This window comes from Anolis carolinensis, chromosome 5, assembly GCF_035594765.1.
Source record: "Anolis carolinensis isolate JA03-04 chromosome 5, rAnoCar3.1.pri, whole genome shotgun sequence".
Lineage (NCBI taxonomy): Eukaryota > Metazoa > Chordata > Lepidosauria > Squamata > Dactyloidae > Anolis > Anolis carolinensis.
In genome coordinates, this window is record NC_085845.1 from 78,308,445 (window position 1) to 78,596,802 (window position 288,358).

Sequence of the window (288,358 nt, forward strand, 5' to 3'; positions counted from 1 at the left end):
TACGTGATTCTGAAGACTGGCTTGGGACTTTGCAACAGATCTGCTGTTCGTCTTGGCTCTTTGTGCCATTCCATGACGTGGACCTTCTTGTGACGACTTCACCCCTTGGACCTTGGACTGGAACTCAACTCGGCTTGGCGTCATTCCTGTCTTTGTGACTGTCTACTGTTGCTGACTACTGGCTTTGTTCCCGACCCTGACGTATTCTCCTTATCCCGACTTCGGACCGGTTTGACTACATTACAGCGTTCTGCTCCTTTAACTCCTAGCTCGGCGTTTGTTTCTGCAGCGGTTTGCCCCTAACTCTTCAGCGTCTTCCAGTTTCGCTTGTTTTTGCCGCTCACAGCAAAGAGCGTTTTAGCCCGGTTTGGATTCTTGTTTCAGTTTGGAATCGCTGTTGTACTTCTGGGTTTTGGGAAAGTTTTGGGGGCTTCATAACTGTTTGCCTTTGTTTGTTTTGCCATTTTAAGCCCATTTTGAGCTTTTGGGCTGAGTTCAAGTATTCTATGTTAAATCCAGATTATATCTCTGGTTAATCCGGATTATATGCCAATTAATGCTTTTGGCGTTTTTCCTGCTTTGACTGCCTAATAACACTGAAGATTAAGTGTTTCAAGTCTCTGTTAATTTACTGAACTATTTTTGGACTATTACTTTAATAAACCATATTTTGGCTCTCAGTTGGCGTCTGACCTTTGACAATAAATCATAATTTTTATTCATCCACTCTCATTTTCTAATCTCTACTAGACTCCCATATATTTGAGATCTGAAATATTCCATCGTGTCCTCCTCCTTCACCCCCAGATCAATGCAAGTGTTCTCAAAACTGGTGGGAAATTAATCACACACACAGTCTTTATTGGCATACAACAATGAAATCACAACACAGGTGTACAACAAGAGGAAACTATCCTAGTGCTTTAAATTGGACTCTCGCCGCAAGTGACATGAAATCTCTGAGTGGATCAAATGGACTTTTGTTGTTTTGTGTTTCTCATTCTGGTTCTGAAGGCAGGCATACCAGCTACACAAAATTGTTCTTCTCCCTTAGGCTATATGAGTTCAGAAAATAAACATCAAAAGTACTTGGGCTGATTGCCACCGACTTGCAGATGTTTACTTACCATTGGCATTGGCTCGGAGATAACTAGGACTGAATGCAAACACAATATTCTGATGTCATGCATAATGTCACAAACAAAATAAGCTCCAAGTCTTGGCAGAAGGTATGCCAGTTAACAAGCCAAGTCAGGAGATGATGAAGATGGATCTGCATGACAGGTGATGCAGATAAAAAGTTAATATACTGTAAAAGACCATTATGAAATGATTTGCCATCTTATAATCAAAATAAAATCTTGCTGAATGTAGAGGGGGAGGAAAATTGCCTAAACAATTTCAGAGCAATTTCCCCCATTTTTGCTTTGTTAGATGAGATAGTGTAAGAGAAACTTTTTCTACCATAAAAAAGAGAGCCTAACAGTACCTCCAGACCACCACACTATTGTTTTATCACAACATGAAAAAAATTACCATTTAAACCTACAAAATACATTAAAATAGAAATACATCTATAGTCAGTTAAAATCATATCAAAAAGTAGTATTGAGATATTAATGTTGCAATAGTTTTCAGGGAAGACATTAAGACCTGCTTGGTAATATACAGACTACACATTTCACAGACTGTCTTCACAAACTTTCCATTTTATGCTTAGTTATTTTGGTCCTGGCAGGCCTCATTAATTTCTCTGCAATAAAAGAAGCATTCTTACATCTCAGAAGATGTACAATATTAAGAGCTATTACAGTCATTAATGAAATTACATAATCTGTATTCTGTCCCAATCCAATAGTTCTCAACCAATTGAAATTCATTCATTCATCCATCCATTGCATTTATGCCGTTACTTTCTATGTAATAAGAATTTAGAAACCTATCAACATTAAGTGACGGCAAGCAATGGATGCAGACTGTGCTATTTTTATTAGCAGTCTCTCACTCCATGGACAGTCAGTTACACGATGAAGCCAGCTAGAACTTGGGGCAAATCCATTAATTCCTTTGTGGAAAATGAATCATAAGAGTAACAGTCTCAACCGAACAATAAACACCTGTCTGCTTAGAAAGCATCAACCCATTGGTATTGATTTGTGTATTTCTTTCTCTGTGTGACTGGTATGTTTTGTGTGGAGGGCTTTAAAGTATCTGAGCGGGACCTGCAGAATCTAATCGGTAAAATCTAGCAAATCTATTCATGTTTTTAGAGAAGGAAGGCAGATAAGCAGGCAAGCTTCATCCAAGATCATCAGCCACATAGCTGATGTGAAAATTTGTGCATACTTCCATATATGAAAACCAGCAGCTTTCATTTCTGCACTATACATAGTGCATTAGTTCAGTACAGGAGGCGGAGGGGTATTTTATCCGCTCCAGATGGATTAATATAACATTTCTAAATGAACTGAAACAGAAAGGAGTGAAATGGATCTGTAGACAAATTCAGAGCTCTCCTAGGAAGAGGATGTTTCTATATTGGGATGTGAATAGTAATACCATTGATAGGAGGGGGTTATTCCTGCAGGTTGGATTAAGCGAGGTACTTAAACTTGTGCCCTTCACATCATGGCTTTGTTGATACGGGTGAAATCAGATAATTTATGTCCCATCTACACTGCCATATAAAATTTACACTATCTGCTTTGAACAGGATTATACGGCAGTGTAGACTCAGGCTGTAAACCCAGATTATCTTCTTATCCCAGATTATGTGGCAGTGTAAATTCATGTAATCCAGTTCAAATAAAATAATCTGGGATTAGATCCTGGGATATAAAGCAAAGTAGATCCAGACTCATCTAATTCACTGCAAATCAGATAATCTGGATATATGGTTTATGTAGAAATAGAATAATCTGGATTATATGGCAGTGTAGATCAGGTCTTAACCAGGATTTAAAAAATTCTAGGCCCATTCTACACTGCCATATAATCCAAATTATCAAAGCAGATAAAACATATTATCTGCTTTGAACTGCTTTATATGAATCTACACTACCATATAACCCAGTTCAAATCAGATAATCTGGATTTTATATGACAGTGTAGAAGGAGCCTGCCTGGATCTATACTATCATATAATCCAGATTATTGAATCCTGATTATCTCATTTGAACTTGATTATGGGCCTCATCACAAAGATCAGGTGAAGCGTCCTACTTTGCAGACATCACTATGAAAGGAGAGGGGCAGCGGGGTGAATCTGTTGCCCTGCAAGCAACTCCCTCTCAGCAACACTTTCTCCATCACAAGGACCCATGTTGTGGGGAAAGCCTCCAATGACATATTCATCCCGGTTGGGGGCAAGGCCTCAATCAAAAGTCACACAGCATCGTATGATGGTCAACGTGGGGCTTCATCCAGAAGACAGGGTGAAAGCATTCTAGTAAAGGTAAAGTCAAAGCTTTTCCCCTGACATTAAGTCTAGTCATGTCCAACTCTGTGGGTTGGTGCTCATCTCCATTTCTAAGCTGAAGAGCCGGCGTTGTCCAAAGATACCTCCAATGTCATTTGGCTGCATATCTGCTTGGGGCGCCGTTACCTTCCCGTCGGAGTGGTACTTATTGATCTACTCACATTTGGATGTTTTCAAACTGCTAGGTTGGCAGAAACTAGGGCTAAAAGTGGGCGTTCACCTCTCTCCCTGAATTCGAACCGTCGTCCTTTCAGTCAGCAAGTTCAGCAGCTCAGCGGTTTAACCCACTGGTCCACCAGTGGCTCCAAAAGCATCCAAGAACGCAAAATTTCCCCCATCTGATGAGGTCATAAACGAGTCTAACTACCATACAATCCAGTTTAAAGAAAATAATCTGAATTATCTGCTTTGATAATCTGGATTATATGATATAACAACAACAACAACAACAACAACAACAACTTTATTTTTGTATCCTGCCACCAACGGGACTCGGAGTGGCTCACATGGGGCAAGGTCCAACAACACAGTAAAAAAAGGAAGTTACATAGAATGCAATTCACAATATAAACAGAATAAACAACAACATTTCATAATAAAAGTAGCACCAACCAGCAACCAATTCATTTATCTCTCCCAAGGGTGGATGGGCAAATTATAGCATAAGGATAGATTGGTAAGTAAAGTGCATAAAACTTATAGCAGCAAATCAGAGTAGTAAAAAGTACAAGGATAGATTGTTGATCCTAGTTGAAGATAATTGTCTAAAAGTGTAGATCAAGCCTTAATAGAGGCTACATTTAGATGGAAATGTACAATGCTTCATTTACTGCAAATGTATTAAGGCAGAGGTCCCTTCTGTTCAGTTAATCTGGACACTGGTCTTACCCTCTGAAGTCCTGCTTTGATAGCTGCCCTTGGTGACTTAACATTTTTGTGTCTCACTGAGCCATAAAAGATACAATAACACAAGAGATAATAGCTTTCTTTGTTACTTCAGTGTTGTGAGAATTCCTGTAAAATTACTCCCTCTATCCCACACAGCTTCTGACCATGTCCATGCTGCACTTTCTAAAAAGAAGGTACTTGTAAAAAAAAAATGGCACAGATGGTGAAAGAGGCATATTGCTCTTTGTTCCCATTTGATCTCAAACTCAATCTGACATAACAGATTTGTGCTTTAAGGGCCCTGAAGATCTCCACAAAAACCATGGACAGGAAAAAAAGACATGTTAATTGCTCCTAGATCAGTGGTTCTCAACCTGTGGGTTCCCAGATGTTTTGGCCTTCAACTCCCAGAAATCCTAACAGCTGGTAAACTGACTGGGATTTCTGGGATTTGTGGGCCAAAACACCTGGGGATCCACAGGTTGAGAACCACTGTCCTAGAGAGATCCAGACTCAGTGTGGTTTCAGTGTTGGACTCTGGATGACCAGGATGTAAATCCCTGCTCAGCTATAAAGTGCCACAGAGGCTGTTTCTACTCTGCCATATAATCCATTTTATCAACGCAAATAATCCACATTGTCTGCTTTGAACTGGATTATATGAGTCTACACTGCCATATAATTCAATTCAAAGCAGATAATATGCATTTTATATTGCAAATTCTCTACAAATAACAAATCTTGATTAGAGAGTCCCAAAATCAGGCCACCATAATTCAGAGTGAGCTTGAACATACATAGCAACAGCAAGAGCAAATCAAGGCCAAATTCTTTCTAAAAGCCAAACTGACCAAACTGGGGCTATAAGACTGTAGCTATCTCATGAAGTGACGTAACTCACTAGAAAAGCTAATAATACTTACTAATGTGAGAGGTAGCTTTGAATATGTTTTTAGGGTTTTTTAAGGTTTTTAACTGTTTATTTTCAATGCCATTAATACTTAATTCTATTTTAATGTTGGTATATTTTTAGGTTTTAAATTGTATTGCATTGGTTTTATTGTAAGCCACTTTAAAGACCTTAAAGTGGGGGGGGGGGGGAGAGAGAGAGAGAGAGTGTGTGTGTGTGTTATTTAATCATCCTATAGTGTTGCAAATCACTGTGTTCCATTATTATTTACTAGGCTTGATCGATCCATGAAAAATTTGATTCTAAACTCGTTTCAAAACTAGAGGGGGCAGTTTTTCGTTTTTGTTGCTAATAACGAATTTGGCCCCCAAAATTTTTCGAAATTAACGAAAATTCGTTATTTTCGAAATTAATTCGTTAATGGCGGACACGCATGCGCGGTCGCCCCAAAACAGCCCCAGGGGGGGGGACTTAGGGGGCTCTCCCGCCCTCATTTTTTGAGTGATCATCTTCAAACTTGGTACAGTGGTAGAACACATTTAACACTGATAGCTCACCAAAATGTGGAACGTTTCCCTTATCCTCTGATTTTTGGCAAATTTTCATAGCTTTTATAATAAACCATTTTTTAATAATTGCAGAAATCTGTTCCTGGTTTGAAAGTCTTATTTCCTGTTTCATTGGGTTGTCTTTACTGTGAAAGTCATTGTTCTACTTCAGAAACTTTGTTTTTGTGGCTGAAACTTTGTTAAATTGGTGGACCAAACCATAATATGTTCCATCCATGTCGCTTGCACAAAGTTCAGGCAGTGTCATAGATTTTGCCATGTTTCTATGACAGAACCAATTAGGAAATGACATTTATCACCCAGGAACAGAAATCGTAGTACACCATCAAATCATTCCTGACAGATGGCTATCAGCCTCTGAATAAGGAAATTAGTTCCTGGTTTGAAAGTGCTATTTCCTGTTCCATTGGCTTTTCTGGGCTGAGAGTGTGTGACTTGCCCAAGTGGGTGGCAGAGTGGGGAATCATGACACAATTGGAGTCCAAAATTCAAACCTCTTCCTCCCTCCTTCTCTCTAAACTTCTCATACCTTCCAAGAATTCACATACTGTATGAAAGTTTGGTCAAGATGGTCAGAGGAGGGCAACTAAAATGATCTAGGGTCTGGAGAACAAGCCCTATGAGGAGTGGCTTGAAGAACTGGGCATGTTTAGCCTGCAGAAAAGAAGGCTGAGAGGAGACATGATGTATAATATGTGAGGGGAAGTCATAGAGAGGAGGGAGCAAGCTTGTTTTCTGCTGCCCTGCAGACTAGGACACTGAACAATGGCTTTAAACTACAGGAAAGGAGATTTCACCTGAACATTAGGAAGAACTTCCTCACTGTGAGCTGTTCACCTGTGGAACTCTCTGCCCCGGACTGTGGTGGAGGCTCCTTCTTTGGAGGCTTTTAAGCAGAGGCTGGATGGCCATCTGTTGGGGGTGCTTTGAATGCGATTTCCTGCTTCTTGGCAGAATAGGGTTGGACTGGATGGCCCAAGAGGTCTCTTCCAACTCTACTGTTCAATGACTCTCTGATTCTAAGCGAGGACAAAAGGGGGTGGAGAATGTTAAGAGGAGAGAGGGCCTGGAACACCTGGGAATTGTAGTTTTAAAGCGGGCATAATACTATTGGAGAAACGTTTGCTTCAGCCCAATGCTTTTATAAATGGTCAATATTCAGAGGCTTCCTTCTCCTGCATTTTGAAAGCTATTATGATGAAATTTGCCAGAATGGAAGCAAAAATTAAGTACTCTTTGCCTATCAAGTTTCATAATGTTTGACCCATCCACTGATTTTTGGGGATTTCTGAAGCAACATTTTTTTAAAATGTTAGCAGATCGATAGCCACGCCTCCCTGTCCTTCTTCCTTCCACTTTGATTGGCTTGCTAAGGCTTCTGGGAAATGGAGTTTTTTCTCTCGTTATGGCAAATTGCTTCATTAATGGTCAATATTCAGAGGCTTCGTTCTCCTGCATTATGAAAGCTATTATGATGAAATTTGCCAGAATGGAAGCAAAAATTAAGTACTCTTTGCCTATCAAGTTTCATAATGTTTGACCCATCCACTGATTTTTGGGGATTTCTGAAGCAACATTTTTTTAAAATGTTAGCAGATCGATAGCCACGCCTCCCTGTCCTTCTTCCTTCCACTTTGATTGGCTTGCTAAGGCTTCTGGGAAATGGAGTTTTTTCTCTCGTTATGGCGAATTGCTTCATTAATGGTCAATATTCAGAGGCTTCATTCTCCTGCATTATGAAAGCTATTATGATGAAATTTGCCAGAATGGAAGCAAAAATTAAGTACTCTTTGCCTATCAAGTTTCATAATGTTTGACCCATCCACTGATTTTTGGGGATTTCTGAAGCAACATTTTTTTAAAATGTTAGCAGATCGATAGCCACGCCTCCCTGTCCTTCCACTTCCTTCCACTTTGATTGGCTTGCTAAGGCTTCTGGGAAATGGAGTTTTTTCTCTCGTTATGGCGAATTGCTTCATTAATGGTCAATATTCAGAGGCTTCGTTCTCCTGCATTATGAAAGCTATTATGATGAAATTTGCCAGAATGGAAGCAAAAATTAAGTACTCTTTGCCTATCAAGTTTCATAATGTTTGACTCATCCACTGATTTTTGGGGATTTTTGAAGCAACATTTTTTTTTAAAATGCTAGCAGATCGATGTCCCATGCCTCTCCCTCCCTCCCTCTTCCGCTCTGATTGACTGAGAGGCATGCCAACATGGCTTCTCCTCTACAGCTTCATCCGAAGACATCAGAAACAAACGAAAAAAGGTACTTTTATTATTCAAATTCGTAATATTTGTAAGGGCAGTGAGCAGATGGTTCAATATTAATTCAAAATTGCTTACGAAACGAATTTTTAACGAATTTAACGAAATAACGAAAAATTTGCTCAAGCCTATTATTTACTTATCACATGCCATCTGAATTTGATGGTTTTTCCACTACCAACTGTTTTCATCTTTATTCCATGAGCAAGTGGATTCTCCACCCTCACCCCTTTTAAAAAAAAATTGGGTCTTACTTCAACATCGCAACAGATCAAACTCTTGGGGTATCAAGTTTTATATCATAAAAGGATAGAAAAAAGCAGAAAACCTTGCTATTAAAGACAAAGAAAAATTGCAATTTACCAAAGTAGCGATATTTATTACTTTTAATTTTAAAAAAATTACCAAAAAGGATTGAGCAGCTGCATTATGGCAGAGTACCTGTGACTTACTGCTTTTTAAGAGGCCGCCCACAGGACATCTTATTTGCCCACGTCGTAGATTCAATTCAGTGTGTGCGATTCTGACAGCTCTTATCCCAGGTGTTTTTGTATTTTTGAAATGGAATATCCCAGTTACTGAATTCAGAAGATGATCACAGACTGTCTTATCCACCCTCCCTTTTTATGACTGTTTCTGACATTTAACTGATTGATAGTGATGGAGCAGACAGGAAGTTCCTCTGTGTCATGTCAAAAACTCTGTCATAAATCGTACCCTCAATGGATTATAAATGTTTTAAAATGGGGGGGGGGGGGACTGGGATAAGGTCCTGACTCTTTTTTTGTAGAGAGAAAAAGCAGGGTTTAAATAATAATAATAATAATAATAATAATAATAATAATAATAATAATAATAATAGTGCGGTTTTCTGGCATTGTATATTTCTGCCACTTCTGTGACTGTTCATTTGTATTTTGATTGTCGATGGATGTCCAGAATCAGCAGCATCCACCGCAGTCCTTTTTATCCTGGGTGACGACCGAGCCAGTATAGACTTTGTTTTGGTTTGATTCTCCATAATGCTAATGGGTTAGGTGAATAAACATTGACAAAATTACGATCTGCCAACTGCAAAAGGCCACCCTGCTGGGATCTGTGCGCATCATCCGAAAATACATCACACAGTCCTAGACACTTGGGAAGTGTTCGACTTGTAATTTTTTGATATGAAATCCAGCATATCTGTCTTGTTTGCTGTGTCATAAAATAATAATAATAATAATAATAATAATAATAATAATAATAATAATAATAATAATACGCTTGGTAGATTGTTAGCCGCCTTGAGTCCCTACAGGAAGAAAGGTGCAATATAAATAAAGATAAAATGAATACTAATAATAATATTTCAACACTGGCCTTGGGCACTTGGAGGTTTCTCATTCATAGGGTACTAGAAGTCAAAGACAACTTGATGACAAATAACAATAGTGCTACTATACCATACCACTCTGGTCTCATGCGACTTTGGATACAAGCAAAACTAGTTCTGTTTAGTAATTGTGTTGCACTTACCAAGAATCTTCAGGCGGAGTTAAAAAAACAATCCTGTCTGAAATCTTGAAAAGCAGCTTCCAGTTAGAGAATACTGCTTGTGCCTTATATTGTTTTTTTTCCATACTTCCTAAACTATAGTGTCTTGATTAAACATTTTGCCCATTTTTGTCTTTAAGCTCTTCCATTGTCTCCTTAGATTCTGGATGCTTCCCTTTTCACAAGACATATATATTAGAAAATGGATGTCCTCTCTAGTTGATTATTCATATAGAAATACATGTGATTGATAGCCTTCGATCAAAAAAAAAACACAGCCCTGAGTTTGCAAGACCTGTCATCTGATGACAGGATGTTGACCATAGAGTTGCACTTAAAGAACCAGAAATTCCCAAAGAGGAAAACCATCCTCAGACAGTCATTACCATGAATAATAATACAATAATTGAGAGCACTTTTCAGGGATATATGTATTTTCCTATTCAATCATGTGCAAGGTAATAAGATTTCAAAAGTGTATATCTGCTGAGAGATTATTATAAAAAATTATCATTCTTTGAAAAAAAATTCACATTGAGGGAACTTTTTGCAAAAAAAATGTTCAGAAAAACATGTTTTGCACACAGAACACATTTCTTATTGTTTTGCAAATAACTTTTTGACAAGATTTTTGTGAAAATATGTTCTCCTTCAAAAGATGTTCTCTTCTCTTCAGAAGAGAAGGCTGAGAGGAGACATGATAGCCATGTACAAATACGTGAAGGGAAGTCATAGGGAGGAGGGAGCAAGCTTATTTTCTGCTGCCCTGCAGACTAGGACACGGAACAATGGCTTCAAACTACAGGAAAGGAGATTCCACCTGAACATCAGGAAGAACTTCCTCACAGCGAGGGCTGTTCGGCAGTGGAACTCTCTCCCCCGGACTGTGGTGGAGGCTCCTTCTTTGGAGGCTTTTAAACAGAGGCTGGATGGCCATCTGTCGGGGGTGCTTTGAATGCGATTTCCTGCTTCTTGGCAGGGGGTTGGACTGGATGGCCCATGAGGTCTCTTCCAACTCTACTATTCTATGATTCTATGATTCTATGAAAAGAAGTCCCATAACATGAAAAATCTTACACTAGCGGATCATTTTCTTAACGGGATGTCTATCTACACTATCTACAGACCCACAAAGAAAATCCAACAAATGCCACGGTCAGCAAAGGACAAGAGGGATCCTCTCTTCTCTGCAGGAGTCTACCGTATACCATGCAGCTGTGGACAAGTCTACATAGGGACCATCAAACGCAGCACCCAAACACGAGTCAAAGAACATGAAAGGCACTGCAGACTAACTCAACCAGAGGTGTCAGCCATAGCAGAGCACTTGATGAATCAGCCTGGACACAGTATATTATTTGAGAACACAGAAATTCTGGACCACTCCAACAACTATCATGTCAGACTACATAGAGAAGCCATTGAAATTCACAAGTATGTGGACAACTTCAACAGAAAGGAGGAAACCATGAAAATGAACAAAATCTGGCTACCAGTATTAAAAAAACTCAAAAACCAGAACAGTAAATAAGAAGCAACACTCTGAAAACAGAGAAGTTACAGACATGGCAATTAAGGGCAGCTAACGACTCCGAACAAAGGATGCCCCGAGCTAGGAGATGAAGCTATTCAATGCTAATTAAGGTGATTAACTACAACATTCACACTGGCCTCCAACTGACAAAGAGAAAAGTCTCACACTGGACTTTCCACAGATATATATAAACCTTCCTTGCTTAGTTTCTCCATACCTCATAGCCTCTGAAGATGCCTACCATAGATGTGGGTGAAACGTCAGGAGAGAATACTTCTAGAACATGGCCATACAGCCCGGAAAACATACAACAATACTGCAAGTCGTTTCTTGTGTGAGAGAATTGGCCGTTTACAGAGACATTGCCCAAGGATGCCAAGATGTGTTACCATCCTGCTGGGAAGCTTCTCTAATGTCCCCACAAGCTAGAGCTTACAGATGGGAGCTCACCCCATCTCATAGATTCAAACCAGCAACTTTCAGGTCAGCAAGCCAACCTTCAAGGTCAGCAGTCCACCTGGCACAAGGGTTTAACCTGTATTCTTTCCATCCATAGCATCTCACCTCCCTTGTCCATTGCTGATGTTTGCAAAATTCATCTGAGTTGAATACTTTGGCCCACCACTATAATGTTCCTGTCTTTAACATAGATTACTGCCCACAGACAAGAAAGTAAACAATTAATTTCACTAAAAGAAAATGTTAATATTAACACTATCATAGGAGAAATTAAATATATTCTTGTTGGTTGTGAAAGAACAGCTGATGCTCTTCTACAAAGTCTCCCCAAGAGGGATACAGTGTCAATATTCTAAAAGGTAGTCTATGACATTTGGTTTGATAACTGTGGCATTTCACACTGTGAGAGCATTATCATGATCAGTGCATGTGGGTGGCAAATTAATAACCTGCTGTTGTTTGCTGATGTGTTTCAATATTCAATAATTAAAAAGCCTTAACTAAATAGTATTTACCAAACTCTATTGTTTTGTTACAAGGAGTAATGGTCTCATTTTAAACTCTTAATCTTTTTGAATTACTGTGTAATGATTAAACTAAATTATTTACAAAGAGCAGAACACTTGCTGTATTTTAAATATACTGTTGCCTCTTTTTAATACAGCAGAGTCGGGTGTTGTCATAAAGGCACATTTGCAATGCTGATATATTGCTCTGTCCCTCAAAGCCTTCTTCACCATAGGAGACCTAAGTAAAGATTAGATGTCTTCACAGGGTAGTGATGATGAAATGCAAGTTCTCCAGATTTTGATTGATGAGATTATAAGAAATTCTTCCAATCTATTTAAAGACATGTGAGACATTCAGTTCCAGGCTTTTCTTGATCCACATCTCCAAAACCTTCTGCTGGTGGGGCATAATTTGTACTTAAGATTCCTCCCATATTTGTGTGACTGTGAGCTTATCCTTCCAAAACTGTGCAACTGTGAAAAGTGCACATAGAAACATGTGTGCCTTTCAAATGCATGCAACACACTACTTCAATACACTATAGCCATTGGTGGAAAATGATGAAGCAATGTATATAATTTCATGCACACATTTAAAAAAACAAAGGAAGGAATTCATTTTGCATACTCCCTTTTGAAAGGAATTGACCAGATACATCTGTGCAGTGAAATAATTCATGGATAGAAATAACATAGATTCCATTGCGTTTTGGAGTAAACAGACAAAAAAGGGAGCTTTCACTATAGCAAGCAAAGAATACTTGCACATTTTCTCATCTTCAAAGAAAAATATCAATACATAAAGAGAACCCATAAAATTGTCAAGTAGAATTATGAGCTTTTACACATTTTTCAATTCGTTTTTACATTTTGCAACTTTTTGTGCAATTTTATTTGGATAAAAACACTTGCATTCAATAAAAACCTTTTTTATCTCTTAGCAAGATTGTATAAATATATTTTATTTTAAAAATTCACTTATACAGAAAGTATTTTTGTAAACAACACTATTACTTGTATAAACTTTCTGTTTTTCTGTACAATTCCTCATTTTTTGTGCAAATTAAATGTCAGAAAAAGTCTCACAATGTAGAAATATTGCAAAATATGGAAAGGTTACCTTCATCTTTCCCTTTTGGAAAGAGGCGTTTGAAATTCTTTGTTTTTGCATGTTAGAATGAGATAAGCTAAGATTCATGCTACTACCTGACACTAACAGAAAAAATAATGATTTTCTGCCAATAGGATTAGAAGGAGATTCCCCCCAAAAGAGCTCTGACTTTCAGTGTTTTGGACACCTGCTGAGAATCAGTCATTTGTTCCAATTCAATCCACCTGCATTGTTCTCTTTTGCATTTATTCATTATTTCTGTGGAAACAAATAATGAATGTTGTAATGTTTACCCCAGCATGCACAACGTCACATGAGTGGGAGTCACAGCATCTAGAATAAAATTGAAAGGAATTTTGCTGGACTTGATAGTGCCAACAAAGGGAGGATTTTTGCACCTCCCAAGACTTGTTGTAAAGAATGTGCACCTTGCCTCAAACATTCACACATTTTCAAAGCTGACAAGGTAAGGCGTCTCTAAAAATAAGGCATGCATAAAAATGTGCATATTATAAAATTTGAATTACTAAAGTGTATGCTAACAAAAAGATGCAGAAACCCCACTCTAATTAATGAGGGAAAGTTGGAATAAATGTTGGTATATTGGTCAATTGAATACATGTGTTAGGAAAATGTGCGAAAACCAGAAACAAGGAGTGGGATCCTGTTGAAGAGCTATAAATGTATAGCCTGGAACTATACTTTCAGAATTTAGTAATATTCATGATCCCTAGAGAGTCAGTGTCATGTAATGGTTTGGATGCTGGACTAGGGATCTCATTACAAAAGTTCATGGATTTGCTACACATTGTGGCTCCTGGAAGGAGGCGTGGAGAGATTGACCAAAATTCACCATGTAGTTCCATAGCTTTATTGCATATTTGCAATTGCCCAATGGGATTTTGGCAAATGATAGGAAGAAAATGCAATTGAAGTTTCAAAAAAAAATCTGTTTAGGAGAATCCTGGACTAAAAACAATATGCATAGTTTGCTCCTTATTCTGCATAGAATTCACACATAGTACTTCTGCACAGAAATGTGAAGAAAATGCTGTTTTCTATACAAAATATGTATGAAGCTTGCACAAAATAATTCCCCCCAAATTCTGTTTTCTTTTTTAAAAAAAACCCTGAAAAATTTGCATAGAAGTCTTGAACTGCAAATAGTTTTTGAAGAATTGTTACTTTCTTTAAGGATGAAAATGATGAAGAATGACATTTCTGGAAGAAAATGCAGCTGGGTGTGGAGAAATGAAGTCCAATTATAAGCAAGAGATTTTCACATTCCTAATCTTAAAGAGTAAAAGCTCAGAGTTATTAAATGAGAATTCTCATGGAGGGAACCCTGTATATTAGATAGATAGCTGTCACTTGTCCCCCACTAGTTGTGTTCATTCATTCATAAAATTAAGTAAAAATTTGAAAGCATTCCGATGAAAGGAATGAAAAAAATCAGGAAAAAACTTAAAATCTATTTGTTATCGTTCTCCAGTTTGTTTCTCTTAGAAATATTCCTGAAATGGAGAAGGCATATGGGATTACTTAGCACCTAAATTGGAATCCAGTTGAATCTTTTTATCTAATGTAGAATTCCACTTGCAGTTCAAGTCTGTGGAAACTGTATTACTCACATGTAACTAGAAGTACATTGCACATAGATGTGCATACAAATCTCGTTGTATATTCGTTTCCACATTTGGTGACTCGGTTGTATAATTTTGCCATTCAGCATGAGTGGTACAAACAGAACTCTGAAATAGAATATCGGTCATATTGCTATAAACAAGTTTCAGATTAATCTGGAACTGCTAGGATTTGAAAACTGTCCAAATGTAAATTGAAATTGATCTTATGAACATTCAGTACAAGAATGTGGTATGGGACTGTTCTAGAATTCTCTGTGCTGTTTTCCACTATTTTTCTCTTCTTCCAACCATTGTATCCACTGTTGGGTTCTGAGTTTCTTTGTTTATCTGTATGTGCTTGTATTTAGACTTTCTCGAAGTTTGCTGATTTTGTATTGTGATGATGTTGCTTTGGCAAGTACTCAGAGAATGAGTTTGCTATTAGTTTGTAGCACAGATTTTCATGTGTTGTGCAGGTGAAATCTAGATTAATCAGTTGACTATATTAAGTTGGTTTCTCCATTCATGAGAATAATCAACTACATGTACAAATTAAAATAGTTATATAGTCTTGGTTTCAAATGTTGCTGTATCTTAAGTTACGAATCTCAAGTGGGTTTAGGATTCAAGAATGATTGTAGTTATGTTCTTATTCTCTCTCCAGTCCTGACCTCAATGTGTCTTCTCCTGTACTTATTCTGGGGCTCATGGGAATTGTCCACCAATTATTGTGAAATTAGAAGATAATGGCTTGTCTTTAGACAGCATCAATTTCAGACACTCTGGATATTACTTCCAGTCTTTGAGTTCCTATTGTTATTCAATGAACAAAAAAGTAGTCAATGCTACCTATACTTTCCCCACAAAGCCCCTCAAGCTAGCCTACAGCAATAGGACACAATTTTAGAAGTGAAACAATCTAAGCCATAATTAGAAAGGAAAGAATAAAGCAATAGCCTAAAAACAGAATGGAATGATTGTCTACTCAGCACTGCAAACAGCCTTCGGAGCCAGTTGATGAGCCTGAAGCAGCAGGGACCTTAGTAGCAGGAATGCCATTCTTCCCCATGAGCACTTCTCCAAATGAGCTCCAAATGAGTCATTCTTAGCATAACATATTTGATTCGGCTGACACTATTGAGTAATAATACCCACCTACAAATTCCATGTCCTATCTATTTAGAAATTTTAGTACTGATTTATTTTAGATTTATTGGTAACAATAATGAAAAGTTCACTCTGAATGTCAGCTAGAACACATTACTATTTCTTCATGTATATTCATGCTTCAGTGTCTTTTGTAGACTAATAGTGTATGTTATCATCAGCTGCTATAAATGTTCTCACACTACAGTTCTTGGGTGCAGGGAAATATCTGAACAATGAAATGTTATAAAACCTTGATTGTAAGAATATTATTCTTAATTTGATAATTTTGCTACTGTGTTTGCTATAACTCTTTTTTCCCTCACTTACTGTTCTGACACTTTTACCTATTTACTTGCCTTTCTTAATCAGCCACATTTGCAGTCTTGTCTATCTGGGGATCCCAGAGTGAACAGGACATCTTCACAATGCTTACACAATCAATGAGATTTGACCATGTGATGACATCAAGAAGATGACAAGTGAGAAAAAAAGCAACTGAGAAAAAAAATCCTAGATCAGTCTCAGAGATGGTGGTCATGCTGGGCCATGTAGACAGTAGATTGTCTCAAACTGAAGCTGGTTCAGCTGTCCGCACTAATCTTGATGTATGGATCTGCTCCAGAGTTTTGCACAAATTCTAGAGCAGTGGTTCTCAACTTGTGGGCTGTGGCACAGCAGTGGGCCATGAGAACAAAAATCCGATCCGCAAACCTCCCTCCTTTTTATTTATTATTTTTGTTTTATCAATTTTATTTCCGCTCCTTGCTGCAGAACTGACCATTGCATTGGATAGGCCACATCAACTCCAGATTATTAAATGTGGTTTTCTGTGGGCAAGCAGATGGACATCTGGATGAAATATGTTCTGTTTCAGAAACTAGAGCTGATGTGGTCTATTCAATGCAATTTTCTGAATTAACCAAATAACCAAACCGAATCTAAAGTTGACCAAAATCTGATTTATAACCCTTTTAGTACTAATGCTGGAGAGTGGTCCCTGGTCAAAGTGGTCCCCGGTCAAATGGTCCCTGGTCAAAGTAGTCCCTGGTCAAGTCGGCCCTGGTCAAAGTGGGCCCTGGTCAAGTAGGCTCTGGTCAAAAAAGATTAGAAACCGCTTCTCTAGAGCTTCTCCTAAAAAACAGGGTAAAACGATGTTTTACTCCACATTGCAGGCTGGAAGTCTTTGATGTTATCTGAATGTCCAGGTTCAACTTCTGCTCTGACCCAGGGTGTGGGGCCAGTGTACACAAGCTCTGAGTCCAGTTCTGGAGGTAACAGTTCAGGAAGGATAATGATAGTCTGTCCAGAGAAGTGCAACCAATCTGATCAAAATCTAGAAATCAAGCTGTACAGGAAACAATTTAAGGAGTGGTATATGTCAAATTTACAGAAGACTTAGAGATTAGAGACTTATAATATTCACATTTAAATATTTGAAGAGATGTCATATAGAAAATGGAGTTTTTTTCTGTTGTTCCAGAGACTAGAACATGAACCAATGGATTCAAATTATAGGAAAACATTAAGAATTTTTTTTTTATTATAGGACCTGTTCCACAGTAGAATAGAGGAGCCCCCAGTGGCGCAATGGATTAAACCCTTGTGCAGGCAGGACTGCTGATTTGAAGGTTGGGTTGCTGATCTGAATGTTGCCTGTTTGAATCCGGGGAGAGCATGGGTGAGCTCCCTCTGTCAGCTCCAGCTCCCAATATGGGCACATGAGAGAAGCTTCCCACAGGGAACAAACATCCAGGTGTCCCCTGGGCAACGTCCTTGCAGATGGCCAATTCTCTCACACCAGAAGCACCTTGCAGTTTCTCAAGTTGTCACTGACACGAAAAAAGTAGAATAGATTTCCTTGAAGGGGGTGGGCTTTGGAAGTCTTTAAAAAATAGGCTAGATGGGTATCTTTCAGGGTGCTTCAGGTATGTATTTCTGCGTGGTGGGAGTTGAACAAGATCGCGCTTGTAGGCCCTTTTCAACTCTATGCTTCTATGACCGAAGTCCATTTTAAGTACAATACTCTCTTTTCCAAACAAACTAAACCACAAAGCTGAAGTAATTAAAACTGACATGAAATGAGCCTTGAAATGTCATTCCTCAATATAATTTCTTTGGACTTTAACAATCATATTGGTTACTATCACTAAGATCATTTACTATCACCCTTTGGTAGAGTAGAAAGAGATCTGTTTTGTTGATAACCTCTCTATTTTATCTTTAGAATTCTGGGAAGTTAAAATGTTTCCTGTACTGAAGTTATATTATATAAATATATTATATATTATATTATATAAAATAATGGACAATACATTAAAATCCAAGCAGATAAAATCAGAGTAATTAAAAGCTTGACTTGAAGTTGGTTACAGGGAGATGTGAATCCATGGTACAATAAATATATTGACTCTTGGCCTTTTTCCAGGCACAAATCAAAGTGCTGGTGGAGACCTGTAAAGTGCTATTCAGTTTGGGTATAGACTATCCAAAGAGATGTATGCCCTAATCATAAGTGCTGGAGCTCCTATTCCGATCTATATCCACTAGCTTAACAACACTTTGATGGAAGGATGAGAAAGAGTCTTCTCAGTGGCTCTACTCAGGCTGCGAGCCCTCAAGAAGACTCAATTGGTCTCCTACCTGTTGATCTTATGATACCAAGGATCATATTTTTTTTTTATTCAGAAAGACTTTGGTGACTAAGCTGCAAAATATTTTAGGCTCCTGTTGCAAAAGAGTCAAAAATATTTTTCTTCCCCTCTATTGTATTGAATTGATTTTTAATTTGCTGAATATTGCAATCTGCTTTGGAACTTAATAGTATTTATTTGAGCTGTTTGCGTAGGCCTGAATTCTATTGGCAGAACCAACTAGAGAGGTGTCAATTCAATCAATTGTTGGATGGTGTGCCAACACTTCTGAAAATCTCTTTATTTCAGTGAATCAACAGTAATTGGGCTGCTTATAGGGTTTGGCCCATGTTAGCTGGCTTGTGTCCCATGTTTTGAGGAAGAAAGATGATCCATGAATCAAAATTTTCCTACCCCTCATCATTTTAACTAATGACGACATGCAGTTCAGATTCTGAGCAATCCATATTATAATGTCATTGAAAACACCCATCCATACACATACACTGGAAAATAACCAGAACATATTTTGTTTCAAAGTTCCACATTAGATTAATTCAACTCATACTTTTTCTTCAAGGCTTTTAATACTTATTCTCCTCAAGGCAAAAAACCCTTCATATTTTTAATAAGTGGAACAGTATCAACTGCTACAATATATGTGCCATGTAGAATATATTTGTGTTCATTTCACCCCAAAATAGATTATAAATTACTGCCACCAATCCCTTTAAACACTTAGATACAAGTTTAAATTCTTTTTCCTGTTTTTTTAAAAAGAACTTTGACAATGAAAAGCTGGCAGAAATGTGTCACTAGCAAAATAAGCTTCTTTTCTGTCACTGGTTTTGTTAACTTAATTTTGGCTGACAATTTCATTCTTGCGTCTTTCTTCCTAAAAATGTCAGAGTAGGCACCAGGAGTTAATCCCAATCCTTGTCACTCATTTAGAAAAAGAACAAAACCTGCAGAAAATGAAACTGCAAGACGCAAAATAATCAAATTTAAATACATAACTGGTACAGATATGCCTTTACAATACAAATGATATTAAAGCAAATTGTCCTCCATTTCCTCCTCCCAGCATTTTTAAAAGACGATAGAAGAGAACTAAACACACAAAGTCTCGTCTGTTTGTGCACTTGAATATGGAAGACAGTCTAGCTTAAGTGTGTGGAAGGGGACTTTGTTTGAGATTGATATGAATATCTGTTCCATACCATCCAACCCCAACACACATTGAGGAGGTGAGATGAGAACATTTTTTCTGCTTCAGATGGAACAGCAAATATTGTTCTGCACTCTATCAACTCAAAGTGAACAGAAGCCAAGGAATAAAATACCCATTTTACTGAGAAATGTATGGGAGTTATGTCATTTTGGCACCAAGAGAAGTTATTTTAGTACCTGATTCAATGGAGGCAGAGAACAAGGGAGAGAAGGAGGAGAAGTTATACGAGGGTTGAATGAAAAGTAATGCTTCCACCTTCATAACTTCTCAACAGATGGCAGTACTAGTATGCAGCAGGTACTGGCTTGTTCAGTAGACTCTCCTCTACAGTTCCATTTGGTGGGAAGCCTTAACATTGAACTGTTGTGTTGTTAAGGTGCGAGATATGGAACCCTGAACAGACGGTTGTTCAATGCAACTTGAGCAACATACAGTCATTGAATTCTTGACAGAATAAGATGTCACCTCAAAGGCAATTCATCAGAGAATGCAAGCTGTTTATGGTGATTGTGTTGATGTGACTACTGTGCATCGTTGGGCGAGTAAGTTTAAAGATGTTGAGGTGGGAGCATCTGACGTCTGTAACAAACAAAGAGTTGGACATCCTGTGACAGCAACCACTGAGTTTCACAAACAAAAGGTTGACAGATTGATTCAGGACGATCGTCATATCACTCAGAGAGAAATTTCAAGCATAACCAGCATTTCACAAGATCATGTGGGTCACATTATCGCTTTGCTTGGCTATTGGAAGATCTGTGCATGATGAGTACTGTGAGATGCTGATTGCGGAAACAGAGTGTCGACATCTTCTGTGACAGCTTCAGAAAACATGTTCATCGTTGGCAGAAATGTATCCAATTGTCTGGTGATTATGTGGAAAAGTGAATAGTGGTAGTTAAAGAGCACATTCTTAGGATTATTTCTGTGTTTGATTTATTAAAATATTCCCATCCAAACCCAAGTAACCAAGGTGGAGGCATTGCTTTTCATTCAACCCTTGTAGTAGCAGTAGTGTTGGAAGAAAAAGAGCTGGAAGGGAGGGATAGGTGAATAAAGGCATTAGAAAGCATCACTGCACTTGTAGATGAATCCATGAGGATAGAAGCATTTCACAATCTCAGGGCCTTTCTACACAGCTGTATAAAATCCACATTATCTACTTTGAGCTGGATTATATGGCAATGTAGACTAAGATAATCCAGTTCTAATCAGATAATGTGGATTTTCTGCTTTGATAACCTGGATTATCTGGCAGTATAGAGGGGTCTTCAGTGAAAGAAGTCTTGCTCCATAGGATTTCAAGACTTGTGGGTTAAGGCTATGACAGTGTCCATAAGATCAAGCCAGATTTCAGGCAGAGGTCATTACTACAGAGACAAACGAAAATAAGAGTTAAGCAGAATATGGGTAGATGAAAGATATGATTATGGTAGTAAGGATGTGAAACCTCTTTGCATTGATTTCAATACATAATTCTGGATTTCATCTGCATTCTTGTCACATCCTTTCTAACAAGTTGAAATCCTTTTTTTCCTTAATATACACTTGTTTATATTTTTGCATGTATGCATATATATACTGTACATCATTTTAATGTATGCATTTTTCTTCACTTCTGACTAAAATGTGTTTCTGTGCATAATTCACTTAAATAATAGATTTTTAAAAAATAAGTTTGAATTGATACGAATGACATGTTCTACAAAACCTGCTAACATGTACATTTCCGAGGCAAGGTTAACTTTGTTTCAAGAGGTATTAAATTAACAATTTATTTCAAGAGGTATAAAATGAGTAATTTCAGTGAAAATATGAAAGCTATTATAATTGCCTTTATTCCTTCCAGGTAAACATAATAAATAGCAAGATTAAGTGCTCTAAGAGAAGCCAGATCTACAGGAATAAGGGCAAGTCCACAGGCTCAATGGGCTAAAAGCAAATCAAGTCCAAATTTCATCTCTCTGGATACAGGGTGATTTTAGAAAATGGAGAATTCATCAAGGAAAATGCCTGTTTTGTTTCCTTTTCCAATCATTTCTAGTGCCGAGATAGCTCATAGCAAAATAGGGCAAGACCAGTGCAACTATTGCCTTCTCTGGAAACAATACACCTTGCCTTGGTTATCCATGAACAAAGAATTCCTAAGCTGAACTACTGTGGCTGCCTTTGGAAATTTCATTTAGTGAATAATGGAATTGCTCAGGTGTTGATAAAGACAAGGTAATTAAATCATTAATTAATTAAATTAAAACTGTGGCATAGACACTGAGAACTGGGAAGCCCTGGCCTTTGAGAGCTCTAACTGGAGGTCAGCTGTGACAAGCAGTGCAGTGGAATTCAAAGAGACACAAATGGAGGGCAAAAGGGAGAAACGTGCCAAGAGGAAGGCGCATCAAGCCAACCCTGACCGAGACTGCTTTCCATCTGGAATCCAATGTCCTCACTGTGGAAAAACATGCGGGTCAAGAATAGGACTCTACAGTCACCTACGTACCCACCGCCAAGACACTACACTTGGAAGAACATCATACTCGGATTGCCTAAGTAAGTAAGCAAGTAAGTAATTAAATCATATGATATTTGTATTAGGACAAACTATACTAATAACCAGAACTTATGGGGCCCGTTTTAAGTTCTGTTTTTGACCTTTAAGGCCGAGGTTTTCAAGAACACTGTAGATCATATCCTCCGTCAATGCCCTGCCAACAATTTTCTCCCAAAAGCCTAGAGTGCATCTACATAGCAGATTTAATGCTGTTTGACACCATTTAACTGCCATGGCTCAATGCTATGGAATCATGAGAGTTATAGTTTAGTGAGGCACCAGCATTTTTGGCAGACAAGACTAAAGAACTTGTGAAACCATGTCAGAAGGAGTCCATTTGCATTATTTCATAGGAATTGTGTATGACTTACAAATGTACAAACTGATTAAATTCTTGAAAATTGTAATTTAAGTTGGGAAACCAGTAATGATAAGGTCGCTGTTTCAGGCACGTGAGCCAACTAAAAACACTGAAGAAAGTCCAGTCTAAAAGCAAGATTAATTGCTTTTTCTTCAGCAGACCCAAGGGGAAAACATGGAAACATGGAAAGAACACGGGAAGTCCAAAAAAGATGTTCACATGTGTTTCTTTTCTTGTTTTCACTCTGACTGTAACTGATCAGGTATGACACAATGCTTATAAATGTGTTTCTCTAACTATGTTAGCTACACAGGAAGGATGTTCTGAGAACAATATAATTTACCAACTGTTTTCAAGACTATATAATTACTTTTTATATGCATAATTAATACATTTTAATTCCCTTTGAACCAACTGTGTCCAGTGGCTGGCTAAGTCATCTCATTAATTACTTCACAGGGAGAGGGAGAAAGAAATTTTCCAGTAATTAAGAGAGGGACCTAACTAAATGCTCTCCCTCTTTTCCTTAGGGGAAAAATCAGAGAAATAGCATTTATATTTGTTTTAAATTCTTCAATGGTTTGAGAGCAAGCTATTCCTAAGAACAGCCTTCACCCATTTCATCAGTTTGCAACAGATGGTCTCAAAGGACAGCAGAGTTATAAAGTACTTTTTTCAAAGTGGACCTGTGCCTCGGGGATGAGCAAGGACTTTTTCAAAATCTTTTACTTTCTCTGTCAAAGGGTTCAGGTGCCTCACCAAATTACAAAATCCAGGATTCCATAACATTGAACCATGGGAGCTAATGTGGTGTCAAATAGACTTGTGCACGTATTCAGTTTGATTGGTTCCCTTTGATGAATCTGGCTTGTTTGGCTGGCTGTAAAAGCAAGAGCTCAGCCATCATGTTTTTTTAAGCCAAAATGGGCCATGCAGCAGCCGGTCACAGCTCCTCCTATCCTATTCGACATCATGTGGCGTGCAAAGAGGCTGCTGCATGATTGCATGGGGTTTCTCTGTGAGCCTTGCCTGTTGGGCCAATCAGAATAGAAGAATGCCATGATGTGACTTACACAAGCTGTGTCTATTTAATGGGGCAAGCACCTTCATTGCTCTTAGTTGCATCCTGGCTCTAGAGACAGAATGCTGCTTCCTCAACCCCATTGCTCAAACTCAAGCTCCCTTGAAAGAAAGAAAGGAAAGGAGTCCAGGAAGGGTGCTTCCTTAACCTTGTTCCTCAAACCCAGGTTCCCTTGAAAGGAAGAAAGAAAAGGAGCCCAGTAATGGAAAGGGAAGCCTCGTAAGTTCCCCATTGCTATCAATGGGTCGGGTCTTAAAACTTGTGCACCAACTGTGGCCATACCTCGTGAAGTCTGACTTGGCCATGGTGGCCCACACCTTAGTTACCTCTAGACTGGACTACAGCAATGTGATCTATTTGGGGCTGCCTTTGAAGACAGCTTGGAAACTGAAGTTGGTACAAAGATTGGTGGCCAGGTTATTAACTGGAGCAAATTACAGGGAGCGGTCAACCCCCCTGTTTAAACAGCTCCATTGGCTGCCGATAAGTTTCCCGGCCCAATTCAAGGTGCACGTTATAACCCAGGGGTCCTCAAACTTTATAAGCCAAGGGCCGGTCCACAATCCTTCAAACTGTTGAGGGGCCGGATTATCATTTGAAAAAGAAAAAAAAAAACTAAATCCGATGTGCACTGCACATGTCTTATTTGTAGTGCAAAAACAACAAGAACAAGAACAATGAAAGAACAATACAATATTTAAAAATAAAAACAATTTTAACCAACATACATTTATCAGGATTTCAATGGGAAGTGTGCTCCTGCTTCTGGCCAATGAGATAGTCAAGTTAATTAGGATTGTTGTTGTTGTTGTTGTTGTTGTTGTTGTGTGCCTTCAAGTCATTTCAGACTTTGGGCGAGCCTAAGTCTAAAATATATTTATTTATTATTTATTTATTTACTGCATTTATTTACTACATTTGTATCACACCCTTCTCACCCCAAAGGGGACTCAGAGTGGCTTACAAATTATATTCACATGCAATACATTATATTATTAGCATAGCATAATATTAGCATTATATATTACTATATTGAACTATACCAGTATACTGTAATATTATTAGTAATATAGAATATATAATTAATATTATTATATGGTATTATTATTAGTGTTATATTGTATTACATTATAATATTATTATCAATTTTATATGTATATACAATATATCATATTATAAAACTGAGGGCGGAGGCCAGGTAAATGACCTCGGAGGGCCGCATCCGGCCCCCGGGCCTTAGTTTGGGGACCCCTGTTATCTATATATATAAAAGGATAAAGTTGCGGGCGCAGTGACTATAACAACAAAACTAAACATCCCAGAAATACGAAACTTGGCAACACAATGCAAAAGCCTTGCCTCCCGGTTACAACAACACAACCACACCACAAAACCACAACCCCGACCCACAAAACTCACAACAACACATCATGACTATAACAACACAACTAAATGCCCTAGAAATACAAAACTTGGCAACACAACGCAAAAGCCTTGCCTCCCGGTTGTAACAACACAATCACACCACAAAACCACACTGGACCCACAAAACTCACAACAAAGCATCGTGACTATAACAACACAACTAAACACCCCAGAAATACGAAACTTGGCGACACAATGCAAAAGCCTTCCCTCCTGGTTGTAACAACACAACCACACCACAAAACCACAATCCGGACCCATAAAACTCACAACAATGCATTGTGACTATAACAACACAACTAAAGGCCTAAGAAATATGAAACTTGGCACACAACTAAATGCCCCAGAAATACAAAACTTGACAACACAATGCAAAAGCCTTGCCTCCTGGTTGTAACAACACAATCACACCACAAAACCACAATCCGGATGCACAAAACTCACAACAAAGCATCATGACTATAAGAACACAACTAATCACCCCAGAAATATGAAACTTGGCACACAACTAAATGCCCCAGAAATACAAAACTTGACAACACAACGCAAAAGCCTTTCCTCCCGGTTGTAACAACACAATCACACCACAAAACACAATCCGGACCCACAAAACTCACAACAATGCATCGTGACTATAACACCACAACTAAACGCCCCAGAAATACGAAACTTGGCACACAACTAAACACCCCAGAAATACAAAACTTGACAACACAACGCAAAAGCCTTGTCTCCCGGTTGTAACAACACAACCAAACCACAAAACCACAATCTGGACCCACAAAACTCACAACAATGCATCATGACTATAACAACACAACTAAACGCCCCAGAAATACAAAATTTGACAACACAATGCAAAAGCCTTGCCTCCCAGTTGTAAGAACACAACCACACCACAAAACCACAATCCGGACCCAAAAAACTCACAACAACGCATCGTGACTATAACAACACAACTAAACGGCCCAGAAATACGAAACTTGGCAACACAACGCAAAAGCCTTCCCTCCTGGTTGCAACAACACAACCACACCACAAAACCACAATCTGGACCCAAAAAACTCACAACAAAGCATCGTGACTATAACAACACAACTAAACACCCCAGAAATACAAAACTAGGTGACACAACGCAAAAGCCTTCCCTCCTGGTTGTAACAACACAACCACACCACAAAACCACAATCCGGACCCATAAAACTCACAACAATGCATCGTGACTATAACAACACAACTAAAGGCCCCAGAAATATGAAACTTGGCACACAACTAAATGCCCCAGAAATACAAAACTTGACAACACAATGCAAAAGCCTTGCCTCCTGGTTGTAACAACACAACCACACCACAAAACCACAATCCGGATGCACAAAACTCACAACAAAGCATCATGACTATAATAACACAACTAAACGCCCCAGAAATATAAAATTTGACAACACAATGCAAAAGCCTTGCCTCCCAGTTGTAAGAACACAACCACACCACAAAACCACAATCCGGACCCAAAAAACTCACAACAACGCATCGTGACTATAACAACACAACTAAACGGCCCAGAAATACGAAACTTGGCAACACAACACAAAAGCCTTCCCTCCAGGTTGCAACAACACAACCACACCACAAAATCACAATCTGGACCCAAAAAACTCACAACGCATTGTGACTATAACAACACAACTAAACTGGATGGCCATCTGTCTGAGAGGTTTGGGTGGGTTCTTCCTCCATGACAAAAAGAAAGAAAGGGGTTGGACTGGATGCAAACTACAAATTCCAGCACCCCATGGCATGGAGTCCATGCATTTCAATTAGAGGCCTCTTCCTTCTTTCTTTCCCCGCCATCCAACCCATTGACGCAGTTCCATGGCTCCGCAGGCAGGAAAGGCTGAGACGGATAGAACGAAGGAAGGAGGGAGGGAAGGGAAGCGAAGGAACGCCAAGTACAAGAGCCCTCCCTCTCTGTCCGGAAGGCCAAGTGCAAAAGGGAGAGAAAGACCATTGATCCGGTTAGATTTACCCTCTTTTCTGACAAGTGTGTTCTTATCAGCGAGCTCAGGATCGGAGAAGAGAAAGGGAACAGCACAGGAATAAAGGAAACAAGGAGAGCACCCACTCTATCTATCCATCCACTCATCTATCCATCCACTCAATCACTAATAAGATACATCTACACAGGCAAGAATCAGCCATGCACTGAGTCTACAAGGCCATTCAGTGCTCATCCACCTCCCCAATCTCTACATTCACACTTGGCCTCCAAAAAAAACAATTACAATAATAACAATGACAACAACAACAACAATAAGAATCTACACCATCACAGGCAAGAAGCAGCCAGGCACTGAGGCTGACAGGCCAGTCAATGCTACACTGGGCCTCCAAAAAACAATACAGTAGCATCTAACTTATCCAGCCTTCATGACCACTACAACAACAACAATAATAAACACCTACACAGGCAAAACAAAAAAAAGACTATTGTACCACAATAAGATGTAAACCGCACTCACCAGAATCAGACATCACGATTAACAACAAACCAAAGACAACAGGGATCTCAAGCAATTATCAATCAACACAAAAATTGAAGAAGGTAACAGACTTCAAATACTACTACTAATGTGAGTATAAAGAAGGGTGGAGGTCACAGCATAAATACAACCTAATGTAGACTGACCAACACCACCAGACTAAGCCACAGCAACGCGTGGATATATATATATATATATATATATATATATATATATATATATATATATATATAGTGCTATTTTACTATGGAGTAAATAGAAAAACCACTGAACCAAATCACACCAAATTTGGCCACAAAAGACATAGTCATCCAGTCTATGTCTTTCAAACAAAAAACCCTAGAAAAATAAAGCCCAAATTAGAGGACGAGAAAAAGCCATTTTCCCCCTTTAGAAACTCAGAATGGTAGGCCCCGCCCCCTTTAGGCCCCACCCACTTCCTACCAATTCCCTCAGCCAAAATGGCACCCAAGGCACAGGCAGAGTGCACTTAGGCCTCATCCACACTGCCAATAAAATTGTCACACCTCAGGTTAGCTTCACCTTGCTAGATACACAAGTCTGCACACAGAATGTAGTCTTTTTAGCTTATTAGAAAATATAAAAGGGAAAAGTTCTTAAAAGGCAAAAATACAGTTCCAAAGAATTAGTTGCAAAATAGTTCCAAGAGATTATTGCAAAATAAAGCCATCCAAAACAATGCAGGAAATCACCAGAGCATATAAAGTCACATAACATGAATAACAAGGCAAACAGCAAAGTCCCAAGACACAAATGGCAAGGTAATCCAAGAGAACTAGAGATCTTGATACTTGGTTGGCAGAAGTTGCTTTGACAAAGATCTGCCTCCAAACCCCTAGCTTTAACAACAAAGCATAAACGCGTTTCTCTGACCTCTCACTTATTAGCTATTCTTGCACTTCGTCTAACCCGGAATTCCAGACGGTCAGCATGATCCAAAGCTTCGATCTCATCATTGCTATCAAGGTCAAACAGCTCATTAGTGCAAGCAGTTTGCTTAGTGGTATCAGTCTGAGAACCATCCTGTTCTGAGTCTAAATCTTGCACCTGGTTATTTTCACTTTCAACAACATTCCTAGCTGTGGGAAAATGAACATTCACACACTACTCATCCTCATTAACAACAGAGTCATTTAGAACTGGATTCTGAACCTGAATCCCATAATCCTTATCAGAATGATCTTGAACCTGAATCCCAGAATCCGCTAGCTGAGTCACAACAAAAATGCAGATTATCTGATTTGAACGGGATTATATGGCAGTGTAGACTCAAGTCCCTCCCACACAACTATATAACCCAGAATGCCAAGGCACATAATCCACAGTATCTGCTTTGAACTGGAAAATCTTGAGGCCACAATGCCATATAACCCAGTTCAATGTGGATTTTATACAGCTGTGTAGAAGGGGCTTCATATAATCCAGTTCTAAGCAGATGATACAAGATTATAAATATAATATTTACTGTGGTATAATAATACAGAACAATATAATCTCTAAAATCAGGACAGTAAATAAAGAACAACACTCTGAAAACAGGGAAATTCCAGGCAGGAAAAAAACAGGGCCAGCTAACACCTCCCAACAAAGGATTCCCCCAGCAGGAAGTATCCAGGCTTTGAAGCTGCAAGGCCATTAAATGCTAATCAAGGTGACTAATTGCAGCATTCATAATTGCCGCATCAAGACTATTAATTGCTACTCAACCTGGGCATCCAAGGATTCCACAAGGTAGAAAGCAGCCAGGTTTTTAAGCTGCAAGACTATGTTAATCATATGTTTTATATTTTTATATTGTTTTAATTGTTTTAATTGGATTTTCATTGCTGTTTTAATTATGTGTAGGCATCGAATTGTTGCCAATTTTGTATGCCGCCCTGAGTCCCTTCGGGTGAGAAGGGCGGGATATAAATGTTGGAAATAAATAAATAAATAAAGACTATTCAGTGCAATTCAAACTGGCCAAACAATGATTCCCCTGCAAAGCAAGTAGCCAGGCTTCAAAGTGGCTCTTTGATTGAGGGTGCTACTCCAGCTCCCCAAACAAGGATTCCCCTAGCTATAACACAGCCAGGCATTGAAACTGCAAGGCTATTCAGTGCAATTCAACCAGACCAACAAAGGATTAACCTTGATAGAAGGTAGCCAGGCTTTGAAGCCGCAATGCCACTCTGTACTATTGAAGCTGACCAACCAAAGATTCCGCTAGATAGCAAGCAGCCAGGCTTTGAAGCAGCGAAGCTATTCATTGCAATTCTAGCAGCCCAAAAAACCATTCCCACAGAATGCAAGTTCACCAAACAAGGATTCCCATAAGAAGAAAACGGCCAGGCTTTGAGGCTGCAAGGCTATTCACTACTATTCCACATGGCCAACAAATTATTCCCATAAGCCACAGCAACGCGTGGTCGGGCACAGCTAGTAACCTATAAAGTCCTAAATGGTTTGGGGCCTGTCTATCGTCGCAGTCGCATCTTCCCCTATGAACCCATGTGGGCTCTAAGATCTGCAGAGAAGGCTCTTCTCTCGCTTTCACCTCCGTCTCAAGCACATTTGGTGGGGATGAGTGACAGGGCCTTTTCTGTGGTGGCCCCCCAGCCCTGGAACTCTCTCCCCAGTGAGATTAGAATGGCACCCACCCTGTCCACATTCCAAAAGGATCAAAAAATGCGGATATTCCACTGTGCTTTCGATTAAACAGTTCATAGGAAATTCAGCCCCAACTATAACCACAATCAGTCCTTGCACTTTATCCCTGTCTTTCGTTCAGCCTATAGGTCTAGCGTTAAATGACACTGCCCCTTCAGTTCTAATTTATTATTCTCCTTCATTTTGTCCTCAAGTCCTATTCTGGAAGTATATTGCAAAAGTTTCTTCCCCCCGCCCCCAAATTTCAGTACTCATCATGGGACAGATTCTTGGTTGCTGATGATACTGTTTTATGTTATTGTCTCTTGTAATGATGGTGATTTTATTTTATTGAGTTATGTTTTAAGCTACGGTTGGTTTTAACCTCTGTTGGATTGGGTTTGTTCCCCATGTAAGCAGCCCCGAATCTTTTCGAGGAGATTGAGGTGGGATATAAAAATAAAGTTGTTGTTGTTGTTGTTCTTGTTCTTGTTGTTGTTGTTGTTATCTTTCAGCTGCCTAGCCAAAAATTTTTTTTTTTTCATTAGCCAATATTTAGGAGGCTCCCGAAAACAGATCTGGGTACCCAACGAAATTCGGATATCAAAAACAGATCACCTCCCAGCCGAATTGCACAAGCCTAGTGTCAAATGCATTAATTGTACAGTGTAAATGAGCAAACTTTGACCCTCCAGGTGTTTTGGACTTCCACAATTCCTAACAGTCAGCAGGGCACCGAAGTCCAAAATACCTGGAGGGCCAAAGTTTGTCCACGCCTGATGTAGATGAATTTCTGTCAGGTTTCATCACTACAAACTTTAAAGAACTATGTGCTGTCTTTCACTTTTTTATTATTGGTCAATTTTTAGTTTTAAGCCACAGACATGTCTTTGTTTTTAGTGCCACATAGGTGAATTTTCTTGTTGCTTGTAATTTTATTAACTTTGGCTGTTTTATTACTATATGAGAGTTTATCATGCAAGCCTTGGAAATGCAGCAATGCATAGCAGTGAAGAATGCTTCACAGTGAGCAGTAGTAATAGAGTTGAATAATTTGAGTGAACTGAAGTGTCAATGTCTACCTAACCTGACCCCAATATGATGCAAACACATACTTTTAAGAATGTTTCTCCATCTCTTCTTCCCATGAGTCCTCTCTTGACCTTCCAAGATGTAGCTAGATTAGATCAGCACACTGAGTTACCATCCTGTCTTAGAAGGGAGTTTCTATAGTAAAGCTTAGTTTCTTTCCTCAAACCATTTGCCTGTTTTATCCTTGAATCAAGATTGTTGGCTGCTACATGCACCCTAATAAAAGTTTGCTTACAAATATTTTAAATACATGAATAAATAAAAATAGAGAAGGCCTTTTCATGGCTATACTGAGCTCACAAGGAATTATAGAATGCTTCATTTAATAATTTATTTTAGCATAGTAAGCTAATAGTTTTGAGATCCTTATCACACACCCCTCAGAAAACACATTTTAAAGTAGGCAACCCACCAATTAAGAATGCTAGATAAGGACTGGATATCAAGTAACCTGATCTCATATGCTCATTTCCTTTCTGAATCTAATAAAATAATGAGTATCGGACTTATCACTCAAGCAAGAGATGACTCCTCCCAGTATGTACCATGTTCCCTTACAGCATTGTCTTTTCCCCCCACCCTCCTTTTGTTTGGCAGATATTGTGTGAGAAATGTAAAAACTTTTTTTTTGTTCCTATAGAACTGGGCTTTTCTGAATTTTAAAAATAAATAAATAAACGAAAGCAAAAAATATTTATGGCTTTACTCAGAGCCTTTTCTGACTGCCACTAAAAGTATACTGCCGGCTGTTTTGGCAAAGGAGTGCGATGAGAAGACTGACCCCCAATATGCCCTGAAAGACATGTCACTGGCCCAGACAATGAGATGCAGATGGATCAACCCATCACACTTTTTAAAAATGCACTTCTGACACGCAGGGTGATTAAAGTCTATAGGAGTCATCTCTTGGTCTTTAAGCATGAATTGTAAATGTGTGTCTTGTGTTTAATCTCTGTTTTGTGTATTTTAATATCTATTTTATAGAAATACATTTTAATATGTGGATTTCAAGTATTTTTACAATGTTTATGTGTTTTAATTATTCTGTAACCCGCTTTGAGCTACGAGGAAAGATGGGTAAAAAATAAAATTATTATTATTGGCACAAAGACATAGTATGGCACAGCAAACGAGATATATATGCTGGATTTCGTATCACAGAATCACAAGTCAAACACTTCCCAAGTGTTTAGGATTGTGTGATGTATTTTCGGATGATTTGTGCAGATCCCAATAAGGTGGCCTTTTGCAGTTGACAGATTGTAATTTTGTCAATGTTTATTGTTTCCAAATACTGGGTGAGATCTTTTGGCACAGCACCCAGTGTGCCAATTATCACCGGGACCACCTGTACTGGTTTCTGCCAGAGCCTTTGCAGTTCGATCTTAAGGTCCTGATAACGGCTGAGTTTTTCCTGTTGTTTTTCATCAATTTGACTGTCACCTGGCATGGCAACATCAATAATCCAAACTTTTCATTTCTACAACTGTGAGGTCTGGTGTGTTGTGTTCCAAAACTTTGCCAGTCTGGATTCAAAAGTCCCACAGTATTTTTGCATGTTCATTTTCCATTACCTTTGCAGGTTTGTGATCCCACTAGTTCTTCACTACTGGGAGGTGATCCTTGTGACATAAATTCCAGGGAATCATTTGGGCCCCATAGTTGTGCCTCTGTTTGTAGTCAGTCTGTGTGATTTTCTTACAGCAGATGAGGATATGATCAATAGTTTCGTCAGCTTCCTTCCATAGTCTGCATTTTGGGTCACTGGTTGATTTTTCAATCTTGACCTTAATTGCATTTGTTCTGATGGCTTGCCCCTAGGCTGCAGGAATCAGGCCTTCTGTCTCCTTCTTCATGAGCCATAGCCAGGTCTTCTCCTTATCAACCTTTCCTTCAATTTTGTCAAGGAACTGCCCATGCAATGCTTTGTTGTGCCAGCTGTCAGCTCTAGTTCATTGTGCAGTTTTCTTGTACTGATTTTTTTGTCTGCTGTGCTTTGAGGAGTTTCTGATTTTTGACTTCAATCAAAGCAGGTTCTTCAATTTCCTTTACATATTCTGCCAAGGCATGTTCTTCTTCTTTGACTGCTTGTTTTACTTGTAAGAGTCCTCTGCCACCAGATCTTCTAGGCAGATATAGCCGGTCAACATCACTGCGAGGGTGCAGTGAATGATTAATGGTCATGAGTTTTTTTTGTTTTTCTGTCCAAATTGTCCAGTTCCACCTGCATCCAATTTATAATGCCAGCAGTATATCTTATGACATGTATGGCCCAGGTGTTTATGGCCTTGATGGTGTTGCCTCCATTGAGCTTGCTTTTGAGAATTTTTCTGACCCTTTGAATGTATTTTGCTGATTATTCTTTGCTGATCATCATCATCATCATCATTTCTCATTTTAAAAGAAATATTTGCAGCAGATTCTTTGCCTGCAAGTGCCTACAAGTGTCCAATGAAAGAGATCTTGCATCCTGTGATAGGACCTATAAGTACCAGTAGGTAAAGAATATCAGAGATGGCTATGAATGTGTGTGATACGGTCTTGAGTGAAACACAGTTATGACATTGGTTACTCATGACAAATTGCAAGTATCTCAGTTTGGCAGAGACAATTCTAGATAATGTCTCAGTTTTTCTCTCCTCCCACTTTTCCTTTTTGTCTTAATTCTACTTCAGGTGCAGCAAACTGAGTCTTAAAATGCAATAGTAATTTATTTTCCATTAATTCAGTAGATCGAGAAGAGAGGTAGAACCGTGCCCTTTTCAGCAGGCTCAGACAACAACAAACTGAATCTTGCTCTCCTGGCTTTTGTGTTTTTCCATATTGTATAATTTTTACCATCTTGATTTTCCTCACCCACATGTTCTTCTTTGCATCCGTGTTGGAGGGCATGTTCCGGCAAGACCATGAATAACATGTCCTCCCCTTTTGAGATGTTCCTTCCCTATGGCTCCCATAGAGTTTGCATCACCGGCCTCGAGGGCCATGAAAACCTTCAGCATTCCCTGTACATCGCTTGATGTCTGTATCACTTTTCCCATTTATATAGTTCTTGAAATGCCTCCCTCAACCACAATCTCTTCTAAAGGGATTTCCATGGCAACCGTCACAGAGGTGAACATTTAAAGTTAACTGCAGTGATCAGAAAGACAGGTAATACAGAATGAAAGAGTTTCTGCTTTTCAGCGTCAAGGTACTATAAAGAGAGAATGCAAGGTTAATAATGCCAGAAGCAATTTAGTATACACATTTCAGAGGGGGAGCAGTAAGAAGGAATCCTGGCCTAAAATACAATTATTACTGAAGAAGTTTAAGAAGAATTGTTATGTAAGCAGCTTCCATTTTAAAAAAAATTAAATTAGAAGCCATTAATTTTAATGCTATCTATGAGTTATCAGGAGTCCCCAGTGGTACGGAGTCCCTGGTGGCGCAGCGGATTAAACCACTGAGCTGCTGAACTTGCTGACCAAAAGGTCGGCAGTTCCAATCCGGGGAGCAGGGTGAGCTGCTGCTGTTAGCCCTAACTTCTGCCCACCTAACAGTTCAAAAAATGCAAATGTGAGTGGATCAATAGGTACCGCTCCAGCAGGATGATAACAGCGTTCCATGCAGTCATGCTGGACATGACTAGACTTAATGTCAGGGGAAAACCTTTACCTAAACCTATGATTTATCAAAAAGTGGCACTTCTGCTAACATTAGCCCACAGACATTTGGCTCTGGTGAAATCCATTGGGGGTGAACTGATATTGCAAAGGAAAATGAGTTGATTAAAAAGAACCAGATTAGATCCACCTGTATTCTTAAAATATTTACATATGCTCTAAAATAGCATGAAAAAAATATAGCAGTTTCACTCCTTTGATTACTGTCTGGATTACTGTAACACGTTCTATGTGGGGTGGCCTCTGAAGAGTGCTCAGAAACTTCAGCTGGTCCAAAGAGCTGCAGCCAGGTTGCTAACCAGGCTGGCTACAGGCAGTGAACAATCCCCTGTTGCAGCAGCTCCACTGTCTGCCAGTCTGTTTCTGGGCACAATTCAAAGTGCTGGTTTTGTCCTTTAAAGCCCTAGATGGTTTGGGTCCAAGCTATTTGGCTGACTGCGTCCCCTTGTACGAATCTGCCCGGGCTTTCTCTGTGGCTGCTTCACGACTCTGGAACTCCCTGCCCAGGTAGGTTTTTAAAGAAGAAGGTTTTTAAGATCATGTCAGAGGCTGCTGTGGTTTTATATGTTGTTATGGATTTAATCTGAATATTTAAAATACTAATGATGATGTTTAATGCTATTTTAATATTTATACATTTGTATATTTTACATTGTATGCTGATATTTTTTTTATGTTAATCTGTGTTGAGTCTCCTGTGGGAGAGCTAAAGCAGGGTATTAATAAATATAATAAATAAATAATATATAAATTTGCAGATACTCTCTTTCTAGATTTGGGGCCAGAAATGAAACAAGTACTTGGGAGAGGATGAGATTGCTCATGCTGGTTGTCTGAATTAAGTATTTGCAGACTGGGTTGTTGTATGTCTTTTGGGCTGTGTGGCCATGTTCCAGAAGTATTCTCTCCTGACGTTTCGCCCACATCTATGGCAGGCATCCTCAGAGGTTGTGAGGTATGGATAAACTAAGTAAGGAAAGGAAAGAATATATATCTCTGTAGAGTCCAAGGTGTGGCAAGAGTCCTTTGTCTGGCTACCAGTATTACAATCTGGCTACCAGTATTACAAAACTCCAAAATCAAAACAATAGATGGAAACCAACATTCTGAGGGCTTGACTGAACAAAGGATGCCCCCAGGCAAGGGACAAAATATTTCCAATGCTAATTAGGGTGATTAACTGAAACATTAATGCTGGCTCCCAGTAACAAAGGACTTTTGCCACACCTTGGACTCTACACAGATATATATTCTTTCCTTTCCTTACTTAGTTTATCCATACCTCACAACCTCTGAGGATGCCTGCCATAGATGTGGGCGAAACGTCAGGAGAGAATACTTCTGGAACATGGCCATACAGCCCGAAAGACATCCAACAACCCTGTGATCCCGGCCATGAAAGCCTTCGACAACAGATATTTGCAGACTGTTAAAATAAGGATAAAGGTTACAAACCAATTCATTATGACCTTAGGAGGGGCCTTCTGAGATTCTCATGGTAGGAGTTTTCTTCTGCATTGCCCAACTTGCAGAATTGCAATCATATCTCATTCCCTGTGTGGTTATGAAGACACATCTCTCGCATCTGTCTTTTAAACTGTTAGGAGTTCATGACATGAGCCTGCTGTCCTACTACAGACATTGATAATGGATACATGTTGAGCATCTCTATCTTGCACCTCTTTTCATTAATACAATCACATCGCCAATCCACGGTCCTACAATTGTACTTCCCCACCCCCTCATAGCCCTGTCTTCCCACACTATTATCTTCCCTTAATTTATTTTATGATGGATTTATTTTTAGCTCAAGAATGCAATTCCAGCATTTTAAATAAAGAAAATATAAATATAAAAGAAAAAGAAAACAGCCGCCTTAGGGATAGCAAGACAGAGAGGGAAATCCTGCCCCTTGGTGTTGTAAGACCATTACCTTCAATGGGTCCTGGCTCAGGAGGGAAATCAGGCAGAAAACCCAGTCTCGTGAGAGATGCAAAAAGCAAAGTTTATTTTCACCATAGCTATGAGAAGGCAAACAGCCCTACATACCCAAAAGGTCTGTACTTTGCAAATGGCTGCCGCAAAGCATGTCGTAGCAAACAAAGAATATATACCTTGGCTTATCTAAAATTGACCAATTGCTGAGGGTCTTCCTCACTTTCCACACCTACTTGGCATAAGTGATACCTGTGACCTCACTTGTTGATTTCAACCTAACTTTTGGTCTTGGAACTTTCTGGAGAAAGGCACCAGCTCACAGGAAGGGAGGGGTATATGCAGAAGCAAAGCCACATAGACAAAAGTTTGCTATTTTCTGCTTTACGGTCCCTTCAATGTCACTTTTCTGCTGGTATGCTAGTGCAGAAGCAGAAGAGATGCATCACACTGAGGCAGGTGTGGGATTGGAAGCATTTATCTGTCAATAGTTAGTGGCAAGATGCACACAGTGTTGGATGATAGATCCAACTTACTGACTTGCCTGTCCCATGTGATAAAATCATTGCTGTGATGCCTTTAATGGTATGCTTATCTAATTTATGTTTATGTTTGTAGCCAGGACCTTTTATCTAGTTCAAGCCTCATAGCTTTTAACAACAAGCTATACTTTTGTGGAAATGCCTAGTAAAGAGCTTTTGCTGAAAAGTGCTTTTTATTTCACTTCAGATGGATGCATTCATCACAAAGTATTTCCAGATCTTATGCCTTCTCAAGAGCCCATTGAATGATATCTCCAAGACTGGTATATTGCCAGGAAATAAGCTTGCCCTCCAGCTGAAAAGTTAGATCTTCCCATCCCACCTGTCATCTTTTCTCATGCTCTCAAACTTACTCCTCTGGTTTAAGGAAAATACAACATTTACTCACCAGAGTTTCATTACTTCCTTTCTATATTGGTTCATTGTTATTAGCAATGTGTAAGACAATGGCAACATCTCCATTCTTCAAAGGACAGAGACAAAGTGCATACTATTTCTACGCTTTAGTACCATATGTATTGATTGTATGACTGCTTTTCATGTTTGATTTTACAATGTGTAATTTGTCACTGTTTTTATTATTGCTGTGAGCCGCCCCGAGTCCCCTCGGGGAGATGGGGCGGGATATAAGAATAAATTTATTATTATTATTATGATCCCCATATTCATAAAAGCGATATCCATGGTTTCACTTATCCATGCTCCAAAAAGTATCCACCCACCCCCAAGTATTTGTAGCCCTGTATTCTATAACATGTTTCTGGCCTAGGTAAAGTTGAAATATAAGGTTTGCTATTATCTGTTATTTCAAATATTTACGATGTCACTTCTCTCCTAAGAGGAAGGAAATTGATTCTTTTTTCTGAGGAGAGAAATGCAATGGAGCAGAGATACCTTTGCTCTTTACCGACATATTTTAACTTTGAATATGTTTTTGATGGATTTTAGCTGTGATTTTTAGTGCTGTTTGTGCTTAATTGTGTTTTAAAGTTTGTATATTTTAAATTTTATACTAATGCTTTCATGTCAAGCCACTTTGATCCCCTTTGTGGAGATAAAGTGGGGTATAAATAACCATCATCATCATCATCATCTTATTTATTAAGGAAATGCCTCTTTAGGATCAAGGGGGAAGTGGGTGTCTTCTAGAGATGTGCGCAAATATTTTCCCTTTGTTTCCTTCATGCTATCATTTTGTTTCGACCGTTCATGTACACAAAACAAATGAAGACATTTTCATAGGAAACGAGAGGCAACATGAAAATGAAAGTAACACAACCATCATGCTTGTTTTCATTTCCTTTTGTTTCTGCCCCGTAACAATAAGCAGGTACTTACAGAGGACTTAAAGCTGATGTGTATCAATGGGTGTTAATATAATAATATTTATATATTTAATATGTATATTAAGAAGGATCTGGGAATCTGACCTCAGCCCGGGAGAACGAAATGCTTCCTCTGATCTGTGGTGATGGGGGTTAAGGGTATATATATATATATATATATATATATATATATATATGGATCTGGGAATCTGACCTCAGCTACTGGGAGAGGGAAATGCCTCCCTCTGCATTAGATCTGATCTGTGGAAATGGGGGTTAAGATATTAATATTACTAATAACAATAGTACTCTGGGGAAGATCCAAACCATTTTAAAAGTTGGTTGGCTAAAAGGGATCTAAACGCCCTCCATGTGTGGCGATTTTCACCCCTCTAGCCCAAAAACTGAGGGGTGGGATGAGCCTCGGAAGTCCTCCCTTTGCCACCAATGGCACCAAAATTTTCGTATTTTTCATTAGACAGACAAAAATTTGTGCCATATAGACAGCCCATTTTCGTTAGCGGGACACAAATATGAAAATGAGACAAAACGAATGAAACTACACAAAACGAACAGCAATTCCACAGGAATGCACAACTCTAGTGTCTTCCCTATATGCTTTGTTGCCATTTTTAAAGTATCACAGAGGAATGCTTGTTCTGTCCCTTAACATGATTACTTGCACTTCTATTAGTTTTTATCTTAATAAGTTCAATGTCAATGCTATTTTGTTAATAATGATATTCTTAAATATTCACTGAAGTCATGTTCATTAGTTCCAATTAGAGAGGACCCAATAAATCAATTGTTGAAATGTGTGTCACCTGTTGATAAATTCAGTTGATTTTTTGGGTCTACTACACCTGCCAACCTAGCAGTTCGAAAACATGCAAATGTGAGTAGATCAATAGGTACCGCTCCGGCGGGAAGGTAACAGCACTCCATGCAGTCATGCCGGCCACATGACCTTGGAGGTGTCTACGGACAACGCCGGCTCTTCGGCTTAGAAATGGAGATGAGCACCAACCCCCAGAGTCAGTCACGACTGGACTTAACGTCAGGGGAAAACCTTTACCTTTACTATAGCAAGAGGATTTAGGCCAGAGTTCTTAACCAGGAGTCCATAGACCCCTTGAGAGTCCGTGGAAAGGTTTCAGGGAGTCCACGAGCTTGCATTAAAAATCAACTTATATTTATTTTCTCTGACTTCTAAATGAAATCTAGCATTTCTTTCACTTATGAATGTATGCAATAAATTACAATAATATTCATTTCATGATACTGTCATTGCATATCTTAAAAAAATAACGTACACTCATCCATACTTAGAAATTACAGTAGATGTTGGACCCAGCACAGAATAATCCCAGCTGCAGTCACAATATACAACTCATCATCATTATAATATTCAGTAAAATAACAAAAACAGTCATTGTTTTCATGGCAGAATGTGTTCAAACATTCAATCACCACCCAGCTACAGAATAAAATGTCATAATCCCGTAACAGATGTATCATATGGGGCTATCTATCATTTGTTTAAGAGTTCACATATTCTTTCCAGTAAACATGAACCCAAAATATGGATGAAGACTAACATTCTTATTAGAATCTTCCACCACTTACTGAAGTCTTATGAATGCCAAATGTCAATATTGGATTTTTTAAAAAAAATATTGGCCTTGTTCAGCAGGGAAACATATGCCCACATTTTCTACAAGAAGAAACAAACTTCATATGGCACATCCAGCCCAGTGAATAAGTGACAGACGCTGATGCTGTTGCAGAAGACCCAGTTTCAAAGCAACAACAAATTCTCCAAGCAGGTAAAGGAGCTCAAGAGAGCTTAGGAAAAGGTCAGTGGTTGTTCTCTCAGTGGTCCTTGGGGCAGAAAAATAAAAATGCCCTTTCAATGTTTAGTCAGAAGAAAATATAGTTTGACAAACTTAAAAGAAGTCAAAAGCAAGCTATGAGGCATATGTGCAGTTAGTTACAACTGTTATCACAGGCCCCTATATGGCATATTGTGATATACGTTGCAGAGTGACTACACAATGGCCTCTGAATGACCTTGTTCATGCTCGCTATTTCTTCATTGCACAGACAGAAAAAATGAATTCCAGGTAAATCCCATATTCTCACAGTTTTTATAGATGTGCAGGAACACAAAATGCCAAAAAAAGATGAACACTTCCAGATAGATTTTGACACTAGCAGCTGTATGAAAACCAAGTCTTAATCTCAATATTGTACACTAAGTAAATTAATGAATTATGAAGCTACTGAATGCAATTTGTTGATAGCACAAAAAAGCTACCCTACATTTAGAGAGATAACAGAATAAAAGGTGCTTGGTTATTGTGAGTTTTCCGGGCTGTATGCCCATGTTCCAGAAGCATTCTCTCCTGACATTTTTCCCACATCTATGGCAGGCATCCTCAGAGGTTGTGAGGTATCTTGGAAAACTAAGCAAGGAAGGTTTATATATCGGTGGAAGGTTCAGGGTGGGAGAAAGAATTCTTGTCTGTTGGAGGCCAGTGTGAATGTTGTAATTAATCACTTTGATTAGCATTAATGACCTTGCCAGCTTCATGTCCTGGCTTCTAACTGCCTGGGGGAATCCTTTGTTTTAAAAGGTACTTATCACCCATTTGTTTTTAATTATCTTTGCTTTATGCACAGAATGAAATAATGATCAGGAAAGTGAATGAAGAGTTTCATCCTCAGATAAAATATGTGAGAAATTCCAAAGGAAATTAAGAACATTTCATTTTGGCTGAGACTATTTCTTCCTACCTAAGAAGTCATATAAGTCTAATCTTTGTTCAGTAACTAGGGAGAATAAAAGGAAGTGATTCTCTGATAGAGGAACTGTTTTGAGAAGGAGTGACAGACCTCAAACATCCCATGTCCTAAAATTGTAGGGCAAAACCTAAGCTCTAGGGCAGTTCTTGGGGATGTAACAAAAGGCAGCTCTTTGTGATGTCCTTCAGCATTTGCTTAAATGGTCATTGAATTAAGCATGGACACATTCCTTTTTTATTGTTCTGATCATACTTAAGGTGTTTCAAGGTTAACAGTGTAAAGTGCAACAGTGTACTTATGTGGAGTCAGGATGCTAAAGAAAAAAAAATGAACTTAGGCAGCAGGTGGCAATGCAAGGGAGCTTTTGTAGTATACCGCCCTCCCCAGTCAGTGGTCAGAGGTCAAAACTATGGGAACTGTTATAAAACAATTGCATAAAGAGTTACGAGATATTACTTTGCATGATATTGAGCAAAGTACATCACAAGTGTAATCCTAGGTCACAGTAACATAAACCCCCAAGAGGATTCTGTCTTATGTTTTTCAAGCTGTGCTTCAGTTCTGTTTTTAACAGCTTTGCTGGAATCTTATATCACCTTTTACTTAACATAACTTTAGATGTACCTAGCTATGGAGTAGAAGCACTAGGAAACTCTGTTAATCAATTGTGAAGATGTAGTTTGGAACACCATCTAGTGTCTTGTTATGATGTGCCCCAATGGTGCAATTAGCATAATTTCACATCTGCCACTTTCCTGGTTCTGCTACACAGTTACATGATAGCAGCACTAGTACTGGGTACAGATGTTACATAGTTTATTAGTACAACTTTTCATAGAATCATACAGTTGGAAAAGATAACAAGGGCCATCCAGTCCAATCCACTACTATTCAGGAAAACATAGGACTGTTGTAGCCCAGCCTGCACCTGAGCTGTCAGATGAGCCTTGGGTTGGGCCTATTCAGTCTGTGATTGTACCTGCATCTGACCTGTCAGATGAATTTGGGTTGGGGCCTAGGATTCCCATGCAGCCACATGAGGCTGCTGTTCCTGAACAGCCAGATTTAGATGAGATTGTTGTTCCTGAGGATTCTGGGAGCAGGCATACAATGGTTTCAAGCAGGCAGCTGAACCGCATTCCTAGGGAGAGTCAAGGTTGAGTTATCCCTTGGCAGATGGGCATTCCAGTTGTGATAAGAGTAATAAAGTTGACAGAAAAAAAGGCAATATGTCAACAGAGACAAGAAAGGGAGGTTCTGCGAAGGAGCTGATGGTTGCTAATGAGAATAGATTTTGAGAAAACTTCCCATGGAAAGAGGCCTTGATTCTAGCTTTAAGAGAAACCACTTCTGAGAGTGATTTTCAGAGGTGGTAACTTTGCTCATCGAAAGTGTTGCTCCTGTTTCATGGACTCTTGTTTCATGCTTTTTTCATGTTACCTATCTTTTTTCATGTTACCTATGGACTTTCATGCCAGGTCAACTTCTTTTTCAATTCCCTACATAGAGACATGTAAAAATGCCCAATTTGCCATGTGGTGGGAATTCCCCCTTGCCCGCTTGTAAAGATAACAATGATGCCATCATGGAGGGAGGAGCTGAAATGGGCATTATTAATTCCTTTCTTCCACCATTACTGTTTTGGAACAAGGAAGAAGGAATAATTATTTATATATCCTTTTAAATGTAAAATAAGTAGACCTAACTTTTGAACTGAGAGCTGTCTGTACTTATAAAGAGAAAACGTAATATCCAAAGAAAATTGGGGAGACAATGGGAGGAGAAATATGTCTCCTGTGTGATGAGAAGGCAAATGGATAATTAAAAAATAAAGCAAAAGAAGGAAACCATGGGGATAAGAAAAATCATTCATTTAATTTCAAAATGGGGCTTTGCAAAGCTTAAGGGAAAAACAATCTCAACACTTTACTTATCCCATGGTATGAAGTCTATAATCAAAGCATATGCAACAGATGGCCATCCAGCCCCTATTTAAAAAACCTTCATAGAAGAAGACTCCGCTACTCTCCCAAGTCATAGTAGCCCATTGTATTCCATTGTTGAACAGTTCTTACTACCAACAGGTTTTTCCTAATGTTTATATGGAATCTCTTTTCCAGGTTCTCCAATTCCTTGGAGCAGCAGAAAACAAGCTTGCCCCCTCCTCGGTATGGCTTCCTTTCAACTATTTAAATATGGTCATCATGTCCCCGGTCTCAACCTTCTCTTTTCTAGGTGAAACATACCTAGCTCCATAAGTAGCTCTCCGCAGAGCTTGGCTTCCAGACCATTTATCATTTTGATCACCCTTTTTTGAACATGGTCTAGCTTGTCAATATCCTTCTTGAATTGTGGGGTCCAGAACTAGGCACGGTACTCCAGGTGAGATCTAGCAAAACAGAACAGAGTTGTACTATTACTTCCCTCAGACTAGACACCATACTCATACTGCTCCAGCCTAGAATTGCATTGCCTTTTTATCTGCCACGTTTGTTTCTTGAAAGTCTAGTGAATATGCCAGAAAGCATCCAACTGGTATGCTGTTGAAACAGGTGACATAGAAATGTTTGATAGATTATTTTTACATGGTAAAGGATTTTTACAAGTCAATATATTGTATTTGCTTTTAAAAGAAAAGAGAAGAAATGTAGAAAATAAAGGATTTTAGGTTAATAGTTTTGTTTGCTTTAAAGGAAGGATGAGAAATATTTGAGAGCCCAGGATCAAAATGAGAAATTGTGAATACAAAAACCTCTGGGAAAGTCATCTGTCCATTAAAAATAATTCTACACAGTGCCATGCAACAAACAACAATATTCCTAGAAACAGGAAGTGATGCAAACCTACAAGTCACACTCTTGACCACCTTAATAATAGAAATAATAATAATAAAAGAAAAAGGTTTGGATCATTGACATTGCCATCCCAGGTGACAGTCGCATTGACGAAAAACAACAGAAAAAACTCATCCGCTATCAGGACCTCAAGATTGAACTTCAAAGACTCTGGCAGAAACCAGTGCAGGTGGTCCCAGTGGTGATGGGCACACTGGGTGCCGTGCCAAAAGATCTCAGCTGGCATTTGGAAACAATAGACATTGACAAAATTATGATCTGCCAACTGCAAAAGGCCACCCTGCTGGGATCTGCGCGCATCATCCGAAAATATATCACACAGTCCTAGACACTTGGGAAGTGTTCGACTTGTGATTTTGTGATATGAAATCCAGCATATCTATCTTGTTTGCTGTATCATAAAATAATAATAATAATAATAATAATAATAATAATAATAATAATAATAATAATAATAATGCTTTATTTGTCTATCTCCTCAAGGGGACTCAGGGCGGATTCCAGCATAGACAACACAAGGCAAACATTCAATGCCTAGAAACACAGAAAAGGTAAAAGCTTCCTATTCTGGCTCTTGAGGGGTGGTGATAATCTCTGGTTCTGGGGTGCTCATCTCCATTTCTAAACCAAAGAGCCTCCGTTGTCCATAGACACCCCATAGGTCATGTAGCCGGAATGACTGCATACAACACCATTTACCTTCCCACCAAGGTGGTACCTATTGATCTACTCACATTTGCATGTTTTCAAACTGCTAGTTTGGCAGAAGCTGGGGCTAACAGCGGAAGCTCATGCTGTATAGCCCTGTCATGATAGATTCGAACTGCCAATCCTCTAATCAGCAAGTTCAGCAGCTCAGCAGTTTAACCCGTTGCGCAACAGTGGCCCCTTATGACCAACTTGTTGTTTTTACAGGATGAAGGTGGTTTTTACTCAGTTTTAATCTAGTTTGACCTTATTTGCTCTTCCTTCTCTCATCTATACTGGCATATTCCACCTAACTAAATGGTTTTGTCAAGGAAGACATGTTTTTCAAAACTGATCACAAGGTGAGATGTTTCCAGATACAGATAAACTGCTCAGTTGCCATTTTTAAGACTTTCCTAGTAATTGGTTGACACAATAAGTGCTTCCAAAGTGCTGGCGGGTAGTCCGAGGAAGCATTAACTTTGAACTACTTAGACAGCTGTGCCGCAAGTATCTCAAGTTTTACATCTTTAAAGGCCAGCCACATTTTTCTTAAAGCAAGTAATTTATAACTCTTCCTTCACAAGTTCTGATAGAGATTTGACAATGTTGCTTGCCTTCTGCTAAATAATGCTAATTAGGAGGGTAGTAAATGCTCTTCTACTGCCTTGGGGTAGTTATAAGAAACAGAAGAAGGAAAAGGAAGAATATTATCAAGGTCACATTGGTGTTTTGCAACTGCATTAAGCTACTGATCATTAAGAGATCTGAAACAAAATGTAATCAGTGCACACCTAAACCTTTTCTGCTGACCAAAGAATAGCTGTATCAGATCCAAATTACCACTTTAATTATGGTTTAATTAAACTGATATAAGAATAGATGGATCAAGAAATCTAGGGAAGCTGAAAATGATTGCAACCAATGTTTTCAGTGAGGAAGACTTCAATCCCCTGTGACATATGTGTTTATTTGCTCTGTAGAAAGACCGTTTTTAGAATAGCGGAATTAAAAAATCAATACATTACAGTTTGGGGCCTTTGCTGTCCATTTTTCACAGTAAATTCAGCACTGACCCTATTGTGTCCTGATATTCTATTCTATTTTTTGTGGCTATGAAAAGATATAAAGGACAAGGCTTATAACCTGCATTTTTGCACTCTACTCCTAGGTCAATAAATGCCACCCCCTGAAAATCCACCAGAGATTACTTAAGCCTTTTCTAGAAATTGAAATGCTTTTCCTTTCCTTTTTTTTCAACTGAAAAAAACTTTCAGTAGCCAAAGATAATTTCACACTTTTCTTTCAACTGTTCGAGAAATCATATTTTTAAAGCATGCTGTTTGTTACCTATTCTGAGTCGGGGGATAGAAAGGTTAGTCTGTACCCCCCACCCAATTTTTGCTGGGGAGGAATACATAAATATTAGATAGAAGGATTTATTTTTACTTGACTATGCCAAAAGAGAACTAATTTCAACCCAGAAAGCTACAGATTTACATTTAGTTCATGTTGCCTTAGAGAAGCTGAATAAATATGTGAATGTTACAAAGTTAATAGAGGGGACATTGGCAATGCTTCTGGACTAAAGTCTGTCACTTGCTTCCTAATCCACAAAAGCAAGTGATTACAGATCCTCATTCTGTCAACATTGCCACAACCTTATCTGCATAGGTCTATCATCTCAGTCGGGATATTTAAAATGGATATGGTTGCAAAGGTCTGTTGAGTCAGGAGGAGATCAGTGTTCAAAGCAAATGTGGATCTGGTTTACTGGGTTTATTATCAGCTTTAATATTTAAAAATTAAGATGGTGCTTATTATATGCAGTATACTGTGGTGCTCAGCCATTGTAAGTGGATACATATTAAAATGCATATGCAAAGTAGCTGTTGTTCTTTGTTAGACTCAATTCTCTTAGGCATTTCCATTTTAAAATTACATTGTTGTCATTACAAAGGTTCCAGTTCAATCAGCCTTCACTTCATAAAACCATTCTTGAGTAATAATATGCAAAACATTTCATAGTCTTGCTCCTAGTCTGCATGAGAATTATAATAATTGTACGCACACACACTAACACAAACATACACACACAAAACAGTCACCCTTGGGGAAGCACAAGGTGATCCATGGGTCTTGGATCCTAAAAAGAATTATGCCAGCGCATAAGGAAATGACATGTTCAATTTGGGGAACCTCTGATTATGATAGGTGATGGCTTAAGGGCCTGCCCAGGTGTGAGCAGGTACTTCTCATGACTAAGTTGGTGACCATGGGGACACGTTCAGCTGCTGTCCCAGGCCCAAGTACAAGTTCAAGTTTAAGTTCAAGTTCACATTCAAGACGGCAAACCAGTTGTGTGTGCTAACCAATTAAGCTGTAACCAATAAAGCTGTGACCTTATTAAATCCAACATGTGAGTCTTGGCCTTTTACTGTGCATGAAATGTCCGCACTTGCCCAGGAACATTCAGGAATCTGATCTCCCACGCATTCTAGGTCTGAACTAGTATTGCCATGAAAAAAACTACAGCATGTAGTTCTTTATGAACATTTGAATAAGTCAAAGTATTTATCTTCTATATCCATTATTATGCATTAGCCTTTTTGACCACATTTTAAATGCCATTAAAAAGAGGTTAAAAGCTTTCATACCACAGCAGTTCATTGGAGAGCATCATGTTATATTTATCTTGGGCTTTAACACAGCTGGTAAATCACCAGCAGCAATAAGATCGACCAACCAAAAGGTGGCCAGTTCAAAGCCTGATCGAGGTGAGCACTCGACTGTCAAGCCCAGCTCACTGTTTACCTAAGCAGTTTGAAAACAACTTAGAGCTTTAAGTAGAGCAATTAGGTACCGCTAATTAGCAGGGGAGGCATTTTACGACAGCATAAAGAACAAGACCAGAAATGTGATGACCAAAAGGAAGGTGGAAGGAGGAAGTCCTGATAGCTCTTCGTCATAGAGAATGGAGCAACAGCCCCCCCCCCCCGAATCCAAACTCAACCTCCAAGGCATCGAAACTGGACTTTGAGACAACATGCCTCCTTTCCGTCTGTTCTGTTCTGTCCTAACGGCATTGAATGTTTGCTGTGTATACATACTGTGATCCACGATGAGTCCCCTTGGGGAGATAGGGCAGAATATAAGTTAAATGTTGTTGTTGTTACTATTATTATTATTACTCTACAGAAGAGATCTTACAAAAGATTATGAGTTTTGAGGTCTGCTCAGGCAACTTAGCTTCAGAAAAGTATACAATGTACAATGCTTTTTCCCTTTCCTGGTTCCAGAGCCAGATTGACTCACTTCACAATCCCACCCCAAAATGGCTTTCCAAGAGAACTCTTAGAAAATGTATAGGTTGATGTATTCATCCCTAGGTGGGTGATTTATGAAGATTTATGGATACACTAGCATCCAATACCTGTCACTGAACCGAATGAAAACCGAGTGAACACAAATATCTGTTCCAACTAATTCAGCTGCCAGTGATACTAATAGACACCCCAACTTTCACTTTCGGACTCCTCTCTGGGATATGGACAGAAGATATATATGTCTAGAGCAGTGCTGCATACATTTCTACACACTGAAATGTTTAATGCCCTAAAAATTACTTTTGAAGTCACGTGAATCCCCCTAATGGAGTTCAAGTGCTATGGGACTGCTTATTTCTGTTTTGCTTCATCAGCCCTTTTATTTGCATTTGGCATACTTTAAAAAATTGGAAGTGATGGAAAGTGTACTCAATGCATTACTTTCGCTAAGAATTAAAAGCATATGTTCCTTTTGATTGGAGAGGAAAACCATGATTGCTTAGGGGAAGAAGTGAGAAGGAAGTAGGAATCTTCTAAGGGATTTAAGATATTCTAGATCAAAATGCATGATGCTCAAACTTCAAATGAAAAACTGTGGGCTGCATCTAGTGCTCTGTTGCCAGTTCCATTGAACTTTTCTTCCCCTCCCTCCCTTCTTTATGCCCTTAAAATGAGATCCGTCGGGATTCACAGCTATCCAGAATCAGTTTGATTCTGTAGGGATCAAGGGATTGCAGTAGGAGTGACTACTACCCATCTTGCTGTTACACTGGATCCTGCTATTCTGCCAGTAAAACAACAACACTGGATACCACCGTATCTTTTTAAAAGGAACTGTATTGAGGAAAAGGAATGACATTTCCCTATTAGACTCCTACAGACATATGCACACTATTTTTCTATGGCTCTCTCTCTTTCTGTGTCTAATATCACAGTAGATTTATCCTATAAAACAACTGGCATGATTTTTCTGCACTGTCCCATTTTGTTCCCAATTTAATGCACATTTAAAAGAAATATCCAAAAGAACATTTTGATCGCCAACATGATATTCTAAATTTATGTGAAATTCCATTCTCTGCTTCCAACTGAAAGGTGCAAATCAAGTCATTTTGTAGAACTGGGGAAAGACTAAATTTCTCAAGCAATCTTAGGTAAAAACATCCTGCTATCAGGAGGTATGCTGTGCAGAATGGTTGATAGCATGTGCTAAAAGCAAAGATGACTGAAGAGACACAGTGTTGATTGTCACACAAAGAATCCACATACTGCTTCTCTTGATAGTGTCGGTATGATGAATGGAGTCCGATAATTTAAAAAATATTTTGAATATCTACTAAATCCATGCAGTTTTGAAAAAAGCAACATAAAAGTTATATAATATATATATATGAAGGCATCCTCTCTTCTGAAGGTGTAAATATTTAAATTACAAAGAATGTTTACATAGTTTTCAATTATATTTCACATTTTAATTTTAGCAAAGGACCTTAACACATTAACATTGAGAATCACTACACATGATGGTGTATCTGTGGAGTCCCAGCAAGAGGCGTGGAGAACTCATCTCCCCAAGCCCCACATCACCTTGGCCCCATCCCATGGTGGAAGCATGCGTCACCTGGTTTCCCTTCATTGTTGCAAATGCAACACAGGAACCTTCCCACATTGTCATGGTGCCAGCATACACCATTTCCTCTCCCCTTTTGCCACGGAGCCCTGCTAGAAGTAGATGTTCTCAGTATAATGGGCTCCATGGCAAAAGGGAAGAGACACTGGCATATGATGGGCAAATTAGCCTGTGTGGTTTTTGACACAAACAACATTTTCATAGAAAATCAACAAATATATACAAAGGTATCTTTTGCTTTTTATTCTCGCTGAACGTGAAAACAATTGTTAGTGTTCCTATGTCCACAACAGGATAAGTTGTTTGAATGTGGGACGAGCTATTTTGCATTAAACAGGCCAGCTCTCCAGACATGATCAAGAGTGTTGTCCTTGTTGTTGTATTCCTTACAGTCAATGTGTGACTTGTAAGTCGAAATGGTAGATTTCCCAGTGGATTTTCATGGCTGAACAAAGATTCAAACTTCATTCTCCAGGGTTGTAATTATGTATGTATGTATTTATTTATTTATTTACAGTATTTATATTCTGCCCTTCTCACCCCGAAGGGGACTCAGGGTGGATCACATTGTATACATATAAGGCAAACATTCAATGCCATATACACATAGAACAAAGCCAGAGACAGTCGCAGAGGCAATTTAACCTTCTCCTGAGGGGATGTTCGATTCCAGCCACAGAGGGAGCAGCTGCTTCATCATCCACTGCGAGGGCACTTCCTCATTCCAACGGCGGCTGGATGATTTTTTTATGGAGTCGTAATTTAGTTAAATTAGCCTCTCCACTTTATAGTGGTACCTTAATTTCCTACTTGATAGATGCAACTATCTTTCGGTTTGCTAGGTCAGCAACGAGCAGGGGATTTTTTTTTAATTGTCAGATGCTCACCCCGCCATGGGCTGGCTTCGAACTCATGACCTCTTGGTCAGAGTGATTTATTGCAGCTGGCTGCTCACCAGCCTACGCCATAGCCCGGCAACACTTAAGCCACTATGCCACACTGGCTCCATATTATTACCCCTAGGGTACCCCGTAATAGTAGTGACAAACTAGAGAGAAACATCTGAGGCTGGATCTACACTGCCATATAACTGAAACTTGACATATTTTAAAAAATCGAGCATTTTGGCTGGTAATCCAAGACTACTTAAACACAAATATGTGTATGTATGTGTGTGTGTGTTAAAATTGCTTAGGTCAGTAAATGGAAAACCATTTTCAACCTTAAAAGTACACATTAAAAAAAATCTGCTACCAAGGAATTTAAGGCAATTAGCTGTCATATATTTCATAGGGTTCTAAATTTATGTCGGGTATTGAACAAATAATTCAGAATTTCCAAAGTATAAAGAAATTTGGCTCCCTTATTCCCATACCACAAGCAAATACTATTTATTGTTCATCTGAGGAACATTAGATCAAGATCAATTCCATGTCTCATCAGACATTACATCCCCCAAGTCTCTTTCACATTTACTGTGTTTTACTTTATTTTGGGCTCCATGTTTGTTATTTTTTAATGATACCCTGAATTCTGCCACCTCAGGAAAGCGCTGAACAGATCATTTCATGGTTAATAAATTAACAAGCAAACAACAGCTTGCCTTGTGTGGTTGTGCAGTGAAAATTGAAAGAAGACTCCATATACTGAAGATGGGATGCTGGAAAGACTATGTAACAATTGCCTATGGCTGTGAGGTTTAATCTATGCTCATAAATATGTATGCCACAGATGGTTGGTTTCCATTTGACTTTTTTTGGTTCAGCTTTTCTGGCACAAAACCCCAAACATGTGGAGAGTTTAATAATAAGACGTCATGTTTAAATAGCACTTCTCCTGTGTGTTCAATGCATTCCACATATACTATTATTAATATTAGCAACAAGGCTAAAAACACCTCATAATACACTACAATAAATTACTATTGTCCTATTTTTGAATTTCCTGATGAGCAGACAAAATTGTGTCCTTGATTATATATGCCACACCACACTCTTGGTCAGTCTGGTCAGTGATGCATAGTTTAATACATATCCACCTTTCATCCAATGAATTCAAGATGGACATTTCCTTCTTGCCTCTTTCACTTTACCCTGTGATCCTGTAGGTTAAGCTGCATGACCAAGTTAAAGTTAAAGGTAAAAGTTTTCCCCTGACATTAAATCTAGTCATGTCTGACTCTGGAGGTTGGTGCTCATCTCCATTTCTAAGCCAAAGAGCTGGCATTGTCCGTAGACATCTCCAAGGTCATGTGGCCAGCATGACTGTACAGAGTGCTGTTATCTTCCTGCTGGAGCGGTATCTATTGATCTACTCACATTTGCATGTTTTCAAATTGCTAGGTTGGCAGAAACTGGGGCTAACAGTGGGGAGCTCACCCTGCTCCCCGGATTCGAACTGCCAACGTTCTGATCAGCAAGTTCATCAGCTCAGCGGTTTAATCCGCTGCACCACTGCGGGGCTCTGGCCAGGCAATTTGTGCTAAACCAAAACCCTTCTAAGACTAGAGATGTTAGGAATTATTTAGGACTACTCTCAACTTGGCGCATCTTTGAGTCAGAATTGCACTGGTTATTGTTTTGTCCCCTCCCTATTCCTGTCCCTACCTATTTTCTTCTTATGTAGTCACTAAGAATATGTTTCTGTCATGTCAACTGTTTTCAATAAATTTATAAAAAATAAAATAAAAAAGGATTGCACTGGTCTGCTATAACCACTATATAACATTAAAACTCTGTTTTATTCATATTTTCAGTCTCAGACAAGAAAGGCAAAATCACTTATTGCTGTCCTGACATTTGGTCTCTGTGCAGCACCCTATAGAATCCTGAGATTTGTAGTTAAAGGATTGACATTCAGAATTGTCAACTAGATAGTTGTTGCACCATACTAAATTACAAACTGCATGATTCCATAGGATGGGGGCATAATAGTGCATAGTGGAAGGGCTGTCGTTTAGGAGATCTCAAGGATAATAATAATTTTATATGGTTCTGGTTTTAAGAGCCACTGGTTAATTGTCAGTTGTCTGCCTCATTATTTCCTTCCCAAGAAACAAGAAAGAAAGTGTGTGTCGGGGGGGGGGGGGGGGGTATGTAGGCTTCAGCCTCGAGGCTGTGGATGTAGATGCTGAACCTTAACAGCAGTTCTATGCTGCATTTCTTGACTTTTGTGAAATGTCACTGCACTTGCTTCCTTGTCATTGCTGCGGCAACCAAGGAAATGAACACAGCGTGTCTAATTTGTGGTACATGGCAGCAATTACTGCATTGATAAACAGGACTATACGTGCCACTTCAGATAAGACCTGAATTAGCCTGAATCTAAACCCTCTGGACCTAGAATCCAAAGCTTTGAAGGTTTTCAAACTGCAGGCCTGGCCTATTTTTGATGCGCTCATTTAACATGATGACAACTATGATAATGACAACGATGAGGATAAAAACTAGCAAGACAAAGCTTTGCTTGATTTTCCTTTGATGGTAATAGAAAGTATGGTTCTAGCAACCAGCATCTGTAACAGTATGTCCTCAGGTTTATTGGTAGTGATACCTGCGTAGACTCAACGAGGCTTTGGAAAAGGTGAGATAAAGAACCTTCTTGCAATCAAATCAGGCTGGATATCTGGAGCTTGATCCAGATGCATGTGCATCTACACTATAGAATTAATGCACTTTGACACCATTTTAACTGCCATGGCTCAATGCTATTAAGTCTTTGGATTTGGATTTTAGTGGACCACCAGCTTTTGGCTGAGAAAGCTAAAGATCTTGTAATACTACCACTCCCATGATTCCATAGCATTGAGGCATGGCAATCAAAGTGGTATGAAACTACATTAATTCTATGGTGTGGATGCACTCTGAGATCATGTATTCTGTAGCTGGATGACCCAGAAATCATGAACATGAGCCAGTACTTGAATTATGTAAAATACTACTCCACTCTTTGGGCAAGGGCTAGACTCCTATTGCATTAATGTCAGGCCTATAAAAACCTGACGCTTAACCTATGGTGCCCGACGCCATCTCTTTAGATGACCCAAATACTGGAAAAGGGTCGTCCTAGCTCTGTAATCTGGGAGAGTTCCAGATTTCAGGCATGGAAAGCAGGTTTATGCAATACATCCTGAGTTGCGTAGTTCACTTTAAAAGGGGCAAGAATTACACAGATCTGAAGACCCTGAAACTTTGCCCTTCAGAACTAGGTATCCAATTAGGAGACACTAGAGATGATTTCTAAGAGACATTGAGCTAATTAGGTACCTGATACCTGGTGTCCGGAGACAACTGTCTATAAATCTTACAGCCATTCCCTGACAACTTAATTGTTTTCAACCTGCCTTTGCGGTGACTAGATTTCTTGGCCTTCATGTTTTTCTGGCCGTGGACTCTGCTGGCTTTGTTTATGTGGACTATAGATTTGCAGAACAATTTCTAGACTGGATGACCATCACCCTTTTGCTTCTTTCTTTACTGGATACTCTGTGACTGACCTAGACTGACCACCTCATCACATTGAGAAGGGAAAGCATGGGTGACCATCCCTTTAGGAGTAGAGAATTGCCCTTCTTATGTTGTTAGCAGTCCTGTTTCACGTTCTGCCTCCCCATCATACTCACACATGGAAACTTAAGAGCTGGCAATACATTCCTCTTACATTCATCACAAAGTCAGTATTACTTTTTTTGCTTTTAATCAGGAAAACCAACAATATCCAAAAACCAAGAGAGCCCTTGCCCTGCCCAAAGCCCCTTACATTAAAGGAAACTGACACCAGTTTAAAACCACTGCTTTCCATGGGATCCTATGATTCTGTATCAAAGTCCATAGGATACAAGAGACTGCGATCCAGGTGAAAAATTGCTTTACATGGAATCCTATGGTTCTGCATCAAAGCCCATAAGATACAACAGACTGCTGATGGCTGGGCAATGAAACAGGATGAGAAACTTTTGATGGTTCTCATCACACATGTTTTTCAATTGTAAACATGGGACTAAATTGCGGTAAGAGGTAGGAGCTGTGAATACCATTGCTGACCCGTGTTCCAAGTTCCCTCCTTTCAGGACATTTCAGCCTCTTTTCAACTCTAGAACATGTGATGAGCTCTGTGCCTCTTCAAGCTTGAAAAGGGGCTCAAGTGTCCTAGGAAGGGGAAATTTCTCAATGTGATGAGATCAATTTCCGAAGTTCCCTCCTTTCAGAACAGTTCTGCCTCTTTTCAACTACAGAGAGCTATGCATGATAGCCAGAGGTAGTTAAACTCATGTGATGAGCTCAGTGCCTCTCCACACTTGAAAAGAGACTGAAGTGTCCTGCAAATGGGACATTTCTCCATGTGATAAGGTGGTTTATTACCTACTCAACAGCTCTTGTATTCTAAGCATTTGATTCCTGACACACTTGCTGTTTGGAGCATAGGGTATAGATCTCCATGGAAATATCTTGATAGCTGTAGACATTCAAACTGTTCTGATTTGGCAGAGGTAATCCCCATTATTCTTTTGTTACTTCGCTTTTTAGCTGATTTTAAAATGTCCCAATTTCACCTTCCTCTTTCCACTTCCTCTTTGTCTTCAGCTTACTTCAGTTGCTGAAAACTGAGTTCAAAACGCAAAAGGAAGGGGCAGAATTTCAGAGATTAGTGCAAAAGGAAACTGGCAGCTCCTCCTAGTGTGTATTCTATTTCTAGTTAATAACATTTGCCATCTTAATCACACTCTGACATTGCTTTGTCCCATGTGCCCTGGTTTTCTTCTGTGAAATGCTGGAGGGTATGTAATTAACTGCCATAATACTAAAAGAAATTCTTGCTAGAAAGATGCTGATAATGAGAAGAAAGAGTTCCCCACCCTCCAATAATTATAACCAGAACCACAAAACCACTACAAAATGGATGATAATGGTATTCCTTAGTTAACAAAGTGGGTGACATAACCTGGAAAAAATAGAGATGCCTTTTTTTCCACACAAAAGAACAAAAAGCCGTTCAACATGTTCCAGGCATTTTGTGCATGTCCAAAATGACAAGACACAAATGTGAAATAAAACAAGCAAGTCAGGCAACATACAAAATCTTTTAAAACATATTTTAAGTCTTCTGCAAACCACTTGAAGGCTTTCTCCAAAATGTCTGGATGTCTGCCTTGGGATGTTCCTTCTTTTCTTTTGTTATGTTGTATTTCACTGAAGCAGTCTCAAGCTTCAAGCACACTTCTCTGAGGTTTCTGCTGAAAGATCTAGTGGGATCTTTCAAAATCTGAACACAAAGGATGAACCGATACATACTGACTTGGGACTCCTCTACCCTGCCTCTATTAGTGTCTCTCCATGGACAAAGTTGATCTGCTCTGCACTGTAAATGTGTTTTAACTCTAGTGAGCCCTTGTTAAAAACCCTTAGGGCTAGTCTCCTGTTCGATCTATCACATGGAATAGGGAGTTGATTTACTACTACTCTTCAAGCTTGGTGAGCAGTTTGGTGACATTGGGAGACTTTTTTTTTAACAGTGTGGGAAGAGCACATGCCCAAAGCTCTCACAAAAAGAAGCTTTACTACCAGAAACTTTGTTAACTAAGCTATGCCAATAAAATAATGATGGGGCAGAGGCAGAATTCTATTGGGGACATATCTTTGTAAGTGAACTAACACTTGCAGGAATTAGCATTGGGCTTCTCTGGAAAACCCTTATTTAGTAAGTGGCTGTTTTTAGGGACCTCATCACATGGGGAAAATTCCTGTCATAGAATGCAGATGATATGGAGCCCTGCTGGAAGTAGATGTGCATCATGTGATGAGATCTGGTGGGTTCATGCAAACGGCACAGAGCCCACCAGATCTCATCACATGACACACATCTACTTCCAGTGGAGCTCCATGCTGACTGCATTGGAGAAATGTGCTAGGAGGGGGAAATCTGAACACGGGAGCCTATCTGTGTTCAAATAAGAAATCATGGGGACAGTGTGGGAGCACATCAGAAAGGTATGCTTTCTGGTGTGTGATGGACAAGCAGGTGGTGTGGGTGATATGGGGAGCTGGACAAAGAAGTTGCCATTATTTGCTCTGCTGCCCTACGCATCCACCTGTTGTCCCCCATGTCAAGAACCTCGATGTGTGGTGGTCTTGCAAATTGGTGCTTATTGGAAAAAAAATTATTAAGGAAACAAATAAAATGACCAACAACAAAGTAAAACAAAATCCAGGGATGTACCTATTAGGTCTATTCTGAAACAATCTAGAACAGCCAGAAAAAGTACAGCTTCATGGCTACATGTATAACGATTGCCAAAGACTGGAAAAGTGAAAAAATGCTAAGCATTACAAACTGGAGGAAAAAGATGGGATTACACACAGATGGCCAAAAGTTCTAGTAATTTGAAACATGGAAGCCATGAAGTTTTTGGAAGAATTTGGAAGCTGGTTATAGCATATCTGATGGAAGAATTTAAGAAATAAAAACAAGAGGAATCTATTGACTTAGAATTCTAGTAGGGCATATAAAATGAGCTTATACTCCATGAGGATTTATGACAGAAGCCAAGGTGGTGGGTGCACTGGGGGTGGGACAAGGGGTGTAATGTAGGTGGTGGGCTGTCTGTGTGTGTGTGTGAGTGTGTACATGTCTGTATATGTGTATTGTAAGTGTATTGTAATACGTTATTTAATTTAAAAAGGACTTCCACGTGATGAGGTCTTATGTAGGGACAGGGCAAAGTGACTGATGCATCAGGACTTATGGACAATGGGATACCTATAGATCCCCATCACTAACAGGGTTTCTTAGGTCTTAGCTATGTGGCAAAGTATATATAAAATTACATATCGCACACTGTGATCAATGATTCTATCTGATAACACTATTGTCATTTCTAGAGCTACTTTGGTTTTGAAATATATCATACTGTTCTGGAAGCAACAAGAGCATGGAAGTGATATCTTGACCTATTTGCCAATTTCTGCTGAAACTTTGAAGAGCAGCTTTGTTTATCTCCCTCGTGTGATGGTGGCAAACTAGATGGATAATTCTTTAACATCTCAAGGGCTATCTTGTCACTGTCTCCTAATAAACACACCAATAGACATATCCTTTTTATGAAGTTTAAAATGAAATGCACTCAAAATAATTTGGAATGACGGGTTGCACTTGAGTACAGTATGTGTCAAAATGTGGTCACCAAATCTGTTTTGACTGGGAAATCCACAGATATTTGAACAGGCTCTCTCGTTGGTCAATGGGACTGTTCAATTTTTCTTGAATGAGAGTTTAACATTACCAAAATTATTTTTAATTTCATCTATAAGATCATAAAGAATAAATGACAATCAATCATTGGGGTGTGTGTGTGTGAAATCTCCAGTTTTATATTGAAACTAAAAAGTCAGAATGCCTAATGTACCTTTGGCACCCCTTTTATCCTCTGCTGCCAATTCAACTTGCTACATACCCTTCTATATCCTAAATCCACATAGAATGCTCAAAAGTTTAAATTAGCCTTTTCTAAACAGTTCTCCATTTCTGAAATGAATGCTATGATACCCAGAAAACAGAAAATTGAAGTAAAGCACAGTCATGTGCTTTAGCAAGTACATAGAAAGTAGGCAAATTTTCTGTGTTGTTCAGAGTAACGAAGAAGAAGAAAACATAACAAAAAGAAAATTCGGTCTGAAGTAATTTTGAATAGTGTTGGATTAAAAAACTCCAAAAAATACATTTTCTATAGTTTTTGAACAAGAAAGACTTCTATTTGAAGTGCACCAAAATATTATATACTCATAGCACAATTGTGGGTGTCTAGTTTTATAAAATATATAAAATTATCTGCTAGGTAACTTCTCTTACAGCTCAGTGGAAAATTCTAAGTACTTACCAAACAAATCCCAGGTTTCCATATACAGACATAGTAATATCAACCTGCTTTAATTGCTTCTTGAGGGTTTTGGGAAATTTTCTTGTTGCCTTGAATAAAATGTGACAGTAGAAATTGGACTGAGAGATGTATTAATGTAATTGATATTAATGCATTGATTTTGATCTCTGGTTTCTTAAAAATGAGAGTTACATCACAGTTTCTGGCATAGGTCATTCAGCTTGGTGACCAAGCTTTTTTTGTCCCACAGCTAGATCTGACTCTCTAAGGAGATTGAAATGTGGCCTTCATTAGTTCTCATGCAGTCCAGGTGTAGCTCTGCTACTATGGATCATTCTTTTATCACCCGACTATTCTCTAAATACAGAACTTGACTAAAATCTATGCAATTTGAGATTTATCTAGTGAAAAACATGTAAATGTTCATGCTACCCAGAAAACAGGAGTTTCTGCTTGGGGGGGGGGGCATTTACTGTACAGAAAATAATATTTCTTTGCAAAAGTATAACTTCCTATACAGAAAATGTTGTAGTGCAGGATTTGTTTTGTGCAAAATTTGTAGGTGGCTGGTTTGCATCAAAAACCTGATTTTCTGTGTAGGAAATGCTGTTTTCTGTACAAAACAACCATCTGTGAATGTAATGCAGAATAGGTCATCATGTCATCAAATTGTGATTAGGCTTTGAAACCTGCATAGTTCACAATGTGAAGGAAATTATTGATACTGCTTGTTGCTTCCTTCAAGAAGAAACTTAGTAAACAACGTTGTCCCTAGTAGCTTCAAAACACAATGGCAATCTTAATAGTATGGATTGGGTGATTTTCACACAACTGGAAAGCAATATATGGGGAAAGAGATGGAATAGGGAAATGACAGGTTTAACTCTTTTCTGACCTATAAATGGTCCAGCTGAACATCAGTCCTGCCAACAAGAATATGCTGTTAGTGCTAGGATTGAAATCTCAATTGATGCTATGGCAACTTTAAATCTGAGACTAATAGTAACCACAGGGGACTGTGAGACATTATTTATTTGGGCAGAGAGGATTAAACTCCTTGTCCTATGTGATACAGTATGGTGAAAATTAGACCCCTAGCTTGCTTTAAAAAATATCCTGATGTGATTTGAAGTGAGGTTAGCATCACAGTTAGTTTGCCCTGAAACACATGGTAACCCATAAGGAAACAGAAATAATGGCATAGCATGGTCTGATATCCTTTGATGCCTGCACTGCTTCCAAAATACAAATAATAAGAGCCAGTAATAGAAATACATAATAATACATACAACGCTTCTGAGACTACGAAGAAGATATCAAATATCACTTCATATGTATTTCAGCACCTGAAAGTGATACATTACTGGCCATCGTGGTCTCATTCAGTTTTTTTTAAAAAAAGGTCCTGGTAGGAGAAAAGTATTGTTAATCAAGCATTTAATCAGTATCTCTCAGCTTATGGTTCTCCGGTTATTTTTGATTTCCACATCCTGAAGCCTAAGCCAGTGTGGCCAATGGTAAGGAAATGAGGAAGTTGGCCCAAGATAGCTGGAGGGCCCTTAATCTGAGAAATACTCATATTGATCATCTGTCTAGACACATTTTGTACAAATTGGTAGAGACTATAAGATAGTTCAGTAAAAGTAGTTTAAAAAGAAAACTGAAACAGTATGGTACAGGTTTGAGCTGAATAAAAGGAAACACCGTTTAAGCACTCCATAATTATGGATTTTGGCTCGATATCATGCAGCAATTACTGCTACATCTGAAAATTCATGGAAACCGAGGAACAACTGTATGTAGGCGTTCCCTGAAGCATTGAAGTCCCAAACCATTTATGCCTGTATATATCATCACAGCACCTTGGATTCAGACTGAAAACATAGTGCCAATTTTAAAAGACTTAATCTATGTGATGCCTATATGATATTCCAGTCAGCAAAGGAGACATTTCATTTTGCATTAGCTTTACCTTCCAAGTCTTCTTAATAAAGGGTGGCCCTACATGCAGGGCATTACAATAATCTATTTGGGGGACTGACGTGCAAGTAACACCTGCTTAAATTCCCTCTTCTACACAGTTGTTAAAGATACTAGAAATACAAACGGAAGTTCAACAGGGACACATGTAGGATACTTCACTTGGGCAGAAAAAAATGAAATGCAAAGATACAGAATGGGGAACGCCTGGCTCAACAGCTGTATGTGTGAAAAAGATCTTGGAGTCTTCATGGACAAGTTAAATATGAGCCAACAATGTGATGCGGCAGCTAAAAAAGCCAATGGCATTTTGGCCTGTATAAATAGGAGTTAGTGTCTAGATGCAGAGAAGTCATGTTTCCCCTTTATTCTGCCTTGATCAGACCACACCTGGAATACTGTGTCCAATTCTGGGCACCACAATTGAAGGGAGATGTTGACAAGCTGGAATGTGTCCAGAGGAGGGCAACTAAAATGACCAAGTATCTGGAGAGCAAGCCCTATGAGGAGCAGCTTAAAGAGTTGGGCATGTTTAGTCTGCAGAAGAGAAGGTTGAGAGGAGACAGGATAGCCATGTATAAATATGTGAGGGGAAGTCATAGGGAGGAGGGAGCAAGCTTGTTTTCTGCTGCCTTGGAGATTATGTTGGGTTATCTAAGCAATCATGCATGCATTTTCAATGTGGGATGGTTTATGTAGTTAGTTATGTTTGTTGCTTAGTAACCTGAGCCAAGATGCATTCCAGAGTTGATGACACCATTTAGGGGGTTTTGCATATGAAATGGGAAATGGGAGTATCCTTTCTGGGGACACACAGGAAGTGATGTACAGATGCCTCTTCCTGTCTCTTGCTCTTCACTCCTGACCATGCCATGCTGATGTTCCTGTTTGTTAACAGATATGTAGTATCCTGAACTGTTTTTCTTTTGGAACTAAGATGTTTTTGCCTGTATGACCATCATCATACAAGATTGTGAGTAAACATATTTTTGCTATTTTATTTGATGTCTCTGATGTTTATTTTATGCGCATGACCTTTTAAAGGGAAAGGGAGGCTGGATATTTTGTCTTATTGTTTATTTCCTTTTTTTTACCTCTGCTCACATAAACCCCTAGTCTTCTGCATTTTGTACTGCTCTGCACCAATATTTAACCATATTGGAATCATAATCTTAACAGGTTATGAATATATATATTTCTATTAGGTTATGGAAATATATTCCTATTAGATTAGGACGCAGAACAATGTCTTCAAACTACAGAAAAGAAGATTCCACCTGAACATTAGGAAAAAATTCCTAACTGTGAGAGCTGTTCAACAGCAGAACTGTCTATCGCAGAGTGTGGTTGAGGCTTCTTCTTTGGAGGCTTTTAAGCAGTGGCTGGATGGCCATCTGTCAGGGATGGTTTGAATGCAATTTCCTGCTTCTTGGCAGGAGGTTGGACTGGATGGCCCACAAGGTCTCTTCCAACTCTATGATTCTGTGATTCTAGAGGGCTGTACCTTATTTCACTTTGCACACCTTAGATTGGTTTTAATATGATTGAGCCTATTTTTTATACCTTCTTCCAATACGTCCTGAATAAAATTCACCCAAAATTATTTATGAACAAGTCACTTTTAAGTGGTATATATATATATATATATATATATATATATATATATATATGCTTAATGTAAATTGTTTCTTAACAGTTTTATGCTTTTATTGTATTGTTGTTTTTATCAACATTGAATTTTTGCCAGATCTGTAAGCTGCCTTGAGTCTCTCTGAATGAGAAAGGCGGGATAGAAATGCCATAAATAAATAAATAAATAAATAAATAAATAGATAGATAGATAGATAGATAGATAGATGATAGATAGATAGTATATGCAAAACCTGCTTCCATGATGGCAAATTGGATTCACTGCAACGTTTTAAAGACATCACCAAAATTGTGTTAACTTATTTCAGAATCCTTTTTACCTAAGCTATCAAGCATATATGACTTCTCTTAAAACTTGCTTTGATCATTGACTGATGTTTTTAAGCTCCAAGAGGATATTGTTTTCCTAAGGCTGTATTATCAAGAGATTCCTGTAGTCAGACCCTTTTATTCAAAATTACACAGCAAATCCAAACCAGCTTTCATCAGCCTTTAACTAAACATGGGCATAAATACACAGAGAGAGACACAGAGAAAGAGACAGACATTTTGTTATTCATCACAGCTAACAATTCAAGCACTTCTTCACATCTGTAATCAGTCTTTAGAATATACACTGGATAAGCAAAATTGCATAGCTATAATCCACAGACTGCAGGAGATGCTGTACAAAATCAGCAACAACTTATGATCAAATATTTATCAGACGGCAACTGCAGCAAGGAGCTAGCAAGAGGTGTGTTCCCACAGAGAGTATTTTAGCTCGAGGCTTCCACTACTATAGTGGTTTATTTGAAATAGTAGATTTTGCAGTGTTAGGTTGCTGAAATGTTACATTATCACATTCAATTAAGTTGCTGGAACTGTATTATTCAAGCACCTTTAAACTATAAGTGAATAACTTTCTAAAGCACGTAAGAGAGATGAAAAGCTTTTAAAAGCCACTTATAGTATATTCCAGAAAATCTCAAAAGGAAGAGGTGCAAGACTAAATGAGTTTAAACAATAAAGCAAACCTGATTTGTTTCCCCTTAAATGGATAAAGGAGAAACACTGCTTTAACATTACAATATTATTTAGGGCAATTTATAAGAAAGAGGAAGAAGGGGGGGAAAAGAGAGATTGCCAAAAATATTATTGTTTGTCCTGACTAAAATAGAACCATTGAACCAATTGCAGTCATTTATGAGTTGAGTGTGTCTACTTTAGTTGAGACTGACCCAATAGGATTCCATCAGTTATGATTGTATGTGGTCTACTCCCCCATACTTGATTTTAACAAACATTTGAACAGACTTATGATCAAGCATTTTAAGTTGTACAAAATGCAGGAAGGTTCCTTTGCAGCTGATATGAGGGACATGTGGTCCTTCTGATGTTATTGGACTGCTGTTCCTACTTTCACTCCCTAGTGGCTACTCTGCCTCAGGCTAGATGTATGAAAAACACTAAGACTCAATGTTGTTGTGATTCCCAAATCCCACTTGCGTATTCATCCCCTTCACAGTTCATCGCAGGTTGCAAGATGGCACTATATCTGGTTCCCTATTAAATTTTGTACAATTTTTAAAGTATTTTTGCCATTATGTGCAATTATTTATGCATTTTTCTTATTGGATAAAACATGTTTTTTTTTCTATTGCATTTATTTTCAGCTAGTCCTGTTTTTTAAAAATGGTTAGAACTATATGAATTTCTGAAGCAAAGAGTGCTGTGTCTTGCACTGAGTCCCTGGAAGTGTGAGCCACTTGTTGAGCCATTGGCTCTAGATAAACTCACAACCTCTGAGGATGCCTGCCATAGATGTGGGTGAAACGTCAGGAGAGAATACTTCTGCAACATGGCCACACAGCCCGAAAGACATACAACAACCCTCTAAATCAGGGGTCCCCAAACTAAGGCCCGGGGGCTGGATGCGGCCCTCCAAGGTCATTTACCTGGCCCCTGCCCTCAGTTTTATAATATAATATATTGTATATACTAGGCTTGAGCAAATTTTTCGTTAGTTCGTTAAATTCGTTTAAAATTCGTTTCATAATTACTTTTGAATTGATATTGAACCATCTGCTCACTGCCTTACAAATATTACGAATTTGAATAATAAAAGTACCTTTTTTTCGTTTGTTTCTGATGTCTTCGGATGTAGCTGTAGCCCCTCTGAGAGGAGAAGCCATGTTGGCATGCCTCTCAGCCAATCAGAGCGGAAGAGGGAGGGAGGGTGAGGCATGGCCATCGATCTGCTAGCATTTTAAAAATGCCATTGAGACGCCCCCCCCCCCCCCCCGCAGGGACCACACTGGCTCAGTAGAAGCCTTCCGCGAAGCAGGGAGGGAGCGAAGAGAAGAGAGAAGAGACATGCCTGCCTGCGCTTGGCCTTCTCCTCGCCCTGCCTCGCCCTGCCTTGGAGCCACTGTTTGGTTTTGCTTCTTCAGCCAGGCTTAAAGGGGAATACCAAAACCAGGCTTGCCTTCCTAAACGGAATCCTTAGAGCCAGAGGATATCCCTTTAAGAGATATCTCCACTGAGGAGATCTCCCGGAAAGGATTATGGCACCAGCTCAATTGCAACAGATTCAGTGCCATGTAATCATGTGAGCTGTAGTTTTACAAAGTCCCTAGCCTTCCCTGCAGAAGAGAGCCAGTACCATGCCAAACTACAACTCCCAGTTTTCTGTCAAATTGTTTTGGATTTCAACTCCTACAATTCCTAACTCCAGACATGGGCAAAGTTTGCCCTTGCCTGGTATAGAAGCATTCTATTCTTCTTCTCCAGACATGCCAACAGTATTAAGTGATAAAATCTTGGGCATTTTTTCCTTTAATGCTAAAAGTTCATAGGTTGTTCAGCAACAGCCTACTGGCTGGGTTGCTATGAGTTTTCCGGGCTCTATGGCCATGTGCCAGAAGCATTCTCTCCTGACGTTTCACCCACATCTGTGGCAGACATACTCAGAGGTTTTGATGTCTGTGCGAAGCTAGGCAAGTGGGGTTTATATCTGTGGAAGGTCCAGGGTGGGAGAAAGAACTCTTGTCTGTGGGAGGCAAGTGTGAATGTTGCAATTGGTCACCTTGATTAGCATTGAATAGCCTTGCAGCTTCAAAGCCTGGCTGCTTCCTACCTGGGGGAATCCTTTGTTGGGAGGTATTAGCTGGCCCTGATTGTTTCCTGTCTGGAATTCCCATTTTCTGGGTGTTGTTCTTTTACTGTCCTGATTTTAGCTTTTCTGTAGCTAAAAATGCATATAAAATTGATTCTATAGGGAGGATAAATGATTGGATTTCAACTCCTACAGCTTAGCTTTCTCTGCCAATAATGGTACCATACCAAACTAAAGCTCCCAAGATTCTGTAGCAGTGAGCCATCTTGGATATTGTAAGGGATTTTTTATTATTATTATTATTATTATTATTATTATTATTATTATTATTATTATTAGACCTTGCTCCCAGGAAGGTGCCTTCGCTGTGGCTCCCAACTTATCTATCTACCTTTCCACATATTCTCCACATTGTGTGTATGTGTATGTATATTATATATACATGAGCCCCGATGGCGAAGTGTGTTAAAGCACTGAGCTGCTGAACTTGCAGACCGAAAGGTCCCAGGTTCAAATCCCGGGAGCAGAGTGAGTGCCCGCTGTTAGCTCCAGCTTCTGCCAACCTAGCAGCTTGAAAACATGCCAATGTGAGTAGATCAATAGGTAATGGCACTCCATGTAGTCATGCTGGCCACATGACCTTGGAGGTGTCTATGGACAACACTGGCTCTTGGGCTTAGAAATGGAGATGAGCACCAACCCCCAGAGTCAGACATGACTGAACTTAACGTCAAGGGATACCTTTACCTTTACCTATACACACACACACACATATGCAGGGACTATATATATATATATATATATATATATATATATATATATATACACAGTATATATCACACACACACCAATTTAACAAAGTTTCAGCCACAAAAACAAAGTTTCTGAAGTAGAACAATGACTTTCACAGTAAAGACAACCCAATTTAACAGGAAATAAGACTTTCAAACCAGGAACAGATTTCTGCAATTATTAAAAAATGGTTTATTATAAAAGCTATGAAAATTCGCCAAAAATCAGAGGATAAGGGAAACGTTCCAAATTTTGGTGAGCTATCAGTGTTAAATGTGTTCTACCACTGTACCAAGTTTGAAGAAGATCACTCAAAAAATGAGGGCGGGAGAGTCCTGTAAAATCTCCCCTCGTGCTGTTTTTTTTGGCCACTGCGCATGCGCGTCCGCCATTAACGAATTACTTTTGAAACTAACGAATTTTCGTTAATTTCGAATTTTTTGGGGGGCAAAATTTGGAAATGACATCAGAAACTAAACGCTGGCGCCCCCTACTTTTGAAACGAGTTTAGAATCAATTTTTTCATAGATCGCTCAAGCCTAGTATATACATATAATATTGATAATAATATTATAATGTAATACAATATAACACTAATAATAATACCATATAATAATATTAATTATATATTCTATATTACATATAATATTACTAATAATATTACAGTATAGTGGTATAGTTCAATATAGTAATATATAATGCTAATATTGTGCTATGCTAATAATATAATATATTGTATGTACATATAATTTGTAAGCCACTCTGAGTCCCCTTTGGAGTGAGAAGGGTGCGATACAAATGTAGTAAATAAATGCAGTAAATAATAAATAAATAAATAAATAAATAAATTTTAGACTTAGGCTCACCCAGAGTCTGAAATGACTTGAAGGTACACAACAACAACAACAACAACAACAACAACAACAACAACAACCCTAATTAACTTGACTATCTCATTGGCCAGAAGCAGGACCACACTTCCCATTGAAATCCTGATAAATCATTTGGTTGGTTAAAATTGTTTTTATTTTTAAATATTGTATTGTTCTTTCATTGTTGTTGTTGTTGTTGTTGTTGTTGTTGTTGTTGTTGTTTTTGCACTACAAATAAGACATATGCAGTGTGCATCGGAATTTGTTTGTATTTTTTTCAAATGATAATCCGGCCCCTCAACAGTCTGAAGGATTGTGGACCGGCCCTCGGCTTAAAAAGTTTGAGGACCCCTGCTCTAGATAAACTGTTTTCTATCCTTATCTAGGATTGAGGGGGATTGCAGTTCAGCAATACCAAAAGGTTCACATATTCCCAATTATGTTATAATGTTTGTATATAGTACCTATGTATACTCGGCTCATCTTGATGTGTTCTGTAGCCTAGGAACAAATAAGGAGACAGAGCAAGAGTTCAGAACATATACAAGAGCCAGACCATGGTCAATTTCTCTATCTGTCCATCTGAGACAATACCATTACCCGTTAGGGCACATCCAGTCCACCATGTTATTTTATGTGCCCTTCCAGATAGTGATCTCCTGTATCAGTAGACATCATGACTACAGCTGATGGGAATTGTGAGACAATCGCATCTGGAAGGCTGAAGTTTGTTCTGTTTAATCAGGATGGTGGATTTTGAATTTAAATACATAGCTTGTAGATATGATGTCTGATTTTAATTTTTTTCTTTAATCTTTCCCCAATTTCAGAGCAACAAGTGCTGTTGGGCTGCAATTTCCATTATAAGGGGAGTTATTATTCAATAACATCTGAGGACTCAAACTGGGTGAAAACTAAAGAACACCGACTACTATGTAAAATAGATATAGTTGGCCCTCTGTAGTCATGGATTCAATGGCCCTTTGAAGGTAATAATAAGGTTGATATGGCTCAGTTAAGCAGAGGACAAAGAAGAAAAGGAGAATGGGCAAAGGCAACAGAGTCTGAAAAGAAAGCTTCTTTGTCTGAGACTTTATTAGCTGAAATATGTGTGCAATCTGAAGCCCTAATGACATTTGTAGTCATCATCTTTTATATGGCAGTAAGTAGTTCAGTGTTTTATGCCGCTCATTAAAAAGGCAATATTCTATAACGAGGTGAAATGACGACTGAACAATATTCCTCTGCTTAGGCAAGCCAAGCATCCTTTGCAGTGTTCTCTAGTTGCTCTCTGTAGCAATCCAGCTTTCTCCATTCTAGAAATAGATTTTAATGCCTAGACAGCTGCACATTTAGTTGTATTTCTATGCATAATATAAAGTAACCTTGCCTTGCATGGTGAGTGTATCTAAGGCATCCAGAGCGGTCTGTATGAATTCCCATCTGATAGAACAGTTCAAAACAACATGGGATTCCCATCTGATTTTTTTTGTGTGTGTTAGGAGCAACCTGAGTCGCTTTTGGTGTGAGAGAATTGTCTGTCTGCAAGGATGTTGCCCAGGGGACACCCGGATGTTTTGATGTTTTTACCATCCTTGTGGGAGGCTTCTCTCATGTCCCCGCATGGAGCTGGAACTGATAGAGGGAGCTCATCTGCGCTCTCCCTGGGTGGGATTCGAACCTGGCAGCTTTCAGGTCAGCAACCCAACCTTCAAGTCACAAGGCTTTACCCCTCTAAGCCACTGGGGGCTCCTTCCCATCTGATAGAACAGTTCAAACCTAGAGAACTATTTCCAGGCTGGCTTTGTGGCTGAACTGCTGCCGCTGCTGAAAAAATTAGCACATCTGTGAAATACTACTTGAGAGTAGGTCACTTTGATGGACATGTAAACATTTGAAACAAAGAGTTACCAGTTACACTGCCATCCTAGACAAGTAATGTAAAAATTGTTTGGGTTTGGTGTGTTGTTGTTTTTCAGTACAAGAGAAAGTTTGAAGTATGAAACTGAAAGCTACTTTTATAGTAAGGCATATGGTCTGTAGGTGGTTAAGGTAAGAACTGAGCTTTCAGCAAACCTGGTAAATGGAGTGAACAGCAAATCAATTCATGCCTTTCAGGTATTTTATTGCTTCCAAACATTTCATCTTCCTTCTAGCTTCAAGCTATTGTCACAAACAGAACTTTTACATCTCTGAATGTACTGGCTACAATCTTCTGTATTATGATTTCAATGGCATGCTATCTCTCCACAAACAAATAGAATCTTATAGAGAACCAATATGTGTACATATATGGTTGCTTAAGCATTTTGTGCCTATCCATGTTCCTTATATTCATGGATATATATATATACTAGCTGTGCCCGGCCATGCGTTGCTGTGGCGAAGTATGGTGGTATGGGAAATAAAGTATTGAGGATTTGTTTAGTACAAACTCTCAAGCAACCAGAGATGACTCTCAGTTATCTGGCATCGACCACTCCCCATGGGTGCCGGTTAAACGAGAGTCGACGGTCACAGCATTAATACAAACTCTCAAGCAACCAGAGACGACTCTCAGTTATCCAACATCGACCGCTCCCCACGGGTGCCAGTTAAATGAGTGTTGACGGTCACAGCATTAATACAAACTCTCAAGCAACCAGAGACAACTCTCAGTTATCCAACATCAACCACAGGTGCTGGTTAAATGAGAGTTGACTGTCATAGCATTAATACAAACTCTCAAGCAACCAGAGGCGACTCTCTGTTATCCGGCATCGACCACTCCCCACGGGTGCCTGTTAACTATGATCTATCTATATAAAACTGTTCTGACCATTTCTAATTTAAACTAAACAGCGAAACTGAGGCCCTGGGCTGAGTGGGTTTCTAGGAGACCATGTGGGCGGAGCTTAACCTTCTAACTGGCAGCAATGGGATAAAAACAATTATTCTTCTCCCTCTAATGAGGACTTTATTTTTCTTTTCTTTTTGTTGTATGAACGCAGAGGCATGGATGAGGGGTTGTGCTGCCAAGTTTAGTGTTTCTAGGATGTGCAGTTTTGTTGTTTTGTCCTAGGCCGAAACGCCATTACCCTTTTATATATATATAGATATCTCCCACGTTTCCAATGCTTAAGCAATACCTAAGGCAACTAATAGTAATTAAAAGCAAAAAATAAATTAAAAGTGGAATTCTTTCTAAAGCTGACATTTTGTCATGTCCAGATATGACAAAATGTTATATGATATTATATGTTGCATGTCATCCTGACCTGGACAACAGCTGTACTGGTAAGGGACGAAAAGAGGGAAATTTCAAGCTTCTACTTTTGGTGGCAGCAATGTTGTTCCATATTCCTTATGGTCCTGGTCAATTATATGTTTAAAAGTCATCTGGGAACTGAGATCCACTACTTCTGCACCCTACCATACAATGGAAACAATGTCCCAAGTATATTTACAGAAAAGTCTTCAGTGAATCAAAGCATTCCTCCTTGGTAAAAAAAAATGTGTGAAATTTCAAGAAAAACAAAGGGATTTCAAGGATTCAAAATTTAAAATTGAATATTGTTTCTTCAAGATTAGTGGTCGTTACATATCCATGTTTTATGTAATGATGGAAGTGGCTTTTAACTAGGTCAGAATAAGGTAATTCAAGTATAATCAAGGGTTATGGACAGTCGTCTCTTCACATTTACATTTTAATTGTTCACAGATTTGATTGTTCACAGATTTGATTAAAAGGTTTTCTCAGAATTTCTAGGTCCTCTAGAATTTCAATTTCCCCCAGACATACTGAAGTACCTAGAGATGTCTAGAGAGAACATCTCTTTAGAAATCTCTAGTCCCACCGATGCAATTCTATGGTCACTTTCCAGTGGAAGTTGACCATAGAGTTGTATGGAAGACCTAGAAATGCTTACAAAGATGTTGTCTCACCAAAAAAACCCCAATTTTTATTTGTGTTTTTAAAACTTTCTCAAGGTTTCTTTGCCTTTAATACAGGCATGGGCAAACTTCGGCCCTTCAGGTGTTTTGGACATCAACCCCCACAATTCCTAACAACCAATGAGAATGAGATTTTCCTGCTTCTTGCAGGGGGTTGGACTGGATGGCCCGTGAGGTCTCTTCCAACTCTATGATTCTAACCAGCAGCCATCTGGAAGGCTGAAGTTTGCCCATGCCTGCTCTAACACCAGCAAATGTGGAGGGATGACTGTACTGCTTCTAAGCTTTGTGCTATCTAGATTCTATCCAGATCTGGTCTTTTTCTGAATATGAAAATATGAAAATCACTTCACAACAATTTTTGGATTGTGTTCTTTACCCCGACATAGAATTTATGTTTTCCTTTCTTCTTTTGAAGTTTTCCTTTCTTCTTTTGAAAAGTGCTCACACCATCATGAAAATAAGCATTTAAAATGAGAATTTTTGTCACTATTTCCGTTTTACATTCACAGCACAGAACCTAGAGATTCTGAGGAAGAACATATTACTTATATTCATTAATAATCAAAAAGTCAAATCTGCAAATGTGCGAAGCCAACTGTATTTGTTCTGGCCTTTGGCTAGTACAATAAACAATTTTTTTTTATCCTGGTTTAAGATTTCATCATATGCAGTGAGAGAAGTGTCTTCTCCCTGCTTGACTCCACTACCAGCACAGAATCCCTTTGAGCCCATCACATAACACAGGACTACTTCCAGCAGGACTCCATGGGGCTCCGTGCCAGAAGTATTGCAGCAGCGAAACCAAAGCAAGAACAGACATGGAAACGTTGTGGGAAAGGAGACTACAGACTCCAATGGTAGGGAACCATGTATGGCGGTTCCCTCCACTGCCCCACGATTTCCCCCGCTGTCCCACAATTTACCTGGTCATCTGAAAAAAAACAGCAGAAGCAACAATGGTTGATCTTTTTATATGTTTTCTCTCCCTATGTCCAATGCTTTCCCTTCATTTGCTGATAGAGGAGTTCATCTCAAAAAAATAAAAATAATAACAAACCAAAGAAAGAATATGTGATGTGGCGGAATCCTGCATTAAAACAACTCAAGGAATCTACACATCATTTAGGCATTTATGAATGTAACATTTTGTAATGAAAAGGGAAAATAGAATACACTGGTGCACTGCAGCACTGACATGATATTCAAAGGAAGATATAACATGGTGAAAAAGTATCAGCGTTTCCCAAGAAAATGGTAAATTCTTACATGCTGAAGGATGTTAGGTGATGATGTTTGATAATAGACTCAGGAAAAGACAACAGGTCACACCCTTTTTACATATAAGACTGTGCATAATCACACAAAAAGTTTCATAGGGAAAATAACAGAACCAAATTCAGTTTTGTTTTTGTTGCTGAAATATCCCCAGTTTTCATGTTTGATCTTGAGCTAATGATGGAGAAGAAATCTCCATCAACTTGTTTTTATTTACTTTTTAATGAATTTATCCAACTTGCAGTCTGTAACACGATTAAACAGCATCCATGTGTGTCTTTTGATATCCTGTCATCAAGAGCAAACCATGAACATCAGAGGATTTTTTTTCCTTTTACTCTTTTGAATTATACTCAATTACATGTGCATAAGTAAAATATACTTGCCTTCAGATGATACATTCAAACGTGCTTTATTTGTTGGGAGAATAGATTAAAATATATTTTAGGAGAAAAATTCAATGCACTCATGAATGACTTTGCAATCAGACTCAAAGTCAATGTTTTGCAATCTAGTGCAGTATAAAGATAGGGAGAAAGTTCAGGTAAGGTTTGAAGAACAGTGAAGTTGGGAAAAGTCGATATTGTCATTTCCCTTTTATAACCCCATCATTGTCCTGTAGAAGGAAGGTTTTGCAATTTGCAAGGTGTAGGGAACATGAGTCCAAGTGTAAGGGGTCAAATATTTCAATAGATGCAAGTGTCTTGAACATAAACGAGGCCAGATGCCTCCAGAGCAACATCTAGTTCCTTCTTTGTATTTCTCTCAACAACAACAAAATCCATCCAAGCTGAAGTTATGAGAAAAAAAACTTTATATACTAAAAATACACAACATGTACTTGTGCAATTATTGCCACAGGTCAGTAACCAAGCATACCTATACATACTTCTAGGAGAAACATCACTTGCTCTGACATAAATAGCACATAGGTATGGCATCTCTGCTTCACAAGCCTGGGGGAGAAAGGAAACATCACACACTGGGGAACACAGATCAAAGATGCGTAAGAATTTTGTTTCACTTACCCGAAATTGCACATTTCTTCATGCAAGGAGTGGAAAATCATGAGAGGTGTTTAAAAACCACCATGGAAGAAATCAGAACTAATGAATCCATCCATTTAAGATGAGCATCTTTGAGAGTTCCAGCTTTGAATCTCTGTCTATGCCACCATTTTGGGTGCTGGATATAGGTTGTTTCTCTTACCTAAGATATTCTCTACCCCCACTATATTTTAAGCAGGCATGACAATACAGTAATTTCTCTGCTTGCAATAGCTATACCTATTGAATTTGGTTTCTAAAATTCACTACTTTCCTCATAATCAGAAACAAAACTGAATGATATCCCAACTATTTTATCAAATGTGGGAAAAAGTGAAACTGACTGATTCTAACATATGTAAGGCAGGCAGGGCATGGGTATATTTTGAGACTGACCAATGATTGAGGAAGGTTGTGCTACCTCTTTGCTGTTTCTTTTAAAAATGGCTTGATTTGAAATAAAATGTCATTCTTTCTTTCTCCTTTCAACAAAATTTTATGTTTCTTAGAGAAGTGTTTCTAAGGGCTGTTGAAAATTGCACTGACTTCTATTTTTAATAAGATCTTTTTTAAAAAATTCATTTTTTCATAAATATTGTTAAGAAATCTTGAGATTAAAAACACTCTGACAGACTCACCCAAAACCAGTTTATTTGTCCTTGTTCTGAATGTAACAAGAGACCCAATGCTAGATCAGATCCAAAGTGTACCTATACTAAGGCATCTCTTCAGAATTTATCCATTTCGTGCAACATGATGTATCACTATAAATGTTTAAATAAAAGTGTGAGAGTGATGTGGTGTTTTAAGTATTAAACCATGGTTTGAATCCCTGCCTATCCATGGAAACTCACTGGATGACCCTGGGAAAGTCACACCCTCTCATCCTCAGAGGAAGGCAGGGGTGTCAAACCCGCTCTGAACAAATCTTGCCTATAATATTCCATAATAGGTTCCCTTAGGGAGATTATAATGAAAAACTGACTTCAAGGTACAGCAACTACAAGTTTATGTACTAAGATATATGTCTTTAAAATATGTAACTCTTAAATCTTACACTTATATCTTTGTGGGTGGGTGTGTGTATCTTACTTTATCCACATTCTGCTTTGAAGTGGATTACAAAGTTCAAAGCAGATAATCTGGATTGTATATGGCAGTGTAGAAGGGGCTTCAAAATACTATTTGGTTGGATAAAAAGAAGCATTTATTAACCATTTATTTATTTCTGTATCACCTACCAGTCCACTAGGCCTCCTGGGGTGATGAACAAATAAAATAAATTAAAAGAATATAAATATTATTTTTTTTAAATACTGTTGAAAATTATGTCAGAATCAAGTTATGAAACAATCACAAAAGCAATTTCAAGCATTGAATGCTCATTGAAAGATTAAGGGTGCTTCCAAACAGCTTCATAATCCGGGAGAATTAGTGAGGCAAAAAATCACATTACCTGAAAGCAAGTCCAAACATGGAGCTTTCAGTCCCAGTAAATGCTCCCCCAGAGTCCTGACACATCCATTTGTAGTGGATTTCAGAAATTCGCAAGATGAACAGATGACATCTGGTGGAAGTTTACTTTTAATATTTTAAAAGTTGACTCTCCAAGATGTACTGGACCTCATATGCACTGATGTGGATATCTAAATGGGCACACAAGCAGATTTCTTATTGTTATCTCTCCTCCCCCTCCTGTTGCCTTTATTTTTTCCCTCTTGAACCCCGTTTGCCTTTGGGGTCACTTGCCTGCCATCCTGGTGCCCACTGTGTAAATTCAAGTTCTGTTTCATAAACAGCACAAAGGAATGGGTGCAGAGAGTTCTCATGGGAATTGTTTTCCACCTGTGCTTCCATTTAGCCACCTATGTGTCCATGGCTCCAATTGTTTACAGCCCTAAGCTGTTTTGGGATTTTAACATGTGTACATGTACTGGAGCAGTCCACCCCAGCATATGGGAATAAAGTGATGTATTTTCTTATGGGGATATATTTTTCAGCCAAAATTGGATTGTAAGCGCACCTTTTTAACACGTGTTTTTCGGCCATAATGCGATCTAGCTCACAATTTCTGCAAATGTCATTTGGTCACACACACACACACCCATTTTATCCCAATTTCTTCTGCCTTTTAGGGCCTGTGTAGAAGGGCCCTAAAAAAGATGGGACCAGCCTCCCTTTCTTTGGAAGGGAGTTCTACAGTTGAGGAAAGCCATGTTATGGGATTCAACCTCTGGTAGGCTCATGTGAAAGGAGGTGGTCTTTCAAATATCTTGCCCCAAGGGATTTATAGGTCAATACCAGCACCTTGGATTGAGATGAGATGCAAATTGGAAGCCAGTGTAGTTCTTGTAAAATCAGTGTTATTTGTTGTTGTTTATTCATTCAGTCGCTTCCAGTACTTTGTGACCTCATGGACAAGCCCACACCAGAGCTTCCTTTTGGCTGTTGCCACCCCCAGCACCTTCAAGGTCAAACCAGTGTTATGTGAGCTCTAAAATGTACACCTGACACCAGTCTGACTGCTGCATTTTTGCTATCCACAGCTTCCAAACACTTTTCAAGGCAGCCCTACACAAAGCACATTACAGTAGTCTAATCAGGAGGTAACTAAGATATGAACCACTGCAGCCAGATATGCTTTCCACAAAAAAGGGATTGCTATTGCACAGCTGAAGCTGGGCAAAGGCACTCCAGGCTTCCACAGGAAACTGGCTTTCTAGGGGTACTATGGATATATTACACTTCTGCCATCACAATTTTCTCCTGCATTTGTTGTTGTTAAGGAAGAGAATAATGAGAATTTTTAATGCACTGAAATTTCTGGAATTTAAGTAATCCAATGTAATTATTATATTTTTTTTAAAAAAAAAAAACCTGTGCCTTTAGCATAAGCTTGACGTATAGAAATTCAGAATTGAGATGTTCCCCATCTTTAGGCTTGGAATATCTACATCTGATAAATTTCTGTAGGTGTTGCACCTCAGGTTAGCTTCACCTTGCTATATACACCAAACTGCACACAGGTTAAAGTCTTTTTAGTTTATTAGAAAATATAAGATAAAAGGTTCTTTAAAAGCAAAATTAAAGTTCCAAAAAATGGTTACAAAATAAAGCCATAAAGAATAAATCCAGGAATCACGAGGAATAAACAAGGTCCCAATAGAGCATGACAAAGTCCCAAGAACATGAACACAAAAGCTGCAAGGTAATCTGGGAAAATGGGAGCTTGCTTCTTGGTTGAATGAAAGTTGCTTTGACAAAGGTTTGTCTCCAAACACATTGCTTTAATACCCTTTGCAAAGCATGAAAGCATTTCTTTGGCCTCTAGCCTCCCTTTTGTTTGCAATTATCACACTCCTCCGAACCCTGAATTACAAACGGTCAGCTCAATCTAAGGAACCTGTCTCGTCAAGGTCAGCCTGCTTGTTAGTTTGCTGAGCCTCATTATCAGACTGAGAACTGTCCTCCTTTTCCAAGTCCATTTGCACGTGGCTAGTTTCAGTATCAACAATGTTACACCCCTGGCAGCAAGAGCACTGAAAACCAACACAGGGACCAATACAATATAATATCTTTATTGAAACAAATAAAGTTCCAAAAGAAAATAAGCAGAAAGGTTGAGCAGGCAATTGACCTTTCAGGAAAGATCAAAATTAGTCCAATAAGTGAAAGTCTTATGTCCCATATTAAGGTCCAAAGTCCAGAAACCGAAACACACTCAACCTCGATTTGAGGATTAAGTGGGGAAAAGGAGCAAGGTAGCACAGATGAGTTCTCTGGAGTGAATGTCCAAAAGCAAGATTTCAAGGCAAGGCATGAGCTAGATGTACTGGAGCTGAAACGCAGTCCAAACTTGGGCAAGAAGGTAGACCAGCGCCCGGTCTACTCAGGAGTAAGCGCACCGTCAGACCGCTTGGAATTCAGGAGCTAGAGACGATGATGTTTCTCAGTGAGAAGTAACGTTGACACCGCAAAGGAAAGTTCCCAGCGCAATACTTTTATTGAAGTTCATAAGCTCCCCCAAACCAGGTGCCTGACTCCCTAATTCTTCCCAAGAGAACTAAGCTTAGCCATAGTCACCATGCTCCGCTAATCTGGCACTTCTCCTCAAGCTTTGTCTCTGCGATCTCTCTGTTTTCAAAAAAGCCCTGCGATCAAACACTAACCTGTCAGGAGAATCTGGGAGAGCTGGCACTGTTTCAAGGGCATCCTTAATTGGCGCTGGTTCAGCAATGTCAATAGAAGGCATCTGGGAAGGAGTTGAATCTTGTTGATGTGGAAGAAAACCAAAGTCTTCTTCGTCCTGGTCAGCAATGGCCACAGGGTCAGGGGCCAAAGGTGCCTGAGGTATCACAAACAACATCATTCTTTGCTGTGGGAAAATGAACTAGCACTCCCTGTTCCTCATCTTCTACAACAGGGACATTTTGAACCTGATTGTGAATCTGAATCCCATCATCCTCATCAGAGTCAATCTGAGGTTCCAGCTGAGTCACAACAGTAGGCAAACCTACTCTGCAATTATAGGCACAATATAATCACAGCAGAGCCTATCATTTTTTAAGGAGCAATTTGTTATAAGAGATTCCTTTACACTCATGTCTTCCCATCCTTTATCTCTACAATGTCACTTAAACACGGATTGTATCTTTATGAACATATCCACATATTAACATACTCTGGTCAAAAATAATGTGAAAGGTGTTGTAGGTAAAATATTTAGGGAGTAAGACCTTTTGAACTCATAGGAGTTATATCTGAGTACGCAAAATCACATAATTGCACTTGTTAATTATTGAAGTGAATTTTATAGAAAGATCAGAGGAGAAAAGAAAAATATTTCAACTAGAGGATATTAAAAATATTGAAGACAGGAGTTATTAATATGCAAAATGATTCCTGTCTTAAGATTTCTAAGCATTTTGCTATTACTCCAAGACAGTGTGGGTTTCTTAAATGTTTTGAATATTTGTTTCCCTTTCTGTATGTATTCTGCCTTGCGACCCTATCTCCCAACCTTTACTCTGTGTTCCAAGTATCCACACTAAACAACTATAAAAACCTGATACAACTTTCCCTGCCATGACTCCAATCCCATGGAATCCTGGGATTTGCCATTTTGCAGGGTGCTGAGAGTCCACTGCCAAGGAGCTCTAATGCTATAGTTCTAGGGAACCACCAGAGATTTCTATGTAACTCACAAAACTACAAATCTTAGGATTCTGCAGAATTGAGCCATGGGAGTTAAAGTCATATCAAACTGCTGTAATTGTGCTGAGTGGATACAGAAATTTCCATGTACCTTTGTCTGCTCTCCTAGGAAAACAAGGCAATAACATTGTGGTCTGGATTTGAAGATACCGGATTTAGTCATCACAAGGGAATCCTAAACAAGAGGGAAGTAAAGACTGATACTTAACTTTTTGAGGTTTTTACTTTCAACACAATTGAAATTTTCTTTTGGACTATAATTGGCTGAGTTTTATATATACAGCACCTAAAAGTGTGTGTGTGTTTTTTTGATGTAGCAGTACATAGACTTCTTGAAAAATCCTATGTGCTCAGTCTTTGAAAATAGGCTGTGGTTTCTTAAACCCTGCATCCCAACAAAAGTTATTTTGTTGCTGCTAAACAGAGTTTAAATTTTACCACCCTTTATCTCAGTCCCCAATGGGGAGTAACTTCTGCCCGCATTATGATCTCTACAGACCAACTGAATGACAACATTCGACACAAAATGTGACTCCAACACTGTTAAGCCTTTTCCCCCTCCTTTATGGTTTAAACATGTTTTACCTGAGGTAAAAGCCAATTGACCTTCAAAAGACTGCATGATGTGTAGGGGTGTGCAATTTGGTTGACACCCATTCCATTTGCAGTGTCTAGATTTGAGTGATCAGTTTTTCCTGATTCATTTTTTGAATTTGTCCAGGGGAAAATCTACTTTTCAGTTCAGCAACCAGAAGGTCCGGAAACATCCAGCCCATTGGCAGCAATGGGGAACTTACAAGGCTCCCCTTTCTGTCATTTTTAGGGCATCAGTCTTAAAAAAAAAACCCCTCTAATACCCTTCAGCTAGACCTGGGGAGGAATTTAATTATCCTCGTGGAGACTCAAGGGAGTCAGGCTATCCCCTCCCTTCAGTAAACCACCCCAATATTTAAACAACTCCCAATGCCCTTTCACAGCATATAAATGAAATTGCCAAAGAAAAGGATTTGAATTGAATCCAAAAGTAAGATCCTCAGAATGTGAAGGCACTGAGACAAAACACGGATCACATGAGCAACTTTCTTCTTCTGATTGGCTGAGGCAGGTAACAGATTGGCTCAGGCAGCTCACAGGGAAACCTGTGTGCTTTCCACACTCCACGTGTAGCTGAAAGAAACTGAAGGCAGCTGTTTTTGACAGCCACATGGTCTGTTGCAGCGGGGGGGGGGGGGATTCTGGTGGCGCCCGTGCCGCTATGGCTGGCCGAAGGAGCCGGAACAGCCAGAATAGCCATAGTCTGTTTCGAAAAACAGATCTGTGCACAGCCCTAATGATGTGCCTTGTGCACTTTGGGCTGAATCTACACTGCCATATAAGGCAAGTTGAAACTACATTAAACAGTCACTGTAGACACGTTAGTTTTGTTTTATTATGGATGAAGGTATTTTTCTGATGCCAGAAAGGGGAAAAAAAATTCCGACCTTTCTCTAAAATTGTGCGTAGGAAGGTATCACTTGAGATGAGGGATAGGGTGCTGGTTAGGGTGATAGAACGCCAGACATTAATGAAATTAACTGATTAAATAAGTAAATTAGTATTTCTTGAGCTAGCTTTCTTCAAATGAAGTTTGGAACATGGGACAAGGAGATTAAGTCACTTTCACAAAGTCAGTGTGGCTGAGTGAAGATTCCCTGGGAAAGGATATCCAGAAAAATTATAAAAATTTTGTCTCAAGGAAGGATTCTATCTCTCCTTGTTTGTAAAGTGTTATTCAGAGGAAAAATTTCCAGTGAGTGATCTTTTTAATGCCAAATCACTGACATTAATATAAAAATATACTCATAAATGCACTGCTTAGTCTTATTTATTCTTGTGATGGGATTTTTTTTGTGTGTGCATCTGATTCACAGAGACATCCGGCATTTTCTGGGATTTTTGGTAGTTTATTAATGTGATTAAAGCACTGATAGTTTAAAGTGCTTTCATGCAATCAAATGGTGAGATAGTGGCTAAGTACATGCTGAGGCCAAAGCCTGCCCTGGTTGGATTCCAATTCCTTTCTCTGCCTATAGATGCACATTGCTGAAAGCCTTTTTTTAGTTGATGACAAAATAAAATGTGTTCAGAGCTGTACTCATAGTATAAACACTGTCCTCACAGCATCATTCTCCATCTGAGGGGTTGGAAGGCATTACTTGCTACATTTCCTCCCCCAACCATGGCAAACTGAGAAGAATTAAAGGGAAGGAAGTGAGTGCCTGGTGATACCTGCAAGCTGCAGATAAAGCAGTTCACTGATCATAGGTTTGTTGGTGGAGTAGTCCTCCGATTCGTGTTCTGAATACTAATCCACATCCCTAGATTTGAGACAGGAAAACATAAAAAAGAAAGTGCTCCTAAAAATGGCTTTGTGTCTATTGTTTCCAGTGTTGTCTTTCAGCAATGAGTTCTCAGTTAATTTGGTTGAGTAACATTTAAGAGATTTATTTTTAAAATGGTGTTTAAATATGATCACTTGTTTAATGGTGTTTTAACTATTTTATTATCACAGTTTCAGCTGCATCTTGTTTTAGCCTTTTTGTAGACCCTCTTGATTCCAATGACAAAAGAAAGGCAGCATATAAATGAAACATGCAAAGAAAATAATGAATATTATGTACTATGTACTATGGTTGAATGACTTATTTCACTGGCCTTACTCCATCCTCCCCATCCACATACAAAATAGACAATTGGATTTATGTATGGTCTTTCAGATGAGCATGACAACTTGAAATAATTTCCCTTTCTTTTTATCATGTTTGATTGGATCATTTCACAGAAACATGGAGTGCTTATTTCATTTCCATTACAGTAGAATCTCAATTATCCAACATAAACGGGCCGGCAGAACTTTGGATAAGTGAAAATGTTGGATAATAAGGAGGGATTAAGGAAAAGCCTATTTTAGATCAAATTATGTTATGATTTTACAAATTAAGCACCAAAACATCATGTTTTACAACAAATTGACATAAAAAGCAGTTCAATACATGGTAATGTTATATAGTAATTACTCTATTTACAAATTTAGCTCCAAAACATTGCCATGTATTGAAAAAGTTGACTACAAAAATATTGACTACTAAAAGGCAGACTGTGTTGGATAATACAGAACGTTGGATAAGCAAAGGTTGGATAAGCGAGACTCTACTGTACCTCATACTTGTAGCAAATAAAGTGCATCTGAGGACTTTATCACACAAGGCCAATATTACCAGGAGTTAATGGCATTCTTCGCCATTACTCACTTTGTGACACCATGCCTATCTCATATTTACTTAGCATTCCACCTGTTCCTGGAGCATTCTTTTTAATTGATGGGTAAAGCCCAGCAATAGCTTCCAATCATGCTGATTTCTGTAATGGGTTTAAAAGTGAAAAGTTTCTCCTGCTGCAGTTCCTCTTCTTATGCAATCATGTGGTGTGATTGGCCATGATTTTACGTTATGATCATTCATCTCTTTCCTTCCATTCCTGGCCCCCTTCAGTAAGAAATGACTTTTCGGTGCAGTGCAGAGATGCACAAAACAGCAATGACAGCCCTTCCTTGTGACAACTCTCTCCACAGTTGCCAGACGCCCCTTATTTCATGGGATTTTTTAATATTCTAAAACAGAATATACAATAGAATATAGAATCTGTGTGTCCCCAGGTGTTTGGATCTACAACTTCCAGAAAACCCAGCTAATTTACCAGATGGGAGTTGAAGGCCAAAACATCTGGGGACCCACAGGTTGAGAACCACTGTTCTAGAATGTAACATTTCCACTAAAGATATGGATGTATGTGAGTTATTTCGGAACATTCTGGCTGTCTAGAGTTCAATATAGCAATCCACCCCCAGCAAAAACAATCCTCTAGTATATCCCCTTTTAAATAAAAAGAATAACCTGACAACCCTGACTCTCCTCAGTGAGAAGGGACTGTCATTGCTTCTCTGGTGAGATCCATGGGGGTGCACCTGGCTTCCCCCTCCAACACCAAAGAAGCTACAACAGCCCTTGATCATGAGAAGAATTATCTCTGGTGAGGAGGAACTCTTTGGTGGCACACTCAATCTCCACCAAAGAAACAATTATTATAGTGTCAATTATTATAGTATGGCACTGCAATAAAAATATACCTGTTCTGTGTCCCAACTTACAATAATGCATTATCCATACATTGCTGTTTTTGAAAAGAGAGATTCTGCATATTACAAAGGATAGAACCACAATTCCATTTTAACTAAAATGGCATTTAAAGTGGAATCATAGCACTATAATACAACACCATAGTATGAAACCCCATGGAGACTAATCATCATGAGCTTTTTAAAAATCCTTTTTCATCCATGTTATTGAGTGCATTCTCATTTTCTTTGCTTCGTTGAGATATTAACATTAAAAGCAGACCCAAATTGGTCATATTATCAGACATTATCTTTCTCATATTCATATTCTTAAACAGAATTGTAAAGGATTTTTAATTTTTTTTCTAATTACACATGGCACAATATAGTCAAGGGGGTTGTGGCTGGAACATAAAAAAGGTTTATATTAACAAGGTAAAAAAAGAATGCCAAATACTCCAAAAATTATCCATGCTTTGTCCCAAGTTGTAATGCTTATGGGCTGCCAAATTCCCATCTCAACATGCAGCCAATCACCAGATTCTATTTAAGAAGGAATAATTAGTGAAATGCTATAATGAAGTCAATTGTTTTTCAACAGGCTGAATTAGACTGATTAACTCATTATAAAACAGCTATTCTTTTTTTAAAAAAAACTAGCATGTGGAAGCATAACAATCATGCCCATACTGCATCCTGGGGAAAAAATTGAAATGAAATAACACCTACTGTTTGCTCCAGCAATTGACATCAGGAAGGCTGGAATTAATTGAATGGATGAAGGGGTTGAAGGGAATCTATTGAAAGTCACTTAGGGCAAGCTCACACAATACAAAAAGTAAAGACTATGGAAAGTTCAAAAAACATGCTTCCCCTTCCTCTGCTTCCTGCAGAGATCAAGACAGGAACTCATTGTAACAACTAAACTTTCTAAGGGAAGCTGGGACATGCATGCAATCTCCATTTCCAGAGCAGTCCATTTTCAAGCTATCACAAAAACAACTCCACTCCACTCCTATCTTTTTTTAGTCTGGGTCAGTAAGAAGAGAGACCAAACAACAGCAAACAAATGAGGATCTTCCAGCTTCTGGACCTTTTGGCTACTGATTCTTATTAACCACTTCATCACACAGGGCTTTTAAAGCATCCTAGGACACTTCCCTACCAGGCCAGCGATGGATGGGAACATTGCCCATCACGTGGCATCGCTGAACTTCCACCGAAGGCTCTGCCAACAGCCAGAGTGGAAGTGTCCCAAGAAGCATCCCTCCACAAATGGGAGCCTGGCCTCCATTGGAGCCAGCATGGATCCATGCTGCTTCAGCAATGCTTCTGCTGTGTGATGGGGAAGCAGTTCTGTGACAAAGTGACACACGGAGTGGCAGAATCCCCTCTCATTCCTGCTGTTTTGCCACGAAGGCTGGATGTCTAGAAAGAACATCCTTCTAGTCCCCTTCTAGTTGTTAGAACACTATTTTCCATGAATGTTTGTCTATGTCGAAAGTGATAAGTACATTGAAGGATAGGGGGCCTCATTCCATTCCTTGTATGTAGGGTTTGTACACAAGACGTGTATAACTTAACGTGTATATACAACTTAACGTAGATTAATGTATATATACAACTTATAACATGTGAAAGTATGACCGTTTCAAATCTTGTACCTGCTACAACTTCATGAGTTCACTCTAATCAACCCTAGTAATATGAACATTTTTTGGATTTAGTTTTCCTGGTAGTACCATGGACTCATTTTTAAATAACAACAAAAACATAAGAACACATGAGGAATGTTGGATCAGACTAAAAGTCTTTTTAGCTCAATCTTCTGTTTGCACAGTGGCCTATGGGAAGCTTATTGGAAGGACATGAATACGAATGTGTTTTGGAACAAGAACTAAGGCCTAGAAATTGACTATTTCAGTTGAACAGATACGTTGGTTTATGAAAAATGGGGTGCACAAACACTATGATAGATCTTTACAGTTTTACTCAACATAATTAGAGGTTGAAGCTGTCTAGAGGATAAAATATGGGATACAAGATTGGAGCAAAGTTATGGAGAGGTGGATTACTTGTTACAAAGAACATAAAACAAGCCTGCATTAATCTGCCTTGGAGGACTCCTTCAGATTAAAGTTATCCATAGAAACTAAGAGGTTTCTTTCTCTTAACTGTTTTTTGACTCTAGAATAGAGAGATGCTTTAAGTTATGGTTACTTTTATGTTATATTCTTTATTGTTTTATAGTTGTTTCTTTGTAATAATATAAAGCAAGAAGCCTACTATAAGAAGGAATGTATTTAGGTTGTATTTAGGTTGGGTTATCTAGCAATCATGCATGCATTTTCAATGTGGGATGGTTTATGTAGTTAGTTTTGTTTGTTGCTTAGTAACCTGAAGACAAAACTGCATTCCAGAGTTGATGGCACTATTTTAGGGGTTTTGCATGTGATGTGGGAAATTGGAGTATATTTCCTGGAGACATACAGGAAGTTACATATGCCTTTAGAATTTGGGGCATAAAAGGGGAGACTTTCTTTTGTTCTCTCTCTTTGTCTCTTCCTGCCACTTCATGCTCTTCCTGCTTCTTCATCCTGCCATGCCTGATGTTACTTCTTGCTAAGAGATATATAGTATCTTGAACTGTATTGTTTTGGAACTAAGATGTTTTTACCTGCATGACCATCATCATACAAGATTGTGAGTAAACATATTTTTACTGTTTTACTTTTGATGTCTCTGATGCTTATTTTATGTGCATGACTCTTTAAAAGGAAAGGGAGGCTGGCTATTTTGCTTTTTCTCACCTCTGCTCACATAAACCCCTAGACTTCTGTATTTTTGTTACTCTGCACCAATATCTAACCATATTGGTATCATAATCCTAACAGGTTATGAATATATTCCTAATACCAGTCAACATATTTATTATTTTTATATCTTTAAGCCTTAATAGGATCTCATCACATTACCTTCAGGCTCCATCCTAAGACGCTTCCAGAATGGAGCCCATCACATGACATAGGGCTACTTCCCATGGTGCTCCATCCTGGCTCTATCCTGGAAAAGTCATAGGATGGAGCCCTGAGAACAGAGGCTTCCTGTGTTCTCATTAGATAAAGCTGGGGAAAGCACAGGGAAAAGCTAGGCAGCTACAGTTTCCCCCATGGGATGGGAAAGGGAGCAATGTGGGTAATACAGGGTGAGAGGTTATGGTTTCCCTCTCTGTCCACTGGATTTGCCCCACTGTCCCATGGATGCCACCGCTTTTCCCCGGCTTGAGGACCTCAATGTGACGAGGTTCCTAGTCTTCTCCTAATAATTTAGATGATAATTAATTATATTATCTAGTGTTTGTTGCATTTCTTTTAAAATATATATAAAGTCTTCTTTATGCATTTATAGTTGGATTACAGAATATTTCTGCTTTTGTTGCAAGCCTAAGGGGGTTTTAAGGTGTTTCAAATAATGTTTTATTTTTAATAGTTGTCAATTGCTGTGGGTTTTACCATTCAATTTCTTGATAACGTTTGTGTGAAAAAACTTTTTATAACTGCCAAACAATCAAAACTAAGGACAGATTTATTAATGAAAGTGGATTTCCACTTAGCAGCTAGTATGAACTTTGGGTTATAAAAATGTATGACATTTGAATTTGGAAAATAAAGGTTTAAAGGACAGGCTTCATTAAAAGAAGAGAAATAGAAGAAATAATTTAAAAGCTTTGTTCTATTGAGCAATCATTGAAGAAACAATAGCGAATGGTATAAAATTCCTGACTAGAAGAACCATTCATGTTATTTTGAATAAAATTTCAGTTACACATTTTGGAAGAGCCCTTCTTTCTTTTGCTGGTTTAGACCCTCTGTTGGGTTTGGGTATGGTGAACATCTCTTGATAGACAGAACAAAATCTATTATTTGCTGCTTTTTGCTGAAATAATCTTTTAAACTTACTAGTATTAAGAGGTGCATTGTAGGTAGCTTGAAGACTGTAATAGGACTTAATTATTTTGCCTCCACTCTTGCTTCCATTAAGTTTCTTCCTAGGCTATATTCTCCTACCCTTTTATTTTTTAGTTTTGAGCTATTTTTCAATCTCTGGCTGAATTACGTTATGAGACCTCCCTCCTTCCAACCTCAAAGTATAAAAAATGTTTTGTATTTTATTCTAAGACTTTCTAGTTTGCAATCATGTGCATGCTTGTCTCTGGATAAGGACTGACTCAAAGGTAAATAGGAACTAGCTCAGACCAAACTTATTTCTAGAATGGTTACTTTGTCAGTGGCTCTTTTTGAAAATTAGGATCCAGGCTTCTTTCTCTAATCTCACAATTCACTGATGCCATTATTGATATAAATCCTCACTTATACCATCTGCATTTCCCCACTTTTTTGGCAAGAAAGTTTTTGCATTTGGAAGAATGACTTTTACTCAAATCTCATAAATTATGTAGCAAAGCTGCAATAGATTATGCTTTGTTATATATACTTTCCAGAAAATTATATATGCTGTCTGCATATTTCTGTGTTGGGTGTGTGAATGTGTGTATGTGTGTGCTTCAATTCATAAAAGGAAACACAGCTTTGTGTAGACACATTTGTGCACATCCAAAACCTCAGTAAACCTTTTGTCTTGTGACCTCATTATACTAGCTAAATTGCCTGTTGCGATGGGACCCGCTGGCTCCCATCCCACAACACAGATCTACTTCTGGAGGGGTTCCATCACAAAAGGGAAGAGGAACCAATGCATGCCACCATTGCACCAACACAGGAGGCTTCCTGTGTTACATAGAGATCAATGGGGGAATCTGGGTGGTGGATGCTTCCCCCCATGGGATAAGGTAAGGGGGGAAGCCGGGCAATGCAGGGCATGGGGCGATGGATTCTCCACATACCCTATTGGGCTGCCATGCATTCGCCACAATGTGTGGTGAATCCCATTGCCTTTTTCTAGTGGAGGCAAGAATTCCTTCAATAGACTGTCTTGACAAATATGAATTTGTTCAAATAAGAAATATTTTTTGTATCCTTAGGTAGTATTTATCCTTCCTCTTGCTTCTGCCAATAGCTTCTTCTGTCAGTGGTCTTGGTGGCAGGGGGAATTCTAGGAACTATAGTCCAAAAAACAGCCCAGATAGTTATGATGGTCCCAACCTAGAACTGGAGGACCTACATATGACACTGCATGACTGTGCTGATAACCTCAAGGCTGGATTTCTGCAATGCACTCTACATTTGGCTACCTCTGTGCCAAGTTTGGAAATTTCAATTAGTTCAAAACATAGCAGTAAGATTGGTTGCTTACTGGTACATCTAGAAGTGACCTTACACCAATATTAAAATCACACCACTGGTGGCCAATTGGTGTTGGTTATAACTTGCAAACCCTACATGGTTTGGGTCAAGGTTATTCACAAGATCACTTTCTCACAATCTACCCTGTACATTCGGGTCCTCTAGGAAACATCTACTTCAGACATGCCAAACTAGGCTGATATTTACCCAGAGAATATTTTCTTCAGCTGCCCATAGACTGTGGAATAGTGGTTCTCAACGTGTGAGTCCCCAGATGTTTTGGCCTTCAACTCCCAGAAATCCTAACAGCAGGTAAACTGGCTGGGATTTCTGGTAGTTGTAGGCCAAAACACCTGGGGACCCACAGGTTGAGAACCACTGCTGTGGAATGATCTGCCAGAAGACTTTTGTCAGCTCAAGCCATTGTCTGAATTTAAACCCGCAGTGAAGAGTAATCTCTTATGTGATGGGGTATGCATTTGTTGTGGTTTCTCACCTTGATTCTTGTGGAAAGGTGATAAGAAATAAATCATAATAGTAGTCCAAAAATCTTTTCAAAGCTCAAATTCTAAAACTGAAGGTGGGATTGAGCACTTTGGATAGCTTCAGTTCTGACTGAAAGTTCAAACAAAATCCAGAACAGATGTACTGGCCCACTGTCTTGGAAGCCACCAACAGTTACTGCTCTATGGACTTCTTAGAAAAACAAATATTCCATATCTTCTCACTGTAAGTACAGAAAGATTCAAAGAAATGGGCAATATGTCACTAGGACCTCTTAGTAGTCAAAAGAAATTTATCTTGGGAGTCAATCGTTCTTTAAATTTTCATTCCAGCAGTCTTTTGTTGAATCGGAAAATATATAGAGCAATTCAAAGCATTAGGAGAAGCTGTTGGCTGTATATATGTGGCCTCCAACTGCAAGGACTTCCTGGATTATGGTCATTAAACCTAATTGTCATATTCCTTTATCAGCAAGTAATGCTCACCCTCTGATGGATTGTTTAAACTTTTACGTTATTTTCTAAATTGCTTGAGGTGAATGAAGAACTTTTTCAAGTGAAGATCCATCATTGAGAGTGAGACATCACCTGAGTGGGATGGTTAATAAGCATATTGTGGGCTCACATTTTAAATATTGCCCTGGATAATTCTCTCATCACTACTTCAGTGATTCTCATAATTACTGATTATGTCTCAGAGGACTAAAAATAAGCTTTTTGGCATCATTTACTGTAGCAAATACTTCAAACAGATGACTCTTTTTTGTAAAAAAAAAAAAAAAGGATAATATATTATTAGCTAATGACTCCATCCTATCCTGCTATCAGATCCCTGCCATCTTGTGCTCTTCTTCAGTGCCCTCCAAGATGGAGCAAAATGGAGATGGAGCAAAAATGATGGGCTGCCATGTTGAAAACAGTCTTCTCCATATAATTATGCCCTGCGGGTAGCAGTTTCTAATGCATGGGCTAACTTCAGAATTAATCATAACATTAATATTTGGATATGGAGGAAAGTGCAACAATGCATCTATGAAAAATTATCTCTCTATAGGAGGCAACAATGATAGAACTTTCAATTCTTGTCTTGATTGAATTGTCATCTCTTTACATAAACTGAGACTCTCTGTGATTACTATTACCATTATTCTCAGTTCTCTTTTCTCTCTCTTTCTAAGCATGTAGCTGTGTCTATGCCTTCAAGTCAACTGTCAGGGAAACCCTATAACCTCCATAGGGTATTTTCAGGTGATACACATTCAGAAATAATGCCCATGATATCTGGTATTTCTTGGTGTACCCCATCCAAATACTAACTAGAGATTATTCCATTCATGCTCTTGTCAGTCCCCAGACCTGGGGTGGAGGAGGACTTTTATCATGAAAAAGAAGTCAGAATTAACAAATCTTTACAGAATTTGTCTGAAAGATTAGGCTGGCTGTATTTTCTTTCAGTAAGGCTTCAGAGGCATCCTTCCCCATTCCTTTTTCTGATGACCGTATGCCTGAATGGCTGAAATTACCCAAATTATTGACCTCAGGAATTTCATACACCCCTTATCCTTTGGAATCCTGGGGTTTGTAGCTTGGTTGAGAATTCTAAATACCTCTCCACAAATCACAAATCTCAGGATGTAATCAGGGCAATGAATATGGAATATGTATTGTTATAATAGTTTTCCTCTTTTAAAAAATGTACTTTCAATACAATATGAATATCTCTCTACCACTGCCTTATATTCCAATTATCTTTCCTACTTAAACACTACACTTTTAGGTACATCACCAATAAAGTAAATTCACTTAAATAAATCAGAGTTTTGTTCATCCAGTGGTTCTCCTCTAAGTTTGACTTGAGACCTCATCACATTAAGGCTAGGATTCACCATGCATCATGGTGAATCTGGCGGGACCTGGCATGAGGTGTGGGAAACCCATTGCCCCATGCCCTGCATCACCCAGCTTTCCCCTCACCTCATCCCCTAATGGGAAGCATTGGTACCTGGTTGTTTCCTATGGAAGACAGGAAGCCTCCCATGTTGCTTCCACTTCCTCCTGCGACACTTCCACTTCACTTGAAGCATGGAGCCCACTAGAAGTAGATCAACGTCATGTGATTGAAGCCTGTAGGCTCCGTGCCTTAAGTGAAGTTGAAGTGTCATAGAATGGGAAATTTTGCTCATCTGATGAGGTCGTATGTCTGTCTCAGAGGATTGGTCCATCTAATATGAGATGAGACCAAGCCAAGGATCTCATTAAGCAACAGATCCTGGACATAGAGCACCAGTCAGAACTTAGCCTGCACCACAGCCTTTATTGTTAATGAAGCTAACAGATACCTCACTGCCCCCATGGCTTACCTAACAAACCTGGAGGAGCCCAAATACGGAAGAACCTTCACCCTGGCAAGATGCCATGTCCTCCCATTGGCTGTATTGGAGGGGAGATATCAGAAGACCCCCTTCAAGGAGAGATTATTCCCATGTGAGTCCAGACACACAGAAACAACTGAACACATGTTCCTTCATTGCATGTTCCACAGAAACGTAACTAATTTTATTACTCCACGGCTTCTTAAATACCCAGGGTGCACAGGAAAATTTATACCACCCTGCTACTCTCAGACTCTAGCACTACAATTACTTGTGGTGTTGCTACTTAAAATTTGATGGATTATGATCGACCCCGCAGGGCAGCACCCTGATGGGAGCATGGCTGGAGCAACCTGTTGCAGCTGGACTTGCAATGTGCCCCTCCCGCTTCCTCTACTGCTCGCCTAGTGTTTTGACCCCTCCTACCAGAATTTCCCTCCCCCCTCAGTCCCATAACTGTTTTGTTAACCATGTCTTTGAACAGTACTGTTTTTTTTTAAACTGTTTTCTAATCTTTTTTATGACTGCCTCAGGGCCTTTGTGCCCCTCTCTGCGCTGGTCATGGACCATAATAAAGTCTTGATTGATTGGTTGGTTGGTCCTTCTGTTTGTATGATTCTCTTCCAAGCAGTTCAGCAGGAATGAGCATGTAAATTAGTGATACCTGCTCATCTTGTGCACACATCTCAGGATGAAATCCCAGAGCAAACAAAACAGTAAAAGTTCTGCCTTAAGGCTTGGCAGAACAAGAATTTATTTGGGAGGCTCCAAGGGACAGAATCTAGTACCTTCCCTGGGGTGGAGAGGAGGAATTCCAGAACTGAGGCACCACAACTGTGTAACTTCCATTTTCATCTCCAAGATCTTCAGCCTCAAAGGACTTACTAGACTGTCATAACTAGCAGAGAATTTTGTGTGGATGAAAATTTATTTATTTATTTCGTGTCAAAAGCATTGGTACAGCAAATACATTTCAAATAATGGAAATAAAATAAAAAAGAAAAGAAATCACAAGTAACTAAATAGTTTTGGACCAAAAGCGGGCAACAGCAACCGCATTGTCTGTAGCTTTAAACAACTCCTCCTCCGTACATGAGGCAGGGCATTGTGAGCAAGCATACATATGCTGAGTTGTTTGTTCAGCTCCACAGTCACACAAGGTGGAGGATTCCTCCAGGTAGTGCCACCTTGCCAAGTTGTCTTTTGATCTGCCCACTCCACTTCTGAGTCTGTTCAGGGACTTCCAAGTTGCCCATTCCTGGTTTGCCCCTGGAGGAAGACCCTCTTGGGGGGCCATCCAGTTAGAATTGCCAGGTTTAGCTGCCCAGAGGGACACCCTTGCTGTTGCTGGAGGAACATCAAGAGGAGTGGTGGTTCTCATGAAGCCCTTCCTTGATTTGAGTCTGGTGGGAGGAGGGTGATAGCCATGCAGTGGGTGGCTTTCACAATGTTCGACCTTTTTTCTCTCACCGTTAGCAGCAACTTCCCGTCGCACGTCAGGAGGGGCAATGCCAGCTAACTTGTAGAGTTTATCAACAGGTGTAGGTTTAAGGCATCCTGTGATGATTCTGCATGTTTCACTCAGTGCTATGTCCACCTGCTTCGCATGGGCAGACTTGTGCCAAACAGGACAGGCATACTCTGCAGTTGAGAAAGACAAGGCCAGGGCTGATGTTCTTATTACTTGTGGGTCTGCACCCCATGCGCTGCCAGTCAGTTTCCGCAGGATGTTATTGCGTGCAGCTACTTTGTGCTTGGTGCTCATGCAGTGTTTCCTATATGTTAGTGTTCGGTCTAAGGGTTAGGGTTAGGGTTAGGGGTGGATGAAAATACAACACTCAGTGCCACAAAGTTCAAGTGAATTTAATTGTCTCTTTTTTAATGTCAAAGTCCTTTCATTATACACTATTGGTATAGCTTTTGTTGAGATTAATAAAGGTATCATTTCTACAAAGGATTTCTGACCTGCTTCTTCGTGATGTACATAAATCTTTAAATAGATTGCTTGGGAAATCCTGTAGGTTATATAACTAACGCATGAAGCCAGAGGCAACTTTAGCCTTAGGCACCAAGCAGAGAAGAAGGCAACTGTCAGCATAGAAATCCTGTTAGTCAGAGCAAGGATAGGAGTGTTGACGGCTGAAATATTCACAAGCTGGAAAATGTCATAGATGTCTGTGAACCGGAATAAATGCAGACTCACCCAGCTTTACAAAACCTTTTCCTCAATGGCTAATTACTCTCCTTCCCCATGATAGTTTACACAGAGAGAGAGAGAGGGGGAGAGAGAGAGAGAGAGAGAGAGAGAGAGAGAGAGGTAGAAAGTGTTTGAGAGGCAGAAAACTGGATGGACAGGAGGAAGAAAATTATTCTCTATCTTTTTGAAAACTGACACTTGTTCATGTAATTATTATTCAATATTTGCTTTGAAAAATATGGTTGATGGTGTAGGGCAACATGAGACAGCCAAATTTGTCCACTCCACACAGTTATGCAAATGTTTATCACTGTAAGTAGTATGGCTGTGCACATTGTTACGGGTTTGTTGAAAAACAAACTGCATGCAGTCCTGTCCAGACTTATCCAGTCCTTTGTTGTATCCACAATGAGCAAAAAATAAAACAAGCCAGGAAAATGGAAGAAAATCAAAAATTTACTCTTAAGTAGCAGAGTCAAAAAATCACAATAAAACTTCCAGCAACAAAACTCACATAAAGTCCCTTGCATTAAATTCATGCATCTTCATAGTAGGCTCTCAGCAAGCATTCAGTAAGTCCCCAAAAGACATAACAAACATCTCCCAAAGTTATACCCCATTCAGGGAGTGGCTCAAGCCTGTTAGCCCTGATTGTTCCAATTACTCAACCATGAGTTGTAATTGACCAGGTGTTTTTCTCTTAACACACACATACACAAGTAGTGATCCCACAGAAACTTAGTCAAATACATGCATATACAGTAATACACATTTCCGTTTTTGATAATGGGCTCTGGATAGTTCAGAGGATTTTGCTGCCGAATCCATTAAAATGGGCCAGGTGGAGGGCAGCCAAGGCCTTAGCCAGAACAGATCACAGCACCCGGATTTTTTCGGCTAATAGGAATCAGTGGGGCTGAGTGAGAAGCAATCTACCTGAGGCGGATGCAGTGGCATCTAGGTAGAGAAGCCTTGCTAATCAGGAAAGCTGTTGTTTCTCTAAGTTTTCTCTCCCCCCCCCCCTTTCTAAGAGAAGGGTGCATTTAAAAAGAAGTTTTTAATGTCAGGTGTGACTCGAGAAACTGCAAGTCGCTTCACATGTGAGAGAATTGGCTGTCTGCAAGAACATTGCCAAGGGGATGCCCAGGTGTTTTGATGTTTTTCCCATCCTTGGGGGAGGCTTCTCTCATGTCCCCGTATGGAGCTGGAGCTGATAGAGGGAGCTCATTTATGCTCTCTCCAGGTTGGATTCGAACCGGCAATCTTCAAGTCAGCAACCATCAGTCCTGCCGGCACAACGGTTTAACCCACTGCACCACTGGGAACTCTTATCCAAAAGAGAAGGTGCAGTAATGTTACATGGAAATGAAAGGTGTATAAATATGAGTACCAACAGAAACTAGATGTAAACAAGATGTTGTAAAGTTGAAGCAATAAAAAGGGGGGAAAGGGAAAGCTGCTGATCTTCCTTTACTTTCTTCCCCAGCAGCCTCTTCCATCCCTTTCCCTGAAAGTCCCCCCCTCCCCCCCCCCCCCCGCCCACTTGAGACAAATGGGGACTTGCTGCAGCACTTTGTGCTACACAAGTATTGAAAGAGCCTCGTGCTCCCTCCTGAGGCATGATAGTAATTAAGGTTTTTCTCTCCGTCTATTACTCACTTTCTTTCTCAGGCAATCAGAAGCCTGGCTGACTTTGTCCATTCTCCACCCCTCTTATGACGTGTGCTTGGGACTTCAATTCCCAGAACCCCTTCTTGTAGTTTTTTAATTTAAAAATGTTATGGTAAAAACTTCAGAAAAATTATCACTATATAGTGGATTGGTAAAATGTTCTGGAAGTTTACAGGCTTGCAGAAGTAAATGTGGCCTACAATTAAAGCTAGTTTTATGCTGATAGTCCTAAAATGATGGAGAAATGAGCCTTAAAAGCAGTGGTTCTCAGCCTGTGGCTCCCCAAGATGTTTTGGCCTTCAACTCCCAGAAATCCTAACAGCTGGTAAACTGGCTGGAACTTCTTGGAGTTGTATGCCAAAACACCTGGGGATCCACAGGTGGAGAACTACTGCTCTAAAGTTTATCCATTGGCTACAGTGGACTGAATCTTTTTGGCATGAAAACAGAAAACCCTCCTGCATTCAAGAAGCTCCCTAAAAATGCTACGGGGGCAGCTGAAAACCGGACACTGAAAACAGCATGGGTTTTTGCCAAATTGCACACCCCTAGTTAGTAGCCTGGGGCCCCTGGTGGCACAGTGTGTTAAAATGCTGAGCTGCTGAACTTGTGGACCAAAAGGTCCCAGGCTCAAATTCCGGGAGCGGAATGAGCGCCCGCTGTTAGCTCCAGCTCCTGCCAACCTAGCAGTTCGAAAACATGCAAATGTGAGTAGATCAATAGGTACCACTCCGGCAGGAAAGTAACAGCACTCCATACAGTCATGCCGGTCACCCGACCTGGAGATGTCTGTGGACAATGTTGGCTCTTCAGCTTAGAACTGGAGATGAGCACCAACTCTCAGAGTCGGTCACAACTGGACTTAACATCAGGGGAAACCTTTACCTTTTTAGTAAGTAGCCACTTGTCCTCATGTTGTATGATAACTCCAAGATTAGTGGCTGCTAATAGCACCAATAGATATATTTTCCTCTCTGTAAGAAAAGATTAGAAGGGAAAATTGGGCTCTGGAGAGATTTCACTCCCTTTCCTTTGTGATGTGGCATCAATCCTAATGACTTGTGAGTCAAACAAATAAATTGTAGTATTTCTTGAAGAGACAGAAAAAATGAGGCCTTTGATTAGAAAAAAGCCATTAAGCAATTTTAATAAAGACTGAAAACTAATAATTGTTTTTCTGTTTTTCTTTAAGGGAGATTATCAGTGCATAACTGATAAGTGCGTTATCAGTAGACAAATGGGCAACTGTAACCATTAGTTTGTAAAGTTGGAAGTCATTTGTCTTCTTCTTTCTGTATTGTGTAGTATTTTAGTATAGTTTTGTATTATAGTTGTTTAGTTAAGGTAAAATATTAGTTTAGATTTGTTTTATTTTGTCTTTTGTCTTTTTGTAGTTTTTCCTTATATTTTATATTATGTAGCTTTTTGTTTAAAGACATGTATTTAAAAATACATTATAGTATTTAATGTTATTTAGGATCTGATACTGCTTATCTGAAGCTGTGTAGTAACAATGGAGTAGGGATTCCCAGAGGCATGTGGTAAACCTTAATTCTTGCAGGATTGAGCAACATAAAGATCAGTAACCACAATTACAATCCAAAGGCAATAACATTTAAGAAGCCTTGAAAAATGTACACATCTTAATCCAGGTTGGGTTGTTTTCGTATACTTCTAGTGAAGCTTTCTCACTTCCTCTCCTCTTTCTTCTTCAAGAGATCATTCAATTTCCAGTCCCTACAAACTCTATAATTCTACCAGAAAAATCCATTATTGGATCCCAACTATACGTAGGAGAAATAAACCACTGTATTTCTGGATTGCGTCAGCCTAGGATATTTTTGCTACCCCTTAATCTTCTGTGACTTGTTTTCTTTGTAATAGGAAGTTTTTAAAACCTCAATTCAGTATTCAAAATTCACATTGAAAGAAAGGGAGGCCAAATACTGTTCCATGTGCTGGGGTTTAAGTCATTCCTAGTTTTGAATGAAGATGGAGATGCCTACTAGACAGGGTGAAAGGGCTGGTAGCAGACATCTTGTTCAGAACAATAAAATACCCAGGTACCTCAGGTTAGCAGCAAAAGCTACTATGCTGGAAGTTTCAGGTGAAGCGTGCATGTGCTCTGTAGGTTTAATCAATTTTTTTCAGTCTGCAGAAATCCAAGTTCCTTTCACAAAGTGCCCAAAGTCCAGCTGGAGGAATCAAGAACTCAAGGGATCCAAATATAGAGTAGGCGGTATCCCGCTACACACACTGGCTAAAGGGCTCCAGTCTTATCAGCTTAGTTGACTCATTTTGTATCCAAACAAGGGCACATCATGTTACTTAAAGGAGGCTTTTCAGATAGGACTTCATATCCCTTACCAAGGTAAATGTAGCCCTTTTATTGCCAAAAACCTTAAATCCATATTTGATCTTAAGCACATACTCAAGAATAAGACAATGAAGTCATAGAAAGTAGGATGCTAGATCCTTATCCTTTGCACCTAGTCCTCAAAACCCTTGGATATATTTCCCAAAAAAAGACACCCGTCAAATACAGCATTGATCACCATCTGTCCTATAGGAACGGCAACTCTGTTAATGATGCCATTCCAGTAGAATTATGCACAATTTAGTACACATTGCAGTCAGATAAGTGAGCAAAATTTGGGTGGGAGCCTCAGAGTAAGGCAAAGGAAAATCCCCTATGTTTTTTGCACAGATTGCATCCTGAATCACAATAATTCTCATCTGTCCAAGATTTTCTTCATCAGGTTTTCCTGGCGCCTACATAATACGTTTTCCTTATTTTTTTGAATATGTTCTAATGAGCCAAACTAGAAGTCACTTTGGAAACAGACTTAGCTCTCAGAAATAATCTTGGGGCAAAGAAAGGGGATTTAAGAACTGAGGCTATGCTTTGTCACAGATTTCTTGAAACATTTGGCAACTCATATAATGTCTTGGCACATTCACCAGCACATTATTTCAAAACGTGAAAATGGGACTCTATTTCTGATCCTGTTTTCAGACATTTGGAACACAGGTTTTTTCCTGCCAGGAGCATGAAGCAGACAGAGGTGCTGATGAACTCAGGTTCCTTGAAGTGAGTTATTCTAAATGGCATGTCTGATGCACTATGTTTGGTGACTTTACCACAGATTATCAGAATGCACTGTATAAAGAAAGAAAATGGGTCAAAGAAATCAATACTGAAATACGTGGGTGGAAAATAACAGTGGTATAAGCAAACAACTGAAGAATAAAGCTGCCACATTAAGAGTGTCTTCTTGCTTCAGTTGAAGTCAGTTGCTGGAATTCTGATGTTTTCCTCGGGATTACAATTATACAACTGAATGACATGGTGAACAATGAGGACTTTAAAAATTTCTGGGGAGAATGGACAGTAGTGGTTACAATTGTATGGGTAAGGATGTGACTGTGTGAATGTGAGTGAGATAAATACTTACAAAAGAAAAAAATGTTTATCAAAGCAAGACATTTCAGCTTTCAACTTCTTCAGTGGTGCTAAAAACTTAAGTTACACCCAAGTTAGTCTACACGTGATCAAGTATCCCAGAGTGAATGGATGAATGTTAGATACTTTCCATGAAAGCCTTCGACAACACTTTCCAAGTTTGATCCAGATTCATTCTGGATGGGATTCTCATGGTTCTCTGGATGTGGCTGGACTCCAACTTCCATAATCATCTATCAGCCCCCAAAACCTAGTTGGGATACAACTCCCATCAGCCTCAAGGCTGAGTGGCTGGAACTCCTTGAGCCCAAGATCTGGTTGGTTTTCAACTCCCATCAGCCCCAGACCTGGTTAGACATTTATTTCTGTTTATATGAGAACAATGGGATATCCTAATTATCTGGGAGAAAAATCTACAAGTAAGCTATTTAAAAGCCTGATGATAACATCTCAACTGCATACCAATGTTAGTTGATCAATGGATATTAAGCAAATGATGCTTCCAAGGTGAGTGTAATTTTGACTGCTGGTTGCTGAGAACATCAAATAGGGTTTGGCTATGATACAACTCAATGTTTGGAAGACATATGGTTGACTACTGTTGGTAACTAGTCTTCAGTATTAAATCAGTAAGGTAATCTATATCTTCTTCTCACAGGAATTGGATTTTTCCACCTATTTTGCCTGAAATGCCCTTGGCGTTACCATTTTTCTGTATAAACTGTGGACCACTTTTCATGTTAGGAAATGTTTTTGAAACCAAAAATGGGCAAATCAAGTTGACCTCTCTCACATTCCATCTTTGTTTGACATCAAGTTACTTCTTTCCTAGAGATGAAAACATTTGTAAAATTGGTCTTCTAAAAATCAAAATCATCCCTGTTTTCCTTTGCATCAGACAGTGAGTATGCTATACATAAACACAGAATAGAACATGTTATACCTACTTGTCATATACATGTTAAAGATGAGCCAACTATTAGAAAAAGGCAACCTTTATATGCCATTACAAACATGGTTGAACACACAGAAATTGAAATTATATTTTTACAGAGATCATTGCAAATGTGCATTGTTCTACATTGTGCCCACTGGATAAATACTTTTTGTAACAATGTTTTAAAAACCAATATTCTTAGTCCTTGATCCACTGAATGTGTCATCCAAATTTTTGTTGGCTTTTGTATGGTCCAAATCAATTAATTTCATTCCACTCTTCCTTATTTCCTTCTTCAGTTGTTCCAAAAGCATATTGAAATAATAACATAAAAATGCCCTTGTACTGATGGCTGTAGGAATCCATCCAATGTCATAAATATTCCATTTTAGTTCTCAATTGACATAAAACCACTAGATAATACAGTTCATTTCAGCATATGCTAGGGAGCATCCTACATTTACTGGCAAAATCTATCTGGAAGAAATGTACACAGCATATGTCTGCACTGTTCTTGTTTTTATCTAGGAACATATCTTCTATCCTCAGACCTGGCAAGAAAATTTATTTTTTCTCTCTTTCCCCCCTCCTCTGTCCCATCTTCATTTTGATACAACATGATCAAGAAATTAATTTGCCCCAGTTTTGCCGTGAAAAATGCATGAGTTTTTTTTTAAAAAAAGAAACTCATCTTTTTGAATACCAAAGCAGAGTCCCAGTTTTATATCAGATCTACAAATAACAAAACATATTTTCTTGGAATGAAATGTGCATATCTATACAATCCTAAATGTTGTATTTTGAAACACTTTGATTACAGCTATGGCGGACTCATACACAGCTAGTTTCAATCTTGATTTGTTATTCAAAAACTCTCTATCCTTTTATGAGATGCAGAAATCAATACCCATCACAATATTCTAAATGTTTGTCCTATTAACATATTAAACTAATGCAGAAGATAAAACATAAATGATTAATTACTGTTTGGGGTCTTCCAAATGGGGGTAAAAGTAGGGCTGCGTAGAAATGATCTTTCTAAAACAGAAGAGGGAAATGTGTGCTCTACAGTGTGGAGATTGGTGAACAGCCGATCAAGACACAGTCTTCACAGATGAGAGTCCCAACCAGTGGCATGGTTAAGACCAGAGCTGGCCCAAGGTAATTTTCAAGTGTAAGCGAACAGAATTTTGGTGCCCCCCCCCCCCACAAAACCAATCACTGAAAAATAAAAGCGTTAGATAAGCTAAAATGTTGGATAATAAGGAGGGATTAAGGAAAAGCCTATTAAATATCAAATTACATTATGATTTTACAAATTAAGCACCAAAATATCATGTTTTACATCAAATCGACAGAAAAAGCAGTTCAATACATGGTAATGTTATGTAGGAATTACTAAATTTGCGAATTTAGCACCAAACATTGAACTGGGATATAGGGCAGTGTGGACTCAGATAACCCAGTTCAAAGCAGATATTGTGGGTTATTCTGCTTTGATATTCTGGGTTATATGGCTGTGTGGAAGAGTCCTGAGGGTCCTTAGGAATCCATAGGAATTAAAAGGCTACCGAAAGGGAATCTGGCCCCCGGTATTAAAAAAAACTCTAAAATCAGGACAGTAAATAAAGAACAACACTCTGAAAACAGGGGAAATTGAGACAGGAAACAATCAGGGCCAGCTAACACCTCCCAACCAAGGATGCCCCAGCATAATATTAAAACAAGGTAAAAACTATACAATTAGATAAGCAATAAATAACACTTGCAACAACTTTGCTCAAGGGAGGGGCTGCGGAGGCCAGCGAGAGGTCGGCGAGAGGCTGCAGAGGCCAATGAGAGGTCGCGGGCCAGGGAGGAGGAGGTGGGGATGCGCAGGCTAGCGGCACCAGCTTCCTGTTCTAACTGTTCTTCCTGTTCTAACTCTCTCCTCGCGCAAAGGGAAGAGGGAGGTGAGGCATGAATGCGGCGAGAACAGAAAGTGGATGCTGCTGGCACTCATGTCCCTCGTCTCCTCCTTCCCTTTGCACGAGAAGGAAAGAGGTATGCGCACAGCGAGAACAGAAAGCTAGTGCTGCTGGCCTGTGCACCTCTCACCTTCTCACGTGAAGAGAAGAGGGAGGCAAGAGCACGAACAAAAAGTTGGTGCCGCTGGCGCGCACGCGCCCTCACCCTTCCCATTACTGGAGAGCGGCAGGCCGGGTTTCCAAAGGCGACAGTGGCGACTCCTTGGCTTTATGGCACTTGGAGGCGCCTCAAGAGGTGCCTCAACTGCTGCCCCCAGATGATGGCGCCTTCAGCAACCACCTACTTTGCCTAATGGTTGAACCGCCCCTGGTTAACACAATGACAGTAGCTTCTCAATCTATTGCAGCCTTCTTCCACCTTCACAGCTATTGTAACATGTGCCATGTTATCTTCTGCCTGATCTTCTGCTTCTGCTTGGTCTGGAACCTCCCCTGCACCATGCCCCCTGGGAGTGCATGACTCCAGTGGTTATGCCCACAGGCTCATTGGAACACGCAAGCCCCCTCACTACAACAAGGTGACAATCCATCAAGAGGGATTTGCACACACACACACACACACGCAAACTCTCTCTCATACACACATATAGGCAGATTGGCTTACTAATGTTTTTCCTTTAATTTAAATTAAAAAGTGATTGATTTTGTCATATTAATCTAAACTAAAACAGGATAGTGGTGAGTCATTTTGGCCTTGATTGCTCAACATTTGGTAGAGATTGGAAGAATATTTTTAAAAAATATTGAGTAAATATTCAAAATATATTTCTCAGGTAATGAGACGAATTCTGCAGTTTGGGATAATCTACAAATATTTGCTTGTGTTTGTTTTGCACAACAAACTGTGTTTTCAATTCAGGGAATGTGAGTACACACAAAAAAAACTTTGCATAAAAGACAATCAATAAATGCTATGTAGTCTATATTTCAGAGGAATCACCAAAGTGATGTATCAGTGATGAATTTGATAATGATAGATAGATAGATAATAGATATTTATTTATTTATTTATTTATTTATTTATTTATTTATTTACAGCATTTATATTCCGCCCTTTTCACCCTGAAGTGGACTCAGGGCGGATCACATTACACATATAGGCAAACATTCAATGCCTTTTAACATAGAACAAAGACAAACAAACATAGGCTCCGAGCGGGGCTCGAACTCATGACCTCCTGATCAGAGTGATTCATTGCAGTTAATTGCACTGGCTTGCTCTCCCGCCTGCGCCACAGCCCGGGCTGTAGATAGATAGATAGATAGATGACAAAATTGAATGTGCTTTTCAATGCATATTAGAAGTAGGTATATTGATAGAAAATTGTTCAGGTTTGTAAGCTGATCATTGTTATTGTTTGGTAGATACCTTAAACTTCTGAACTTGATTACACCAGTAATTCTTTTTAGGCTTTGCAGAGCAAAAAGACTTGTTGATGATTTCAAAGTGACATCCAGACTATTATTGTGGGTTCTGTTGTGAATGCGCCTTCGGAGACTGTGAATGATAGTGGTGGGATCAGGAGAGGAAGGAAAAACCCTCGTGAGGAGGGCTCGTTGGAGGATTTGTTTAGGAAAAGGGTCAGGGAGACTGATGGGGAGTCTTCTGAGGAGGATTCATGTAGGGATCCTGAGATGGAAATGGATTCTGGGGAACAGGTGTTAACGGAGGAATTGGGCACGAACTGGGCACGGGCACCGGAGATGCTTGGGGACAAATCGAGGCCCATGGATACTGCTGATGCTGGGGAAGCTTGGGTGTCTTCAGAAGCAGATCCCACTTGGTCTGCTTGGAAGAGTGAGAGGGGGTCCACAGGTGTGGATAGAGTTGGGCATGAGCAGGATGATTGGGACTCTGATGAGGAATTAGGAACTCCTGACCCAAGGGTGTTGGCTGTGTGGAGTTCTGACTCAGATTAAGAAGTTGAGACACCTGCTCTTTGGGAGTGGATAGCTTGGAAGCCAGGGAGACCTGGATATATTGGGGTTGTTTGGCCATTATACCTTGCATGTGGCAAGGTGTTGCTGGGCGCCGTTTCCTGTGTGTGTTACTGAAGACTGGACTGGGACTTTGCAACGGATGTATGTTTAATCTGGGTTATTCTGCAATGGAGGGCTGGAATTGTGTGGGTTTTCCTGGACTGCACCGTTATTACTATTTTGTATTAGCTGCTGATCGACCTCGTTGCTTTGGCTTTCTGTGCCATTTTGTGTTGTGACCTTCTTGGATGACTTCAACCTCTCAAACCTTGGACCTTGGACTGGAACTTGACTCGGCTTTGCTCTTCGCTCTCAATCCATGGCTTGGCATTGTTCTCTATTCCGTGGCTGTCTGCTGTTGCTGACTACTACCTTCACTCCTGATACCGACGCTGTCTGCTTATCCCAACTTCGGACCAACTTGACGATGTCTCCTGCTCTGCTCCTTTAACTCCTGGCTTGGCGTTTGCTTCTGCAGCAGCTTGGCGCTGCTGGTTTATCCCGACTTTGGACCGGCTTGACGACGCTTTCCCGCTCTGCTCCTTTAACTCTTGGTTTGGTGTATGTTCCAGCAGCAGTTGCTGCGAACTCGCCAGCATCTCGTTGTTTCTCTGGCTTTGCTGCTCTCAACTGGGAGTTCCCTAGCTCAGTTTGGGCGTTTGTTTGTTTTGAACTCCTTTTTGTACTTTTGAGTTTTGGGAAAGGTTTGTGGGCTTCAATACTACTTGCTTTAGTTCATGCCTCCATTTTACAGCCCATAGTGAACTTTTGGGTCAAGTTCTAGAACTTTAAGTTTAACCCGGATTATATCTCTAGCTAATCTGGATTATTTGCCAGTTCTTGTTTTTTGGGGTTTTCCCTGCTTGTTCTACTTAATAACACTGAAAGTGTCTTTTTAGTTTGTTGAGCTATTTTTTGGACTGTTGCTTTAATATACTCTATTTTGCTCTCCAATTGGCATCTGACTTTTGACAGGTTCTGTAAAAATAATCAACTTATGAGGGATGATTACAGACATAGAAGAAAATAGGCATATATGTTGAAGAATAAAATTATAGAAAAAAATAGAAATAGTTAGCTCTTCATTTGCTAAAAGCAAAGCCTGGAAATGTTCCTTTTGTGAGGTGGAAGAAAAACAGCAGCTGAAAAGATGAGTGAGCAATCAAGTTTCATCCTAATTTGCAATGGGACTTGTTTGCACCAGAGGCTTCTAAGCCTAGTCAGAGCTTCTATTGTTAATGGAACTTCAGAGAATCATTTGTGTTGTTGCTTGGAATATTAAGGTAACAGGAGTTGTGTTTGCCAATGGATGCATACACCAAGAATGCTAAAATGTCTTTCATGCAACAGGAAATGTGAGTATCAAGAAGATATTCTCAGCTTTGGTCACCATTGCAGTTGCTTCCCCCTTTGCCATCCCTTCACAATTAAAATTAGGGAAACTGAAGGTTGGGCAGCAGGAGAAGGATGCAGTGAAGTGCAGGGCAAAGTCACTGTAAACCAAGCCAAATTTGGGGGTGGGGGGATACTGAGTGAACCCACAAATGGGAGAATCACGCTCAAAGCACTTTTCGCCATTTGAAAAATCCAGCCCACAAAAGCCGAAGTGCATTCCTACCACTAAAGCACCAACCCACAATACACAAACACATAGTGTGGCCAAGGGAAAGTAAAGAAGCATTGTAAAGAAGGATACTGAATTTAGATTAGAGTAAACTATTCCTTAATTTGTATTTTTATGGGACATGCTATAAAGCTGCAAGGTGTTTTCTGCTACTTTTCCTCTGCCTGCTGGCTTATCTTTGCAAATGAATTAGTGGGATAACATAGCTCTGTTTGGAAAACCAGCATGGGATGTGTAGGTGAGTGATCAATTTTTCATCCAATTAGGGGGAGGAAACAAGATATATAAGAAGTCTCCCACAGTGTTTGGATACTGCCTGCTGCTCTTTGTTACATTTTTTTATTAATTCGGCCATACTTTCATACATTAACTTGGCGATGGTCACATTCCCATGTAATGTGTCATCCTTTCATTGCACCCATGGATAAATTACAGGTGTAAAAGATCAGATATCTTTGACAAATATGTTCTACTAGCTTGGGGTCCCGGCGGTGCCCGGGTTATTAGTAGTGGGCATTGAGTTGTTTTGGATATTATGAATGGGCCCATTGATGCAGATCTATGGCCGATGGGGTTTGCAGTTTCTGGATGAGGTGAAGGTACTGGAAATCCCATCGTTTGTGGTCAATCCTCCCAAAAACCTCAGCAGTATATAAGAAGAGTCATGGGGGTCTGTGCCATCTTTGGTACAGATACATGACTGAGGGGGTTAGGAATAGTCTCTGGATGTGGGTGAAGGTACTTCAGATCCTATCATCCATGTTCCATTGTTCACCAAATTCTCCAGGGTTGAAAGTCATAGGGAGTTTGTGTTCCAGGCTTGGTCCTAGTCTGTCATTGGTGGGGGTTGTGTGTAAAGCAGGTAATGGTACTGCAAATTCCTTCATACGCGGTCCATCCTTGTCCAAACTGCTCCAGATGCATCTTTTATGGGGGGTTGCAGTGGTCTGTGGGAGTCAGATCCCAGGGCGGAAGTATACACCGCCGCATACATACATACATACATACATACAAACAAACATACATACCCACAAACACTGACTTTTATTACTATATACCTGGTTGGGTACCTAGCGATGCCCGGGTTATTTGAAAAGGGATTTTATTTTTTTTTAATGAATTATCCCATTAATAAAATGCATAAGGTTGTAGATGGACAACATCCACAACATCCTCTGGCGCAGGCTCGTGAGCAGCTTGCTGCAGTAAATCACTCTGACCATGAGGTCATGAGTTCGAGGCCATCCCGTGGCGGGGTGAGCACCTGTCAATTAAAAAAAAAATAGCCCCTACTCGTTGCTGACCTAGCAACCCGAAAGATAGTTGCATCTATCAAGTAGGAAATAAGGTACCACTTATAAAGTGGGGAGGCAAATTTAACTAATTTATGACGTTGGAATGAGGAAGTGCCGTCACAGTGGATGATGTCTCGGTTCTGTGTGTATATGGGCATTGAATGTTAGCCATATATGTATATAATGTGATCCGCCCTGAGTCCCCTTCAGGGTGAGAAGGGCGGAATATAAATACCGTAAATAAATAAATAAATAAATAATGTTGTCTGAGGGGATGTTCGATTCTGGCCACAGGGGGGAACAGCTGCTTCATCATCCACTGTGACAGCACTTCCTCATTCCAACGTTGTAAATTAGTTAAATTTGCCTCCCCACTTTATAAGTGGTAGCTTATTTCCTACTTGATGTGGTGCTACAGTAGAGTCTCAGTTATCCAACATAAACAGGCCGGCAGAATGTTGGATAAGCGAATATGTTGGATAATAAGGAGGGATGAAGGAAAAGCCTATTAAACATCAAATTAGGTAAAATGGCGTCCTGTTTTGAGGCTTGGGAGGGCGGGGCCAGCCTCCTTGGCCTGCAAATATGTGGCAGAAGGATCAAGGGGGGGTTGGATTGGGGGTTCGTGGGTTAGAAATGTTCCTAAGCATGAAAAGGCATCCTTTAAAAGATAAGAATGAGGTTCTCTTCAGTCTGTTATAAACAGTGCTGTCTTACCTTGTAGAAGGGGACTGCTGTTTCCCAATGAGGCAGGGAAAAGCTGAAGAGGTAAAATGGCGTCCTGTTTTGAGGCTTGGGAGGGCGGGGCCAGCCTCTTTGGCCTGCAAATAGGTGGCAGAAGAGACACAGGCAAAAGCTGCTCTGTTTTGCGGCCTAGCACAATGGAGCCAGGCTGCAAGGCCTGAAACGTGTTAGCAAAATGATCAAAGGCGGCTTGGATTGGGGCTTTGGGGGCTAGAAGTGTTCATAAGCATATCATTAAAACGATAATAACAATGTTCTCTGCTGTCTTTTGAGGAAAGTAGGGCCTTACAAAGAAGTTGAAAGCTGATGCAAGATGGCGTCCCCTTTTGGGCCTAGCGGCGTGGGGCCAGCCTGGAAGGCCTTAAACATGTCAGCAGAGGGGCCAAAGGGGGCCATCTGTTGTCAGTGGGTTCATGGATCGTAGAGGTGATGTGTGTCAAGTTTGGTCCAGGTCCGGCCTTCCTGGTGGTGGCAGTGGTGTTTTTTATTACCAAAGTGTAGGCCGAAAGCTGTTAACTGTCCCAAAGCTAGCATAGTTCTGAGGAGATAAGTAGGCCGAACGAAGCCAGTTGGTAGTAGTTTTTCCCTCAGCAATCCCAGTGGCCTGTGAAAGTGGCGGCCAATCAGAGCTGGCCCATATTCCGGCCGGCCAATCAGAAAGCTGATCCATATTCCACCAGGCCAATCAAAACGCGAGCACATATTCCGCCAGGCCAATCAAAACGCTGATACATACTCCGATTTCACTTTTATTATATATATAGATTAAAATGAGTTTTGACATCACTATATTACAAGAAGATGCACATAATAACATGCTATAGTAAGTGCATACACCCCCAACAACATTTCAGAGATGAGAAGTAGTACATGTATAGCCTATAAACATCAAAATGTGATCAAAATGGTAAAGGTTATTGACAAAGAAGAAGTTACAAGGTATGCGGGGATACAACAGTTTGCTTTCGCCTGAGTTTATGGGCAATGCCATCTTAATGCATGGGCATACTGGACAGTTGTCTGGGACCCTCAGGAGCATTAGAGATGTCAACAGGATTCTCATCAATATTTTTTATTGCTTTGGACAAAAAATATTTCCCCTTTATATATATTGCTCCTCTGTGTGTGTGTGAACTGCACACTTAGATTTGACCCTAGATTTTGCTTGAAGTGAAATTTCTACAAACATTGGCTTTCCTAGGCTATTACCAAAGAAACATAGGATTATGCTTCATGAACCCACTGTTTAGTGTCACTCCTGTGACTAGGATGGAAACATACCAATTTGATTATTTTTTTTGTGACAGGAGTGACTTGAGAAACTGCAAATCGCTTCTCGTGTGAGAGAATTGGCCATCTGCAAGGACATTGCCCAGGGGACGCCTGGATGTTTTTGATGTTTTTACCATCCTTGTGGGTGGCTTTGCTCATGTCCCCACATGGGGAGCTGGAGCTGACAGAGGGAACTCATCTGCATTCTTCCTGGGTTGGAGTCAAAGCAGCAACCTTCAGGTCAGCAACCCAACCTTCAAGTCATCAGTCCTGCTGGCACAAGAGTTTAACCCACTGTGCCATTGGGAGCTCCTTACCAATTTGATGACCCTCAGTATTTCATGAGTGTCACACTACTGCGATGCTTTGCAGATCTATGGCCATATTTCTGGGTAGCAGTGAAAGGCCATCTGTGCTACTCCAGATTTTTTTTAAATCATTTTAGTAGAAGCAAATTCACAATTGCTGTGAATTTTAAAATTAAAATACATTTAACTAAATAAATTACAACATGGGGAGGAGGTCACAGATGTCACATCTGCCCTACATTTTGGCACAGAAGTAAATTGGGAGATCATCACATGGAAAAAATGTGGCACTATGACACAAACTGGGGTTATTGACATGTTTTACCCATCTGTAGCAGAGATGGGTTTGTCATAGGCAGTGGTGGACCAGAAATAGCTAACAATGTCATGCAATAGGAACCATCACCAAAAATTTGCAAGAAAGTGTATCAAGTCTGGCAGAATTTCACAGGAGGTGATTCTCATGTTCACTACCATCAAATATAACACCAGCCCCAAACCCAAAGAAATATAGAGAAATCTGTTTTGGAAGTGTCAATGGAATAGAGAAGGTGTCTGAGAAAGCTACTGGAATTTGTCAAGAGGGTTAATTGCATCTCTGCTTGAAAACCAGTGGTAGTGGGGAACAATCTCTTCAGTTGTTGATATTTTCTCTTTGCCACTTTACAGTTTTAACTCTGGAGCCTCAGACAGATCCCATGATAACTCTGTTATATAAAGGGAAACAGGTAAAATCAGTGCAGTCATCCTTGTGAAACATGAACCTTTACACAAAGGAAATTGCTGTCAAAAGAAATAAAGGTGATGCAGGAAAAAATTACATGTCATTAGAAAAATGTCATGCCATATTTTCTGGTCTTTAGGTAACAAAATATTCCCAATTGAGGAAGAACAAGTTTTCTGTTGCAGCCATAAATCATTGTTGTAGTACTAGTCAACCAAATCCGTCCACTGTATGATTAACAAGAGGTTTAAAAAACAACTAACAACAAAGACAGTTGAAGCTGCCATGTGGTCAAATCCATCTTGTGAGGGATCCATCTTGGGAGGCAAAACTACATCAGATGAACGAGATTCTCACCTCAGTACCTACCTGATATTAAGAAACAAATAGTATAATGCAACACCATGCTTGTTTGAGCAAATGACTACCGTTCCCCTTGTGTACAAATGTGCATTTGAGGGGCAGATAAAGTAAAGGTAAAGGTTTCCCCTGACGTTAAGTCCAGTCGTGTCCGACTCTGGGGGTTGGTGCTCATCTCCATTTCTAAGCCGAAAAGCCGGCATTGTCCGTAGACACCTCCAAGGTCATGTGGCCAGCATGACTGCATGGAACGCTGTTACTTTCCCACTGGAGCGGTGCCTATTGATCTACTCACATTTGCATGTTTTCGAACTGCTAGGTTGGCAGAAGCTGGAGCTAACAGCAGGTGCTCACTCAGCTCCCCGGGTTTGAACCTGGGACCTTTCGGTCTGCAAGTTCAGCAGCTCAGCACTTTAACACACTGAACCACCGGAGGGGCAGATATGTTTATGGAAAATGTTGATGTGTGTGCACAAAACCAAAACAAGTTTAACACTCCCACCTCTAGCAGGGATTGAGGAAAATGTGTCAACACTTTTAACAAACATATTCAATTCACGGTTTAGCAATGACAATTAGCAAACATTTGGACATGTGTATTCATCTTCTGTCTTTAGAAGAACATTATAAATTGTGGATTTTTTAAAAAAATTGCAAATTGTAAGACAATTCCAAAAGGAACATTTTTAAATGTTCACAAACATGCTTCAATCAATAAGAAAATCCATACACAAATGGATACACTAGGAAAAAAACATGTATAAATGTATGAACATTAGGAAAGGTATATCGCAAATTAGGCATACATTACCATGCAATCTCCTCATAGTCCCCATAGTTTCACAACCAAACATCAATCAAGATGGGAAGACAATGAAGGGAAAAGAAATGAAATGGTGATTGTGTCTATACAGGACAAATTAAGCGGTTTCACCTCACAACTATTGCACACACAACATAAAGCTGGTCTCACAGCAGAAGCGCTCTTCCTGGCCTTTCATTCAGCAAAAGGGAAACTGGTTTTAATGGATATCTGGATTATGCTGAATCTGGGCCGAGCCAGTGTCCATACTTCAAAAAACATCCACCTTGTTTCAACAACCAACTCCAAGCAGCTCTTTGACCAAATTTTGCTGGAGATCACATGGCTGGATATCCTGCTGTGACATCAACAGAAGTGGAATTGCCAGCAAAGTTCTGCAGGAACTTGCTTCTCATGACAACAGGCCCTAGAGGACAGGGCAATAGTATAGAAGTGCTGTTGAGCTGGCTGGCCGTCTGGACTCTTAAAGAGCTACAGGGTATTTCCATGACAACATGTGCAGTTACTTTAGAGTATTTCAGAAAGTGTAGATTGATTCAGCCTAAGGGTACATCTACACTGTAGAATGAATGCAGCTTGACATCATGGCTTATTGCTATAGAATCATGAAAGTTCTAGTTTGGTGAGAAACCAGCATTCTATGGAAGAGAATAATTATAATATAATATACTTTATTTATGTGTTGTCGAAGGCTTTCATGGCCGGGATCACAGGGTTGTTGTATGTTTTCCGGGCTCTATGGCCATGTTCCAGAAGTATTCTCTCCTGACGTTTCACCCATATCTATGATATGGCGTCCCCAGAGATTGCGAGGTATGGAGAAACTAAGTAAGGAACTTCTGGAACATGGCCATACAGCCCAGAAAACATACAACAACCCTACTTATAGCCCCGAGGCAGGGTGGGTAAAGATTTGTGAAACAATAGTTCCCATGATTTCATGGATCCATGGCAATTAAGGTAGTGTCAAAGTAAACAAGGGCACAGTAATTGGCAATGAAATGTACCTCCCAGCTAGATATACAGATAATTCACAAAGATATGATGCACTCCTGCTTTGGAAAATAATCTGATTTTACCAAATGTATTATATGTAATCAATTTTTGAGTGCTTAAATGTATTTTAGCTAAGTATTAGGATAGGGATTTGTGTTTATTGTGTCTTTGTTTTGGAAAAAAAAATCATGGGAGGCAGAAGATCTGTTGATAATTCCTGAGGCCTGGTTTTACTTTGATCCTTAGGAGGTAAAGGGTACAAACTACTTTAAGTGCCATGGCTCAATGCAATGGAATAATAGGAATTGTAGTTTTACAAGGTATTTAGCTTTCTTTTTCCAAAGAGTGCTGAAGCTTTGCCAATCCACACATTTCAAGATTCCATTGCATTGTGCCAGTGGTGTCAAACTGCAGTAATTCTTCAGTATAACTGCACCCAAGAGGGGTTGTGAAAGAGACTGGGTTTTCAAAAAGAATGTGGTTATGTTTTTTTGTTCTCACACACCAAACAAAGAGACATGAAGCTCTGGTCATTCTTTATGAAAATGTGCACCAACTTTTCAGCGTGATACCTATTTTAAAATGCCAAAACCAGTATTAAGCACTATGTAGTAGAGAAATCTAGACGTTTAATAGATGTGTTCAGTGTTTTACAATTTAAAATGTGCACCCGACAAGGTAGTCACTTCCAGCAGAAAAAAAGATGATCAAATCACATGAATAATTAGCAGAGCTCTCCCAACTAAAGCTCAACTGATAGAAACACCATTCATGTCATATAGCCTTCCTTTTTTAGGTATTTGGTTAAATGGTTTGGAATTCAGGAACAGCATTAGTGGTCTTTCTTCTAAATGGAGCAGATTTTACTCCGAGTTCCATTTCACAGGTTTTTTAAGCATCTCATCCCCAAACATTATATGTTATGCGTCTCTGGTTCAAGTACCTAGTGACTCATTCCAAATTGTTGTGTACTCTTAACTGTAATTGTTATCTGTATTATCAGGACTATGAGTCATTCTAGTTTGCCTCTATTCACTACAAACAGTGAATTTAGCTCCCATTAGCATATGTGAGATCCTTTTTAGCAAAGAGGGTGATTATCTTAGATTATGCGTACTGTGGGCAATTTATTTCTTCTGTGATCACTTTAGTGCACTGTTGTTTACTACAAGCAGAAGACTGTTAACAACACCTATAGTCTGTGAATATTTCCCTGGAGGTGGTGTGCTATGTATAGCATGTACCTTAATCTAGTTTGAAGTTTTGCTACTACTTTTGCAACAGAATCCCCCCTGACCTAGCATTCTTTAAAAAAACTGTATAATTACATTGCATAAAATCTAGGTTGGGGGGGGGGAGGGGAGAGGGCAGAAACTGTCACCTTGAGATCACATGGATGTATTTAAGATACCAACATCCTCCAACCCTATGGGGCTAAAAATAAAAACGCTAGTGAAAAGGAGGTACCGTAATTTGTCTCTTCCGGGAACCTCTTGAGTAGTAAGTTACCTTTTAATAGAGCTGAAAATGGCCTATAGTGCTTAATTTTTTTTAAAAAACCCCTACTTTTCAAAACCAGGAGCCTGTTAGTATTATGATTCCACTTTAACTGGTATGACAACATGCTGTGGAATTGTGGAGTTTGTCATTTACAAAAGCATAGAACTCCACAGTTGAGAATTCTAAAACACTCCTACCTAAACTGCAAATCTCAGGATACTGTAGGACACAACCATAGGAATAACAATTGAATCATAAAGCCATGATTACATAATATGAAATGTTCCCTGAAGCCGATTTCTAATTAGTTTTCCAGTTTTCTTTTGTTTTGGCTTTTGTTTGGCAATCCATGGGCATCCTAGAGGAAGAAAATTGGCCTTTGGTCCTGCAAAAGTTGTCCAGAGCTATGGTCTAAACTTGAAACTTGTTGAGGAGGATTTTGATTTGAATGGTGAAATGCAAAAGAGAACAGGACTCCTGCACCTCTGATTGTGGTGTGAGATATAATGAATTTCATCTGTATTTTTTGTTCTCGTATTGTGCCTTCAACTCTGGCCAAGACAACTCTAGCATATGGTTTTCTTGTAAGATGATTCATTGCCTTGTAAGACTGAGAGAATGCCCTGCCCAAGGCCATCCAATGTGTTTCTATGGACGAGTAGATTCTGGTTTCACTGAACTGAAACCACTATACCCATATTGCCTTCTCATCTGAAGTTATCTCACCTAAATAACAGGTATTTCTAAATAACACATACTTCTAAATGATGTTAGAAGAATGGGAGTTTTCTCTCCTTTTTCATCTGCCCACATTATGTGTGGTAATAAGGAAGATAGGAACTTTGCAGTGACCTAACTAACCAAATAAATGAATTGCTAAAACAACAGAGGATGAACACGCGAAAGAGGAGAAAAGATAGTCCTGTCTACAAATAAAAGAGTTTCAGAGCTGATGGCTAAAAAATATACCACCACAGAAAATCTATGATTTTTTAAAGGGCCCTTCTACACATGCAGGAAAATCCAGAAGTAACTGGGATAGCAAGGGGTGCCTTCCATTTTCAAAGGAAGGTGTGAGGACAGCAGAGGACTATTTTCTAGGACTGACAGGTCTGTGTGTGGACTTGTCAGGTTCCAGGTTTTTTTGCCCCAATTTTTAAACCCGCCTTTTGACACTGTCTGGAAGCGCCCTTAGAGTGCATCTACACAGTAGAATTAATAGTTTGACACCACTTTAACTGCCATGGTTCAATGCTATGAAATCGTGGAATTTTGTAATTTTGTGAGGAACTAGCATTCATGGGCAGAGAAAGCTAAAGGCCTTATAAAATGACAATTCCCAAGATTCCATAGCACTGAACCATGGCACTTAAAGTAGTGTCAAACCACATTAATTCTACAGTGTAGGTACACTCTTATAGAGGAGACTCCTACTGTGGCATTGCAGAGAAAGCTGCACATCAACTAAAACCTGTTAATCTGATATGTCTTGCCCTTCAGGTTATTTGGCTTTCTAGTTCCTGCATCTGGTTTTACAGCTGATCTCCTAAAGACAAAGAAAGAAAAACACTTGGAACACAAACATTTAAAAATGAAATAGAAATCAATACAGTGTTCCCTCACTACTTCGTGGTTCACTTTTCGCAGATTCGCTGTTTTGCGGTTTTTTAATAAACTCTAAAAGACTATTATAAATCATAAAAATTACAATTTACAGCCTAAAGAAGGGAGGAAAGAGAAGCCAAAGGGAGAGAAAAGGAGCCCAAGTGGCAACAGGAGAAGGAGGCGATTTATCAACACACGACTGGTTGATAAAGACTTAAAATAGTGTATAACTACTAAAATAATGAATAAATATTAAAATAAATATAGTGCCCCTACTTCGCGGATTTTCATTTATTGCGGGTGGTTCTGGAACCTAATCCCAGTGATAAGTGAGGGAACACTGTATTTTATGTTCCCATAGACAGTATTATTTGGTAGAAAATTTGACAATGTTACTGTTAAAAGAATTTATAATAGTTGTATTCTAAAGATGAACTAAAGCAGCAAGTGCAATGGAACATTTCAAGGCTTTCCAAAGCACTAATACATGGGATGTAAACACAGTCCAGCCAAGGTTAAGCACTTTCATTCTAGTGGGAACTACTACTTTCATTCAGATATTTATTTATTTTTAAACTACAGTACTTAGCTTTTCTACTTGAAATTTTTTCACTGTGAATTAGTCATGTCCCATATGTGCCCTTTGGTTGTCATTTGACCTATTTGAAGAAAACTGGTATATATTATAATCCACAACCCCTTCCTTCCAAAGCAGTGGTTCTCAATCTGTGGGTCCCCAGGTGTTTTGGCCTACAACTCCCAGAAATTCCAGCCAGTTTACCAGCTGTTAGGATTTCTGGGACTTGGAGGCCAATACATCTGGGGACCCACAGATTGAGAAACACTGTTACGAAGGGTAGTGTATGTTTTTCTTTGCAAGGTCTTAAGTATCACAAATAGCTACACAGGATATGGAGGAGTCAGATTCCAGCCTTCAGAGTAGAGTTGACTTGCTGTTGCAAACCAGAAGAAGATATATCTAGATCTGGATCTAGATTACAAGGTTTTGTATGGAATAACAGTTTTTTTAAAAATTCTACTACAGTATATATAATTGCATTGTTGTTCAAAACCGTGATTTCTGCTGCCTTCTTGCACTGATGACTTTCCTCCATCTTTTTAGACAACTCCAACCAGCTCTTTTGTGCTTGTTGTGTGTGTGTGCACCTTACTTTGCAAATAATTTTTGTTCAGAATGCTGAAAACATGATTGAAAAAATACATTTGGCCCTCCAATTTTCAGGGTTCTCTTTTGTGGATTTGATTCATGGATGTGTTCAGTATGTTTCTCTAGGAATCTCTAAGTCCTCCAACATGACTCTGTGGACAAATTCCACTAGATGTTGATCAAAGAGCTGGGGAACCTAGATATTCCTACAAAGTGTTTGTTAAATTGCTTTCCCTCCCAGTTTTGCAGGGGTCCTGTACCCCTAATCCTAGTGAATGTGAAGGGATATCTATATTTATTATAAAACTGGAAGCCACAGAAAGCTCACAGTGTGCTGACTACATGAGTTGAATTACACAGTTTAATAAGATTTTGTTATTTTTCTGTATCAACCATTTAGTTTCTTTCTCTAACAAACTGTCTGTATTGAATTATTTTTGTCTCCATGCTGTTCTCACATCTACTCAGGCCCTCACAAAAATCAAAATCAAAAGAAATCCATGTTTAAATTTCTGCCCTGGCAATCAAAATAGATTACGCAAATTGAAAAAAAAACAATAATGCAAATTTGCTGGAGTGTCTTTGTGCTTATGCAAAATTTTGGCTTCCCAAACATATTTCTCATGATAGACAAAACCTATCTGATTATTATATCAATTTCAAGCATATACCACATACTCAATGGTCAAAATAAGAGCATGCTGCTTGATCATCTTCCCATTAGAATTCCCGCATTAATGTGTCCTATTTGAAATCCACAGAAAAGATGGAAGGGACAGTGTTCACTGGAGTTCCAATCACTTGCCGACTAGAGTACATTTTCAAGAGTTCCTCAGCACCTTGGTTTCCAATGACCTATTTTCAAAAGTGATTAAAAAACCAACAGTCTGACCTACATTAAACTTTAAAGGGTCTTTGTGGTAGCACTGTATCAGTAGTCTCCAAAGGTATTGAATAAAATCCTATCTCTCTTCTGGGAAAGCTCTCAGTGTACATATCTAAGGCAAAGACTGTTTATTAGGGGTCATATCATGATATTGAAGGATGCCTGTAGTGCAAACATATGCACTGTAAGCATGCAGCTATTTTGGCTCCATAAATAATGCTCTATAAATGGTGAAACCATAGAATACTTTTCCATGGACTGGTGGTTCTCAGATAGGTGGGGTGAGAATAAGTATATTCTCCAGGCAATATAGTCATGGTGGTTGGAAATTATGGCATTTGGAGACTGACAAATCTGGAAGCCATTGAGTTGAGAAAAACTGATGTACAAGTTGCTCTGATGCTCTTGTTCCTTCTAGATATAGTAGCATTGAACCTTTCACCAGACATTGATGCATTTCACAAAAATACATGCACGTCCTCACATAATGTGATTCAAAAGCCCATGATATCTCTGGAACAGTCATCTCCTCCCTCCTTGAGATTAATTAACTACATGCTATGAAATCACTGACTTGTCATAGCTAATTGGAATCAAGAGGGACTATATGAGAAAAAGAAATCCCTAGTATAATATTTTGTGGACTGCAAACCACTTTTCTGGATGCCTACCTAAAGATAGATCTTAAAACTTAATACTTAACACTGCACATTATGAGTTACATCAATGATGCTCAGGTCTGAGTAGGCACACAGGATTGGGCTGCTAATATCTTTGAAATCATCTGACTTTGATCCATGAAGATTTGGGATCTTTCTTTCATCTGTTAAGGAAGCATTTACTATTTTCAATGTGCAGAGTAAACTTTGGATTGTAATAACATCAGAGTTATTATTACATTAGCTTTCTATCATCCAAACAAGAAAGCACACTTGAAACAAAACGATGGGTAAAGGACCATGAATAAAATACAGGGAGAGGAATCAAACCTTTAATGTCTCATAAATAAGTAGGTTTTTTATCCCCACACAACCTGGTTATGCCACCTAAATATTAAAACACAGGCTTTAGCCATTGTATATAAAATTGGCATTATCAAAGGCCACATAAGCATATAATTCAACTTAATGGTAGCTGGCAGCTTGTAAACAAATCTCTTGGATGGCTTCTAAAGACTAACAATGAATGTCATTTTTAAGTTGTCAAATACAGTGTATAATAAACAGACGTAGGATGTGCCATGCATCTTGATGCATCTCAAATCTATTTTAATTCTGCACAGCAGAGATAAAGGCAGAGGAAGGAGAAAACAACAACAGTGCTTCCAGTATATCAGGAAGGTGTAGATTTCACTGGAGTGAAATTTCAGTCTGGCAACTAACAAAGGATCAGCAGTCTCTGCAGTATTAATAGTTGTTAAATTCTGGATCGTTCCCAGACTTCTAGGGTAATGTGAAAAATTCAGATGTAAATACCATGGAATCTTAACACAGCTTTGGAAAGCTCATTTGGAGAAGGATCATCATCATCATCATCATCATCATCATCTTCCTAAGAACCAGTCAAACTGATACGCACATACAGAAAGATATATTAGGGAAGAAGGAACCATGTAAACTCAAAGGTGAAAGAAAATGGTCAACCACCAGCCCACACTTCTTCGACAAAGAGTTGATGGCCAACACTAGTTGTTAGACGAGTTTGCTTTGTTGTTGCTGTTTTTATAGAATGATCAGTGATAGTTTTCTTTTTAATTATGGGAGGAAGGTTTAATCCATCGGTACCAGAAGATCTTCTTCTTTTTTACTTACTATCCTAGTAGCCAGTTATCCCTGAGGAAGAATTTACTGTTGTGTTTTCATTGTTTCATAAAGATCTACCTGTAAGTAGGAAAAATTAATAACTACTCACCTACCAGTGGTTACATGCATGCACCTCCACATACACATTAAAAACAGTTCCAGGAGCTCTACTCCAAAGATCATGAGATGTGGTGATGACCACCAATTTGGCTTTCAATGAGGATAATATGAATTCATGGGAAGATAGAAATACAATCATGACATGTATATGCTATCTCCAGCATTAGGGGCAACATATTGTTGTCAGTGAATAAAGGGAAAGAGGGGTATTGCTCTCATGTTCCATTTGTGGGATTTCCAGAGGCACCCAATTAGACAGTGTGAGAAATATAATGGTGGTTTAAGGTTGCAGTACTTTTCTTATGTAGATACGAGTGCCACAAAGAGGGTGTATTCTAGGGTTGGGTGACATCCAGCCGATTGCCACCAAAAGGCCACTTATTCCAAATTCACCCAGTTTCTTCATTAAGATTTTTAGTCGAACCACTAGTTTTAATTTGTTGCGATCTACTTTCTTGTAACTGTTGTCACTAATTGGTTATCATCTTGAGGGCTACAGTGGGCTGAAACGTGATAGATAAAAGCTGCAAATAGACAGACGATAAAATAGGTAGGTAGGTAGGTGGACAGAGAAAGATAGAGATTTAACTAGATGAGAGAAACAGAGTTTTGAGCCTATTCCGATTCTTTTCAGTTTATCTGTGCTATATACTCCTTGTTTCATACATTACTGAAATACTAAAGCCACTCCTATGTCTGCTGGGAGAAGAAAATTTGGACCGAGTTTAGGGTGCAGACACATATTATGATGGAGAGAATTCTGAAGACTAATTAAAACCTGAGTTGTTTTTTCTAGGACTGTTGGATGAAGCATTAAAAAGGAAGTATTGGAACATATTTCAATATAAACTTACAACAGCAATATGATTATATGTCAGAGATGGACAGGTAGTTTATTACCTTCATTAGTAACATTTTGGAAACATGTGGACTTTTTGTCAAAAAATCAAAAGCAAATTGATGGTTTTTGGTTTTGAAAATTAATATGGGTCAATGAATAGAATTGTAAAATGTAGGTTACAAAGAGGTAAGATTGTATGAGAAATCTATCTAGTTGGAAGTCACTAGTATTCAATTTTGTTTTTTATATATAATTCCATGTTTTAGAAGGGGATATTCTCAAGTATTGCTTTTTCATTTTTTCCTGTGTTTTGCTTTAACTTTACTGTATGTATATACAATTTTAATAAAAGTCACTTTAAAGAAAAAGCACATCTGGCACACTCAACTGTGGCTGAGAGAGTCACTGAGCCTGATCACACCAAACCTAGTAGAAGATGCTCTTGGGAAATGATGGATGGGAAATCAGCTGGTATTATCAGTTCTGCACAGCTTGGACTGGATTCAGACCAGATGCAGTTAGCATTCCATGATCTGTTTGCCACCAGACACCAGCAGTCACATTTGAGAAAATACAGATGTATGAAAATTTGCATAGAAAAAGGCAAATATTTCTAATGAATTCAAAACACAACACAAGTATGCTTTTGCCAATGCAATGTGTATGTGTGTACAATTTTAAAAACGTCCACAAAAATGTTCACATTTTCAAAACATGTGTCTACAAAAAAGAGATAAATTTCATCCTGTGTAAAAAAAAAATAGCAACAATGGCTGAAAGCAGAAATGGTCTGGTTACAGAAGTGAGATAAGGACAAATTCTACAAATGTATATTTGATAGATGTAAACACCCCTAATCCCAGGTAAGTGAGCACCAATTCACAGATGTAGTTTGACATAACTTTAACTGCCATGATTCAATGCCATGGAATCATGGAAGTTGTGACTTTAGCCTTCTCTGCAAAACAATACCAATGCCTTTCCAAACTACAAATCATAGGATTCCATAAAGTGGTGACAAATTGCATTAATTTCACAATGTAGACGGCACCCCAAGTCTGTCCTTGTCTGCACAGACCCATTATGGGTTGTATTCCTTAGTGAAAAGGAATGTTGGCAACTGACTTACATAAATCTATATTTTTCCCCCATCCTACAATAACTATGTACAGTAGAGTCTCGCTTATCCAACATTTTGTATTATCCAACGCAGTCTGCCTCCTGCCCAAATCCACAGCTGTTTCTCTAGGCGGGCAAGGATCACAGATCTTTTAAAATCTTCATAGGACTGAACTTCTTATGGATTTTACTTCCAACAATGTTGTTACTGTAAGTTCATTTTATGCCATTCTATCTTTATTTGAAGTCATTTTTTAGCAGTCAATGTTTTTGCAGCCAATGTTTTCAATACATTGCTATGTTTTGGTGCTAAATTCATAAATACAGTAATTAGTACATAGCATTACTGTGTATTGAACTGCTTTTTCCATCAATTTGTTGTAAAACATGATGTTTTGGTGCTTAATTTGTAAAATCATAACATAATTTGATGTTTAATATGCTTTTTCTTAATCCCTCCTTATTATCCAACATTTTGGCTTATCCAACATTCTCCCAGCCCCTTTATGTTGGATAAGTGAGATTCTATTGTATATGCAAATGCAGATATTTAAAAAATACGGGCGCAAGCTTTTTGGATAAGGGAGAGTCATCCTGCACTATTTAATATTGGTGCTGTTGTTTACAATTGCGATGGGCTGTACAAATGAGATTAAATCAAGACAGTGCTCTGCCTGCAGCCGTGAGTATGACAAGTCTTCCCGAGGTAGCTGCTTTCATTATGAGCAAATACTGCCACCCCTTGATTTTCAAGCACATGTTCATACAACCTTTGTCACTGTCCCTTCATCAGAATATCCCTGAATGCCTCCCCCAAAAGTTAAGGAAAGAAGTGACATGTCATTCATAAGGACTGGCATTTTTTTGCCACAAATATTCTCATACATCGTGATGAGAGGCTGTAGACTAGAGACTCTTGTCCTTGCTATGAATGGAAGGAAAGTGTTTTTCACTATAATAAAGAGGAGGGGAAAAACACAGTTTCTTCTTTCAACCTAGCTCACTTAGGCCAAGACTCGTACACACAACGTCTGACAAAAATTACTTCTTTTCCAGTCTTTGAAGATATTTCCTTTCACTCCAAAACAGGGAGGAACATTGGGCCCTTCAAATATTTTGGTTTACACTTCCCAGTAGTCTTATCCATCATTTATTTATTGATTTAATTTACCTTATTTATACCCTGCCTTTCTCTACCCCAAGGGGACTCAATTATTGCCAGTGGAAGAGATAGGCATGATTTAGTCAAAAAATTTGAATGACTTGTATTCCAAAGTAGAGATAAGGAAAGCATAGTCCAAAAGGTGCATGTGGGTCTCAAGGCTATTTCTGTGGCCATCAGGAGATTCTGTGGACCCCAGATTCTTCTCTGGGAGACATGATGAACATCCTTTCCTTATTTCCCCTCCAAATGTTTTTACACTTGATGTTCTCAGATACAAACTTTGCATGACTATATTTTTAATTGCTAGTTTACAGGCTATAATATGAGATTAAGCACAGCATCTTTCTGGTAACTTTCTGTTGTTTTTATTATATCCACCCTTTTCCTGTGCCACTGTAACCTAAACCATATTCTCTCTCCTCCATAAGACCATGTTTAAGATAAGTATTGTATGAAAAACTAGTTTCATCTGTTTTACAAATAAGTCTAAGCCTTTTTTCCAAAAGCTCTGAGGAGTCCTAACATCTGAATAATTCAGTGGAGCACATGTGTCAAACTCAGGGCTTGCAGGCTGAATTCAGCCCACCATGTCATTCTATATGGACCTCCAGATGCTGGACTACAACTCCTTTATCCCTCATCAGTAGACATCATTTGAGCTGATGAGAATTGTAATACCACACAACAACATTTGGAAGACTGCAGTTTGTTTGCCCAGTCTGCATGGCAGATAATAAAAACTGAAGGGAGTTATCACTCATTAATACCTAAACTGGGTGAAAACTAAAAAGCACCAACCACGATTTTAAAAAACCTATAGTTGGCCCTCTGTATCCATGCATTCTGTGCCCATTGATTCAACAGCCATTTTAAGGCAACCGCAAGGTTGATGTGGACTTTGATGAAAATAGAATCATAGAATCATAGAATAGTAGAGTTGGAAGAGACCTCATGGGTCATCCAGTCCAACCCCCTGCCAAGAAGCAGGAAATCACATTCACAGCACCCCCGACAGATGGCCATCCAGCCTCTGTTTAAAAGCCTCCAAAGAAGGAGCCTCTACCACAGTCCGGGGGAGAGAGTTCCACTGCCGAACAGCCCTCACTGTGAGGAAGTTCTTCCTGATGTTCAGGTGGAATCTCCTTTCCTGTAGTTTGAAGCCATTGTTCCGTGTCCTAGTCTGCAGGGCAGCAGAAAACAAGCTTGCTCCCTATGACTTCCCCTCACATATTTGTACATGGCTATCATGTCTCCTCTCAGCCTTCTCTTCTGCAGGCTAAACATGCCCAGTTCTTTAAGCCTCTCTTCATAGGGCTTGTTCTCCAGACCTTTGATCATTTTAGTTGCCCTCCTCTGGACGCTTTCCAGCTTGTCAACATCTCCCTTCAACTGTGGTGCCCAGAATTGGACACAGTATTCCAGGTGTGGTCTGACCAAGGCAGAATAGAGGGGGAGCATGACTTCCCTGGATCTAGACGCTATTCCCCTATTGATGCAGGCCAGAATCCCGTTGGCTTTCTTAGCAGCTGCATCACATTGCTGGCTCATGTTTAACTTGTTGTCCACAAGGACTCCAAGATCTTTTTCACATGTACTGCTGTCTAGCCAGGTGTCCCCCATTCTGTATCTTTGCATTCCATTTTTTCTGCCGAAGTGAAGTATCCTGCATTTGTCCCTGTTGAACTTCATTTTGTTAGTTTCGGCCCATCTCTCTAGTCTGTCAAGATCGTTTTGAATTCTGCTCCTTTCTTCTGGAGTGTTGGCTGTCCCTCCCAGTTTGGTGTCGTCTGCAAACTTGATGATCGTGCCTTCTAACCCTTCGTCTAAGTCATTAATAAAGATTTTGAACAGAACCGGGCCCAGGAGGGAGCCCTGCGGCACTCCACTCGTGACTTCTTTCCAAGATGAGGACGACGCATTGGTGAGCACCCTTTGGGTTCGTTCGCTTAGCCAATTACAGATCCACCTAACTGTAGTTTTGTCTAGCCCACATTTTACTAGTTTGTTTGCCAGAAGGTCGTGGGGGACTTTCTCGAAGGCCTTACTGAAATCCAGGTACGCGACATCCACGGCATTCCCTGTATCGACCCAACTCGTAACTCTGTCGAAAAAAGAGATCAGATTAGTCTGGCATGACTTGTTTTTGGTAAATCCGTGTTGACTCTTAGCAATGGCTGCATCTGTTTCTAAGTGTTTGCAGACCACTTCCTTAATGATCTTTTCCAGAATCTTGCCTGGTATCGATGTGAGGCTGACTGGATGGTAATTGTTTGGGTCGTTATTTTTTCCCTTCTTGAAGATAGGGACCACACTCGCCCTCCTCCAATCTGCTGGCACTTCTCCCGTTCTCCAAGAACTCTCAAATATGATCGCCAGTGGTTCTGAAATAACTTCCGCTAGTTCCTTCAGTACTCTTGGATGTAGTTGATCTGGCCCTGGCGACTTGAATTCATTTAGAGCGGCCAGGTGTTCCTGGACAACTTGTTTCCCTATTTGGGGTTGGATTTCCCCAAATCCTTCGTCCATTTCATGTTGCTGAGGTTGAAGATGGCTTTCTTTTTGTGAGAAGACCGAGGCAAAGAAGGCATTAAGCAGTTCTGCCTTTTCCCTGTCCCCTGTCGCCATCACCCCATCTTCTCCTCGCAGAGGCCCTATCGCCTCCTTGTTCTTCCTTTTTCTACCAACGTAAGCAAAAAAGCCTTTTTTGTTGTTTTTAATGTCCCTGGCAAGCCTGAGCTCATTTTGCGCTTTAGCCTTGCGAACCTTTTCCCTACAGGAGTTGGCTATAAGTTTGAATTCTTCTTTGGTGATTTCTCCCCTTTTCCACTTCTTGTGCATGTCACTTTTGAGTTTTAGCTCAGTTAGAAGTTCTTTGGACATCCATTTGAGTTTGATGCCCTTGAGGTCGAGCTTTTATGGGTGAGCTTTCTTTGCAGCAACACCTTGGTTGTGGAATTTTCTTTCATGGAAAATCAAGTTGGCTCCATTAGCTTCTGGGAAGCAGCTAAAACTGTGCTTTTCCTCAGGACATTTGGTCCTCAAAACCAGTGGCTTGTGGTTGTTTTATTTCTGTGGCTTTCAAAACTGGTTAAAGTTTTGAAGTATTTTTTATCAGTTGTGTGTTCTGATAGGCTGAGAGGCAATAAACAAATAGTTTGAATAATAAATAAATAAGCCACTGGAAATCCTAGTTTACAAAACAGCGGTCTAAAGCTTAATCCCAGGTTTACTGGGAAGAGCAAAATCCCTCTACTGCATTATTGACCACAAATGCAGTGCACTGTTTGTTGAAGAGTGAGGGGAACAGCTGTTCAGCAAGATCTGAAGGACTATATAATTCGTATCCATGTCCTCCTTCAGTTCCATTATTTGATGTCTGAATAATGTATGTGGTAGGGGAAAAAAATCCCAAACTACAGTTCCCAGCAGAAGGCAAAAAACAGTCTGAGTTTGTTTGAACATACCATATTATTACTGAATTATTACCTTTGTCTCTTAAAAGCAAATCTGTCAGAAATTCATTGGTTCCTCTGCAGCCAGTCATGTTTGTGCCAAGCTAAATTTTTCTTAAAAAAGGATTGATGTTCTCTCAACAATATAAATCCAAATCTTTTCCATGTTTTGTCTTGTTGCTTATGTTATCTGTAGACATCTACTTGCATACATTTACTTTCTGTTTCTGGTAGAGTTATTTTGGTTGGATCACCATTATCCACCTAACCATTAACTGGCCCACAAAATCTACTTTTAACTTCCCATGAGGACACTCACATTTGGAGGTTATACAATAATTTGATAAATGAACAAAATCAAGATCATTTTACTCTTTCCCCACAGTGAAGAAGAGATTACAATTTGATATTCATTTACCTGGAGGTAGGCCTCTTTGAAAACAATGAAACTTTGTTCTGCCTGGACATCAAAGCAGTTAAAGACTTAAAGTAATGTTGATTCACAATGTGTAATATAGGAAAAATCTGTTTGAGCAGAGTGACAGATTCCCACATTATTCATTGATTTCAGTGGATGGCATGAAACCTGCCAAAAGCAAGTGGTGAATCAGCCAATGGCGTACACTTTTTTAAATTAATAAGACCTAATTTCCCCACAGTTTTTCTTTACAGTACATCTTGTGTGCAGCCAAAACCAAAGAAAACTATTCTATCAAGTATAATTTTCATTAAAAGCAGACAGTGCAATAAATCATTGAGAGTATCTGGAAAATTATTTATGGCCCTACATTATAAATGGGATGGACTTCCTATTGCTCTCATCAGTGCAGCAGAATATGCATTGCTTACTAACACCAATATTAAATTTAAATATATTTGAAAAATTACAATAATGGTGCATTTTTATTAGTGATAGTATCATTTCAAATTCTGTGTAATATTTGCATGAAAGATGCATAGGCTTTCAGCTGCCTTCTCGGGGATGAGAATCCTGATCTCTTGCCATAATTTGTGTCCAAACTGGGAAAAGGAGCATAGTCAGGCACATGGTCAGAAACAGTTCAGCAAGGACCACCTGCATTCTTGAACAAAAATGCAGAAAATATTACTTTTTTTAAGGAATGCAACTTTCAGATCGCACTGCCAACATGGTTTTGGAAGTTGCAATCTTTTGCAATTTCTAAAACATTTTTTACCAAAGCTCTGTTTTTGAACAAGTGTTAGGTGCAAATCAAATGGGTACGACTCACTTCTGAAGCCATGGAATAACCATAATTCTTTCTATTCCTCACTGAACAGAGTTGGCAAGTTGGTATTCTTTTAATTTCTCACAAAATCCCCTGATCTAGTGTCATTTTGAGCCAGTCTACAAAATATAAAGCACTATCCAATTGTTCTAAGAGTTTCCATGATAGATAGGCAAATTTACCACATCCCAGTGGCAAGGTAGGGATGGGATATGGCACCAAATGATAACTAAGCTCGGTGGAGTAAGGGACCCTGATTGTAGCTCTGCTAGAGGATGTACTTTATATGCAGTAAGTTCCAGACTGTATCCCCTGCTTCTCCAATTAAAGGAATCAGGTGGCAAAGACTTCTGCATGGAACAAAAAGACCGCTGCCAAGACCAATTTGAAAAGAACCAAGAGCACTTTACAAAACACAAAGGACTGTTAGGCCAAGCTCTCTTGGTTATTTTGAAAAATCTGACAATAACAATGGACAAAACAAATGATTCAGAACGGAAACATTCTAAGAAAATGGTAAAGAGCTCAAAAAATCTCTTCCAAAGCAAGGTAAGAAAAGGGCAGGTGATGGTCAATACAATTAAAGATACATTAGGACAAAAACGTGTCTCAGTGTATACTTTTATTTACTTTTAATTGTTTAATGGTGAAATTTTGATTATATGTTCTAAACTATGTTGAGTATGAGAAAATAGAAAAAAGGAGAATACAAAAAGTAAAAAATAAATATTTTTGTTCCAAATTTTCTTCATCTCTTTATCTTCATGAGTTTTGATGAATGCAAACTAACAACCCTACGTGTCTTCTAGTAACCTGACAATTTGTAACAACTTTGTGAACTTTTCATTGGGTTTTCTTAAGCAAGGAATTCTCAGAGGTGGTTTTGGCAGTTCCTTCCTCTGAAATATGGCTTAAAGCATTTGGTCTCATTGGGTGTCTCCTGGTTATCCATGTAATAACTAGGTTGACCCTGATTAGTTTTCAAGATCAGACAAGATCTGGTGCCTTTATAGTACTTAGACTACAGCAACCCCAATAACTTGCTATTAAAATGTTAACCCAATAATGAAGTTGAAGCAATACCATTTTCTCATATTCTTCCTTTTCTATGCTTATGTCTCCTTCACCTCTTTATATTAGACTTATCTAAGGACTCTGTTAGTTATGGCCTATGAAAATCCGTAAAGATGAACTAATGGTAACTGCATATATTTCTTCTTTTTATTTCATTCTTCTTCTTCATTATCATCATCTTGCCAGAATTTAGAGTTAGCATCAACACATTACAAAGTTCTTGCTGCAAATATCAAATCTGGGCTCTAATCAGAGGCTGACAAATTTTCTTTCATTGGAAAGACACACATATTTTACACTTGGAGGATCTTTCTCATAAATTACAGAAATAGAGAAAACTGTGCCAGAAATGACTTAGTTGTATAATTCTATATACACAATACCCACTGCTATTATGTCATAAGAATATATAGACTTTTGTGTATTCAAAAAACACCACATGTTATAGCAGATTTTCTAAAGTTATTGAATGTTTTATGAATTGCCTTCTATTCAGGAGTAAGTCTGTCAACTTTGGTAAGAATTGCAAACAAACAATTATGAACAAAAAAAATCCCTTTGTGTTTTTATGTTTTTACATGAGATTGACTGAACTATGCACTACTATAGTATTACAACAATTCACCTAAAGGTTGTCATACCTTATATTTTAGACAACTGGGAACTATGGCAAGCCTGGTATTAATATACTATTTTTGTTCTATTTTGTTGAGCACCTGAAAAGCCCACAATGCAAAGAAAAGTACTAACAATTGTGAAATCCTTATGATACTTTCAAATTGTTTGGAAATATTTCTCTTCATAGGAAAGAGTAGAATAGGATGAGATAGATGGGAGGTCTGTACATAACATATTCAGATGTGAAATCCTTATCTAGGTTTCATTGAACATGAGCAAGGATGGGGGAACTTCTCTCAAGGGCCGTATTCCCTCAGAGAAATCTCTTGAAAGGCATATTCCAGCAGTAGGAGACAAAGTCAATAGCGTTTTGATTGTGTTGCCAAATGCCATTGGCAGTTCCATATCAAATAGATGGAAAGGGGTTTGAAAGTTTACAAATCTATGTGCCAATTGCCCATTTTATTTAATTTCATCAGCAACACAGAAAAAGGGGAAAATATTGTTTGTGCCTATGGTAGTATAGTGGGAGAACAGCTAGTGGGAGTGAATAATTCATCATATGAAAGTAAGCTTTGTTCTAGTTCTGTGCTCTCCTGACTCCTTTGATAAGACTATTCCTTCTATTATCATGCCAATTTTCAGACACACTAGTGACAGGGAAAAAGGACACCTCTAAATGATCGGTTGTCTTAATATATTAAAAAGCATTTAAGCTATGAAAGGCCTGGTCCTTGAATATTTTATGGTAGCAAAACCATGGATTTTATCCTTTAAGGGGAGACCTCCTTTGACAGCAGGAACAAAAAGAGGTTAAACTATCCCATCCCAGGACCAAATTCCAATTTAGAAACAATCTGGATTCTTCATGTCTGAACAAATACTTTAGAGAAATAGTTCCAATTGTCCAAAATAAACCAAATGCATTCAAACCCAATCTAGAAACCTTTGCACTGACAAATGCAATTACACATATCCCCAGTAGCCCTGAGTAAGTCAAATGGAAATGACATCAGTGGCAGCACAGCAGCTAAGTCCTTGAACATAAGAGTTAAGGCAATAGTCTCAGCCTATGAATCAAGGCTGTCCAAAAGACTTTGCAAAATAAACTAATTCACAATTTTTATTTTAAACCCCAATAAAATATACAATTGATCCATCTAATCCATTCTAGATCAGCTCCCTTCCTCCTGACCTTCAGAAAAAAAAGTAAAAAACGTAGCTATGGGACCAAGCTTTTGGACAGTAATTTACAGTGGAATAAAAAAATACAGAATAGTGCAATGACAATTGGAATGGCTATGATTACGATTTTGGATTATGTGGTTTTAATTAGTTGGGTTTTTTTTGTTTTGTTTTAATGTTGAGATGTTTTAAACTTGTTAATTTTAATGTATTTATTTTATTATTTGTATGTTATGTGGCATCACATTGTTGTCTTTTTGTAAGGCCGCTCTAAGTCCCTTGCGGGGTGAGAAGGGTGGGATATAAATATGGCAAATAAATAAATAATGATACTTAGGGTGTATCTACACTGTAGAAGTAATGCAGTTTGGCATCATTCTAACTGCCATGACTCAGTGTTATAGAACACTGACATGTGTAGTTTTACAAGGTCTTTAGCCTCATCTGGCAAATAGTGCCTCATCCAACTACAGCTCCAGGATTCCATAGCATCGAGCCCTAGAAGTTAAAATGATGTCAACCTGCATAACAGCAACATTTTGGAGAGTGTGACTCAATTTACATCATTGTATGCTCATTCCTACCTTTCTGGTGTCAAATATTGGTGAGGCCCAATTGGAAAAGTTATTTTCTAGGATCACAGTTCCTCAAAGCCTCCAACCTGTATGGCTGGTGGATTGTGCAAATTGTAATCTAAAACAGCAATGTTTCATAAGCTCTAATTAGAACTGAACCAACATAATGGAGGTACATCTGAGCAAAGTTTCTGATCTCCAGAATAAGTAGACAACTTTTGGTAGCTTATCAGAAATGCTCTTAACAGGCATTAGAATGTTTGGAAAAGAGATTGTATTTCCATGGCCAAGGAAACTAGGCTGAGCTCCAAATTAAGCTCTTTAAGAGCCAAGACCACAAGGCTTCGGTTTGAGATAGGCCATGTAAAATAATTGGTTGGAACTGTTTCAGTTATGCAGTAGAGCCTATGTAAGTGACTAGGACTATATGATTTCTCCAGAGATCTGAATGGTTCTCAGCTCTGAGGAACCAGTAACTGGAGTCATTTACTGGAGACATGCTGCTCTTCCACTGCTCTACCCATTTAAGTTTTCTTCACCTTTTCAATAAGCAAGCCCAGCTGTACCCTAAGGCAAAATGAGAAACCAACCTCAGGTATCAGATTCTAGGGCAGAGGGACGGGCAGAAAGTTGTTGGAAGAAACAGCTGTACATGTACTACCTGTTTTCCATTTTCTAAGATGACATTCTGCTGCAGATGAAGTATTGTAGCCGGCAATAAAGAAAGATGGATATTCTGTGAATGAAATGATGGGGGGTTCATTTTTTTATTTTGCTTTATGTTCCAAAACATATTATGTTGGCCCTGGTTCTATGACATATACAGATAACTTATTAGGTGTACCTATCCACTAGGGACCTCTTCACATGGCCTCTGGGGTCGTGCCATTTTGCCAGCAGTCGCTAGCAAGAGGTAAAGCACGCAGGGTGGTTTGTGGTGCCCCACGAGCCCTCCCTCCTTCCCCTATCATATGGTGGGAATTGGACAAGGCTCATTGGCACCCTGTCCCATCATATGGGAGAAAGGGCCACAATGTGCATTGCCCTGCCACCCTTTCCCCCATCATATGGGTAAATTGAGAGGAAAATGTAGGTAGCTCAATTGGCCATCCAAAAAACACATTTCTCTACGTCATGGAGGAGGAAGCATTTTGCGATGCTTCCCCTCCACTTCAGGAGGAATATAGGTGGGGCCAAGCCGGAATCAACTGATGATGCTTAGCAGGCCCTATCAACAAATGGAAGAACGGGGTAAAAAAAAAAAAGCCTTGTGTGAATAGGTCTTAAGGCAGATATACAGTTGCTGTTGTACTTTCAAGTCATTTCAAACTTACTACTGTACCACTGGCATAAATTTGCTTTAGAATTTGTTGCCACGCTTTCTGTATGCAAAATCCATTATAGATTGGATTTTTTTATAATAAGAGATAAAAAGTTTGTCTCACCGGGTGCATCTGAACTGCAGAATTAATGCAATTTGACACCATATTAACTGCCATGGCTCAGTGCTATGAAATCATGCAAGCTATAGTTTTACAAGGACTTTAGCCTTCTCTGCCAAAGACTGCTGGGTCCTCACCAAATTACTTAACTATTACATAGCATTGAGCCATGATATTTAAAGTGATGTCAAGCTACATTAATTATACAGTATACTCTGTCTGTCTATCAATGACATCCCTACCTCATTGTCTCAATCTCTGACCAATTGTTATTAGTCAAATTGCAATGCTGAGTTTCAAGGTGATATTCCTAATGGGAGGGGTATTAACAGCCAAAAACCAAGACAAGGACATCTTAATAAAATACTTGATTGTTTCACAGAAATGTTATTGGTTATCATTCAAGTTGCAGGAGCAAATTTGAAATCAGATTTCCAAATGAGGGGTTTCCTAGAAACATAAAGGGGGAGGGACTTTTATAACTCCTGGGGAGGCACCATAAAAAGAAGGGGCTCTCTAGGGCACTGCTGCTGGATTCTGGAGGTAAAAGTTGGGAAAACAAGTGACATCCAAGGCACTGCTTCTAAGATTTCTGAAATTAAAAAAAAAACTTCTTCAGGATAAGTAGGTCTGGACCTGTGCAATGACTGATACCTTTAGAAAAAGAAGAAAAACACCTTTTTAGTCTTCTCTTTAGTGCCTATTGAAATAAAGGAATGTCTGCCTGCACCGTGAGCATAAATTTACAAATTGTTCTTGAAAACTACCATGCTGCCAAAGGTTGAGGAGAAGAACCTTGTTCCATTCATAACTGGACAAAAAGTTTTTATTATGGTGCTCTTGGCGAGAACCAATATAGATGTAGTGAAAGAATAGCATGGAACAGGGATACAAAAGTGTTTTTAAAAGGAGCCTGAAATTGAGAGGTTATTTCTTCCAGAGGAAATCACCCCTGAAAATGAAGCACTTCATTGTGAAAGAGAACACAGAGCACACAGAGTACTGTTCAGCTAACAGGCTGTACCAGCTGAACAAGAAGTAATCTTTTACAATATTCAAAGAAAAAACATTTGTTGCAGTCTGAACTCTCTTTTTCAATCAAATCCCAGTCCATTTATCATTGCATAACTGCTTTCAAAAAGTTAGACGGAAGTGAAATGTCTAACATCAGATGCCCTGCATCAGCAGAAGGTTGTGATTCTCAAAACAATAGTGATAGAAATGGGTGGCAATAGTCAATTGGCAAAGGCGTTGCTTTCATTTTCTTTTCATTTAACAGACTGCTAGTCACATCTCTGGTGCTTTGCAGAGCAATGTAAAACAAACAGCACATCCCAGACCCATGGAGATTGGAGTCTAGCTAAGAAAGACAGTAAACAAAAATGTCAATAGAAGGTAGTAAATAGAAAGATCCATAGTTTTATAAACTAGTTTACAGTGGTTTCAGACAGGGCAGAATTGCGGGGAGGACAAGAAGTAAAAATTACCTTATATTTCTTTCGCCTCTCACTCCCTGTAAAATATGGTCTACTATTTTTCATCACAATGAAACCTGCCCTGCTGTGCAAGTTCCCATTTCTGGTAAATGAGAAGGATACGAACATTTCACCTTAGACATTTTGAACAGACATAAAAAAATAACTTCTTCAAGTTCTTTAACTGTTTCAAGCTGAGGTTATAAGCAGAGTGGATTTGGATGACTCTTTAGGTAAATAAAATAAATACTGGTGTGCATCATTCATTCTTGCATTTGGCAGACAACATAAAACCTCTGAACTGGCAGCTCTGAGATAAACACTAGGATCTTGGCCCTCCACTGTTGCCTGATCAACAGAGCAGTATCTTCTGCCTGGTGGATTTCAGATCCCTAGCACCAGCAAATGACTGGAGGGACCTTGGCTGAAGAACACATAGTCCAAGTCTGGGAGCTCTGCCCTGACTTGACAATTTGCATGACCATGGAGCTATCAGATGCTGCAGTCCAGCCCAGCTGGGTGCATAAGAAGCTTTAAAATGTTCTGACATGGGAGAAAGTACACCAGATTAGAACCCATTATGTCTGCTTGTGGCATTCAAGACATGGTCCAGTATGACGTTAAATATCAGATGAACCAGGCAACAGAGTATGAATATGTTGACTTTAAACTGAGATTACATAAATTCATACCCCCAGGAATGTCTTTAGGTCTGATATTAGGAGTGGAAACCTGAAGATTCAATGGCTGATTGACAGTCCCAAGAAGAAACCCATGTCTGAATGCAGATATAGTCAATTTTCTGTCTCTTGTTCATAGCTGTGATTCCCCCGCTCACCAAATACAGCATGTTGTTTCCCAGAGGATAGAAGTAAAAGAGTACAATTCTGTCTCCAATTCATCTATCATGATGTTGACATCATGATGGTAGAATAAAACATCAGGAATTGGCACAAAATTGAATATAGGTGTTTCTTTCTCCCTTATAACTATTTTTCACAAAGTTGTAAGTTTTGTTCTGAATCTGCTAAAAAAACAAACAAACGTTTTTGGTGAACATCTCTAGGCTCTTTCTATGCCTCAGCAATTTTACATTCAGAGCATGACAAGGAGAGATCTGTTGCTGAACTGGTTATTGAGAATGATGCTCCAGTTCATTTCTTTTTTCAAAGTAATCTAAATTCAAATTTTCCCCCCAGTATCTTCAACTCTATTTGCAAACTCGTTTTAGACAATGTCTTCCCAACATAAAGACTTAAGTTTTAAGGGTCAATAATTCTGCATACAGATCTGGAAGGAGTACAGTCTACATATGTACATGGTTTATAGCAATGCTGAACAAAATCTGGTCTGTGGACCTGTGCAATTATGAAAAGAACCATGTACTTGTCTATGGTGAGTTTCCATGAAAGAAACATACAATTATAGCCAATGGTCACAGATACAGTACCAATCCCTGGAATGTTAGAAAGGAAAACCTACCTATGCCCCACATTAAATAGTTACAGAAGCACTGGCCTGTAGGAAGGCAAATTCTAATCCATAAACTAGTCAAGAAGACCTAGTATAAGATGAGTCACACCAGGATTACTCTTACCAACACAAATGGTGCCACTAGTATCACCTCAATTTTAATTATTATCTGTTTTGTCTTGATGAGAAGAAGAAAGTTGTGTGAATTAAATGAAGGAGGAAATAAAAAGAGAAAATAAAAAGTGCTAGTGGCTGGGAGAAAAAATATGGATGCAAAATAAAAGATATGAAGTTTAAAAGTGTGCCCACTATGGTTGTGCATTAAAGGTTAGCTTCAGTTAAATAAATGTGGATGACTTTTATTTAATAGAAACAAGGTTTAAAACAACCAGACCACAATTGTGATGGTGCTTTAAACAATATGAGTTTAAAGCCTGTGTGGAGGGAGAATTAAATGACAGCAGAATGTTAGCTTTCTTCAATCTTGTTTGGCAGATATCTACATATGTCTCATCCTTCTGCCTCCTATTAGGAAAAATCTTTCTAGTATGCATTTTATTCAAATATGTTGTGGTTGTTGGACTCTGTATGTCATTATTTATAAAGAGAGACATTTATGATATGCCTAAAAATGCTAGGCATCAGTCATTGTTGGAGCAGGAATAAAACCCAGCAGCTACAGTCACATAGGACAAAGTTGTCATCCTTTAGCTGTGAGTGAGGATTTGTGTTCATCATCTCTATTGCAACATGACCTGGAAGTTCCATTACTGTACACAACCTTCACAGTGAGTAAGGAAGACATCAGATGTGTGATCCATGTGCACCAATAGTTTTAAAAGACCATAGTCTGTTTTATAGCTCATACAGGTTGAATCTCACTTAAACAGAAATCTGAAATACTTCAAAAAAAATCAATACTTTTTTCTGCCACCTGCCCAACCACTTCCACCTTTAGGAAAGGGGGTTAGTCACAATGGCAGCACATGGCAGGGTGGGCACCCAGGAGACTGACCATGTGGTTAAGTGGGGAGTGACCACAGTTGTATCCAGCCCGGAGAGAATAGAAAAACATGAGATGAGTATCAGGATTTAACCTTCCCTAAGAGGGTGGAAAGTGTGCTGAGACATGGGGAAGACTAGAGACTTGACTAGGAATGGGGAATTTGAGATGTTCCAATTGTTTTAGACCACAACTTCCATAATTCCGCATCACCGACTATGTTGATTAGGTCTGATAGGAGTTGCAGTTCAACAACATCAGGGTTCTCTCACATTCTCCATCCCAAGAATAGACAAATAGGGTTTAATATGATACCTTCATCTGTTTAAGCAAGGAAGGGATCAATGTGCTGAAATCTGCAGATTTTCTTTACTGAATCCTAAGGGTTTAGTAGAAATCAACAATGCATGGTAATTGAGGGCAAACTGAACAGGAAGCCATTGCCACAATCTCCATCTATTTTTCCAAGTGTAGTAAACATGCAGCTATCCAAATTACAAGTAAAGAAATTAAAAATAAACCCCAAATACAAAAAAAGGAAAAGAAAACTCCAAAACACTTGCTGAGTTTTCCATTACTACTGGAAAGGAATTGGGGAAATCTCTCCTTTTGATGCAATAGATTTTCTGGTCTTAGCTGTAATAAACTGACCTATCTTAATGAGAAGTCTGCTAATACCTGAAGCATAAAAAGCGGGGACTTGCCAGTTTGGTCCCCAAACACCTAGTCGAATCTTAACACTGCAGTAAAACCATTCAACAGCACAGCTGTTAGAGACTAAGCGACAGTCTACTTTTGCAACTACAGTAACAGTCAAATCTATTAATGTCTTTCGTGCTGGTGGGGGATTCCCTAAAGAGTTGCCCCAGGGCCAAAAAAGAAAACGGCTTTAAACTAAAATGCCAGACCCACCTATTTCTATTATTTCTCCTTTTCAACACTCAGTATGAAATGCAGCTCCAGATGCCTGCCGCTGAACAGGAAGGAACAAATACAAATCTCTTCTGCTGTACATCCAAGAGGAGACACTGAGCACAAATTATTAGGGTACAGAATGTAGCCGCCAGCTGTGATATGAAATGGGTTTGTAGTCGCATTTATGAAGAACATATTCAGAGGAAATATATATTCTTGTTTTGTTATTGTCTTGAAAAATGTTTCTTTGAAAAAAGAACAGATTAAACTATTCTTGGACGGACATATTTAAGAAGCATCATGATCTCTAGAGCATGTTTGCATCCACATCTCACAATCCCTTTCTGACAGCCTTTCTATATTCAAGGAAGAGCTTTGGTTTCCAAAATCCAGTATCCAAACTGGCCATGGGAATCTGGAAGCTGAAAATTATATCTATGCTGTAACACTTGGATGGCTCGTGCACACTTGCAAAACCTCACTAGATAATCAAATGATAAAACTGTATATGTGAACCAAGCCCAAGAACCATCTAATGGAAAATGCATGAAAGTGGTAAATAAAAGTGTTCATTTATCTTTCAGGACATTGTTTGGGCCATACTAATGGATGCTTAATGAATTTCTATTATTTCACTGAATGATGAAGGAACAGAGCAATATATCAGAACACAAAGTATGCATTCCCACAGTGCCAGGCTACAGACGTAGTCATCGGTCTTTTTTATTTTGAATAAAGTTATCCTGGTAAATGAAGATTATTAATATTTCATGTATGAAGGCTAAGTAAAGAGAATTATAAGCATGAAAACCACTTAAATGTGGCAGAGGGAACACACAATAAGGTTTTAAAACTTTTAAGATTTCAAATCCTTGTGTTTAATTTTTTCACTTTGTAATAATAAGTATATCCAGTTCTCAAAAACACCAGTCCTGTTTCTTGCAACATTCCCCTTAATATTTAACATACAAGAGTTGTCAAACAAGGACATAATTTATCACAATCTGATCTATGGAGAAATTGTGGAATCCCTCAAATTAAAGAGAACTTTTACAGAATTAGAGGAGGATAACTTCCTTCGGGCATGTACTGGATTGGTTCAGGTTTCTAACTGGAGCTAGCTATAGGGAGCATACAACGCCCCTAGTAAAGCAACTCCATTGGCTGCCAATAAGCTGCTGGTCCCAATTCAAGGTGCAGGTGATGACCTATAAATCCCTATACAGTTCAGGCCCTCCCTATCCTCATGATCACATCTCTCTTTAAAAACCGGCATGGGCTCTAAGATCTGCTGGGGAGACCCTCCTCTTGTTCCTGACACTGTCACAAGCACGGTTGGTGGGGACGAGGAAGAGGGCCTTTTCAGTGGTGGCCCACCGGCTCTGGAACGCCCTCCCCAGAGAGATCAGACAAGCCCCTACGCGATCCTCTTTCAGCAAGGAACTGAAAGCCTGGTGATTCCTGCAAGTTTTCGAGCAAGATTAGTCCCTTGACCCCCCCCCCCCCAGGTTGTTAACTAGGACCCTACTCTTCTCTTTATCCACTTCCTGGCCCTATGATATTCTGATGCACTAATCTTTGCCTAGCCCTCATAGTTGGCCATGTCGATTCTGAAGTTCTGGTCATTGGCACTTTGAACCGTCGATGGAGCCTATTGAACTGGATTTTAATTTTTTGGTTGTTTTAGTAGAATTATATGTTCTCATTTTATGATGTTTACTATGTTTATTATGTTTATTTTTGCTGTATGGTTTTCTTTTTGCAATTGAATGTTTTGCTTTATGTTGGAAACAATGCTGAGTACTCTTGAGGAGATGGGAGATGGAGTATATAAATAAAGTTTTATTATTATATTATTCAGAAAACAGAAAATGCTATGTCCTCCCCATTTTGAAATAACTCAGATTATTTTTCAAACTCAGAATTAGAAGTCTAGAAATCCTGCATCAATTGTAAAAGCTAATGGAAAATCCCATTTCTCAGTGGCTAACTTGATTCTCTACATCTCGTGCATTTCACATTTTAATTCAAGGTCTTTGGGGTCTTTATGTTGTTTCCTCTTTGCCAGCATCCGAGGACAGATGTCTGAAGGCACTGAACTACCAAACAGATGACCTGTTGTGCCCCAAATAATTTTATAATTCTACATCAGTCTGATGTACCATTAGAGTCATTACACTGTGGTTATTTGTGTCAAGTCCTATCAAGTCCTGCTGAATGATTGGAATCATCCCCTTCACATAAATCAGACATGGCATGAGTCAGACAATCTGACACATTAATTTTCTCCAAGGTTTGGAAATCCCATACAAAAGCAATTGGTCTTACTACTTCTTCACTACACTATATTTTAAAATTTCTTTTCATTAACCTTTTAAAGGTTTATTTTCTCAACCTTTTTATTCAAGGTAAAATCCTGGGGCATATGTGATATGCTTGTCCTACCACTTCATCACATGGAGAAAGGGATGCATCCTAAGATGCTTCCAGGATGCTTCCTCGAGAGAGAGCCCGCTCGATGCAATCACATGATGTAAGGCTATTTCCAGCGGGGCTCCATGGAAGAAGTGTTCTGGCAGCATGTTAGGATGCTTCCCAGAGTACACAGGAGACTTTCTGTGTTCTCATTCAGAAGACTGGGGGGAAGCCAGGTGAAGACGCTTTCCCCCATGTGATGGGGAAAGCAGCGCACTAGGCAATGTGGGGCATGGGGCAACTGTTTCCCCACATTGCTGCTGGATTTGCCATGCTGCATGGCAATTGTCCTGCTGTCTCCAGGCCTATTGACCTCAGTGTGATGAGGTCCCTAGATGTTACTCACGAACTATTAATGTCATTGTCACCTGAAAATTCTCACAATGTCATAGTAACAGAGTAGTCAGATAATTTTTAGTACAGAAGATGTGGAAGCATTTGGATTAGTGGTTATCAACCTATGGGTCCTCAGGTGTTTTGGCCTACAACTCCCAGAAACCCCAGCCAGTTTGCCAGCTGTTATGATCTCTGCAGAATTAATGCAGTTTGACACCATTTCAACTTCCATGGCTTGATGGTATGGAATCATAGGAGATGTAGTTTTACAAGGCTTTTAGCCTTCACTGCTAAAGAGTTCTAGAGATTCATCAAACTTCAAATTCCAGGGTCTCATAACATTGAGATATGGCAGTTAAAGTGGTGTCAAACCGCATTAATTCTACAATGCAGATGCACCCTGAATGTATTGCTAACTAAGCAATCCTCACCAGAGCCCAGAGCTGCTTCCTCAAAACATCAGTTAATGCGGTTCACAACTGCTCAGATTCAGAATTGAGTCCAATGCCATTAACCCAAATGCTTCTATAAGTTTTGTGGAAGCTGTCACGGGGCAAAAGAGGCTGAGAACTTTCAGTGGTGGTAAGGAAATGATGGGTCATTTCAGCACTATATCAAGCCTAATAATATGTCAGACCCCAAAGGGTCCTCTGCCCCAGAGGGACAGACACCACACAATGCTTACTTACTTACTTACGAGATCCCTTGTTGTCTGAGTATGATTGTCTTCCAGGTGTGGTGTCCTGGTGGTGACTGTGGAGCCCTATTCTTGACCCGCATGTTCTTCCACAGTGAAGACATCGGTTTCCAGGTGGAAGGCGGTCTTGATCAGGGTTGGCTAGATGTGCCTTCCTTTTGACACATTTCTCCCTTTCACCCTCCATTCATGCCTCTTCAAATTCCACAGCAATGCTGGTCACAGATGACATTCAGCTAGAGCTCTCAAAAGCGAAAGCTTCCCAGTTCTCACTGTCTATGCCATAGTTTTTAAGGTTAGCTTTAAGACCATCTCTTTTCCTGCCCACCAGCAGAACATGTTTTCTGTTCTTGAGCTGGAAGTATAGAAGCTGCTTTAGGAGACGGTGATTGGGCATTCGGACAACGTAGCCATTCCAGTGGAGTTGATGGTGTAGGAGCATCGCTTCAATGCTGGTCATCTTTGTTTCTTCCGGCACTCTGACATTTGTCCACCTGTCTTCCCAAGAGATTTGCAGGATTCTTCAGAAGTAACGCTGATGGAGTCATTTCAGGAGTTGAGTGTGACGTCTGAAGACGGTCCAAGTTTCGCAGGCGTATAAAAGGTTTAGGAGGACAATAGCTTTATAAGCAAGCACCTTGGTATTCCTACGGATGTCCTGATTCTCAAACACTCTCTACTTCATTCGGAAAAATGCTACATTTGCACAACTCAGGCGGTGTTGTATTTTAGTGTCAATGTAAATACAACACCTCATAATACAAGTAAAATAACACAGAAGCCAAGGCACTACCTCAATTTAACTGATATGGACCATAGTGTCAATGTCTCAAGATTCAAATAGAAAACTGTTTACATGCTTGACATAGGGATTTGAGGCCACTTGATAAAAGATTGCCCCATTATGGAGTGCTCCGGGGCAGTTGACTGAGAAGCAGCACAGGTAAGAAGGGATGAAGCAGCACTGTTATTCATACCCATTAAAATCAATAATAAATTAATTTGGATGCCCCACATAAAAATCCAATTTATAACACAATTTTACATTTTGCAGAATTGCTATGGGTGGAGAATTGAGTCCTTGATGCCATTCATCGCAACTACAGGGGGTCCTACCACATAGACATATAACCCAGAATATCAAGGCGGATAATCCACAATATCTGCTTTGAACTGGACTCACCACACTGCCATATAATCCAGTTCAATGTGGATTTTACACAGCTGTGTGGAAGGGACCAGGGTCTTTTTGAGTGATAGATAGCCCTTTAGAACTAGTGTCCATTTCCCGCAACTCCCTCCAGAGCCAGTGAAAAAGGAAACTCAGTGCTACATTACTACCACATCATGACTTCCAGGGCTGAAATATTGTAATCTAGAAAGGAATTCCACTGTTCATAAAGCCTATTTCTGAATTAGCATATCTACAAGGGCATAATGGGATCCAAGAACATTGCACCAATTCTAGTCAATTTACAATACAATAATTAATTTTCCAAGCTAACATTGACCTGAGTCTGAAATACCTGAGGCAATTTAAGACTCATGCATATACATGACTGATGGATAGAATGATGATCTTGTTTAAATTTTACTATTTTCCCCTCTAGTATTTGGATGTTAACTGTTCCTCATCAACTACTACAAGAACTTTACAACTTTGTGTAAAGAAGAGCTGTCATGCCTCTCTGACAGTTCTGCCCTGCTTCCAGCAAAACTGTATAATTAATGTCTTGTGAATATTTTGATTTGAATGATAGACACCATCTTTGAACCTAATATTAATTGACTTTTGTTTCAGAGGCAATTCATTTCAACAGAAACACACCTAAGAGAAATTAATTTAGGAAACTAGTCAAAGGAGCTACACTTGTCCTTTCTGCCTGAAATGCAGATGAGTTTGACTAAAGAGAAATTAGCATAGTCTGAAATCTTTCCAGGTTGCTTTGAAGAGGACTGCAAGCTATTGTATACCTTTCAAATTATATTGCATCCGAGTCAATGTAAAACCCGGGTCATCACTTGGGCATTGTAAGTTTCTAGCAATTAAGTTATTATTTTCAACAATTCGTTCCTCTTCCAACATAAGCTCATTATCAAAGATAAAAAAGAAGTGCGTTTTCTTACCTTTATGGAAATACAGTGTTCCCCCGCTACTTCATGATTCGCTTATCGCGGACTCGCTGTCTCATAGGAAATTTATTTATTTATTTATTTACCCCATTGCTGCTTCTCCTCCTCAGGGTTGCCCCCTTGCTTCATGACTGCCCGGTGAGTGAGTGAGTGAGCGAGCGAGGGAGGGAGGGTGGGTGAGAGAGTGAGAAAGTGAGAGAGTGAGGGTGAGCAGCAGAAGAAGAGCCTGGAAGAGGCGGATTCCTCCACGAGTCCCGCCCCCTCTTCCGAGTCCTCCACATTTTCCGGCACAGCCAGCTGGAGCGGCAGCAGAAACAGGAGATTGGCTTCCTCTTCCAGGCTCCTCTTCTGCTGCCGCTGCCACCTGCCCTCACTCTCACTGTCACTCTCTCACCCACCCTCGCTCTCCTGCTCACTGTGAGGAGCAGTGTTCCTTCTTCCCTGGCTGCAGAAGCAGAAGCAGCTAGAGCAACATGACAGGCATGGAGCAAGGGTCTCGCCAGCACTGGTAGGAAAGGCTTCACTCTCCCCGGGGCTTGCAAGGGGGAGAAAGGCCACCTAACTATTAAAATAATGTTTAAATATTAAAATAAAAATAGTGTCTCTAATTTGCAGATTTTCACTTATCTCGGGTGGTCCTGAAATGTAACAGCGATAAGTGAGGGAAAACTGTAACAATATTGTTTGGCAGTCGAACAAAATATATCTTGCCTCAGAAACCCATACATTTCTAAAGTTTTTGTTGTGTTTTGGGATACCAAAATGATGCACAAACTGTGGGTCCATTTATGAAATGAACATTGATTAAAAAAGTATACATTACAAATGAATGCAAATGTATGCAATAGAGAAATAAATATAAGAAATGTAAGCTTCTGGGAAAGAAAAAATATTGCCAGTGGAATCCTGAGAAACATAAGGACAGTGAAACTGGCAGATGCTCACCTCTCAGCTTATACTAACCTAGAATATCTCTGTTGCTTTACCACCCCCAATTCTCAGTTTTCCCATTATAGATATATTCCCTGATATATTGGTAGCAAGGAACATGGTAGGGTTAGTAAATGGCATGATGGGTAGAAGAGTAAAAGAGATCTTCTCTCAGATCTTGGGAAATTTACATTTTTGAGCTATACTTATTTTTGGTATTACATTTCATTCTTGCTCTCTCACTCTATCCACAAGGTTACAAATATAGAGAATAACAATTCCAACTTAATAAAGAATGACAACTGACTAGGGCTTTTGTTTTTTTCTATAAAAATACAGTTAAAACTCTACCCTATCCATGAAGTCATTATCTAAAGGCAATAGTTTGGGAAAATGTAACCTGTGAACATTTTTTGGCTCCTGCACCCACAGACATGCTGTATTTTACACAGAAAATGCTCTTCCATGAACTCTTAAACCTCATGAGAGTAATTTAGTCAAGTGTCTCCCAGGGTTTTGTGGAGGAAAAAGACCACTTTGGTTCTTATCAAACAAAACAGCCTCAGGGGGGGACATGGCATCTCTTCAAGGGACCAGAGAGAAAATTCTAAAATCTTTTTTTAGTTCAAACAATATTTTATTTATTTATTTATTATTTAAACGTATATGCCGCCACTCCCCTAGGGCTTGGGGCGGCTTACAAGAAAGGCTAAAATCTAACAATTTAAAAATATCTTTAAAATATCTTTTAAAAAATCTTAAAAACACTCCCCCAGGGCTCAGAGTGGTTTCATAGTGAAACCAGGAGTATAATGCTCCAAGTTCCAGAAAGAGGTCCATGTGGCCCCAGTATATGGACATAATGGGCCCCTTCTTAAACCATAACTTTTAAAACTAAATAAAATCTGTTTAAGCCTGACAGAATTTTCTTCCATGATTGAGAACTGGAACTTTTACTGATTTTATTTTAGAAGAAATGCTTAAAATATGGCTAAAGTGCAGCAGATAAAGCCTTTAGTTACAATAAAGGATGGGACAATAAGAAGTCAGAGAAGTATGTCCAAAAATGAATATCATAGAAAAACAGCATCACACTCATCCTTTATTTTTAAAATATAGATTTCAGGGTGTTTGCATGAGGGGAAAAGCATACTCAACAGATGAGAATACATTCAGAAAGTGTAATATTAGTGGGAGATTTTAATTATACTAAAATGTATTGGAAAACAAGCTCTGCCAGAAATATCAGGTCCAACAAATTCCTCCCCTGCCTTGCAAACAATGCCATGGACCAGAAGGTGGAAGAGACAACAAAAGGATCACCTATTTTAGATAGCTTCACATGTTGTGCAGGAAGCATTGGGGGGAAGCCACGAAACAGATGATGCGAGGCGTGGGGCCATGGGTTCCCCACACCTACATTGATGACCTGGTAAATGGGGTGGAAGTGGCAGGTTCCTTAGGTGGGAGTGACCATGTTCTTCTAGATTTTGTAATTTGGTGGATAGGGGAACCCAAGTCAAACATGCTTTCTAGACTTTAAGAAAACTGATTTCAGTAAAATTATGGGAAACTATTTGTTTCCCCACAGTCATTGTCCTGGTCACCTCTAACATCAAGGATGAGTGGCTAGAACTCCAGACCAACAGTTTTCAGCAGCAGTGTAGTAGCTGCAGAAGGAGAACCCTTAGCACAGGCATGGGTAAACCCAGGCCCACAGACTGGACACAGCTCTTTGGGGTCTCAAGTCTGGCCCCTGTCTGCCTCGGCCCTCCTCTCATCTCATACCCAGACTGAGAGGACAGCCAAGGCAAAAAGATGCGGCTGGTAAGAGCTCTCACCAGCCATGTGTCTTTTTCTTCTCCCCTCCTGGGAACGCAGCGGGCTGCCATCTCCCTAGGCGGAGAAGAGTGCAGAGAGTCAGACAGGCTGCTGCTGGAGAGATCTCTGGCATCGGCCTGTCCCCTCCTCCTCCTCCTCTTCTCCACCTTGGAAAGCAGTGGGCCACAGTCTATCCAGGCAGAGAAGAGTGTGGAGAGGTAAGTAACAGCTTGTCCCCTCTTCCCCCTCTTCTCTGCATGGGAAAGCAGCAGGCAGCCTTCTTCTCAGGCAGAGAAGTGAGCGGAGGGAAAGAAAAGCCGAAGGACCGGGCTGTGGCGCAGACTGGTGAGCAGCCAGCCAGCTGCAGCCAGCTGCAACAAATTACTCTGACCAAGAGGTCATGAGTTCGAGGCCAGCTCGGAGCCTATGTTTGTCTTGTCTTTGTTCTATGTTAAAGGTATTGAATGTTTGCCTTATATGTGTAATGTGATCCGCCCTGAGTCCCTTTGGGGTGAGAAGGGCGGAATATAAATACTGTAAATAAATAAATAAATAAATAAAGCTGCTGTCGGCATTAGCGTGTCCCCTCCTTCTCCAGCATTGGCCTGTCCCTCGCCTCCTCCTCTTCTTCACCTGGGAAAGCAGTGGACTGCTGTCTCCCCAGGAGGAGAAGAGTATGGAGGGGAAGGCAGTGGGCTGTCATCTCCCCTGGTGGAGAAGAGTGTGCAGGGGAGTGCAGAGGAGAAGGCAGGCCGATGCTGGAGAAATCTCCAGCAACAGCCTGTCCCCTTCCCCTTTCAGCCTGATGACTCGGTGAGGACTCTGTCTTGCAACTAGTTGTGCATGATCAATGAAAAGACATGTTTCAATACTCATTACAAAATTAGGGGGTGGAGGGGTCATTTCTAAAGTATTTCCAAAATTGGACAATATCCATATCATAACTATATGAGTTAATTACTTTTTCATTACTGTTTGTTAAGTAATTGTGCCAATGGGGAAATATTAGGGGCTCCTTTCACCCTCATTGTTAGAGGTATTGGAATGAAACTTGCTACAATTATAAAACACATTTACCACTGTAAGACCACCAAGTTTCAGCACATTTCACTCATTCACAGATTTTTGGGGAAATTTCAAAGTTTTTACAAACGACATTTTTAAATAAAAACTACAAGATCTATCTTCTTGATTTTTTTTTTAGACAATGACATAAGATAACAGGGATCATTCCCCACAAGTTTCAGAATGTCTACTGAGTTTTGGAGGGGGGAAGGAAGTCCTTTTGGGTAACGACTTTAATCTGCCCTTGCTCAGCTCATTTTTTTAAAAAAATACATTATTGCTACCATTTTCATTTTGACCTCCTAGAGTTTCATCACATTTTGAGAGGAAGGTTCCTTAATGTCACGTTGTTTACCGGCAGGGGAGGAAACAAGAGTTCTAGTTTAGCTTCTTTCAATACTTTGGAAATTCTGCTGTTAATTTCATATTTGCACTAAGCTCTTAAAGCTGTAGTTTATGCTTTTAGATTTTTGTAAAGTTTTTTGACACTGGAATGTTTTAAGAGATGGCTTGTTATGAGAATTATTAGTATTCTTCCTCATCTTCATTCTCTCTTGATCGAATACATGAGCTCTGGTGTGCTACCTAGAGATCCGTAATATCTTTCATTTCAGCAGGATTTCTTTTAAAAAATAATCTTTATTAAAAATGTTCATAATAAAAGTATATTATTGGATAGGGTAGAAATATTGAGGATAGGGTAGGAATGTGAAGGAGTAGTTGGATCTGAGCAGTTCTGGGAGAGATATAGGGGAAGGGGTAAAGGTAATGGGAAGAAAAGAAGGGAAGGGAAAAAAAGAAGGAAAAGAAAAAAGGGGGAGTTTGTTGTCTTTCAATCTTCTTCTTCATGTTTACATTAATCTATAGTCTCTTAGTTCTTTCCTAAATGTGCTTCCCCTTTTCTTTCCACTGTAATGTGTTGTTTTATTTATAGCTATCTTTATAAGTTTTATAAAATTATTGTCCTTTTCTCTGAATTCATATAGTCTTTGAATAGTTGCCAATCTGTTGTTCTAGTTGGTCTTCCTGAATTTTTCTTCAATAGTTATTCAACCATTTCAGCAGGATTTCTTAACCAGCTGCTGTGAGGCAATTTTTACCAAAGAACCACCATGCTGCGCACATTCAGAACATTTTTTGCATGTTCTTTCAGCTTTCTGTAGAGTTGTACATAAATACATATTCATATATTTAAGAAAAGATTTATATTTTGGAAAATTATCTTAATTTTTTTTGGTGTTTCTCTTCACCTGAACTTCCCCGAGGAGCTTTGTGCACGATTCAGTAGCTTGATCAAAGTATCTTAACTAGCCTCAGTCTTGGGAGATTTATTTTTCAGACTAGGTTTTGGTTTTGCTTATACTGAAAAAAAAATCTTCCAGTAGTTTTGTTTCCTGTAACAGGTTTTCTCTTAAGCCTTTTCACAAAAGCTAGACTTTTAAAACAAATTAATAATTTATTTCCCTTTCAGTCTCAATTTTGTTCCAGATGACTGTATGATAGAAACTTCACCATCAGTTCATTGTGGATTTTCTAAGATGCAATATCTTTACAAGAAAGAACACGGGGGGTGGGGAGGGAAAACTGTCATCCTTCTTTTGCGACATACAAAGTTTCTGATGACATGACTCTGTCATGGAGTTGATGGTGTTTGTGCTACTTAAGTCAAGATGATAGATAGCGTATAAACTGATTTTTGGCTGTCTCAAACACAAAATGTTTTTTTAAAAAAAGATCCCTGCTCTATGTACATTATACAAAGATTTAATTCTTGGACAAGTCTCTGTGTGTGTGTGTGTGTTCCCTCACACAGTGTTCCCTCACTACTTCACAATTCACTTTTCGCGGATTCGCTGTTTTGTGGTTTTTCAATAAACTCTAAAAGACTATTATAAATCATAAAAAATTTCAATTACAACCTAAGGAAGGGAGGAAGGAGAAGCCAAAGGGAGAGAAAAGGAGCCCAAGTGGCAACGGGAGGAGAAGGAGGTGATTTATCAACACTTGATTGGTTGATAAAGACTTAAAATGGTGTATAACTACTAAAATAATGTATAAATATTAAAATAAATATAGCGTCTCTACTTCATGGATTTTCACTTATTGCAGGTGGTCCTGGAACCTAACCCCAGCGATAAGTGAGGGAACACTGTGTACCGTTTTCCTCCGAAAATAAGACAGTGTCTTATATTATTTTTTACTCCCAAAGATGCGCTAGGTCTTATTTTCAGGGGATGTCTTATTTTTCCATGAAGACGAATTCATATTTATTGTTGAACAAAAAAAATGAACATTTATTCTATACTGTACAGTAGTTGTCATCACAAACCAACATAACTAAACCAGACAAACTGTGACTCCTGTCAAGAATTTCTTGTTACTATCATTATTTCCATATACAACTGATATGTAAGCTGCCCCGAGTCCCTCTGGGGAGATGGAAGCGGGGTATAAAAATAAAATTATTATTATTATTATTATTATTATTATTATTATTATTTTATTGTATGACACAGCAAACAAGAGTGATATGCTGGATTTCGTATCACAAAATCACAAGTTGAACACTTCCCAAGTGTCTAGGACTGTGTGATATTATTATTATTATTATTATTATTATTATTATTATTATTATTATTATGTACATTTACCAATCCTGCATGCTATGGTGTTTTGTTTGGTGGGAGCCGGGCATGCTTCCAAACAAAAACTTTGCTAGGTCTTACTTTCAGGGGAGGCCTTATATTTAGCACTTCAGCAAAACTTCTACTAGGTCTTATTTTTTGGGGATGTCTTATTTTCAGGGAAACAGGGTATGTATATATATATATCGGCACCTCTGGTATACTTTCCTCCAGATTACAGACAGTATTTGGCAAATGAGTATGAAGTCAGCTTAATGTAATTGTTTGAAATTTGGATTTATTTATGTTTTATAGGCATAATTGGACAACAGCAGGGAAGTCAGTATTAAACTTGAGTGTACTGTATCTTTAATAAAATGGTTGATCTCTCGTAAAAAAAAAACAACCCTACCGAAGAGGAACTATTTAGACTTGAGAAAAACAATGACCAAACTATTATTATCATAATTATTGTTATTATTAATTATTTATTTATACTCCGCTTTATCTCTCCTGAAGGAGATTCAAAGCAGCTGGAAACCAATAGACCCTACTAAATAGCCCACTGATCTGAGCAAAACCTATCGGTATCTTGTTCTTTATGTCAGGGTCAGTGGGCTTGTCACCTTGCATGTGCAAATAATATTATTTATTGATATTTAATTATATATTAATATTATAAGTCAGTAAGTCCATCATGTTTGCAACAAATGTACTACTGGGAAATGTATCCATCTGGCTGACAATCTTAACTAGGCCTTACTTTGGTGTAGAGCTTATATTGGGGGTATTCACCATCATACTGAAAAATCATACTAGGGCTTATTTTCTGGTTAGGTCTTATTTTGGGGAAAATAGAATTTATAGGATGGACCCCTGGCTTGACAGCAGTACATGTTAAAAAAAGATCTAGGAGATTTATGACCTTAAGGTAAAGGTAAAGGTTTTCCCTTTACGTTAAGTCCAGTCGTGATCGACTCTGGGGGTTGGTGCTCATCTCCATTTCTTAGCCGAAGAGCCGGCGTTGTCTGTAGACACCTCCAAGGTCATGTGGCCGACATGGCTGCATGGAACGCCGTTACCTTCCCGCACATAAAAAATAAGTGTCCTAGGATGCTTCTGCCCCAGTTCACTCACGGAGCTCCACACCACCTATCAAATGAAGTAGGCTGACTTTCGACAGGGTTCCACGAGTGAACTGGGGCTACCGCAGGACTAAGCGACAGGTGCTGGCCAGGGCACCAGATTGCCCCACTACCACCCTGACAAGTCACGGAGGCTGACAAATCTCAATGCTGGACCTCATGAAACGTCCATGGTCCATTTGTTTTAATAATGATAATAGTTATCATACTTGCTGCAGGAAGGAAAATGCTAAAATTGCTCCTTGCATTCTAATAATAATAACAACAACAACAACTTTATTTTTATAACCCGCCCCATCTCCCCAAAGGGACTCAGGGCGGCTTACATGGGGCCAAGCCCAGGCAAAACAGACAATATAAAAACTCAACAGTAAAAACAAGCCAATAAAACAATAAAATCACATATATAATAAACATACTTTGATAAGAACAAAGTACAATAAACATACTTCTTCAAGATCAAACTTAGTGAAAAATTACATCCCCGGGTTGAACTTAATTTGAACTACTTCAGCTTGCACAAATATAAAATTGGGCTGTGAAGTTCCTCATCTTGATACTGTTTAATCTCTCCAAACAGATTTATTACAAGGGAAAGATAAAACTTAGAATGAACTGTATTATTACTGAATTTCCTCAAATTTGCCCAGAGAGCTACAAAAACAACTCTTGTTACTTCTAATGAAATGACAATGATAATGCAGCTCTTCACGTACTCTGGACCCTGCAGAGATGGCTCTGTGAAAATATCCTTCCCAAATTATTTTTGGATTATTTTATATGCCCAAGGCAAATTGGAGGCTTTGTCTGATTATTAGCAGAATCCTGATGTTAAAGAAGCAAAGCAGTGACATTAAACATTGTGTATCTGCAGAACAGGAACTGCCCTATGGGGTAACAATTAAATCCTGATCAAGGACTAAAATGTTTTAACTGCATTCTCCACCTGTTCAAAATGGAAGGCTAATGAGGAAACCTACTCAGATGAGCACATGTTATGTATTGATGGGAGTTGATACAAAAGCATAGTTTCCAAGGCTGCAGGTTTAGCAATCTTCTTATCTACTAATCTTGTGCATTTGCATAGAATCACTTTCTGTTTGCAGGGTTGTTGTGTGTCTTTCGGGCTGTGTGGCCATGTTCCAGAAGCATTCTCTCCTGACGTTTCGCCCACATCTATGGCAGGCAACCTCTGAGGATGCCTGCCATAGATGTGGGCGAAACGTCAGGAGAGAATGCTTCTGGAACATGGCCACACAGCCCGAAAGACACACAACAACCCTGTGATCCTGGCCATGAAAGCCTTCGACAACACTTTCTGTTTGTTTCATTCCTATGCTCCTGTTTTCGTTTTTGAGTGCCTTTCCGAGAAATGGGTGCCTTTCTGAATGAGCTTTTTTGTTCTAGTTCCAAAAGAATAAAAATTTTGGACCATTGGTCAACATGAGCAACCTTTCCAGGCTCTCCTTCCCCTCCATTTTAGGGCTAGAAAGGTAAAAATCACCACACATGTAGGACACATCTACCACTCTTAGCCCACCAAGTTTGGGTCATCCCCTGAGTTTTGGGGATTTTTTCTTTTTATAAATAAAATCTCCTTAAAAACATTCCCCCTTTCCCCCTGCTCTCTAACTTCTCCAGGAGCAGGAGGGAGGCAGGGAGAGCACCTTTATTTCCTTCCAAATGTCAAAGATGTTCCACACACCACACACACAGCCCAGTGCCCACCCCTACCTATTTCACTTCTTCTTTCAGTGGTGGCAATGGAAGCCAATTTCCTTCCCCTTCTCATGATTTTTGGCAATTGCATTGTTTGTCCTTATATCCTTCATTACGACATGGATTAAAAGTATCAGAGTAACTTAAGATACCACTATTTCTGTGATGTTTTCCCTTTCATCTGCAGAAGAGAACTGAGGTTAAAGACAGGGCTTAAGATACCAGTATTTTTATGATGCTTTCTCAAGTGGCGGCGGGCAAGGGAGGCAGACAGCAGACAAGGCTGACTGCATTCTTATCCTCCTAGTGGCTCAACAGGCAGGGCTCAGAGGTAAATAAATAGCATATAGCAATGCTCAGCGGGCCGTGTGAGGACGCGAGTTCCATGTGGTCCAAAAATAAGGTGAATGGGCACTGTCCACTCTTTCTATTTCATTTTCAGGCCTATTTTCATACTGTGGAGGAGTATACCATATCATGCCATCCGAATAAAACAAATGGTACGAAGACACAGATTAAATGACACAAACGGGTACTGCACACCTGACTACTATCTACGAAATGTGCCAATCCATGGTGAGGAATGTATGGCTCTCCAAATGTTGCAATGGAATTCCCACCAGACTGGGAATAGTATGATAAGGCATGTCTTAAGTATAACTTGGGTTAATTTATTTTTATGGCAGAGTTTAAGATGCAGTAAAAAGCCACCACTGTATATAACCCATTTAAACATTTCTACCTGGTTGTGAACAGAACGTAGTCTCTAGTAGCCCGTGTTCTCCTGACTGATACTGCTTCTTGTGTATTTCTTTCTCCTTTTTGCAACTAGTTTTGGCCTTATTTACTCACACTGGCTTTTAATCCCCTTGGTTGCAGTGATCCAATGGATGCTGTTTTAGGTGGTAATAAAACAATTAAGTAATTATTTTGAAATCAATCTTAATCACTCACTAAGAAATTGTTTGGATTTTTCATCAGTACAGATATGAAAGCATTCCTGTTCATACCTTCTTGTCTACTACCTTGTGCACACTGGAAAAGCAGCACACAAATACGGTATATTTGATTTAGTTTACAGGCACCTGTGATATTTTTACATCATGTACTGCATGATAATAATTATTATGCAACAAAATAAATATATGGGAACTACTTAACTATCAGTTACAGTAAAGCAAAAAAATCATGTTTTTTTTTCAAGAATCTATAACTTTTCAATTTATTTATTTATTTATTTATTTATTTCCGATATTTCTACCCCGCCCTTCTCCCCGAGGGGACTCAGGGTGGCTTACACAACTGGCAGGATCACTACCAGTATATCATAATACAATAAAATAACAAAACAATTAAAATGGTTAAATAACATAGTAAAATACAATATATAAAAGATTTAACACAGTGCAAATCAGACCTTGTGCAAGAGCTTTAATCCAATCCATGTCAACGCTGAGTTCATTCATTAAATGCTTGTGCACAGGTCTTCAACTTCTTTCTAAACCCCAGAAGGGATGGAGCCTGCCGGATGTCACTGGGGAGGGAGTTCCACAGTCAAGGAGCCACCACCGAGAAGGCCCTGTCTCTCATCCCCACCAGCCGCGCTTGTAAGGCAGGTGGGATCGAGAGCAGGGTCTCCCCGGATGATCTTAAGGTTCTCGTGGGCTGATAGGAGGAGATGCGTTTGGACAGGTAAGTTGGACCAGAACCGTTTAGGGATTTGTAGGTCAAAACCAGCACTTTAAATTGGGCTCGGTAGCATATCGGCAGCCAGTGGAGCTGGCATAACAGAGGCTTAAAGAGCTGGGCATGTTTAGCCTGCAGAAGAGAAGGCTGAGAGGAGACATGATAGCCATGTACAAATACGTGAAGGGAAGTCATAGGGAGGAGGGAGCAAGCTTATTTTCTGCTGCCCTGCAGACTAGGACACGGAACAATGGCTTCAAACTACAGGAAAGGAGATTCCACCTGAACATCAGGAAGAACTTCCTCACTGTGAGAGCTGTTCGACAGTGGAACTCTCTCCCCCGGGCCGTGGTGGAGGCTCCTTCTTTGGAGGCTTTTAAGCAGAGGCTGGATGGCCATCTGTTGGGGGTGCTTTGAATGTGATTTCCTGCTTCTTAGCAGGGGGTTGGACTGGATGGCCCATGTGGTCTCTTCCAACTCTACTATTCTATGATTCTATGATTCTAACAGGGGGGTGGTATGTGCCCTGTAAGCCGCCCCAGTTATTAAATCTGGCTGCCGCCCATTGTACTAATTGGAGCTTCTGGGCCATCTTCAAAGGCAGCCCCACATAGAGCATGTTGCAGTAATCCAAACGGGATGTAACTAGAGCTTGGACCACCGTGGCCAAGTCAGACCTCCCAAGGAACGGGCGCAGCTGGCGCACAAGTCTCAGTTGTGCGAATGCTCCCCTGGCCACCGCCGAAACCTGGGGCTCCAGGCTCAATGATGGATTGTAGATGGCATAAAATAGAACAATTCAGACTATTGAGGAACCCAGGGGTCACTTTTCCAGTGCCCAGTGCCTAGATGCCCCATTGGATTGTTGTTATCCAGCCAGCAACCAACTGCGCTAAAGCCTTACAACCTTGTCATATTCACCTAAGAAACAGAAGGGCAGTGGGGAGAATCCATCACCCTGTGCACCGTTCCCTTGCAGTGATGCTTTCCCCATCATAGACGGGACTGTTCATGCTTTTGGCAGGCTCTCACATTGGGAGGGAAGCGTTATACAATGCTTCCACTCCAATGGTGGGTGGGGCCTCCTGGTGAAGCCCTGTCTGGTGAAGTCCTGTGTTCATTCCTTTTATACTAAGGTGGCTAATTTCTACCTGCTACGATTAGAGTACTTTGGGCTAGGGTGGTGTCACAATTGCTTTTCAGCGTCCCAATATAGGTTTCAGGATTCTCAACATTGGAGTGGTTTTCATAGCTTTCCTTTGGAAATTCTTTGGGGTGCCAAACTGGTGCTATCAGCTATGGCTTAAGTCAGTTGCTCCTCAGTTGAATGCAGTGCTTAGAGCTGGACTCTAGAGCTGGTCAAAACTTTTCTATGAAGGATGTAAGTCTGGCTATCTGTATCTCATGATGAAAGATACTAATGCCTCTTGTTGGTTTAAAAATTGCAGATATTAGGTTTCTGAATACATTCTTGCTACATAACATTGGACCAGAACATAGCTAATTCTGTTAAATTGTATTAAAGATATTGACACAACACTCAGTATCCTCTGCTTGTACAGCCTGTTCCCCTATAAGTCTATGACTGCAGTTTAATTCTTAGTAGGAGGACAAATTAATTAAAAAACTTGACCAGACATAAATATCCTGTGGTGCGTTCACTAAAGCACAATTTAATGTAATCCCCTCTGCTTTACTGGAGGGTTGCTTTCAGGGAATCCCCTATAAAGATCATGTTTGTCCTTGTGTTTCCCCTCTGTTGAGTCTAACTCGCATCCTTTTTTTCCTGTGTCTTTTATCAGGATGAGTGACTGATGCTAATTATAACTCCCAGTGAGATCTCTGAACTGGTAGTTGGTGTAGTTACGAGGAGATTCTAATTAAAAACTGTAACAGAAGTAGTTGAAAAAATTTTCTTCTCTGATGTTAAAATCAGTACACAAGCATAACTAGATTTATCTCATACCACAATGCTACTGTTTAGGTTGCTCTAATAGCTTTAACCAACACCTCTATATTCAATATTGTTTTGGGGTTAGCAGAACAGTGGCTCGTGAAAGTAAGAAAGCAGTATATTATAAGTTATATACATTTTCTAGGGAATTTCCAAATAATAGTCAATTCTATTTTTAATAGTGTGAGATTTTATAATAAATGGTATCTTATATTTCAAACTATACGATAGTACTTATTCTTATTATGATTTTTTACTTTGCTGTTTCAATATATATTGTATGTGTCATCTAATGGTCTGTTGACAGTAATTAATTGTTATTGTTATTGTGGTCAAATGGTTTTTGAAAGGATGATTGCCCTAAAAAGCCTGCAAATTACACACGTTCCCTTATGAGAAAGACTAAAGGTCTTATGTCTTCTCTTTGTTTTGAGTCGTGGACTTAATGTGTCTCTCCAACAGCTTGCGCCTTTGGATAATTTGATTTTGGACTTTCTATATTCCAGCTTCCTTGTCAGAAAAATAAGCATAATGCCAGCTATCAGGTGGCTATATCTTGAGCTGAATGTAGAAGTCACTACAGATTAGTAAACATAGTTGTCATTATCTGACCTTTCCATTGCTAAAGCGCTGAAAAATTGAAAGACTCTTTTTATAACTGCAACCCAAAGCACATTTTATGTTAAATTTCTCCCTGAGAGATGGCGTGCTCTCAGAGCTGACATTGCATTGTACTAGAGGGCGGTCAGCAAGCTTACAGTGCGCTATTATGCAATGGCGGAATCCCTTTGCACAGTGGTCATAAACAAATTAAAATTAAGTAGCCCCTTGCTGTTGTTGCTGTTACTGCCAAGCTTAGAAAATAATGAGGAGTTTCCTAGCCAATATTTGTAATACAACTTTGTCTAACTTATCTAACAAAGCTCACAGCTTGGGTGTCCCAGCTCTAAGCCAGGATGCCGAGGTTTCTGCAATGTCCAGAAGTGCATTTAAACAGTTAAAACCAGTGTGCCAGCTTCGCCTATTTATTGAGACATCAGATCTGGCTACTGTGGCACATGCCAATTACATGCCTTCTGGATTCCATAATGAAATCTATATAGGGCTGCCTTTAGACACTGTTCAGAAACTTGCTACACGCAAAATGTTGGCCAGGTCCAGTTATATGGAACATATAATTCCCTTGATAAAACTACTGGCCACATGTTCATTCCTGGGCACAAGTCAAAGCCCTATATGACTTAGGTCCAGAGTATTTGAAATACCATATTTTCCCATATGAACTGGTCAGCATCTTAAAACCAACAGGGAAGGGCTTTTTTTCTCAATTCTGCCACTACTACACGCTAGTTTAGTGAAGAGAAGCTTTTTGGTGGCTGCTCACATCTTCCAAAATTCAGGGTCCTTCCAGACAGGCCTCAAAATGTGGGTCCTGTCGGGTTTTTACTGGAAGCATTCAAACAACACCTCCGGTGAAAGAGAATTAATTCGGGACAAAGCAGGTAAATTGCACTTTGTCCTGAATCAATTAAATACCCCATTAGACAATTCTTATTATGAAAGGGGGTATGGAGTCTGCAGGGGCTGACTCCTGAGCATCCACCTTTACTGCCCCCCTACCTCCTAGAACATCATTTAAATGCACCAGGAGGCCTGCCAGAGCAGCGTGATGGTGGCCCAGTAAGGTGTTTTTTTTTTTTTTACCCTAAGGCTTGGGGGAGAGGTTGGGATGTCTGGGTGCCCTCCTGGTAGTTTCAGGGCGGGCATCCAGAACTCTCTGGGAAAGCCTGGGCTTTGGGTGGCGGTTTGGGGACAGAAATGCACACCAAAGTGGGTTTTAAAAACCAAATGTGGAAGTGCCATCAATGGAAAGCTAGACTGGCCCCTTCTACGCTCTCCTTTCACTGGCAAACAAAAACCTTCTTGTTTAAGCAGGTTTTGAATCTGTAGCTAGGAAAGCTTCTTATTGGTGTTCCTATTTTATTTATTTTCTAGCTTTTTAAAAATGATTTTATGCTGTTTCAATGTGATGATTTTAACTGTTTTAAATAATTAGTGTTAGGTTATTAATTCTTTTTGTGACAGAAAAAAAGAAATCCGCCTTGGGCTTCACTTTGGAAGGAAGACAGCATAAAAAATGGAATAAAATATATAAATATACATATATATACTACAGGTGTACAAAATGCCAAAAATCCATTTTGTTTCAAAATACAAATTTAGCATCCCCCTGTTTCATTTCATGTTTCTTAACTATCTTGAGAGGTATGTTTTATTTCGAATTCGAAACACCAAAATGTGTTAATATTTTGTTTCATTAATCCTCCCATTTGTGCCAAAGGGAACACTTCTGGGGCTCGTTTCCCCATCATTTTTATGGCTATCAGAATGAAACTTGTTACATTTCTCAAAGGCTAAGATGATATGACTTACCTAAAGTCATCAAGTGGATGTCTATGACTAAATACACTATAGGGACCCAATTAGATGATCTTCCAATATTGCTTAGGAACCTGGTATTCTGCTATTTAGCTTAGATCGGGAGAGAAGAGGTAGAGGGCTACTGCAGCCGCCATTACAACAGGGCTGGAACGCTCTCCCTCATTCTGCCTCTCTATACTAAACAACTGCTGCTGCTGTTGCTGCTGTTTGGAACTGACTTTTCTGTCACTAGGGCCACTGCTGGTCTCTAACCTCTCCATCGCTAACGACCAGCTTGGGAGGAGGGTTTACACTGCTCCCGCTGCTTTGAATTCTTCGGAGCCGATCATTGCTCTGCAGCTGGCCGCTGTGTTGCCTAACACTGCCTACCTGTTTGACTCGTGACAGCGAGCTTTCTTCCCGGGGCGGCTCTCCATCTGGGACTGGGACTGGCTGTTTCCGAGGCCATTAACACCCAATTGTCGGTGCTGGCTGCTTCAAAGGCTCAAAGGCTGCAGAGACTTCTACTTCTGCTGCTGCTGTTGTTAGAGACCTTCCCCCCTCGAGGCATTCTTGTTATTGCAGCTGCTATTCACCATCCACTGCAGTCACTGCTTATTCTCACTGCCCAGTGCTTCCCGGACTGCTCAGCTGTCTGCATCTCGGCATTGCTGCTGCCCCGACTGCCCTGGTACCCTCCAGCATTTCCAGCTTGCTGCTGTGGAGAGTAATGTGACCACTGGAGCATTGCTATTGTCCACCATTGCAAGAATTTTGTTGTGGCCTTTAAGAACTACAGCTTACCATTGCTGTTGGCAGCACTGGGGTTTTCTAAATTGCCTATCCTCCTAAAGAACACAGGAAGCAGCGCTGTGGAGTGTACCATCTTGTTCCTTGGGACTTGCCTGGGCTTGGCCGACCTCTCCATCTGCCCCTGCCCTGTTGGAATCAACAGCTAGGGCCAGTGCCGCGTGACGAAGGGTTTTCCTGTACCGAACTCCAGCTATATTAAGGCCGCCTAGCTGGATTGGGGGGCAGCCTGTATTGAGCTGCATCCAATCTGCCATCTGTTTTTTGACACCATCAAGCCTTTTCTTTTTCTTTTTTTCTTTTCTTTTTTTTCTTTCTTTTTTTAAATTTTTTTTTTAAAGTTTAATTTTACTGGTTGAGACTGAATCAATGAGGAAGTTCTAGATAGGAATAGCTTGGATCATTTCTTCAGTGCTGCAGCCTGCCATCTATTTTATTTTATTTCTTTTTATTTATTTTTATTATTATTATTATTATTATTATTATTAATTTTTTTCCTCTTTTCCTTTTGAGTGTGTATATGTGTGTGTGTGTGTATTATAGATAGGAGTGAGAAAGTTTTTATCTAATTTCAGGGAGACTCTGATAGGAAGCAGGTTTGAGAACCTGGTACTTAGGTCATAGGAAGTGATCACATAGGATTCGAGAGTTCTTGAGTTTTATTGATTGGTAAATTGATGGTCCCAGAATGTGAATGAAGGTATGTGTATGTTGGACGAGATACTGTTGAGCTGAAAGAGATAGTAGAAACGAGGGGTAATTCTGAAAGATTAGAGAGGTATATTATAGGAAGGTAATAGGAATGAGTTGGCAGGAAACATCGAGGGAAAACGAACTCTTTTACTTATGTGATCTACTGGGAAAATCGTTCAGTACTGTTTTACAACAGTTGGAGACACTGAACAAGAAAATTGACCATCTTTTCAAAGGAATTTCCCTAATGGTGAAGAATCCTTCTCCTATAGACATTATACAAACTGTACCAACCAGCTTTATTAATATTAATGAGGAATTAAATGCTCTGGAAAGCCAGGGAAGAAAAAAGCTAGAGGAGCAGAAGGAAGGCAATAGGTCAGGCTTGGAAGGGGCCAGGGATGGGGTGGAGTTTTTATCTGGGGAAGAGAGTCAGAGTCAGGGGAGGGACGGCCGGAAGGAAACTAATAGAGTCTCTCAGAGGACAAACAACACGCTGTCCCCAGAACTGTTTGGACACTCCCTGGACACTTACTGCAATTCCCAACATCTGTTGCGAACTAATAAGGTGGCAGTGGAAGTGCAAGACTCACTATTGAACAGAGGAAGATGGACATCTAAGCGAGCGGTCCGGACATCTCTCTCACAAATTCTATCTTTAAGCTGGTCGAAAGTGAAGATCAAGACTATCGACTGGCTTCGTAGAGACTATCAGTCCTGGAACCGCTCCATTTGTCTTCTCATTGGATTGGAAGACAGAACGCTGATGGAGGAATTGTTTTTGTATAGGCCCAAACTACAACAGTGGGGCATTACTCTCAGGAGGGTACTAGTAGACCCATTGATTCGCCCCCTGGACATCAGGCGGAATCTTGGTAGACAAGATCCCCCAGTTTTAGGCCATGTCTATGTTACCTCTCAGTCCCGTTCTCAGACATCATTAGTGCCTAGCCCCCTTCCCACGCTAGATGATGATCTGTTAGATGACTCCTTTCCTCCTACACCAGCGGAGATAGGCCCCTCCTTTAAACAACCAAGTATTGCTGGTGATTTTCTATCTCAGGACAGCTGACTATCCCCTTCAATGGGCAACCTCAATCAGTCATCTCTCCAGGGGGAAGAGGGTTTCCACGGGCAGGGTCTCATTGAGGTGGTTTGGGGGAGAAGGAAGAACGGTCACTTTCGACCCAGGGAGAAGCGCAACAGAGTTTTTGCGACCCTGGAGAGGAATAGGTGTGGTAGTCTTCAGGAGAGACCTCCCAGCCTTAAGGTCCTGCTTTTGAACGCCAGATCCGTCAACGGTAAAACAGCTGTTATCCAGGATTTGATCCTGGATGAGGGGGCGGATCTGGCATGCATCACCGAGACGTGGTTGGACGAGCAGGGTGGTGTGAATCTCACTCAGCTGTGCCCACCAGGTTTCGGGGTGCATCAGCAGGCCAGGGCTGGGGGGCGGGGAGGAGGAGTCGCGGTGATTGCTCGGCAGTCCATCGCCCTGACCAGATGCGCCGTTCCGCAGTCTTCGAGGTTTGAGTGTGTCTTCCTGAAGGTGGGAGCCCGAGACAGCTTGGGGATTCTGCTGGTGTACCGTCCACCCCGCGACCCAGCAGTCTCTCTGTCCGAGCTAGCAGAAGTGGTCTCCAATTCGGCCCTGGTCTCCCAACAACTCATAGTTTTGGGGGACTTTAATATTCATGCCGAGACCACTTTGACAGGTGCAGCTCAGGATTTCATGGTTGCCATGACGACCATGGGGCTGACTCAAGTTATATCTGGGCCCACACATCAGGCGGGACACACGCTGGACCTCGTCTTCATTGTGGACGGTGGGACAGTCAGAGTGGAAGAGCAAAATATTCTTCCATTGTCATGGTCTGACCATCATCTGATCTGTTTGAGTTTCGCCGTGTCTTCTAACCTCCGCAGGGGTGGTGGACCCATTAAGATGGTCCGCCCCAGGAGGCTGATGGATCCGGATGGACTCCTGAGGTCTCTTGGGGATCTTCCTGTTCTGGAGACTGGCGATCCTGTTGATGTCCTGGCTGATCGTTATAACAGCCAGTTGGCAAGGGCACTTGACACGATCGCTCCCGAACGTCCCCTTTCGCTGCGTAGAGTCATGTCGACTCCTTGGTTCACTGAGGAGCTGGCCGTGATGAAGCGTGTGAGGAGGGGACTAGAGTGCATCTGGAGGAAATCTCGGGATGTGTCTGACCAAGCACGGGCTAAAGCCGCTATTAAGGCTTACTCCGTGGCTCTGCGAGCAGCCAGGAAAGCTTTCACGACTGCCCGCATAGCGTCTGCGGCCAACAGGCCATCGGAGTTGTTCCGAGTTGTTGGGGAGCTCCTGCGGCCTCCTGAGACCCAGGGGCTTCCTGATGACTTGGCAACTAGGTGCAGCGATTTTGCGCACCACTTTGCAGGCAAAGTTGCTCAGATACGCCATGAGTTGGACTCCAGCTTAATTGTAGTTCCAGCGGAGGTAACCGAGGCACCTGTCTGTCCGATTTTGTGGGATTCTTTCCGGCTTGTTCTTCCGGATGACGTGGAGGGGATTCTTGGGTCTGTGAGGGCGACCACTTGTGCTCTGGATCCTTGTCCCTCTTGGCTGGTTAAGCAGGCCAAAGAGGGGTTGTTGGATTGGTTTGTGGCTATAATAAATGCCTCCCTGGGTCAGGGGTCATTTCCATCTTGTTTTAAGAAAGCGGTGGTAAAACCGTTACTAAAAAAGACCTCGCTAGACCCATCTGTATGTAACAACTACAGACCAATTTCCAACCTCCCGTTTTTGGGCAAGGTTCTGGAGCGGGTGGTGGCCACGCAGCTCCAGGAGTTCCTCGATGACACTGATTTTCTGGACCGCTCGCAGTCTGGCTTCAGGCCTGGGCACAGCACTGAGACGGCTTTGGTCGCCCTGGTGGATGACCTCCGCAGGGAACTGGACAGGGGGAGTGTGACCCTGCTGGTTCTCTTGGACATCTCAGCGGCTTTCGATACCATCGACCATGGTATCCTTCTGGGGAGGCTCTCCGGGATGGGACTCGGTGGCACTGTTTTGCAGTAGCTCCAGTCCTTCCTGGAGGGCCGTTCCCAGATGGTGAAGCTGGGGGACACCTGCTCGGACCCCTGGCCTTTGACCTGTGGGGTCCCGCAAGGGTCTATTTTATCCCCCATGCTTTTTAACATCTACATGAAACCGCTGGGAGAGGTCATCCGGAGTTTTGGAGGGTGTTGCCATCTCTACGCAGATGACACACAAATCCACTACTCGTTCCCACCTGACTCCAAGGAAGCCCCTCGGGTGCTGAACCAGTGCCTGGCCGCTGTGGCGGACTGGATGAGGAGAAACAAGCTGAGGATCAATCCTGACAAGACAGAGGCCCTCCTGGTCAGTCGCTCGTCGGATCGGGGTATTGGGTGGCAACCTGTGCTGGACAGGGTTGCACTCCCCCTGAAATCACAGGTCCGCAGTTTGGGGGTCCTCCTGGATTCAGCGCTGACGCTTGAAGCGCAGGTGTCGGCGGTGGCTGGGAGGGCTTTTGCACAACTCAAACTTGTGCGCCAACTGCGACCATACCTCGTGAAGTCTGACTTGACCACGGTGGTGCATGCCTTAGTTACCTCTAGACTGGACTACTGTAATGCGCTCTACGTGGGGCTTCCCTTGAAGACGGCCCGGAAGTTACAGCTGGTCCAACGTTCGGCCGCCAGACTAATAACGGGGGCGAGTTATAGGGAGAGATCTACTCCCCTGTTTAAGGAGCTCCACTGGCTGCCGTTCATCTTCCGGTCCCAATTCAAGGTGCAGACCATCATTTATAAAGCCCTAAACGGTTTGGGACCCGCCTACCTTCGTGACCGTATCTCCTACCATAAACCTGCCCGACCTCTCCGATCATCAGGGGAGGCCCTCCTGTCGCCACTACCTATATCTCAGGCTCGCCTTGTAGGAACTCATTGCCCATTGAAATCAGGCAAGCCCCCACCCTTTTAGCCTTCAGGAAAGATTTAAAAACATGGCTCTTCCGGTGTGCTTTCGGAGAGTAAATATGGCAAACATTCAATTCCAACAGACAAACAACATATATAGACAGACACAGAGGCATTTAACATTTTTTTTTCCAGCTTCACGATTCCGGCCACAGGGTGAGCTGTTGCTTCATTGTCCACTAGTGGCTGTACTTCCTCATTCCTTTCCTCGTGTTTTGCTGGCAGTTTTTTTATGATGTTGTAAATTAGTTAAATTAGCCTCCCGCATAAAGCGTACCTAAATTTCCCTACTTGACAGATGCAACTGTCTTTTGGGGCTGCATAGGTCAACAGCAAGCCAGGCTATTTAATGGTCAGGGGCTTAACCCGACCCGGGCTTTGAACTCAGGACCTCTCGGTCAGTAGTGATTTATTGCAGCTGGTTACTAGCCAGCTGCGCCACCTTGAGAAAAGGATGAATTGAATCCAGCCCAACAACTTTTCCTTGGTTATAGAGGCTGTGTTATTGGAGAATGAGACTCTCTCAGAGCAGGACAATCAACTGACTGCTGTAGTAGTTGCTCTACAGGCCCAAGTTTAACAACTAGGTTTGCAATAGCCATTAATTCCAACTCCACTAAATGTAAATGCCATATTGTCCCATCTGAAGAATTTGATGGTGTTCCAGAAAAAAAAACCCTGCCTTTGTAACACAATGTCAGCTCTGCTTCCAACTACACGATTTTCCAAATAACACTTAAGGTGGGTTTTTCATCAGGCCCTGCTGCCAAATGAGCTACCCCTACCTCTTGGAGATGAGTCTGCACTTGGACAGCTATGTTGAGTTCACAGAAAAGTTGTGATCAGTCTGTGAAGACCATCAGAAGTCTGCCACTACTATCCACTATATTTGGTGCATACACCAAGCCAGGGTGACTGTGATTATCCCTGTTTTCCACTTCTTGAAGCAGGATCTGAAATAGAATGAAGTGACTCTGATGGACCAGGTCCAGGAAGGCCTAGCAGATGAAATCCTTGAAGAATTGGCCAGAGCTGAGCATCCTGGAACTCTGAAGGCACTGACTGAATGTGCCTAAAAATGGATCCTTGGCTAAAGAGCCAAATATGACACTGTATGATCTAGAACCAGTCTCGATCATCTCCGCCCAAATAATTTTGCTCTAGCACAGAATCTTCCAACATCCTGCAGCAATTCAAAGAACATCAAAGGCCCGGGCTGTGGCACAGGCTGGCGAGCAGCCAGCTGCAACAAATCACTCTGACCAAGAGGTCATGAGTTCGAGGCCAGCTCAGAGCCTGTGTTTGTCTTTGTCTATGTTAAGGCATTGAATGTTTGCTGTATATGTGTAATGTGATCCACCCTGAGTCCCCTTCGGGGTGAGCAGGGCGGAATATAAATACTGTAAATAAATAAATAAACATCAAACCTCCAATGCTTTTGCTCAAGTTTGATGTCAAGAACTCACCAAGCTCGCAAGAAAAGGCAACTCCCATTATATTATTTGGGATGGACTTCTGTATCACCACAATCACCCTATTCCCCCAGGTCATTTTTTTAACCAATTTGGTTATGGTTTCCTACTGGCACGTGCAACAACCATTTTGTTTTTATTTCATTTTTTGCTATGGCCATTTACATTGATCACTTTTCAGATCAACATTCCTAGTAAACTTGATTGTATTTAGTTTCAAATGTTATTGTGTGTGTGTTGGCTGATTGATTTTTAAACAGAACATTAAACAGACATACAGATATAGACTGAACAGCTGCAGAACTAATGTAAATGTGTATGAGTTTTTTAAAGCCTTCCTTTATTGATTTACTTCATTTGATTTGCAGTTTTGCTATTACTATGCTGAATACCTGCCATCAATCTTAGCAATTTGAAAACCCTTGATTTCTCTCTCCCTCTGTTCCTCTCACCAATTATTTTAAGAGGTATGGCTGCAATTAAATAAAAAAGAATAAGAAGAAAGAAAAAGTGGGGAGGGAAAACACATAAGATAGAAATGTGGACTAGACATTGCACGAATGTAAGCTGATCATATTTCCAGAAAAAAAATTGAAGTTGGCATTTATAAAGCACATTGAAGAATAGCTAATAGACATCCCTGATTTCTCAACAGGGGTTGGGTTGACCCCAGGTCACCCAGTAATTGATGGACACAGTGGGAGGCTTGACTTGAAGCCGGATCTCTCAACTTCCAGTCTGACCTCTTCTTCCTCAAACTATGTCCTTTTTTGTTTCTAATTGCATGAAGTGTAATAGATGGTATTTAAAGTGAAAAGTGCAGGAAAGTTTATATTGTTGGGCTAGAGATCTCTGGCCCAGAATTCAGACTATCCCCCAACTTGGGGTCTTCTAGAACCAGGTGCAACTGTCCCCATTGCCATCCAATGTTTCACTGTCCCCTCCCACCTTCTGTGTTGTGGCAGACTCTAGCCATGACACAAGTCATATATCTCTTTTCAGCTCACATACATAGACACAAGTCCCTTCTACACTGCCATACAATCCAGATTATCAAAACAGAGAATCTACATTATTTGCTTTGAACTGGATTATATGAGTCTACACTTCCATATAATCCAGTTCATAGCAGATAATCTGGATTTTATATGGCAATGTAAAAGGGGCTATAGACAAAACAAAATGACAAGAATGTATGCCATGGAGGGACAATTTCAGATCCTCTAAGGAAGGTCAGTTTTCTGCCAAGAGCTGCAGATAATATGGCCAAAATTGTCCTAAACCAAACAATAGAAGTCCATTTTTGATTTTGAAAAACTTGTTTCCATGTTAAATAACTTTTATACAATTTATTTAAAATGTGAATGCATGCTTCTGGAGGTCTTCAAGACCCGCCCCCCCCCCCCAAAAAAAACAGCCATACCAACACTATGTAAGAAGTCTGAAGAATTTAAGGGCCACATACAACCCCTGAGGCATGCTTGCTCACCTCTGATGTAAAATGTAAAATCACCTTTAACAGTCCTGCTGCTAATATCCAAAATTCTTGTCGCTCACAGAGATGTCTCCTATTGCACAAGTGGATGCCTTCTGCTGGGCTGTAGCACAGCTGGTTAATCACCAGCAACAATAGATTACTGCCAGCCGGAAGGTGGCAAGTTCAAAGCCTGAGTCGGATTGAGCACCTGGCCGTTTAATAGCCTAACTTACTGTCCATCTGAGCAGTTTGAAAACAGCTTCATTTGTGTGTAGATAAATGAAGGACCACGTAAGTGGGGAGGTTAATCTAATGTACAACACCATAAAAACTGCCGGTGATCAAAGAGCAAGGAGGAAATACAGCTCATTGAACTGTGGCCAGAATCGAATATAACCTCCTGAAGCCTAAGTTCAAAGAATGTTGAATTATCTTTATCTGTCTGTAGGTGTTATATGTCTATAAATGGCATTGAATGTTTGCCATGTATATGTGCATTCTGATACACCTTGAGTCTCCTTCAGGGTGAGAAGGGCAGAATATAAATACTGTAAATAAATAAATAAATATTTGTTTCATGCCAGCAGTTTTCTTCGCTCCCACCAACACTATTCAGTAGAGGTGTGTGCGGTACCTGTTTCTCCCATTTCATTCGTTCTTTCATTTCTTTTGTTTTAGGCGGGAGCACAAAAAGGGACATCCCCTGGAACGAAATTAGCTCAGAACTAAAAAAAGTGGGAATGGGTACCCTTTCCTTTCCTGCTTTTCGCGAGCACAGTTTAATCTTTTTTATTAACAAAAAGTAAATCCTCATTTAAGCTCCTTTTCCAGGATATAATGACTCTTCCTTATCTGGAAGTGGGAAGCTTCCTTAAAATGCCTTGGAGTGTGCATGGTGACCAAGACCCACTCATTCCTCCTCCTCCTCGGCTCTTGGAGCAGCCACCTTGGGTCGTTGCTGCTGCCTGGCTGGGCACCTTCCTCTCCTTCTCCTCCTCTGTCTCTCAGGCAAGGAAGGTGTCTCCAGCCTTCCTCCTCTTTTTCCTTTGTACCTCTAGGCATGAAGGAGGCAGAGAAGGGGGGGGGCAGGAGGTGGCTTTCTTGAATGAGAGATGGAAGAGGAGAAGGAGAGGAAGGCGGTAGATATGCCCTCCATGTGTGGTGATTTTCACCCCTCTAGCCCTAAAACTGAAAAGGGGAGCCTGGGGAAGCCTGCCCAGAGTGGCCAATGGGCAAAAAAAAAATGGTTTCTTCAGATGCAGAACAAAAACACTCATTCAGAAAGGCAGCCATTTTCAGGAGGCACACAAAAACAGGGGGTTTACAAATAAAACAACCAGAAACATATTGTGATTCTATACAAATGCACATGTCTACCATTCAGTGGTTAGGGTTTACAGTCCTGTACACATTGAGAGAGAAGTTAAGTCATGTGGAGCTCCTACAATTATGCCATAAATGTGCATTACCGTATTAGGCCTTGGAAAAGCTGCAGCAGAGCCAATCTACCTCTGCCACTGCCATTATATCAAGAGAAACTTACTTAGCTTAAGTACTTCTGTAAAAAAGTCAATATATTATGTAACTGTTTCATAGCATCCCTGTTTAGTTCTTTCAATTTCTTCTGCTGCTCCAGTCTTTGATACATCAGGTACTAAACCACAGTTTTGTTAGATGCTGCCAAGCAGGGAATTTCCAGATGGAATTGTAATCTGAAATGCTCCTAAGAACACAGAGTTTGCATTAGTATTTTGGTGTTAAATCACAATTTAGAACACACAGCAACATTTCCAAGCATCCCACAGAAACCTGAGTTAAATGGTTTGTGCTAAACATTTAGAATAAGTATCCTTGGTTCCCAAAATAGAAATAGCTGAATGAAGTTTCCTCCCCTGCCCCTTTTTAATAGCTTTCAGAGTGAGGCAATATATCAGTGATTCTCAACCTGTTGGTCCCCAGGTGTTTTGGCCTACAACTCCCAGGAATCCCAGCCAGTTTACCAGCTGTTAGGATTTCTGGGAATTGAAGGCCAAAACATCTGGGGACCCACAAGTTGAGAACCACTGCAATAAAGGATATTCACATGTGCTAAAATAAACCTAAAAAGATAAGGTTAAGGTTCTCAGCACTGACAGAGGGCACATCTATACCAAGTCTGCACAACCAGTGGCCCTTTAGGTGTTTGGGACTCCAACTTCCAGAAGCCTTAGCCAGCTTGTCCAATGATTAGGAATGCTGGGAACTGAAGTCCAAGGCTTCATCTACACTATATTGCAGTTCAGAAATGCATTATATAGTCAGTGAAGGCTCATATGATGAAGTTCAGTGCAGTTAAACTGCATTATATGAGTCTACACTAGGCATGTGGAAACTTTGGTCCTGCAAGTGTTTTGGACTTCAACATCCACAATTCCCAACAGCTGGTAAACTGGCTGGAATTTCTGGGAGTTGAAGCCCAAAACACCTGGAGGACCAAAGTTTCTCCATGCCTTGTCTACACAGATCATATAATGCAGTTTCAAATTGCATTTTACAGCAGTGTACATAGAGCCCAAAACACCTGGAGGGCCATAGGTTGGGCAGGCCTGATCTCTAATGTAGAATTACTGCAGCTTGACACCACTTTAACTGCCGTGGCCTAATGGGAGTTGCAGTTTTGGAAGGTTTTTAACTTTCTGTGCTAAAGAGTGCTGTTGCCTCACCAAAATACAAATCCTAGGATTCAGGGGCGGCTCTAGGTAATTTCGCCTTGTAAGCGAACCTAGTGGCCGTCCCCCCCAAATTGCACCCCCACCCCCAAGGCCCCACACATACCTCCTTCAGCGGCGGCGGGGTCGTCGTCATCGGGGTTGGCGAGAACCATCACCTCTTTCTGAGGCGAAGGCCTCAACTGAGGCCTAGCTCTTCTTGCAATGCCTTCCGTGTTTGCCGTGGAGGGAGGCGATGGTCCCCGCCGCCGCCTCCCCCCTCGGCGAACGCGGAAGGCCTCATCTGAAGCCTAGCTCATCCGCTGCCCAGCTTTTCCCCATTGATCCAATGCAACACTGGAAGCCTCCTATGTTGCCACCGCAGTGGCATACACCGGTTCCCTTTCACCATGGAACACCGCCAGAAGGAACTGTGCATTGTGGGATGGGAGCCAGTGGGCTCAGTGGCTCCGAATTCAGCATCAAATTCAGCCCATCTGATGAAGTCTTAAGTTTGATTAAAAACAATTAAGCCCCCCCCCCCATTACCAAATAAAGACATTTTGATAAAATATGAGCAGGTACGTTTTATTCAATATTATGATTTTAAAAACCCAGAGATTAAACAAACATTAAACAATAATTCACAATGATATGTTCAAATCTCAAATGAAAAAGGATTTTCCCAATTGACAAGAATTCTGAGTGGAAGGAGTGTTCCGACTGGAAAGAAATTTTTGCAGTTCAGGACAATTTCTGTAGAAAAACAATAACAAAAAATTGTATTTAGAAAGCAAGTCTCCTTGTAGAAAACATGATTTTCTTAACAGAAAATGCACACAAAAGTTCATATGCTTTTTTTAAAAACCAAAAAAATACCAAACTGCAAATTAGTCTCAAAAACTATGCAGTTTTTAAGGACTTTCTCACAGCTAAAGGAAAATAGTGTTCATTATTTCCTATGAAAATGAATATTTATATCCTGATGAAACAGGGAGCTTCATGCAGTACAGATGACCGTATCTACCCATGGTTTTTGCTTCCATGGATTCAACTAACCACAGGTTTCAAATATAAATTGGAAAAAATCAAAAAACAAACCTTGTGGTTTCTCTTTTTTATATAAAGGGTGCCATTTCACTGCATTATTGAACATAATGGGTCTTGAGACTTCATGGATTTTGGTGTCCACGGCCGATGCTGGAACCAAATCCAAGTGGATACTGTGGATTCACTGTATTAATACAAAACGGTTCCAATAAAGCCTGCCAAGGGAGGTAAAGCCATTACACAATAGACTTATCCATTATTTAAAGTTATTCTTCTTTGACAAAATATGTCGATCATTTCGCATCCTCTCATCCAAACATTAATTTTGTCCTCCTTTGTTTTTTGATTGGTCATTGGGAAGTAAGCAAGGGTTTAATTTGCAAATATGATTGCTTAAGCATTCTTCTCTGAAGAAACCTTTTTGAAAAGGAAAATATGTTAACACTAGATGACAAGTTTTGTAATTATTGACTATATTAACCCAGAGAAACCCCTTTTTCTGAAGAGCTCACATTAACTATGTTTCTGCTATAATTAGGACACAAAGAAGAATTCTCCATAAGATCTTAAGATAAGGGCAGGCTGGTGGGTGGGAGTCAAACTAAATATGGATCTGCATAAAAACTGATGCTTTGATAACTGAGATGACCCTTATTATACATGATGTGGTACAACTGTTTTGGTTGTAGAAAACTTTAGATTTAAGTGTGCAATTTTATTTAAACGTCTCCTTTGTATATTTATTTCTAGTATGTGCAGAGACAGAGCTCAGTTCAAAGAGAAGCCAGACGTGTGTATTGGATGGCAAAGTGAGTTGAATCTCAATAGCAAATAAAACACTGCAATCTTATTATAAAACCATCAAATCTAGAGTCATAACAAATTGTAGACAAAAATATTTCCACTGATTTAACTACTAAGTAAGAAGCTGAAGGCTTTCACCCTCATTAAAAAGACAATCATGAGACTTTCAACAAGCGTTTCACAAGGCCCTCACATGTTCCATAACAGTCTTTAATTTATGTCATCTATATTAAATTAATGAGCTGGCAATTATTTTGCATCTTTGTTTTAAATTCTAAGGCCAAAAAGAAATTATGTACAGGATATTGTCACGAAGTATCTTGCAAAACAGTATTTTATTAGTGTTCAAATTATGCCAAGGAAACATTTATCATAATTTTACTGAGATGTATAAAATCCAAACATTGATTCATTTATCTTAATTCTGGCGGAGAAATAACATCAAATGATTTACATTTAATATCCTTTCTTCATTATGGAGTTTTATTTGATGTTTGCAGGAAATGATAATACCTTGAAACCCATAAATGATCCTGATAGAATATTTTAGTTCTTATCGAGGGAAAAGTCGGCATATAGGACTTCCACATGGATGATTCTCAAGAACTAGATTTTGAGATATAAATGGGATAATCTGGAGTTTATATTTGTATGTTTTGTGGACACCCCAATCTCAAGCTTGCTTCAAATTACATTATACTGCCATCCCACTTCACTGAGCCACCTGATCTGAGGGACCACAGAATGGCTTTCAATACAGCTGTGCCCAGTTTCAATTAGGAGTTGGCCTAGCTGTCTTTATGCCCTTAATTTAGGGGAGAAGTTGAATTTTGAGTTAAAATATTTGGCTGTTCCCCTAAATTAGCCTAACCTAGCCTTCTTCCAGGTTAACCTGAATCAGCACCATGTTGAGTTTAGTTGACACAGGGCTGATCTCAGATCATACCACCCTAAGGTAAAGGTAAAGGTTTCCCCTGATGTTAAGTTCAATCATGTCTGACTCTGGGGGTTGGTGCTCATCTCCATTTCTAAGCCGAAGAGCCGGCGTTGTCCGTAGACACCTCCAAGGTCATGTGGCCGGCATGACTGCATGGAGCGCAGTTACCTTCCCGCCGGAGCGGTACCTATTGATCTACTCATATTGGCATGTTTTCTAACTGCTAGGTTGGCAGAAGCTGGAACAACAGCAGGTGCTCACTCCGCTCCCAGGATTTCAACCTGGGACCTTTCGGTCTGCAAGTTCAGCAGCTCAGTGCTTTAACACACTTCGCCACCAGGGCTCCTACCACCCTAAAGGTCAGTGTAAATGTGCCCCAAGAATACATCTGCACTGTAGAATTAAGTTTATTTTAAGTTTCACCTTGATTGTTGCTTGTTCTTGGTATTTAATGTTTGCCAATTTTGTTATACTTCCAACAATTCCCTGGACTCGTCCCCACCATTCAAGCCTTTCAGAGGAGCTTAAAAACATAGCTCTCTCAACAGGCCTTTGAGCCTGTGTAAGTCTGGCCAGCCCGATGACCCTATTGTGCCACTCCGCACTTTTATTTATTGCTGATAGCTTATTTGCAGATTTTACTGCATTTTTGGACATTTTTATAATTCTTATATTTTAATGGGATTTTACATGCATTGCTGGCTTTATACTTATATTATATATTTTATATTTGTGTACTTGTATACTGTGTATTGTGTTCAGATGCGGCACTATAGTGCTCCTATGAGCCGCCCCGAGTCCCTCTGAGGAGATGGTGGTGGGATACAAATTTATTATTATTATTTTATTATGACACAGCAAACAAGATCGATATGCTGGATTTCGTATCACAAAATCACAAGTCGAACACTTCCCAAGTATCTAGGACTGTGTGTTGTATTTTCGGATGATGCGCGCAGATCCCAGTAGGGTGGCCTTTTGCAGTTGGCAGATCGTGATTTTGTCAATGTCTATTGCTTCCAAATGCTGACTGAGATCTTTTGGCATGGCACCCAATGTGCCGATCACCACCGGGACCACCTGCACTGGTTTCTGCCAGAGTCTTTGAAGTTCAATCTTGAGGTCCTGGTAGCGGCTGAGTTTTTCCTGTTGTTTTTCGTCAATGCGACTGTCACCTGGGATGGCAACATCAATGATCCAAACCTTTTTCTTTTCCACAATTGTGATGTCTGGTGTGTTGTGTTCCAGAACTTTGTCAGTCTGGATTCGGAAGTCCCACAGTATCTTTGCATGTTCATTTTCCAATACTTTTGCAGGTTTGTGATCCCACCAGTTCTTTGCTGCTGGGAGGTGGTACTTGAGGCATAAGTTCCAATGAATCATTTGGGCCACATAGTTGTGCCTCTGTTTGTAGTCTGTGCAATTTTCTTACAGCAGCTGAGGAGATGATCAATGGTTTCGTCGGTTTCCTTGCACAGTCTGCATTTTGGGTCATCTGCTGATTTTTCGATCTTGGCCTTAATTGCATTTGTCCTGATGGCTTGCTCCTGGCCTGCAAGGATCAGGCCTTCTGTCTCCTTCTTCAGGGTCCCATTTGTGAGCCAGAGCCAGGTCTTCTCCTTATCAGCTTTTCCTTCAATTTTGTCAAGGAATTATTATTATTATTATTATTATTATTATTATTATTATTATTATTATTATTATTACTACTTTGGAAACTGCCCTGATTCCTTTCGGGGAGAGAGGGTGGGTTATAAAGATGATGATGATGATGAGGATGAGGATGATGATTGCATCTTGATGCCACTTTAACTGCTATAATTCAATGCTATGGAATCACCGGAACTTTAGTCCTACAAGGTATTTAATTTTCTCTGCCAAAGAGCACTAGTGCCTCACCAGATTACAATTCTTAGTATGCCATAGCATTGAGACAACTAAAGAGGTGTCAAACTTCACTAATTCTACAGTATAGATTTTCTGAAAGGTGGCTGGACACATTGACAAGTATAAGGCAAATAACTTTAAATCTTCAACAAAATATAGGATTGGGGTCCATGCCTTTTCATTGCATGCATACACAATGTGTTATGCTATATAACCATACATAAATATTAATTTATTTCAGAATATTTTACTTTACTTTGTCATTTTAGTGGCTTTATTGTAACAAATGCCAACCAAATACAATAGATATTAAAAGTGATTTCTAAAAGTTCGTGTGGAACTGAGAAAGGTTATATTTCTCTTCCTGATATGTTAGTTTTCTTCCCACTGGGAGTTTATATGGGCAACAGTATTTTTACCTGTAAATCCCAATAGTAAATCTCCAAAAGGGCCATCTCACCAAATTATTCTCAGAAGTACCTCTGGTTTCCAAAGAAGTCAATGGAACTAAAGCACTGAACTGCATAACTGTTTGATCTCTGCTGTAAACACAATAGTTTACCCCCTTATGATTGTTTTGAGTACTTGTTACATAAGAGAGACAAAGCATAGATGTGGCTACTAAAGAAAACTACTTGAGTTTTTTGAAAACTACTATACACACACAAACACAGAGACAAACTATGCCTCTCAAAATTGAAATTGCTAATTTTCTTGGGTGCTCAGATTCAAAATTGGTCTAGAACATAAGACCCACTTTGATTTTGACTTCTTGTGATGCTGTCTGAATCAGCCCAAGTCTAATTCCTAACCCAAATTCATTGCTGATCCCATCAACAAAATATGATATAACTTTTGCAAAGAGAAGTATTATCTCTATGTATAGTTTAGGGTAGTAAAGAGGTACTATCCCCATTGCCTTTTGTTTTGCCATGGATAATTTTAGCCATTCTCAGTTACATAAGTGTTCCCTTTAGCTTGTGACTTTAGAATCAACCTCAGGTCAAACTGCAGAGCATCTTCCTGGAGGCTCAGATGTATATTTTTAAGAGTGATTTTCTTATCTAGATTTGTTTAAGGATCACTGGGAACACAACACAGTGTATTTGCTCTCCTTTGCTTGACTGGGCTTTGCTTAATAGGCAGTGCATTTTTAAAAAGTCTGAGTTTTGATGCACATAAGTAAATTTGGGTTACATTCTTGCAATGAGCCACCACTGCTGTGTTTCTGTATAATGAGTCTGCAACAAATTTGCTTCATTTTTTCCAGGTCACATAGCATTTTCTTTGTTCTCACCCTCCAGTACTTGGGGCCTGAACACCTTTGAACTGTTCTTCCAACAGGCAAAGACTTCATATCGTGTATGAAATCAGAAGTGACATGGTAGATATTCCCTTTCCATTTTGCACGGCTTGTACCCAAAGTGAAATGTGCAAAACTGCATTGAAAAGGTTAGATTGTTGCAGAATTCAATTTCATTTAGAATTCATAGAAATGTTTCACCTATGTTTAGCTGCAGGACCCAATAAATATAACTTTAGTTTTTTGCTTATGGGAGATTCATTGGTAGTTCTCATCCACATCTCATGAACTCTTCTTTCTGGCCAGTTTTTGGCTTTACATGATGACCCCCATTCTGGCAGTGATCTCATTGGCAGAGGAAATGTCACCCTATCAGCTTTTAATGTTAAAGCATATTTTCTACTTTATTAACAATGTGACAAAATTTACACCTTATATACTCATATAGACCTTTTATTGTTTTTTAAAAATCATTATTCCATTGTTTCTTTGTTTTCTATTGTGATTTTTGGTTCACACAACAAAACTGACTACTTGCTATTCCTGGTCTCTGAAATAATCTGACATAAAAAAATAACCAACAATTCAATTTGGTTTCTTCCAGACATAAATCTTCCATCTTCTGTCTTGGACTCAGCTTTCTGCAAGCATCAGCTTTTTATGGGCACTAAAAAAACTTTTTAAAAAAATATTCATTATATACAAATCTACATAGCACAGCTATAGAAGATTGGTGGAACTTCAACTGTTTTATTTCTGCCCAACAGTAGCTTTGAATATTTAGTTTAGGAAACAGTGTACATGGACATTAGATTGGGGTATTTTAAGAACCTCACAGTACCACAAAGCATAGGACTCCAAGTAGCATTGAAGTGCTATAATTGCATTGTGTGGAAACTTCCTATGTGTATCTTTGTTCCCAGTCCTAAGGGCAGGTCCTGTCCAGGCAACCCCAGGTTACAAACAAGATAGGTTATATAGGTTTGTTCTTAAGTAGAATTTGTATGTAAGTCAGGGCAAGTACATTTTTAATGCAAGTTCAGCCATTTTTTTAAAATTTTCATCAGCATACCGTGTTTCCCCGAAAATAAGACAGTGTCTTATATTATTTTTTGCTCCCAAAGATGTGCTAGGTCTTATTTTTAGGGGATGTCTTATTTTTCCATGAAGAAGAATTCACATTTATTGTTTAACAAAAAAATGAACATTTATTATATACTGTACAGTAGTTGTCATCACAAACCAACATAACCAAACCAGACAAACTATGACTTCTGTCAAGAATGTCTTGTTACTACTGTATAAATATAAATAATATAACATTTTAATATATTATTACCATTATTTCCATGTACAACTGGTATGTACATTTACCGATCCTGCAAGTTCTGGTGTTTTGTTTGGCGGGCGCCGGGCATGCTTCCAAACAAAACCTTTGCTAGGTCTTACTTTCAGGGGAGGCCTTATATTTAGCAATTCAGCAAAACCTCTGCTAGGTCTTTTTTTTGGGGATGTCTTATTTTCGGGGAAAGAGGGTAAGAAGTTCACAACCCTGTAGCATTTGTTTTGCTGTCTGTCACCCGTATTGCCTACAGCAATGCCTTTCCCATCAGATGGGAGAAAGTATCATTGCCTGGCTTCCCCCTGTGCTTGCCCTATTGTAGGCAATGTTGTTCTCGTTGCTCCCTCTTATGACACTTTCACCACAGTTCAGGGATGGATTCCCACCAGAAGTAGCTCTACATCATTTTTAAAAATGAAGTTTTACTAAAAGCTTTTCATTGAGACAATAAAAAGAAAGGTGAGAAGGGGGGATAGGAAGGGGGCAATTTAGGGTAGGGGTTTGTTTGGGGTTGTGCAAGGGTAAGGGGGATGGTTAATTGGGTAGTCTGTTGACTTCCAGCCTATTTTGTCGAGATTTAGAGGTAATAATTGATCTTCTATTCTTCTTTCACTCATACCTCCCTTCCGTCTTTGCTCTATGCATGAGTTTATTTTCTATATATCTTCTTTATCATTTAGATTATCATTTTCATTTTTTTTCTCATTTCATATAGTCTTTAACTATTGTCCAATCTGTTGGTTACTTTGGGACTCCCTGATTATTTTTCAATTGTTGAGATAGATTGTCCATACTCATAATATCTAATACAGTAGAGTCTCACTTATCCAAGACTCGCTTATCCAAGGTTCTGGATTATCCAATGCATTTTTGTAGTCAATGTTTTCAATATATCATGATATTTTGGTGCTAAATTCGTAAATACAGTAATTACAACATAACATTACTGCATATTGAACTACTTTTTCTGTCAAATTTGTTGTATAACATGATGTTTGGGTGCTTAATTTGTAAAATCATAACCTAATTTGATGTTTAATAGGCTTTTCCTTAATCCCTCATTATCCAACATATTCGCTTATCCAAGGTTCTGGCAGCCTGTTTAGCTTGGATAAGTGAGACTCTACTGTATTTTTAATAGCCATTCGTTTGTTGATGGTATTTCTTTGAGTTTCCAGGTTGTTGCATACACTATTCTCTACATCATTTGATATGATCCAGTGGGCTCCGTCCCTGAATTGTGGTGAAGGTATCATACGATGGGTAAATTTACCCGTGTGATGAAGTCCCTTATAGTCAATTTTTTAGAGTGAATGAGATAGGAAGAGAGAATGCCACCCTCCTATTTCTGAAGGGAAGTGTAAGACATAATATTGAATCACTGCCTAGACTTGTCAAGCCAGTTATTTTGGTCTATACAATCAAAACGAAGTTAAAGGGAGCCATTGCTGGAGGCTTAGAGCTAGTCAGAACAATCCACCCAAGCTGATACCTTCAGCTGGCTGAGAGAGAATTTCAGGAGAAACACCAGAAGCTATACTGTCAGTAGCTGTCCCTTGTGGACGAGTCTCTTCTCTCACTTTTCCTCTCCTCCTGAAAGCTGTTTGAAGGACACAGAGTCCGCTGTCCCTGTTTATGGTTTTCAACCTTCCACAGGGGCACTCACTTCATCTTCACATCAATGTCGACATGAAAAGTAGAGACATGTTGTCCTTCACCTCAATTTTTCCTACTGTGCAGCGAGACCTTCATGTGGAATTCTCTTCACACAGGACCTGAGCAAACAGAGATGAGTTCAGATCAGATCTAGCACTTTGTATTTCCACAGCACTCAGCCTGTAGGAGAGGTCTTGAGGCAAATCAAGTCCTTGGCTTAAATTGGAAACCCTGTGTATGTTTGCTCAGTTCAGCATTCGCCCGGTATATTCATTACATCCCTGTGGCTGTGACAACCCAACAAGCGGCTTCTTACTGTGGAGTTAGAATAATTGTTCAGCTTCCATTGCAATTTGTTCTTTCGAAATTATGTTTTCACAATTGCAAATTGTGTTACCATTGAAATGGGAGCAATTAATCCTTCAGCGTTTCTATTTTTGAATCCACAAATATAGTATCAGAGAGAGACTAGGTTTAGGAATATCTTGTTTCTTTTGAGAAAGCGCGTGAGCGAATTAGCAACAAAACATTCAAAATGGCATGGTTTACATGTCAGATGAAGACCTCAAATCAGTTAACGATGGATGAACAAAAACAACTGGCCATCTCACTTTGTTCTCGAGATTATGTGTTACTTGACATTTTACAGTATTAAATACAAAATGTGGCTTGCAGTGTCTATAAATATTTCTGGCCCACTCTGTTTCCATGGCAACAGCTCTAATTTATGCAGAGACCTTTGCAATTAAAAAGAGGGAGAGAGAGAAATTAGGGGGAAAACAGTTGTGTCTGTGATAAAATTGGGCTTGTTTTGCTTTAGGAATCTTTTTATAGCAACAAACGGTATCAGAAAATAAACAAGTCTTGAACATAATAGACTGTGATTCAAAGATCTGTATTTTAAAATATAGGAGAGATATTCAAAGCTAATAGAAAGTCTCTGGTTGTGAGGAGACAAAGTTAAATTATGTGATATTTTGGGGTTGAACCATCCCCATTCTGTCAATAAAGACAACCAAAATAATGCCAAGTGAACTTATCCATAGGTGTGATTGTCCCCTATGATTTGCAATATTCTCAGTATCTTCTATCTGGTAGTCATTCTAGGTATAGTTTAAAAAATTAAGCCAAGGAAGGAAGACTTTCCCAACCTCTGGAAGGAAGGAAGGCTTTCCCAACTACCTGTGTGCCAAACTCCCTCTATCTTTCTGTATTATGAAATTGGAGCTTCTAGAGTGGCGCAATGGGTTAACCCACTGAGGTGCTGAACTTGCTGACTGAAAAGTTGGTAGTTAGAATCTGGGGAACCGGGTGAGCTCCCACTGTTAGCCCCAGCTTCTACCAATCTAGCAGTTCGAAAACATACAAATGTGAATAGAGTAATAGGTACCGCTCTGGCGGGAAGGTAATGGCACTCCATGCAGTCATGCTGGCCAAATGAACTTGGGGGCATCTACGGACAATGCCAATTCTTCGGCTTAGAAATGGGGATCAGCATCAACCCCCAGAGTCAGACACAACTAGACCTAATGTCAGGGGAAAAACTTTACTTTTACTTATAATAGTTAGTGTTGATAGTGAAGAAAAGCTTTTGGAAGGATGCAGTGGATATTAGAAAAATGGATTTACTTAGAAATGAGCCAGGGTGATTCCTGATCTTATTTAATGGAGATATGAGAGCTCATCTGTTTTGACACTACATTCAAGCATTTAAGTTTTCCCAAAACTCTACCACTGAAGCCTGGAAGGAGGTGAAGGAAAGCTGCACATGAGAACATTCACTTGCAAATCTGGTCTTAAAGGGAAGGAAGGAGAAAGAAAGAGGACCAATAACCCATCCACATACATAATACAGTGTTTCAAAATGATAGGCCCAATTTCAAAGTGGTATATTTCACAATGGCAACATATTACAAGTACACAGAAAGTTAGAGATGGTTTCTGAGTTATTCAGTTATCAGGTTTACTAACATTTTGAGCCAGAAAGAAACCCTGTAAATGGAGAATATCCTTATGTTGCAGGGTCAGTGAGGCCAGGGTTTGTTTGTGTGCTTCAAGAGGCATCTACCTTTGAAACTCTATGCCCTGCCCTTTCAAGTAGTAAGTTTAATGGTTCTACAGATATAGTGATTTCAAATTGGGTCCATCCTTTTGAAACACCCCTTTATATAGATTAAAATGTGCTTTCCAGTAATAGCCTTGGCAAGCGTATGTGCTACATCCTAACACTGGATAACTTGCTTGGTGTGTGATGTTATTCCACTTCCAGTTTCTCTGTTGGGGGAAACTATACAAATGGCAGAGTTGGGGTTACATTGGCAAGCTGGGGTGACCCCTGCCCAGATTTACCCCAAGTTCCTTTCAGTTGTTTCCCAAATGTTCTCTCCCAATACCAACCTACTCACAGGATCCATCTCAATTACATAAACTATTTTCCAAAATTGTGGAAAGTAACAAAATTGTAAACCTAATTGGTTAAACACATTAGCAGTTCTAAAACCCCTAAGTGCCAATATAGCCAGAGCTGAAGAAGGGAGTGTGGGTAAAGTTGAATGCAGCTGCCCCATAACGCTCCCTTTCCGATATGCATCCCACACATACACCCAGAACATGAAACCATATTTCTTGGCTCCTCTGCATACAATTAGTTGTATGGGGGGAGGACAGTGTTTTTAAAAAGCCAAAACAGTGCAAAATCTGAACAGAATACACAGCAAGTGAGCAAAAACAACAGAGCAAAGTAGGACTCCCTGGACTGGTACAAAAGTAAATTGGCAGGCATGTTCAAGACATCCTGCAGTTCAATTCAACTGTCTATTCTCCATGAATTCTAAAAGTAAATACTTTGTTTACTCTTTAAGTCTTATCAATTTATTCCAAAGTCAAAGGCATTTTAATAGCAGGGATGGAATATAATGTAACTACGAACAAACACTTGAATTTATGGCATGTCATTAAATTATTCCCTTTAATTGGGGGCTTTCCCTGTACTGAAATCAATTACTATTTTTTCACTGCATTTGGGGGAAGTATGTATACTGTTCTAATGTACACATCAAGCATACCAAACAGATCATAAAAACTCATCCAATTATTATGAGAAACCTCTGTGATTGCTGCTTTTCACAGAAAACTAAGCGTGGAGTGGGATGCTGAAGGCTTTAATTAAAATATATATATCTGCATGTCTAATCCCACAAACCACTGGCTGACATGCTCTCTGCATAACCAAGAAGGCACTGAACCATGTGGAATCTTTAGCTCCATTCACAGTGGATATATTATATTCATACTACAAGCTACAAACTTTGCTCCTGGGGTGATTTTGCCTTTGCTCACTTGATATGCTTTCCGCTTGCATTTCTGCATTTTAGAGAGCCGAAAGTTTGGTTTCATCTAAAAGACAACCTTATCATTCAACATTTTGACCCAGGCTAGCTTTTTGAAATTACGTGAACATGCAAAACATAATATTCCACTGGCATGCTAATAAATAAGTCTGGAATAGGGTGTAGCATGGCAACTAAAAACCTAGCCTGTGCTACATCCCTGTTCTCTGCCATGAATGCAGTAAATAATCTTCATCAAATCATTATGGTCACACTTAGCAGCTCCCAATACAATACAGAGATAAATCTTGACCTATCTTTGCAAATTGTAAGTATTGCAGAGATAATACTTGCAAAGTGTATCAATGGTAACATATTGTTCTTGTTGTTGGTTATTTTCAATTGCTCAGTAATGCCATAAATCAGGCAGATCAGTCCACTGGGGATCCTGGAACCCAAACCCTAGCTCATACCAAAGGTTCACTGTATAATATTGCCTTGAGTTATTAAATACCATTATGCATTGACAACTTGGACTGGTAAAATACACTATAATATTAGTAACCCATCATCTAACCAAGGAGCAGGGGCATCCCTTCCTGCCAGTTTTGGATATAACATCCTCACCGCAAGGCTATGAGCTATATGGCATCAAAAGCATGGCATGCCTTACTTTATACACTCTGTTGTACTGAAATTGCTTGACTTTTGTCTCCCAACAATTAATTCCACCTCAGGCTATTTTTTAATGCCAAACTGAATTGAGGCACTGTGAATAATTAATTGAGGGTATCTCTGCCTTACATGCTGGCCTATACACTTCCTTTGGACATAATTGTTACCAAATTGACTGAAGAAGTCTTTCCCTTTTAATTAGCGCAAAAGATCTCTCTGGAATCAATTAAAATGTGTAGGTACAATAATTCTGGTACCAACAACCTTTGTGGAAATTGCTGGCATTCTCTAAATAAAGATAATCGGCTTTCATTAAGCCACTGAGTTACCAAAAATGCACGCCCAGCCAAAAGGAATGTTGCTGTTTGCTGCGTCACAATAATGATGGTCACGATACAAGAAATGCCTTGTTAGGTCAGACCAAAAGTTGATCTAATCCAGGGCTTCTTAAACTTTTAATCTTTGTTAAAGGTTTTAAATGTTTATTTTTAACACTGTTCCAGCCCCTTGATCCCCCCCCCCATTGTTTTGGTTACACGTTTTCAAATAAGAAAATGCACTTTATAAAAAACAAATAATGTACATTCATATGAAACAATAAAAAAGAAAGATCGTCTTTAAAATGATAGAAGCATAAAGTTGTGGTAAAGAAGCACAAAATACAAAGTGAAGAGGCAGAAATGTCATTTTCTTCATACTGTAGTCATTCCAGCCTCTCTCCCACTCTTGCTCTCTCTCTCTCTCTTCAAGAAGCCAAACATAACAGGAAGATCTTAGCGCCCAGGCAGGTTCATATAAGGGGATGTGGTCAGCCAAATAGCCTGGACCTGAACCGCTTAATGCTTTAAAGGTCATAACCAGCACTTTGAATTGTGCTCGGGAACAGACTGGCAGCCAATGGAGATGCTGCAACTGGGGGGTGGGGTCCACTCCCTGTAGCAACCTGTCTGCAGCTCTTTGGACCAGCTGAAGTTTCCAAGCACTCTTCAGAGGCAGCCCCACATAGAGCATGTTACAGTAATCCAGTCAGGATGTAACTAAGGCATGTACCACCATGGCCAGATCTGGCTTTTCAAGGAATGGGTGTAGTTGGCACACAAGTTTTAATTGTGCAAAGGCCCTTATAACCACCACTGGTACCTGGGCATCCAGGCTTAATGTTGAGTTCAGGAGGACCCCCAAACTGTGAACCTGTGTCTTCAGGGGGAGTGTAACCCCAGTCCAGCACAGCCCCTATTCCCTGGTCTGCCTTTCGACTGACCAGGAGTACCTCTGCCTTGTCTGAATCAAGTTTCAATTTCTTTGCCCTCATCCAGTCCATTACTGATGGCAGGCACTGGTTTAGGGTCAGGACAGTTTCCTTGGCAATAGGTGGAAAGGAGTAGTAGAGTTTGATGTCATCTGCATATAGGTAGCACCATACTCCAAAACTCCAGATGACATCTCCCAGTTGTTTCATGTATATCCTAACAGCATGGGGGACAAAATTGAACCCTGAGGAACCCCACAGGTCAATGCCTGGGAGTTTGAATAGGAGTCACCCGGCACTACCTTGTGGGTACATCTCTCCGGGAAGGCTTGGAACCACTGTAAGACAGTGCCTCCCAGTCTCATCCCAGTGAGACGATCCAGAAGGATACCATAGTCAATGTTATCAAAAGCTGTGAGAGATCCAGGGGAACCAACAGGGACACCCTCCCTGTGTCTAGCTCTCTTCGTAGGTCATCCACAAGGCGACCAAAGCTGTCTTAAGTTGAGGTTCCACTGTAATATAATAATAATAATAATAATAATAATAATTATTATTATTATTATTATTATTATTATTATTATTATTATTACTTTCTCCCCACAACCCCTTTTGACCTGATAAATTTTCACATGACCCTGGGGTAGATCTATATATATATACTAGCTGTGCCCGGCCACGCGTTGCTGTGGCAAAGTGGTGGTGGTATTGGTTCAAAATTGTGTAATTTTTATTTGACGTTATTTGTATTTTTTTATATAAATTTTATTGTAAGTTATCTTTTTATTATATTTTATTATTTTCTTGTATTATTTTTAGTTATTTTCTGTTATAGTATTTTATTGTATTAATTTTTTAGTGTTTTTAATTATATTTTAGTGTTTTTAATTATTTTTTATTGGGTTGCTAGGAGACCAAGTTGGAGGAGCTTAGCCTTCTAACTGGCAGCAATTGGATAAAAACTATTATTCCTCTCCCTGTAATTAGGACTTTATTTTTCTTTTCTTTTTGTTGTATCAACCTAGAGGCGTGAATGATGGGTTGTGTTGTCAAATTTCGAGGTTGGGGGGGCCTGTAGCTTTGTTGTTTTGTCCGCTGCCCTGATGCCATCACTCTTTTATATATAGAGATAAGTGAAAATATCTTTGTATTTTCCAGGATGGCTCTACATCCCCATTGCCTCCCCCATTTGAGGGGGCAAGGGGGACCATGGCTAGAGAGCAGAGTTCCTCCTATCTGTTAAAGGTCACAGCACTTCAAGAATAATCAGTCGGGTTCCATGCATCCACAATGCATAGGGCCAGAATTTAAAGTGGGAACTGCTTTCCAAATCTCTTGCCTCAATTTTCTTCTCTATTTCTCCCTCTTCCTTTTTTTTTTTCTCAACCCAGCATGCAGCTAAAGGATTTCGCCAGAGGCCTTGACTGATGTCTTGCAGGGGGCTTTTGAAATCCGGCCAAGAGCTGCGTGGGCCAGTGAACTTGGATGTCTTCTCTGAACATGTGTGGAGGGTTTCATCTAAAAAGAGCTAGAATAATTATCTAAATCAGGCAGAATGAATATATTTTTGTGAGCCTTCAGGCTGACTCAGCAAGCATTATTATGAAGTATTTAAAACCCAAAAGTGTATGTCCCAGTTAGTAAAATCACAGCCCTGCCTTAAGAAATGATGGAAATATGACTTGCAGCCCCTTTTAAAACATCTGAATTTCCATTTAGAGAGAGAAATTGTATTTCTCACCAAGGCCAGCAGTGTGATTAACATACCCTGTCATGATCCATGACCAAAACTGGAGGATGGGGGGCAAAATTACTTGCTATAAATATTTTGCTGCTCTTATCTGCTGTCGGCTTTCATTACCACATCTTTCCAAGGCCTGTCATTGATGCCTGCTTGTGCGATGAACTAAATAGCTAATAAAATATAATAACGTGTTTATCTTTTGAAACCAGAAAAAATAATTGTAAGTGGAAAAAATAAACTTTTTAAAAAGGATGCAAGGGATTAATAGATAGCCATCTGTCAAACAGATGGAACTTGTAGCCCATAAACCACTCTAGGGGCTTATATAGTTTGCTGACTACAATTACTACAATGATCACTGGAAGCCAATTAATGTTCCTAGGAGGACCTTGGATAAAGGCACAGTCTCCTAACCAAAATGTTGGTTAAAATCAATACAACATGGAAACTTGATGCAGAAAATGTCTGAATTTGGATAGAGAATCAAGCCTTGGAATGACCCAGTTTCCAGCAATCATGCAAGAATTAATCTTGGAAAATAATATTGGTATGCTACAAAACGTTTTGGTAGCTATGATAGCGCTACTGCATTCATTGACCTTGCAAAGGCATTTGAAATAGTGAATCGCAGTGCTGTCTGGACCAGCCTCCTAAAAATCAGATGCCCTGATAAATTCATGAACATCTTGTAGCTTCTACATGATGACATGATGGCAACAGTCTTGGACAGCAATTACTCCCAAAGTGACCCATTTAAGGTGGAATCAGATGTCAAACAGGGATGTGTTATTACCCCAACTTTGTTTTTCACCTATCGAACAGATGGCAAGCTACTTAGCCTTAGCAGACTGAAAGTGAAAGCCAAGGTTACAACAACATCTATTATAGAACTCCAGTATGCGGATAATAATGTAGCCTGTGCTCATTCATAAGACGACCTACAAGTCACTCTAAACACCTTCGCAGAAGCATATGAAAAGCTTGGCCTCTCACTGAACATTGAAAAAACCAAAGTGCTCTTTTAGCAGGTGCCAGCCAATCTCTCTGCAATGTCAGAAATACAGCTTAATGGTGTAATGCTAGAACATTTTGACAATTTCCACTACCTTGGCAGCCACCTCTCCACAAAAGTCAACATTGACACTGAAATACAACACCATCTGAGCTCTGCAAGTGCAACATTTTCTTAATGAAACACATATTAGAGGATTGGGACATTGTAGGGATATCAATATGTTTGCTTATACAGCTACTAGCTGTGCCCAGCCACGTGTTGCTGTGGCGAAATCTGGTGGTATGGGAAATAAAGTATTGAGAAATTGGTGGTAGTTAAGGTAAAGGGTCCCCTGGGCTGAGTGGGTTGCTAAGGGACCAAGTGAACAGAGCTTAGCCTTCTAACTGGCAGCAATTGGATAAAAACAATTATTCCTCTCCCTCTAATTAGGACTTTATTTATTTATCTTTTTATTGTATCAACCTAGAGGCATGTATGAGGGGTTGTGCTGTCAATTTTCAAGGTTGTGGGGTGTTTACTTTTGTTGTTTTGTCCGCTGCCGTGATGCCATCACTCTTTTATATATATAGATTGTCTTCCCAACTCTGTTATACAAAAGAGAAAGGGAGAAATGTATCAAGAGGAAGGCGGGTCAAGTCAGCCCTTGTCGGGACTGCCTTCTATCTGGAAATTGGTGCCCTCACTATGAAAGAACATGCAGATCCAGAATAGGTCTCTACAGTCACCTATGAACCTACCACCAAGACCCTGCACTTGGAAGGCAATCATACTCAGTCACAAGTGATAACCTACGATGACTGCACAAACAAGATTGCTAATCTATGGAAGCCCATAGCCACTAACCATGGTTTTAAAACACAAAAAAATATTTTCAGGACCCAACTAATTATTGAGGTCCTATTTAGCTTTAATTCTGTTATAGAGAAATGGTAAATACAGAGTACGATGATGCATTTTTCCCTATGGGATTAAAAGTATATCCTAAAATCTACAACTTGCTAGAAGTGGTAATAGCAAATCCTATTGAAAGTAATGGAATATTGATGAGTTGTGATATAATGTTCATGTTTTAATTTGCACTTTAAGCAGCCTTAGGTTCTATATTTGGAACAACGTGTAATATAAAGGAGCCTCCCATGGCACAGTAGGTTAAACCGCTGAGCTGCTGAACTTAAGGAAAGGTAAAGGTAAAGGTTTCCCCTGACATTAAATCTAGTCGTGTCCGACTCTGGGGGTTGGTGCTCATCTCCATTTCTAAGCTGAAGAGCCAGCATTGTCTGTAGACACCTCCTAGGTCATGTGGCCAGCATGACTTCATGGAGCACCGTTACCTTCCCACAGAAGCAGTACCTATTGATCCACTGACATTTTTATGTGAGTAGATCAATAGATCAATATATCTATTGATATATTATATTAATATATAATATATCAAATGTGAGTAGATCAATATAAATGGAACAAATAAACAAATCAGGCTGAGCAATCTTTCACTCCCACATTTGAGTCCTACCTAAAAGAAACTGGCACCAACATTGGTCTCTATTTAGTGCTAAGTTGATACCAGGCATTTTTAAAAAGCCTTTGTAGCCTAATGACCATGCTCAATGCATAGTAGGATATGGTTTTACATTGTTTTGATTACAGACTTTTAAATATTATACAATGTTCACTTTATTTTTAGAATAACTGAATTATTTTATTATTGGATTATTTTTTTTAAAAAAAGATTATTTTATATTTTAAATTATTCTAGTTCACTATTTGTAAGCTGACCAGAGCTCTTGTGGTATGGGTTGGAATAAAAATAGGGAAAATAAATGCTTACATTAAAATAAGTGTTTCATACCCATCTGGGTCTTGAATAAGCATCTTCCTCAGCCAACCAGATGCTTCAGGCAAAAGAATAGTTTGGCTTTATAGGAAAATGTGCCAGGCATTTTCTCATGTGTCCTGTGTGGGTTTGAATTAAGCCTGCATACTCCTTCAAATGCAGGCTTATTATTGTAATGTCTTCTAGTGTAGGAAAATAGCAGGAAAAGAAAAGAGCTTTAAAAATCAGCAACGAATCATTCTTTTAAAGGCATGCTGGATTCAAATGTAGCACAGACTGTTCTAAAAACCACAAACAGAAATAGTACATTTTGTCCATCCATTCCACAGTTCTTTGCCTCAGAATCAGAGGAGAAATTACTATACCAAGTGTAGATAATTGCATTTTACTTCACCCTGTTTAGAAATTGCCTTGCTATGTTGACATCGGCACCCTAGGAGAACAATCACACTTCACTGCACTTGTACGAGATTTGCTTTTCAATGTCAGCTATGCCTGAATCTTCTTGTTTGCTGTAAGTCTAATGGCTAACAAAACTGAAATTACACCTAGGGACATGCTTGTAGGATGAAAGAATGAATTTCTGGACTTAATGGATGCTCTGTAGAGATTGTTTAGAAATACCAGGTGTAAAACTGATCTCACTCTTCAAGTTGGACTTTTCCTGTGATGTAATTTAAGATCTATTGTGCACACAGTGTATGTATTTAATTTGGTGACCATTCTATATACACAAAGAAGTGTAGGGTTCTGAATGGTTGATCTCATCAATTGGAGTCTGGGGGCATTTCAGTACACCTTGTTGGGGCTAGCTCTACTATCATATAGGAAGAAATTATGGCCTCAGATGGAAGGTATTAAAGATTGCATGCTATCCCCAACCATTTCCACCTAAGCAGTGGTTCTCAACCTGGGGTCCTCAGATGTTTTTGGCCTTCAACTCCCAGAAATCCTAACAGCTAGTAAACTGGTTGAGATTTCTGGGAATTGTAGGCCAAAAACATCTGGGGACCCCAGTTGAGAACCACTGACCTAAAGCCTCTGACTTTTCTCCCATGTACCACCATGGTACCCTGAATCCCATAGTGATACTTGATTACTACTTGATTAGGACATTTCTAAACAAGGTTAGGAAACATTTCTATCTGAAACCAGTCAAAGTCGATAATATTGGGTTACATGAGCCAATCGTCTGACTCAGAATAACACAGATTTCTATGCTTCCTATTCTCCCCATTCTTGGAAAACGGAGCTGTGTGTATGTCCCACACTTTTTAAACTAACTCACTGCTCTCGAAAGCTGCAAAACACTGTTTCACCATCACTGCTGAATGAAGTGACATTTAATTGCTGATCCAGTTTGTTTCTGTATGTGGGATGGATATTAGCAAAATCCCTCTGGAGAATGTCAATAGTTGACTGTTTGAAACATTGATTCCTGCCTAGGTAGGTTTTACAAAACTGCACTTGTCTTCTATGCCTAAATGAAGCATTTGAACCAGTACTCCTTAACACTGATGCCAGGATATTATTAATCCTGAGGTCAGAAAGGCAAACGGAAGCTTCTCATCCTAATATTCTTGACTCAGGGGCTTCCACAGGTGACTTAGAGGACTTCACGAAACATGTCCCTGACCTAATATAGATGAAAGAAAACTGCTACACTAAATATTAGGAAGCTTAATAGTTTTCTGGCACCCTGTTCACCTCAGTATAATGAGTAGATTTTTTAGCAATATCTTATTATAAGCTTTTTGTTGTTGTTCCTATTGCTTTTCTTTTAGGAAAAATAAGTAATTCCTGCATTGTGCAAATGACAACTTGAGTTTGTCATATTGCTACTGAAATTTTCCTTTTATGGAACCAAAGTACATGGAATTCTGTACTGGGAGGACAGCCTATGAATATATATACCAACATCTAATAAAGTATGTGCTCTCTAAAAAAAATAAATAAAACTGTAGTAATCAGCCAGAAATAAAATCTGTAACCAGACTAAAAACAAAACAAAACAAAAACAATTTGTGGTAGTCTATTGGAAGGCTACAATACAAAAATATAATTCAGAATTCTGTTTATGCTACTTCATTTCTGTAACATTTGAGAAGTTATTGTTCAGAGAAGATTGCTAGCTGCAGCGTTGCATCTGAAAGTATGAAACCAATGATAACAACACAAAATTGTTCAGCTTCGTACATTGTAATAATGGAATATCACTCCCTGCCTTTAAAGCAATATTCCTGAACAAATAAACTGATTTTTATCTGATGAGAATGCATTCATGCATGTGTATACTAGTTGTAAATGAGGTCAGCTAGCGATAACATTTTCTTTAGAGTTATCTTCTTCATTCCCAGTACATAATGCAGGTAGTAATGTTCATTTTCTGCTCTGGTGTTTATGCTGATAAGATTAAAATCCTGAGTACACCAGGCTAAGAACCTAAATATCTACACATTATCAGTATCTGATAATTATCTTCACTGCAGAATTCCTGGCTCCTTGACAAAGAAAAACACAGTGATAATGCTGCTTTAGTTCCTATATATCCATATACATCCTTTGCCCACATCCAGCAATTGTTGAATTTTAGTTTTTTAATTGCTCTCTTCAAAACCCAGAAAACAAAATTGTTGGGTTGTGAAACAGACCATTTGGTGCTGGAGCAAAATCCTGACAGTGCCTTGGACTGCAAGAAGATCCAACCAATCCATCCTCCAGGAAATAATGCCCAGCTGCTCACTGGAGGGAAGGATATTAGAGGCAAAGTTGAAGTATTTTGGCCACATTATGAGGAGACAGAAAAGCTTGGAAAAGATCGTGATGCTGGGGAAAATGGAAGGGAAAAGGAAGAGAGGCCGACCAAGGGCGAGATGGATGGACGGTATCCTCGAAGTGACTGGCTTGACCTTGAAGGAACTGGGGGCAGCGACAGCCGACAGGGAGCGCTGGCGTGGGCGGATCCATGAGGTCACGAAGAGTCGGAAACAACTATGTGACTGAGCAGCAGCAGAAACAGACCATGTACCAATTAGGCTTGATCGATCCACGAAAAATTTGATTCTAAACTCGTTTCAAAACTAGAGGGGGGCAGCTTTTCGTTTCTGATGGTATTTCCGAATTTGGCCCCCCCAAAAATTCGAAATTAACGAAAATTCGTTATTTTCTAAATTAATTCGTTAATGGCGGACGCGCATGTGCAATTCCCAAAAACAGCACAGAGGGAGAGGACTTTACAGGACTCTCCCACCCTCATTTTTTGAGTGATCTTCTTCCAACTTGGTACAGTGGTAGAACACATTTAACACTGATAGCTCACCAAAATTTGGAACGTTTCCCTTATACTCTGATTTTTGGCGAATTTTCATAGCTTTTATAATAAACCATTTTTTAATAATTGCAGAAATCTGTTCCTGGTTTGAAAGTCTTATTTCCTGTTAAATTGGGTTGTCTTTACTGTGAAAGTCATTGTTCTACTTCAGAAACTTTGTTTTTGTGGCTGAAACTTTGTTAAATTGGTGTGTGTGTGATATATACTGTGTATATATAATATATATATAGTCCCTGCATAATGTGTGTGTGTGTGTGTGTGTGTGTGTGTGTATAGGTAAAGGTAAAGGTATCCCTTGACGTTAAGTTCAGTCATGTCTGTCTCTGGGGGTTGGTGCTCATCTCCATTTCTAAGCCCAAGAGCCAGTGTTGTCCATAGACACCTCCAAGGTCATGTGGCCGGCATGACTACATGGAGTGCCATTACCTTCCCGCCACAGCGGTACCTATTGATCTACTCACATTGGCATGTTTTCAAGCTGCTAGGTTGGCAGAAGCTGGAGCTAACAGCGGGCACTCACTCTGCTCCCGGGATTTGAACCTGGGACCTTTCGGTCTGCAAGTTCAGCAGCTCAGTGCTTTAACACACTTCGCCATCGGGGCTCATGTATATATAATATACATACACATACACACAATGTGGAGAATATGTGGAAAGGTAGATAGATAAGTTGGGAGCCACAGCGAAGGCACCTTCCTGGGAGCAAGGTCTAATAATAATAATAATAATAATAATAATAATAATAATAATAATAATAATAAAAAATCCCTTACAATATCCAAGATGGCTCACTGCTACAGAATCTTGGGAGGTTTAGTTTGATATGGTACCATTATTGGCAGAGAAAGCTAAGCTGTAGGAGTTGAAATCCAATCATTTATCCTCCCTATAGAATCAATTTTATATGCATTTTTAGCTACAGAAAAGCTAAAATCAGGACAGTAAAAGAACAACACCCAGAAAATGGGAATTCCAGACAGGAAACAATCAGGGCCAGCTAATACCTCCCAACAAAGGATTCCCCCAGGTAGGAAGCAGCCAGGCTTTGAAGCTGCAAGGCTATTCAATGCTAATCAAGGTGACCAATTGCAACATTCACACTTGCCTCCCACAGACAAGAGTTCTTTCTCCCACCCTGGACCTTCCACAGATATATAAACCCCACTTGCCTAGCTTCGCACAGACGTCAAAACCTCTGAGTATCAGGCCTGAGCTGAGGCGAGGCGGCGGCGGCCATTTCCCCCCTCCGTCTTCCTCCTCCTCCTCGGCCTCCTTCCCCCTCGCCCCCTCCCATTGGCTGAGCCCGTGACGCCCCTTTTGCTGAGGGGCAAAAGGAAAGGGCCTGAATGGTGGGAGTTTGGGTGATTTGCAAAAGCTTTTTTTTCCTAACGAAAAAAACGACGACATAACGAAAAACGGCCTCTCGCGATTCGAAACCGCAATATCCAGACATGTGGACAACCAATGCTTCAAAATTGCTTCAAAACAAACGAAAATAATGAATTAATAACGGTTAACGGGGAAAACGAATTATTTGAGCAAGCCTAGTACCAATATAATGCCCATTCTCACCTTTGCACTCACTTTCATATACAAAGTTAAAAAGAAAGAAATGGTACACTTAGTTGAAACAATGAAATCACAATTACATATATAAAGAGCACCCACAAATGTTTTTATCCTCAATGAATGATTAACTGATGGGAGACATTTATTCATTTATTTATTTATTTTGCAATACAGGCATAACTCAGTTAACAAATCCTCTGATAAAATGCTCAATCTTTCAGGTTTTTTATGCCTGCCCAGCACTTATTCCTCTTGCGCTGTTTAGTTAGATGTTTTTGTTGGCATCAGGAGGACTAGAAAAAATACAGCATTTCAGCCTGGGATTATGGAAGCATATTGGCCATAAACAATCCAATAAAAAAGCTTTAAACCAAGTTTCTAACCTAGCTGATGCTAATGTGGCTGACTGTGTATGCTTGCCTAAAACAGGAAAAGAAAACAGCAGTTGCCTCCAGAATCTCTAATTGAGCATGCACAAATAACAAAAGGAGAAAGCTGACAAACCTGCCTCATCAGCTCCCTGACGGCATGTTTTAAAAAGGCATAGATGTGAGCATCAAAATAGAAGTCATAAGAAAAATGGATACTAGTGAAAGAAAAAATATCATCATATCATCATTGACCTTTGTAGGACCTTTGACCTATTTGCCGACTTAGCATAGACCCACAGGTATGCCTTCTCAATATTATACTTAGCACTTTAATAACTACGTCAGTTGGGCAACTACCCCTCCCTGATGACTCTGACATATTTTGCACTTTGGCCCAGATCTGTGATTTTAACCCATGTTTTTAACACCTTATTTTGTATGTTGACCTTTTATGACCGTTTTTATCGATATTGTTGTTTTTATTGTTGAGTGATTTGCTTTATTCTTTTGCTTGCTTTTATATTGTTGTGTTTGGACATGGCCCCATGTAAGCCGCCCCGAGTCCCTTCAGGGAGATGGGGTGGGGTATAAGAATAAAGTCGTTGTTATTATTATTATTATTATTATTATTATTATTATTATTATTATTATTATACATTTTGGAAAAACCCTTTAGGTCAGTGGTTCTCAACCTGTGGGTCCCCAGATGTTTTAGCCTTCAACTCCCAGAAATCCTAACAACTGTTAAACTGGCTGGGATTTCTGGGAGTTGTACGCCAAAACACCTGCGGAACCACAGGTTGAGAGCCACTGCTTTAGGCACTCTCCAGAAGATTTAGCAGGTTTTTATTGTTTATGCACAGCATATCTGGCCTGGTTGTTTTATGCTACATGTAAATATTATTGACTAAACCATTTGCTGAAACATATTGAACTTCTGCTCTTTTTTGTGGTGTAGGAACCTAACCCTGTTTCCATGTTATTTCTGCTTCTGGTATCAAATTTTCTGTTCAAGGAGTAGTGCCCAGGAACAGATCTACTCCATTAACTGAGGCCCCTTCCACACAGCTGTATAAAATCCACAATGAACTGGATTATATGGGAGTGTGGACTCAGATAATCCAGTTCAAAGCAGATATTGTAGATCATGGTTCAATGGTATGGAATCATGGGGGTTGTAGTTTTGCAAGTTCTTTAACCTTCTCTGCCAAAGAGTGTTGATACCTCAACAAACTACAAATGCCAGCATTGAGCTAAGGCAATTAAAATGGTGTCAACCTACAAGAGTTATGGGTATGGTGATGAGGGGACACGGCAAGGGGCAGAAAGGAGGAAATATGTTACCGAAAGCCAGCGTGGGTGGGTGACCATATGTATGGTGGAGGGAATCATTAGAATGAAGTCATGGTGGCTGTGAATCAGAAAGGAGATGTGATAAATGGGCCAAGAACCCTCTCATAGGGCTGGGGTGTTAGATAGTATTATGATATATGCATATTATGCAGTGTGTCAGGAAACCAGGAACTTTCTATAGTCTGTAAGCTAACTTGTTATGCAACTCATTACTGCTATTATGTGGTGGGAATGGAATAGGGATGGGAAAGTTTCGACAAGTGTTAAAATGCAGATTTTGGTGCTGACTGGAAGTGCTCTGGAACATATGGCAATGTAGATGGGACCATGGAGACCATCCAGAAGGAAACGGATTGCTTTATGAATTGACAATAAGAAACAACTGTTACATAATTTTTAACCTAGCCCTTATAAGTGAGGATGAGGCTACAGGTTCCTTCATAAGTGAAAAACATAAAATGGAATAAACTTGGTAAGTGACCCAACCGCCTGTAGAGCAAATAAAAGACTCACCAGTATCTTATTGTTCAAAATAGGTAGCAGTGACATCTTTCATCTCAAATTTTCAGTAGAGGCATGAAACCATAACTGAAGTATAATCTCTCAATTGAACATCTGTCTTCATCACCTTTCCTCTTAGTTTCAGAATGCATGAAAACAAAAGGTGAGGAAAAATACTGTAAAAGGTTAGAAAGTTTGCAAAAAAGACCTTGTTTGAAACACAAAGAACTGCAGCTTCCAAAGCAAAATAATGCATCTTCATATTCCAGTTTCATAGTTATAAAAACAGAGTTTGAAATACAGAACCAGGAGCTGTTTAATTTAAAAAAACCCAAAAACAAATTATAATATGTAGAAAGATTTAACACCAATTGGAATGTGATAAATGTTGCTGTTATTGTCAGCATTGTCTTCCATCTATACATATAATGAATTAAAATATAGAATCATAGCATCATAGAGTTGGAAGAGACCTACCCCTTGCCAAGAAGCAGGAAAATTGCTTTCAAAACACCTCTGATAGATATCTATGTATTTATGTATGTGTGTATGCAATTTCTAAGATGACTCTTACATCCAGATAGTCTTGTGACTCCCATCAAAAACAAACTGGAGCCAAACATAGCGTGTGCGTGTTATAGCCTGATCAGACACTGAGTGCTCAGAGGATGAGGAAGGGGATACTGGGTTAGAACCTGAATGGCCAGAGGAGGATAGAAGTGGGCTGGAGAGAGCTGTTTTGAAATCTCCTGGCAGTTCCCATGAGACTGGAGAAAGCGATATCAGTTCTCATGAGAACCGGCCAAAAGTGCAGGCTGAGAGAAATGTGGGAGAGGAATGTTTGTCCAGATCAAGACACTTGAAACTTCGGAGGCAGAGCATACAACAGAGACAGACTCACTTTTCTCAGCGGCTTAGCGATAAGGAGAAGAAAAGCAGGTGTGTGAGGAATGATGTAATGGGAGGGACTGAGGCCTTTTAAGTGAGTTCTGCTGGTACAATTATTTGTGAGAACATTGAATTTAAGGGGGAAACAGCTCTCGGTTCCTGTTCTTAGGTTTTGTTTCATATATCCAAGTTTTCACATTTGTTCCTGTTTCTAGTTGCTGTGTTGATTAGGCTTCCTGCCTTGGATTCCTGCTATCATGTTTGTGAAGTAATTATGAAGGCTGTGCTGTAAATGGATTATTGGCTTATGGGATTCTTTGGGAATAACTTTTTGAACTTTGGTGCTTCTTTATAAAGCATCGAATAAACTTAAATATAAAAGTGGATTTATATATATATATATATATATATATATCCCCGGTGGCGAAGTGTGTTAAAGCACTGAGCTGCTGAACTTGCAGACCGAAAGGTCCCAGGTTCAAATCCCGGGAGCAGAGTGAGCACCCGCTGTTAGCTCCAGCTTCTGCCAACCTAGCAGTTCGAAAATATGCCAATGTGAGTAGATCAATAGGTACTGCTCAGGCGGAAAGGTAACGGCACTCCATGCAGTCATGCCAGCCACATGACCTTGGCGGTGTCTACGGACAATGCCGGCTCTTCGGCTTAGAAATGGAGATGAGCACCAACCCCCAGAGTCAGACATTACTGGACTTAATGTCAGGGAAAACCTTTACCTTTTATATATATATATATATATATATATATATAGAGAGAGAGAGAGAGAGAGAGAGAGAGAGAGTATGTGTGTGTGTGTGTGTGTGTGTGTATATATATATATATACATACACACACACACACACACACAGTATATATATAGTGGAGCCCCCGATGGCGTAGTGGATTAAAGCCTTGTGACTTGAAGGTTGGGTTGCTGATCTGAAAGCTGGCAGATTCGAATCCCACCTGGGGAGAGCGCAGATGAACTCCTTCTATCAGCTCCAGCTCCATGCGGGGACATGAGAGAAGCCTCCCACAAGGATGATAAAAACATTTAAAAAAATATCCGGGCATCCTCTGGACAACATCATTGCAGACAGCCAATTCTCTCACACCAGAAGCGACTTGCAATTTCTCAAGTCGCTCCTGACATGAAAAACAACTCTGTGTGTGTGTGTGTGTGTGTGTGTATATATATATATATATATACACACACACATACACACACACATATATATAAGTTACTGATTTCTTTATATACTCATCATTTAATAAACTTTATCTTACAGGACTATTTGTACAAAGTGTGGTGTGTGGTGGAAAAGGTGGTTTAGGGCTTTAGGCATGCACATATACACACACCCCACAACTAACAGAAAATAGGTTTTGGAAGGATTGACCCACAATTTTGGGAGTTGTAGTTCACCCACAAAAGAGTACAATGAACCCAACCGACGATGGATCGGAACGAAACATGGCATACATACCCAAAATGACCAACTTTAAATTTAGGGTTTGGAGGGATTGACCAATGATTTTGGGAGTTCTAGTTCACTGACAACCAAAAAGCACTGTGAACCCAACCTATTATGAAACTGTATCCAACATGGCACACATATACAGCATGACCAACTTTAAATACTGGTGGGGTTTGGGGAGAATTTACCCAGAATGGCCAAAACTAGAAGATAAGGGATTCTCCTTCCTAAGACACAAAATAGCACTGGCACGGAATTATAGTCAAAATTCAACTGAAAGAAGACTTTGGAGGTTCTACTTCAATCTCTTCTAAGGAAATCAGCCATTAAAAGAGTGACAAGTAATAAACTAGCCATTGACTGTCTTCTTTCTAAATGAATTTATTTTTAAAATCACATTTCATTTTTGTGGGGCTCTCAAATGGGTTCAAATCAGGCTGCTTTCAAGTAAAACCTCTTAGCATCCTTGGGACCACACCTACAATTACTTCATAAAAGCACAGTTCAGTATTAATGATTAATACAACTCAAATTAGGGGTTCAAAATTCAATTTGCAGCTATCTGTAGCAAATAATGAGAACCATCTGGATTGATTGATATGGAAATTGAAACTAATTGATCCTGCCATTACAAAGCCTTTAATAGAATGAGACTAGACAAGATAATATTAGGCATTCTAGTTAATCAAAACTCTATATCAAATTAATCAGTGCTAGGTTATGGCCTGGGACCATTCCCGAGGAATACCCTCTGCCTACATCAGTATCTATGCCAAGTACAATCTGGTAATCAAAATTATCTTTGCATGTTCTTGCTATAAGCAGTTAAAGCTATGACATTAAGAAGTGGAGTTTTTAACACAATACCTGTACACTAAAAATGGCATGGAGAATCAATATCTAGCTAATTTCTTTTGCCAAATATAGTCAATCATAATTTTTGTATACATTTAGTTATTACATTATGTACTTTTGGATTTTGTTTTCAATCATTACCATTTTTTATTTGCTTTGTCATTTCATTTTGATCTAACATGTTGTACCTTGCTTTGCATATGGAAGGACGGGCTATAATGTATTGAAATCAATCAATTTGTTCTTGTTCAAGGAGATGCTGACTTGATTTCATAGACACTTTACATACAACACACTGCACAAAAGGAATTTGGATTTTTACTGTATTTTTGTTATTTCAATGTGGGAGTCTAAAGAGACTGAGTGTCTGTTTTTCAACCATATCACTTCATTCTGCAAATGAGTAATGATCTGAATGCCTCATATCTGAACCAAAAAGAGAAATGGCTTTTGTTCCACTATGTTCCCTTCTACACTGGCCCGGATTATCTGGCAGTGGAGACCCATATAATCCAGTTCAAACCTAGGATCAGATCGTGGGATATAGGGCAGTGTAGAAGGCACCTAAGATATACTAAAATATATACTCTTAATTATAAACACAGTCTTAAACATGCTTCATCGAGATCAGTGGGATTTACTAATGAAGAGCTGTGCCTTAAAATATGTTGGTTCATAGTCTTCATTGCAATCCTTTGCATGTAGATCCCATTACAACCAGTGATCCTTATTCCCTTGTTCAGCCTTAAACATGAAAACTCTGGTCCCTTCTACACTGCCCTATATCCCAAATTATCTGCTGTGAACTGGATTATATGAGTCTACACTGCCAGATAATCTGGAAGAAGATAATCTTGGAATAGATTCTGGGATATAGGGCAGTGTAGAAGGGGCCAGAGTTTTCATGTTAACAGATAAAACCACACTCCTACTTTATATAAAGTAAGAAGAGCTTACAAACTGAGGGAGTATGCATTTATCAGAATTGTGCTGCTACATGTAGAGCAGTGGTGGGAAATCATTGATTTTTTTTTATTTTATTGTTTATGATTTGATCTGTTTGTTATGTTATGACGGCACTGAATGTTTTGCCAATTTTCTGTTGTAAACTGCCCTGAATCCTTGAACATTATTATTATTATTATTATTATTATTATTATTATTATTATTATTATTATTACCCCTCATGTGTTCGTGACTATAATAATGAGTCCCTTACCACTTACTATGCTGAGTGTGACTCATGGGAGTTGTAGACCAAAACATCTAGGTTGCTCTATCTCTAGGTTGCTCTATCCCATTCTACACCTGCCAAAGTAGGCAAACCCACCCAAAGTCAAGTAAGTTGGACAAATGTTGACCAGTCTTGGTTGAAAACAGTTGTTTGAAATAGAATAACTTTGGGGAAACTGTTCTCACAAGTTTATTTTTTCCTTGACATTTGGATCTAAGGACTACAAAAGGAAGATTCTTGCCTTAGTAAAGTTAAAGTCTCTGAATCTGAGGCCTTTGAAATTATTTCAAGTTGGGTTTTTGAGGACAAGGAAGAAAGCCAACTCATACTACCAGGAAAGAACACATAAGCCTTAGGAAAGTTTAGGATAGCTTCAATTTATCTGGGCATAGACGCTTCAAGAAGGGCAGTGTCAAATGCTATCAGAAGTTCTTTCCATGCCTTTGGAGGCTCCTCCTACACTGCCATATAAAATCCAGATTATTTTATTTGAACTCGATTGTATGGCAGTGTAGATTTTTATCGATCATTTTATTTGATTGTTGTATCTTTGTTTTTAGTTTTTGACATGTGTTTTAAACTGTTATACTTTGTTCTGTTTTGGGCTGTGTCCCCATGTTAGCCGCCCCGAGTCTCTTCGGGGAGATGGTGGTGGGTTAGAAATAGAAAGTATTATTATTATTATTATTATTATTATTATTATTATTATTATTATTATTTAAGAAAAAATTAGAAATAGGATAAACCAAAGCTTTTTTCCCCTTTCTTCTTAGTTAATGGTTTTTACTGTTTACTTCTTGAATGTTTTGCATCCCAGGAAGAATTTTGCTTCTTGGATGTCAGCACTGAATGAGATAGAATCTTTAAGTTTATTTTTGAAGAATTTACCAAAAAAACCCCATTTCTTCATATTCAGGACAGAAAGAACTTGCAGGGCGTTTAAAAAAAAAACTGCCTGTTGGAGAAAGTAAATCTGGCATATGTCTGGCATATTTCCCAACCCAAAGCATAAAATGAGTGTTGTTGGTTATGTTGTTGGTATCATTCTGCAGTCATTATTTGGGGTATAAACCATAGATTTTGTGATCACTTTTTAAAACTTAAAAAGACTCTCATTCTATTGGAAAATCAAATCAAAGTACTGGTTGTATTTTGGCTATGTTTCCAAAGAGCTTTGACAGATACATTAATTCTATTAAAAGAATGAAATCTCTGGCTGTACCCATGAGGTTGTATACCTATCCAACTAATGAGACAGCAAATGTTATATGAATCATTGACAACCGAGAACTTAACCCCACTCTGTCTTTTGCTTAAACCAAGTGGCTTCAAGGGGAGGATATTCGCAGCAGAGAAATACTATGGGAAAGGTGCTCATCCCTTGGTTTCTGTTGGGGGATGATGGATGGCAGAGTGGATTCCAAAAATCATCATTCTGGTCTCACCGCCCCCTTTCTTCCGCAGGCTGACTTCTTTTTCGGAGAAACAGCACTGGCCAACAGAATTCCAGCAGCCGGAGGTTCAGTTGTAAATCCAACTGTTGTTAAACTTTATTTACATATTTATATACAAATAGAGTCAATTGCCATAAGTCCCAGACACATGGCAGTGTCTCTTCGGCAACAGAGCCATTCAGTTCTCAGTCCATCCTCCGAGAAAGCTCACGCCGAACAACACAGATAAGATAAGAACACATTCCTCTGTCCGGAGGAAGTTCCAACCCTCAAAAGGCCGCAAATCAATCCTGATAGGTCATAACAATCACAACAGGCTGTCAGTCAAAACTAGCCTGCTGTTAACTATTTCATTACTGAAAATACACACTCTAGCTTATCAGCAGTAAACACTTGATTTACATTTCATACAAATACAACCATACTCCAACAGTTTCCTTGTGTTTTTTATCTGTTGCCAAGTTGCAGGTGATATCACAACAGCATTGCTTAGAGTAGGGCCCCTTCCACACAGCTGAATAAAATCCCACATTATCTGCCTTGAACTGGAATATATGGCAGTATGGACCCAGATAACTCAGTTCAAAGCAGATATTGTGGGATTTTGTCTTGATATTCTGGGTTATAGGACTGTGTGGAAGAGCCCTAGGTCTGCACAACCTGTGGCCCTCCAGCCATTTCAACTCCCAGAAACCCTAACCAGCTTGTCCAATGGCCAAGAATTCTGGGAGTTGGAGATCAAAACAACTGGAGAGCCACAGCTTGTATAGGCCTGGCCTAGGGGCATTGTCCATCCCCTTTATTTGCAAATAATTCTTTGTGTGTATGTCTGTGTGTGTTGCTGCCTATATGTGCCTTCAAGCTGCCTACAGCACCTCATATTCTATGACAGCCTCTTATCCAAATACTGATCTTGCTTAACTTCCAAATTCAGAAAGACCCTCGTCCATTTAAGATATAGGGGCCACTAGATAACTCAAAGTATTTATAGTTTTCATTGTTCTGGCAGTTATAGCCTAAATCTAGCAGTGTGCCAGAATTGAAATACATAAAATATCACTAATCATCTATTGCTCAAGGGTTGAAAGCCATTGCTGCTACTGAATTCTGATAAAACTTCTAGATCAGTGGTTCTCAACTTGTGGGTCCGCAGATGTTTTGGCCTACAACTCCCAGAAATCCCAGCCAGTTTACCTGCTGTTAGGATTTCTGAGACTTGAAGACCAAAACATCTGGGGACCCACAGGTTGAGAACCAATGCTCTAGATTATAACACTGAGTGGAATGAAACTCAGATTTTCTTTTCAAATTTCACAGCAGCTCAGGCTGCAGGGAATTCAGTTGTAAATCAAGGGATGTAAATCATCAAATTTCATTCTTGTTGGCAAAAACAAATAATTTCATCATTTTTCTTAACTTTGAAAAGAATTCCTTTAAAATTGTGCAAAGATTGATTCTGTGAAACAAATACCAGACAAGGCAGAATTTTGTGCAGAAATTTTGTTTTCTACACAGAAAATGTTTGCTGCTACATTAAAAATATCATTTTCTGAGTTAAAAACAGAATGTCCTGTAATACAGAGATCTCATTAATCCAGGAGTCTCCTTATCAGGGTTTTTTTAACTATCTTTTTATCTGGGATTCAAATATTCATGCATATTCTTTCTATCCCCAGCCCAAAAAGAAGACAATATTGGAATATACCCGCAAAACTGCCAGGAATCTATCTTTTGGGCCCATTAGTTTCCCAGCTCCACATAGGCCACACAGCTGTATAAAATCCACATTGAGCTGGGTTATCTGGCAGCATGGACTCATATTCTGGTTCAAAGCAGATAATAGTGGATTATCTGCCTTGATATTCTGTGTTACATAACTGTGTGGAAGGGCTCATAGAGGGTGATATACCATGAACTCCATCTTATTAACATAATGGATCCAAAAAATCAAAGAAGCATAAAGGAAAATGGCAGCCCTACTAGAGCTTACTCCTTTTGTTGACTTAGTTTTTTCTGTCTTGTCTATCCAAAAATTCCCATAAACCTTTCTTGCACTTGAAAATGGTGAAGCCATATGACTTAATAAATATTCTGTAATTTTGTTTCGTTTTTAGTTTCCTAAAAGAGATCTTTGGAAGATTCTGCCTTTTAAATTTGAGACAGACAAAATTTAAGTGCCATTCCCAATTTAAGCAGTAACCTCTTTACTATAAAACAGTATATGGTATATGTGTGCTGGTCAATGTACAACAGACAAAGTAGTTATTTAAATGTTCAATTGTGATAAAGATAATTTGAGTTCTATTGCACTAACTTGAAATGGTTACTGAATAAAACCATCAACATCCCAAGAGTAATACCTCGTAAATTAATATTTATCAAGTATTCTTTCCAAAAACGGTGAGTTTCTGGTAGTTTATCAAGTGATATAAGACCTGTCACATTATGCAGTTTAAATATGCCCTACAATACATGCCTATAAAACTTGCAATATAAATGTCACTTTTTGAAAGTATGCAAATCCCATGTCACTTGCAGGCTATGAGTAAACATTTTCTGAGCATTATCCATCACTTTTTTCTGGATGACAGTGCAACACTTTTGTACCATTGAACTGATATATATTGAGGCTTGCTCAAGTGCATTCTGTATCTTGTATGATGAGTCATGTTGAACAATTCTGAATCAGGAGTCTTGAAATCATCTCATATATATGAGAGACTCAGCAGTCCCTGGGGAAGAAACCTAACCTGTTTCTTATTAGCAATTTAGATAATTTGATACCTTTTCCAGGGCATGGTTCAGTACCTGCCAATGAATAGTTGGCACCTGCAATACCTGTTCAATATTTTCAGAGCATGATGCAGAACCCAATATAGACGGCAAAGCAGTACATCATGTCAAATTTCTTGATCATAACTTGGAACGTTTAGAACTGAGCTAAATGATACATAATATGCATACTAAGCTAAAAGAGACTCAGCACTTTTGCATATCATAAATCAATGCATTCTGAGTATGATTAGTAATTTTGCAATGCATGACTTTGCTCTTGCTGAAATATTTTGCTACAGAACTTTTGTAAAGTATGGCAAAATAGTTCAGCAAAACATAGCCACCAGTATGACAATGCGTTTTCTAGAGGGTTAGTACTTTTTTGCATAACATAACTTGTGATTTAGGGTGATTCTACACAGACACCATAATCTAATTTGGATTAAAACAAACTGGCTTTGCTGTGCAGCATCTTCAAAAACGTTTCAGGAACTACTTCATGGTTGGTCATACTATCCTCTGATTGCAGGTGCGAACCAAACCCAGGAATCACAGTATCCGGCTGCTGGAAAATGCTGAGCTTTTTGGCTTTAACCAGTCTGCTGAGATGCACTGATGCACTGTAGATAATCAAGAGTGTATCCTGGTTTTGAGTCTTGCATGGGATATACTCTAAACAGCTGCAGCACATTATCTGGCTTGGTGCAGGCAGCAGTGCGTATTGGAGGTGTATGTTTTGTGGAAACTCCGCCACTCAGCCAGAATTGAACTACATTATAGAGCTTGTGTGGAACCACCTTTAATGTCTCAAAGGTCTTCAGTATGAATCAGTATGTAACATTCAGAGTACACTGAATGAAGCTCAGTTTTTTCTGTTGAAATTCAACATTTTTGGTTCATTTGTGAATACAGACCGGAAATGAATTTATTCATTACAAAACTAACGAGCATTATCTCATTTTCATCGTCATTGTCATCGTCATCATCATCCTGGTTCAGAATTGGTTCGAAGCATCTTATATGAATCATGCTTGGATTGCGGATGTTAAAAATATGTCTTACTTTTCCAATTCTTTATGTGAAAACAATATCCTGACACTTGAGGCACAACAAATCTTTGAGACATCTTTCAGAACAATAAATCTACACGAATGTTGTGAATGAGTCTTCTGAGGCTGTGAGTGATAATGGAGGGATCAGGAGAGGAAGGAAGAACCCTCGCGAGGAGGGCTCGCTGGAAGATTTATACAGGAAGAGAATCAGGGAAACTAATGAAGAGTCTTCCGAGGAAAATTCATGTGGGGACTTGGGAGGGGATCTTGAGCTGGAAATGGATGCTGAGGAACCAGTGGTGACGAAGGAAGTTGGCACAGATTGGGCACGGGTTCCGGAGGATCTTGGGGAGGAATCTGGGTCTATGGATGCTGTAAATGCTGGAGAGGCTTGGGTATCTTCAGAAGCAGATTCCACATGGTCTGCCTGGAGGAATGAGGGTAGTTCCACAGGTGTAGATAGAGTTGGGTGTGGGCAGGATGATCTTGATTCTGATGAGGAGTTTGGGACGCCTGATCCAAGGGCATTAGAGGCTTGGACGCAGAAGGAAACCTAAATAAATTGGGGATCTTTGGTCACTATGCTTTGCGTGTGGCAAGGTGTTGCTGGGCGCCATTGGGTTTCCTGTACATGATTCTGAAGACTGGCTTGGGACTTTGCAACAGATCTGCTGTTCACCTCTGTTGTCTTGGCTCTTTGTGCCATTCCATGACGTGGACCTTCTTGTGACGACTTCACCCTTTGGACCTTGGACTGGAACTCAACTCGGCTTATCTCTTCACTCCCAAACTTGGCTTGACATCATTCCCGTCTTTGTGGCTGTCTACTGTTGCTGACTACTGGCTTTGTTCCCGACCCTGACGCGTTCTCCTTATCCTGACTTCGGACCGGCTTGACTACGTTACAGCGCTCTGCTCCTTTAACTCTTGGCTCGGCGTTTGACTCTGCAGCGGTTTGCCGCTAACTCTTCAGCGTCTTCCAGTTTTGTTTGTTTTTGCCGCTCACAGTAAAGAGCTTTTTAGCCCGGTTTGGGTTTTTGTTTCAGTTTGGAATAGCTGTTGTACTTCTGGGTTTTGGGAAAGTTTTTGGGGCTTCATAACTGTTTGCCTTTGTTTGTTTTGCCATTTTAAGCCCATTTTGAGCTTTTGGGCTGAGTTCACAAATTTTGCCAAGAAAAATCAACATTACGTTTGCTTTAGGCTTGCTATAAATTAGAAATAACTTGAGGTCACACAGTGTTGTCCATGTGGTCCAAATTATATCAGTCTGTTTCTGAGATACACATATACATCGCAGGGTACAGAAGGAAAGGGTGTACAGCTTTTTAAGCCTTTGTTTACATGAAATTGGCATTCCTAGATACCATTTTGGATTATAGTCTGCGGCAAAATAAATTCTCCATAATCTTATCTATGATGTAGTGGGTGAAAGACATGGCACCAAAATAAAACGTGTTTGTTATACAGTTGATATGAGAGGCTGTATTTTCATATATTGAGTTTGTATATTTTTCCAGTTCTTTAACTTTGTTGTAGTTTTCTCTCTTTTAGTTCAGGTTGCTCTCTCATGCTATGGAGTAGTCTAGTTCTGTCGCTTCCCTGGCATTAGAACTGGTCTCCTCAGAAGAAAAACTTTTTGGATTCACAAACTGAGAACAACCATCCCTTATGGTTTAAACAATAGACTAGACCTCAGCTGTTACCTGTATTCATATATTTAAACCTTTAGAAAACCATGAATGACTGCTCGCGCCATAGAAACCACATTTCAGCATACTGACACTGCAAATATGTAAGTAGATAGTAACTACTATGCCTGGGTTTGGAAAAACCTTTGTGTTGTAATTCTTAATATAGCATGCTTTGATATGGCTATTTTCACTTGGTCTATATAAATTATCTCTTATAAAGAGCACAATACTAGACCATTTCCTTTTATCTCTTAAAGATATACTTAAGCAGAGCCAACAATATACAAGTTGAAAACTATTTGCTGCTTATCAATTGCCGCTTACCAGAAGAAGGACAACCGAAACTGGAGTAAACCCGGGAACCAGTAGTAAACAAACTATTTCAATCTGCAGCCAGCTACTTAGAAACAGCAATCTCTTCTGCTAGCTGGGGAGCTAGATATGGCTCATTTTGACCTACAACTACTCAGAATCAACATCCATGCATAGTTGTTCCCCAGACTTGGGATCTTACTCTTGATAAACTGAACTTACTTCCAATAGACTGTAATTTCAAGAGATATTGTACACACTTGATGGCATCAACATAGGATCTCAAAGAACTTTTGGTCAAGGATTTTATTCTAGAATAAGATTTTCAACACCTGTGAAGTCTTTAAAGATATATTAACAAATATTATTTTACAAAGGTTGAATGTGTTTATACTATGTTGGTTGCAAAATCCAATTAGTGTCTTCAGAAACTGTTTAAATAGTGGAGACTACTTGATATGTTTTGACTAGTCCACATTTAAGCCTTGATGATTACAGTTTCCTTTAAACATTACAGTCTGGAAGATACTACTGTGTATTATAACAGTTGACTGTACTTATTATCATTTTCATTATTGTTGTTAACTCTCAGGTGAATATTGTATGTACATAATGCTCTAAATTACATATTGCATTTTATGTTTTGAGCCTTTATAGTATTTGCTTATCTTTTTAACATAGAAAGAAGATAGCTCTGTACTCAGAGAGGTCCGACTATTTCTGTGGCCTTTGCATGATGCTCTAATGTTCATACCTCTTTTTATGTTTTGAACCTTATAGTGTTTGCTTATCTCTTCAACATTGTCTAGTATAGACATCTGTGTATTTATCAATATTTATCATTAAGGAGAAATCCTTACCAGAAAGTCCTCCACATGCTGCAAAAAATGAACATGCCTTAGTACCAATGTTCCTTTTCCATCAGCTTATGCACATTCTCCAGTGTTTCTCAGCATTTTATACATATTGACTAGAAGTCTTAAATTCTCCAGGTTCAGTCATGTGCACATTTTTCACTGTTTGCAGTAATGCTGGCAGCCCTGTTCACAACTTTCCAGACTGTGTGTTGAAACATGTTAGTGTCTCAGCTGCAATGTATGTCATGTTAACATAACACTTTGGAGTCAATGCAAAATAATAAATCATATATTTTAAAATATATAAAAATGAAAGATTTTCATGAGAGATGTTGGGTTCCCATACATTTCATTATTACAATTTATGTATGTGTTTGTATTTCTTATAACCTCTGCTTCGCTAATAAAACTGAAATACTATGCCGTTAAATGATGCATGTCTTAAAAGTGTGTAAACAATATGAAGTGTTTGGAAAGTTCTGTTTTAGTTAAATATTTGCTATTCAAAATTTTATGTTAAAGGAAAGCTATTTAGTACTCAGGATGTCTAATTAAGTACACCATACTGGAAAATTGTAAACTTCCCTTAAATTGATCATCCATTTGTAGAGCTTATAAATACCAAGAATAAGCAAAAATATTTTATGAAATGTTTGTAGTCTTCATTTTGAAATCCTTATCAAACGATATAAATATCACCTTCACTGCTTCACCCTGACACATACATTGTTTATGTTCCTTATTCAGATTTATTTTGGCTCAATTTTAAAATGCAGATTGAGTATAATGAACTTTTTTTATTTCAAAAAGACAGTCTAATCTTTGATCAAACTTGGAAGTTTGATGAGGCCAAATGAACAATGTTTAATTAAACTGCACAGCCATTTTATCTTGACATTGTTCATCCTTTTACAAGCCCACCCCAACCTCCCAGATATTTAGAAATTTATAAGACAAATTAGATCAAGTTGAACCAAAAGTTTTAGTATTCATAGATATTCCATTAGGTTACCACATGAAAAAAACATAGTAGCTTCGTGTCAGTGGAGGAAGCTGAAAATATGGATATGATTCTGAGAAGGGAGAGATAATTGGTTTGTTGGTCACTGATATAAAGTCAATTAAAAGAGAGCATTCAGAATAGTTATGTGGGTTTTTTCAGTCGCAGTTTCTAGGGAGTTTTCTAGAAAGTGAAAGGTTACATATTGTTCATTCACTGACTATTACGTTTCTCTCCTTTGTGGCTTTCAGAAGATATCTGTCTTGTCCAGGTCAGTAAAGCATGTCTAGAGAACCAAAGAAACTTCCAACTATGGAATATTATAGAGACAATATTTGCATTAACTCAAAGTTAATTAAGACTGTTTGTCTTTCTCCTGCAACTAATTTCTCCTTGCTTTGCCTGGCTAAGTTTAATGTCAGTGGCATTAGGAATTGCTGCTTGAGAGATTTGCAGACTTGAGTTGTAAGCTTTCCAAAATACAACATATTATGATATGGATTTCCAAGCTAATAAGTTGTTCAGTATATTCCAGTTCACAGATAACTGTGGCTGATTTGTGGAAGTGTTCAACCGATTGTTTACCTTGGGAGAATTTAAGTGAGTTGATTGACTTGGGTAAACACTTGATTGGCTTTAAAGAATCAGTTTGAGAACCACTAAGTTCAACTGGACTTAATTTGTGCATACAATTTAAAATCACAGTTTTGAATGGATCTGTGTAATTAGCTTGTATTTAATAAAGTACATAAGGTACTCTGTTTTATTAGTTGATAATAATCTCCTGATATATGAACTTTAGATAATGTTTTGGTTCACTTATTCAATGCATTCAGTTTATAATTATTTGGTTTGCTTTCTCTTATGGCTGGCAAAAAGTGTGAGGCTGGGGTGAAGGGGAAAATCACAGAATTTTTCCGGACTAAATGAATATTCAGACTGGGTAGCTGCCTTATTTTGCACATCTAAATGGTAGTGATAAATTATTTAAAATGATTGGAACATAAAATGAATACTTTAACCTACAATTTGAACACTGCATTTCTGTATTGACAACAAGAGAGAAACAATTTTGGAAAAGTAGATGTCAAACAGGCAGACTGGAAAATAAAGTGACTGCTTTAAATTATGGTTATATGATTATAAAACCCTAATTAATTTGACTATCTCATTGGCCAGAAGCAGGACCACACTTCCCATTGAAATCCTGATAAAAGTATGTTGGTTAAAATTGTTTTTATTTTTAAATATTGTATTGTTCTTTCGTTGTTGTTGTTGTTGTTTTTGCACTACAAATAAGACATATGCAGTGTGCATCGGAATTTGTTTGTATTTTTTTCAAATGATAATCCGGCCCCTCAACAGTCTGAAGGATTGTGGACCGACCCTCGGCTTAAAAAGTTTGAGGACCCCTGGCCTAGACTGATAGAAATATTTCAACTATTATTGTCTGGCCATTATTGCAAGTTTAAAGACTCTAAGTTAATGACATGCCCTTAAAGCAAAACAACAACGACACTTTTTCATGCACTTGATATGAGAGGTCAGTAGGCTCTTTCTATATTATCATGTATTGGGTTGATGTATTTCTCTGCATCTTCACTGCTGTTTTTCAGCAACAGCATGATACTGACAAAATAGGTAGCTGTTTCAGAGTATGGAGTATGTTGTTCTTAGTTTTGTCCCTTGCCTGTCAAAGAGAAGAAATCTATACTAGGAGGCCATCCGCCTACTGCAAGCAGTAGAGAATTCTTCCCCATTGCCAGTATGAATAAAGTTGGTCTGTCAGTCTAAGCATCTCTCATGCAAGAAATAGGCAAATCTTGTTCTTTGCCTCAAGCAGCAACTGGCTTCTAGCTGAGCCATTTTATTGAAAGTTCTAGTTGTTGAGACCTAACCACAAAGATTTGGTAGCATTTTCCACCATTGAAGGAAATTATAGATTTTTCCACTATATGATTTATGCCCAGAACAGAAACAGCTAGGAAAGGATTCTCTGCAGTTATTCCTGTACTCTAAAGGTAGCTTCAACCTCCCTCCTGCCCAATACAATGAAATTTGATTTTGATTTTCTTTAGGGAAGTGGAATGCGTCTAAGTTTTATGAAGTTTGGAAAATGCTGAATAAACTAAAGTGTAGACAGAAATCTGTGCTGGCACACTTGGGTTGTTTTTTTTTAAAAAAAAAACAAATTGGCATTTCTGTCTCTCTTGAGCAATTGATGCTGTCATGGGAGCACCACACCTTGATAAATGTCTCCATCCTCAATGATCACTCCTTTACAATTCACAGGCAGGAGGAAATTAATTCTCTGCGGGGTGACAGAGTGAAGCTGCCAGAGAGGTTTAGTGCCTCCCTCCCCCAGTTCAGCTGACTGGTACTTTTAAAATGTTCCTCTGCCCTCCACCTCAGTACAGTGAACATCACTTTTTAAAAGCTCAGGTTTTAAGCCAGAATGCTTTAATTATTCCCAGGAGTCAAAGTGGGCATGATTTCATGGAGCCACCTTCCTGCAAAATACAGACACAAATGAGATTTCAATGTTTTGACAAAGCAGAACGTTGTCAATGAAGAAACAACAACATTTGCATTCTTCCCCTTTGTAGCTGGTTGGATTGCACTTCTTATGCATTCTAGTGGAATTCACAGAAGATACATCATATTTGCTTGGGTATGGGCGACTTGCTACGCCTGGATGTGCGAACACAGAAACCACGCTGACACATTGTGAGTGTTTTGGGTATGAACTGGCCACAACATTTTATTGGTTACAGGAACGAGGGTTGGCAACCAGGCATGGGTCATGGATCATTGATCGGTCAGCCCGGTGCTGCTCGATCACAAAAACAAATCCAAGGCGTGACCGAAACCAGACCCGGTAATCGGTACCAAAGCACCGCCCAGTGGTCGCAATGATACTCCCTCCTCCTGCCAATGAGGGGGGGGGGGAGTAATCATAGCTGATCCGCGGCCCATGCTAAACGCCAAACAGTTGTGACAAACAAAACACTGCATAACATGCACTAAACATGAACCGAATGTAGGGTGGGCAGGATGGCAAGCAGGAAAAACAGCCGAGTGCCTTGCCTTGGTCCTCCTGGGGCCTCGGCAGCAGCTGGGTCCGCCCTCCTGAGAAGGCCTGCCCAATGGCAGGCAGGGGCGGTCCCGCTCTTGATTGGCCCAGAGGCCTGGCGGCAGGAAAGCTTCCCGCCGCCCAGAGGGCCTCTGGGAAGAAGAAGACCCCTCCCGCGGCCGCCATTACGTGGGCGGGGAGCGCCCAGCCCCGCAACAGGCCTGGCCTGTTAAGTCGGGCCACGCATTTTTTGCTTGGGTATGGGCGACTTGCTATGCCTGGATGTGTGAACACAGAAACCACGCTGACACATTGTGAGTGTTTTGGGTATGAACTGGCCACAACATTTTATTGGTTACAGGAACGAGGGTTGGCAACCAGGCATGGGTCCTGGATCATTGATCGGTCAGCCCGGTGCTGCTCGATCACAAAAACAAATCCAAGGTGCGACCGAAACCAGACCCGGTAATCGGTACCAAAACGCCGCCCAGTGGTCGCAATGATACTCCCTCCTCCTGCCAATGAGGTGGGGGGAGTAATCATAGCTGATCCGGGGCCCATGCTAAACGCCACAAAAGGAGGGTGGGATCCCCTTCCCTCCTTGCCGCCAACCCTAACTTCCGTAGCCAACAAAATTACAGTTCGACAGCAGCTGCAATTGTGTCCTGGCATGATGCCGCATCCTAGCGCGCTGCCATGCAGCTTGTGACAAAGCTAGAGTCCCGGCCATCCCTGCTGCTCGTGGCACCGGTCCACCGTAATCCAAGCCTCCTCTCCCGGGCAGCTAGGCGGCCTTCCTGACTTCGTCATGCCGTGCTGTTCCCCTCAGCCGGTTGCTGCTGGCTGCCGCTCCTCGTCTTTCAGTGGTCATCCTTCCTTGCTCGCGGTGGCATACCTGAAGGGAGGGAGAGGAGCCGGCAGACCTCGCAGCCTCAAGAAGAAGGCTGGGCCTGATGTAAGTGGTGTATGCGGATGATGAGATTTCAATGTTTTGACAAAGCAGAACGTTGTCAATGAAGAAACAACAACATTTGCATTCTTCCCTTTTGTAGCTGGTTGGATTGCACTTCTTATGCATTCTAGTGGAATTCACAGAAGATACATCATATATCTCACTTACTGCTAATTGCTATGCCAATTGTCATACCAATAGTTGAACTGTTTCTCTGGTTTTAGACTATTTTAATTGGTTTTTAGTTATTTATGTAATGTTTTAAAAGTGTTTTTATTGATTCCACATTGCCTTGAGGGCCCTGCTGGTTCAAGAGACAATAAATAAATGCTTTGAGCGAATGAGTAAGTAAACAAGCAAATAAGTAAATAATATGGAGTACTCCAATTCAGTGTATCAGCCATGTCTTCTTTCAGGTTATGCTGACCCAGTTATCATTTTCTGCCTGAACAAAAATCACTTGATCATCCCACCTGTTGCCACATCCTAGTCTTCACAAGGCTGTTTTCTGGAGGGTCTTTTCCTTACTTTTGCAAACTATTCTGTTCTGCTGATATCTCCTTTTAGTCCCTCCTCTGGAATGCTTCCATAGCAGACTGAGTTATTTATTTGTTGTGACATTATTGCATGCCTTCCTTTAATGAATGTTACAACAAAGGCCCTTTCCCCCAGGTATGTTAATTGCACACACAAAATACTATACTATACTTGGTAATATTAGAGAAAGAAAAGACAACAGGATTCAGGAATTCTCCTCTCTGTGTGTGTGAGTACTGCCTTCTATCCAGAAAGTTTAGGTGGATCTTGCCTGCCCTCCACTGGATTGAACAGGATTGTCTGATTGTTAAGACGATAGCAGAGAACAGGCACTGCTGAGGGGAGGGGGAAAAAGAGGAAAATGTCTGGTTACATAAGATACACTTTCCCTTGCCTTCTAACCAACACTTCTATGTGAATCAGATGAGATTCACAAGCAATTTTTTAAAAGACTTCACTCAGAGAAGGTCATGATGGGTGATTTGGCGAAGTCTGTATTATAAAAAAAAACTGACAAATGTAAAAAATAACTGTGTGATCAAGCAAATTCCTTTTAACTGCCCCTTTTGCTGTACTCTTTTCTTCCTATGATGGAGCACAGATATGCACAGATTCCTATGATGCAGCACAGTCCTCTCAAGAGGAAGCTAGAACATATAGGAAGACATAAAGAAAGAAAACAAGGCAGGATGCTTCTGGCAGACAAATTGTTGCAATGTCAGGGTGCTTCCAGACAGGGGTAAAACCCGCACTGAACACAATGTGGGTTTTTGTCTCCACAAGCAGGCCCAAACCCAGGCTTTCTCAGGTGGCTACATGCGATTCTGGGTAACTTCTGGGATGGTACCCAGCCCCCCAAAAGCCCCCCAAACAAGCTTTAATTTTTTTTAAAAAAAACTTACCAGGCCAACATTATGGTGGTCCTTGAGTCCTCCTGGTGCATAGAAATGATGTGCCAAGAGACCCCCGGGGGGGGGGGGGGGAGAGAGAGTTGAGGAGGAAAATTCCCCCCCCCCCCCCAGTCTCCTTGTGCATTATTTCTATGTGCCAGGAGGACTCAAGGACCACCACAATGGTGGCCTGGTAAGTTTTTTAAACTTTAAAGCTTGTTTTAGAGGCTTGGGGGGAGGGTCTAGGCACCATCTCTCATCTTTGGGCTCCAGTAGCTCAAAAGGTGCAAGATGGCAATGGGGACTCACTCCCACGTAGTCCCAGGTCTACCCGGGAGTGAGTCCCCACAGGCCAATATCCCATCAGACTTGGATAATAATAATAATAATAATAATAATAATAATAATAATAATAATAATAATAATAATAAAACTTTATTTATACCCCGCCACCATCTCCCCAATGGGGACTCGGGGCGGCTTACCTGGGGCCACGCCCAAAACAATACAATGTAAACAGGATCTAATGGGGTATCTAATTAATTTGGAACAAATCAGGTAAACCTTGCTTTGTTCCAAATTAATTTGCATTTACCTAAGGTGTTGTTTGGCTGTCCCAGGTAAAAGCGCATCAGTCAATTTTTTGGGCTTGTCTGGAAGGGCCCTCAGATATAATGTGAACATATGCATGAAGACATGCATGTGATCATATTGATATTGAGGGAGCAGCTGAAAGACTTTCCTGCATTCCCATCCCACTCCTGCATTTATCAGGATATTTGGATATTTTTGGATTTTTGAATGGTCATGGACTTGCTATTTATCATCATCACAACTGATTGATCTGACTTGATCTATACCCTGATCTTCATCATAAAATCTCAAAGTAGCAATGTGTGCATCTTTATTTGTTGGATTCCCTGTTTACCCTACATGAGAAGTGCTGTCTTTCCCTGGGTAATTGATCTGAAAGACCATATGCCCTAAATATGAGTCTGCCAACTTCTAAGGTGCTCAGGGGAAGGCTTTCTGTTGGTTCTACCCTCACCACAGACCATTTGCCAAGGACATGGGGGAGTGACTTTTCGGTGGCTGTTTCCAGACTATGATATTCCCTAACATAGGGCAGCTAGGTTGTCTATGTTCCCACCTCTTTCAACTAGCAGGTGAACCCCCCCCACCCCAATTTTGGAAAAGGCCTAGAGTGATGACTGTATTTTGCAGCAGATCGTTAAATTGGGGTGTGTTGTATTTTGTAACAAGAAAAGCAACAAAAATATTAATGGCTTTTAAAAACTGTTTTATAGTTTTATGTTTTCTAATCTGACACTTCGTTTATTTTTAACATTTCTATTACCTATTGCTATGGCTTTATTTTACTTTAGCTCATATTGTGCAATGCATTCATTTTCCATACTGAAAAAGAGATATAAACAGTGGCATCACTTGGTATAGCATCACCCCAGTGCAGTAACTCAAGGTCATCCATCAAGGCATGTCCTTCTCCCCATCAACTGTCTAAATCTAGAGAAAGGGTTGGAGGAGTAACTGTTCTCAACCTCCTCCCCCCCCCCCAAAAAAAAACACAAAACACACACACACATACCTCAAATCCCACATGAGGATCCCACTGCTTTCAATGTCCATTGGCTGTTGTATGCTATTCCAGGAACTTTGAACAATAGGAAATTGGAGCAAGGATGGATAGGTTCGAACCCTCTGCTTGTTGTAAAGGAGATGACAGGTCATTCCAAGTAACATTCAAATATGTTTCCTAACAAGAAGGCAGGCAAAGGAGAGAAGAAAGCTGCCAGAAAGCTCGCTGAGTTTTTTGGGTGAGATGTCACCCTCCGATGGGGTCATCTGATGTGGTACACATACCTGCACACGCACCCCTTGGAAAGCCAGTGTACATAAATAAATTGAAAATAAATTAATATAAAACAAATTACTAGACTTCTAAAAGTATGTATGACAGCCGCAATACAAGCCACGATAGCCCGAGGATGGAGGGATGATACAAAATGGTGGGCTTATATATCAGAATATATAATTAACGACTTCATCATTCAAAAGAAAAAAAAAATACATACAAATAGCCTAAAAGATCAAGACTGGTTAAGGAAATGGACTGTTCTAATCGACAAAATAGACGGAGACGAAAGATACCGCACCTTGAACCAGGCGTTCCACATGATTAAACTGATGTATTGACAATTTTGAATGGTTGTTCCAGGGGGGTGGAGGGTATGGGGGGAGGGTGGGGGTGGAGGGTGATACATTTCTAAGGACTTTTTAAAATGTCATCTAAGAAATAGTTACCTTTGGAACAATGTATACTGAAATAAGTTATGTATGGCAAAAATAGTTAATTGTTATGATGTATCAAAAAGAAATTTAAAAAAACTTGACTTCTAAAAGTTCAGTCTGGAAGGAAGAGTTCACATCCTGAGAAACATAAAATAAAAAATAAAAAATAAATAAAATGCTTTTAACTTCATACATTCCTTTTATGGAAAAAGAACAACTGAATTAATAAATATGGTTTTTGAGAAAATATTTTATCATCACATATTAAGCTAACAAATTGCCAGGAAGATAATTTTGGATGTCTGCTTGGAACATCTAGTTCCTTGCTACCTTCCACTAGCCAAGAAGTCTCTAGTCTCTGAAATTTGTGTTCCTTTTTCATTAATTAGATAATGTTTATGACATGTTCCAGCAATGAAAATCTCCAATGCATAAATAATTTAGAATTACCTTGGAGTTTTGGAATGGCTATCCAAACAACTAAAGCCACAGTTCTCTGCATATTCACAATGGTGAACATCTCACTATCTCAATATAACACCTCAAAATATGACCAAGTCCTTTGCTGCATTTGCCATGTCCTGCAAGATGATACCCAAGCTCCTCTTTCCACATTGTTAATTCAGCTTAGAGTGATATATTGTGCATGGTTCTGAAGATAGTGTTTGCCAAAAGTGATTAAATTAAATGTTTCAACTGGCTGCCATTTTCTTCTAAACATTTTCTTACTCAGATGATTCATGACTTGAGAACATTCCTAAATAAAGGAATATTTTGCAAACTCTGAGGTGATGGCCTCCTTGGATCATTTCAGTTGCCAGAGGGCATGACTTTTGGCACATCCTATATAAAGAATGAGTGAGCCATTTATGGCCCATCGGCTACATGCCAGCATTTTTGTGGCATAAACTTTGACTTAAAGGGGATGTTTTTTTTCTTTTGCCATTGCTACCCCAGTTGCAAATGCAGCAACAAGGGGGTGACTGCCTGCCCCCCGGTATAACCATCACCATTTTGAGATTGGTCTCCTCCATCTGCAGGCTTAGTGTGGCATTAGGAAAGTAAAGGCACAGAGAAGCAAGTGTAATTGACATAACCAGAGGGTTTGTTTTTGTAGAAAATGGGTAATATTTTCTCTCAGGAAGTCAAGCAGGGGACTCTGTCAGTTCCAGGTCAGTGAACATAATAAAGTTCAGCTGGCCTCTTTGTTGCGTGTTGCCTCCTCATGATCTCCGTAATTTCTCCTTCACTAAATCCATCCCCTGAAGAGCTGGAATATCCCAGGTTGGGCATTTACTCAGTCACACATGGCTTCCAATGTCCGTCTGGAAACAAGAAAGAAACAAAACAGCTGATCCCTAAATGGAGTTGGGGAATAAATGTATCCCCATCAACAGCAGAACAATTGCTATGCTTCTTTGACCACTGCCTCCTCTGTTGCTTAGAGACATGTCATGATTATCATGTGCTTCCCCCATCTGTTAGACCATTTTTATAATCCCATTTTAACCTTGGTCATATTTTTTAAAAGAACAGAGTGTATTATTTTCGATGAAAGAAAATGTGGGAAACATGGTCTATAGATTCTATAAGCCTCCCAAGGCGATTTTTGGCAATCCCAAGAGTTTTCCCATATCTTCCAAAAGTGGGCAGTAGTGTTATCTAAAGGATACAGTGAGTGCTACTATGCATTTTGCTGAATTTGGGGTCATCTGCTTTTAACCCTTAACTTGGCTTCTTTCCCCCCCAACAGCAAGGCCCTCTAGAACTGTGTCTTAGAATGTCTCCTGAGACATTCTTATCATCTGTGATGGTAAAATTAAAGAAAAATTAAAGCTTTTTGAATTTTAGAATAACCCATAATCTCCTTCTTATATAGCAATTGGAGTCCTCATTGTCCTTTAAAGACAGATGTTGTGGAGAGCAGGGATGGACAGCTTGGACCAAATGCAGTTCTACTTTTTGATCTTCCATCATCCTCTTCATACTTGTACCACCAAATATGGTGTCATAGTAATAGCACCCCACTCCTAAACCCACACCCACATCATTTTTAGTGAGGGGGGACAGTGTGTGGGTTAAAGATTAGTAGAATCATGCTCCAAGAAAATGTGCAGGGAATCTTGATCAGTTGTGCATTTGTGGTAGTGGGGATTTATTTTAAGTCAGCAAGAGTCCCTTATAGGGACTGTACACAAAATATGGAATAAACACAAGTAGCAGTTGATAGCAGCAGCCTGCCAATACAAGCTCTTTTTTGTGTCCTGCTGGAAGCAACATTAGCTAGGACAAGGAGAGGTCTTTGTTAAGGGCCTCTCCTCTATTCTGGAACATTTTCCTTCCAGTTATTTGGGGCCCTTCCACAGCCATATAACCCAGAATATATCAAGGCAGAAATAAACCACAATATCTGTTTAAACTGGAATATCTGAATTCACACTGCCATATATCCTAGTTCAAAGCAGATAATGTGGGATTTTATTCAGCTGTGTGTTAGTCTTAGTCAGTGGTTGTTGATCCACATTCATAAATGATGCTGGTTTTGACAGGGTAATTTGATAAATGTTGATAAAATATGGAGTTAGATTAAGCAGCAACATATTTGACATTCTATAGGTTCTTGGCAGGAGAAAAATGATGAAGCAAATCACTCTGCAGTGTTCATCAAGCAGGATTCCTAGTATACAGATGTCTGAAGATGATTTAAACCATTGTAAAAAGAGAGCATGCAAAACTTAAGAGATAAGATGAACAGGATAAAGTTATTTCTGAAATAGAATTCTGAACTCAGGGCCCATCCAGACAGCACCTTTAATGCGGGACTTCCTACAACAAAAAGGGGTCTATCCGGATGACGTTTCTGGAAACCATTAATTAATTTGCCACAAACCAGGAAAACCCTGGTTTGTGGCAAATTTGATAGTGGGTTTATTCCGTGCTTCCAGGAAGGCACAGGATAAGCCCACTACTTCAGTGCTTCCAGGAAGGCACAGGATAAGCCCACTACTACTGCAGTCCATATAGCAGTCGAGATTTTACTCCTCCCCCCCCCCCCCGGCTCTCCTGGTGCATCATTGCTATGCGCCAGGAGAGCTGTCGGACCACTCTAATGGAGGACCGGTAAGTTAATTTACTTTTCAAAGTGGTTGGGTGGCTTATAGGGAGGGGGGGTCAAGAGTGTTCGGATGTTCTCCTTGAAAGTTCTTGGAGAACATCTGGACACCCACCCCAAGAAAAGACATGCTTTCTGGGGTGTGTGTGGATGGGGACATGAGAACCTTCGCGTTTTTTTAAACGCAAATGTTCCCAGGATAACTGTATGAACTGTTGAGGTTTCCTGAGGGTTTGAACAAACAAAAGAGGAAATACTCATTCTGAGGAGACTGAAGGTTTGAACATAGACCTGACAGGTATACATAAAAGGAAAACCTACAGAAACAAACTAAAAGACTAAAGTAGACAGCATGAAAATCCTCTTCAACTAGAAAAAAAAGCAGCAAGTGAAAAGAAGGAAAAACTAAATGTGCATTGAACTACTGAAAATTACCTTAGTGGTTAAACAAAACATACAAATTTTCACTCCCCACAAAAGCCAAGGGAAAGCACAGAGATAGTGGAAGAATTATGTTATGTGATGTTATGTAAAAAAAAATCACATCAAAAATCAGAAGCTTGTGTTGGAAAGTTTGGAACTGAATTAATCTTACATATTTTGTGGAGATGAGTTCCCACAATTTGATTGCAGATGAAATCTCCTGCGTACTTTAGTTTTAAAATTAAAATTGCATACAACTTAAGAAACACCATGTTGGGTTTACAACAGCTATGTAAAATGGTATTCATCATTTTTCCTGAACTAGAAAAAACTGAACCAATCAGTGGCTGGCCAGGATAATGATAATGGAAGTTTATGTAGTACTTTGATTTCTGAGTGTGGCAACATGGTGAATGGGTTTCTCTGATAACAAGGACAGCTGCCAGTGGTGATCACCAACCAAGGAATGATCCTTTCAGTGAAAATCCACTATGGATAAAGGGAAGACGAGGAATTCACCTTTTTAGCCCCAGAAGACCTGGATCCTTACAAGGAGGCTGCTTGGAAGAGAGCAATCATTATAGAGTGAATAGGGTGAGCACTACCAACTTTTGTCCAGCTGCTAAAATAGCAGATGTTTTTTTAAAAAAGACACTAAGCTGGTCAGCTTCGCTTTCTTGGTGTCTTTTAAAAATATCTTTTGGATTTATGGCCTAAAAGGAAGAGAGGTTCTTGACTCTGTGAAATAAAAACAGTGTGGGTTAGTCACTTGATTCTAATTACCAAAACCAAGTAAGGAAAAGGGAAACAAATGCTTTCATCAGCTGCCCCAAGACCATGGAATCACCTGCCAGAAAAGCTTTGACAGCTAGCTACTCGTAGATCCACTGTCAGAATTTAAGACACAATTGAAGATCCATGTCTTCCACCAGGTCTATCCAGTAAATTTTAAGTTGCAAATTTTAACCTGCATTTTGCCATGAAGTCAAGGCTCTGCCAGTGTGCAAGTAGAGGTGAACCAAAACAAACACCCAGCTTGTGTCAAACAGTTTAATTAAAGCAGCACTTACTGTCTGACTGTTTTCATAGTCCAAATATAAAACCTAAAGATAGCACTCAGACACACAGAATATAAAACAAAGACTGGTAGCAAATGCCAATGCAGGTTCAGATGAACACCATAGTCAAATGTCCAATCCAGTAGTCAAACACCAAGACTTCAATGATTAAAGTCCAGGGATCAAGAGTCTACACCAGTCAATAGCCAGTCCAGAGATTCAAGGTCCCAAGAGTTCAGGAGACAGGTCAGGATACTGAAAATCCACAAACCTGGATGAAAAACCAGCAGCATCCACAGCCAGATAACACAACAAATACTTTTCTTCCCGAAGATCAGTCTCCAAGCTAGCTCCTTATAAACAGTTAAACCCAGGTGCATCCTATCTCTTGCATGCCTCCATCCACCACCAACCACCATCAACTGTGGAACATGATACATTTCACCAGTGGATTTTAACTTTTATTTTAACTTGTGTCTCGTATGTCATTTAATAGTATTTTATCTCTTCTCGGAATGATGTTATATCCCATATAACATATATATTTGAACTGCAAGAAGAGGCTGGTAATAAGTTCATTATTGTTGTTGTTTAAAACAGCCAAGCCATAGAAAAATGTACATTAAGAGTTAGTTTAAGGATGGTGGAAATAAACACCAATTTAAATGAGAAATTGACAAAAATAAAATAAGAATATTAACAATAATAAAGGCATTTCCTACTGTGAGGAAGCAGCTTTTTTGGGGAAACGGCAGATAAGGCATTGAGCCATAATGTGAGCTGAGCTAAATGAGACTGTGGTGGAGTGATACTCTATCTAGTGGACAAACACTGCCACCCAGAGGTAAAGCAAAGATTACATTTATAAGAAACGAGAATTACATCTAGAACAAGGAGATCTACAAATGTACAGGGAGTTACTGAAGTAAGGAGGTCATCTGTAACTGCGTAGTGTATTAGAAATGGACCAAATGTTTGAAGAAATAAAAGTTTCTGAGGAAAGACTTTGCAAGATAATCTGAGAAACAAGAGAAAACGCCTCAAAGGTTAAATCAAGAGCTGAAACAGAAAATAAGGCAAGAGTTCTGAAGTGTGAAAGAGGCAACACAATTTATTGACCAATCGGCAGGAGAAATGAGATTCAGACCAATTCCAGATAATCTTCTGAAAATATTAGAGAAATTGATGAAATGAACAGAATTAATTCAAGAACAGCAAGATGGAGCATTCACCAAGAAATGCATTGGTTCATTTTATGAGGAAATTGACAAGAGATTTAATATTACAAAAACACTTTGAGAAGAAAATGTAGATTGATGTGATTCATGTGAGAATTTTACACATAAAAGATTATGTTTTCCTGGCCAATAAAATAAAACTGAGGGCCCTTCCACACAGTCATATAACCCAGAATATCAAGGCAAATAACCCACAATATTTGCTTTGAACTGAGTTATCTGAGTCCACACTGCCATATAACCTAGTTCAAAGCAGATAATGTGGGACTTTCTACAACTGTGGAACAGGCCTAAGAAGGATCCATTTAGATGGGAGAAACTGGAAGGAATGAGTTTCACTTCTAAAAAGTCAAATGTTTGAATTATTCTGTGCAGAAAGCAAAGGACTTTCTGAAAAACTATACAAGAGACTTGGAAAAATTTCAGGAAAACTAGAAAAAAGAGAAAGGGAAAGGGAACAAGGAAAAAACAAGGATGAGATCAAGATTCAGACCAATTACAGTAGAGTCTCACTTATCCAACATAAACGGGCCGGCAGAACGTTGGATAAGCGAATATGTTGGATAATAAGGCGGCATTAAGAAAAAGCCTATTAAAAATCAAATAAGTTTATGATTTTACAAATTAAGCACCAAAACATCATGTTAAACAAAAAATTTGACAGAAAAAGTAGTTCAATATGCAGTAATGCTATGTAGTAATTACTGTATTTACAAATTTAGCACCAAAATATCACTATATATTGAAAACATTGACTACAAAAATGCGTTGGATAATCCAGAACGTTGGATAAGTGAGTGTTGGATAAGTGAGACTCTACTGTACTTCATTGGAAGAACAGAAATTCAACAGAAATTGAATGAGGAAAATGAGAGCCACGAGTGATTCAAATGGGGACTTAAATGGATTACAACCTTTTTACGGAGGCCTGAACATGGATTACATTTTTAATGTGGAATATACATGGAGCTAGCTTTTTGCAGAAGAGGAAAAAGATATTTCACTATTTGAAAAAAAAACTTAATTGGTATATTATCTGCATACAGGAAACATATATTAACATATATTATCATTTAGTATTAAAAGTCTCTGCTAACTCTATGATTCTATATGCTCATTTTTGTCATTGTAATTATTAATATTAATTAACACTGTGGATGCTGTTCTTATGAATAGACATATGCCATACTATAAAAATCACCTTAATAGATATGTCATTGGAGACGTGTTCTTATTCACGAATGATGACAGAATGTGATGAAAATATCATTTGAGGATCAATCTGGAAACAACAGTGGAGACTATGTCTTATCTCCTATTACTTTAATTTAAAATAATTCAGATAGAGACACTGCAATTCAAATTAGAGTGGAAGAATATTTAATTTCTCCCCAAACTTATTTTACCCAACAAAACACACGCACATTGCTACCAAGCCTAATTTAGGGAAAACAAGTACACAAGTATTTTCTCTAATGGAACTAATTTGTTGAAACAGCTAATGAACAAAATCAACTGTCTTTTGATTTTGTTACAGCTTTTACCTGAAAGATTGAATGTCTTAAGAGATATTTTATTTTGCATCATATATGTCTAATTCTAAAGCCTTTGACTGTGTGGATCATAATAAATTGTGACAAATTCTTGGTGATATGGGGATACCGAATCACCTTGTCTGTCTCCTGAGGAATCTGTATAGCGACCAAGTAGCAACAGTAGGAACAGACCATGGAACAATAAGACTGGTTCAAGATTGGAAAAGGAGTATGGTAGGGCTGTATACTCTCACCCTACCTATTCAACTTATATTCAGAACACATCATGTGACGTGCGGGGCTTGATAAATCCAAGGCTAGACTGAAAATTTCTGGAAGAAACATTAACAACCTTAGATATGCAGATGATACCACTTTGATGGCTGAAAGCAAGGAGGAGATGAGGAGCCTTATCGCCAAAGTGAAAGAAGAAAGTGCAAAAGCTGGGTTGCAGTTTAAAAACAAAACAAGATTAGGACAACCAGACTGACTGATAACTGGCAAATAGAGATAAAACATGGAGGCAGTGACAGACTTTGTATTTCTAGGCATGAAGATTACTGTAGACTCAGGCTGCAGTCAGGAAATCAGAAGACATTAACTTCTTGGGAGGAGAGCAATGACCAATCTCGATAAAATAGTGAAGAGTAGGGACATCACACTGGCAACAAAGGTCCACATAGTTAAAGCAATGGTATTCCCCATAGTAACCTATGGCTGCAAGAGCTGGACCAGAAGGAAGGCTGAGCGAAGAATGATAAACGCTTTTGAACTGTGGTGTTGGAGGAAAATTCTGAGAGTGCTTTGGACCACAAGAAGATCAAACCAGTCAATACTCCAGAAAATAATGTCCGACTGCTCACTGAAGGGAATGGTATTAAGAGACAAAGATGAAATACTTTGGCCAAATAATGAGATGACAGAAAGATTGGAGAAGATAATGATGCTGGGGAAAATGGAAAGAAAAAGGAAGAGGGGCTGACCAAGGAGATGGATGGATGTTATCCTTGAAGTGACTGGCTTGACTTTGAAGGAGCTGGGGGTGGCAACGGCTGACAGGGAGCTCTGGTGTGAGCTGGTCCAGGAGGTCACGAAGAGCTGGAAGCAACTGAATGAATAAACAACATGTTCAATTATATTTTGATGTCTTGTGGTTTAGAAGAAAACTATGTCTTTGGTTCACTTATCTTTAATGTGGGTATTAACAGCACTGTTGTCAGTCTGCATGGCGATTTCTTTCTCTCAGCAAAACAGAATAATCTAGTCTTTTCCCCTCCCTTGACTTGAGTTTTATCTTCTTCTATTAGTCAGTGCAGATTGTTATCATTTCCAGCTAAGTACTTGGGGGGGGGTACTGTGTATTCATTATGAAAGGACTTTAGGGCATCATTTTTGGAATTACAGTATTTGACAAGCATATATTCTTGTATTACTTATACATGAGGAAGTATTTGTGCAGTTTGTTTTCCCACTAAATTCAAGACATATTAGGAGGGCCGTCATTATTTAATAGTTTGAGTATCAGGCTATAATTCTAGTGGAGACCAGGTTCAAATCCCCGTTCAGCAATGGAAACTCATTGAGTGACCTTGGGCAGGTCATACTCTGTCAGCCCCAAAGGAAGAGAAAAGCCACTTCCTACTCCAGCAAATCTTCCCAAGAAAACTCCATCACCACAAATCAGAAACAACTGGAAGACATGTAACACATACACAATTTGATATATCAGTCTTTTCAGTGAACCTTGCTTTCCATTTATTAGGTAAAAGATTTTAACAAAGTATAGACTCCAACTGTGTCAGGAGTACAAAACAAATGCAAATGGATGAGGGAGCCATACCCCAAGGCATTCATTAAGGAAGGGCTGAACTGAAAATGCATTCCAAGCAAATCACTATCAGTCACTAAAAAAGTTAAGGAAATTAAATGATTGAGTTCATCCACAGGATGCAAGTGCCCATGTAAGAGGACTAGCCTGAGTTGTGGATCGTTAAAATGTGCAACACATTTTTACTAAAAAGCTACATCTTTGAAAACAAGCATTCGGGGTTTGTTTGTTTGTTTTTAAAAAAAAGCAGCCTTCAAGGATAGGTGTATTTTGTTCAGCACAGAAATCTCCTCTGATTTGTGAGTTTTATACAGCAATGTTGCAAACAATTTTTTGTTGTTGTTTTCCTCCTGCGGCTTATCTTTAAATGAATTGCAAATCTATAGCTGGCACATTACTTGGATTCCTACATTGCTTCCTTCCCTGGACAAGACTGCCTGCCAATCAGCCAGTCTTTTCCTTCAAGAATTCCCTTTGTCAGCTCATTAGTGCCGTCTATGGCTACCTGTCCTGCTTGGGCGGTCTTCTAATGAGGCTCAGCTGCCTCTACTAGATTTAGACTTGAGTGCGGATGTATCTCTGAAACCCAGGTATGGTCACAATGATGCAGCAGGCTTAGTCTCAAATCTTTAGCTGAGTGAGCTGGCTAGGATGCGGTGTCCCTTGACAACTTGTTGGCAAATTTTGGAGACCTCACTCTGAAGACACATAGTTGGCATTTCTGTTTTCTGAAACATCTAATTAAATTAGGAAGGCCATGAGCCCAGAGCATGGTTTGCTTGTTTGTTGTTTTACAAATCTATATATATATAAGAGTGATGGAATCCGGGGACCGGACAAAACAGCAAAACTACAGGCCCCCCAACCTTGAAATTTGACAACACAACCCATCATCCACGCCTCTAGGTTGATACAACAAAAAGAAAAGAAAAATAAAGTCCTAATTAGAGAAAGAGCAATAATTGTTTTTATCCAATTGCTGCCAGTTTAGAGGGCTAATCTCTGCCCCCTTCGTCTCCTAGCAACCGACTCAGCCAAGAGACAGCCAGGGTTCAGTTAGGGGACAGGCAGGTTTAGGCCTCACTTCCACACTCTTCCACAGATTATCTAATTTGCACTGGATTATATGGCAGTGTAGACTCAAGGCCATTCCACACAGCTATATAACCCATTTATAATCTTATATTATCTGCTTTGCACTGGATTATCTTGACTCCACACTGCCATATAATCCACTTCAGTGTGCATTTTATACAGCTGTGAAGAAGGGGCCTCATATAATCCAGTTCTAAGCAGATAATATAAGATTATCAATATAGAGTCTCACTTATCCAACATAAACAGGCCGGTAGGATAAGTGAATATGTTGGATAATAAGAAGGGATTCAGGAAAAGCTGATTAAACATTAAATTAGGTAATCGTTATACAAATTAAGCACCAAAACATCATATTATACAACAAATTTGACAGAAAAAGTAGTTCCATGCGCAGTAATGCTATGTAGTAATTACAGTAAAGTCTCACTTATCCAACACTCGCTTATCCAACGTTCTGGATTATCCAACGCATTTTTGTAGTCAATGTGTTCAATATATCATGAGATTTTGGTGCTAAATTCATAAATACAGTAATTACTACATAGCATTACTGCGTATTGAACTACTTTTTCTGCCAAATTTGTTGTTTAACATGATGTTTTGGTGCTTCATTTGTAAAATCATAACCTAATTTGATATTTAATAGGCTTTTCCTTAATGCCTCCTTATTATCCAACATACTCGCTTATCCAACATTCTGCCAGCCCGTTTAGCTTGGATAAGTGAGACTCTACTGTATTCAACAACACAATATCTCATCTTTGAGCCTCAACCAATGCAACCTAGTTTGCGACAGCCACAAAAACAATGGTTTCTCGACCAATTCAACCCAAAAGCGAAGTTTCTGGAGTAGAAGTACTTTCAAAGTAAGGATTGCATCATTAAACAGGAAATACCACTTTCAAACCTGGAGCAGAAAAAATTTCAAAGTTTGTTACATAGTGCAATCAGTGTATTCAGGGAGCGAGATGAGAAGGTGCAACCAGGTAGAGCTTGAAACTGGAACCCAAGAGGCTTATATTCATCCATGAGGCTTCCCTGGGGTGGGATCGAGGCCTCCCGTGAGCCCTTGTCTCCTCAGGAGCAAAGCAGGGGTCCTTCTCGTAGTGACGTTACACCCTCTTCTGCCTCCTTAGGAAGCTGCTGGAGGACTGGTTGGCGTCCTGAGGAAAAACCTACAAGAGGCCCCCCATGCGCCCCGCTGCCCCGAAGCCTCCGAAGGCAAAGTCCAGCCTGAACCTGGGGCTCCTTGGAGGAAGAGGAGGAGAAAGAGAAAGCGGAGAAGGAGCAGCAGCACCTGGCCAACGAGCTCACACACACCTTGGCAGAGTGCCGGAAGCTGGCCAAAGAGGTAGGTGACCAGAGTGGGGGGTTCGGGCCCAGACTATTTTAAAAATGGCATCGCCGCATACAAACCAGCACAAGCACTGCGGTCTGCAGTGGAGGCTGTGCTCTCAGTCTCATCACCATCCTAAGCGCAGTTGGTTGGGATTAAAGGGTCCTTTAAAAAGCTTTTTAAAACCCATTTATGCAGTTTAGCTTACAGAGACATCTATATATATCCTTGTCTAGATATTGTACACCTACCTCAACCCATACGATGCCGTAATATACTTTATAATATACTTAGAATCGAAGATGGCGACGCACTAGCAGCTCCTAAGATAAGCTCCCGGCTTTGCTCCTGGAAATAGCTGCTTTCTCCAAGATTTATAACCCAAAATGACAGCCAAGGGAAAGAAAAGATCCCGGACCAGTCCCAGCAATGGAACAGGTTCCCATAAATCACCGAAAGCACGGAAACAGATGAGAATGGATGCTTACCTTCCGAACCCCTCAGATATAGCAACAACAATAGGAACTGTGAGTAAAGGAGCACTGATAACACCTTCAACAAACTCACTTAATGAGGGTTCCCCTCTCTCTGACCGGGAGTCTAGCCCAAGACAAATGCCAGAGGGTGATTGACATAATGGTTATCTGAGCTACCCGGGGTGCAGCCCTTCCCTAGACCATCCTATGCAGAAATATCAAGAGATATGTTTGTTGTCAGTGGAATCAATGATGCTGATTTTGAACAGACTGGGTCAAATTTCACACCAAATCCAAAGGCTAATTGAGTTGCGTCCCCCACAGTGTTTCCAGGGAGTTGATAGTGCAGAGACGCCCAGGTGTTCACAAACGGACACTCCTCCGATCACAGCAGTTGTAAATCACAGTCTTAAACCAACAGCTAAACCTAATGCCTGTCTCACTCTACAAAAAAAAACCAGATAGTGTTGCAGCTCAATCAAGATGCTTTGGGCTGGAGCCATAAACAACAAATTGTAAAATCACTGGCTTTCTTGCTCAGAACCCAGCCCAAACTTATCGACTTAAAAGATCACAATTTCCTTCCAACACAGAATGGTGTAAAACGAATCCTACTTACCTTCCATTCCCTTGAAACGCCTGACCGCCTAGCTCAAATTAAGGACATCCTATGGAGCAGGCACAGTATAACTATCAGCAGGGTATTTAAGGATTTGACAGTCTATAATCTCTTTCCTCAAAATACATCAGACACACAAGGGCAAAGAAGAACTCCAACACGGACAACACAGATAACACAACTCCAAGACAGGAATTGTCAGCCTGCAGTTGCTTCCATTGATCTGGAACTCCAATCAGACCCCAGTACAGATTCTTCCATGACTCCTCCCAAGATGAGCCCCCCTTCCAAGACTATTATAAAAGAAAACAATAATGATAGGGATCCATCTGTGATTCAATTAATGACTCAAGTAACAGAAAAGCAAAACACAGTCACTTCTGCTGGTGCCACTTTAAACATTCCACATACTATGGACTCCCCTCAATCGCAGATGGAGCTTGCTCTTATATCAGACATATGTGAGGGCTCACAGACAGTAAATGTATTTGGCTCTCTACTCACCAATGATCCACATTTTACTACTCACGTGGCACTGATCCATCCAGCCCCTTCATGAGAAGGACAAGAACCAGACTTGATGCATATGGATTGTGACCGAGCCATAGAGCCCTTGGGCCTATGACAGCTACAGAGCCAGCATGGGGTCAGCCTATAAACTTCTATTCGCCCCCAATGAGGAAGAAAGCCCAAACTAGAGTTCTATGGTCGGAATTGGAAAATTATACCACAGACCTCATGATGCAGAACCCAAGCGTTTCTGTAATCATGGGAGGGGACCTCAACGCAAGAATGGGACCTGATGATGCCACACTCTTCAAATGCCACAAAGGCTTTCCTTCCACCACTGAATATGAGGTCCCACTTCTAACCCGGCATTCCAAAAATCAAAAAAACAAACTTTGCAGGGCTGTATTTGGCTAAATCAACATCAAGATTGAATCTCCTCATCCTAAATGGTGCTCTGGAAGGCGATCACCCAGCTGTATTCACATATCTTTGACTCTAAAATGAGTGCCATTGACTACATTGACTACACAACCATCTCAAGGGACCTCCTTCCGTGTGTCAAAACTTTGGAAGTTAAGCCCAAGTTTAACAGTGATCATTTTCCTATCCTGCTGCATCTAAACTCTTTTACTCAAAACACCCACATAATGGAATGCTTCCAACCCTCCAGGCTTAACTTAGTTGCAGAAATTTGGGTTTAACGTTGTTGTTATTCAATTTATTTCTGAATAACTGTTTGGGGACCCCTGGTCTACAACTTTTTTTCCCAAAGAGTTATGTCTGCTGGCAGGGGCTTATCAGAGTTACAGGCCAAAATATTCAGGACAAAAGTTGGGAATGCTCAATCATGTACAAGTACTTCTGAAGGGGATAATTATGTCATTTTCTAACAGCATGTACTCAGATCTTCCTGTACAAGCATAAAGGTTGTCATGTTTTCAAAATAGTAATAAGGAGCAGTAGAAATTCATAATCACATCAGGATATGGCCTTTATCTAAATACCAAATAAAAGTATTTATTTCCGTTAACTTAGCCAAGTATTTGTCAATAAAATTAACATGTTGTCTACATTCTCCAAATCTGTTTGACATATTTATGATTAAAATTCAAAGTAACCTGACTCAGATTTGATTAAATTTTCAGAATATCTGTTATTCTCACCCTCAATGCAATTGTTTTTCATATTACCCCACTAGCCAACCCCACTAAACTTTAAAGGTGTCTGCCTCCGTTATTTGTTGATAGTGCCTCATGTTGTATTTTATTGAAAGAAACATTAAGGTAGTTAATTTCAATATACAATCCCTGCCTCTTTATTGATTCTGTCAGAGCAACATTAAATCTGAGTAGTTTAGTTGCAGATCGTCAGTTCTTCATTATACAAATATGAAGTACGACCCCCCCACACACCCATGATAATAATTTCTGAAAATGTACTGGCATGATATATAAGAATTATTAAGAATGCACCACAACATGGTCAGACAATGGCAGAAAGCCAGGATTGAATCAGGATGCCATTTACAGATATACATGTACAAGGGGTTCAAGATGATTGTACGTTTGTCTCTGTACAATGACATTTTCCAATTAAAGCAGGTGGCAAATTTGGCTAATGTACAATTGAACTCACCAGGAATAAATTTAGAGATATCAAATGAACAAAATGAAATAATCAGAAAAATCATAATTGAACCTACATTTCCTAAAAGTGCTTGACATGCTCTTTATCCTTTTCTGCAATTGATCTGTAGTTATTGTCTTTTGTGTGTAAGTCATGGAATGTTTTTGGTGAAAATAGTTCAGTGTCGACACATGAGAAAAGATAGTATATATGCCATCGGAGATATATATATAGGTTCTAATCCAAAAATGGGCCACAAATTGATAGAACAATTAAGAATGCAAAATCAACCTTCATCAGATATTGTGTTTTGCTAACAATTAATCTATAAAAGATTAAGTAGTAAAATTGCTTCCACAATTTTTAAAACTTGGTTATAAATTTTGGTTGAAAAATTATTTTAATTTTTTCTGATTATAAAACCTTCTAGTAGATTTAAAATACAATAAAGTAGAAGGATTTCATTTAATTTACAAAAAAATATTTAAACCTTTAAATAACACTGGGACAACAAACAAATATATGGAAATCACCTTAAATTAAGTTTTTTTAAATTGAATGTTAAGAGAAAATCAAATCAAAATAATAATCAAATGGTACTTAGCACTACTGAAAATTAATTGCATAGATTTTGGCTGCAGTTTTAAATGCTAGAAAAGCATGATTGATAGCCTGGACTATAAAGCGTTATAGGTCATAATAAGCATTTTCAACTATGCTCATTATAGAAATGGAGTTGTTCTAACAGTTTATATGCTTTCTATAACTAATACTAGCCAATAGTTTGGCTGCAGTCCTTTATATGAACTGAATTTTCTAAATACTTTGCAAAGTCAGTTCTATGTGCTTCTAGTTTCAAGACTTTGGTAGATGGTTTTAGTAAACAACACTGCTGGTAGACTTTGAACCCAATTTTTAAAATGAAATACTGCTCCAAGTGGCTTTCAAGAGAGACAGTTTATCCTCTATTTCTTTCAGTGCAGACAAAGGGTGCCAACTAAAACAACTCTAAAGCAAACAGTATGTTTCCCCTACGAAAATACCTAGAATGTCATACAAGTAGAATAACATGTTACCACCAGTATCCAAATTCATGGGATTTTGTGTTTAAGTGGGATTTTTTTGGAAACAGTTATGACGGTAAGAAAGCAAGAAGTTGAGTTTTGTCTATGTATTTCAATATCTAAATACTTCAAGAATCATGGCTGTACCATTAGGTATGTTACCCAAGTGTGTTAAGATTCACTGTCAGTGATTTCAGCCAGACAGCTGGGACTTTAAAATACTGTAAGCAAAACAACAGAAGCAGCTGAAATACACATGCCATCTGTTGCATATGCACATTTAAATATCCAAATACATTTGGCCTCTTAAATAAAATATGGCTCAGAAATACAATGTATTACAGCTTAAATTTACATTCATTTGAAACTGAGAAAGCAAATATATCTAGATTTTAGATGTACTTTGATGCTCTTGTTTCTTCTAAGGAAAAAGTTATCATTTTGTAATAGAGAATTCCATAACATTTACATTTAATTCTCAATAATATTTTTTCCTCATGACTGTTATATATATTTATATTTTGATTCACATGTTACTTGATTTCACCTGATCACTAAGCAGGAATTTTCCATGCAGCCATGGTTTCTCGTATATTGTAAATGATGTCTACTTTCACATAAACTTAAGCAATCTTTAAATTAACTAAGGACTCTATTGTAGAAAAAGCCTTCATACATTCTGGGTCAAAATTCTCCAGTTTTCTGAAGAAGCATTATGGCAGACATTGCGAATATATCTTTTGAATTCTGAGTGTTAAAGGCAACCTTTTACAAGCTCTAGTCTCAATTAATTTAACCCAAAAACGAAGACAATATGTACAAACTATAACTCTATTTGGCAGACATGACCACAAAGAGAGTTTTTGAACACTGTTACTGCCCATAAGGAAATAGTTAAACATATTATTAAGAGAGTAAATGGGTTTTATTGCTTAAGATTTAAATATAATTGTAACCACTAGACAAGAGAACAAAAGTGTAATATTTGAATGAATCTAATCAAAGCAAAGTGGGCAGTTCCCGTAAGTGATACTAGTCTGCATATTTTCCCATACAAAGCAGAGATCAATGGTGTACTTGACTATTCAGGGGCTAAACGGTGTGAAAAATCCAGCCCAATTCCACATAAGAGCTTTCTCAGTTGGAAGATCATTTATACAACACTCTCGCTGGGTAGATGTTGATGGCCTGAAATGCAGAATTTGAACTCTTTAGAAGAAACAATTAAATGAATTTTCAGAATCCTGAAAGATTTTTCACCTTTATGACTTAAATCATGAAAAGGAGAGCTGACTAGTGATCTACAAAGCCACCCAGCAGCAAAATGTTCCAGCATGTGTTGAAACCCTATAAGATTGAGCCTGACACATAACTTTGAAAAAGATAGGTTTGGTCATGAGAACTGCACTGTATGGCAATCTTATAGAATGCTGCATTCTTTTATACTTGTCCCTTTTAAACTGGATTTTGCCACTCATTGCATACATGAAAGAAAATATAGACTTATATTGTTCCAAAGCCTCTGACCAGAAATATCTCTGATCAACTCAGAACCATTCTTGACACAGATGGCAACCAGTGTCCACTGATGTACAGCACTTGGAAGTCATAACGCCAGAATTAATTCTTTGAGGAATGTGAATCTGACAATTTCTCTAAACCTTAAAGATCATGGCTATGTTCTTCAAACATGCAGAAAAAAATGAATAGAAACTTCATTGATTTCCACTCTCTTTTTGGGCACAATTCAAAATGCGGGCTATAACCCATAAAGTACAATACAGCTTAGGTTCAGCATATCTGAAAGTTCCTATCTCTCCATATGAGCCTTGTATCCTTCAAGAAAGGACTTTCTCTTTGCCCCACCAGCTGCACAAAAACCATCTGGTAATAACATGGAAGAAAGCCTTGATAACTGCTTTCAGACTATGTAATTTCTCTTTTCATCTCAATTTATCATTAGTCTATGCCTTTGTTATTTAAGCAAGCCTTCAGCCTAACTGGTTGGGGCTGCCAGGCCCATAGCCAAGATTTTGATTCTTGGGGGGGGGGGGGGGTTGGTCTGAGTGAGAGAGGAGCTACCCTAGCAAACCTTTTGTATCATTATCCCAATACCCCCATGCAAGATGAGAACCCGTCAACAGCCACACCATTTTCACAAAGGTCAACACAGACAATACCCAACTTAGTAGTTAATCTATCTGACTATCCCATATCCCCTCAAGAAGCCAATGTAGTCAAAAAAAGGACTAAACTTTGTACCTACGCCCAGATTCAATTTATTTCATACAAAAGTAGAACTATTTAATTTATTCAGAACTATTAGACTTAGAGACTACTTTGGAACTAAGGGAAACATGGAATATACTACAAAGTTCAAACCTAAGAGTAAATTCTTTCCCCACACAGATAATATAATGATGAAGTCATTTGAAAGGGTGGTAGAAAGAGATCTAAATGTACTGTCCCACACAAAAACCCATATACATGCTAATATGACTTAACAGAAATCAATACCATCAAAAGACTGGCCAATATGCCAGAATATATATGGAAACAAGCTGATAAAGGAGGGGCAATAGTACTACTTAATAAAAAAGACTATATAAAAGAAGTAATGAGACATCTAGGAGATCAGGATTTTTACAAGCCTTTAACGAAAGATCCTACTGATAAAATACGGTATTTAATATGCACAGTCCTTACAGAAGGACTTTCCTTAGGTTACATTTTGGAAAAACAATATGAATTCTTACAGAAACCAAATCCCAGAATTCCGGTCTTTTACATCCTGCTTAAAATTCATAAAGGAATTTTTCCTCCTCCAGGGAGACCAATTGTATCTGGCACAGGGGCCAGGTCCCCTTTCAAAAGGGTCCCAGCCCAATTAAATTGCTCCAGTTGGAGTTTTGGCTAGAGGCCTATCCTGACAGAGGAGCCGCCAGATATTTGCGGGATGGATTACAGGAGGGTTTTCATATTCCAGCACAGGGGCCAGGAGCCCCATTTAAATAAAAAAAATTAAAAAAATTAAAATCCACTTTAGGAATGGAAGATATTGTACAGCAAAAGATAGACAAGGAGGTGAAGGAGGGTAGAGTCCTTGGCCCCTTTGCGTTGCCCTCCTACTAACAATTTTAGAGTGTTACCATTAGGAATTGTACCCAAGAAAGCCCCAGGGGAATATCGCCAAGAAAGCCCCAGGGGAATATATAGATAGAGCCCTACCCATGGGGTGCTTGGTATATTGTATGGCCTTTGAAAAGTTCAGCACATTCCTAGAATGGGCACTTAAGGCGCATACAGGATTGCATGGGGTGGTTCACTGTTTGGATGATTTCCTTTTTATCAGCAGAGCAGGTACAAATGAGTGCAGGGAGTTGATGGGAGCATTTCAGCATATAGCTGCTCAATATGGTGTCCCATTGGCCGAGGAAAAGATGGAGGAACCAGCTAAACAGCTGATATTCCTGGGCATTCAAATTGACATGGTTGACCAGTTCTCAAGATTGCTAAGTGAGAAAACGGAACCAGTTGGTGGATAAAATACAACAATTTATGGGACGGAAGAAAACAACACTTAGGGAATTTCAAGTTCTCATAGGACATCTTAATTTTGGCAGGGCCTTTGTTCAAAGGTTGTGTGACACCATAGAAGGGGCCTCTCTTCCCCACCACTGTATACGGGTTATTAGGGCCATCAAAGCAGATTTGAACGTTTGGCTGCAATTCTTGGGGGGTTTACTGGAATCTCTTTTTGGAGACAGGAATTACCTTTAGGTAATGCCCTCCAAGTCGCGTCGGATTCATTGGGGTCCATTGGCTTCGAAGTCTACTTTAGCGGATACTGGTGCTCAGACCGATGGCCGCCTTACAGGCACGACGAGGGCATTATTGTGGATCTTACATTTTTGGAATTCTTTCCCATTTTGGTGGCATTAACGGTACGGGTACCTGAATTTGCTAACTCCCAAGGTTCATTTCTGGTATGACAACATGGCCACAGTTCAGGTTATTAACTCACTGACATCAAAGTCAGCCAGGATTATGAGGTCATTACGCTATTTTACCCTGCATTGCCTGAATAACAACATATTGTTTAAGGCATTCCACATTGCCAGTACGAATAATGCTTTGGCTGATGCTTTGTCCTGTATGCAGATGGAGCGCTTCAGGCAACTCGCACCAGATGCAGATGCAATGCTGGAGGCCGTACCAGACCATCTTTGGCAGGTTGGAACAAAGAGTTAGCCAGGGGGAATGGGCTTGGCTCTAGCGCCAGCTTCCAAGCGAGCCTATGGTGCAGCAGTCTGCAAGTTTGAGGACTTTAGGAAGGATTACAGTCTGGGTGAGATCTTGGCAGTTCCACTGGAACATGTTATCAAATTTCATGTCATTCTTTGGAGATCGTGCTTAGCCCCCCCCCCCCCCCCCCCGTTCCATTCGGGCCAAGATGTCCACATTGGCATTCTAGTTCAAAGCCCAGGTTCAAAGCCCAATGCCACAAAGCATTTCCACATGCGTAAGTGTTTAGAGGGGTGGCCGAAGGAGGTTGGCAAGCCCCAGGATGACCGGTGGCTCATTTCTCCGGGCATGCTAAAGGGCCTCCTGAAGGTCTGGCCAGCGATATGCTCATCTCCTTTTGAGGCCTCGTTATTTTGTGCGGCTGCCCGCACGGCCTTCTTTGGGGCGTTGAGTCAGTGAGTTGGTGACTGGTTCTAAGGGAGACACATCAAATAAGGCACTGCTGCTGTTCGACATCACGTTGACTGCGTCAGATCTACAAATTCTTGTTAGAAAGTAGAAGACTGACCAAAGGAGGATGGGAAGCATTCTCAAGCTATTGGCATGCAGCGATCCAGAATTATGCCTGGTGAGGGCCATGGTGGCATACCTGAGCACCAGGGGTGACAGGCCGGGCCCTCTATTTGTTCACCGGGATGGGCTTCCCCTTACCAAATATCAGTTCTGGTCTGTGACATCCAAGGCTTAGGAAGCAATTGGCATTTGGGGGCACAAATTTGGGACACACTCTTTTCAAATTGGAGCATCCACGACTGCAGCACTGTGGTATGATGCCGCACAAATCAAGGCAATGGGGAGGTGGAAGTTGGCGACGTATAGGACCTATGTCAGGCCTATGTCATTATACTAATATGGGTAATTTCATTGCAGATGCAGTGCAGCCATGACTGAGGCGATGCATCCTTATTTCCAGACAGTTACATTTTCTGGGCTGAGCAACATGCACGCAGAACTTCCTTTGATCAGCACCTTGGTAGCTGCGGCAGAATGGAGTTGGAGAGGCCTACAATGGGAGGGCCTGCTGCCTCTCCTGTTAACAGCAGGAAGTAAAGACAACCCACCTGATGTCCTCATCGTCCACTTAGAAGGCAATGACCTTGGACTTTTGAAGGGAAAGGCGCTTAGTGAACAGGCTTGGCTGATATCCGGAAATTGAAGGAGGCCTGATCACAGACAAGAATGATGTGGTCTACAATCATACCACGCCACACACGATTGGCGGGTGGTACTAATAAGCAAATGGACGAGGCCCGAAGACAGGCCAAAAGATCAATGCTGAAGGCTTTCAGCGATGGGCTGGGTATGGTAATTAAGCATCCATGATCACGAGAAGTAGATCTGACTTTTACCGAGGGGACGGCATCCACTTGTCGGATGCAGGCAACCATCAGTTTCTGTGTGATCTCCATCCAGGGATTGTGGGATTGCCTCATTTTGGGGGGGAGGCAGGGCCGGTCCAACGTGGTAAGCTGATTACGCCTTGGCGCACGGCGTTTTGCTCCAGTGTTTGTCCTGGCACCAGGTGCCGGCGGTGCCACCGTTGCACCGCCGCCGTTGGCCGCCATTGCCTCCTCAAGGAAATAGAGGCCCTGCACGCAGCGCACGCACACAGCAGCACAGGACTGGCATCCCATCACCCAAAATGGCCAATGGGACTCCTGTGTGCGTGCACGGAGCTTCACACTCACGCGGACATGCCAGCCCCATGCCCCGCGCACGCACACAAGAGTCTTATCAGCCATTTTGGCTGTTCCTGTGTGCGCATCGCCAGCACTGCAACCACACGACTCGAGCCACCCATCACGTGGAACAGCCGGCCCGGAGGTGATAGGGCCCGGCTGACTCAAGGGAAAGACCCCGGAGAGACTCATGCCTCGAGGATGCGGACGAGAGCACTAAAAGGTACTCCCTTCTTCATATCTCCATCTCTCTCCTTGCCTGGCGAAAAAGAGTGAGACTGCCTTCCTTCTCCATCCAGAAGATGTGTTCTTTCTTCCTCCTTTCCCAGTGGGGAAGAGCTTTGATCCTAGATCCCTGGGGAAGAGGTGAGTCCCTTCCCCAAATAGAGACACACACACAAAATCCCAAAACCCAACACGTTCCTCTTTAGAGAGCAGCTGAACTTCTTCGGAACCTCTCCAAAGGCAACCTTGGATGCGAGAAACGTAGAGAACAAAGGAAGCGCGGGAAAGGAAGGGGGAAAAAAGGGTGGAGATGGGGAGTTTGGGTGACGGAGAACGAGGGAAGCTTGCTTCTTATTCCCCGAGCCCAGTCCTCGCTTGACCCTTTCAGCGCCTCTTTAATGAGCCCCCCAAAAGAAGGTCTCTTTCCTCTCCTTCCCCGTGTGCCCTGGGGACTTTTATGCACAGAGAGTCCCTCCAGCTCTCCCTCTCCATGCCTGTTTCTTGCCTCGGTTGGGATTCCAGCCTCTTTTTTCCCATCCTCCCAACATCTCCCCCACCCTTTGCCTCACTCTCCACCCCCCTTTCCCCCTCTTCTCCCCACCTCTCCTCCCTTCCAAGTCTGAAGTTTCCACAGTGTGTGCAAAAGCAAAGCGCTCTCCAAGGGTCGGGCGGTGCTGGCTGCTTCCATCGCCTTGGTTGGGATTGATCCAGAGCTTTTCTCTCTTATATATATATATATACACACCCTCCTAACCTGCTCAGGATTTTTTGTGGGGTGGAGAGGGGGCTGTTTAACCCCCCAGGTGATTATTTTGGAAGGGAAGCAGTTTGGAAGAAGCTTGGAGAGAAGCTCTCCTTTGGTGGGGTGGAGCTGGGAAGAATCACAGCAGAAAGGCAGGAGAGGAGGAGGAGGGGAGCCAAGATGGGACCCCCACCTGCCTGAAATGACTGCCATTGGAAATTGAGACATTGAGAAAAGATTGAAAGAAAAAGAGGCAGCAGGAAACCTCTTTCTTCCTCTTGGAGTTCTTAAAGTCGGGTTTGGGGTTCCCCCCCCCCCCGCTATTCTTTTTGTCCTTTGTTGGGGGGGGGGTTGTTTTTGCTGTCGACCCCATTTTTTTGCTGCCTGAGCTCCTGTGGACAACAAGGCATGACTATGCACATGGGGAGCCCGAGATTCGTGAAACTAAGGTAAGGAAAAGGAAGGCGCCTGCCTCAGCCCCATTCCTCATTGACTCTGACCACAAACCAGTGGGGTTTATCTATCTGTGGAAGGTCCAGGGTGGGAAAAAGAACTCTTGTCTGTTGGAGGCAAAGTGGTAATGCTTCAGTTAATCACCTTGATTAGCACTGAAGAGCCTTGCAGTTTCAAAGCCTGGCTGATTACTGCCTGGAGAGGCAACCAAGGCAGTTTCCTTTTTTGTGGTGCGTAAAACACGTTGGAAAACCCACTTAGTTCATGAGCGTCGGGTAAAGAGAGGACCCCAGAATTGAGATGAGGTCTCTTGGGAGACTGAGAGGTGTAGCCTCTCCCCCAAAGCTGCAGAAAAAGGAGGCGAAGAGTGCCTTAGGATCGCTCCCATCTATCCAATCCCTCTATCCAAAGGGTTTGTTTGGGTCCCAATTTTCTTTGAATATTTTTATTGATGTTTTTTAATTTACAATTAAAAATAAAAGAAAAAACGTGGAATTCATGGTGGGGGGAGGGGGAATTGGGTGAGGGGGAGAGGATCGGTATATTCCATTAGATCTTCGGTTGAATGAGTCTAGTCTCTTTGTGGAGCAAGTTGCTGAATGTAGAGTAGTTTTTTTTTATTAGGGGGCAGATTGTGGCCCCCTTTTATATTGCCCGGGTTGGCTATTTCTTATTTCACTTATGGAGTTCCTTTGATCTGTGTCTGTCTTTTTCTTATATATTCCTCAAAATTTGACCAGTCTGTTTCTTTGATTGGTTTTCCATTATGCTTCTTCATCAGGAAAGTCAGTCTTGTCCATGTTCTTTATTTCCCATATCTTTGATTTCCATTTTTTAAATGTTCCCTACCATCCTGATTTACCTTGATTCAAACAGCTCGTGATAGGGCTTGTTGTCCAAACCCTTGTTTATTTTAGTCACTCTCCTCTAGACATATTCATATTATCATTTCTTATTATTATTAAAATCATAGTCCAGAATCAGTCCAGTGGTCAATACTTAAAAAGGCCTCAAGTATTGCACTGCTGGAATTATTTCTCAAATGCTTGGTCCAGAACTATGCGTAGCAAGGCTATTCCATGCTAATCAAGGTGATCAATTCCAGTTATTCACACTTGCCCTTCATATTATCCAAAATTTTTGCTTATCCAACGCTCTGCTGGCCCATTTATGTGGGATTGGCATTAATTCTATGTAATGTTACTATATGAACATAATGTTGTAAATAAACTTCTGGTTTGTAAGGTAAACTCTTTTATCCATTCTATTCACCTCTACCTTCTTTTATTTCTGGGTGATTGGTTTGGGGGGGGGCACCAAAATTTCTGTTTGCTTACACTTGAAAATTACCTTGGGCCAGCTCTGGGGGGAGAAGTTGGCCTTGGAGGGTCAAGGCCTCAATTGTATTGCTTAACAAAGTCAAGTGTAAGTTCAAGTTCAAGGGCAAGTTCAAGTTATGTTCATGCTCTTTAATTTTGTTTGTAGATCACACAGATATTGATTGGTAACATATAATAAAGTTGCCCATATTTAAACCCACATGGTTGTGTTGTCTCGTGATTTCGTAAGTAGAAGAGCAATGCAATTTAGCTTGAAAACACTTGCTGTCACTTTGCAACATGGGATTTATTGTTGCTGTTGTTGTTATTATTATTAACAATGCTTCAGTGTCAAAGGTCTCGGTGAAAACTGGATTTCTTCTCTTTAATATGAACAAATATAAAGACAGTGGGCAAAGAATCCTTAAGGAAAGGGCTGTGATTTTAGTTCAGTACAGACACGAAGAGGAAAGGAAATGCTATTCTCCTGGAACAGGAAATTAGGACCAGGATTGTGAGATCTGAATCATACATGTAACTTAACAAACTGTTTCAATGTGATACATAATTCTACATGGGATCCTGCTAGGCATCCTTTCTTTGATTGCACAGTTCCTTCTCTCCCAAGACAGTTTCCCAGCCTGAACCAATTTATTGGACCAATTTCTCACCTGCCTCTCTGATTTTTCTACAGACAACTTTTAATTTGATGCTCATTCTTGGCTTAGTAGTACAGCATGTAACAGCTTTGCAGACATCTTTTATCTATTCCCAAATTAACAGCGTCCTGATCCTTATTTTTGAGACATCAGTGGAATACTAATCTTCCTTTTTAACTTCAGTTTTGCTGACACTGCAATAGTCTGCTCCATTAATTCCTTGCTGGCTATCTACATTTCTTACATCTCACCCGCCTCCCAAATGCACATGCAGTATAAACACTGTCATGCAGCGAAAATAGCAGCAGCCTTTAATGTATGAATTAAGATATATGGTACTCCTTGGGGAAAGAAAGTAGGTTGTTCCTATGCCCCAATCTAATAGGGCTATCCTGAGTTATATTTGATGTGCTTTTGCTTCTCTTGGGGCACACTTTTTCTTGACCCCATTTTCAATACATATTTTTGTTTCATTAGTTGGGAGTTATGTGGATCTTGACAAGAGATCGAGTCATTCCATTTTGATTTCTTATGTTGGCTTGGTTTGCACCCATAGATACACGAAGAGCTATCCACTTCCTCAGCTACATGAAATCTGTATTATATAACACCCTAGCCATAATATATATGTATAGCTAGTTCAAAGGGATTAAGGAGGAAGTGGATGGAGAAGATAATTTACACTAGCTATAATTATAATGTGAGAAATGCTTCCCCCCTCTAAAAAAAGGCCTGGTTTTAGATTACTTGATTTATGTGTGTAGGGGGGAATTATCTCTGAATGTCTCCTTCACTGCCAGATCACTTTTGCCCAACTAGGGATCTCATCACATGCAAGTTCCCCCCCCCCCCCCGCCCCAGTTCTAAACACTTTCAAAACAGAGGCCCATTGAGGCCATCAAATAACACAAGACTGTCATGAAGTCGTCTGCTGTTTTGGCCACTTTTGAAGGCAAAGAGAGGGATATAGTAAACATCTGGACATCTGCAGGCTCTGAGCATGAGAACACTGATAAGAAATAGTAGAAACTAGTTTAAACAGCTTGGGAAACTGGCAAACAAACTTCAGTGACCTCAGAGGGAAGGATTTTATAGCCTCATTACATGGAGCATTTTCCACGTTCTAGAACACTTCATCTCCATTTCAAGGAAGAAAAGGCACGGAACCCATCACATGACATTTGTCCATTTCCGGCCATCATCCATTGCCCTTTGTCTGTGAAATGAAGCTGAAGTGTGCTGAAAGGAGGAGTTAGGAACATGGGCAAGTAATTGTGTTCTGAGCTCCTGGCACATGCTAGAAACATCGTGAATGCAAAAAAAAAAAAAACACATGTGATGGGACCTGACAGCTTTGTCCATGTAGAATAGTTTCAGTGATGTGGAGGAATGGGTATTCCTCACCATTTTGCTGTTACTTCATTTTCTCCTTAATAGTATTCTAAGCTCCGCAGGAAGTAGTGGATTTCTCCTTTACGAAGTGCCCCTCCACGATCCTTTTGTTATTTAAGGTGGTTTAAAGACAGTGTAGTGTGGGTTCTATTGAAAGAAGGGTTTTTAAAATGTGCTGGTCTCCTTTAGAGGGAAAACCCAAAACTGAAAGTGTTAAAAATGAGGGGAAGGTTCCATTGAAATAAGTGTTTTAAAACTGTGGCATGGGAGGAGATCACCTCCTCTCATGGGCAGGGCTTTGGGGAGGAAAAGGGATCCCACTGACAGAAAAGCTATTAAAATGGTGTTCTGGCTCTTTTAATGTAAGGAGCTTTGAGGAGAGAAGGGGATGCTATTGAAAGGAGATTTTAAAATGGTGTTCTGTCTCCTCTGGTGTGTGGGGCTTTGGGGAGGGAAAGGGATTTCTTGGGTTTGGGATATTGAAGATTTCCCTGATTTAAAAAAAGTCATATGGAGGGGGCAGGGAAAAGGATTCCCCATGTGATGGTTCCCAACTTGGACAACAACAGGCAAAAACCTGAAGAGAGACACCTGTATGATGTGAAGACAGACTTGAAACGGGATGATTGGGGATCTAACAGTAAAATTCCCTTTGCTAGACAGATGGCCCCTAATGCTTCTCAAGGTCCATGTGATGAGGTCATTAGTGGATAGAAAAAGCAAGGCTTTAGCGCAAGTTCTTTGTTAGCAATTTTGTTCAGCTCTAATAACCAGGCATTAAGGTTGTTGTAGCCAAGAATAATTGAGAGTGACTTCTATTGCTAGAGAGGTTCTGCAGACCATCACAAAGACTACTTCCTGGGGGCTTCTGGGTGTGGCAGCATGGCGCCTGGGTGAGTGTCCAGAGAGCTCTTGGACTTTTGCCTCTCCTAAGACCGGGTAGGGCTGCTTTTTTGTCCCCTCTCCTGGACGGATTGAGATCTGGGAGACAGCTAAACCACAAGGAATCCCCACCGAAGATCCAGGAGCTGGTCTCCCTCAAGGAGACTGTCCAAGGGACCCGGACAGGGGACGGTGGTAGCGGGTCGGAGAAGCAAGAAGGGACAAGAAAAAACTATGGAATTTAAATGCTATTCTTGTAACACAAATGGTTTTAATTCTCCCAATAAAAGAAATAGATTGTGTAAACCAATTAAAGAAGTCCAAATTCGACTTATTAGCACTTCCAAGAAACTCATATCTGTCACAGACACATAGCTCATCTAACCCAAAAAAGTTTAAGTAACGAATTCATATCCTCTTCATCGGAAAAAAGAGGTGTTGTTCTATACATAAAACACAAGCTAAACCTGGAATTAGTATTCAAAGATGAAGAGGGGAGAATGGTGGGGACTAAAATAAAAATGGGTAACCAGACTATAGTAGTTTGTAACATCTATGCTCCAAATGGATCGAAAACAGCATTCATAGAAAAATTAAAGGGAAAGGTAAAGGATCAGGAGTTCGATGAACTAATAATTTTGGGAAACTTCAACGGTGTTCCAGACCCAAAACTAGACAAAAAGATAAATCCAACAAATAAAAATAAGAAAGGATATTCAGGCAAATTACCAATAAATTTTCTAAAGATATTACAGGAATGGGATCTAAAGGATGCTTGGAGAACCCACCATGGGGAAAAAAAGATTATACTTTCTTCTCAAATAGACACAGGGCTTTCCTCCTCCAGCGAAGCTGGGGGAGGCGAGCTATTTGCCTCCTCCCCCGAGCAGAAACTCATGGCTCCAATTGGGAGCCACGTGAGGGGGCGGGGCTGATCTGAGATGCAGCCAGCCTCCTCAGCCTCATTCTTGCTTCAACTTTCAGACCTGGAGGAGCTTCAAGGTCTGTATCAGGGCCGGTGGGGAGGCTGGGCCTATCCCAGGCTTCTCCCCCTGGATCCCTGCAACCTTTTGCTTGGAGAGGGAGTGGTTGGGAGGGGAGTTCGGTCTTGCCCCCCTCCTTTCCTTAAATTTGCCCTCCCCCCCATTTTATTTTTTTCCAGGCCTTGGCATGGCCACCGGCCTTTCCAGGTCTCCCCATGGCTCCGTTGCTCTTGGCCTTGCCGCAAGGGGCCTATCCTGGGTCCCACAGGGTGGGGTGGGGCTGGGTCAGCGCCACCATTGCGGCCTATCCCCTCCTGCTGCCGTTTGTGGCCCTCCACGTGGCTTGGGAAGCAGGCTTTGGCCTAGCTTGGGCCTAAGCCTAATGGCTGGCCTTCTTGGCCTTGTCCCTTCCTTGCTGCCTCAATTTGCCTATGTAAGGCCCTGACGCCAGCAATTGAGGTGCCTGGCGCATCCAGGCAGCATCTGTTTGGACCCCATAAGTAATAAATAAATAAATAAATGAGAATGCAATTAATTAAATAAATAAGTAATGCAATAGGCTGGCTGCATGGCTGGTGAACATGTCGCGGCATGATTCAAGGCTTATTAGCTGGTTGGGAGCCTGCCTCGCTCTAGCCATTTTTGGCTGATACTAATCCCTCAAGTTTAATGTCTTGGGTGTACCATTTCTTTCAGGATGGCTCCGAGGAAGAATGTTGGCAGATCGAAGGGCAAGGGCCCAGAAAAAAAGACACCAGCGAAGCGCCCACAACCTCCTAGCAGCGCCTCATTGGACGATGAGGGAATCACTACTGAGGACTACGCTGCGCTTTTGGCCAAAGTCAATACTTTGGAGCAGCAGCTGGAGACAGCAGCCCCCGCTGCTCGGCCCCAGCTAGCACCTGGGGGTAGCAAAAGGGATTTACTTAACATTATTATTTCTCGTTTGTCTGACATAGAGGCTGGTCGGAAGCGTGAACCCAGGAACAAGGCCGTGCAGCCCAACACAATGGCAGGGGACCCCAAGGAGGAGTTGTGCCAACAGCGAGCAATCGGGGCCATCTGTTCAACCCACACCTGCGGTTCCGACAGTGCCGCCTGTGCCTGCGGTTTCAACCCAAGGGCAGGCGATGGCCCACCCCACTGCATCAGTAGGTACGAACACATCATTCCTGTGGCCATGGGAACAGAGTCAGTCCCAACAAGGCGAGGGCAACACACCAACACATACAGCCCTAATTTCACTCAGTCAGTCCGGTCCTGACAAGCCACCTGCGGCTTCTCAAAACCCCAATGGCGCTGATAAAGCATCAATGGAGGAAGCCAACGAATACTGGGGCATGGCCAAATGGCCTTTGCCATCATTGGAGGCAACAGCGCTAGGCGGTCACCTCGCACAAAAAACAATTGACAGGATTTTTTAAAATGAGTATATTGATATATTTTCCTTGCTCTTTAGAAAGTTGGAAAAGAAAGAAAAAAGACGATTTGGACGATGAGCACAAGGAACAAATCAAAAAACAGAAAGTAGAGCAAAACTGGGAGAACTGGCTGGCCGCCTATTTAATTTATGGAGGGGTCATCGCTACTGTGCACCCTCACAGGGCTGGTGCTTTATTCCAATACCTGAATACAATTTATATGGTCTATTCCAAGTTTGGTGGAAACGCTTGGCTCGAATATGACAAATGTTTTCGCTTTGAAGCAGCCTGATGCCCGTCCCGGCGTTGGGATTTAGTAAATGAACCTTTGTGGATCCATTTAATGACCCATGCTAGGCCCATTCAGGGTGAGAAGACGGATAGCGGACACATATTGCATATTGCCAAGACAGCGCAGCGCTTTCGGCAGTCGTCATCGCAACAGTCCACCCACAAGCAGAAGCCCATGTTCTGGGAGTACGCCGCAAAAGGTGCATGCTCCCGCAGGAACTGTAGTTTCCTCCACGCTTGCACCATCTTTTCCGGGGCCCATTCTGCCAAAAACTGCAATAGAGGAAAATTTGGAAAACCAAACCAGCGGGAGAGCCAGTTTGTCAGAAAAAACCCAGCCACATCACCGGTTCCCAAAGGGACCCAGTCCAATTAGGCTCCCGCATCTACATAGGTGGTTAGAAATATACCGCAACAAGGAGGCGGCTAGTTACTTACTTAACGGTTTTTCGTTTGGTTTTCGCATCCCAGCAGTTGGCCCGAGATCCCCAGTTTTGTCCCCTAATTTGAAATCATTGGCGGGCATGGAAGCCATTGTTAAGCAAAAAATTGAAAAGGAAATCATGGAGGGCTAAGTGCTTGGCCCCTTTTCGGAGCCCCCTTTCCCGCTGCTCAGGGTTTCCCCTTTGGGAATCGTGCCCAAAAAGGCCCCTGGTGAGTACCGCCTCATTCATCACTTGTCATATCCGAAAGGTAGGTCGGTGAATGATGCAATCCCCGAGGAGCAATGCACTGCACACCACACTTCCTTTGACGCAACTGTTAGGTTGATCCGTAGCCATGGTCACGGCACGGAGCTGGCTAAATGCGACACTAAGTCTGCATTTCGCTTGCTCCCAGTTCATCCCCTTAATTTCGAACTTTTAGGCTTTCAATTCGAAGGGATGTTTTACATGGACAGAGCACTGCCCATGGGATGCTCTGTCTCATGTTCTGCTTTTGAAAAATTTAGTACGAATTGATGCTAGGTGACGCCCTTCAAGTTGCCTCGGATGCCGCAGGGTCATTAGGTTTTGGAGTTATTTTCCAAGGTCATTGGTGTGCTGAAGCATGGCCGCAGCAATGGCATGCAGAGCGCATCACGGCCGATTTGACCTTTTTGGAATTTTTCCCCATCCTAGTGGCTGTTACCATCTGGGCTACAAGTTTTGCCAATTCAACGGTCCACTTCTGGTGTGACAATATGGCCATAGTGCAAGTTATTAACTTTGACATCCAAATCTCCCAGGGTGATGGGTGACTTGCGCCAATTTACGCTGCATTGCCTCACACATAATATTCTATTTCGTGCCTTCCATATTGCTGGGCTGGACAATTCAGTGGCTGAAGCTCTGTCTCGTATGCAGATGGAGCGCTTCAAGCGACTGGCGCCCACCACAGACTACCATCCAGAGCCCATGCCAGGCCATCTCTGGCTGGTTGGAATGAAGAATTAAGTGAGGGGAATGGCCCTGGCCTTGGCTCCCAGTTCCAGAAAAAGCTATCTCAGAGCTGTCACGGAATTTAATGACTTCAGGCAATGTTACAACTTGTCTAACATTCTCCCTGTTCTTTACGAACATATGGCACAGTATTGCATTTATTGTAGGAGGAGGGGCTTGGCTCTGTATTCTATCAGGTCTAGATTAGCACCACTGTCCTACTGGTTGAAAGCTCAAGGCTTTACCGACAGTGCCAACGATTTTCATCTCCAAAAGGTAATGGCGGGGTGGTCAAGGGAATGCGGACAGCCCCGGGATGATAGGGAACCTATGACACCGGATATTTTAAAGAGTTTAAAACAAATTTGGCCCCAAATTTGCAGTTCAGCTTTAGAGCAATCCTTATTTCATGCAGCGGCCTTGGTGGCTTTTTTCGGGGCTCTTAGGGTTAGCAAATTGGTTGCCATGTCTAAAAATGACAATACTAAAAGGGCCCTTCTCTCTTCGGACGTCACAATGACTCCAGGTATGGTACAATTGTTGATTCGGTCATCCAAGATGGATCAAAATGGCAGGGGAACAATTGTCAAACTGGCTGTATGCAGCGACAAGGACCTTTGCCCCGTTTAGGCCGTCTCCACATTTTTTACAGTTAGAGGCACTGCCCCAGGGTTCTTTTTCTGCCACCAGTATGGCTCTCCATTGACTAAGTACCAATTCTGGTCAATTACCACCAAGGCCCTGAAGGTATTGGGTTTGGCACACCTTAAATTCGGAACCCATTCTTTCCGCATCAGAGCTGCGTCTACGGCATCCCAGCTGGGTTATGCGGATGAAAGAATCAAGTCCATTGGGAGATGGAGCTCCAGTGCGTACAAGGGGTACGTTCGCTCCTCCTCATTGTAGTCGTGTTCACTCCGGGTGGAGGACCTCCTCTTCGGCCTAGTCAGACTGCAAAGTGGGCTACAGTTAGCTCGGGGAGGTGGAGCCAAGTGTGTACAAGGGGTATGTTCGCTCCCCTTTGTTCTAGTTACATGTTTCTTTTCCTGTCTGTTCAGCTTCGTTGGCGCATAGATGGAGGGTCCTGATTTGCGGCCACAGCTTCTCCCGAGGTCTTGGTCATTCACCTTGGGGGGAATGATTTAGGCTTTCTTCAGGGCAGGCCTTATATTTTCAGGCTAGAGCCGATTTTATGAGGATATGGGACGCATGGCCCCATATGCATATTATTTGGTCAGAGATAATCCCACGTCTAAAATGGCCCGGTGGGGGAGACGTGCGGAAGCTGGAGAGGGCAAGGAAAAGAGTCAACAGGGCTATTTGTTCATCGTTGACCCACGGAGGCGGGTCAGTTATTTCTCACAAGCTCATCATTCACGATAAGGAGCACTTTTACCGGGCAGTTGAGGGTAACTTTCAGTTCCTGTTTGATTTGCAGGTAGGAATTAGAGAGGTGTTAGAGAATTTGGTGAGGGTTGGGGACTAGATAGACATCTGCCCCCAACGGTGGCGGAAAATGGATAGGGTAAAATTACAATCTAGGGTATATCCAGGGCACCATCCCCTTTGGGATGAAGGACATCAGAAAAACACTCATCTGCTATTCATCTTTAACAGGTGAGGTGAAGTTTAAGGCCCTTGGAATGCCGGAAGTTTGACCTCAACAACGTTGAGGGAGGCTTCTCTGACACGCTTCCCTTAAAAGGTTACTCGGTTGTTGGCCAACTAGGAATCAGGTTTTTTCGCCATTGTCAGCACAAGGGTAGGCCAGATAAGGACTCTACCTTGGGTGGAAATTTTCCTACCAAATTTTCTATCAGAATAGAGTTAGTTTTAGTTCCAAAGTTAAATAAGTAACAGTTAATAAAGTTGCCCATATTTAAACCCAATTTTGTTCGTGTTGTCTTATTTCAGGGGTTGGCAGGCAAAGATCTTGCTCCAGGATAGACATGGTATGGATGACACCCTCAATAATCCCGAAAGTAACTAAAATAAAAACTGCCCAGATATATATCAGACCACTGCTCAAATGAATTTACTATTAATAAAACCCAAAAGAGCTTTAATTGGAAAATGAATGGAAATTTATTAAAATCAAAGGAAAACATTAAAAAAACAAAATATCTGAGAGAATACTTTGAATTGAATGATATGGCTGAGGTCCCAATCCAAACTATTTGGGACGCCAGCAAGGCCGTCATGCACGGCCAACTCATCCAGCAGAACGCTAAAAAAATTAAATTAAAAATGTGGTGATAAATAAAATAAACAAGGAAATTAGAATTAGCGAAAAAGAACTGAAACTAAACCCAAACAATAAAAAAATTAAAGATGAATTAGACATACTAAAAAGTAAAGACTTGGCTTTGTGAGCAGGCATTTGATGAGTGAATTCTGTTGGCTCGAGTCAGTCCGGATTAAGGTTTATGTACAAGGTCTTGTGGACGAATGGCTTAAGTATTTTGTAATGTATGGTTTTAAATCTATTTATTGTATTTTGTTAAATTATCTAATTGTTTTAATTGCTTATGTTTTATCTTTTTGTATTGTATATTGGCATTGAATTTTGCCAGATTGTGAGCTGACCTGAGTCCCTTCGGGTGAGAAGGGCGGGATAGAAATGATGGAAATAAATAAATAAATACTGGGTAAACAAAAGTACATTTAGAATTGGAAGAAACAGCCAAAAAGGTAAAATTCTTAAAACAACAGCAATTCCAAAACGCAAATAAACCTGGAAAGTGTCTAGCGTAGAAAATTAGAAAGAGGAGACAGGCCCAGTTTGTAGCAGAAATAATTGAGGAAGGAAAGAGTCATACAACTGAGAAAGAAATAGCAAAGCAATTTAATAAATTATTTAGTAAACTCTATACTAAAGATCAAATCAGAAAAGAGATTTCCAAAATTCTTAGCAGTCAAAAACTACCCAAAAAAAACAGAAAAAACAGCTCTATGAGTCATGGATAACTTGCACATGAGAAGAAAAATGTTGCCTTATGTCTCTATTGACAGGATTGTTTACAACCAGGCAGCTTTGAGACAAGCATTTTTAGAAATCAAGGCCTTCTTAACAATGTTGCCTTTTCTTTTCATTGAACGTTTATCAAATTCAGTTTGATAATTTAATTCTGTTGTATAGATGTCTGCGATCAATAAAGATATGCCTTTCTTTAGGCCAATCCTTCTCAGAGTAACTGATGTGAAAACTAGCATTTTTTTAACATTTTAGGAACTTATACCATACTTGTACCTTTTGACAAGTTTTTTCCCCAAAATCTCCCCAGGGCCTGGCTTCAGATAAATCTAAGACTGGTTTACAGATCACTCCTCGAATATCATTGCTTTAAGACTACAAAGGTGTAACATGGAGAAAACAATTCCAAAAAATGAGCTCATTAGAGCTTTAGGATCTTCTGGAGATGATCTTATCTCTGTCTCATCACTTTCTTGGGGTCATTTGGTGGCAACAATGGGAAGGGTCTCTATTCAGTGATTGTTGTCAAGACTTTAAGTTAAAATATTCTTATGTCATTAGGCTCTTAGAAACTAATTGACATGAGCTTTGTTTTGTGGCTTATACGAGGGCGAGCCAAACGTTATCAGACTCTGGTTATATTAAAACTTCTGTTGGCTGCACTTTCTTGGCAGCGCTTTCTATACGAGGTCACTATCTCACCTGTCACTGCTGTGCAGTTTTGAAAGTGAAACATCAGTTTATTTGTGACTGTGGTGAAAAATAGCTGCTACTGTTGTGATTTGCACAAGAAGGTCAGCATGCAGATATTCATTTTTTGTGGTCTGAGAGTGCCTTGTGCCGATATTTATCAAAGACTTGTGCATGGTTATTTTGTAGTGTGTATGAATGGATAGGGAAGTTCAAGGAAGGTCATACATATGTCAGCTATGAAAGAGCCCGATGCCTTTCCAATCCAAGATTGATGACAACATTGAGCGTGCATGTGAACCGATTCTGTTGGATTGACGAGTGACTGCGGATTATGTGGCAAATCATTTGCAAATCAGACATGGCTCTAGCTATGCAACAGTCCATTACAGACTACGATTTCAAAAAGTTTGTGTGAGATGGGTGTTGAAACAACTCATGGAAGAGAACAAACAGAGAGTTTTGGACATCTGCAAACAAACAAAATACTATAAGAAAGATGACAAGATATAGATCCATCATCACTACAAGTCTGAGAGTAAAAGACACAGTCTGGAATGGAAACATCTTCAATCGCTGACCATGAAAAAGTTCAAAAATCACCATCAGAAGGAAAATATGAAACCTTATTGACAGATAGATAAAGTGTACTGAAAAGCAAGGAGATTATGTCAAAACGGTATATTTGTCTGAAAGTTGATTAAAATAAATTCCACATCCAGAGTGGGATAATTTTTGACTCATATATACATATTTAATGAATGTGATGTTTTTAACTTCATAAATGGTTTAATTGCATTTAAATATTATTTGTACTTTTATTCTTTGCCTACATTGGGGTTTGCCTACGGTGGGGTTGGTCAGTATAGTTGTTTTAATGGTTAGGGGTGTTTTACATGAAGAACTAGAAGAAAATCCAGACCATTCAGCTGTCCACTTTAAACAACTTGCCCAGCACTTTGTAGATAAAATCTTTCAGAGCCACTCTGACTCGCACAAACCCCATCATATTGGGAAATTATTGCCACTTCCATTGGAGTTTGCAATCATCTTCCAGATCCAGGGATCCCTATATTAGATAGATTATCTGTTGTAATGTGCTATTAATAGTTTAATTTTTAAAAGAACAGCTCTTACAGTCAGTCCATACTTTATCTTACTGAAATAAGGTCTATTGAGCAAACATTTCTGTTGACTTGCACTTCAAAAGTGACTATTAGGAACAGACAAAGGTGAAGAATGTGAAGTAGACCATTTAAGTGTTATAAGCTTCGATAAAGAAAAGCATGTAAAGGAATTTTTCACATCTGTAGACTTAAAAGACTTTCCACCTGATTTCTCAGATCATCACAATCCTCAGCTAGTGCAATCTAAGTTGGCATTTTCCAACACCTCAGACTAATTAAGCTAGCAACTTAACAAATGAAGAAAGGGCAAGGAAAGCTGAGAATGTATCTGCAAATTTAAACAGCTCAATAAAAAGCTAGTGTTAAAAAGTCACAAAAAAGGCAAGATACATTTTGGAATTTTAAATATTAAACAAAATGAAGCTTTGGTTAAAAGTTCATGGTTACATTTTTAATGTGGCTGGCATGACGAGACCCAAAAAACTGATGTTCTCCCACTCCCCAGTCCTTAAACATAAAGCTTTGTCACTAAAAACAATTATTTAGAGTGCATCTTCATTACAGAATTAATGAAGTTTGACACAACTGCCAGGGCTCAATGTTATAGAATCCTGAGAGTTTTAGTTTGGTGAGGTACTATTTGTGTTATGATTGAGCCTCATGGCTCTGCTTCTGGCAGACGTGGACGTAAGACTCCTCGAGAGTCAGATACTCTCGAGGAGCGAGAAAGAAAGAGGCTGCGAGATATCTTTGCAGAACCGTCTGACGAAGAGTCTTTTAAGGGGTTCACGGAGAGAATGGAGGAAGAGCTGGTTAGCTCGGAAGAGGATGAGATGGATTGGACTCGGGTAAGGGAGGAGTTGGGTGCCACTGGCAATAATGGGATGGAAGATGAATGGGGACCTTCAGGATTAGACCCATGGACAAGCTGGAGGGATGGGACGGGATCCACAGCTGGGGATGCTGTGGGGCGTAGTCAGAGGTGTTCCAGCTCTGATGAGGAAAGTGATGAGGAAACGCCCGGGTTAAGGAGGGCAGCTGATAGTGATGAGGATTTGTAACTGGCATAAAATGAGGCTTGGGAGCAATTGCAAATTGCGTTGGGCAAGGTAATCTGGACGAACGCTTGGGATCTGTGTGGGACGCTTTCCTGAAGACTGGTGTGTTTTCGTGTGCTGATACCTTTGACCTTCCGTCGTCTTCTTGACGGACGCCATCTGCTACTCTGGATTTACGGACTGAAAACTGACTACGGGCTCGCTTTCTCCTATTGGACTTGGAAAACTGCAAACGTCTGATTCTGCCTCTCGACCTTCGGAACGAATTGGGACTACGCTACTGCTTCAATCCTTGGCTGTTGAGTTTGTATTGGAAATTTGCCTTGCTGTGTGAAGGAGTGACTCCTAGTTACTCAAAACATAGTGCTGGCAGCAGAGAATTATCTGCTGCCAATTAGTTGCATTCTTTTGAACTCTTTGTTTCCCAGCTTCTGTTTGTTTTTCCCCAGGCTGAAGCAAGCTGTTTTGATTTTACCCGGATTAAACTCCGGTTTAATCCGGTTTATCTTTTGAACGTTTTTTCTTGCCCCTTTTTGTTTTTAAAGGCTAAGTTGCCTTGCCCTTGTCTTTTACGGGCATTTTGAGTTCTGTAAATCCAATAAACTCTGTTATCTTTGATCTTGTGGCGTTCTGTCCTTGACAATTTGGCGATGAAGCTAAAGACCTTGTAAAATGGTAACTCTTGTGTCTCTGCAGCATTCTATTATCTATGTAACTTTGTGGCAAATTAATGTTTTTTTGGGGGGGAGGGCATAAGGTATTTGGGTAACATCAAGCCAGCTGTTAAATATTTTTCATACTTAAAAATGTGTAAAACCACCTTTTACTTAAAGGCTCATTTAGTTTAGTGGTTTTAATTCAGTATTATAGATGCACCTCTACTGTGGTAAGGTAAATGTAATATTTCTCTGAGCAATAAAGTAGGAGGATCTATCTGCCTTCCAGCAGCATCATGGAAAGAAAAACACATTGATCACTACCATTAAAAAGATTTTGTTGGAATATTAATATCCAAATAAACAATGTAAAGTTACTTTCCCTTTTCAATGGTAAGCCTCCTTTATAATATATATAATCTATATATATAAAAGAGTGATGGCATCACGGCAATTCACAAAACAACAAAAGTACAGGCCCCCCAACCTCAAAATTTGACAACACAACCCATCATCCACGCCTCAAGGTTGATACAACAAAAAGAAAAGAAAAATAAAGTCCTAATTAGAGGGAGAGCAATAATATTTTATCCAATTGCTGCCAGTTTAGAGGGCTAATCTCTGCCCACTTGGTTGCCTAGCAACCAAGGGACAGCCAGGTTTCAGTTAGGGGACAGGCAGATTTAGGCCTCACTTAAACTTCTTCCACAGATTATCTAATTTGCACTGGATTATATGGCAGTGTAGACTCAAGGCCCTTCAACACAGCTATATAACTCATTTATAATCTTATATTATCTGCTTTGCACTGGATTATCTTGACTCCACACTGCCATATAATCCACTTCAGTCTGCATTTTATACAGCTGTGAAGAAGGGGCCTCATATAATCCAGTTCTAAGCAGATAATATAAGATTAGAAATATACAGTAGAGTCTCACTTATCCAACGTAAACAGGCCGGCAGGATAAGTGAATATGTTGGATAATAAGAAGGGATTCAGGAAAAGCCAATTAAACATCAAATTAGGTAATCGTTATACAAATTAAGCACCAAAACATCATATTATACAACAAATTTGACAGAAAAAGTAGTTCCATGCGCAGTAATGCTATGTAGTATTTACAGTAGAGTCTCACTTATCCAACACTCGCTTATCCAACGTTCTGGATTATCCAACGCATTTTTGTAGTCAATGCTTTCAATATATCGTGATATTTTGGTGCTAAATTCATAAATACAGTAATTACTATATAGCATTACTGTGTACTGAACTACTTTTTCTGACAAATTTGTTGTCTAACATGATGTTTTGGTGCTTAATTTGTAAAATCCTAACTTAATTTGATGTTTAATAGGGTTATCCTTAATTCCTCATTATCCAACATATTCGCTTATCCAACATTCTGCCGGCCCGTTTATGTTGGATAAGTGAGACTCTACTGTACTGTATTTACAAATTTACCACTAAAATATCACAATGAATTTAAAACACTGACTACAAAAACATTGATTATAAAAAGGCAGACTGCGTTGGATAATCCAGAACATTGTATAAGCGAATGTTGGATAAGTGAGATTCTTCTTTAATATGAAATAATTACTGGGATAGAATAATGCAGAACAATATAATCTCTAAAACCAGGACAGTAAATAAACAGGGGAATTCCACACAGGAAACAATCGGGGCCAGCTAACACCTCCCAACAAAGTATTCCCATCATCAAAGTCTGGCACATCCTCTGTTTTCTCAGGGCCACAGACAGTAGAAGCACATAAAATATCGCAAACAACACCACTCTGAAAACAAGGGAATTCCAGACAGGAAACAATCAGGGCCAGCTAACACCTCCCAACAAAAAATTCACTCAGGGAGGAAACAGCCAGGCTTTAAAGCTGCAAGGCCATTACATCCTAATCATTTTTCCTAATTGCAGCATTCATACTTGCCTCCAACAAACAAAAAAAAACCAATCAGAAATATTGTATATTCACAACCTTTAGGAAATAATATCCCCTGATGGCGCAGCGTGTTAAAGCGCTGAGCTGCTGAACTTCTGGACCGAAAGGCCACAGGTTGGAATTGGGGGAGCGGAGAGAGCCCCCACTGTTAGCCCCAGCTTCTGCCAACCCAGAAGTTCGAAAACATGCAAATGTGAGTGCATCAATAGGTACTGCTCCAGCGGGAAGGTAACGCCGCTCCATGTAGTCATCCCACATGACCTTGGAGGAGTCTACGGACAACGCTGGCTCTTCGGCTTAGAAATGGAGATGAGCACCAACCTCCAGAGTCAGACATGACTGGACTTAACGTCAGGAGAAAACCTTCACCTTGTACCTTAACTACCACCAATTCCTCAATACTTTATTTCCCATACCACCATACTTCGCCACAGCAACGCGTGGCCGGGCACAGCTAGTAATAAATAAAATGATTGCAAACCTCTTACAGTGGCCGGAATCAATTATAGAAAACGAAATTGACAAAACATACAGGATCCAGACTAACTATTTGAAGAGAAATAAGGTGGCAAGGGATGTTATAATCTATTTTGTGAAAAAAAAGAATACAGGATGAAGTCCTCATGCAGAACAACCAAAATCACATTTTTACAAATCAAAAATAGATTATTGTACTAAAAGAAGTTCCCTTGGTGATTCTGAACCGAAGAATATTTCTTTTTAACAGATGAACTTAAAAGACAGAAAATCAGGTTCAGATGGGAAAAAATGAGGGCCTAATGGTCACATTTAAAGAAAAGTTCTGGCTTACCTCAGAAGAGAAAGCCAAAGACTTTTACAAAATATACATGAAGGAAAGGAAAGATAGATCCCCTGGAACAGTTAGGACAAAGAAACCGAAAAAGGCTAGATATTACTCTCTGGAAGGCCAAGGATCAAAAACGGAATTAGAATCACCCAACTCAGACATGTCAGAAGAAGAAGAAGAAGAGTAAGACGAGGCAGAAGGAGTGGCACCTGAAGATGAAGATGTTGGGGGGGGGGGGGGAACAAGACCATGAGTGATTTTACTCAACAATTAAAATGTTAATTCAACAACATTAACGGGATAAATGCACCAAATAAAAGATGATTAAGAACCAAATAAGAAAAGGAAATTATGATTTAATCGCTTTACAGGAAGCTTACATTTCGCAAAAACATGTAGCCCATTTGATAAATAGGAAAATTGGTAAATAATTTTATTCAGCAGACAAAAAAAGAGGGATAGTAATCTATGTGAGAGACAATATTTTGGCCGAACTCCAACTTAAGATTCAGAAGGTAGATATGTGGAGGTGAAAATATCTTGTGGACAGCAAAAGATTTTAATATGTAATATCTATGCCCCAAATGGACCGAAGACCCAATTTATAAAAACTTTAAGAGAACACATCACAAAATTCGAATTTGACCATTTAATAATTATGGGAGACTTTATTGGGGTTATAAATTTTAAAATGGACACAAGCAAGGAAACAAAAAACAGGAAGACAGCGAGGACATTTCCACAAAACTTCATAGAACTAAAAGATGAATTTGACCTTCAAGATGTCTGGCGGCTTCACAACCCCAATTCAAAAGACTATACATTCTACTCACACAGACACAAATTGTTAGGTTTTACAATGTATTCAGTCATGCACTGCTAATGGGCCTCTATTGGGGAATCATTTGGGGAATGTGTTTGGGCTTACTCCAGGTGATTGTCAATGATGCAATCCTGAGTTTGGGTTGGGTCAATTAGCTGGTAACCAATCAAGGATTACTATGTGTAATTGTATTGTATATAAGTAACCATGTACAGTGTATTTTCCCTCTCCCTTTCCTTTTGATGTTGTGAAGTCTAAATGCAATTAAACCTGCCTACTAGGACAAGATACTACGAACTGTGGTGAGTCTGTAATATCATCTAGACTAGGGGAAAGAAAGTAGTAAAAACTGACAATGGCCGGGCATGAGCTCAAGTGTCTACTGTGGAAGCAGACTGCAAGACTGAAAGTACTGAGCAGGTGTAAGCTACTGGGAGGCGCTGAGACTCTGCAAGTATAAAGTTAAATCTTAACAAAAATCATGGTCAAGAATTGACATGATCTGGTCGTCAAATTCAATATGTTCCAAAATGAATGAGATTAATATCCTTCCCATAGCCCATTAACAGTGACAATTAATTATAAAAGGGTAATTCGCAAATTGAGATTTGATGATAATCTACTCAAATTGAAAGAAGATATAAATCGAATCAAGAAGCTGACAAAGGAATTTTTTTTAAACTTAATACTTCACCTGAAATAAAAGACCAAATAGTATGGGATGCATACAAGGCAGTGATAAGATGTCACTTTATCCAACAAAAAGTGGAAAAAAATAGACTGAAAAATCAAAAGATAGATGACATAAATAGATAAATACAAGCAAAGGAGAAGGAATTAAAAGGAAACACGCAAAACCGAGAAATAACAGACAAACTGAATAAATAACACATAGAATTAGAACAGACAGCAAAACAACTTAAATTTATAAAACAATATAATTTTGAAAAAGCTAATAAATCGGGCACATGGTTGGCAAGAAGAATTAGAAAGAAAAAACAACAAATAACAAAAATTAGGATAGACAAGTAGATTCTTCAAGAATTTAGTAAATTCTATACCAAACTTTAAAAGGAGGAAAAAATAGACCCGACAAGTATATCGCAATATTTAGGAGAACAAAAATTACCAAAAATAACAGAATCTCAGAGAGAATTTTTGAATAAAGATATAACAGAAGAGATCAGAAAAGCGATTAAGATGATGAAACCAAATAAAGCGCCAGGCCCAGATGGTTTCAAAGTAAGTTTTTACAGAATGCTGCAGGAAGAACTAATTCACCATTTAAAGAAAATAATGAACTCAGCATTATTGAATAAAGAAATTCCAGACTCCTGGACACACGCAGACATAGTAGCCATTCCAAAAGACAATGCAAATACGAAATTATAGGCCTATATCTCTTCTAAACACTGACTATACGTTATTTACAACCATTAAAGCGAACAGATTAAAAAAAAACAATTGGATAGGAAAGGAGCAAACGGGATTTTTACCCGAAAGAAATATGAAAGATAACATTAGGTGCATTCTAGACATCACTGAATATTACAAAACGAATCTTCAAAAAGAGATAGCCTTACAATAGATGCAGAGAAGGCATTTGATAATTTGAACTGGATTTTTTTCAAACTGTTACTTAATGAAGTAAACACTGGTTTCCATTTTACAAATGCTATAAATGCCATTTACGATAAACAATGGGCCAGAATAATGATTAATGGACAATATAGAAATGAATTTACAATTGGTAAAGGGACTCGCCAAGGTTGCCCTTTATCACCCTTGATTTTTGTATTTGCTTTGGAGACTCTTCTGAGAGATATTAGACAAGATAAACAAATAAAAGGGACTAAAATACGTAATCAGGAAATTAAAACTTGAGCATTTGCAGATGACAGAATCTGTATTATAGAAGAACCAATAACCCAAACAACAAATTAGATAAACAAAATTGAAAGATTTAGTGGGATTTTATATAAACAAAGATAAAACCAAACTTTTGATGAAAAACCTATTAAGAAAAAATCAAGAAAAGCTTCAGGAAAAAAACAGGTATAAAGGTAGTAGCGAAAATTAAGTATGCTCAGTTGTTAAAAAATAATTATCAAGAAAAATGGAAAGAAATTACCAAGGACTTACAAAATTGGAAACACTTAAATATTTCTCTACTGGGACGCATTGCTGTGATAAAGATGAATGTATTACCTAAACTACTATACTTGTTTCAAAATTTGCCGATAATCCATAACTTAAAAACTTTCAACGATTGGAATAAAGAACTGTCCAGATTCATATGGAGAAACAAAAAAGAATAAAACATACAATTATGACAGACTCAAAAAACAGGGGAGGCTTTGATCTCCCAAACCTAAGGCTATATTTTGAAGTATGTGTTCTTCAATGGGTCAAGGAATGGGCAGCACTAGAAAATGATAGCATTCTAACCTTGGAAGGTTTTGATTTAAAGCGTGAATGCACGTGTACCTGTGGTACGAAAAAAAGGAAAGTTGAAAAGAACTTTGGTAATCATTTCATCAGGTCATTGCTAATAAAAATTTGGGAAAGATATACAATTAACTTGTATAAAAAAACACCAATGTGGATTTCACCGCTAAAGGCTAATCAAAGGAATCTCTTAGGATGGCCAAAATGGCCAAGATATAAGGAACTTTTGATAAGGAACCCCTCTCCCTTTCTATCCTACCACTATCCCTCACTTCTTTCCCAGATTTGTTTTACCCTTTTAATTCTGTATCACAATTATAAACCCTGAATAAAAAGTATTTAAAAAAAAAGATCTGGGAGAAGTACAAAGGAAATTTTTATAACAAAACCCCTATGTGAACTTCTCCCCTGGAAGCATGCAAATGGAGAGAGTTGGGATGGAACAACTGGCCCACCTATGACAATATACTTAAGAAGACAAACAATGAATATGAATTGAAAGACCAAGAAGATATAAATGAAAAATTCAAAAATGTATCCTGGTTTCAGTACAGACAAATAAAAGAATATTTCAAAGAAGATAAGAAAGTTGGATTTACGGAAAAGACATCAAATTGGGATAGAATATTGGTGAGTAAGAAGAAAACAATAGCTAAGATATACAGAATATTACAGGACTGGAATACAGAAAAAGAGTTTATAAAAGATTGTATGACCAAATGGGCAAAGAATATAGGGAGGACAATCATGTTAAGTGAATGGGAGACAATGTGGGGGAAAAATTGAAATACACATATGCTTGGATAAAGAAGAATGGATAGGGAAAATATTGGACATCATGAGTATGGACTTACTAACACCTTTGATAACTCACAAGGAAGAATAATCAGAATGATGGATTGGACCCTCTTCAACGATTGGCTAAGTAAAACAAAATAAAGATCCTAATTTGACTGATAGAACCAACAACGAGAAACAGCCACAAAGAAAAGAACAAAAAGAGATATATGGGACTATGGACTTTAGTACACACAACTACATGTAAGATCACCACAAAGAAGAATGGAAGCACTTTTTTTTCTTCCTTCCTCTTTTTTCTTTTTCTCAATTTTCCCATCCTCGCTCCCGAAACCATTATCCCTTACCCCCCACTCTCCCTCCCCCTACCATTTCCCCAAATTTTATTATTTGCACTTGGAAAATATTTCAATAAAATTATTATTTTTAAAAAAGAAGTGTAACAGAATCAAAAATTTACCAAAATTGACAGAAGAAAATTGGTAGATTTTGAACAGTACAATGCATAGTCACCACAGTGATAAGAAATCTAAAAGATAATAAAAAGCCCCAGAACCAGGCAGGTACATTTTACAAAATATTTGAAGAGGAATTGGCTCTGTACTTACACAAGTTAATGAATATCAGTACCCAAAGTATATATATATATATATATATATATATATATATATATATGTCAGGATCCATGTTTCCCGGGCCTTCGCGTTGGCGCCGGGAATCAGGCCCCTGACATTCCCGCGCATTCCTGAACTGATAAGCAGGCCGGGGCCGGCCTTGAGACATCAACGGACAAAGGGGGTTTTTGGCGGGCACTGTGCGCGGGTTTTTTCACTGAGCGGGAATTGCTTGTTTGAATGTGGGAGGAGGGTATATAAAGGGACCCGAGGGCATCACCCAGCACTCTTGGCTTCTTATGCGTCAGTTATCCTTCAGTAAACGTTCACCTTGTTTACGTGCCGGTCTCGCATCTTCGTTCCCGAGCGGCTGGAGTGAGCTGACATATATATATATATATATATACCAGAAATGTGGAATGAATGAACAATAACATTAATTCCAAAAGCAGATAGACACAACTGTTTCAAAATAACAGCCCCATTTCATTACTAAACGTGAATTACAAAATTTATTCAAACATATTGGCAGACAGACTTAAGAAAATACTGCAAAGCTGGATTCATGAAGACCAAACAGGGTTAAGTTTGGAACTCACATCTGATTTGTTAAATTTCGGCTTATGAAGCGAGTTCCGAGGCAAGCAGAAAAGGTGGGGGGGTGGGATTTAGAATTGGAATTACTTACCCGTCATTAGATAGAAAATTCAAGGAGCTAGCTCTTGCAGGTTTTTTTTTAAGCTGTTTAAGTTAAATGTCAGTGGTAAATGTGTTCTACCACGGTAGCAAATTTCATCAGGATAGATCAAAAAATGAGTGAGAGAGGACACCCGGAAGTTTTCCCAATGCCAGTGATGTTTTCCCTATTGCACAATCATGACTGCCATTAACGAATTACTAATGAAGATTTGTCAGTTTTATTAGTTTTGAAACTTTTACACCAATAATTCAGAAAGAACTTTAGAAATGAAGCGCCAGGATCCTCTACTTTTGAACACAGTTTAGAACCATTTTTATGGATCACGCATGCTTAATGAATACATAAAAAGATCTAATATTAAAAACAGATTTATTTCTCCAGACCTACTTCAACAGTTGAAAAACCACAGGTAGTATTGCTCCAACAGCTGAAGGGAGAGATATTACTTAATCAGAAAAGTTTTTGAAATCAAGAGTTGTAGATGGAAAAATTTGATAAAATACAGAGACATGATAATAATGAAATGATATAAATACTAACCTACTAACAACCTAAACAATTCTTGGAATCTTCAAGATTTTATGAATATATATTAAAGAAATAAAGACGAAGACTGTTTTAACAATGATAATTTTGTAAAAGAACTCCCCATGCCCCAACACCTCTGACCCTCTTTATTATACCCAATTTGTTCCTTTGCCTTCCCTTGCCCCCCCCCCACACACACACTCTCTCAAGTAAATATTTAATAAAAATTATTTGGGGGAAAAGATCACATCAAAAAAAAAGGTAAAGGTTTAGTCATGTCCGGCTCTGGGGGTTGGTGCTCACCTCCATTTCTAAGCTGAAGAGCCAACGTTGTCCGTAGACATTTCCAAGGTCATGTGGCCGGCATGACTGAATGGAGCACTGTTACCTTCCTGCCAGAGCAGTACCTATTGGTCTACTCACATTTGCATGTTTTTGAACTACTAGGTTGACAGAAGCTGGGGCTAACAGCGGGAGCTCACCCTGCTCCCTGGCTGACCTTTTGGTCAGCAAATTCAGCAGCTCAGCGGGTTAACACACTACAACAGCAGAGGCTCCTGGTCAAAAGAAAAAGTCCTCATTGCGTGAAGAATTTGTGGAATTCAGAAAACCATTTCAATTTTCAATTGAATGTATATACAGTAGGAGGTTTAACTTGTCTTTAACCTGAAATCCAAGTAATTCTGTAATTGTTTAAGCTTCTCAGTGTGCTATTTTCAGAAATACTGTTACCATAGGGCAAAATAAAAGGAATGATACTTTCTTCTATATCGTTAATCTATCTACAACTTCTCTGTATTGAAGGCACCAGCAGTCAGAGCCTCCAGCACCATGGTTACAATTCAGTAAGCTCCCCTCTGTAACATAGTTGAGTATTAAAGACACATATTCTTGTCTATCTTTTCAGCTGAACAGTTCTCAAGCCTCACTTGTGGCACATTTTCCTTTAATTCTGGCACAAACATAAGAAATGAAAACCACACAGAAGAGATGATTGTAAATGTAGGGTGATAAGGCGAGAAATGAGTTCAGACTAGGAGTCACCAAGCAATGAAGTGTCTCATTTGGGGTTTTGATAAAGAACATTTTCTGATCTTCATAAATATTTGTGCAGAAAGTCTGCCTGCTTTATCAAGTAATTTCCCTTGGGGAAGAAAAAAAAACCTTGGCATAGCTTTGTACTGCTTGCAATCTGGAGCTTGACTTTTTGTGATGTACTGTTGCCACTCAAAGTGGCAATAGCCATTTGTATTTTGGGTACAAATTTAAATTAATTGTACCCTAAGTACTTACTGGCTTTCACTAATAGCTGTCAAAGAAACCCACTGTTCAGGTATTCGTGGATCCTGGATCCTGGATCATATGCATCCTGGACCCCTGCCCATCCTGGCTGCTGAGAGAAGCCAGAGGGGGTTTGGCTGAGTGGGTGAAGGTGGTGGTGAATGCCTCCCTTCGGGAGGGCAAGTTTCCAGCGAACCTAAAAATGGCTGTGATCAAGCCGCTGTTGAAAAAGCCATCACTGGATCCCACTCAATTTGGAAACTTTCGGTCTATCTCCAATCTGCCCTATTTGAGCAAGGTCTTGGAACATGTGGTTCCCTCGCAGCTCCAGGGATTCTTGGTTGACAGATTTTCTTGATCCAGCACAGTCTGGCTTCAGGCCGGGGCATGGTACTGAGACAGCCTTGGTCGCCTTAGTCGATGATCTTCGCCGAGGACTGGACAGGGGGAGTGTGTCCCTGCTGGACCTCTCAGTGGCCTTTGATACCGTTGATCACGGTATCCTTCTGGGACGCCTCGTGGGGATGGGGCTTGGAGGTACTGTTTTGCAGTAGCTCCACTCATTCCTGGAGGGTCGTTCCCAGATGGTGTCATTGGGGGACGCCTGCTTGGCCCCACAACCGTTGAATTGTGGGGTCCCGCAGGGCTCTATATTGTCTCCCATGTTGTTTAACATCTACATGAAGCCGCTGGGAGAGATCATCAGGAGTTTCGGGGTCCAGTGTCATCTGTACGCAGATGATGTCCAGCTCTGTCACTCCTTCCCACCTGTCACTAAGGAGGCTGTTCAGGTCGTGAACCGGTGCTTGGCCGCTGTGTTGGACTGGATGAGGGCCAACAAATTGAAATTGAATCCAGACAAGACAGAGGTCCTCCTGGTCAGTCAGAAGGCCGAACAGGGTATAGGGTTACAGCCTGTGCTGGATGGGGTCACACTCCCCTGAAGGCGGTGGCGCAGTCTGGGGGTGATCCTAGACTCATCGTTGAGCCTGGAGCCCCAGAAATTGGCCATAGTGTATGATAAAGCTGAAAACAAATGTTAGAAATGTAAGGATCATGTAGGCTCCTTCTTCCATATGTGGTGGTTGTGTAAGAAAGCCTTCAACTATTGGAAAATGATACATACAGAATGTCTCAAAATTCTAAGAACTGGCTTTCCAATGAAGCCTGAATACTATTTGCTAGGGATGTTAGATTCAGAAGCCTCCGAAGACCCAAATATTGACAGATTATTTATCTATTTTATCACTAGGATGGTATTTGCTAAACAGTGGAAAACAGAAGTGATCCCTTCCAAGGAAAATCTATGAGATAAAGGACATGGACAAGTTAACCTTCCTTTTAAGGAAGAGTACTGGCAGAGGCATAAAAAAAAAAACAGACTGGACGACTTTTGAAGAACATTTAGGAGTCTAAAAGGACAAATCAAAAGGGATGCAACAGAGAAAGAATATATGAGAAATCACATCTCTTTCATATTTTAAAGAGAGAGCAAGATGTAACGACCCAGATGGAAGGATGAAGAATGGAAGTCACCTGCCAAACCACTTCCCTCCCCCCACCTTCCCTTTCTCCCCGTTATCTCTGCCTCCCTGGACTCATTCCTAATTTGAGCCCTTCTGGCTATCCCCCAACTTACTCTCCCCTTTTTTCCCTTTCCCCTCCCTTTTTTTCTTTTCTTTTCCCCATCCCTATCACCTCCCCTCACTTCCCATTCTTCTTATCCCTTTCCCCTTTTTATAATAATGTAAAATACATTCAATAATTTTTTTTAAAAAAAAATCAAAATTATGTTGGCACAAATGTGGTGAAATTAGCTCTTTTATGTACATGTAGTGGGACTAAAAGGACTCTCATCATAACTGATAAATTAAAAAAAATACTTGAATTGTGGATACAACTGTTCCTGGAGGATTGGGGTGAAGGGGATGGAGGGAAGAAAAACTGATGGGACACACATGGGAGATAAGTGTGAAATTGGTAAGGTTAAGAAAATGGGACGTATAAAATTTGAGAAAATGTAAGAACATAATTATTTGTTCTATTTAACCTTACGAAGTTGTTATTGAAATTTGCATTGTTCCACTTGTGTTTACAATAATTTTATTTTTTTAAAAAAAAAGTTGGTTCTAAAACATTTACCTTATTGCAATAAAAATCACATGTACCTGATGACTGTGCATTGTATATATAAATATGTTATATTAACATGTAGACATTTTTTATTGAGGCACAGGGGGCTTAATCCATTTCACATTGAAGCTGAGCCTTGTCAACCACCTGTCTTCAGCTGAGATATAGGCGAGTTCAGCAAAAGTGGTCAGAACAAAGATGCTTTGCCAGTTTTTTGAACTACGAAATGTATTCAGAGAAAACTAAAAATAATCAAATTTTGACATTATGTACAACTTGCAAAGGAAAAAGCAAAAACACTACAGAACCTCCAAGGGAACTGTGGCCAAGTGAGATTATTTCTGCTACGATTTTCTCAAAACAAAAATATTGAGTAGTCCTGATCATTATTTCAAGAGACTTGTCTTTCCCCCTTTTTTCTTTTAAAAACCAACATTAGCATATACTTGATCTGACCCAAAAGTAATGAAAATGATTGTTTTGCACAGTGCAGAAGGGTTTGGAAGGGGGAGTTTGAGTTTCCTCAGATGAACCTGCACTTTTTAGCAGTCAGTACTTTAGCAAGTACTTTAGCAAGTACTGACTAGGTAATAGAAATGTGTGCAGTATTTATTTCATCTGTTTCATTTGTCTATTTGTTTATTATCATCCACCCGGATGCACAAAATGAAAGATGCAATTTTCGTATGAAAGAAAAGGCAACACAAAAGAGAAAGCTGCACAGTGACGTGCTTGCTTTAGTTTTCCTTTTGTTTCAGGCCACATAACAATAAGCAGGTACTGACAGAGCTGCTTTCCCATTACAGTTGATGTGTACCAATGGGTGTTAATAAAATTAGCGCAAAAACCGGGGGGGGGGGGAGCATCGGAAGCCCTCCCATTGCTGCCAATGGTCCGAAAATTTTTGTTTTTCTTAAGTGAGATGAAAATTTTATTTTTATTTCAGAAACCGGGACAAATACAAAACTGATACAAAATGAATGAAACTAAACAAAACAAAACAGTGATGCCATTCAAATGCACACCACTAGTAAGTAGCTTTTGTGTCTTTGTCACAGGCAAAAATGCAGGAATCTGCAGCAACAAAGTTGGTGTCTATTGAACTATCAGAAAGGAAAGGTGTTGCTATCTCAGCTATCCTTGCAGACCATTTCATATTTGGAGAATTTCATATTTTTGAATTTTAGATTAGATACTCTGTAATAATAGCATTAACAGGATGCAGAGGATTGCAGACAGATGGATTACTGCCTCTCCCTGAAGCCTGATGAAGGAGACTAATAGGCAGTAGCCAATTATCTGCTGTCATTGATTTCTGTCAGCTGTATTCAATGATACTGTGCAAGCATCCTCTCTGTGACAGGAACCTATTTAAATCTTCTTGCAAATACATACCCAGGGGATGACATTTAGTATACGGTTTTTAAAAATGCATCCAGACTTAGCAGTCATACCTTAGTTGACTAATGAATGCTTCTGCTACACTTTCAGCAGGAAGCACTTTATGAGATTTGGAGTCTTTGCTTTGTGCTGAACACCACAAATTTGGATCTTTTACTGAAAGATAAATTGCATCTGGCAGTGGAGGGCAAAAGGGAGTTTTAGTAGCCTCATGAAACAGATTTATTAGGCAGCATTATTCAAACCGTTGTAAATGGGTTTAACTGCACAAGGCCCTGTTGCTTATTATATCTCTGCTCACCACTTGGGAGACTACACAGGAGAGATTATCCTGGAAAGTTAATCAATAAAATTACAAAATGTTTGAAACAAAGAAAAGCCACAAATACAGAAAAATCAAATCCTTGGCACATAAAGACCACCCCAGCAGAGCACTTCAAGAACAGATTCAAGCACTTTAATAGCATTCATGAAAAGTGGCAACTACCATATATAATAGAGCCCCCAGTGGCACAGCAGGTTAAACGGCTGAGAAGCTGAACTCGCTGACTGAAAGGTCGGTGATTCAAATCTGGGGAGTGGAATGAGCACCCTCTGTTAGACTCAGCTTTTGCCAACCTAGCAGTTCTAAAACATGTAAATGTGAATAGATCAATAGGTACCACTCTGGCGGGAAGGCGGCCACATAACCTTGGAGGTGTCTTTGGACAATATTGGCACTTCGGTTTAGAAATAGAGATGAGCACCAACCCCCAGTCAGACACAACCAGATTTAATGTCAGGGGAAACCCTTTACCTTACCTACCATATACATATATTTGTGTACAGGTTGACTATGTATAAAGTCAAGGGCAAGTTTAGGATAAAAAATATGGATTTTGATAAAACCTGTAGCGATGTTGAGGGTCATTATATGAAAAAATTGCATGATGGAAGAGAGGGTGCCAGAAAATTTCCTTGAATTTCCAAGTGTGGTACAATTGAGACAGAAGGTAGAAAGTGAGCAAAATATGAGGAAGCAATAAAAGGCTTCTGGTTTCTAGAAGAATGTTATCTTATTCACTCCCAAAGCTTATCTGGTGATCCTTTCTGCCCAGAAGAAACATCTGTGCTTACAATGCTGTAGTGACATCTAGTGCTTGAATGGTGGTATCTCATATTCAACAAACTTGATTAGGAAGCTTTTTGCTGGGCTGTTGTACTCAGATATTCTTAGTGTTACAGTATACAAACCTTTTATAATCCACATAAATGATCCAAAGATTAAGGAGATGTTCTTAGAATTAATTCTTAGAATTAAAACAGAACTTAAAAACTGGAAGAAAGCTTTACTAGAATACACTTTTTTTTTTGCTCTAACATTTGTACAGATAAGGGAGACTGGCATGAGATCAAAAGGAATATTGTCCTATTATTACTTTTCTTTTAATATTAAAATGAAAATTTCAGGGGATAAATGTCCCACTTTCCTGCAGATTAAAACAGCAATATTCCCAAATCGTGAATGTTTACTGGTAAGAGTTTAAATAAAGAATTGTTGATAAATTTGAAATAAACTCCTCAGATTTAAATGAATTAGTGACAAAAATATATCACAAGGTGATAAATAAACCAAAATACTGCTAAACATAAAAATATTTTAAAATTATTAAACACAACTTTTGAAGCAATACATTTTTTCTTCCAGCTAAGGTAACCAAATTGCACTCTGAAAATAGTATAGGCCAGCAAACATATTCCTCCTTCAAGGGAATGCAGAAACTAAAACACAATGCTTGGTGCTTGGCCACTGTGTTGGGACTAGATGAGGGTGAACAAATTGAAATTGAATCCAGACAAGACAGAGTTCCTCCTGGTCAGTCCTAGGGCCAAACAGGTTATATAGGGTTACAGCCTGTGTTGGACGGGGTCAGCATGTTTCTTGGACGAATGGATCTAACCATGTGTTTTAATTTTTTACATTGTACTAGCTGTGCCCGGCCACGCGTTGCTGTGGCGAAGTATGGTGGTATGGGAAATAAAATATTGAGGAATTGGTGGTAGTTAAGGTGTGGAGTCCAGATAATCCAGTTAAAGCAAATAATATAACATTATATGGATTATATAGCTGTGTGGAAGGGCCTTGAGTCTACACTGCCATCTAATCCAGTTAAAATCTGATAATCTGTATTTTATAGGCAGTGTGGAAGAGGCCTAAGTGAGGCCTAACTCTGCCTGTCTCCTGGGTGAGTGGGTGGGTGGAGCTTAGCCTTCTAACTGGCAGCAATTGGATAAAAACAATTATTCCTCTCCCTCTAATTAGGACTTTATTTTTTCTTTTTGTTGTATCAACCTAGAGGCGTGGATGATGGGTTGGGTTGTCAATTTTTGAGGTTGTGAGGTGTTTAGTTTTGTTGTTTTGGCGGTCGCCAGGATTCCATCACTCTTTTATATATATAGATTTAATTTAATAGTTTTATTTTGTGTACTGTTTGTGATTTTTAACTATGTGTAGGGATTGAATTCGTTGCCATTTGTTGTAAGCTGCCCTGAGTCCCTTCGGGTGAGAAGGGCGGGATATAAATGTTGGAAATAAATAAATAAATGTAATCAGAATTAAGTTAAGTTCCTATAAACTGTCACAAAATTAGCAACTAGCATTTCTAAAAGATCTTCAGATATTCATTAGCCTTTTCTGCCACCTGGTGGCCCTTACATATAATACTAGCTTGGGGACCCAGTAATGCCCGGATTATTTGAAAAAGATATTACAGTGTTCCCTCACTTATCACAGGGGTTAGGTTCCAGGACCACTCGCAATAAGCAAAAATCCGCAAAGTAGGGACACTATATTTATTTTAATATTTATACATTATTTTAGTAGTTATACACTATTTTAAGTCTTTATCAACCAATTGTGTGTTGATAAATCACCTCCTTTTCCTCCTGTTGTCGCTTGGGCTCCTTTTCTCTCCCTTCGGCTTCTCTCCTTTCTCCCTTCCTTAGGCTGTAAATTGTAATTTTTTATGATTTATAATAGTCTTTTCGAGTTTATTGAAAAACCATGAAATAGCAAATCCACGAAAAGTGAACCGCGAAGTAGTGAGGGAACACAGTATTTGTGTCAAATTTAATCCTAGTCCATCATTGGTGGGGTTCGATTGCAGGTGAACTATAAATCCCAGTACCTACTACTCCCAAATGTCCAGGCCAATTCCCCTCCAAACCCACCAGTATTCAAATCTGGGCATATCGAGAATGCATGGCAAGTTTGGTCCAGACCCATCATTGTTTGGGTTCATAGCATTCTGGGTATAAGTGAAGTACAACTCCTATAAATTCCCCAGTAGGAGTCACAATGCTCTGACTTGATGCAGGGTAAACTACAACTTGAATCCACCAAACTCCTCCAGTAAGTTTAGTTGTTGCTCAGTTCTGCTCTGTTTGTTATGCAGACAGATTTGAAAGGGAAGGGCAGTAGGCGGGATCATGCAAATTCCACACCAATGGAGAACCCTGGGATGCCTGCCTGCGTTGGAAAAAGCAAAATCTAGGATGAAATGGTCCCCAAATGAAAGCATTCCTTGGGTGGTGGGTCGTAGTGTTTGGGGAGGACATTGGCAGGGGTTGGGCTACATGTTCATGGAGCTCGCTGTAGCGCAATGTTAGGGGACGGGAGTGACTTGCTGGCTTCTCAGCACTGGGAACTATAGCCTGTTTGTGGAGGCTGGAGGCTGTCTGTGTGAGCGGACACCTGTGCTACATACACACATACGGGTTTTCACTTTTATTATGGACTAGCCTGGGGACCCGGCGATGCCCGGGTTATTTGAGAAAAGCATTCTTTGCCTGTATTCCAAGTTTAGTCTAGATCCAATGTCAGCTGGATTCAGTAAGTGCAGGTCCCATAATCCATGGTCCATCCCCCTGCAAACCACACCAGGATGTAGAGTGGGTGGTCTCTGTGACAAGTTTGGTACTGATTTGTCATTGGTAGGAGTCCCAGTGCTCTGAGGAAGTGAATGAAGGTACTGCAAGTCCCATCATCCTTTGTCTGTCCTCCCCTAACCATACCAGAGTGTAGGAGCCTCTACATTCCCCAGGAGGAGTCACAGTGCTCTGACTTGATGCAGGGTGAACTACAACTTCCACCATGGAAAGTCAATCCCCCATACTCCTCCAGGAAGTGCAGTTGTGCTGTGTTTGTTCTGCAAACAGATTTTAAAGGGAAGGACAGTAGGTGGGGTCATGCAAATTCCACACCTATGGAGAACCCTGGGGTGCCTGCCTGTGGTAGAGGACAATGCAAAATATAGGATGAAATGGTCCCCAAACGAAAGCATTCCTTGGGTGGTGGGCCATAGTGTTTGGGAAGGACATTGGTAGGGACTGGGCTACATGTTCATAGAGCTCGCTGTAACTGCAATGTCAGTGGAAAAGAGTGACTTGCTGTCTCTCTCCTCAGCACTGGGAACTATAGCCTGTTTGTGGAGGCCAGAGGCTGTCTGCGTGAACAGACACCCGTGCCACATACACACATATGGGTTTTCACTTTTATTATGGATATAGATATCTATATATATAAAATGATAAAGTTGTTTGCGCAGTGACTATAACAACAAAACTAAACATCCCAGAAATACGAAATTTGGCAACACAATGCAAAAGGCTTGCCTCCAGGTTACAACAAAACAACCACACCACAAAACCACAATCTGGACCCACAAAACTCACAACAACGCATCATGCGATAACAACACAACTAAACGCCCCAGAAATACAAAACTTGGCAACACAACACAAAAGCCTTGCCTCCCGGTTGTAACAACACAACCACACCACAAAACCACAATCCGGATCCACAAAACTCACAACGCATCGTGACTATAACACAACTAAACGCCCCAGAAATACAAAATTTGACAACACAACGCAAAAGCCTTCCCTCCAGGTTGTAACAACACAACCACACCACAAAACCACAATACGGACCCACAAAACTCACAACAACGCATTGTGACTATAACAACACAACTAAACGCCCCAGAAATACGAAACTTGGCACACAACTAAACACCCCAGAAATATAAAACTTGACAACACAACGCAAAAGCCTTGCCTCCCAGTTGTAACAACACAACCACACCACAAAACCACAATCCGGACCCACAAAACTCACAACAATGCATTGTGACTATAACAACACAACTAAACGCCCCAGAAATACGAAACTTGGCACACAACTAAACGCCCCAGAAATACAAAACTTGACAACACAACACAAAAGCCTTGCCTCCCGGTTGTAACAACACAACAACACCACAAAACCACAACAACGCATCATGACTATAACACAACTAAACGCCCCAGAAATACAAAATTTGACAACACAACGCAAAAGCCTTGCCTCCCAGTTGTAAGAACACAAACACAACACAAAACCACAATCCGGACCCACAAAACTCACAATAACGCATCATGACTATAACAACACAACTAAATGCCCTAGAAACACAAAACTTGGTGAACAATGCAAAAGCCTTGCCTCCCGGTTGTAACAACACAACCACACCACAAAACCACACTGGACCCACAAAACTCACAACAACGCATCATGACTATAACAACACAACTAAATGCCCCAGAAATATGAAACTTGGCAACACAACATAAAAGCATTCCCTCCCGATTGTAACAACACAACCACACCACAAAACCACAATCTGGACCCACAAAACTCACAACAGTGCATCGTGACTATAACAACACAACTAAACGCCCCAGAAATACAAAACTTGGCACACAACTAAACGCCCCAGAAATACAAAACTTGACAACACAACACAAAAGCCTTTTCTCCCGGTTGTAACAACACAACTACACCACAAAACCACAATCCGGACCCACAAAACTCACAACAACGCATTGTGACTATAACAAATACAAAATTTGACAACACAACTCATCCACCTCCCCAATCCCTACATTCACACTTGGCCTCCAAAAAAACAATTACAATAATAACAATGATAACAACAACAACAATAAGAATCAATACCATCACAGGCAAGAAACAGCCAGGCACTGAGGCTGACAGGCCAGTCAGTGCTACACTGGGCCTCCAAAAAATAATACAGTAGCATCTAACTTATCCAACCTTGATGACCACAACAACAACAATAATATTAAACACCAACACAGGCAAAACAAAAAAAAGGACTATTGTACCACAATAAAAATATAAACCGCACTCAGCAGAATCAGACATTACAACTAACAACAAACCAAAGACAACAGGGATCTCAAGCAATTATAAATCAACACAAAAATTGAAGAAGGTAACAGACTTCAAATACTACTACTAATGTGAGTATAAAGAAGGTGGAGGTCACCGCATAAATACAACCTAATGTAGACTGACCAACACCACCAGACTAAGCCACAGCAACGCGTGGCCGGGCACAGCTAGTAGAATATAGATATCTCAAAAACAATTCAAATAATTCTTGCAAGCTGGTCGAGGATTGATAAGGTGTGGATATCAAACTCACTAGCGATGAACGTAGAAAATATAAAGATCTTGATAAAGGAAGATTCAGATTCAGGAATTAAAAGTAAAATATAGCAAAAAATATGGACATGGAAATTAGAAGATAACCTATTAAAAAAAAGGAAGACAGAAAAAATAGAAAAATACTTATATAGAATATTTTGAAATAAATGACACACCGGAAATAAATATAAACACATTAAGGTAGTATTCACTTTAGAACCTTTAGCTAAATATTTAGATCATTTTCTTCAATCTTCTGTTTCAAAAACAAAATCCTACATTAAAGACACTACTCATATTATAAACACTATAGAATCTCTACATGTACCAAAGCAATCCACCCTGATGACATTAGACATTGCGTCCCTATACACTAACATTCCGTTAAATGAAGTTAGAAATAATTGAAGATCTGTTTAATTCAAGAGAGCTCCATACACCTCCCACACAATTTTTAATGGACTTACTAGACATAGTATTAGAGAACAATTATTTTAGATTTGACACTCAAATCTATTTGCAAATTTGTGTTGTAGCGATGGGATGTCCATTGGCACCATCAGTAGCCAATCTTTTCATTTCTCAACTAGAAATGGAGTTCATTTTCAATCAGGATCAGAACCTATATTTATTTAATTTATATACTGCTCTTTTCCCCCAGGGGAACAGAAATGGTGTATTTGGCAGACATAGTGTATTACACGAGATTTATTGATGACATATTTACAGCTTTTAATTCTAATAGTAAAGCCGAACAATTTAGTATCTAGATCAATACTATTCATCAAAACATCAAATTCACTAGTGCAATAAAACAGACCAACGTTAACTTTTTGGTTGTATTGGTACACCAGGTTGAAAGGGGTCTATAAGTGACCAGTTACACTAAAACGACAGATAGAAATTTGATCTTACACTTTAAGAGCTTTCACCATCATTCATTGAAACCCAACCTGCCTTACTCCCAATTGCTAAGACTTAAACGTAACATTAGCAAACAAGAGGATTATCACACAGCTGCCTACACCTTTAGAAATAAAGCAAGAGGATACCCGGAAAACATACTTAATTGGCTCTTCAGAAAACACAGCATACCGATAGGACTTTACTTAAATATTAGCCCAAGAAACAAAACAACAGAATAATTTGTCCCCTCACTTTGACAACACAAACCTCCAATATACGTAAAATAATTATCAGACATTGGCATCTTATACAGGACATTCCAGGTTGTCAGGAGATACCCATTATAGCACATAGATCAAAAAAATTAAGAGACATTTTGATTCACTCTGATCTTAGAACACCCAACACAGATCTGAGGAGTTCCATCATAAGGAATTTTACATGTAGACATTGAGATTGTTGCACACAAACTACCAACACAAAACAATTTTTACATCCAACATTTAATATTAGAGTCAATTTAAAAGATTACACTACATGCTCCTCGGAGAATGTAGTATGTATTATCCAATGTTCCTGTAACCTATTATATATCAGCATGACTACCAGGTCTTTGAGAACTAGAATACATTGAACATAGTTTGAAGATCAGAAAGGGAAGTATTGACTCGCCGTTATTATGTACACTTTAAGAAAAAATCTCACTCTTGTAATAATTTTAATTTTTTGCTTTAGAAAAACTGCATTTCACAACCAACATGGTCATTAAGAGATCGCTCCTCCGAAGGGAGGCTTATTGGATTTTCAGATTGAGAACTCTTACCCCACAGGGCCTGAATGACAAACTGGATCTCACCTGTTTTCTTTAATGAATTACAAAAAAGAACTGAAGGAAAAAAATATTTTGTTTGCAAGATTAATAAAGGTAATTTTAAAATTTTAAGAAATATTTTCCTCAAATTTTATTTAATTAAAGCAATATATTGCTGGCAATACAGTATTACATTCCAGTAATACTGCAAGTCATTAACTCTATGAATGCTTCTTGATAATTTTTATGATTGGTATTTCTGATTAGGTTTGAAAAATAATCAAATTTTTGGAAAGATCCAACCTTCACCTTGGAAGGCGAATATCCAGCTGAATTCACCAGCTTCAAAATAAATGCTATTTGTTATATAATCATCTGTGGGAATCTTCTCCAGTATGCCAAAACCCTAGAACTAAAGCCTAAATTTGATAATGACTTTTACTCAAGAAACACACACAGTGGACTGTTATCAATCTCTCTTACTGCCAAGCAGAAAGAACCTACTGTCCATCCAGGCGGACCCACTGTTTGAATCAAAGAGCTGCTGGCCACAGAACATCTATTGAGTCTACAGACCGCCCTGATATCAGCTACGACACCTAATGCACTCGTGGAAAACTGCAGTACCATAAGAGATCTAGATAGCATGGTAATTAAAGAACTGCTGGTGCCTTCAAAGGATCCGCACCCGAAGTTTCCTAGAGATTTTGACTCCGACTCCCTCAGACATTATAGCTAGGCTAAAGATAACTTTGACAATGTTAAACCTTATCTCCAGCCCTGAACATTCTGTTTCTTTCTTTCTTTTGTTTTTCTGGATGTATGTGGGGATTCAATGAGGGGCAGCCGACACCATGGCATGAGGATCATTATTCCACCATGCAAATGTACAGCATCCACTCAGATCATCTGCCGTTTACTGGCCAGCTCCACCAATGGTTGGAGGAGGCTTGGCTAGTAGGCTAGTAGAAATGGGGCCATCGGGTGCACAGTTTTTAGGTCCCATCAGAAATCCCTCATTTAAGATTGATGCAAGGAAAGGAAAGAGAGCTGATTGTGCTTCAAAATGAAAATGGCAAAACGTGGAAAGAACATTGGTTTGACAGAAGACATAAAAATCTCACAGATTCTCAATGGTATCAATGAAGAGCTTGATAGTGTGGAGGAACTTAAGCATATCTACATGATTATTATGAAGGGTGCATGTGGAAGGTAGTTCAGAAAACATCTCAGGACCTGCCACCGAAAAACAAAATGAAACTGCAGAAGATACTGCTCATGCTGCAATTAGTTTGGTGGCAGTGAAGTTATATCGTGATGTAAGCAGTTGGTATCAACTGTTGTACCATCCAACAATGGTTTAGCACTCAAAAGGTTGTTCCCTGGAGGTAATTGGATTCCACAACCCAGACGAACTGACCTTGAAATGGCTAATAGCAGTGCAACTCGTCATATGCAACCACCACTCCTGATCGTTTTAGGGGAATTAGCCAAGTAGAGATTCACCTGCTCAGCAACTCAGCCACAGCATACATAACAGAACCAGCACCTACATTTAGCCAGTCGGTACAGAGACAGATGTCTGATATCTTGAATGCCGAGGGTACAGAGGGGACTAGGGTGAAAGGAAAAGGAAGAAGAAACCGTACTCCCCATCATTTTAAAAGTTTATTTTCCTGACATGTATTTTGTACTATCACGAACAAAAACAAAACAAAAATTCATTTAATTTTAGCATGTGACAGTTCTACTGGAGCATGAAAATTCACTTTTGTTCATGGCATTGGAGTGTGCAAATAGAAGAATGGTGCAGTGTATCAACAAGATGTCACACTGGAGCAGCTTCTCTGAAGCAATGTGATGCTATGGAATTCCTGTAGCATGAAAAAAAAATGGTTCAAATCAGGGACACACTAAAAATCTACTAAAATTCAGAACAATTCACCTCATTTTTCTTGGGCCTAAACTGTCAAGGTAACAGAACACTCTTTTGTTTCTTTCTTTAAAAAAAAAACCTGACAAAACGCCTGCTGGAAAACATGTGCGAAGATTCAATGTGCCAACTATAGGTGAAGTGGCAATTGTTATATGAGACAGTCAATGCTGTGCACATCATACTGGAGAATCAGAAAAATTTCAGCTAAAGTAATAGCAGACATCATGGGGATTTCTCGTGAACATGTATCATTATCCATGAACATTTGAACATGAAGAAGCTGCAAAGTGGGTCCCCAAATGTTTGACAGCAGATCAGAAAAGCATGCAAGTGAAAACTTCCCCGTCCATTTGTCAGCGTTTCCAGACAGTTAAGAACTTCCCAGATCGACTGGTCACTATGGATGAGATCTGGATTTATTTGTATGACCCTGAAACCAAGGAGTAGTCAAGAGTGGAGGCACAGTGGTTTTCCTCGTCCAAGGAAGTTCAGGGTGCAAAAATCTGCCACTAAGGTGATGGCATCTATGTTCTGGGATAAGGAGGGTGTGCTACTAGTGGACTACCATCAAAATGGTTCCACCATCAATGCAAGGTATTACACATTGAACTTTTGGATCAATTGAAGGCAGCTCTGCAAGCTGTCCAAAGGAATCTTTTTCCTGCAAGACACCTCCACTCACACTGCACAAGCGACCATGGAAAAACTGGTGGAGCTAGGCTTCCAGCTGGTTGAACACCCACTTACTCACCGGATCTAGCTCCCTCCGACTATCATGTTTCCAATCCTGAAGAAACACCTCAAGGGTACCAAATTTCACACCCCATTTCTGATGCCATGGCTGCTACAGATGACTGGTTTGAGGCATAATCAAAATCCTTCTTTTTGCAAGGCTTTCAGAATTTGGAATACCGATGTAAGAAGTGTGTTAATATCAGTGAAGAGTATGTGAAATAAATGTAAAGTTTTCATCTTCCTATCTCGTTACTTTCTGGGTAAAGCCAAAGACTTATCAGCAGCCCCTCGTAGTCACTAGATCAATTTTAACCTAGAGGTATTGTTCTTCACCGGAGAAATCAATTGACAAAAGTAGCAGAAACTCATCAATGCTACAATGCCCTGCAATATCCAAGCATTTTTTGGGATGGTGCTGATGGATACCACTTCAACGTTATGATAAAGCCAGTCAGTGGCAAAGAAACACATGAAATGCAGCACAATGAGAGAATCAAGACAATCACATTTTGAAATGCTGTCAATTGTTTCACCAACAGTCATAGATATGTATGCAAAAATCGAAACAGGACATTTGAGATTTGTCCATTTGCATCAGACCAAGCTTCGCTCTGAAGAATATGTTCATTTGTGAGATGCAGCTATAAATGACGGTAATATAACTAACATTGGAAGGCTTAGCAATTTTGCCATCTTCATATACAGGCAAGTCCACGTCATATACATGAATATGCTCAAAATGCAATTGCCTATGTTCATCACTACAGGTGTGCAAGACCTATTCATTACAATCACATGCAATCCAGCTTGGGACAATATACAACAGCTCTTACTTCCTGGGCCATTGCCAATGAATAGGCATGACATCACAGCACGCATTTTCAAACAGAAGCTGAAATCGCTGATGGATTTCGTGGTAAAACATTTATTTATTTATTTATTTTATTTATTTTTCAAACTTATATGCCGCCACTCCCCTAGGGCTCGGAGCGGCTTACAAGAACCGACTAAAATCAACAATTTAAAAAACATTTTAAAAACATCTTTTAAAAAAAAATCTTAAAAACATCCTAAAAGCACCTTTTAAAATATCAGCAACAGAACTCAAAAGCCTGCCGAAACAGGTGTGTCTTACATGCCCTGCGGAAGGCCAACAAGTCCCGCAAGGCAGGTGGCAAGGTGTTCCACAGAGATGGCGCCACTACTGAAAAGGCTCTGCGTCTAGTTGCAGTTAGACGCAAGGTCTTAAAACTGGGGACTTCCAGCAGGTCTTGGTCCTCAGAACGGAGGGATCTCTGGGGTTTGTAGGGGGTGAGGCGGTCCCTCAGGTACATCGGCCCTGGACCATGTAAGGCCTTGAAGGTAAGCACCATCACTTTGAAAGTGATCCGGTGCTCAACTGGTAACCAGTGCAGCTGCCGTAAGATTGGTGTTATGTGGCATCTTATCGGGACTACCGCAAGGAGCCGGGCAGCTGCATTTTGCACCAATTTGAGCTTCCGGATCACCGACACAGGAAGGCCAATGTAAAGGGCATTATAGTAATCCAGTCTCGAGATGACTGTAGCCTGGATCACTGTAGCCAGGTTGTCCCTAGATAGATAGGGGGCTAGCCGTCTAGCCTGCCGAAGATGAAAAAAGGCAGTTTTGGTAACGGCGGAGACCTGGGCCTCCATCGTCAATGAAGGGTCCAAGAGGACTCCCAGACTCTTTACTAGTGAAGACGGGCGTAGCACTTCGTCATCCAGGGTTGGCAACTGGATATCCCCACTGCCCGGTTGGCCCAGCCATAGGATCTCCGTCTTTGCTGGATTCACCCTCAACCTACTGGAACGCAACCATCCAATAATGGCCTCGAGGCACTGGTGAAAACTGTCGGGTACAGACTCCGGTTGGCCTTCCATCTTTAACACAAGCTGAGTGTCGTCAGCATATTGATAACACATGAAAGCGTTTGGCTCTGTGCGCTGGATGTACTTGGTGGAATGGCAAAAAAGAGGATTGCCACACGCACATATACTAATTTGGTTCTATAACAAAATCACTTCAAACAAAATCTATGATGTAATATGCCCTGAAAAACCAGATGCCGATGTCAATAAGGATTTGCATGAAGTTGTGACGAAAAATATGATACATGGACCTTGCAGTACACTGAATCTAAAAACATCATGCATGATAGACAGAAAATATCCTTGATATCCTCGAACATTACTATCCCACACAATTGCAGGAAAGGACAGATAGCCTTTATATAGAAGATCAGCCAACAAATGATAGCGGTAAATTAACAACCGTACACATGCGAATCGCTAACATCAAAGTAGATAACCGGCGAGTTGTTTCATATTCACCTTTGCTATCAAAAAAATACCAAGCACACATAAATGTAGAATACTGTAACTCCATTAAATTGATCAAAAGCAATTTTTAGTACATGAATAAAGGCAGCGACATAGCAGTTTTCGGCATGCAACCAGAAAGAAGCAAAAAAGAGATGGCGCCGAGGCAATAGGAAACTTGCGGAAGCTCTGAGAAAGAAAATCTCTATCTAAGGTAATCCAACATCCCGGGTCACCCCTTCAAACAAAATTTTTGCTGGATTGCTTGTATGACCACCCGCGGCTTCGGAGGAGGCCTTGGGGGGACATACTAGAGCAAAAAAACAATAAAAACAACAAAGCAAAAAGGAGGAAGGAGGAGCAAGACTGGGTGGGTTAGATAGAGCGTACCACTGAAAATCACAGCCAAAACACTCCCTTGTTTTTGCTTCGCTAAAGGTTTCCTAAATATTTAAAGTTTCTTATAACCTTCAACAACTTCTAAATATATCATCTGCTCAATGCCTGGTGCCTCATCTTGGCCTTGTGTGATCTTGGGCCCAAGCACCGAACACCAAGGGAAGCTACCTACCAGTGGCTGCTGAGTTGAAAGCTGTTGCAAGTAGGCCTTCTCCATTGTGACCTATTGGACACTGTTCTGTGGTGCTGGGGTGCCTGTTTAATGGCTTCCACTGCCATTTGTTACCAGCGGCGTTCTGCTCGGCCCCCTCCACTCGTCAGTTTGCCGTTTCGCCGCCTGTTGCCATTTGCTCCGCCGGCTATCCTCGCCATTACGGAGCTGCGGCCCATCTTCTGTGTGGTTCTGCTGTTCCGTGGCTGAAGTGGGGAGGGTTGTCACCTGTTGCTGCAGCTGCCGCTGATTTCGGGATCACTGTCGCTGTGATCTTGGAGGCCTGACATCACCCAGAAGCCGCAGTGGCCTACCATCGCTTCCACTTTCAATTGATTTGCCATCAGCAATGTGAGATCTGGGATTCTCTTTTTCCTTTCCTTCTAACACAGAGAAGCCCAGCCAGAGGATGAATCCAACAAACAGGATTTTTTAAGAAACAGATACATCTTTAGGATGATTTGAAGAACTTGGCAATCTTCAAAAGTGATAAACTGACTCCTGGGGAGGGGCAGTGGAATTTACCTGTTAGGGTAGCCTTGGCGTTGGGTTGTTAATTACCATCGAATTATAATTTATACCATCAAATAATCTGCACTTTATGACTTGGTAACTTTAGCACTTTAACTGGCTCATACCCCATGAACTTTTAACCGATTTCAGCACTTTATGGACTTTAATCTTGTTTCTCTATACAGCTATTCAATCCTCTTGTATTGTGCACCTTAAAGATCTGCATTGGCGCTTTACTAATTTGGAGGGGGTTGGAAGACCTGGAAGGAACTGGAGTTCATAGCGAGGGGAAGGGGAAAGAGTGGGGAAAGGAGCCAGTTTTTAAGAGTGCAGTTAATAACTACCAAACCATGGGCGGAGGAGGGGGATGTGAGGCATGTTGGGGGAGGGGGGAGTTCCAATGGTCGAGGGGCCCCCACAGAAGTAATATCTGGGAGGTTGAGATACGGAAAAAGGAGGTCTAAATTAATTTGGCCTAGGGAAACAGGTATGGGAAGAAGGTGGAGGAGCTGACCATCGCTCTGTTGCCATGGACTGACCATCACCTGATCAGGTTTAGGCTGACTGCGCCCCCTAGCCACTGCAGGAGTGGAGGACCTATTAAAATGATCCGCCCCAAGAGGCTTATGGATCCGGATGGATTCCTGACAGCTCTTGGGGAATTTCCCGCCACTGCAGTAGGTGATCTTGTTGATGCTCTGATCTCTCTGAAATAGGGAGATGACTAGGGCAATAGACACGATCGGTCTGGACCGTCCCCTCTCGAATAGCCGAGCTAAACCAGCTCCTTGGTTCAACGAGGAGTTGGCAGTGATGAAGCAAAAGGAGAGGGAACTAGAGTGCATGTGGTGTTTAGAGCTTAACGAATCAGACTGAACACAGCTATGTTCCTATTTAAGGGCTTATGCCACGGCAATAGACAATTGTCTGGCAGAGCTGTTTCGAGTTGTCAGAGGTTTGACGGGATCCCTTGCCAACTCGACAGCCCTCTGTGAAGCATTTGCTCAGTTCTTTGTGGACAAAGTCGCTCTGATCCGTTCCGGGTTTGACACCATATTAACTGCAGTCTGTGAGGATGTAACATGAGCAACTGCTTGTCCTGTTTTAATGGGATTCTTTTCAATTGGTTCAGCTCGAGGATGTGGACAAGGTGTTTGGAAAGTTGAGGGCAACCTCATGCATCCTAGACCCCAGCTCATTATGGCTTATAAAGGAAGCCAGATGGGGTTTGGCAGTGGGTGAAGGTGGATTAATGCTTCCCTTCGGGAAGGCAGTTTTCCAGCTGGCTTAAAACAAATCATAAAACCGCTGTTGAAAAAAACCATCACTGGACCCCACTCAATTGGTGAACTATCGGCCTGTTTCCAATCTCAATAACTGAAAAATATGCACCACAGTAAAGGTTCAAAACATAGAACACAATATGTATATTAGAGCATCATATACATAATGTTAACAATAATACAAATAATAATACAACTGATGATCCAATTCTGTCAGCTGTTGTGGCACCCTAACTTACAGAGTATAAAGATTTTTAGACTGCAATCATCCAGATTTAATTGCTACATAGAGCAATTTTCAGTATAAAACATATCAGACATATGTCAACAAGACTCCAACTAAAGTTTGTTAGCGACACAGTATGTGTACATTCAGTCTCTTCAAAATGGCATGTAATATGCTGTAAAACTAAATATATCAGTGTACAAATCAATTGGCTCAAACCTGGCTTGCAGTCAAAACAAATCAAAGTCTCTGTAGTCTTGGAGTACTTTAGACTTGGATGTTCCAACATGCTTTCGAACAGTAGGTCCGTTTTTACCACCATCCAGTCTTAATTATTTTACTGCCCTAACCACCTTCAGTACTTTAGCCTATTCCTGGATCTCATTGCTTTGTGTTTTTACACATGGCCTGCCTCCCCTGTAATTTCTTAATAGCCCCACTATTTAGTCCTAATGCTCGCTGATGTATTTTGTAATTGTTATTTTCCCGTTATCATTCTAATTATATACGCTGTCATCATATTGCTTTATCTGTTGATTGGGCTTGGTCCCTATGTGAACTGCTCAGAGTCCCCTCAGGGAGATGGAAGTAGGTTATAAAGTTTATTATTTTATTATTAAATAAAATGTATTTTCAGTGTATACCATGTTGCACCCCTTCCTCAATTATTAAATTAACATTTCCACTACTACAGTAGTCTAACTTATCTAACATTCTGGATTATCCAAGTTTGCCTCCCGCCCGGATCCACAGGTGTTTCTCTAGGCAGCAAGGATTGAACTTTTTATGAATTTAATTTCTGACAATGTTGTTACTGTAAGTTCATTTTATGCAATTCTATTTGTCAATTTGTTAGTAGCCAATGTTTTGTCGTCAATTTTGTCAATACATTGTGATGTTTTGCTGCTAAATTCGTAAATACAGTAATTACTACATAACATTACCGCGTATTGAACTACTTTTTTCTCTCAATTTGTTGTAACACATTTGGTGCTTAATTTGTAAAATCATAACGTAATTTGATGGTTAATAGGCTTTTCCTTAATCCCTCAGCCAACATTTTTGCTTATCCAACACTCTGCCAGCCTATTTATGTTGGATAAGTGAGACTCTACTGTTATTCCATTTTGTAGTATTATCTGTATTTTTTTTTCTGCGCATCTTGATAAGTCCCCTCCATTACTGCATTTTTCCTTCATGGATGAAGGCACCCGAATGCCCAAGCTCAATAATATTTCTGGCAACAGCCATGACAGGCACAAGGCCCTCCACTTTATTTTGTGCTTAAGGCTTTAAATCTTAAGCGCCTGAGGAGGAAAAGGAAGGGGCTTGAGGCTGTTAGGAAAAGTCCAAAACACCTTGAGGCGCCAAGTTTGCCCATCCCTGCTTTAAAAAAAAAACCGAGGCCGCAAGTCCTTGTGTTTCATCTAAATTAACTAATTGCTGGCATGACTAGCTTTCTAGCTTCGCGCCCACACCCTCCACAACGGTGAAATATTTTTAAACGCTAATCTTTCTCATCCATTCCCTCAAGAACGATTCCGCTCCTCTGACTGTTTCCCCTTCCCACAGTTCCACTCCCTCCCAAGCCAACTGAGCATTGAAACACGCGGACGCGGAAACGCACAGATTTTATAGAGCGCGCCTGCCGCCCGCATGCGCAGTGGGTCCTTCGAGGTCCCGCCCCCTTTCCCCATCTGTGGCTCTTTCCGCTGCAGGCGAGAACTGAGCCTTCCTTGTGTTTGTGCCGGAAGCCTTGGCCACGCCCCCTCCTACCCAGGCCGAAGGAGCTTCTTCTCGCTTAGCTTCCGCCGGTCTCGCGCCGTTGACTTGCCTGCTGGACCTGGCCGAAGTGAGAGACTTTTAGTGGATCGGGCTTTTTGCAAAAAGCATTCCTGCAAGGAATCGTTCCAGGTGGCTGTGGGGTATTTGCATGTAAAAGGGGGGGGGGGGGGAGGTTTGCTTTCCTGCAATCGTCTGCCCCTTTCTGTCTTTTTGGCACCAAAGCTGCCTTGTGTTTGGGTTGCTGTGAGTTTTCAGCGCTGCATAGCCATGTTCCAGAGGCATTCTCTCCTGACATTTCGCCCACATCTGTGGCAGGCATCCTCAGAGGTTGTGAGGTCTGTTGGAAACTAGGCAAGTGAGGTTTATGTATCTGTGGAATGTCCAGGGTGGGAGAAAAAACTCTTTGTCTGTTGGAGGTAAGTGTGAATGTTCCAATTGACTACCTTGATTAGCATTGAATAGCCGTGCAGTTTCAAAGCCTGGCTGATTCCTGCCTGGGGGAGGTGTTAGCTGGCCCTGATTGTTTAATGTCTGGAATTCCCCTGTTTTCACCTCCCAGCAGAGGATTTCCGAGGCAGGAATCAGCCAGGCTTTGAAGCTGCAAGGCTTTTCAGTGCTAATCAAGGCTTTTGGAGAATAGGTTAGTACAGGGCTGTAGCCAGTGGGGGGGGGGGGGGGTTTAAGGGTTCTAACCCCCCCAAAGATTAACCAATTTATAAGTAAACCAGGGTTTAAAAAAAACCTGACACATTTCATTGGGGTTTTGAACTTTTAACCTCCCCCCCCCCCCCCCGGCTACGGCCCTGGATAGTGCTATAATGGATTTAGCACATGTGCAATGATGACAGAATGGCCTCGGATTTCGGTTTTTGGATAACATGATTTTAATGCTGAATGTAATGTTTTTAAATGTTAAAGTAAAGGTAAAGGTTTTTCCCTGACGTTAAGTCTAGTCGTGTCCAACTCTGGAGGTCAGTGCTCATCTCCATTTCTAAGCCAAAGAGCCGCCGTTGTCTGTAGACACCTCCAAGGTCATGTGGCTAGCATGATTGCATGGAGCACCATTACTGTCCTGCCGGAGTGGTACCTATTGATCTACTCACATTTACATGTTTTCAAACTGCTAGATTGGCAGAAGCTGGAGCTGACAGTGGGAGCTCACTCCACTCCCCGGATTCAAACCACTGACCTTTCAGTCAGGAAATTCAGCAAATTCAGCAGCTCAGCGGTTTAATCCACTGCACCACCAGGGGTTCCACTTTTAAATGTGAATATGTATTAATTTTAATTAATCTATTTTAAACTTATTTTGTATCTGTTAAGGCATTGAATTAGTTGCCATATGTAAGCTGCCTTGAGGCCTCTTCGGGGTGGAGAAAGGCGGGGTATAAATAGGGTAAATAAATGAATATATAATAAAGAAATAAAGGTGATTAATTACAACATTCACACTTGCCTCAGAGTGAAAGAACAAGAGTTCTTTCTCCCGCCCTAGACCTTCCACAGATATATAAACCTCACTTGACTAGTTTTCAACAAACCTCACAACCTCTGAGAATGCGTGTCATAGATGTGGGCAAAACATCAGGAGAGAATGCTTCTGGGACATGGCCATACAGCCCGAAAAACTCACAGCAATCCAGTGATTCCGGCCATGACAGCCTTCGACAACACACTGCCTTGTGTTTGTTTGTGGATCAACTCCATGGCTTTGAATGACTGCACTTGTTAGAGCATTATGTCTGCAATATGGTGGTATCCTCTGAAAATCTTTGAGAGCTCTCATGTCCAGAAAGCAGGGAGTGCACCTTCCATCATCCCTGGCCAGTCTGGCACAGGGATGATGGGAGGTGGAGAAAGCCTGTTTTAGAATGCGTCCACACTGTCAAGAATTCATGCAATCTGATCCCACTTCTATGGCTCACAACTGTGGAATTGTTGGGAGTTGCAGTTTGATGAGACACCAGCACTCTTTGGCAGAATATGCAACTCCCATGTTTCCATAGCATTGAACTACTGTAGTTAAAGTAGTGTCAAACTGCATTAATTCTACAGTATAGATGCACCCTTAAAGGTTTTGAAGATGTTTTCTCTCTTCCTCCATCCTGTAGATCAGTCATGGGCAAATTTCGGCCCTCCAGGTGTTTTGGATTTCAACTCCCACCTACCAGCTGTTAGGAATTGTGGGTGTTGAACTCCAAAACATCTGTAAGGCCAAGTTTGTCCCTACCTGCTGTAGATGAATGTGTGGAGGAGAGAGAAAGGTTATATATAAGCTGAGTATCCCTTAATCAAAACGTCTGGAGCCAAAAGTGTTTTGAATTCCAGAATTTGGAATACCTGTGTTTGTCTATACAGTATGTATAATGAGATATCTTAGGAAGGGGACCCAAGTCTAAATATGAAATTAATTTATTTCCCACATTCACTTTCTATGCATAGCTTGAAGGTAACTTGATACAATATCTTGAATAATTTTGTGCCTGAAACAAAGTTTGTGGACAATGAATATCAGGAAGCTAAGTTGTCACTAAAATTCAAGGCAAGGATCAAGCGACTTTCGGCTCTGCTTACTAGATCAGAGAGGTATATTTGCAACACTGTGTGCTTTAAAGTGTGCCGTGCAAGTTATTTGCTGAGTGAGGTCTAGTCTATAACAGTGTATTCCTTCACAAGATGGTTAGTCCATATGATGCCACTGTTGGTTGTTTTTGATGCGGTCTGCCTCACTTAAAAGTCTGCATGTTCTCACAGCAGTATGAATTAGTCCGTCAGCATCACATTTTAACAAATTTAGCTTTTCTAAGAGTATCATCCTAATTGTGCCTAACAGAGTGTAAGCCTCATTTGATGCCGTGTCATTTGCCTGTGAATGAAAACCAGTTGGCCGACTTTAATGTGATTTCTGGCCAGGAGAATTGAAGATCATTTGTACTATTTTTAATTTTTGTAACTGTTATTAATATCCAGTACCTTTCCTGTGCTGAGTTCTGGTATTTTGTCAGATGCTTTGGAAGTTTCCCGTC

General features: G+C 39.9%; 1 protein-coding gene and 2 long non-coding RNA genes across 6 annotated transcripts in view; all 3 read left to right on the forward strand.

Moving 5' to 3' along the window:
• The first annotated feature begins 34,828 nt into the window (after nt 1-34,828).
• LOC134299284 (uncharacterized) lies at nt 34,829-240,823 on the forward strand. 3 transcript variants are annotated; one of them, XR_010006469.1, is made up of 4 exons: nt 34,855-35,768; nt 227,386-227,600; nt 236,042-236,113; nt 237,056-240,823. It is a non-coding gene; the product is annotated as an uncharacterized LOC134299284 (long non-coding RNA). The 3 variants fall into 3 exon arrangements; XR_010006470.1 differs by lacking the exons at nt 227,386-227,600; nt 236,042-236,113; nt 237,056-240,823 and adding exons at nt 40,754-40,919; nt 43,989-45,197 and having other exon boundaries at nt 34,829-35,768; XR_010006468.1 differs by lacking the exons at nt 227,386-227,600; nt 236,042-236,113; nt 237,056-240,823 and adding exons at nt 40,754-40,889; nt 43,989-45,196 and having other exon boundaries at nt 34,845-35,768.
• LOC134299283 (uncharacterized) lies at nt 199,823-208,956 on the forward strand. The gene is made up of 2 exons (XR_010006467.1): nt 199,823-206,127; nt 206,284-208,956. It is a non-coding gene; the product is annotated as an uncharacterized LOC134299283 (long non-coding RNA).
• A 44,429-nt stretch (nt 240,824-285,252) lies between the features above and the next one.
• gnpda2 (glucosamine-6-phosphate deaminase 2) overlaps nt 285,253-288,358 on the forward strand; it is an 18,472-nt gene continuing 15,366 nt past the window's right edge. The window contains exon 1 of one of the 2 annotated variants that reach the window (XM_008111656.3): nt 285,253-285,399. The gene's annotated coding sequence lies outside the window, so the exon portion shown is untranslated. Of the gene's footprint in view, nt 285,462-288,358 lie in introns of both variants that reach the window. The other variant, XM_003221545.4, reaches the window with a different exon arrangement.